The sequence below is a fragment of the Acartia tonsa genome, chromosome 12, assembly GCF_053477335.1.
Source record: "Acartia tonsa isolate MP-2025a chromosome 12, ASM5347733v1, whole genome shotgun sequence".
In the NCBI taxonomy this organism is placed as follows: domain Eukaryota; kingdom Metazoa; phylum Arthropoda; class Copepoda; order Calanoida; family Acartiidae; genus Acartia; species Acartia tonsa.
The window spans coordinates 33,968,479-34,256,836 of NC_137271.1; the positions used below are offsets into that span (position 1 = coordinate 33,968,479).

The window sequence follows — 288,358 nt, forward strand, 5'->3', positions numbered from 1 at the left end:
CAGGGATCTAAAGGGATAAGACAAAGGCCTAGAAATTGATGTACTTCTAACAAAATTACCCCATCTGTAGATTACAATAAGTTGTTGAAACGTTTGGACACTAAACTTAAAGAACCAACCTATCAAAATTAATAAAAGTCCTCAAAGTTGTTGAGCCAACGAATTAGAAAACTCTTACCATAAACATTGGGGACTAGTGTAATAAACAGCTCAATGTTCCCTCCATCCCTGAGGGAATTTAGCTTGTTGGAAAAAATATTATGGGTTTAATAAAATAGAGCTACAGTTGGTTACTTTAGACTTTTAATTCGCCGTATTGTCCTATTATATCTCATAGATCCAGCATTGTATATATAATTACTTGGATGTTACACCAGGTTTTCACGGTCTCTGATAAAGTAAAAGTTGTCCCATCCCCTTCCCTCTTACTGAATGAACGTACTGACCAATAAATGAGTTCCATGTTAGTAGCCTAAATTGGTGACAGTTTTTCTTCTGTCATAATATCTACGTATATGCTTTATCAATTGATCCAGCTAATTTTATGTCGATCAGTTTGTTATGAACTTTAAATTTTCAAATTTTTGGGATCTTGAATAATACATCAATTTACGATCAATTAAAGCACATCTCTGATTATCACAATCATGATTACCCTTTTGTATATTAAAGAATATTACCTATTCAGATCTATAATTTTTAAGCCCCTATAAAAGTTTAAAAAATCTTTATGTTATACAGTCCAATATGTGATAAATTTATACTTTTATATGCTTTGTTAAGATAAATAAAAAAATACCATACCATAAAGCTCTAGAAATCTATTCTTGTTTTCTATTTTAAAAGTCTCTAATCATATACAAGGAAAATAATGTTTATAAATAGAGGAACAATTGCAAGCTAACCACATTTTAGTTCAAGAAGTACGAACCACTACACTGCAGATTTTGATGATACTTATTTAATGGTCAGTTTGTTTACGAGTAAGAGGGTGAGGGTTTGGGGTAAAGTGGGTGTATTGGGGATATCGTTAATGCAGCCATCTGGGAACACCACTTTGTTATAGTACAGGAAAATCTGGTGCATCATCGTTAATGTAGCCAGCTACGAGTATCACTTTATTAGAGTACAGAAAATTTTTGCAACATCAAATTAATTATCTATGATAATTTACTTTGACGTACTTTTTATTTACAGCTACAATTATGAAAGCTATAGAGCAACTACGCTTTAAAAAAATAGGCATTAGTGGATTTTTATTAATAATGATACTTAAAAAACTATGTACACATACTTTATATGTTTAATAATAATTTGATCCATTTAGTTTCTAACAAGTGTTTACTGAGTTATGAGGTTATAATTGTCAGGGGTGGAGAGGACATTGAGCTGTTTATTACACTAGTCCCCAAAGCTTAATCATAAGTTTTCTTATTCATATTTGTTAGCTCAACAACTTTGGGGATTTTTATTTAATTTGATTGGTTGGTTCATTATGTTGAGTGTCCAAACGTATGAGTCACTAATTGTAATCTAAATACATAGGGGGTTCTCCTTAACACGGTAGCTTCTCATAGGTCCCGTGAAGGTTTATAACTATTTTCTTGGGGGGTGGGACACCCCCAACCCCACCAAAAAATCAAAAATCCCCCCCCAACATTTTATTTTTATTTTTAAACTTAAATTAAAAAAAAAATTCCCCCCCCCCCTTAAATTTTTTAAACTTTTTCTTTTAAAATTTAAAATAAGAAATTGGGTTATTATATTCGACTCTATCCTCTCCAAGTGCCCCTAGAAATAAAAGTAATAGAAAGTCTATATGTCGGTTTGTCTGGCTAAACCGAATATGATTCTCTTTTCAAGTGAAGCTTATTATATGTCCATGTAAGTTTTATAACCATAATAATATAACATATGTCCGATGTCCCCTCCCTACCTGGACTAAATATAAATATGTTCGTCTGTTATAGAAATGTTAAGAGTAGCCCTTATTTTAATTTGCAGGGAGAAATGGGATATTGGGCTGTTTATTACATTAGTCCCCAAAGTCTTATAATAACGTTTTCTTATTAGTTGGCTTAAGAAATTTAGGACTTTTAATGAATGTTTATTAGTTGGCTCATAAAGTTGAGTGTTCGAACGTTTAAACTAGTAATTGTAATCTACAGAAGGAGTAATTTTGTGTATCCTTATTAGGGGATGTACGTACAATGTACATCAATTTATCATTAATTATCTGGCTAATTTGTTATACTTTTTTTTGTCATTTAGGTGTTCTAGGATCTTCAAGGCATTATGTGGAAGATTTTTATTACGGCGCCTCTGAGTTTGCTACAATAATTCTACCCGGTAGGCTTTAAAATATTTATTTGGTACTTGCTAATTAACCACTATCATCGAGATACTCTCGAAGCAGATGGGAATTGGTTAAAAAAGCCTGAAACCTCCCAAGACATAAATTAGACAGCGCGGACTCAGCCTTCTGATTGGCTGGAAATACTAAAGTACTAAACTCTCAGTTCAACGCAAATTAAACTGAATTTTTTTTGAACGAATTTGACAATAAAAAAGGGTCTTTTTATCGTAAAAATGTTATTAGTTACTGGCAACTTAAGTTTCAGGCCGAAAATAATCTTCTAGTTTTTTTTCTAGGCCACATATTTAATATTAACATTTCTATCATTAGCAATAAAAAACTTTCAAATTTTCATATATTTAAAATGTCATTTTGAAATGTCCATAACTTTTTTTCATTGAAGCTGAAAGCTTCACATTTTAGATATTGGGTTTACTTGTGTCAGTCTTTCAGTAGTTAGATCGGTGTATTTCTTGCGGCTTCCATTTAATATTTTTGAAAGGTTTGGTGATTTTTTAGAACAAAACTTTTGTTTTAGACATATCAGAATTATCCTTCCCTGAGATAACAGTTTGTGTTTTTAACAAGAAATGGTCATATTCACATTTTAAAATTCATCCTAATCTACTTTATGTAAACAGTACCCAAGCACTTCAAACTGTTAATGAGATGAGAAGAAATCCAGGAAAGGTTTAATTTGTTTTTAAAAATAATTGAATCAAGGTCGCCTGCGGGGCACAAACCTTACATACGATGGTCCAACCCTGCGGGGCTAACCCGTCACCCAATATAGCCTGAAGCTAAACGACCTAAGATAAGAAAATTTCCAAATCCCTTTTTTTAAACTTAATAAAATTGCTTGGTGATTCAAATCATCACATTTGTAAAACTAAAGTCGATATGCTGCTATGTAAGAGACTTGATCTAAAACAAATGCAACTCATACCAAGAGCAATTATAATTTTAGAAAAATGTTGTGCAATTAAAAATGTTGATTGTCGTCTGAAGGGCGTTAGTACTACACTTCCCCAACCAAACTTTATTTGATTGTCTGAACCAAATGCATGACAAATTGGTACCAAAATCCTTTTCTAAATTTGTAACTAAACAATTACCTTTTTTAAAATCATTTTTGAGATAAACGTTTTTTTAGTAAGGCCGTTTTACAAATTAGTACAAAAATCCTATTTTTTTATTTTTTAAACAAACAATTACCTTTGAAATTATTAGAATCCTACTGGTTCAGTTTTGCGGAAGTATTTTCCCGCTGTTTCTTTGTCCAAGGACTGGATGGATACAAGCTTTGTAAATTTATTCAACATTCAGGAAATTAATGATTTTATATTTATAAAGTTAAGAATCTCAAAGAATTAGAATTAAAAAAGCTTTGAAAAGCTACATATAATTTGTTATGGAGAAGTTCTTTCTTTGTGTAGTCTAGATCTATAACGCTTTTTAGACAAAGACCAAAGTGTGTCAAAAATCAGCTATGTCATAAAAATGAGGGATTGTCCATCTCTTTTTAGGTGTTTTCTTCTCCTCTCCCTTACCTTTATGACGTCACAAGCTGAAATTTGACACACGATGGTCTTTTTCCGCTTTTTAGAGAATTACTAAATTCTAGGGGCGCGACCGCTAGTTCCTAAAATAACACACTGTTCAATTAAGTATTACGATTGTTTACATATCATTATTTTTGCACGGAAAATACATGTAATAAAATATAATAAATCAAATTATGAAGTAATGGACATTAATTTTTTTCATTAGTATAATACTAGAAAATTTTCTGCACAGAAAATCAAGAAAGAAGGGGACAAAGAATTGTTTACACTAGTCCCAAAAGTTTTTAATATTGTTTCCTTATTCGTTGGCTTAACAGGGGACTTTTGAATTTTGGTAGGTTGATTCATTGATTTCAGTGTCCAAACGTTTCAACCAATAATTGTAATCTTTAGAAGAAGGAATTTTGTGTATATTCATAGGGGATATACATTAATTTATCGGCCATTGTCTTATCACTTTAGATCCCTGACGCAAAATACATGTAATATAATATGATAATTCATTGGACAAAATAAGGGTCATGAATTTCCTTCATCAATATAATATTAGAAATTACATAAAAATTGGCTGTTTCCCTTAAAACTTACCAAGTTGAGCATAGAACCCCATCCCACTTAATTTTGAAATATATTGAAAAAAAGGAGGGTGGGGGGTAGTTTTTCGTTTGTTCATTTTAGGTCAGGTTAGGTTAGCCATATATGGTACTAGGTAGCCTCGTAGGGTTGGGGCAACGCAGTTATAGGCCCCACAGGGTGACGGACCCTCTAGGGTAAAGCACCGAAAAAATGCAAACTAACTACAATGAAGAGTGTCTAAAATATCATTATTAATTTTAACAGATAATTTTTCAACCACCGAAAAACATCAAGTAAGAATGTGATCAGTCGCTTTTATATAGTTTAGGAAGTCTGTACGTCTGTCCGTTACTTTTAAACTTAATTTAACATTTTATCGTTCTCGTATAATTTTTAAACTTACTATGCTAATATTTATATGACATTATCAGATAAATATTATATTCAGTGATTTATTACCAATGTACCAAATCTTAATTTTTTTGGGTTGCCTAGAAGTTAGAGTTTCTTAATTATTCTTAAGCGTGAAAAATTTATGTGATTTTGCCTAATGTCTTTATAGTCATAGTTTTCATAAATGAAGAATATAAAATAACTTCGTTAGGTTTCGTGAAAATACTGCAATATTAAAGTAAAAGAATATAGTGGGCACGCGCTATATGTAACTCTTCTGATTCTTTGAAATCAGCTAATAGCTGGCAGACTAAAAGAATCTTCGTGTCTTGGGCCAGGTAGTTGTATGTATATACATCTATACTTTTACATTTATTGCTGAAAGCAATTTTGTTTAAGGTAAAGGTACGGAATGTACGAACAGGTAATGGACAATGTTGGTCACTTACTACACAAGAAATGGCCACTGTATCACCCTCAGATGGTTGGGTCTTAGAATTCAACTCTTCTTTGGAATATTTTGTTAGGTAAAAAAGTTATACACCAAGCAGTAAAACTTTTTCTGGCGTGGTTTCAAAGGACATTTCCCCCCCAACCAAAAAAAACTTGTAGGTAAAATTAGATGTAAAATATTTTCCAAATTTATTTATGAGGAGGAAATAATCACCTATAAACCCTTACATAGTCAAGACAGTGAGACGCTTATAACTTGAATTCAATTTTGCAAACGCAAGTAAAAACCATTCAGACTTTATGTTTTCTTGACTTTAACTAAGCTTTTAATGTCATACCAGAAATTATGTCCGCCTTAATAGATAAAAAGACGGTACTACGTCAAACACTAGATAAGTCAAACAGTAGATGCGACAAACGCTAGACAGACAAACAGTAGATACGTCAAACGCTAGACAGACAAACAATAGATGCGTCAAACACTAGACTACGACAAACAGTAGAATTTTCAAATTCGCGACAAACAGTAGAATTTTTAAAGTGCGACAAACACTAGAAGCGACATACGCTAGAATTTAAACTTTAAAGAAAATATTCAAAAGTTTTTTTTGTTAATTAATACTAAATTTATACCTATTACTATTATTGGAGGGATCTAAAGGGAAAAATGTACATCCGCTATAGTGTAAAATTAGTGGTTGAAACGTTTGAACACTTTGAACTTATTAAACCAACCAATCAAAATTCATTAAAGTACCAAAAATTGGTTAGCCAACGAATAAGAAAACTCTTCTAAAACTTTCGACCCACTCCCTCCCAAACCAAATTTTTATTTTAGTATTTAAAAAAAAAATTTTGGGGTGGGGGATATAATTATTTTCTAGGGACGAAATATCTTGGGATGGTGGTAGTACCCTCCCCCAAAATAGGTTTAAACCTTCCCGGGACCTATGATAGGCTACCCTGTTAAGGAGAACCCGATCAGTTCAGCGGTTAGCGAGATCCTTTGGTATAGACAAACAACCATCCTTTTACTTTATTATAAGGATTAATTCTAGCGTTTGTCGTATCTATTGTTTGTCCTCTTTAAAAAAAATCTAGCGTTTGTCATATTCTAGTGTTTGTCGCATTCTAGCGTTTGTCGTATCTAGCGTATGTCGTGTCTAGGGTTTGTCTGTCTACTGTTTGTCTGTCTAGCGTTTGTCGCATCTACTGTTTGACGTATCTAGGGTTTGACGTAGTACCAAAAAGACCAATAGGAAGCTACTAAGAATTAGGGTTGGGCCGGATATCCGGCCTGATATCCACCATTTTCGATGTCCGGCCGGTTACCGGATATTGAAACTATCCGGAAAACGGATATCCGGCTGATTTTTACTGCCGGATATCCGGTTATTCGGCCGGATATCGAGCGTTGGCCGGATATTGAAACTACCAGGTATCCGGCCAAAAAAGTATCCGGCCCAACCCTACTAAGAATTAGTTCTCTTGTTTTTAGACATAAAGGCAGATAAACATCCTCTTACTTTGTAATTAAATAGCGGCTGCGCTTCTAGCGCCTCTTTTAGGCACTTGTACGGAACCTCCCCAAAAAATAGTCAAAAACCTTCCCTGGGCAACAAGAGGCTTTATAATAGAAGAGATCCATATCGGTTCAGTGGTTGGCGAGATCCTTTGCTACTGACAGATAGAACTCCTGCTATTTTATATAAGGATTGACTATTTAAAATTTTAGTTTGTCACCTCGAGGAAGATCTTATCCTGTATTTGATTTGGCTAAATCTTACAACATTGTTAATAATAAGGAATTTTATTAGATCATTAAATAATTAAATAATTAGGTACTCATGTAATAACGAGGCACCATCCCAGTTGAGGAGTGAGATTCTACCCCATACGAAAAAATAAACCCCCCCCCCCCGCCATCTGTCAAAATAAACCCCCCCCCCCCGGCATCATTTGATTTTGTACCCCATCTTAAATTTTGGTCCCTGTAATTTTCAATGTTTAAAACAAAGCTTGGTGGTAATAAACTATGAGTTATAGGGGTAAAATATTACATATGGGGTAAGTATATAAAATATGGGGAACAAAAATCACACATGGAGGTCCAAAAATTAATATGGGGTCATTTTTTCATGATGGGGTAGCTTCAAGTGCTTATATCTTGAGAACCGTAAGAGATAGAGGCCTAGTTGCTTGACTGTGGTAACTCAGATTTACATAAGAAAGCCATTTATGCACATGGGGTGTCAAAATTTGAGATGGGGTATTTTTTTCATGATGGGGTGTCAAAATTTGATATGGGGTATTTTTTTCATGATGGGGTAGGTTTGAGTGCTTATATCTGGTGAACCGTAAGAGATAGAGGCCTAGTTGCTTGACTGTGGTAACTCAGATTTAAATAAGGAAGCCATTTATGCACATGGGGGACCAAAATATGATATGGGGTATTTTTTTCATGATGGGGGTAGTTTCAAGTGCTTATATCTTGAGAACCGTAAGAGATAGAGGCCTAGTTGCTTGACTGTGGTAACTCAGATTTACACAAGGAAGCCATTTATGCACATGGGGGACCAAAACATGATATGGGGTATTTTTTTCATGATGGGGGTAGTTTCAAGTGCTTATATCTTGAGAACCGTAAGAGATAGAGGCCTAGTTGCTTGACTGTGGTAACTCAGATTTACATAAGAAAGCCATTTATGCACATGGGGTGTCAAAATTTGAGATGGGGTATTTTTTTCATGATGGGGTGTCAAAATTTGATATGGGGTATTTTTTTCATGATGGGGTAGGTTTGAGTGCTTATATCTGGAGAACCGTAAGAGATAGAGGCCTAGTTGCTTGACTGTGGTAACTCAGATTTAAATAAGGAAGCCATTTATGCACATGGGGGACCAAAATATGATATGGGGTATTTTTTTCATGATGGGGGTAGTTTCAAGTGCTTATATCTTGAGAACCGTAAGAGATAGAGGCCTAGTTGCTTGACTGTGGTAACTCAGATTTACACAAGGAAGCCATTTATGCACATGGGGGACCAAAACATGATATGGGGTATTTTTTTCATGATGGGGGTAGTTTCAAGTGCTTATATCTTGAGAACCGTAAGAGATAGAGGCCTAGTTGCTTGACTGTGGTAACTCAGATTTACATAAGGAAGCCATTTGTGCACATGGGGGACCAAAACATGATATGGGGTATTTTTTTCATGATGGGGGTAGTTTCAAGTGCTTATATCTGGAGAACCGTAAGAGATAGAGGCCTAGTTGCTTGACTGTGGTAACTCAGATTTACATAAAAAAGCCATTTATGCACATGGGGGACCAAAATATGATATGGGGTATTTTTTTCATGATGGGGGTAGTTTCAAGTGCTTATATCTGGAGAACTGTAAGAGATAGAGGCCTAGTTGCTTGACTGTGGTAACTCAGATTTACATAAGGAAGCCATTTATTCACATGGGGGACCAAAATATGATATGGGGTATTTTTTTCATGATGGGGGTAGTTTCAAGTGCTTATATCTTGAGAACCGTAAGAGATAGAGGCCTAGTTGCTTGACTGTGGTAACTCAGATTTACATAAGGAAGCCATTTATGCACATGGGTGACCAAAATTTGATATGGGGTATTTTTTTCATGATGGGGGTACTTACAAGTGCTTATATCTGGAGAACCGTAAGAGATAGAGGCCTAGTTGCTTGACTGTGGTAACTCAGATTAAAGTAAGGAAGCCATTTATGCACATGGGGGTACATAAATTAATATGGGGGTCATTTTTCTATGATGGTGGGTAAAAATTGAATATAGGGGCCAATTTTTTATGATGGGGTTGGGGGTTGAAATTAGGTTAGGTTAGGTGAAGTTAGGTTAGGCTAGGCCACCCTTTTGTGCAGAAACTAGGTTAAGGCAGTAAACCTAGCTAATAAATATTAACATTTTTAGGTTAGCAAATTTGTTAATAGGTAGTTTGGGACTAGTAAGGGCTTCCCTAAAAAATGCTAACCTAAAAAGTAGCTTAAAAGTAGCTTAGGTTAGGCCTCAAACCTAGCTCTGTGCCGCACACTTGCAAACTGTGCCAAAAGCCAAAAAAGTGTGCGAGGCCTGTAGCGCGCTTATTTTTCAACAAAAATCCTAGCTTTTTCTAACTTAAGCTTTCATGGGCATGTCCTTGAAGTCTGTAAAAAAAAATTTATAAAAAATCGACTCCTCTTTGGTTAGGTTCGATTTTTAACCTATACCCCAGAAAATAGACCATATTTTGAAACTTACATATTAATCCTTAATTTTGTCTAGATTAAGAAAAGTCGTAACTTCGGTTCTAGTTGACCGAATCTAACATTTTAAGTGTCTACGGATATCAGCGCGACGAGCTCTTCAAAAGTGTCCGATGTAATCGACCTCGCCAGAGGCCTCTGGCGGCCTCCAGCCTCGAAAAACTAAAAAAGACACTTGTAATTTTTTTCTTCAAAATCCTAAAATTTTCTAAAATTGACGTCAATCAGTCAATTTTTGAGCTATATTGACGTGTAAGTACTCTAAAAATTCGTCTTTTCAAGACGAATTCAACCACGTTGGTCATGTCCAAATCGGTCCAGTGGTTCACCGTAACCTAACTTAACCTATGAAACGTAATTTTTGGCCTCATCGCTTTACCTTGTAAAACGTGTCTTAAAATTAGTCTCAGCTCCAGACCATGGAAAGAAAAGTTGTTTGTCTCATTGAGACGCGTATTTAGAGTACTTAACCAGCTTCCTAGGTCTAACCTAACCGAAATGAGATCAAAAAACGTCTTTTTAGTTTTTTTTTATCTCAAATCAGTTAGGTTTGAGGTACAGAAACGTGTAAGTACTCAAAATAATTGTCTGATCTAGACACGTTTAACCACGTTGGTCTTGTCCAATTCGGTTTGGTGGTTACCGAGTAATAACGATTTGAAAATTAGGTTATGTTTTTCCTATTTTTGGAAAGGTTGCGTGATTCATTCAACCTACAGGGTTCTAGTTTTCACCATAGGCAAGAGGCAGTTAATATTTATCAGGGCATGTAAAAAAACCTGCAAAATTTGAAAATTTAGGTTAGACTAGGGCGACTTTAAACAAAATCAGGTTTTTAATCGTACAGGGCGATTCCTGGAACGATTTGGCTTTTAAAGGCGGCAAATTGCATGTACATTTTGAGAGCTTTTGAATGGTTTTGATTTTGAACCGATTGGTCCAGTGGTTCGTCCGCTACATTCATTTAAAGTTTCAAAAAATCATTTGACATTTTTTTTAAAAAATGTTAAAAATACATCTGTCAAACAGTCAATTTTTGAGCTACAATGACGTGTAAGTACTCAAAATAATTGTCTTGTCAAGACGCGTTCAACCACGTTGGTCTTGTCCTAATCGGTTCAGTGGTTACCGAGTAATAACGATTTGAAAATTAGGTTAGGTTTTTTCTATTTTTGGAAAGGTTGCGTGATTCACTCAACCTAGAGGGTTCTAGTTTTTACCATAGGCAAGGGGCAGTTAATATTTATCAGCGCATGTAAAAAAAAGTGCAAAATTTGAAACTTTAGGTTAGACTAGGGCGATTTTAAGCAAAATCAGATTTTTAATCACACAGGGCGATTCCTGGACCGATTTGGCTTTTAAAGACGGCAAATTGCATGTACGTTTTGAGAGCTTTTGAATGAATTTAATTGCTGGACTCTAGCTAAAGGGGTTCGCGCGCTACACTCGTTTAAAGTTTCAAAAAATTTGATTTTTAAAAAAATGTTCAGGGGGTTGGGGGTGACCTAACCAAATATTGTTGATTTTTCTTAAAAATGTTTTGGGGGGGGATGACCTAACCAAACATCCCCCCCCTGAACATTTTTAGACCATTGTTGTGTTAAAACAAGTGGGGATCGAACCCATTCCCTTAACCATTATTGTGTTAAAACAAGTGGGGATCGAACCCATTCCCGGATCGAACCCATTCCCGGATTGAACCCATTCCTTAAACCACCCTATGAATCTGCATGGAATATTACTTTGTTTATTGTGTTAAAACAAGTAGGGATCGAAACCATTCCCTTAACCATCCTATGAATCTGCTTTGAATATTACTCTGATTATCGTGTTATCGTTTTTGGGGGGGTGTGGTCACCCCCATGTCCCTGACAAAAAAAAATTTTTTTTTAATTTTTTGAGGGGGTCACCCAAATGTCCCTGACAAAAAAAATAAAAAAAAAATAAAAAAAAAAAAAATTTTTTGTGGGGGGGGTGGGGGTGTCCTATCCCTCCGCCGAGACTCCCCCACCTCCAACCCTAAGGGATGTTGAAAGAATTTTTAAAATCGGTCCATTAACAAAGAAGTTAGGTTTTTGGGGGGGACATGTCCCTGACAAAAAAAATAAAAAAATTAAAAAAAAAAATTTTTTTTTGGGGGTGGGGGGGTCTTTCCCCAACGCCCCTGAACATTTTTAGAAAAATTAACAATGTTAGGTTAGGTCACCCCACCCTCTGAAAAATGTTTTTTTAGGTCCTCCCACCTCTCTGAACATTTTAAAAAAAATTTTCAATGTTAGGTTAGGTCACCCCCCCCCCCCCTAAAAAATGTTTCTTTAGGTCCCCCTACCCCCCTGAACATTTTTAGAAAAATTTACAATGTTAGGTTAGGTCTTCCCCCCCCTAAAAAATGTATCTTTAGGTCCCCCTACCCCCCTGAACATTTTTAGAAAAATTTACAATGTTAGGTTAGGTCATCCCCCCCCCTGAAAAATGTTTGTTTAAGTCCCCCCACTCCCCTGAACAATTTTAGAAAAATCAACAATGTTAGGTTAGGTCTCCCCCCCCCCTGAAAAATGTTTGTTTAGGTCCCCCACTCCCCTGAACATTTTTAGAAAAATCAACAATGTTAGGTTAGGTCACCCCCCCCCCCCACTGCCCTGGCTGTATTGGTTAGCTTCCCCCATTTCCATAGAGGTCTGGATGGTTAAAATCGGACAATAAATAAGGAAGTTATGATGGTTAGGTTAGATCCCTTCCCCCCCCCCTCGCCCTTGAAAAATCCCCCAAAGTTCACCTATCCATGGATAACTTCATCACTAAAAACATACAATATATGATAAAAAGTTAACTTTGGTTAGCTTCCTTCCCTTTTTCTCCCCTCCCCCCACCCCCCACCCCTTTAAAAACACCCTGGCTGTATCGGGCAGTTTCCCCCATTTCCATAGAGGCCTGGATGGTTAAAATCGGACAATAAATAAGGAAGTTATGATGGTTAGGTTAGATTCCTTCCCCTCTCCCTCCCCCCCCCCCCTCGCCCTTGAAAAATCCCCCAAAGTTCACCTATCCATGGATACTTCATCACTAAAAACAGACAATATATGATAAAAAGTTAACTTTGGTTAGCTTCCTTCCCTTTTTCTCCCCTCCCCCCACCCCCCTCCCCTTTTAAAACACCCTGGCTGTATTGGTTAGCTTCCCCCGTTTCCATAGAGGTCTGGATGGTTAAAATCGGTCAATAAATAAGGAAGTTATGCCCCAAAACATTGAACCCCCTTGATACTCCAATAAAAAAAGACTAAGTTGAAACCTACCCTGTTCTGCACACTTAGCCCGCACGTTATTCTTACCTACCTTAGTGTGCAAGTGTGCATCTGTGCAGGATTTGGGTGGGCTAGCCTATGTTAGGTTAGGTTAGGTTAGGTTAGGTTAAAATGGGTTAGGTTAGGTTAATATGGGTTAGGTTAGGTTAAGATGGGTTAGGTTAGGTTAAAATGGGTTAGGTTAGGTTAAGTTTGTTAGGTTAGGTTAAGATGGGTTAGGTTAGATTAAAATGGGTTAGATTAGGTTTAGTTGGTTCATGTTAGTTTAAAATTGGTTAAGTTAGGTTAGTTTAAGATTGAGTAGCCCTGCAGAGTTAGGGTCTCCTGCACAGTTTAGGTAATATTGAGGAGCCCTGCAAGGTTAGGGCCCCCCGGGGGCCCTAACCTTGCAGGGCTCCTCAATATTACCTAACCTAACTTAACCTAATTCCCTCTCCACCATAACAAATGGCCCCTATATTCAATTTTTACCCACCATCATGAAAAAAAACAACCCTATCAAATTTTGGTACCCTATGTTCATGAAGGGATTAGGAAATATTGAGTAGCCTTGCAGAGTTAGGGTCTCCTGCACAGGTTAGGTAATATTGAGGAGCCCTGCAAGGTTAGGGCCCCCGGGGGGCCCTAACCTTGCAGGGCTCCTCAATATTACCTAACCTAACTTAACCTAATTCCCTCTCCACCATAACAAATGGCCCCTATATTCAATTTTTACCCACCATCATGAAAAAAAACAACCCTATCAAATTTTGGTACCCTATGTTCATGAAGGGATTAGGAAATATTGAGTAGCCTTGCAGAGTTAGGGTCTCCTGCACAGGTTAGGTAATATTGAGGAGCCCTGCAAGGTTAGGGCCCCTGGGGGGCCCTAACCTTGCAGGGCTCCTCAATATTACCTAACCTAACTTAACCTAATTCCCTCTCCACCATAACAAATGGCCCCTATTTTCAATTTTTACCCACCATCATGAAAAAAGAAACCCCCAACAAATTTTAGTACCCTATGTTTATTAATGGCTTCCTTATGTAAATCTGAGTTACCACAGTCAAGCAACTAGGCCTCTATCTCTTACCGTTCTCCAGATATAAGCACTTGAAACTACACCCATCATGAAAAAATACCCCATATCAAATTTTGGTCCCCCATGTACATAAATGGCATCCTTATGTAAATCTGAGTTACCACAGTCAAGCAACTAGGCCTCTATCTCTTACGGTTCTCCAGATATAAGCACTTGAAATTACCCCCATCATGAAAAAAATACCCCATATGATATTTTGGTCCCCCATGTTCATAAATGGCTTCCTTATGTAAATCTGAGTTACCACAGTCAAGCAACTAGGCCTCTATCTCTTACGGTTCTCAAGATATAAGCACTTGAAACTACCCCCATCATGAAAAAAATACCCCATATCATATTTTGGTCCCCCATGTGCACAAATGGTTTCCTTATGTAAATCTGAGTTACCACAGTCAAGCAACTAGGCCTCTATCTCTTATGGTTCTCCAGATATAAGCACTTGAAACTACCCCCATCATGAAAAAAATACCCCATATCATATTTTGGTCCCCCATGTGCATAAATGGCTTCCTTATGTAAATCTGAGTTACCACAGTCAAGCAACTAGGCCTCTATCTCTTACGGTTCTCCAGATATAAGCACTTGAAACTACCCCGATCATGAAAAAAATACCCCATGTCATATTTTGGTCCCCCATGTGAATAAATGGCTTCCTTATATAAATCTGAGTTACCACAGTCAAGCAACTAGGCCTCTATCTCTTACGGTTCTCCAGATATAAGCACTTGAAACTACCCCCATCATGAAAAAAATACCCCATATCATGTTTTGGTCCCCCATGTGCATAAATGGCTTCCTTATGTAAATCTGAGTTACCACAGTCAAGCAACTAGGCCTCTATCTCTTACGGTTCTCCAGATATAAGCACTTGAAACTACCCCGATCATGAAAAAAATACCCCATGTCATATTTTGGTCCCCCATGTGAATAAATGGCTTCCTTATATAAATCTGAGTTACCACAGTCAAGCAACTAGGCCTCTATCTCTTACGGTTCTCCAGATATAAGCACTTGAAACTACCCCCATCATGAAAAAAATACCCCATATCATGTTTTGGTCCCCCATGTGCATAAATGGCTTCCTTATGTAAATCTGAGTTACCACAGTCAAGCAACTAGGCCTCTATCTCTTACGGTTCTCCAGATATAAGCACTTGAAACTACCCCCATCATGAAAAAAATACCCCATATCATATTTTGGTCCCCCATGTGCATAAATGGCTTCCTTATGTAAATCTGAGTTACCACAGTCAAGCAACTAGGCCTCTATCTCTTACGGTTCTCTAGATATAAGCACTTGAAACTACCCCCATCATGAAAAAAATACCCCATATCATGTTTTGGTCCCCCATGTGCATAAATGGCTTCCTTATGTAAATCTGAGTTACCACAGTCAAGCAACTAGGCCTCTATCTCTTACGGTTCTCCAGATATAAGCACTTGAAACTACCCCCATCATGAAAAAAATACCCCATATCATATTTTGGTCCCCCATGTGCATAAATGGCTTCCTTATGTAAATCTGAGTTACCACAGTCAAGCAACTAGGCCTCTATCTCTTACGGTTCTCTAGATATAAGCACTTGAAACTACCCCCATCATGAAAAAAATACCCCATATCATGTTTTGGTCCCCCATGTGCATAAATGGCTTCCTTATGTAAATCTGAGTTACCACAGTCAAGCAACTAGGCCTCTATCTCTTACGGTTCTCCAGATATAAGCACTTGAAACTACCCCCATCATGAAAAAATGACCCCATATTAATTTTTTGATCACCATGTGTGAGTTTTAACCCCTTGCTTCAATTTTAATATCATAGCATTGGTTGCTACCCCATCTGTATTTTTCAACCAATCATCATGTTTGTTGACATCCAGAAAAATGTATATTATGTAGTTCAATAATCTGCCACTAGATGTTCCTATTTCAAACAAGCTATTGTTTTTTTTCTTCAATGGAGCCAAATTTTTATCTTAAAATATTAGGTAAAGTAAAGTATTAGAATATGTTGGTGATTTAGTATAAAAAAAGTCTTAAAAGAGAAATAAAAAAAATAAATAGAGGCATTTTCAAATTTTATTCAAAATATAGGAAAATATAGAAGAGTGAAAGGCATAGCTTCACTACAGTGGAGTATGGTAGCTTATGCTACCCTAATATAAATTCTTTCGCGCGAGGCTCACCTCGCAAACCCCTCCAGACTCTCCCCTCCCCCCTACCCAGATTTTATTTCCCCTTCTGCCCATCATTCCCCCATCTGTCAAATCAGACCCCACCTTACAATCCTGGCCCCATGTTCCTATTTAGACCCCATCCTTCATTTTTGTCCCCTGTTCAATAATTTATCCCTTCTCTGACATTATTTTGTTTCTCTTGGAGAGGTACAAAATATGAAGATGGGGATAAATTAACATGATGGGGACAAAATCATAAGATGGGGTAAAAATTTCATGATGCCGGGGGGGGGGGGTTTAATTTGATAGATGGCGGGGGGGGGGGGTTTATTTTTTCAGATGGGGTAGAATCTCACTCCTCAACTGGGAACTTGCCTAATAACGATGATTGTAATATAACAAGGATAACAACATCCATAAAAGTAATATTCTAACATCAGACGTTAGTACAACCACTTGTAAAGTGTTTTAACTGTAATTTTTAAGCCTATATACACGCTTCGTTTTTTATTAAATGAATAAGTTTGGGTACAATGTTTGGCACTTTCGATATAAGTAAATGATAATAAAAAACCCATAGAATGCGATAATAACTTCAGAAAAATCAAAGAAAATAGTTTTCATACTTATTTAACGTTTTTAAGCTTTTCTTCAAGAAGTTTAGATAAGATGACTTTAAAAGTCGTCTATGATTTTGTCAGGGATAAAAATGTAACTTTAAAATAAGAATTACAACATATTTTTATAATTAGTACAAAGTAAAATTTTAAACATTTTATTGAGTATATTTTTTAAAATGTGAAGTAGAAACCTGAATATTTTAAGAATGAAAATTGTGTTATGATTTGATTGTCTGCTAGATGACAAGAAAATAGATACTGACAGTACTTGTTGGTTCTTTTTAAAAAAATTAGGTAGATTACTTTCAGAACCCCTCTTTTTGCAACGTTATTTCAATGAAACAGAGCCGTAGTCTTAGTGTACACAATATCTAGACAGCCAACCATTGTTTTAGAATTGTTCAATTTTATAACTTCTGATTAAAACAGAATCAATGGTATTTTTGTAAATATTATATCTCCAAGAAATGGCTATACTTCCCAATCATATGTTGTGTGAGATTTAGAGGAATTATTTTGATATAATGTCATTAAAATATTCGTTAAAAAAAGTGCTATTCTAGCTTATACTTCACATTTTAATGTGTATGATAATTAAAATAAAAGATAATAAAGATTTATATTATATTTAATTGTTAAAATTATAAAGAAAAACCTGGAAACAGTAAAAAACTGACTTTATTTTATTGACGCAGGGAAATTTTTTTCAAATATTTGCATAAAAAAAAAATAAAAAAAAATTAACTATTTTTAATATAGTCACAAAAAGGCTTAATGAGTTTAGGAAATTTTTCATGTTAGTTAAACTCTATTACACTCAATACAGTGTAAAAAGATGTTCTCGTTTTAATTTTAAGTAATTTCAAATGCATTTTAATACCTTTTAATGATTTATTTTTTAAAACATCATTTTATAAAATGTTATTGATTTTTGAAGTTATATGTTAGAATGTTCTTAAATTTTGTCAACAATTTGTTTTAAATGTAGAATATTGGTAATTCTAAATATTCAAAAAATTATTTTATTAAATTTCTATCACTTAAATTGCATGTTTGATGAAATTTTCAACTGATAATTCAAGAAAAATCGTTTAAGTTTTATTATATTTTACTTTGAATTGTTAAAAAAATATATTATTGTAAAAAAAGGAGAAAATATACTTTCCTCAAAAAAAGACCTAAAACATGAAAATTAACACGTGTAATAAGAATTTTTTTCTTTCAGGTTTAATTTTAAGTAATTATTGATATTTTTTGTAAAAATGATTTTATATAAGAAGTTTTAAAACTCGATTTAAGTAGTGGTGCTAAAAAAGGTTGCGAACTTTCGCAATTTTCTTGCAAAAAAAATTTTCTCGGATTTTAAAAATAGCAAAGGGTGTTATTAGACGTACTTACAGATACAATTGTTAAGTCATTTCGGCCTAACACTAAAATAAAGTTCTTACATCTGAGGGTGGAACAGTGATATATATAACCTGTTTCAAAATTGCTTAAATATATGATTCTGCAATTAATGAACATATTTTCATTTTTAGAACTAGTTTTTAATATGCTTTGCTTATAATATTGTACCTTGTTAATGTTTTGGTAATCATTTCCAAAAATCAGATGAATAGAATAATTATGGTTCCATTGGAATTCAGTCCACATGGGATTCAACCCACGGAATTCAGCCCAGCGGGATTCAACCCAACGGTATTCAGCCCACACGGGATTCAACCCACGGGATTCAGCCCACACGGAATTCAGCCCACATGGGACTCAACCCACGGAATTCAGTCCATATGGGACTCAACCCACGGAATTCAGTCCATACGGGACTCAACCCACGGAATTCAGTCCATACGGGACTCAACCCATGGAATTCAGTCCACACGGGATTCAACCCATTATATATCTAAAATTACCAGTTTTCAAAAATATTTTTTTTTTAAATTTGAGAAGTAAATTTTTAGAAAATTTAAAAAAAAATGTTTTGAAAAAAGTTTATGTAAACTTTTTTTATTGTAGAAATTATTTTAAGTATAAAATATGCTTTATAAAAAATTTGAGAAAAAAAAAATATTTTTTTAAAAATTTGTTTCTCAAATTTGAAAAAAAAAATATTTGTTTTTAAAACTGAGAATTCAGTCCACACGGAATTCAACCCAATATATATATAAAATTCTCAGTTTTAAAAACAAATAATTTTTTTTCAAATTTGAGAAACAAATTTTTAGAAAATAATTCTTTATTCTCAAATTTTTTTATAAAGCATATTTTATAAAATAATTTCTACAATAAAAAAATTTACATAAACTTTTTTCAAAACTTAAAAAAAAAATATTTTTTTTCAAACTGGTAATTTTACATATATAATGGGTTGAATCCCGTAAGGACTGAATTCCGTGGGTTGAGTCTCGTATGGACTGAATTCCGTGGGTTGAGTCCCGTATGGACTGAATTCCGTGGGTTGAGTCCCGTATGGACTGAATTCCCTGGGTTGAGTCCCGTATGGACTGAATACCATGGGTTGAATCCCGTGTGGGCTGAATACCATGGGTTGAATCCCGTGTGGGCTGAATACCGTTGGGTTGAATCCCGCTGGGCTGAATTCCGTGGGTTGAATCCCGTGTGGGCTGAATTCCAATGGAACCAATAATTATATCATACTAAAATTTTTGTGAAAAAAACTTAAAAATCAGCATGTTTAAAATGGACGTCCATGGATTTTATAGATTTGTTATGATTTCTAAAATACTATTTAAGTAGAATTTTTTTCCATTGTGCTTAAAATGATTTAAAATAAATGTAGAGTTTGAGAATAACATATACACTAACCCACTATCAACTTATTGGTTCAAAAGGCTATTATCCTTTTCAGAAAAGGTAAACATTGAATCTTTTATTATATGGTTTTATATTATATGGGTATATAGCTTGTAAAGACCTTTCTATCCTTGCAAATTTTGCATAAAAAGACAAACAAGTCAAACATTGAGACATGAGATCGCTCTGTCCATTTCTTGATGTTTAATGGGTCTTTCTTTTGATGCCAAAGTGGCTAGGATTATGTCAGAAACATGGTTAAGGTGTCTGAAAAGATCTTTACAACTTTTGCCATCAAAAACTTTAAACATTTTTTGTTTTCAAGTACTTTTCTTAATTTTGTTTGTTCTTTTTTAAAAATTTCAAACCTGTCTTAATTTGTGATAAAATATGCACACTCCTGGTAGAGCAAACTTTCACAATAGCTAGGTCTTATTGTCATTATTGTTTTCTTATTGTCATTGCTTGAGCATGAATTGGATTATTTTTATTAGTTTTTCACCTAAACTGTTGTCTTTATATTGAAAAAATGAAGAGATTTTTTTTCAACATCTTCTATCAAAATTATTGAAAAAAATAAAAATTGTTTCATTGTAGACCATTAAAAAAATATACACCTAAGTTGATTAAGGAATTGTTACGAAGAAAATTCAATAGATGGCTGGAAGAATAGGATAGAAACTGAATATTTCAAGTTGTTCAACATTTCATGTACTGTGCCAGGTTAGTCAAGGAGCTAAAGGAATATACCAATGGCTGAAAAAACTGATGTACATCCCCATAATGATACACAAAATTACCCCATTTATAGATTGCAATTGGTGGTTGAAACGTCTGGACACTCAACATTTCATGTTATGTGCCAGGTTAAGATCTAATAGGCGATTTCACACAAAGCACCTTGTTAAGCACTTAAATGCTACTCTTAATCTAAACTTATCGGTCTGTAAGTCCATATTTCATGGACAAACTAAAATACATTTATTATTTATATATACATATATTCATTGGGCAATTTCAAGTTTGTCCTCAGGCTTACTGCCTTTATCTGGAAGTCCTTATATGCTGTGTTACGACTAGGTTTGGGACGGTTATCCGACTGATTATAATGCCGGATATCGAACATTGGCCAGATATCCGACCCTTGCAAAGCAGCAATGGGCACTATTATTACCTGTGTGTTCCAGACCTGTTCACGACACTTCAACGACAGCAAGCAGAGATGGGTTTTCATAAAGTTATTGATTGATTTAAACGCAGACAACACACCTCCCTTTCTTTCTTTCTGTTGTCTTCGTTTAAATCAATCAATAACTTTAAAAAACCCATCTCAGGCACGCTACTAATTATGCTAATTATGCGGATTTTTATTTAGAATTACTCAACATCTTGCCGGCAGAGCTGAGAAATTGTAGCGACCAAGAAGCTGTACAATTGTTGAAAACTCTGGGTGGGCCATTTCAAACTGAGATTATGCAAAAGGCTGCCTGCAATACATCTAGAAATAAGGAATATTTTCTTTATATTAACTGATAGGGCTCATTCTTACATGGAGTAATAGTAAGTTAAGCCCTATATTGGGTGCATTTAAATTATACAAGAATTACATAATGAAATGAAACATGCAAAATAAATCGTAAAATGAAAATATGATACTAGAATTGTTTGCCAAAATGTGACCAAACCTTTGAAAACTATATAACAGGTATTTTTCAATTGGGATATTTTAAAAAACTGTTTTATTTTAAACAAAACTAATACTATTTTTCATTTGGGGGTTCTATAATACTAATTTCCAGTATAGCTTCAAAACTGTTTGATCCCCTGGATTAGAACTAGTTCTCTACCATACTGAAAAATTATATATAGTAAAAAAATTTACCCTCAGGACTAACAACACTGGTTGAAAACTTATAATTTTTTATTTTAATATCCGCAGAAAGCTGTCTAAAATACACAGCAATAAATAATAATAGCATCCTTGTTCTTTTTAGAATACACAAGTGAGACTTTAAGGAATGTTTCCCAAATCTGGATCAATGGAGGTCGTGGCAGAGTAATAAAATATCAAGAACAACTAAAGGAACATCTTATGCATTGTTGACTCCTGTTTCTGTGTGTGTGCCTGTCTGTCTGTCTGTACCAAAGGATCTTGCTAACCAATTAACCTATATGGTTCTCCCTTACAATGTAGCTTCTCATAGATCATGTGAAGATTTATAACTATTTTAAGGGCAAATACCGCGAACAAAACACCCTTTCTCCCCCTTTACTACATCCCCTCCCCTCCTACTGAATGAACGAACTGACCAATAAACAAATTCCATGTCACCAAGTGACGACAATTTTTCCCCTGTCATAATATCCACGTTTATTCTACATCCATTATAATGACACAAAAATATATGTACAACAAATTCAGACATTCATAAAATGTCACATAAAGATGGATTTGCTAAGCCTGTTCTCAGCAGTTGGTGGTAATATGGGACTACTCATTGGTATTTCTTTTCTGGACATTGCGAAAACACTCTTGGATAGATCTAACTTTGGAAAATGTTGTTCTTGTAGTAAAAAGTAGTTTGAACAAGGATGACAACATTTATAAAAGCAAAGATCAATAGCAGAAAGTAGGACAAACGAATATTAACACTAGTAGAGTGTCAAAACTCAATAACTATACATTCATAAGTATAAGCATATTGCATATAAATTAGTTGCATAAAATTGTATAAATAAAGGCTACAGTTTAAAGACATACTTCCGTTTTACAGTTTACAATCGATAGGACAATTCTAACAAGCCTAGATTAACGATAAGAGCTATCAGCTATGGACATAAGGACGAACCGACCATAATTATAGAAAACCTGCGATTTTACGAATAGGAGTTTCTTATTAATAGTTTTTTTTTAGAATTTTATATTTATGTATAAATATGTCGTCTTTTAAATAAATATTTTTTTGAAAAATAATATATTTTCCGGGAAAACATTCAAATGCCCCGCCTCAAAAACCCAGTAATAAGATTTAAAGTTCATATTTTGGGATTCCCACCAATTTCAAGGTAAATTATTCCGGTTTGAAATTGCCCTCAAATTGGATTTTAAGGTAGGGAAAAGGGGATAATAATAATGAGTTTAATAGCATGCCATTTCTCGCGGTCGTACGCAGTCATATGAAATGTTGGAAAGGTGACACAAATGTAAGATCTTAGTTTTCACAATTTGATTTACTATATAAGGATTGCAAGATTATTTGATTCGCTATGATATCAAGATAAATTTTTTCTCAAATCGCGATATCAAAGAGCTGAAGTTTGCGTCACCCTCCAACATGACGTATGACCGCAACGACCGCGAGAAATGGTATTTTCTAAGACTCCTTCAAGGGGAGGGGGGTTAGTTTAATTGAGAAAGAACATTGTGCACCGGGGTTGTTATTATTCGGTCCACTATCATATTTCCTGTTTCTTTGTAGATTGTGTGAAGATAACTGGGGAGAGGGGAGGGGATACATTAGAAAAGGGAATTATATGGCATGTATAATAAATTCTCTTAATGAGGGTGGGTAAATATCATTATCACTTATGCTTCAGTTATACCTACAATAATAAAATGTCTATTTTAGTAAGTTTTTTTTATAAATTACCATTTTTGAGCATTTCAATCAGTATTTTTTAAAAACTCAACATATTTTTTCAAAATTATTTGAATATTTTGGCACAAAATAACAAAGCAGTTTAAAAATTCTATCTATAATGCTTATTAGCGCTGTTCAGGGTGTTCAACCCCAATAATTAACATTGAGACCTTTAAAATTAGGCGGGAAATTAAAATACCCTATTGCTGGGTTTCTCAGGCCCGGGCTATGTGATACCTCGTCCATATTTTCCATTATAGATTCCAAACCGATTATTATCAACTAGATTAGGACTGGTTTACAGCCATATTGAAAAATAATGTATAGCATCGTATTACAGAAAACATGTTATGTTAGCCATTGCCTTCGGCCCATCGGGGTGTAATTAAAACTGGTTTCACTTTCCTAATTTCTCATCTTAATATCCGCAGAAAGATGTCTCTAATACGATGAGATAAATAACTATTTTTTCATGAATAATTATTTTGTAATAAACATATTTTTGACTTGTTATATGTGTTTTTTTATGGAGAAAAAAACAAAAACAAATACTTATGCAAGAATATATGGCTAGACTTCCAGAGATCTACAGGGATAAAACAATGGCCGACAAATTAATGTACATCTTTAATGAGGATACACAAAATTATCCCTTCTGTTTATTACAAATATTGGTTAAAATGTTTGGACACTGACTTAATGAACCGACCAATAAAAATTCAATAATAGTCCCCAAAGTTGTTAAGCCAACGAATAAGAGTACATTACTGTAAAACTCTTGGGTAAAACTCTGATAGACTAAGTTTTGTTATTTATTCTTCATTTATGATATTAACCAAGCTAATCCACAATTAAAAATGTCTGTCTATCATTCAGAATACACTTGATGGGAGGGGGGGGGGTGGATTTCTCGGCTCCTATTTCAGATAGACAGCTGATTTTTTTTGGTGAAGAGTTCTCCTATCAATATGCATTAAGGAAATAAATGAATGGTACGGTGGTCTGTCGGTCATGCTACAAAAGACATAAAGAACTATAAATACATATAGGTTTCGTGGTTTCATTTTCTCTCTTTCTTGTTTTTCCTTAGTGCAAAATATCAATGCCCGGCATCCGCGCCGCATCAGCCGCCTGTATTAAGAATACGTTGATATTATGACAGGGAAAATTTTGTCGTCAATATAGGTTGATTTTTAGTCTTCATTTATTGGTCTGGAATTACCACCAGTCGGATGGGGGAGTATTGGCAACGTTATATTAGCCAGCTGGAAGGACCATATTACTAGAGTTGACGAAAATAAGTTAGCTTATGTTTGCCTTAGAAAATCAACCTTATACAATTTTTAAAATCAGCTGGCAGTCTAAACCTGACCACAATATGGCAATTCATCTTTTAAAAAAAAAGCATCCAAGCGGGTTTTTATTTTCGGCTTGGTCGAGGTTGCCGAGCCCTGCAAAATAAAATATAAAGAGTAAAATCAATTAAATAATTGACGTGTCTAGGTAATTCACTCAATTTTCATTTTTCTATTTGTTTAAACCTGGTCCCATAAAAAAAAACTTCATATAAGTAATTTATTGTTAGTTTAAAAGTAAGTTGCAGGTAAAAGATTTGAATGCAACCCTATCATACAATTACAATAGTTTTTGTCGAATTGCGTTGATCTAATGAAAAAATCAAAAGCAATATTTAAGATACTTCAGTAAATTGTTTTTCTCTTTCCTAAAAGAATTAATTAGATGATATAAATATTTTTCTCAGTAATAAGCTTCTTATGTAATTATTTCACTCTCAAAAGAAACTTAAGAGTATGTTTAAGTATTTTTTTTTAATAAACGAAGCAATTCTACGTTTATAGTGTGTCCGACCATCAGGATAAGATGACTTTTTTTGGCAGAATGGTTTTAAATAGTTCAAATGAATTTAATATAATTGTACATAAACTGATAAGACAATAATCCGATAAAATGATGTACATACATCCCCAAAAATGATACATAAAATTACTCCTTTTGTAGGTTTTAATTAATGGTTGAAATATCTGGACACTCAACTTCATGAACCAACCAAACAAGATTTAATAAAAGTCTGCAAAGTTGTTGGGTACTTACATTACAATACATTATACAAAATCTTAATCTTCATGCAAAGTTTGAAATTGTTTAAACGATTCTCTCTGACTGACACATAATTTAAATGAGATTAGAAAATCTTTGCACAAGGAAAAATAATTTGTACCCACAGACACAATAATAAATTGTTGTATCTAGAGTAGTTTCGATGCCAAAACTGATGACTGTCCTTATTTATTATAATATTAATCCGCTTACAACATTCAATCCGATTTCCATACATCCTATGTTCAATTAGAATATATAAGTTGGAAAGAATTTTAATGTTAGAGGGAGATTTGAAATCTGCATCAAATTTTAAGGATTTATTTTTATAAAATTCGTTTTTGTATTATTCTCTATCTAAAAGCGGAAATACAATTCAAGTTCATAAATTTTGACCAAACGACGTGCGACACTTAAGCTTCTCCTATCAGAGCGAAGATAATTTTCAATCCACCGATCACAGATGTCAAAATTAATTAACTTAAAATGTATTTCCGCTTTTAAATAAAGAATTATACAAAAAACGAATTTTATAAAAAATCCTTACAATTTGATGCAGATTTCAAATCTCCCTCTAACATTAAAATTCTTTCCATCTTATACATAATATATCTTAATATGCAAAGTTAAACTCTCAATTGATGATGGTTTTCCTTAAAGTATTGATCTTTCCCCGTTAATTGACGTAAATTGAAAAAAGAGAGATTAGTTTTTGGTGCGTTGGTGTTTTATCTATTCATTTGCGGCTTCGCCCCCAGAGGCACTTTAGATTTGGGGGAGGGGGGTAATAGTCCGCCCCCCACTTTAAATTTTAGTTTTAAAAGAAAAGTAAAAAATATTATTGGAGGTGGTATATTTTTTTCTATGGCTATTTCTCTTGGGGCTTGAGGGTCATGGTACCATCCCCAAAAATTAGTTATGAACCTTCCCTAGAATTATGAGAGGCTAAACTTGAAGGAAAAACATATCAGAGGTGGATTCTTAAAAAAAATTTGCCCCACCAATCGCTTAGTGGGGCAAAATTGTTTTCGTGAAAAATCCACCAAAATCACATTAAAAATCTACAAAAATTAAACAAAATCATAGAAGGGTTATTAACATAAGATTTTATTTAATTTTTGTAGACTTTTTATGTGATTTTGGAGGATTTTTAACGAAAACAATTTTGCAAATTTTTTTTAAGAATCCACCCCAGGTCAGTTGTTAGCTATATCCTTCGGTATACAGAGACAGTAAACATCCTGTTACTTTTATATTGGTAATAAGTAATGTTGTAAAGCCCCGCAGGGTTAGGTCACCACAGAAATAAAACCACTATCATTATTTTCAATTTATCTTAAATAAAAGAAGGAGAATTTCTATGGTCGCCATGCACTTTGAGGGAAAACACCCTTACACAAACACGATTTTTTTGATTCGTTGATCCTTGTTATCAAAATATATTTTTCCTGTACTTACAAGGTTTCAAAAATATCATCTTACTGTCATTAATATTAAAACATCTTAAATGTCAAACAGAAATTGTTCCATATTTTTACAAAAACAGATAAAGTTGTGCTTTAAATCAAATGTTTTAAATTTTGATATTCGTATTAGTATGCATTGTTTTAGGCTATTTATGTTTAAGGATGGTTTTAGACTTTTTGTTACTTCCTACTCTTACGAATACATAGCCCCTAGAGTCTAGAAGTGCAACCGATATTTCAAAAACCGTAGAGTTTTTTTGTGTAGCTATTAAGATTTTATTTAACCGATTAGGTTTTAGGGAAGCTTCACATGTGTCCTAAGATGATTTTAGTCTATTTTTGTCTTTCCCTACTCCTTTAAATACACAGCCTCTAGATGGTACGGGCGAAGCCATTATTTTAAGAAAATGTAATTGATTACATTTTATCGTACATGATCTATTTTTAGTCTAAACATTCTAATATAATTGAAAATTTAAATAGAAACTTTTTTAATAATTGTTTCCAAATAAGAAAAACCAGAAACTGCGTCATATTAACCAGAACAATTAATGTAAATAATCGATATATTATTACTTGGATGTCGCACCATAATTTATTGTACTCTAATAAAGTGACAATCGCGGCGTACTAGAATAATGATCCACCCTATTTAACCCATCCATTTCCCTTTTAATTAATTAACGTACTGACCAATAAATGAGGTTCAAATTAGCAACTTGAATTGACGACAAGTTTTCCATTGTCAATTTATCCACTTATTCTATATCCATTTTCTAAAATTAATTAAATATTTTCTGTCAAACCCTTTGTTAAAGTCTAAGGAACAATAATTACACATTGATGAACAATAGACATTTGTTATAATAGTTTTTCAATCACACTGTGTTCAATTAAGTTAGCATTCTCACTATGTCAGTATTTATGTTATATGAAGTAGTAAGCTTTTTTCTGTAGCTAAGGGTCTCGCAAATTGCTGAACCGATATGGTTCTCTTTCCCTGTGAAACAACTTAAGCGTCCGTAGAGGTTCTAGGGCCGTAGCCACTAGCATGATATAATAAAATTTCTTTTCATTTAATTTTTCGTGTTATGACTGCATTTTATCTTTATGTTTTATAACATAATCTTACATAAAACCTAAAGTTTTATCCACTCATAAAGCAAATCTTGTTCACAAATAAAACTTAGATTAAGTGGATTAAGACAAAGTATTTCATGTAATAAAGGAAAATTGGAGATTTACTTTAGTTTTCAAGAAAGAATTCAAATGTCTTCAGAAAACTATGATTTTAGAACAGAATATACATACATCTGTGATTATTCTTATTTTGTACTAAATTTGTTCATTGTTGTCCTTTTTTATTTCAATTCTCAGGTCCTGATAATAATTGTATAATGTATAATTATGGATGTACATTCCAGATAACTAACTCTCCAAAATAGTAAAGACCCTTTAGCAGACGAAAATGATATGCTGATTGACTCATTACAAAATCAGGACAGAGTCTTTCCTATATGGTAAAAGCTACATATAGTTCTTTCTACACTATTTTTTACTTTAATAATTAGTTAGCTAATAAAAAATAAGTAATGTAATGATATATTTCATTTAAATATAAAATATTTCAGAAAGTTACAATATTAATAATAATAATAATATATTTAGTTATATGATAGATTGACTTGTCATCAGTGTCACAGAACCGGTTCTTCACAAGTTTATATAATGATCAAAATTGTTAAAATGCAACGACGACATTAAGCAGACAAAATGGCGGCGCGGCATGGCAAAATTGAAAAGAATGAGCAATTTTCACAATAAAATATTTTTTTTCTTTTTTATTAGACAGTAGACACAAAATATTGCTATTGTGAAAATTGCCCAAAATATGTACATCATTAACATTTTACAACAGACAGGTTTAATTCTACAACCAAAAATTTGTGAAATAATTCTAAATCAGAATAAAATAATAATGCACACTTACAATTTATTTAATTATCTTTTTTTCAATTGCCTTTTTTGTTGTAGAATATAGAAAAAAGTAACATGAAATTTTAAACAATTAAAGCAGCCTACAGTCAATGTACTAGGCTTAGAAGTAAATAAACCACATTTATTACAAGAAAAAAATGTTTTATATAAAAGTTTAAATGCAGGATACTTAAAAGACATGTTATAAGGAAAGGACATAAATTTAAAACTTTACTGAAAGCCTAACTTGCATCTATATAATCAACCTTACAAATTGAGGAAAAAGATCAATATTTAGAAAAGGAAGAAAAGGATAGTGTAATTATTTTTAACTTAAAAATTAAGAAGAACGTAATTAATTATCATTAAATCTTATACAATAAGAATATAACTGAGTTTTATTAATGCATTATAATCTTTATACTAAAATACTAAAAAGTTTTGCATTACCCTATTTTAAAATTGAAGAATAGAACTATTGTTTGTGGATAGAAAAGTTTTTTAATTTCATAATAACTCCCTTTTTATTATCAAATCAATTAAAGAAATTTTCAAAGAAAAAATAAGTTTTTCAATTAATTTCTAAAGATTTAACAAATGTTTCATAATTTAAAAATTCAGTATACCACTTTTAATTACACCTACAATTACATTTATTTCGTTTTAATTTGATTTAGGTAGGATTAAAGGGTTATTATGTAATTGCATCCTAATATTAAATCTACTTTTAGATAACTTTATGATTATTTCAACGTTACTTTGGTCATTTTCAATTACATTGTTCTCTAAAAGGTTACTTTGATTGACTAATAGCAGAACTGACTGAAAATTCAGACATTTAGACAAATTGTTACTGTAGATAGTTATAAGTATTTCAATTGAGCTTACAAGTGGTTTATCATAGATAATACCATCTCCTTATAATTAAATAAGTTATTTATTTGGTGGATTTTCTTTTCTTTACTGCAGGACACATTTTCCTTGAGCCATAGCCATAGCTTCATTCATCTGCTTCTCTGCAAGCTGCTTGGCCTCTGAAATCAAAAGATAATAAATCTTTAGGCGGTTTCCCTCAAATTGCATAGTTGAACACTGAAGCCCACCATCTCCCCCCTCCTACCCTACTTATCTAAAAATAAATTGAAAAAAAGGAGGGGAGCTAGTATTATTTCGTTTTTTTAATAAAATAAATTAGGTTTGTCCTTTGATTGCGAAGCCTTTGTCTAGAAGACCTAACTGTGGTTGGTGATGAGTTGTGCCAGTTTATGGGCAAATGCATTCCCCATTCCCAAGTAGTAGGTAGTATTTTTTATGTCTGTAATATAATGCAATGTGGTTTAAACCCAAATCCCCAACATTTCATGTATGTCGTAGTTATTTGTTCTGAATTTAAGTATGAGTTGATTTTTAAATCTTAACATTTATACTTATAGAATGAACATCATTATTTTAAGAGGATAAACTAAACATTTTTTTTAGGTAACAAATTTAATGAATACCTAAATTCAATATAATCTAATATTGTAAAAATTGTGTAGGTTGATTTTCATATCATTTTCAATATGAAATAAACAAGAGAAAACTTACAACACAATTTTTATTTTTTTCAATATATTTCTTTTTACATTTGTGTGGGTTTCATTTGCATATTTGCTGATATTTTTTTTTATCAAAATTAAATATTTTCTATTGTATTTTGATTTTTGGTATATTAATAATAAATAATTGCAATTATAAAAAAATATAATATTTTGATCATAATTTAACTTGACAGTCCGCTTTTGTTCCAAATTAATTTCATTGAGTTTATAAAGATGCAAATTTACAAGTTTATCTAAAACTAGCGGCTAGGCATATTGCATCCAGGTATTCAAAGGGTGAGAAGAAGACAGAAAAATAACTGAAAATTCTCCCAGGACTTGAATAAAACTTCATTGAAAAGGAAATATCAATCAATTTAGATCTTAGCTTCAGACGAAAAAAACCTTATTAATAGGATTCAAATCGTATTCATTATAAAAAAAAATATTCAATACATTCTTTTTAAATTTTTTTAACCTTAAATAAAAGACTTTCTGTCTAGTTTAAGAAATAGATCGAAAAAAATAAAAGGAAAGGACGTCCAAGCTTTTTTATTCTCTTTTTTTGCGGGGGTGGGGGGGAATGGCGGAATTTGGGGTTAAATTGGCTTTGGGGGTGAGAGGTGGTGTAAATGAAATATCACCCTCCACCAAAATAGTTTTAAAAATAAGAAGCTTCAATTTAAAGGAGAACCATATCGGTACAGTGGTTAGCAAGATCCATCTGTATACCCAGACAAATATCCTGTTATTTTTGTCTTATCCCTTAAGCTCTATAAAAATTATCTTACTTGCAGCAGGATCCAGATCCTCCTCCTTCTTCTTAGATCCAAATCCATCCTCTTCATCATCACTCTCACTCTCCTCCTCTTCATCACTAGGCTCAGGAGTAGGATCAAGCTTATACTGAAATTATAATAATAATAATAATTTTATATAGCCTATTCAGATCTACAGTAAGATGATACTTCAAAGACGTTGTGTTTGTTTTCTAATAAACACGAATAAAATATTATTTAGATTTTATATTAATAATCTTGTAAAATGTTATTTTTTTGTATATTTTTCAGCATCTATTTAGTAAATTATTGATTGTTCTGTATTTATCTGCAGTGAAACATTTTCTGTTACTATGTTATATCTTAACTAGCGGCTTCTAGTTTTTTTTGGTATTTAGTTTCTTATGTTTTTATTAATCTAATTTGGAAATGGATGTTGTAAAACAATTAACATAATTATTACCAGTTTTAACAGGATAGAGATTCGAGAAATGAATAGAAAATATCATAAATGTTGTTTTTAGTTAAGAACATGTGGGACGTTGCCGTTCCTGCAGCTGGCAGAAATACAGTGGATGTATTTTTGTCAAAATTGTTTGTCTGGATGTAAATTTGACAGTAATTTGCCATATATCGTAGGTACCCTGACAAATATACATCTAACACAGGCATTTAAACATCCAAAATTGTCAATTATACATCTATTTCTTGCCAATTTCACAGCTAATTTTTTTTATATGTCAAAAATACATCTTGTACATTTTTATCAATAATAAACAATAGTAAACTGTATAGTAGATATTTATACTAAAAGAATATACATAATTAAAGGGACTGTGAACGTAATTTTTTCTCATCTTAATATCAAATCTTTACATTATCTCATTCATAATATCTCACAGATAGAGCAAAACGCGCTTTTGTTTGCTTAAAAAACGGCTTTTTCCGACGATTTTTATAAGGTACAGGGAAAGGAAGAAATTTTCCGTATTATATAAAATGTGCATTAAATTGCTTTTTTCTCCCATTATAGCTAAAATTAAACTTTTTCACATAGTTCTTGATTTTTCCTAACGGTTAAGCTGACTTTTAACATAATCCTTGCTTTAAACCAATGTATAGTTACTTAGAAATTAATAAAATAAACAATATTTTTTATTGAAAACCAAATACAATAACAAAACTAGAAACAGGTTTTTTTATTAGTATCTAATTAACTTTATATGCCCATCTCTTGCCCACCTTTAATTACAAATTTGTAAATAATAAAGACGCAATATTTCTTTATAAACAGTCTGATAAAAGTGTAAACTAATTCTCCAAAGTGGGTTATTTATTGTCCAACACAATAAAAAAGGATATTATTATTTTAAATCACCTATGAGATTCAACCCTTTGTAGACAGTGAGGTATTTTTTGTCAATAATATGAATTTAAGATAGTTCTTTATTACCTATTTACTACATTACAAAAAAAAACTAATTGGCAATTTTATATCATAAAATAAATCCTTAACAGTAAGTAAATTGTTTCAACTATATATGACAAGTTAAATTATAAGAAACAAAAACGTTCAGATTTTCCTTGTTTTTTTCCTTTTTCCCTCTCAAAATACCATAAAATCAAGGCATTATTCCTGGATATTTTTGTTAATAGGACGTTTTTGGTTGATCAGTGTAGTGAAATGTGCTTAGAAAATGTTAAGATTTGATAATCAGATGAGAAATTTTTACTTTCACACTCCCTTTAATATATTAGATTATGGCTAAATGTTTAAAATCTTTATTCTATAATTTATTCCTTTTTCCCTGTTTACCCATTTCACGAATTATTTTTAGAATGTCATTTATTAATTAGTTTATGGTATGTATGTCCGTCAGCCCTGTTCGTTAAATTAGACGTTTTAAAGTGACTGATAACTGATAGGTGCAATTTAGAAAAGGTGCAAATAACCTTGTAGCATATTGACCCTATAACTAACCTTGTATGTCTGACTACTAAATGTGTATTACCTTGTAAAATTCTATTTAACTCACATTTATACATTTAATAATGATCAATGTCATCACAATCAACTGTATAAATTCAATTTTGAAGATTTTAAACATTTAACTATAATTTTAATATAATATTTATGCATGTTCTTGTATTGATAATAAATGTCTTCTATAAGTATACAGTTCACTATTGTTCATTATTGATTAAAATGTAAAGGATGTATTTATGACATATAAAAAAGTTTAGATGTAAAATTGGCAAGAAATAGATGTAAAATTGACAATTTTGGATGTATAAATGCCTGTTACTTTAAGTATGACTGTATTTTTGGCAGAGGTTTTTACAATTTGACAAAATTACATCCAGCTGTAATTCTGCCAGTTGCAGGAACGCTATGTACCCGAACATGTATCAATGATTGTCATTTGGTTTTGATTATGTTTCATATTAATTTTTATGGACGATAAATTTCCAAATTTCACTTTAAAATGTAAAAATTCTCTTTCAATTTTTAAAAGCAAAGCTTTTCTATAATTAGGGTCGGTCCGTCCGTACGTCCGTCCGTCCGAGATAGTTAGCTTGTATTCGTTAATTTAGGCATGTTAGAATTGTCCTTTCGATTTCAAACTTTGCATGGTGATTCCTGTAGTAATTAGGTACGATTTAGAAAGCGTAGCAACTCTAAAATCGTCACCGTCCGTACGTCCATTTTAAACATGTTGATTTTTTTACTTTTTTAATGACACTTTTTTATGTGATAAAATCATCCGATTGATCTGATTTTTTGATTACTGATTCTTATTACAATAAGGTACAATATTAAGAGCGAAGCATATCTATAATCAAGTATTAAAAATGTCAGTATGTCCTCAAACATAATTCTGTATTTAAGAAGTTTTGCAACAAATTTACGTATAATTTTGTTAAACCTTATATTTTCATATTTTGTATATTCAGTTCTGACACTCAACAAAAGTTAATGTTCTTCTGTCATATCGTTTCAGAGCTTCGCTTTTATGGATGTTGTTATCCTTGTTTGTTAGTTAATAACATTATTACAATTTTAAGTCAGTCATTGCCACAACAACTGATATTTTATGTCATAAATGTAGATGATTTTAAAACAGTTAATGTGGAATTCTGGCAGCCTTGAACACCTTTTATTAATGCAATTTAGTCAGGGATCTAACTGATAAGACAAAATTACCCCTTATGTATGTCAAAATTAATGGTTTAAACGTTTGTACACTCAACATAATTAACTTCCTAATCAATATTCACTAAAGTTCCCAGAGTTGTTGAGCCAACGAATTCTAAAACGTTATTATAAAACTTTGGGAACTAGTGTAATAAACAGCCCATTGTCCCAAGTCCTTCTGAGTTTTTACAGAGTTATATCACCTGCTATTGTAAAAATTTTCCCAACCGATTATGTTTAATCCCATATAATCCAAATAAGTTTAGTCTTTCCTTTCAAAATATTATATTTGTATACAAACTTTTAGACTAGCTAATGCATTGTCGGAAACTATTAGCCTAAAAGAAACTACATTGTATATTGGTGCATTTACTTTTTACAAAGTAAGCATATTGTAAGTATTACAAAGTAGTTGGATATCTGACAATCTGATGCAGTTGACATATGGCTTGTCAATCAAAGAAGCTTATAATATTTGTGACAGGAGGAGAAGCAGCACCATACAATACAACTGACCAATTAAAGGCCAGTATATATTTTACCACTGGTCAATTACAATGCATATACTGGCCTATCATTGGTCATTTGTATTGTATGACGTCATTTTTTTTATTAGGAACTATAAGCTGCTTCACAATAGAGGGAAGAAAAATCTAATCCTTTCTATTTTTTGTTCTCTTATTAAACTTTATTCTATCTATAGAGTAAAATAAATGGTCGAAACGTTTGGACACTTCTAGTTTTGAACCAACCAAATTCAAGTACCCAAAGTTTTTGTACCAACTAATAAGACATAATAGTTATTAAACTTTGGGTAAAAATGTAATAGAACAACTTTGTAACAATATGGTTTCCAAGAACAAATAAGCTTAGATTGGTTAAGTTTGCATAAACAAGGATGACCACATCCATAAAAGCGAAGCACTGAAACGGTATGACAAACGGACATTAACACTTGTATAATGTCAGAACTGAATAATCAGAATATAAAAGTATAATAGTCGAAGCAAAATTGTAAGTAATTTTGTTGAAAAACTGATTGATACAGGATAATGTTTATGGACATACTTACATTTTTAGGACTTGATTATAGAGTTGCTTTGCTTATAATATTGTTCTTTGTCCAGAAATTAATATACCAAAAATCAGATCAATCGGATGATTAGATCACATAAAAATTTGTTATTAAAATAGTAAAAAATCGACATATTTTAAATGGATGCACGGACATTCTGGTAATGTTTATAGAGTTGCTACGCTTTCTAAATCGTACTTTACTACTAAAGGAATCACCATGCAAAGTTTGAAATCGATAGGACAATTCTAACATGCCTAAATTAACGGGAAAAGCTATCCGTTACGGACGGACGGACCGACCCTAATTATAGAAAAGCTTTGCTTTTAAAAATAAGGATCAGTGTTAAAACAAAGTGCAAAACTTAATGTCTTGAAATTATGTTTAGCATTATTGTGCATAAATATTGAAGGAGGGAGAGATCAACACTAGAATGACTTTGCTATAACAACTTCTTCAAATAAAAATATGGAGATGGCTATCAACAAAGAAAATCAGAAAATAATGTGAGAAAAAAATCTATCAGAAAAAGTATAGTAAAGAAATTGCAAATATGGGCAAAACATTTAAGGATAAAACAAATGCATTGTATTTATCCATCTAAAAGATTATGGCTTTCTTTTTTATTTGCAATTGTATACTGTAAAAAAATACTTTTTAAAAGCGAAGCTTTTCTATAATTAGGGTCGGTCCGTACGTCCGTCCGTCCGTCCGTACGTCCGTCCGAGATAGATAACTTTTATTCGTTAATTTAGGCATGTTAGAATTGTCCTATCGATTTCAAACTTTGCATGATGATTCCTATAGTAGTTGGGTACGATTTAGAAAGCGTAGCAACTCTATAATCATTACCAGAATGTCCGTACGTCCATTTTAAACATGTTGATTTTTCTACTTTTTTAACAACAAATTTTCAAGTGTTCTAATTATCCGTTTGATCTGATTTTTGGTATATTGATTCCTGGGACAACAAAGAACAATATTATAAGCGAAGCAACTCTATAATCAAGTCCAAAAATGTAAGTATGTCCATAAATATTATCCTGCTTAATTCAAGCAGTTTTTCAACATATTTACTTACAATTTTGCTTCAACTCTTATACTTTTAAATTCTGATTATTCAGTTCAGATACTATACAAGTATTAATGTCCGTTTGTCCTACCGTTTCAGTGCTTCGCTTTTATGGATGTTGTCATCCTTGTTTAAATAATAATTCTTTTAGTGTTAAACAATCATATTTTTACAGTGTAAACTAAGTAAATAACAACGTTTTTATAGCTTTTATCGATGTAACTTTTCTTAAAATACTTTTTCTTGTTGTTCTAAAAATGCACTATTGGCTTTAAGAGATAAGTAACTATTACTAGTATTATAGCTAATGATTTATTAACCTTTCTATTTTACGTACGTCCGTAAAGGTTAGCGCTTTTAGTTTATTGAGACATGTTAGAATTGTCCTATCGATTTCAAACTTTCAAACTATGTATGATTATTCCCATAACATAAGTCCCCGGACGTCTATTTAAAACACTCTGATTTTTAAACTTTTTAATAACTTTTTGTATGATACAAATATCCTATTCATCTGATTATTGGAATGATGATTCCTAGGACAACAAGGTACAAAATTATAAGCGAGGTATATTTATAATTAAATCCTAGAATTGAAAGTATGTCCTTTTACTGTATCCTGTATGTAAGCAATTTTTCAATGTACAAATTAATGTTTTGCTTCTTAAGTTCTGAAACTCTACAAGAAATATTGTTCGTTTGTCTTTCCTTCTGATTTTAGAGCTTCGCCCTTATGGATGTCAAAATGTGATTTATGTATCCAAAAATAAAACACTAATGCAAGCTTGACTCTCAATGTATATCCTCAATACACAAATGTCACTTTTTCTGGCAGTTTCGACATTTATATACAAGTCAAAGCTTTACAAATATTGGAAGATTCAAAGATTTATTTCAACAATCTCAGAGAAAATAAAACACTAAATTTATTAAACTGTTTGAGCTTTGTTCTTAAGCTATGTCTTTAATTTATAGGCCGTTTTTTGCCAATTAAGCCAGGTGGCTTTTAACAATTTTTTGGGCTCAGATGTAAGCCTCAGGGAAATTAACCTTCTACAATTTTAAAAATCAGAAGGAAGTTAAATCGGACCCAATTATGGCAATTCCTCTCTTTTAAAAACATCCAAAAGGGCTTCAATTTTAGGCTAAGCCGCTGCAATATTTCTTTTATAAAAGACATACAAATGTACAATAATACTGTTTAGGCACCCTGAAAATGTATTTGAACGGCTACTATTGCCGACAGGATGGATGTAGCCAAAACATTGTATGACAAAAGTTGCATTTTGATTCGTTAAAAGGTTTAAAGTTTTGCTTTAATCATGAAAAATGTAAATACAAAATTTAAATGAATTTTGGAAGAACTTTAATTGTGGAATTCTTCTGTGAAAGTAGCTGGTAAAAGTTGCAATAAACAATAAACAAATATTGGAAAAAACAAAAATTCTTGGAAATACATTAGATTACCCCTGACACTTTAAAATAAAAAGCTTAAACGTCCTTGGAAGTGGATTAATTAAATGCAATTGTCCTCTCCCTCCCAGACTTTTTAGTTCTTGAATTGTTGAATCGAAGCAACAATTTATCTTGAGGGTAACTATGTAAAAGTTTTGAAGAAAAGCAATCAACTTGATTACTGGCAAAGTTTGAACCTATCATTAGACTGTCTACCCAGGGATCTAAAGGGATAAGACAATAGACGATAAATTGATGTACATCACCATTAGTGATATACAAAATTACCCCCTCTGAAGATTATACAAATAGTGCTTGAAACGTTTGGACAACCAACTTAATAAAATAACCAATCAAAATTTAATATAGTCCCCAAAGTTATTAACACAACAATCAAGAAAACGATGTATTAAAACTTTGGGGACTAGTGTAATAAACATTTTAATGTCCCCTCCCTTCCTGCGTCTACAATACCATTCAATAAATATGTATATTTAATAAACTTTTTTGAAAAAAGCTTTTATAAAATTATGGAAAGTATGCAAGGAGGGAGGGGACAATGTGCTGTTTATTACAGTAGTCCCCAAAGTTTTATGATAAAGTATTCTTATTTGTTAGAAAAAAAGCTTCGAGGACTTTTATTAAATTTTGATTGGTAAGTTCATTAAGTTAAGTGCCCAAACGTTTTAACCACTAATTCCTTTAGATCCAAATGTCATAACTTCATTATAACTGGTACAATTAGGTATATTTTTGTATATATTTGTATCTTTAGCCAAAATAATCAAAATATGTTGGTGAGGAAGGGGACAAGGGACTGTAAATTATACTGGTCCCCAATGTTTTAAAACACATTTTTATCAACAAATATTTGGATGTTGCATCAGATTTTCATGTACTCTAATAAAGTGATAATTGCACTAATGGCTAAAATAACAACTCGTCCATTCACAACTACCTTTACCCTAACCTATCACCTCCTACTGACTGAAAAATAAGGTCCATATTAGGGACAAGGACCAAACTGCATTACTTTTTAGTCACTTTTGATTCTGAGACGTTATAAAATGAAGAAGATGAGAGAAGAAGTGGGAAATAAAACCCCTGAAAAAGAGATGGAGAATATGACGTCAAAAGTGGTGCAAAAGTAATGCAGTTTGGTCTTCGTCCATATTAGCAACCTAAATTTTTCCCTGTCAAAATATCCACGTATTCTATATCCATTATTACCTTTTCCCTGATTTTAGTCCTCTCATCCTTAGCAGCCTCTCTCTGCTTCTGATAATGTTCTCGTCTCTCTTTCTCCTTTTCTTTTATTGCTTGTTGTCGCAGCCTTTCCTAAAATATTAAACAAGAATGACAACATCAACAAATAGAGAGGTTCAGAAATATTATAAGATATCATGAGAACGAACAAAAAACAAAGTAATATTTTGATAATATTAACCACAAAAATTTTGAAAATAGGACAATGAACACCTAAGATATGATGAAATCAGTAGTAAAATATAAAATCAGGTAAAAAACTGCTTAAAAGCCGTCTGGCCGCCTTAGATGTCGTATGCCTAAACATGCTCCATAATAAAGGGAATTTTGATATGGACACAACAGAATTACGTTTCCCCAAAACTTTTTAGACGGACCGACATGTCTAATTATAGAATTGCTTCGCTAAAAATGTTAATTAACAAAAGCAAGAAATGGTCTTTGGATCAACTTATTTGCTAAGTATTTTTATAGAAAATTTTAATTTAAATGATTTATGTCAAATACAGAAGGGGGGGGGGGTACCTCTTTCCCCGACCTCTAAAAAGTTTCACTGTAAAAGGAGAAGCATATCGGTTCAGCAGTTTAAGAGTACCTTTACTACAGAAAGTTCGACACACAGACATAAAGACAGTTCAGACATCCTGGTACTTTTAAAATATGATTTAAATAATATAAAGAATCATATAAAATTATGATCAAAAATCAATAATAAAACATTAAAATAATTAGATATTTAAGGATGCATAAAAAGTTGAAGTGTTTTACAGAATTTTTTTTATTACCAAGAGCTGGTTTAAACCAATTGTATCATACATTATTGAGAGCAAATAATAATTCATTTTGAAACTTTAAAAGAGAAATTTTGTTTTCAACATTTCTGTACTTTCCCTCAAAGTACCTGTTAAGCCCTTAAACCCCTTCCCCAACACCTGTATTTTTAAAATTGAAAATAAGAAGTTGAGATTAATTTCATAAGCGAAGTTCCGTCCGTTAAAACGTTTATCCGAAACGTATAGCTCTTATTGTTAATTTAGGCATATTATAATTGACCTATCTATTTCAAACTTAACTGGCTAATTTCAGTAATAGTTAGGTACGATTTAGAAAGCTTAGCAACTCACTAATTTTACCAGAATGTCCCTACGTAAATATAAAATATGTTGATCTTTAACTTTTTTTGACAACCATTTTATGTGATATTATTATCCTATTTATCTCATTTTGGAATACTACTTCCTAGGACAACTATATATAATATAATAAGCGAAGCATCTTTATAATCAGGTCCTAAACATGCGATCAGTATCCTGTATTTAAGCAGTTTTTCATCAATTTTACTTATTTTTTTTTGACTTTTATATATTCATATTCTTCTGATTATTCAGTTCTAACACACTACAAATGTTATTGTTCGTTTGTCCTTAAATTGATTATAGAGGCTTCACTTTATTGGATGTAGCCATCCTTGATTCATTATATTTCATTAGGTGCGTCATCAACAAAACAATGATAATAGTTATTTCTCCCATCGTATTATAAACAGCTTTCCGCGGATATAGAATGTACAATTATAAGATTAAAACCAGTTTTTTTAGCCCCGAGTTGCCGAAGGCACGGGCTAAAAAACTGGTTTTAATCTTATGATTGTACATTTTTATATTCGTAGAAAGCTGGATATATTACGATGCTAGACATAGTTTTTTTGTATGGATTAGAACCGGTTCCTATCCACCGGATTCGAATGAATACGAGAAAAATACTTGCTCAACTTTTCAGGAAAAGTTAGTGGGAACGATTCTCATTAAAATGAAAATAAAATAAATGGTTTCAGAAAGTAGGCTGAACACAAAACAGAACAAATCTAGCAATTTGAAAGTGGAATAATCCATCTTTAAATTCTTATCATAGAAACTTTTGGGTATAGTCTCTTTTGTGGCAACGCCTCTTAAGGGGCGTTTCGTCGTATTTTCACAGTAGCTTTTGATAGGTTGTTTTAGATTAGGTTATTGCCCCGCAGAGTTTGGCAATTAACCCCACAGCGTTGGAGCCCCCGCAGGGGCTATAAATAGGGGAATAACCACTGTGAAAATACGACGAAACGAATCTTAAGAGGCGTTGCCACGAAAGGGACTATACCCAAACGTTTTATTAGTAAAGCTACTCTAAAATTAATTCTGTCTCTAAGTCCGTCAGTAACGCTATGGGGAAATTTTATTTTTATCATCAGGTGCTATTTAATATATACTGCTGATTTTTTTTCTCTGAAGATACCCCTCACCAAAGAGCATCCGTTACACGACTTACTTAGTCCGTCAGTCTTATGGTTTCGTGATTTTCTTTAATTCTACTATTTTTTTTCTTAAAACAACTGAACATATGCCATATAACTTACTATTCTTTTTATGTAAAATAAAAATATGGACATTATTGAATATTGAATGATAAATTATAATCTATTTCCCTATCACTGTAATCTATGTTTAATAAGCCAATAGATTTATAGTATAGATGTATAAACAGACAACTTTATGCTTCCTAATTTCAAGGACCTATAATTCTGCAGACGAGAAAGAATTTCATAAAACCAGCTTTCTAAATTCAGCTGTTTAATGCTTTCTTTTGCTTTTTGAAAAAGGAAGGAATTGCAAATATTTAAAAATAATATTATCAATTTCTCATAACTAGGCTCCTAACTAAAGTATTATATTCATAATCATCTTTTCAGATTTACACTACTGCATTTATAAACCTAGTTATTTGTTATTAAGAAGGCATTTTTCATATTGATGTATATACTTTGTTGCAAATTATAATTATTAAGTTTTTAGTGACATCTAGCGACAAATATAAAACTAATATATTGCAGATGTACCCAAATTTATTTTTTGCCTAAATTTACATTGTTTTAAATTATTTTTCTATAAAGGGTTAAACTCTCTGAGGTGGCAAATTAACTATGTCCTCATTTTCAGTAATTTGGTTATTGCCAGTTTTATGAGATCAATAGATAATTTTCAACTAATGAACAGTGTTTAAACAATGCAAAAAAAAGAATTTAACTAGGAAAAATGCAAAAATCATTATAGAACAAGGATGACAACATCCATAAAAGCGAAGCACTGAAACGGTAGGACAAATGGACATTAACACTTGTAAAGTATCTGAACGGACGGACCGACCCTAATTATAGAAAAGCTTCGCTTTTAAAAACATAGACCTCTAAGTAAAGGGGTAAAGGGGTGTTTACCCCTTTAGACTTTGAAACCTCTTATTTTACACCCCAAAAGTTGATTGAGTATAGATTAATTACAAATTGTGCTGGATATGTTGAAACCGGTTTGTGGCCATTTCCCTCTCCCCCTTTATGGCCTGAAAAGGGGGAACACTTTCACTTTCATGAAAAATCTTAAAAATGGTTTCAATAAGTGGGCTCGTATTAACCCCTTAGCTGACGATAACATGAACAGTCTTAAATAATTTATTTTAAAAATGTTTTTTTTTATTTTCATTTGGGGTTTATGGTTTTTAGTGTCGTTTTTTTACAATTGTAATAACTTTTTTGGTATTCAAGTGATATTAATGAAATTTTATACAGAGACTACCAACTACTTTAGCTATGTTTCAAATATTATGTTTAGCTAGGTTGAAAGGCTAATGAGTTAACGACACTCAAAGACAATCAACATATTTTATTAAATAGTATAAAAAAAAGACTTTTTAAAACGTAGTACCTACGGACAAAGATTGCATAATTAAAGGGATTTAAATGTAAAAATCGATCATGAAGCAAGAAAGAACGGCGATTTTCATTTGTCTAAGGAATCTACACAAAAAAATTTAGACTCCTATCTTTATTTTTAGTGGGTTCTTTGCACAAAAAGTTAATGTTAATTTTGTTACAGGAAAAAAATAATTGATCAGAAATTTAAACCTAGTAAATGAAAACTAGCATAAATTCTGCCATGCGGGTCTGCCCCCAACCCCTTACCAATAAATGAGGTCCATATCAGCAACCTAACTATACAACATGTTCTACCTAAATATGTAAATATATCCATGAATGAGGGATCTTTTATTTTTTTCAGTATGGCTTTGCAACCGATAAATATCCGCTAGATTAGAATCAGTTCTCAGCCATAATGAAATGCATCATATTACAGGCAATTTTCTCTCAATTAATAAACCTATAATAAATAAGGCAAATAATATTAAATCAGGACTAATTGGTACCCAAACTTTTATGACCCTTGGTAAACATTGAACTGTAAATTACATTTCGTACCCAAAGTTTTATAACCATTTGTAAACATTGGACTGTAAATTACACTTGGTACCCAAAGTTTCATAACCTTTAGTAAACATTGGACTGTAAATTACATTTATTACCCAAAGTTTTATAAACCTATATGGCTATATCCGCTAGATTAGAATTGGCTCTCTGCCATACTGAAATGCATCATATTACAGACAATTTGGCACAAATATTGTAAGTAATTTAATGGCTTTAGAATAACGTTTTTCACTCCATTTTTATGTTTTTAACTCATGTATTTTTATTTTGATATCTGCAGACAGCTGTCTATAATACAATGCGATAAATAACTATTCCAGTATGGCTTCCAAACCGATTTAAATCCGCTGGATAAGAACCTTTGGCCATTTGGGGCCCACAAAACTGGTTTTAATCTTATAATTTTCCATTTTAATATCCGTGGACAGCTGTCTATAATACAATGCAATAAATAACTATTCCAGTATGGCTTCCAAACCAATTTATATATGCTGGATAAGAACCTGTTCTAAGCCATACTGAAAAAGATATGTATAGCATTGTATTACAGACATTTTCCCACCATTACTAAAATAAAAATCATAAAGAATAATGTAAGTTTTTTTAGCACAGGCCTTTGGCCATTTGGGGCCCACAAAACTGGTTTTATCCTTATAATTTTCCATTTTAATGTCCGTGGACAGCTGTCTATAATACAATGCGATAAATAACCATTCCAGTATGGCTTCCAAACCAATTTATATCCGCTGGATAAGAACCGGTTCCAAGCCATACTGAAAAAGTCATGTATAGCATTGTATTACAGACATTTTCCCATGATTGCTAAAATAAAAATCTTAAAGAATAATGTCAGATTTTTTAGCACAGGCCTTTATCCCTTCAGGGCCCACAAAACTGATTTTAATCTTATAATTTTTCATTTTAATATCCGCAGACAGCTGTCTATAATACAATGCAATAAATAACTATTCCAGTATGGCTTCAAACCAATTTATAGCCGATGGATTAGAACTGGCTCTAAGCAATACTGAAAAATCGTGTGTAGCTTTGTATTACAGTCAAATTTCCGCGATTATTAAAATTAAAATCATAAAATTAATGTGTTTTTTTTAGCACGGGCCTTAAGCACCTCAGGGCCCTCAAAACTGGTTTTATTTGTATATTTTTTCATTATAAATAACTGGGGAAAGCTGTCTATAATACAATGCGATAAATATCTATTCCAGTATGGCTTCCAACTGATTTATATCCGCTGGATTAGAACCGGATCTAAGTAATACTGAAAAATCATGTTTAGCTTTGTATTACAGTCAAATTTCAACATTTATTAAAATAAAAATCATAAAATAATGTTAAATTTTTTAGCATGGGCCTTAGGCACCACAGGGCCCACAATACTGGTTATTTGTATATTTTTTCATTCTAAATAACCACAGACAGCTGTCTATAATACAATGTGATAAATACCTATTCCAGTATGGCTTCCAAACCGATTTATATCCGCTGTTTAGCTTCGTATTGCAGTCAAATTTCCACAATTATTAAAATAAAAAAACATAAAATTAATGCTAATTTTTTTTAGCATGGGCCTTAGGCACCTCAGGGCCCCAAAAACTGGTTTTATTTGTATATTTTTTCATTCCAAATAACCGTGGAAAGCTGTTTTGGAAAGCCCCCTTTTATATCTGCTGGATTAGAACTGGCTTTATGCAATACTGAAAAATAATGTTTAGCTTCATATTACAGTCAAATTTCCACAATTATTAAAATAAATGTTAAATTAATGTTAAATTTTTTAGCATGGGCCTTAGGCACCTCAGGGCCCACAAAACTGGTTTTATTTGTATATTTTTTGCATTCCAAATAACCGCGGAAAGCTGTCTATAATGTGATAAATACCTATTCCAGTTTGGCTTCCAAACCGATTTAAATATATCCGCTGTTTAGCTTCGTATTACAGTCAAATTTCCACAATTATTAAAATAAAAAAACATAAAATTAATGCTAATTTTTTTAGCATGGGCCTTAGGCACCTCAGGGCCCCAAAAACTGGTTTTATTTGTATATTTTTTCATTCCAAATAACCGTGGAAAGCTGTCTATAATACGATGCGATATATGGATTAATTTAAGCATGTTAGAATTGTCCTATAATTTTCAAACTATGAATTTCCAGCCAAAAAATTGTTGATCAACAGTGCAGTTACTCTTTAATTTATTTGCCTTGTGGCTTTTCTTGGATGTAATTAAATATCTAGGTTTACAATTCAAATATTATGCTCATTTTATTCTAACTTTTTATCATTTTTAGTCTTTAAAATCACTAGGATTTGTAGTTGTAATTAAAAAAAGAGCGAATAATGAGATTTCCCTTTTATTATTGTTATTATCATAAACCGGTTATTTTACTTACAGCACAATTTGTAATTAATCTATACTCAATCCAAAAGTTTTGTAAAAATACGTTAGATATTAAAGTAATATATAGAGAGCGATAAATAGTATATGTAACAATCACCCCTTTTCAAAGGCCTTCTACTAACTTAGGGTTGGGTCTTTCAGATCAGCTGAATCTTTCAAAAATGTAAATACAGCCGGGTGCTAACAAAAGAACAAAAGGCAAATTGAAAACCTGTTAACACAAGGACGCCCAAGCTTTTTACTTTGTATTGGGGTAAAATTAGGGGTTCTATACAATCAAGGAGAGTAATCAAACGCATTTTAAAAAAAACTTGAGGGGTGTAAAATAAGAGATTCAAAGTCTAAAGGGGTAAACACCCCTTAACCCTGTACTTGGACGTCTATGTATGACCTTTAATGATTTCTGTATTTTTTTCTAGTTAATTTCGTTTTTGTATTGTTTAAATACTATTCATTTGTTGAAAAATATTTTGAAAATTATCTATTGATCTCATATTACTGACAATAACCCAATAGTTTGAAATAAGGACATAGATAATTTTCCAACACCTCATGGATAGCTCAACCCTTTACGGAAAAATAATTGAAAACAACGTAAATTCAGGCAAAAAATAAATTTGGGAACATCTGCAATATATTAGTTCTATATTTGTCGCTAGGTGTCACTAAACACTTAATAATTATGATTTACAAGAAAGTATTTACATCATTAGAAAAAATGTCTTGTTAATCACAAATAAATAGCTTTAAAAATACAGTAGTATAAATCGGAAAAGATGATTATGAATATAATTTTATAGTCAGGATCCTAGTCATGAGAAATTGATAATGGCAGTTTTAAATACTTTTTATAAGTTTAGACAGAAATGGCAATTTTTCACAAAAATTGTCCCTTTCTTTTTCAAAAAGCAGAAGAAAGCATTAAACAGCTGAATTTAGAAAGCAAAGTTTAATAAAATTATTTTCGTCTGCTGAGCTTTAGGTCTTTGCCTTTGGAAATCAAATAGTAAGCTCTTTATACATCTATACTATAAATTAATTCGTTAGATTACCCCCTTGAAGGTATGGAACCCAGGGGCGTCCAAGCTTTTTATTTTGGGGGGGGGTAAACATTTTTTAGGGGGGGGGGGTAATTCGTGTTTGGGGAAATAAATTTTTTACCCCGGGGGTAAAATTTGCTTGGGGGGGGTAATTACGGCACCACCAAAATCGTTTGGGGGGGGGGGGGGTAATCGCCCCATTACCCCCCCTCCCTTGGACGCCTATGAGGACCTTTCATTCAAAGTAAAAAGCTTGGGCGTCCTTGTGTTCACATTAGTTTACAATTTGCTTTATGTTATTTTGCCTGCACCCGGTATATTTACATTTTTGAAAGATTCAGCTTATATCAAAGACCCAACACAAAGACGGCACAAGGCCCTTGAAAAAGGGAAAGGATTACACAGCTATTTATCACTCTATATATATTACTTTAATAATAAGCCTCTTTGATCAAAAGTTATCCAATCATAGTTTTTATATAATAATATAAAATCAGAGTAAAAAATAGCGCAGCTTAAACAAAATAAAATAATTCTTGATTCTTCCCTTTATGCTTTAGAATAAATTCAAGTAGTAAGGTTTTGAGTTCTTAGGATGATTTTAAACTATATCATTTAAAAACCAATTTCTTTTTACATTTGGTAAGGTCTTTAGTTTATAAAATATATGTTTTTAAAGAATATGAAAATAAATGGATGTGCGATAGACTTGCTTTGCTCCTAATATTTCATGATAATATGATGCTTGAAACTAGTGACTTAATCATAATCCTATTATATTTATATTCTTATAAAACGTCATAACAAAAATTTCTAATAATTAAACGTAAAATTTATAAAAGAAACTTATATAAAAGTAACAGCAGCTTTGTTTGTCTGTACCGAAGTATCTCGCTGCTGAATCAATATGGTTCTCCTTTACAATGTATCTTTTTATCGACTTCCCTCTTACCCTCCCCCCCCCCCCATCCCACACATAATGAGCCCCCAGGGGACTCTGGGAGCCCAGCCGCTAGTAGCCTACTAAAGTAACAGAACCCGCCCATTTGGAATATTTCAAATTGAATTATATTTTGTGTATGTAATTACAATATGGCATTGCCGAAGGTCAAAGCTTAAATCAAATATTTTATATATAAAAAAAAAATATTTTGTCATTGTAAGCACATTTATCTATTTATAAAATAAATATGTAAGCTTTATTGTAAGCTAAAATCAATACATTCAGACAAAACTGATATTCCTACTTTTTATAAGTAAATTAGGGTATTATTATTATAAAGATAATTTCGTATATTATAGGCTTCAATACTATATTTTTCTTTGTAAAAAAAGGAGCCATTGTTATAAACTTTTTGTGTTACTTTTAAATTTGGCTTTAAATATTTTTTTGGGGTATATTTTTGTAACTTTGACTTTAGAATAGTATTTGACTATATAAATTATTTACAATTTCAATAATATCTACCAGATAAGGGACGAGAGGGTGAAGAGTTCGTCTGTAATGAAACAAGGATGACAACATACATAGGTCACAAATTAAAAAAAAATAAAAGGACATAATCAGGGTGTCTTTTCAAGCATAACCGACAGACATGCAAACCTTATTGATACAGAGAATCATAACCAAAACTTTTTTCGGCATTTCATTAAATTGCATCCGAGAAAATCACATTACCCCCATAGCTTTACTGGCGGAGGGACAGACAAAGTGAATTATAGAGTAGCTTAATCAGCGAGTTTATTAGTTTTATTTATTAAAAAAACCATGTAATCATGTACTAACTGGGGGAAATCTAATGACCTTCAGCAAAAAAACTTTTTTTGCGTTCTAAAAGTCATTCAAATATATTAATAAAATTTTCAGGGATGCAAGTACATTTCTTACTGTCTTATTAGTGGATGCGCCCCAAACATCGAGGGGAGGGAGTGCAATAGAATAGCCTAAAAACACCCAAACGCTTAATTTTTACAAATAGCATAAAACCTCAAAACTAATAAAACTTTACTAAAATGGGGAACCCTATCAGTTCAGTGGTCAAATTATTTGGAGATTAATAAAACTAATATAGGTTTTCCATTTACGCGTAATTTTTTATATTTAACTTGAAATATAGCACGAAACATATAAGGATAATAAAGAATAATTAAGAAAATTTATAATCAAAGAATAAAATAAATATTTGCTATTAAAGTTAGAAGAAAAATGCAGATAGCTTTTTAGAAAAGGGCAAAGGCTATAATTTCAAATAACCTACATTTACACTAAAGAAAGCCATTAAAAAGTAGTTTCTTTGTTTTTTGAAGTTTAAGATCTTGTTAACTACAAAATGATTGAGGAATCTTCACATATTCCATTTTTGGATTTAAGTCTCGGGATGGTTTAAATCTATTTTTAAGGTCTCTTTGAAGACTGAGTTGATAGTATTTTGAAAAATGTTAAAATTTTTGTATTATTTTTTAGCTGCACTACTTGTAAATTCAATTGTTCTAGATTTTGCTGATAGAACAAGGATGACAACATCCATAAATAACGAAGCAAAAAATATGAATATGCAAAAAAAACTTACTATCATGAAACCTTAAAAGAAGGTTTATGTCTTTGAAAGTTACAAAAAAGCAGCTAAGAAACTGCTTATAAGCAGTCCGATCACTATAGACGTTTTTACTATAATTATGCTCCAAAAATGTTAACAAGAAGTTTCATCATTCCATTTTTTTCAGGAGCACAGAAAATCAGTGAAAATACTTAGCGGCTAAAAAGCTGCTTAAAAGCAGTCCGACAGCTTTTATAGTTAATCAAGCTTTTTTATGTTGACAAAAAGTTTCAGCCTTGTATCTTGAATAGAAGCCGAGAAAATCACATTTCCATTTCCCACTTTGACTCTGACGGACAGACAGACGGGCGGACATTTTTAATTATAGAGTAGCTTCGCTACTGAAAAGGATTAAGACGCAAAATATCAGACAAAATTAATTATTTTTCAATAAATAATAAAAATAAACATCTGAAGTATTTGTTATTTATTTTTACTTATTAAAAATATTTTATTACTTCAGCTATAAATTGTTATCTTTCTTTGATTATTTAGCTATTGAATTTATATTATCTTTTTATATATACAGGTACGGTTATGTCCATAAATGACAGACAGACAGACAGACGGACCAAGTAAATTATATACTGGATGTAAGAGAAAAAAAATCACCCCAAATACAGCTGTCTATCTTCGGACGAACATACAAACTTAATTCTAGTGCAGCATCGCTACTAAAAATAATTTCTTATTTGTACATTAAAGATATGAAAGAAGGGATTAAATCAAAATCTTTTTAAAAGCAAAGCTTTTCTAAAATCATTTCTATAATTAAGGACAGTCCGTCCATAACGGATAGCTCGTTTTATTGATTTATAATAGTCTTATCGATTTCAAGTTTTGCATGATTATTCCTATAACAGTTAGGTACGTTTTAGGAAGTGCAGCAACTCTATAATCGTTTCCAGAAAATCTATATGCCCTTTTAAAATGTTTACAACTATTTGTATATATAATCAAAGACGTCCAAGGGGGGGGGGGGTAAAGGGGTGATTACCTCCCCCCTCCCCCAAATAAAAAAAATGCCTCTATGAAATATAGATTAACCCCCCCCCCCAAATGAGCTTGTATTTTGTATTTTTGTATTTTAAAAATTTTACCCCCCCCCCAAAAAAAAAAGCTTGGACGCCCCTGTATATAATGTAATCATATTCATCTGATTTTTTGAGTAATGATTACTAGGACAACAATGTACAATATTTTAAGCAAAGCATCTCTAAAATCAAATACTCAAAATGAAAGTATGTACTTTTACGTTATCCTATATTTAAAAATTTTGAATTTTGTTTAGACTTACAAAATACTGTTCTGCTCAAGTTTTGAAACTCTACAAGAGTTATTTTTCATTTGTCCTTCTGTCAGATTTAAGAGCTTCGCTTTTATGGATGTTGTCATCCTTGCTTTGATTAAGAGTTTAAAAGAAAAGGAGATAAAAATATGAAAAACTATTTAATTTTAAAATGTTAATTAAAAATTCAATTTAATCTCATTCTAACTCGAATTTTCGTAGTAAAGAAGGAGGGGGGGAGGGAAGATTCGTCCTCCCCTCAACTCAATAAGAACCTGCTCAGGACCTATATGAGGCTTCAAAGTAAAGGAAAACTTATTTGGCAAGATTTTTAATCTTCAATTTTATTTTAAAATATGTGTGTGTATATGAGTAGGTGGGGGGGGGGGGGGGAGGGGCTTCAGTCCTCAACATGGCACTATAAGAAAAACCTTAATGATTTTAACTTTTCATTACTAAGCAACTTACGGACATAATTGTATTTGTTAAAATTGAAACTCTGAAGATTTTGACACAAGGGAGCTCTTTATGTGCCTATAAAAAAACTGACGTCATAAATAACCAATGAAAGGTCAATAAACCGACTAAATTACCAATGACAGGTCAGTATAAATTTTAATTAACCAATGGTGGGCCAGTATTACATCATTTTTATAGGCACTATAAAAAGCTTCGGCGCAAAGATTTTGTCAAAAACAAACCTGTTCTGCCGCCTCTTCTTTACTCTCAGGAGATTCTTCTTTCTTCTCATCCCCTCCAGGCATCTTCGGCATGGACTAGGATAGATAGATATATAGATAGATAGATAGATAGATAGATAGATAGATAGATAGATAGATGCATACTATAATAAAATTTTTGAAATTAGCATGATTTTTTAAAAGTTGTTTCTAATTCAGATTCATTAAGATTAAAAATAAAATATAAACAAATGTCAAATATCAAATATCATACAAGACAAATTAAATCAAACTGTAAATTTATTTTTACCGAAAGATTATATCCTGTACTGATTTTATCAGGGAGGGAATGACATTGGATTGTTTATTACACTAGTCCCCAAAGCTTTATAATTAAGTTTTCTCGTTAGTTGGCTTAGCAACTTTGAAGACTTTTTATCAAATTTTAATTTTTTGGTTCATTAAGATAAGTGTCCAAACGTTTCAATCACTATTTTAATCTACAGAATGGGTAATTATGTGTATCCTCATTAGGGACGTACATCTATTTATTGGCCATTGTCTTATCCCTTTAGATCCCTGGATTTTATCCAATATATAAAAAGAGAGTTTTAAAGTTAATTATGTGTTGGGGGTAGATGTAGGAAATGCAACGGGATGCATTTTTCTTGTCCAGGCTCTAGGCTAGGCCAGGTAACCAGGAATCGAATGAATTATGCATTTTCAAAAATATTTAGCTAAAGATATAGTTTTATTGTGAACAATTTTTGTTTTGAATACCCAATTTTCTAAATGCCCTGTTAAAAGATTATCTATAAAACCCCATGGTATCATCCGCTTGTATTAGGTTAAGCAACAGACAATCAACCCTTTGATGGCACGACCTTTGTCTGAGAAGTCCTAACTGTGCATAGGAATTTAATGCGCATGTCTGAGTTTAATCTAACTTAATCTTAACCCTTACAGATCGGGGGGGGGGGGCTCAAAGAGCCCCCCCTTCTAGTTTTTTCAATCTCATTTTTTTGTAGGTAAGATGGAGAGCTGTAACTTCATGACTTTTTAAGTTTAGTAATTATACGTCGGCAAGAGTTGATTTTATTTGGATATCTGCTCTGTGTTGGTCGTGGTGTCCGGTCAAAGTCGGTTAGGTAGCAAAAAAAATTCTAAATAAATCTTAATTTCTACATTATGACTTTTGTGTATAAGGTAGAAACCTAAAATTTTTTTGGTGAATACTTAGATATCAATGACCATCTGAGAAAAGTGGTGTTATGACCGTTTGACCGCTCCCTGACCGACTTTATGACCGATTTTTGTCCGGCTTTTACTACAGACATATATCATGAATATCGTGGCTTGTATTACAGCTAGAGACCTATAATTTTTTTTGGTAAATCCTTGAGCAATAATAAACAGATAAAAATATTAATTTGCGCCGCCAACCGCCGTTTTACCGTAACCGCCGAAAATGGCGGTTTCCGTTATTTGCCGTTTTTCGGCGATGATCAGAAAAAGTAATTTTTTTGTTATGAAAAATAAAAGTTCGTCCTAAAATTTGGTCATCCTAGCTGCAAAATTGGCCGCTCTACAGCTGTTTTAAAATTTAGCGGCTGGCCGCTAAAAAGCGGCTAAGGAGCGGTCTGACTGCTATGACTAGAAAAAGTAATTTTCTCTAAAAATACACATGAACCACCAGAAAAAAATTTTACGTCTTTATCTGTACCAGGAGCCGAGATAGAGGGGGGGGCTCTTTGAGCCCCCCCCCCCCCCCCCCCGATCTATTAAGGTGGGAATTGGGGCCCGATCTGTAAGGGTTAAAAAAACCACTACATTTGATTTATCCTTGTGAACGCAATTTTACTTTGTCCAATATGATTATTTAAGTTAATCTTACTTTAAAAGCCTTGCTTTATAAGAAACATGGCATTTAGCAAGGAAAATCTTTTTTGAAACCACAAAAAAATTTTTTTCATGATTCTTAATACTCCATAAAATATTTCAGGTCACACCAAAAAAGTCATAGTGGATTTTTCTGCTTTTTATTTATTTTTGTTGTGGATTTTTTTCCTGTTTAAATTTAAAATTGTTTTGTAAATAAATTTAGTCATTTAATGTTAACAAAGACATATGTAAAATTATCTTAATCTTAATCTAAATTAGAATTCAAGATTGCTATTAATGATAATGTTCACTTCCCCCCCCCCTCTCTCTCTCTCTCTCTCTCTCTCTCTCTCTCTCTTTTTTCTTATCTTCTTTCTTTCTTATTTTCTTTCTCTTTATCTATCTCCTTTCTCTCTCTGTCTAGTTAACTATATCTTTCTCTCTCTTATTAGCTCTCTTTCTTTCTTTATTTTATCTCTTTCTCATCCTTTCTCTCTCTGTCTATCTAACTATATCTTCCTCTCTCTCTTTCTACCTTTATCTATCTTTCTCTTTCTCTTATTTATCCTTTACTTCCCAAGGTTAACATAATAAAAAGTAACCAATGACACCATTTTAAAAGTCCATTTTCTAAATGATCCATTTATTGAACAGAAAATGCACAAAAATGTTCTTTTTACCTTACTAAGGAAATGCACAGTTACACAATATCCCATTAATTTAACAGCGGGTCTAAACCATAAAAAACTATGACTCTCAAGAGAGGGGGGGGGGGGGGGGGCAAAAATGACACACACCTCCTACTATCTAGAGGTCTAAAAAAGCTTTTTAGTTTCCTATTTTCATTAAGATTTTCAGACTTTTTTTGTACTATAAAAACATTTTTTTAGAGGAAAATCTTAAATAGAATTTGCAATACATATAATATATATCCCTACCCTGACAAAGTCTTGAGGATTTTTTCTTTTATTGTACAAGAACCGAATTGAAAGATGTCAAAACAAAGAAAATGCGGTTAATTTCCAATTCTAGTTTCAGAATTTTGGTCAAGGGGGGGGGGGGCGTGGCTACTGAATATAAACCTAAATACTTCAAATAAAGAATGCAAAATTTGTTATTTAAAGTACAAAATTAAAAATTCTAAGGAATTTTGAAATTAAACCAAATTTACTTAGTTTTTGCAATTTTAAAGTAATTTAAAACTTAACAATGTTGCATTTACATTATTAGAACATATATATATGTACGTTTTGATAAAATTAACAGTTTTTAAACAAACAAAAAAATTAGGATTTGTTTAGACAGCTTTCCGTGAATATTAAAATTTTTTTTTTGTATGGCTGAGAACCGGCTCTAATCCATCGGATATAAATCGGTTTCGAAGCCGCACTGGAAATTCTTTTTACTTGAACTTTTAAAACCCTTTAAAAGCAACATGTACTGTACTGTACTGTACTGTAATCCAAGTAAATACAAAGTCGCTTTTACGGGGCAAATTAAATGACTTTATTGATATGGCTGTCAGGGAGTGTTTAATAAACTAGTCCCCAAAGTTTTATAACTTCAATAACTTTGGGACTTTTAGTGAATTTTGATTGGTTTGTTCATTAAGTTAAGTGTCCTAACGTTTCAAACAATAATTCTAATCTATAGCAGGGGTTAGTCTGTATATCATCATTGGGGATGTAAATAAATATAATGCCCTTTGTCTTATCTTTAGTATGATACATTCTGTGCATAAACTGTATACTTACGGGCATCATCATCTTTAACATCATCATCTTGAAGGCTTTTTGTATTCACACACACACCAAGAAATAGAAATAAGAGTCTCGCGATGAGTCACTGATCAGCTGATTTGGTTTGGTTTGGTTGGTGGCTGAGTCACTGATCAGCTGATTTGGTTTGGTTTGGTTGGTGGCTGAGTCACTGATCAGCTGATTTGGTTTGGTTTGGTTGGTGGCACACTTGTAGGCTACTCAACTGTAAATAAAAATATAAAATCAGTTTGATAAACATAAGATAGTATATAACAAGGAGGAAAACGTCCACAAGTGGCATCAAATTATATTCAGGTATCATAAAAAGAGAGAAAAAGAGATATGGTACATAGTAGAAAATCACGGAACCTCTATGATTAAAATATTTAACATATTATCTTATTTTGTGTGACCGACATACCGACGGAACGAGTGAGTTGTATACCGGTTGATTTTTAAAAAGAGGATCTTCACAAAAAAAATCAGATGTCAATCTAAAGTAGTAACTGAGAAAATCACATTTCCCCCAAAGCATTACAGAATATCAAATGGACAGACAAAGTGATTTATAAAGTAGCTGCGCTACTTCGCATCATAGACAATGATAATTACCAGGGAGGGAGGGGACATTGGGCTGTTAATTACACTAGTCCCCAAAGTTTTATAATAACATTTTCTGATTTGTTAAATTTACAACTTTGGTTGACTTTTGTTGAATTTTTTATTGATTAGTTCATTAAGTTCAGTGCCCAAACGTTTCAACTGGTAACTGTAATCTACAGAAGGAGTTATTTTGTAAATAATCATTGGGGATGTACATCGGTTTATCGGCCATAGTCTTATCCTTAAATAATAACCAACTCACCCTGTAGATTCTCTTAAAATAGTTTTTTTTTTTCTGTAGAACTCAGAGTCAAGTGGTTAGTGACATTTGGAAACTATATTTCTATCTGAAATACGATTTATATTTATTGTTTTAAAAAAAAGAATAACAACATCCAAAAATGAAAATAGAACAAATAAATTGTGAGTGGTAATGTGGACAAATCGATTAAAGAGCAGACGTTCAGTGGCCATAAAACAAGATAAGTTTATATAAATACCACGGAACGTTTCACAAATGTTTTTGTGTGTTATAATATTTATATTTCGTTAGCAAAACTGAAAAGCATAAAATATTCTAGATTCTCATTGACCTAAGTAATCTTGAATCTTTGGATACTCTTATTGCATTTTGATTTGATGGATCCAAACTAACAGTGTCCAATGTTTTCAACCAATAATTTTAAGGTAAATTTTATTTACATAATTAAGAAGATGCATCAATTATTCTACTATTGTCTTATCCCCTAAGATCTCTGAGTATTACTGACAAACAGATCATACAACTAGTCGATATATTGCATATTGTAACGTAGCTTCGCTACAGTTAAAATTAAATATAGAAAATATATGTATATATAATTTATTGTTTAAATTTTGACATTTAAAATATTACATACAAAAACAATTGTAAATACCAAGTACTCCGAATTATCAAGGAGGGAGGGTCTAGTCCCCAAAGTTTTACAATAACGTTTTCTAATCGTTAGCTTTTCAACTTTGGGGACTTATCTTGAGTTTTGATTTATTATTTGAGTGTTCAAGCGTTTTAACCACTAATTGTAATCTACACAAATGGTAATTTTGTGCATCATGATTGGGGATGAAAATAATTTTATCGGTCATTGTCTTATCCCTTTAGATCCCTGCCGATTTATAGTTTTACATGGCAGGAGCGCAGCCACTCTTCAAAGTAACATACGGCGGCGCCATAAGAGGGTTAGCTAATCCTGACTATAGAACAATTCCATCCTCCCCCCTTATATTTTGAAATAAAATGAAAATAAGGGGAGAGGGTAATTTTCGTGTGTTTGTTTTTTTACTACAGGCCAGGTTATGTTAGGTTTTTAATTGGGTAAAGAGAAGCCCTACAGGGTTAAGGTACTAAAAAATTATAAAACCCGCTGCATAAATAAAAAATAATAACCTCCTCATTTCCAACTTATTTCTAAATAAGGGGTTCTATGCTCGCAGAGCACTTTGAGAGAAAAACTCAATTGGCTCAATTATATGCGAGATCTTGATACAAAAAAATCTCCCTTAAAAAAGTCATTAGGTGAAATCATTTAGGGGGGTTAATTATCCCACCTCTCCTTTTTCAAAATTCTTAACCCCCCCCCCCCCAAATTTATTGCACGACTTTTTTCTGGAAGTCTTAATTTTGGAGCGGTTAATACAACGTTTAAATCCGAGATTCGAACCCATCACCTGCCCCACAACAATCGATAGCAAACACAAATATGAAATAGTTTCCAAGTACAACAATTTTATGAAATAACTTTACATAATATGTATATGTAAAGAAATTCTCAAAAATTTTAAATTTAATCAGTTAACCCTTACAGATCGGGGGGGGGGGTCATATTGACCCCCCCCTCTAGTTTTTTCAATGTCATTTTTTTTGTAGGTAAGATAGAGAGTTGTGACTTCATGACTTTTTAAGTTTAGTAATTATACGTCGGCAAGAGTTGATCTTATAAGGATAGCTGGTCTGTGTCGGTCGTGGTGTCCGGTCAAAGTCGGTTGGGTAGCAACAAAATTTTAAAAAAATTCTAAATAAATCTTAATTTCTACATTATGACTTTTGTGTATAAGGTAGAAACCTAAAATTTTTTTGGTGAATACTTAGATATCAATGACCTTATGAGAAAAGTGGTGTTATGACCGTTTGACCGCTCCCTGACCGACTTTATGACCGATTTTTGTCCGGCTTTTACTACAGACATATATCATGAATATCGTGGCTTCTATTACAGCTAGAGACCTATAATTTTTTTTGGTAAATCCTTGAGCAACAATAAATAGATAAAAATAATAATTGGCGCCGCCAACCGCCGTTTTACCGCCGTAACCGCCGAAAATGGCGGTTTCCGTTATTTGCCGTTTTTCGGCGATGATCAGAAAAAGTAATTTTTTTGTTATGAAAAATAAAAGTTCGTCCTAAAATTTGGCCATCCTAGCAGCAAAATTGGCCGCTCTACAGCTGTTTTAAAATTTAGCGGCTGGCCGCTAAAAAGCGGCTAAGGAGCGGCCTGACTGCTATGACTAGAAAAAGTAATTTTCTCTAAAAATACACATGAACCACCAGAAAAAAATTTTACGTCTTTATCTGTAACAGAAGCCGAGATAGAGGGGGGGGTCAATATGACCCCCCCCCCGATCTATTAAGGTGGGAATAGGGGCCCGATCTGTAAGGGTTAAATCAGTTTTATAGAAATTTAATCAAGAAATTGAATATTTCTGAATTGAGTTCGTTACTATTTATCTATCTATTTAAGAATTAAATTAATCAACATTTATTTAAAATGGTAGTTTGTCATTTTATGTTTTCTTATTAAAGCTTTTCTATACTTAGGGTCAGTCTGTCTGTATGTAGTATCCTGTATATAAGCAATTTTGCAATACATTTACATACTATTTGGTTAGACTTATATAAGTTGTTATAATCTTGTTATATGTAAGAAACAGCCAATTTTCAATTGCATAGCTGCTCTATAACTAAGAGTATGTCCACCTTCAGTCAAGGACGTCCAATGAGGGGGGGGGGTAAAGGGGTGATAACCAATCCCCCCCCCCCCGGAAAAAAATAGATTTTGAATTTTTACCCCCCATCCAAAAAAAAGCTTGGACGTCCTTGCCTATATGATATAAAAATTAACCCCCCCTCCCCCAAAATTTTTAATTTGGAATTTTTATCTCCCCCCCCCCCCCCACCACCCAAAATAAATAAGCTTGGACGCCTTAAGTCACAACTTAAAAGTAAGAAATCTTCTCTTAATATAACATTTACAGTCTCTAAACATTACATTAATTACACAAAATAAGCGTATTTTTTTATATTTATATTTTACTTGTAAGGACTCGATTTTGTCATTGCAATAAATTTTTTTTAAAGCTGTACTAAATAGTAGGCGTCCATACAACAAGCTGTTTAAGAACGGCTATGGATTTTGGTGGCATCTTATTCGCATTGTATAATCAGTGGCTTTGCTTCAAACATATTTTTCCATTTATTCTAACATTAATATTCAATTTTATGAAATTGCACTATTGAAAATTTGTTTTGTAATTATTAGGTTTAAATCTTTTAAAAGTTTTCAATAGATACAATAGTTTAATCTTATTAATAAGAAATAAGAACAAGAATTCAGAACACAAAAACTATTAGATTTAAACGTTTCTTCAGTATAATAGAACTAATTGGCAGGGATCTCAAGGAATAAGACAATGGCTGATAAATTGATGTCCATCCCCAATGATGACACACATAATTACCCTTTCTGTAGAATAAAATTGGTGGTTGGAACGTTTGAACACTGAACTTAATAAACCAACCAATTAAAAGCACCAAAAGTTGTTAAGCCAACGAATAAGTATACGTTATTGTAAAACTGTGGGGACTAGTGTAATAAATAGCCCATTGTCCCCCCTCTCTCTGATTTAAAGGTAAAATTCTTTGTATGTCTTGATAGACTCATTGATAGAATTATCAATTTTTCTTTTGTATATTTCATTTAAAGGGATGGGTATAGTCCCTTATGGGGCGATTCTTCGTATTTATCACAGTAGCTTTTCTCCTATTTCTAGTCTCTGCAGGGCCAATTACCTAACTCTGTGTGGTAGTCACCTAACCCAATATAACCTAACCTAACCTAAAAAAACCTATAAAAAGCCATTTTAAAAATACGATGAATCGCCCCTTATGGGGCGATGTTACGAAAGGGACTATTCCCAAAGGTATTTCTAAGTTTTTAAAAATACTTATCCCCGTTATGTTTTTCAAGAAAAATGTGTAATATCAATCACATCTTATATGTATGTTCTATGAATATATAAACATATACACTTAAATAATTTTTAAAAGCGAAGCTTTTCTCTAATTAGGGTCGGTCCGTCCGTACGTCAGTCCGTCCGTAATGGATAAATTTTTTCGCTAATTTAGGCATGTTAGAATTGTCCTATTGGTTTCAAACTTTGCATGGTGATTCCTGTAGTAGTTAGGTACGATTTAGAAAGCGTCGCAACTATATAATCATTACCAGAATGTCCGTACGTCCATTTTAAACATGTTGATTTTTTTACTTTTTTAACAACAAATTTTTATGTGATCTAATAATCCGAATGATCTGATTTTTGATATACTGATTCCTGGGACAACAAATTACAATATTAAAAGCGAAGCAACTCTATAATCAAGTGCTAAAAATGTAAGTATGTCCATAAACATTATTCTGTATCAAGCAGTTTTTCAACATTTATACATTTATATTCTGATTATTCAGTTCTGACACTATACAAGTGTTAGTGTCCGTTTGTCCTACCGTTTCAGTGCTTCGCTTTTATAGATGTTATCATCCTTGTTTATTAAAAAAGACCAACAACCCTCCTTTCAGTGAATTTCATCAAGAACAATATTTTAAAAGTCCTCAAAATTATAATGTAGTTATACAACTTTGGGGACAAGTATAATAAACGAGAAGGGAAGTTCATAACAATAGTCCCCAAAGGTTTATAATAATAATATTTTCGGATCATGGAAAGAAAACAAAGTCATTCCTAATTAGGACAGAAGTCACTGGAAATTGGTCTAAGGAAGGCTACTTATGTCCTTCATCTAACAAAATCTAACTTAAGGGAGGTGACTTATGTCCTTTGTCTGACAAATTCTTACATTAGGAAGGCTGCTTATGTCCTTCATGTTGCAAAACTTAGCTTTTCTGTCCTTCACATAGCAAAACCTCACAAAACATAGCATTTCTGTCCTTCACATAGCAAATTCTTGCAAAACATAGCAAATTCTTGCAAAGCATAGCATTTCTGTCCTTCACATAGCAAATTCTTGCAAAACATAGCAAATTCTTGCAAAACATAGCAAATTCTTGCAAAACGTAGCAAATTCTTGCAAAACATAGCATTTATGTCCTTCACATAGCAAATTCTTGCAAAACATAGCAAATTCTTGCAAAACATAGCATTTATGTCCTTCACATAGCAAATTCTTGCAAAACATAGCATTTATGTCCTTCACATAGCAAATTCTTGCAAAACATAGCAAATTCTTGCAAAACATAGCAAATTCTTGCAAAACATAGCAAATTCTTGTAAAACATAGCATTTCTGTCCTTCACATAGCAAATTCTTGCAAAACATAGCAAATTCTTGCAAAACATAGCATTTATGTCCTTCACATAGCAAATTCTTGCAAAACATAGCATTTCTGTCCTTCACATAGCAAATTCTTGCAAAACATAGCAAATTCTTGGAAAACTTAGCATTTCTGTCCTTAACATAGCATTTTGGTCCTTCACATAGCAAAATCTCACAAAACATAGGTTTTTCTGACCTTTTTCTAACAGGAGATCAGAACTAAATCAGAACACACATAACAAGAGTTTTTACATAATACATTAAGATTATCAATTATGCATTTAACTCTGCATAAATTATGATAATTTATTATTATTACCCCCCCCCCCCAATTTAAAATTTACCCCTGCCAACAGATTTCTTGGGGGGTAATTGCCCCCCCCCCCCAATCAAATTTAACTCTGCATAAATTATGATAATTTATGCTGAGTTAAATGTACTGTTTGAAATTCTATCTAACAGGATATGAGAACTTAATCAGAACACACATGACAAGAGTGTTTACATAGTACATTCAAATTAACAATTATTCAATTGGCCCCTTTTTAGTCCATCATATGACATGGGAAGGAGGTTGAGGAGCATATTATGCAGCCTAAATTCCACTATGCTATGCCACTTTTCCTAAAAGGCGTCATAGCTGTCCTCTTTTGTGTCCATCATATGACATGGGAGGTGGTGCCATGTAGGAAAAGTGGCATTGCATTCTTGGGAATTTAGACTGCATAAAATGCTCCTCAACCTCCTTCCCATGTCATATGATGGACTGAAAAGGGGCCAGCTATGACGCCTTTTAGGCCCAAGAATGCAATGCCACTTTTCCTACATGGCACCATAGTTGGCCTCTTTTGTGTGTTCTGATTAAGTTCTCATATCCTGTTAGATAGAAGTTCAAACAGTACATTTAACTCAGCATAAATTATCATAATTTATGCAGTGGTAAATTTTAAATGGGGGGGGGGGGGGAGGGGTAATAATAATAAATTATCATAATTTATGCAGAGTTAAATGCATAATTGATAATCTTAATGTATTATGTAAAAACTCTTGTTATGTGTGTTCTGATTTAGTTCTGATCTCCTGTTAGAAAAAGGTCAGAAAAACCTATGTTTTGTGAGATTTTGCTATGTGAAGGACCAAAATGCTATGTTAAGGACAGAAATGCTAAGTTTTCCAAGAATTTGCTATGTTTTGCAAGAATTTGCTATGTGAAGGACAGAAATGCTATGTTTTGCAAGAATTTGCTATGTTTTGCAAGAATTTGCTATGTGAAGGACATAAATGCTATGTTTTGCAAGAATTTGCTATGTGAAGGACATAAATGCTATGTTTTGCAAGAATTTGCTATGTGAAGGACATAAATGCTATGTTTTGCAAGAATTTGCTATGTTTTGCAAGAATTTGCTATGTGAAGGACATAAATGCTATGTTTTGCAAGAATTTGCTATGTGAAGGACAGATAAACTATTTTATGCAAGATTTTGCTATGTGAAGGACCAAAAAGCTAGGTTTTGTGTGGTGAAGGGAGGCTACTTATGACCTTAATCTTGCAAAATCTTTGTTAAGGGAGCAAGTTATGCCTTTCATCTAACAAATTCTCACATAAGGGAAGCTACTTATGTCCTTCCTAGGAAAGTGACTTCTGTCCTAATTAAGGAATGACTTTGTTTTCTTTCCATGATCCATATTTTCTTATTCGTTGGCTTATCAATTTTCGGGACTTTCATAGAAATTTGATTGGTTGGTTCATTAAGTTGAGTGTCAAAACTTTTCACTACTAATTGTAATCACAGAAGGGGTATTCAAGTGTATCATCATAGGGGATGTACATCAATTTATCGGTCATTGTCTTACCCCTTTAGATCCCTGAAAATATACAGTCGAATGTCCCCTCCTCATGTGGATTTGACCTATTATTACTTTTATATGTCAAATATATTACTTTATTACTCCACCTTATCAATTACTACAATAAACCAGGGAGTAAGGGAGGGGACAATATATCGAATATTCAATTTTTAATTTTTAATAATAGGAGTCTCAGACTTTGGGTACTGGCTTAAAGGGAATGTGCAAGAATTTAGCAGTTTCTGACTGACTTTGGGTACTAGCGCACAAAATGCCGCTAACTCGTTTGTTAGTTTTGAATATTGCAGACAAGTATCAATAAACTTAATTTGTTATGATTTTTACAATTTTTTCTCTCCAGAAAATATCATTTCATAGATAAAAATCCAATTAAATTTTGGGCTATTGGTTGAATGGGTTCCAGGGAGATTTTTCTAGTTATTAATTACATAATGGTTACGTCAGTCTGATGTGCTGGTAATATAATTTTCAAATTAATTTTTTTCTTTCTTTTATCTTTCTTCTTATTTTATAGTTGTCTGTATTGTATTAACTCTCCCTTTACAATTTCCTCCATATTTTCTGGATTAATCTGGATTTCAAGGTCTTTCAGCAAATACTCTTAAATTGAATTAATTGCCCATTGTCCCCTTCCTTACTCCCTGACAATAACTACATGCATCTACACATTTATATCAGGGAGAAAGCAATGGATTTATAGTTACTTGAATCTTACACCAGATTTTCATATACTCTAATAAAGTGAAACTTGCAGCGGGCTAAAATGACGACTCTCTCTTCCAACCCCTTTTCCCTATCCCCTGATTAACGAACTGACCAATAATGAGTTCTACATAAGCTTTTTTTAAAATTAAAACTATGTAACAATCATTATTCACTGCAAATTAAAACACTTTTTTCTGAGTTACTGAACTTTTATGAATATTGTTTTTTTTATGTCTAGTTGATCAAAATAACGCAGAAGAAAAATGTTTATATATAATATGAATTATCTATTATCTACCCCTTTATTCTTAAATGGTATCCATATGTAATATTTATATATTCTTATATTAATGACAGATTGATTAATATAATATTATATTACATTGATGTGATTGGAATATTTAATTCTATAGTTCACCAACTGCTAGTCAGCTTCATGTTAGTCGCAGGGAAATATACATTTTATACCTTGTAAAATCATTAAAGTACAAGAATAGAGGGGACAGGAGCTATATGTAACTCTGCCAACATGGTGGGGACCATGTCTTGATTTTGGGTCTTTAAAATAAGCTATTAGCTTTGAAAATATAAATACAGCCGAGTGCCTACAAAAGAACAGAAAACAATTTGCTTGCTGAAACCAAAAGGTACATAGTTGTCTAGATAATACATCTATACTTATACATTCATTGTCAAAATAGGGTTTTATAATTGCATGCTTTATCATTTGCTGCCTGAGAACTAACAGGGCTCTTTAAAAAGTTTGATTTGATGATTCAAACGCGCCCTTTTCAAATGTTTCAACCAACAATCTAAATCTAGAGAATGGGTATTTCTTCACCATCATTGGGAATGTACAACGCGAATTTATCCCGTAACAATAACAATTATAGATTTGTTTATATGGATGATGCCATCCTTGTTCTGTATTATACTTTCTTTAACATTTAAAATAATTGTACTTTAAGGAAAGGTTATAAATATTTCTAAAGATTTTTTTTTATAAAAACAGCCATTTTCCTATTCTATTAAGAACCAGGGATCTAAAGGGATAAGACAATGGCCGATAAATTGATGTACATCTCCAATGATGATACACAAATTACCACTTCTGTAATTCTAAAATTAGTGGTTAAAACGTTTGAACACACAATTTAATGAATCAACCGATCGAATTTCAATAAGAGTCCCCAAAGTTGTTAAGAATAAGAATATTATGAAACTTTGGGGACTAGTGTAATAAACAGCCTTTGTCCCCTATCTCATTTTGATTTTGATTTGATGACAAGAAAATGAAAAACCATTGTTAAAACTTGGCAGGGTATTTGTATTTAAAACTATCAGCTGATGTTATCAATGTAGGTCCCATGATGCAATTATATTGATCCAAATGCAAATTTGGGTGCACATTCAATACTGCAATTTTTTGCGCATTTATTGCTAATTTCAAAAATGCTTAAACTATATGGAATTTTAAAAGGCTCAATAAAATTGTTTAATGAATATTAAAGGATGTTATCTAAAAGATGTCTTATATAATACCTAATTTTATATGTTTAGTTTAGACTAAACTCAAATTCATTTACTTTATATCGCAATTTTTAGTTTTAAACTAACAAAAAATACCACAATGTACTACAAAAACTAATCTAAACTATTTTTATTTACAGTATTGCTTAGAAAGCGAAAAATATCCGCTGGATTACAACCGGTTCTGAGCTATACATTCTGTCCCTCGGGGCTAAAAAAAACTTAAATTAATCTTATGAGTTTTCATTTAACTATTCGAGGAAGGCTGTCTTATAATACAATGCGATAAATAAGTATTCTTCCCTTTTTAGCTAAAACAAATGAGCACCCAAAATTTAAGGGGCTAAGGGGTAGTAACAGCTGGGTATAGGAGGTTAATACTCCCAAAAGAGAAGACTTGTACTGGTGTATAAATGGGTGTTGAAGGGGTGAAGGGGGGGGAGGGAGAGTTGGTTGGAATACTGCAATTTTACCAAACTAGGGCTGCAACTAAAAAGACACATTTTGAATACTAAACATTCCAGAAAAAACTTTTACGATTCTTTTTTATGTATCTAAATATATTCATATAAGTGTTATGTACATATTTGTTTATAGAAGTAATAAATAGATATATTACAAATATAAATATATATAATAAATATATTGTATATATTATTACCCCAGAATTCAAGCTACAGTTACTGCATTAAAGCTACTCTATTCTTCAAAAACATATACATACATTCATAAATAAACTTACAAGTTATTTTTACTGTATTATTGATTATATTTCACTGTAAAATAACTACATTAAAGTCATATGACTTTTTAAAGGGTTTTATTAACAATGGAATATTTAAAAAAAGAAAATTTAACACAAAATAAAAGTATGGTTTTTGATGGTGCCAGCAGGAAAGGTAACGGACTACTAATGGGATTGTGGATGGTACCTTATTCTATACACATAGAGGTGTTCACAAAAAAAAATACAAAAGAAACTTAATAAAAATATAGCCAAATACTATTTTAATGAAATTAATAATATGTGAACATCTTACATTGAAATATCTAAATTGGTCATGAAAAAAGCTACGTTTATTACGTTTATTGTACACAAGTTATATGTTATTTTATGACAAAGAAAATTATGCTAATTTAACAATTTAGCGTGTTTGTATGTGTATAATTGGATAGAGGCTCCGACAGGCGGATAGAAGGGTAGGGTTGGTAGTTCTTCTCAAGAGAGTGGTGTCCCAACAATAACACAGACAAAAAACTTTAAAACTGTTAAAATAAAAATCTTATTTTTCTATATAAAATTTTAGTGATCTAAAAGATCTTGAAATTTTAAGGACCGTTTATTCTACTATTATTAATATTTTTATTTTCAATTATTATTTGTTTCAATTTTTTGATGTTATGAGAGACCTATCAAGAGGTTATGGGTGCTTTCAGAGGACACACCCGTTCCCATTTCCCTTTTACTCCCCTCCCCACATCATCATAGCCTCTAAATATTCATTCTCACTTCCCCTGTTACTCCATTGGTATTGGGGAAGAAAATAATCGGGGGGAAAGGTGTGGGGGAGGGGGGGGTATTTTAGAAGTGCAAAAATAATATACATGTTGTATATATGATATAGAAATATTCTAAGATATGGGTTTGGGCTCTGGGTGGGTGTGGGGGTGTACTGTTGTTCTACTGGGTGTGGAGCTTTATATTGGGTGTTGGGAGGATGTCTTGTAATTGAGATATAGTGGGGGGGGGGGGGGTATTTTCAAGGCCCCCCTCAGGCCTATCACTTGAGTTGAAGAAATAGGCCCAGCGGGAGTAACATAAATAAAATGAATCATACCTTTCTTATTTTTTATTTTATGGCTTGATTTTTTTTTTATTAATTTTGTTTTACTCTTTTTAGTTATTGTTGCGTATCATTTTACTTCATAAACTACTAGCGGCTGCGCCCATACAATCTAGGGGCTCTATATTCGAAGGGCAGAAAAATAGCCTAAAACCAAAAATAAGGACCTGTATGAAACTTAACTGTAAAGGAGAACAATATAAGTTTATTGTAGACTCGATTTTAGGCATGTTAGAGTTGTCAATTTAAATACGTGGCAAATCTGTCACCAGCAAGTCAACATAATATTCTGGAACAATGATTCTTAGGCCAACAAGGAACAAAGCATTTCTATAATCAAATAACAAAAATGCAATTATGTAATTTACTCTAAAAGTGTTACTGTTCGATTATCCTACCGTCTTATTTTACAGCTTAGCTTTTATTGGTGGTGTCATCCTTGTTTTTTCCATATATATTGCTTAATTCTATTTTAATGAAAATTAAAGTACATAATTTCATTGATGTTCTATAAAAAAAAATTTGAAATTTATAGAAACAACTTAATTAACAATTTAATTAAACTATTTAGAGGTTAGCATAATTTTGAATTATAATGCTTTAACTGAAACCTCTAGACCATGTAAAACATAGTAGTTGAAGTAAAACAGCTATGATTTTAGATTTGCTACTCTTTTCCTATTTTACCTAACATTAAAAGAAATCAGTATGACAAGTTTCAAAGCGAACGGACAATTTTACATGCCTAAAAGGATAAGACAATGGCCGACAAATTATTGTACATTCCCAATGATGATACACAAAATTACCTCTTATGTAGATTAAAATTAGTGGTCAAAACGTTTGAACACTGAACCTAATAAAGCATCCAAATAAAATTCACCAAGTCCCCAAAGTTGTAAAGCCAACGAATAGGAAAACGTAATTATATAACTTTGGGGACTAGTGAAATAAACAGCACATTTTCCCTTCTCTCTGTTTATGTTACATAAAAATTTAGAAATTGTACCAAATGCTTTTCTGTAGTCAAACTAACAATAATGGCGCCTTAATTATTCTGAGTTTAACAAGTACTTATAATACAATAATCAATGTGCATTAAGTATTCAAATAATTTGAGGGCTATTTTCAGTCTTACACATTGGTATCTATATACTGTTTGTCCGTCTGTCTGTCCGTCTGAAGCTTAAGATCTCGGTAACCGCTGAACCGAATGGGCTCTACTCTTCAGGGAATATACCTACTGGTCCTGTGGTGGTTTTAAGATATTTTCTTGGGGGGTGGGACACTAGAGGCTAGGGGCGAAGCCGCTAGTGTTTAATAATTTATCATCTATTTAGGCAGTTTGTTTCTTCATTATGAACAATCTAGACTATCACTGATTTTATTAAAATACGATCATTAAATTTAAGCATAAAAAGGATAACCAAATCCATAAGTAGCGCATCATAAAAAAGGTATTTTTATAAAGAAGATTTTCAGTTGTATTAAAATATATAAAGGGACAGAGAGAATATGCAATAAATTTAAAACAATCACGAAACCTTTATAAGAAATAAATTTTTGTCTCTTTTAAGGTTTGACCGACTGACCTTTGGACCAATAGCGTTAAGGACGGACGGACTGACAAATTAAATCATATAATGGCTTCGCTATACGAAAAAGTAAAATAGAAAACTAATCTCTTTTAAAATGAATATTTTATCAAACAAATATTTCATATCTATTGTTACAAAAAAGATCAAATATGTAACCATATTTTAATAATGAATCTCTGGTGCTTTCACATAAAGTGTAATGTGAGCACTGGTAATGCCCCCCCCCCATTATTTAAAAAAATTGAAATTAAGGAGGTTGGGTAGCTTATTCCCTCAACTTATGAGGGGCCTATACCTGCGCTGCACTAATACTATGGAGCTAACCGTTACCAAATAAAACCTAAAATAACTTGACCGAAGGAAATAACCAATCAAATATTTCCAGCCCCTTATTAAAAAAAAACTAAGGGTTGGGGTATCAGTGTTTAATAAGGTAATTTAAGCGCCGAATATTTTACTAATTTGTAAGAGTTTTCAGTTATCTATTCAAAATATCGCTACAAAATTTTCTATATTTGACAAAAGAATATTTGCAAAAGATTGTGGCGAAAAAAATACAAAATAAGTATGACAACATCCATAAGTAGCGAAGAACTAAAAATTCTTGGAAAGTCAAACAGACAAGATGAATTAATAAGAAGATGTAATTTTGATTTATATGCATGAGTTAAGAGAAATCAAGAAACAAATATGAAAGAAGGATGACAACATCCATAAAAGAGAAGCACAGAAACGGTAGGACAAAAGGACATTAACATTTGTATAGTGTCAGAACTGAATAATCAGTTTATAAATGTATAAATGTGGAAGTAAAATTGTTGAAAAACTGCTTGATACAGAATAATGTTTATGGACATACTTACATTTTTAGGACTTGATTATAGAGTTGCTTCGCTTATAATATTGCACTTGTTGTCCCAGGAATCAGTATACCAAAAATCAGATCAATCGTATTATTAGTTCACATCAAAATTTGTTGTTAAAAAAGTAAAAAATCAACATGTTTAAAATGGACGTACGGACATTCTGGTAATGATTATAGAGTTGCTACGCTTTCTAAATCGTAACTAACTATTACAGGAATCACCATGCAAAGTTTGAAATTAATAGGACAATTCTAACATGCCTAAATTAACGAAAAAAGCTATCCGTTACGGACGGACGTACCGACGGACGGACCTACCCTAATTATAGAAAAGCTTTGCTTTTAATAATACTAATCACCATACAAAGTTTGAAATCAATAGGACAATTCTAACATGCCTAAATTAATGAAGAAAGCTATCCGTTACGGACGAATGGAAAAGCTTTGCTTTTAAAAATAATAATAAATATTTTTTATGCATTATATGCATGACCGACAGACTGACGGAAAAAGTAAATTGCACTCTTGATGCTCATTGATACAGGGAATCTTTACCAAAAATTTTAGCCGTCTATCTCCAATAGCAGTCGATAAAATTGCAATTCCCCCATAGCGTTACGGACGGACAAATAAAGTTGGTTATAGGGTAGCCTTGCCACTATAATCTACTAAAACAAGGATGATAATATCCATAAAAGCGAAGCTCTGAAATGGAGGACAAACGGACATTAACGCTTGTATAGTGTCTGAACTGAATAATCAGAATATAAATGTATAAGAGTCGAAGCTAAATTTAGTAAATTTGTTGAAAAACGGTTTGTTACAGGATAATGTTTATGGACATACTTACATTTTTAGGACTTGATTTTAGAGTTGCTTCGCTTATGATATTGTACTTTATGTCTCAGGAATCAATATACCAAAAATCAGATCAATCGGATAATAAGATCACATAAAAGTTTGTCGTAAAAAAGTAAAAAAAATCAACATGTTTAAAATGGACGTACGGACATTCTGGTAGTGATTATAAAGTTGCTACGCTTTCTAAATCGTACTTAACTACTACAGCAATCACCATGCAAAGTTTGAAATCGATAGGACAATCTAACAGGCCTAAATTAACGAAAAAAGCTATCCGTCACGGACGGACGGACCGATCCTAATTATAGGAAAGCTTCGCTTTTAATAAAACTAACAAAATAGAGTTATCATACTTAGATATTACGTCAAAATCATAATATGTAATGAAAAGTTTCTTTTAATTCTATTCTGAACCTCTAGCTATAAGGGAAGGAGTTTAGTAAAATAACCTCAAGCAATCCGACTTAAATTTAAAACTAAGATAGCCTAAAACCGTCTCCGATTAATCATTGTTTAGCATGATCTTAGAGTACAAACAAAAGAACCTTATTTTCTAAAATAATAGGACTAGCGGCTGCTCCCCTAGCATGTAGGGGCTCTATATTCCAAAAAGATATGAAGGGCATAAAAATAGCAAAAAACCAAAACTATACTTATTTATAAAAGTAAATAGCCTAAACCCATCTCAAGACCAATAAGTAGCTTCCCTTTAAAGGAGAACCATGTTGGTTCTGCGGTTAGCAAATTGAATCGCTACAAACAAAATGACCTTGCTAATTTATAAAAGGACTAGCGGCTACGCCCCTTAGAAGCCTAAACTAATAAATTGAGAAGATTGCATAGAGATTCGTTTATTTTTGCATTAACAATAGTTTTATGTTACATTATATTTATCACATTTGGGATAGTTTAAAAAATAAAATAATTAACATTCTTAGACAATAATTTGATTTCTAAAATTTTTAAATTGAGCATTATAGTTTATATTATTTATGGCAGTTTGACACAGGTTTTGATAAAACAAATGTAGACGTTTTTAGAAAAATAAATTTTGAAAAGTTATAGTATAGTATAAAAATGGTTGGAGTATTTTTTTAATTGAAACCATACTTAAATCATTTAAAATTAAACTTATTCTACAATTAGTAGTATTTTTTTACTAATAATTAATTTTTTTTAGACACAGAATCTTTAGAAAAAAGTTATTAAATTGTATTTTGGATAAAGTTCTAGAAAGTTTATTAATATGGCAACTATTAAAATTGGAAAAAATCTTAGGATTTCAATAATTTTCATATCGTATTTACGTAATGTTGGAAATTATTGTTTAAATTAAATATATTCTTCTTCTTCTCCTTCCGTAGCCATTGCATTTCCAAGTGGACTTGGCCTGAAATATATAAAAGTTATTTATCGCATCGTATTATAAACAGCTTTCCGCGGATAGAAAATGTACAATCATAAGATTAAAATCAGTTTTTAAGCACCGAGATGACGAATAATTTGAAAAATAATGTTAAAAGAGAAGAAAAAGTTAACACAGATAGGTTGAACATGACATAGATTTAGATGGACTTATTATATTGTTAGAGGAAAATAATAATAGTCTGCATAAGTATTAAAATATTAAAAAGATTTTTTTAGAAAGATAAGTTATGATTAATCAAATATAGAAATAGAAGTAATTTTATATAGATAAATAGATTAAGAACCAAAGAAAAAGATATATAAAGATTACTAAAGAAAGTAAGAAAGAGAGTAATTATAAGACAAGGATGTCAACATCCAAAAGTAGTTCTTAAATGTAAAAGTAAAAACAGGAATCCAAATGAAAGGAAATAGGAGCAGACATACAGACGGACATAGTAAATAAAGATGCTCAGAGGTCATAAGAATCTTTACAAAAATTTATTTCAGCTGTTTTTCTTTGATAACATATGAGAAATTTTTTATTTATGAGCAGTAATAAATGAAAATATGCATGACTGTCAGACTGTCAGACAGACTGACGGTTCAAGTGTGATACCTACCTAATATCACAGTTTGAGTCTGGTAGCTCAGCAATATCCTTGAAGACGCCAAGAAAACTGGTAAAATTTGGATTCCAATTCAATAATGTTTCCCAACTAGCGGGGCCTGAAATAATAAATTTAAATAAGTTTGGTTGGAAGCTTTTCAAAGTGTCTATAAAAAATAGGTCATACTGGATTACCAATGGTCAATTAAAATATATACTGGTCTGCCATTGGTAATTTAGTCTGTGTATTGGTCTATCATTGGTCATTTGTATTGTATGACGTCATTTTTTATGTTTGGTTATAGAGTAGATGCACTAATTAGTATTAATGTAACATAATAATGTGTAATCAATTTTAAGGTGTCTAAAAGTCTAATAGAGAGATTATAATCAGGGATCTTAAGGGATAAGCCAATGGACGATGTACATCCCAAAGATGCCAAACAAAATTATCGCTTACTAAGATATAGATAATAACGGAAAAGTTTAAAGAATACTACGTTGGAACCAACCAACCAACCAACCAACCAATATTCAATAAAAGTCACCAATGTTTTATAGCCAAAACTTTGGGTACATGTCTATTTGTGTCCAATGTCCACACCATCGATGGCTAATAAAATCCTGGCTATCATACCTGAGGGGGAGGTAATGCCGGAAAGATCATCATCGCTGACGTTCAGAGTGGACAGTGATCCTGTTTGGTCCCTGTCCAAGCTGGCAGTCCAGGCTCCAGGTAGTCCAGATGTTACAGGTAAACGTTCCTCCTTGCCAAGGTCGTTGCTATCTCCATTGAGCTTCCTGTAATAATCATAGTTTATTTTGAATTTTTTTATGTCTTTTAGATAAAAAAGCCATACAGTTTTTACTAACAATTTTTTTATGTTGCTTTCTCGTCTTATGGCGTATGGGACCTGCAAAGCAGTAACCTTCAAAAAGTTGCATGATGTGGCATTTTTTCATTGGATTTTTCTTTTTAACAACAGTACTCTTTTATTTTCAAAACGGCATCATATTTCGTAAAAACCATGCTTGATTTTATTTATATTTGAAGTCCTATATATTTTGATTTAGTATATTTAATAATCTTTACCTGAAAACCATACCGCCAGGAGTACCAGCATCCGGCGGCCTGGCAGCGGCCACCGGTCCATTTCCGCCGGCCCCAGGTATAGAATAGGACGGCGCCTCGTAATCATATTCACTGCAGGTAAAGGAATCATTTTCACTAGGGCTATCATCACTAGAATCATTGACTGTGTCAAGCAACTCTGTATTAGTCTCTAGCAGATCCTTAAATTTATTATGCTTAAGATTTGTAGCATTGGGGCTAGCTGCGGCGGGCCTAGTATTATCCGTCCGTTTGCTGCCATTGGCCTTTTTTCGCCGTTGGTGGTGGCGATTTCTCGCCGAGGAATTGAGATCACTTAGATTATCATCCGAGGAATCGCCGTTGTTATCGGTCAGACTGTTTTGATGTATGTGGTGGGAGAAGGGGTGGTGGGCTTTCCTGCCACTCCCCCCCACTGGAGCTCTGTTGTGGTTTGCAGGACTGGAGGATTGTTGTTGTTGTTGTTGTAGCAAAGCTGAGGGATGAGCTTTGCCACTTATATCCTAAAACATAAAATAGATATTATAAATCTTAAATGCTTTTAAATTTTTTTTCTCACTGTACTAAAAAGTACCCTGATGAGTAATGATACCCCCTCCCCCTAAAAATAAGGACTTGGGTGGGGAGTAGTAGTTTTTCACTTGTTTGTTCAATCATTCAGGTCTGAATAGGTTAGGTAATATTGGGTACTAGGTAGCCCTGCAGAGTTGAGACACGCCAGTTATAGTCTTGCAGGAAAGACTAAATTGTTAAGATCAATTAATTTGAAATATAAGGTTGCCTGTGTGTGTAAGTGGCACAATATTCATCTATATTACCTGTAAGGTTAAAATTCTTGGGGTTTGACGTGACAAATCACTGCTGGGGCTCAATCTCGCCAACGGTGTGCTCTGCAACTTTCCAGCATTGTTACCGCCCAAGGCGTTCAACCGGATCGGTGAGTTGTTGCTCTTACCGCCGCCAGCGGGTGAGAATTTTCCCCAGCCACCCATGTTGTTAAGCTCTCTGGCATGTCGGCCACCATCTCTATAGTCCTGAAATATATTCTGTTTGAGGTTCATTCTATATTTGATAGGCATGTGTCAGATTTTCGTTCAAATTTACTGGCAAAGTTTTTAAATCAGGGATCTTAAGGGTTAAGACAATGGACGATAAATTGATGAACACCCTAATAAGGAAATTAAATAGAAACCTTCCACTTCTACAGATTTATAATCATTGGTTAAAATGTTTGCACACTTCAAGTCTCAAACTAACCAATCAAAATTCAAAAGAAAAAGTACCCAAAGTTTTTAGCTAATGAATAAGAAAACAAGTGTATAAATAATTAACAGTCCAATATCCGCTCCCTCCCTGGGCAAATATTTGAAGTTAATGTTTTAAATTCTGTGTTTTACCTTGTAATGATAGATGATATCAATATCAGATGGGGCTATACTGCTCGCATTCTCTATGTCATAATGTTCTGGCTGCTCCGAATCTTGTAGACCGCCACCTAGTATCATAAATGTGAACTAATTTCTAGTTTTGGTATATAGACCCCTTATGACAGAAATATTATTTAATAAATGTACTTGTTATAATTTTTTTAAAAGGATCTTATGGTATAAGACAATGGACAATAAATTATGTACATATACATCCATAATTATGAAAGACAAAATTATCCCTTATCTGAATAAAAATTATTGGTTGAAAAGTTTGAACGCTGCTAGTTTGAACTAATCAATCAAGTTTTATAAAAGTACCCAACGTTCTTAATACAACGTTCAAAGGAAATTTGGATATCATTATATTTTTTTTGGTTATTTTAAAGATATATAACGAAAGTTTTTAGTCCATTTTAATGTAGATATATATATTTTTTAGGCTTACATTTATAAGTTAAAGAAAAAGGTACTAATTTCTTACCTAGCATGCTAGCAGAATAATCTCCGCCCATTGTAGACAGATCGCCCCGAGGCGTGGGCGTAAAACCGCCCCTCCCTAATGGAGAGTCATTCACAATCTAGAAAAAAATAGTATTTTTAGTATTACCATATTAATGTTGCTAATTTAAGAAAACTTACATGCCTTCATTGGTTTTGTATAACAAATAGTATTCTTTTGTATATAATTACTACATTAAAAAATTATGTTTAATTTTAAATAGTTATTTTATTTAAGTATGGGTTTTAAAATGATTATGCTGGATTAGAACCGATTCTCAGCCATACTGAAAAATCATATATAGCATAGTATTGCAAACATTTGTCTACGAATATTAAAATAAAAATCATAAAATTATTACCATTTTTGTTAGCCCGGTCCTTCAGTCCCTAGGTTCTAACAAAACTGGTTTTAATCTTAAAATTTTTCATTTTAATGTCCGCGTGAAGGTGTAATACAATAATATGCGATAATAATAGTTTTTTTATTTCTGTAAAATTGTTTGGTTGTTTTACCTGTCTCTCAATGATATCAGGCTTCTGAGTAGGCATCTTCTTTACCCTATTAAATGTATTACTGGCATAGCCCTGGTTCAGATGACCTCCCTGGTGGGGGGAGGTCTGGTGCTTGTTGTCAATCAGCTGGTGTAGGGAGGTGTTCCCTCCTTGGTTACCAGCCCCGCCACCATCTTTCAGTTTGTTCTTCTTTAGCTTGAATGCGAAAAAGGAGCCTAAAAAAGGTAAGCTATGACAAATTTGTGAATTTTGCTGAAAAATGCGTGCAAAGCTATTCACAAGGGGTGTGTAAAATCATTAGTGATTGAAAGGTGGGATGTAGGTCTCCAAATTTCAATTATAGAGGGAGTGTTGTCATTTGACACTCCTCTAATCCCCAGAGAGAGAGGGGACAGTGGGATCTTTATTAAACTAGTCTCCAAAGTTTTATAATTACGATTTCTTATTTGTTGTTTCATAATTTTGGTGACTTTTAATAAATTTTGATTGGTTGGTTTTCAAGTTGAGTGTCAAAACGTTTCAATCACTACATAAGGGATAATTTTGTAAATCAACATTGGGGATGTACAACAATTTATCGGCCATTGTCCAATCCCTTTAGATCCCTGTTTAATCCCCCGCACACCACTGCTTAGAGCATTAAATTATTATTTAATTTGGACTTTACTGATTTGTACCTAATATTCTATAATTTAAAAATAATCTACCATCAAATTAATTATTTAACGTACTTTTTTTTTAAACACTAAGAAACAAAAATTAGTTATTACACGTCATCCAAATTCTTTTTATCTAATTAATTCTCTAATCTATTACATTTTAAGTGGAGAAAATTAATCTTTATGAAAACAAAAAAGAAAGAACATTTATGTTAAAGGTTATTGAAAACTATTTCTCGTATTCATTCGAATCCGATGGATAGGAACCGGTTCTCATCCAGACAAAAAACTATGTCTAGCATCGTGTTATGAAACCAAAAACCTACCTAATATGGCTAGTATGAGAATGATGAAGAAGGCTATGACAATAACCACTCCCACGTTGACCGGATCGCTGCCAGCGGTCACGCTCAAAAAACCGGGCAAACAATCAAAATTGACCGTTCCTGTAGGTTGAAAAGATACTTATTATTACTTAAACTAAAATAATCTTGTTTAAAATTGTGTTTATTTAGAACTTTGTTTTCTGTTAGCGTTTATTTTTTTCAGCAAGTATTTTCTACTTGGAGAGTAACTATTTAGCGGCAATCTAGGCTAGTACCCAAAGTCTCTAAATAAGAAAAAATGCATTTTTTCTAGTAACTAAAGTACAAGACAACCAAAAATATAATTTTTTCATCGTCTTGTTCCTTTATCGTTGGTTTAATGAATAAACGGACGGACATGCCCTTGATATGGAGTAGATCCGCCACTCAAAGCCACATATATTAAGTATCTTTCCTGTAAAAGTGTTATTAGCAAAGAGCTGATTAAGTCTGATTCCATTATCGCCCAAAGCTTGAACTTCGCCATTGATCGTAAAGTTCTCCAAGCAGCCTCTAAAAGAGCCCTCAGTATAGGTTCTTTTCCCGCCGAATGTTAGCTTGTTGAGGTAAGGATCCAGGATGTTATGGGTGGAGTCGGCCTCCAGGTCGTAGCCCAGTTGTACGTCATCCAGGTAAACTTTCACTGTGTTTCTTTCTTGTACAAGCCTAAAATATTATCAAAATTAAAATATTAATATTAAAATTTTTTCTACAACACAAAAATAGTATTTTTTGAATGAATATAGAATATGCGTGGATATAATGACAGGAAAATTTGTCGCCTGTTTAGATCGCTAACATGGACATCATTTTTTGGCCAGTTCGTTCATCCAAAAGGTTGAGAGGACATTGGTTAAAGGGTATGAAAGGGGGCCGAGGATTGTTATTATAGCCAACTACATGATAATCTGGAGTAAGATCCTAGTAAAATAAATCCAATATTTAAAAAAAAAAACGATACAATACAATTATTTGATGTGAATGATGATGCTTTTTGCCTGACAGAAAGATGTAAAATTCTATTAAATTGTCTAAAAATGCATAATTAAAAGCTAATCTTTTATGTGATCAGGGTCAGTCCGTCCGTACATCAGCAACGGTAGCCCTTTTCTTTGTTTATCGATTTTAAACTTTGTGTGATGATTCCTATAACAAAACTTTTTTTTATGGATGTTGCCATCCTTGTTTAAAGGTAAATGGGTAGTTTCACGAAATGCATTTGAACTTAATTTAGTGAACCGCATATTTTATCCTGGTTAAATGGTTAAACTACATATATATGGCATATATTTGAAAGAATTTCAATTTTCTACCACGTAGTTTTCAAAATATCAAGACTTAAAAATTGTCTTTTTAAATTGCATATATCACAAAAAGACAATTTTCAAGTCTTGATATTTTAAAAACTACGTGGTAGAAAATTGAAATTCTTTCAAATATATGCTATATAAATATAGTTTAACCCATTAACTAGGAAAAAATATGCGGTTCACTAAATTAGGTTCAAATGCATTTCATGAAACTACCCCTTTAAAGAACAAAAATAATTTACCTGAAGTGATGCCAAGCACCATCAATAATTTGTACAGGTGAGGTCACATTTATCTGGGGAAAATTATCCTTTCTTGTCTCATACACTAGAGCTCCTTCTCTGATATAAACAGTTGTAAATTCTGTATTCCTCTTGCTTTCACCATAGAAAATTATACCTTCAGTGGTTTCAGTTCTAAATCTAAAGCCTATATCTTGATTTTCATTGGCATTTTTGGCGGGCTTAAACAACTGTTGACGTTTGTGCAGCTCAGTTGGCTTCAGTGACACTGTCCCATTAAATTCCAATGATACTGGGGCAAGGGCTGAGTCACAGTTTGAAGCAAGAACACCTGTTGAACACTTACAAACCGGTTTCCAGTTGATCTCAACACATTCAGCATCAGCTGATTGACAATTATGTTTGGCACACAAGCTTCCTGGTATAGGGCATGATGCTAGTATACCACGTGACTCAATAAAACCAGTTTTCAAATTTAGCTGTTGGCCATTTATTGAGAGGCTTTTGAAGCAGCCAATAAAATCATCAGAAGCCACTTGTCCCACTCGGGAAACAATCTCCTGAACTTCATCAATGCCACCAAAAAACAAAGGATTGTTGTTAAAATTCAGCGTTCCACTTTCTCCAATGTCTTTGGCAAAACATTTTTCATCTCCGGCTTTGCAAAGCTTGCAAAATTCTCCCGATTCAGCACAATCTGAGACACTGAGCGAAGCTACTCTGTTGTTTCTTGTTGCTGTAACCTTGTGCCACCGACCATTGGCTAAATATTTATCAACTGTTATTCTTGTGATAGCAGTTCTTGCTCCACCAAATGAAAACACAGCTTTGCCATTGATTAACTCTATGGCAATAAAGTCAGACCGGCCACCGCTTTGCTGTCCAAAGTTGTAAACCAACAAACTGTCTGTTTTCATTGTTGAAAAGGTTATTTCAATATCATTTGTGTTGGAATCTAGAGCAGGGAATTTCATGTAAGATAGTTCACTGAAGCCAAAGGTTGATTTCTCACAGTTTGTGCCATAAAAGTTATCTGGACATTTACATTTGTAATTTGGCTTCTTAGAAACACATTCACCGCCATTTTTACAAGGATTTGGTTGACAAGGATCTAGGGGTTCTTCACAAACACTTCCTTGATATCCAGGGCGGCAGAGGCAAAAGAATGAGCCACCCAGGTTCGACTCCCGGCAGGTTCCGCCATTCAGACAAGGATTCTGATCACATGAACTTGATTTGGTTAGTTGACAGTTCTTGCCATGTGTTAGGGCGGGACACTGGCATTCATAATCATATCCAAACTGAACACATTGTGCTCCACCTTGACAGGGATTGGGTTCACAAGGATCAGCATCTAGCTCACAACTTTTGCCTTCAAACTTTTCAGGGCATGAACAGGTATATTTCTGGTGAAACTTTGGAGCATTCAGGATAACATCTTCAGATTCTACTATAATTGTAGTGTCTTCAATATTTATAGAATCATAACAATTGCCCTGATTTTGGCATGGCTCATCTAGACACGGTCCATAACCAATTATTGTATCAACATCCAACAGAACATCATTGATTTTAAATTTAGATTTCAGTAATGTTAACAAGTTGTCTTTGGATTCATATACTTTGCCTGATCTGAGACCAACATAGAAATCTGTTGAATTTTCATTCTGATCAACACTCAACACTTGAACTTTGCTGTTACTAGATGTAAGGGAAGATAAATACCAGAATAATTTTCCAATCTTGTCAGATTCTAAGAATTTTTGCACTCTTATTGCAACAGATTTTTCTTGAACAGTCTGATCAAATTTGTCAAATGTAAGATAAACTTGGCTTGTAACTGTCTCATGAATACCATCATTACCAATAACAGAGAGATTGTAGCTGTTGACATTCATGAGTCTTCCAGTGTGGAGGTAACAGTCAGGCTTCATCTGGAACAGGTTCTTGGGTCCTGTCTTAATTTTACAATCATATTGGCCAGTTGTATCAGGATCTTTTGGTCTGACAGGTGCAACAACACCTCCTGGGAAATCTCCATTCAATGTTTGAACCAGAACAGTCATGACTCTAGGCTCAGAAGGATTATCATTCTCATCAAGTATATCAATGATGATGGGATACTTGGCAGATAATGAAGGATTTCCAGAATCAGAAACCTCAACAAGAATCTCTAGTTCAGGATTAACTTCTCTGTCCACAGAAACAGTGGATTTTATGTCACCTGTATCTTCATCTATGGTAAACCAATCTTGATGTTTGCCACCAACTATTTTGAATCTAAATGGACCTCCATTAGGGGGTAGATCATCATCAACAGGTTGTAGCTTTGCAACAAGAGTATTTTCTTGACTATTCTCTTTCAGACTTCCTCTTCGATTGAATACATCAAGTCTTGGAGGATTATCATTAACATCTTTAATTTGAATGTAAACCATTGCAGTTCCAGTTTGTGGAGGGTTGCCATTATCAATAGCAGCTACAATAATCTCATATCTATCCACAGATTCTCTATCAATATTCTTGATTGTTCTGATTGATCCAATGTTGGGATCTATTTCAAATGCATCATCGGTATTGCCGCTAAGAATGGAATAGCTGAATTGACTGTTTCTTGGCCTAACATCTCTATCAACTGCAGCTACAGTAGTTACAACTGTTCCCAAGGCGGAATTTTCATCAATCTCAGCCTCGTAAAAATCACTTCTAAACACAGGTGGATCATTTCCATCTTGTACTTGAATAATAACTTGAGCCTCATCAGTATCATTGCCATAAATATTGCCTTCATTCTTAGCAAGTACAGTTAGCACAAATCTGTTTTGGAATTCTCTGTCAAGAATTTCTTTGATAAAGATTATTCCGGTTTCTTTTTCAATATAGAATCCATAATCATTGCTTGGACCAACAAGAAAGTAGAATATCTCCCCCTCAGGGCCAGCATCTTGATCAAAAGCTTGAACTTGACCAACTTCAGAGTCAGGGAGTGCTGACTCTGAAACGGAAAATTGGAAAACTGGCTGTTGGAATCTGGGATAAAATTCATTAGAACCAGTAATATGAATTGTTAGCTTTGTTGTGTTAAATTGATTGCTTTCAGGATTTCTTGCTGTAATATGCATAACATATTCATTCTCTGTCTCATAATCAAATGATCTAGCAGAAGTGATTTCACCAGTGGCCTCATCAATACCAAAATGTCTGCTCATTTCAGGTTCTTGGATGGTATATAGAATGGTGGCAAATCTTGGCGAGTCCAAATCAATTGCTTTCATGGTAACAATTGATGTCCCTTGAGGCATGTTTTCTTGGATGTATGCATCATAAGAATGTAACTCAAAGAATGGAACATTATCATTCACATCAGTTAGATTAATTGCAAGAGTAGAGTTGGAGCTTTTGGGATTGGTTGCTAAATCTCTGGCTTCAACAATTAACACAAATCCTTTAACTTTGTCATAATCAAGATGTTTATTGATTATAATTTCTCCAGTAACTTCATCAATATCAAACATTTCATCCTCATTGCCACCAACAATGGCGAATCTTACAATGCCATTGATTCCTGAATCAGCATCAGTTGCTTTAACTTGGATATTGGTCTTGCCCAATGGTTTGTCTTCAGGAACAATAATCTGAGTGTTGGCTACAGTAAACTGTGGAGCATAAAGGTTATCACCACTGGGCATTATTACAACTTCTGCGGTTGTTGACTGTTCAGGAACACCAAGATCTTTAGCAATGACAGTGACAGCATATGGTTTATTTTCGATAAAGCCTTTGAGTTTCAGTTGTCCAGTAGTTTTATCAATTTCAAAATAAGTAGAATCCTCCAGATAATATTCAATTTCAGCATTCAAGCCAACATCAACGTTATCAATGGCGGTAACAGTAATGATATCATAACCAATGTTAGCATCAAGAGGAATTGCAGCGGTATAATTAGACTTTTCAAATTCAGGCGCCCCCAAATTTTCATCCATCACCAGAATTTTAACGGTACATGTTGAGGATAGGGGAGGTTTACCACTGTCCTCAGCCACAACTTCCAGCAGATATTCATTTTCAACAGTGCGAGTCTTGGTAGCATCATGGTTGGCTAGTCGTTGACGGGTGAGGATCTCTCCAGATGTGCTGTCTATGCTGAATGTTTCCAAGGATTCTCGAAGTCTGTAGATGACCTGAAAATAAACATTATCATTTAGGGTTGATCTTAAACAATTGCTACAAAAAAATCAATAAAAAGAAACAAAAGTGATAAGAATGCCAAAGTACGTTTACACTTCTTATAAATATTTTCATTCTTGTCTTATTGATGATAAAAACTCACACATCCTTGATAATAGCAAGAGAAGGGTGATATCTAAATGAAATAAAAATTCAAATTTTTTATCTAAACTACACATTTGAATATGTTTTTGTATTTAAAATAATCTTAATTACGTCTTGCAGTATCATAATAATTAAAATTGTCTTCTTTGAGGTATTTGAATATAAAGTACATCATTTATATTTTATTTGTAAACTCTTTAGATTAATATTTAAAATTAAATCTTGCATTTTGATAATTTGATTATATAAAAGATTTAAAATTTTTTTTTAACAACTTATCTATTTATCTCTGCTGCAAATGAAACATTATCTTTGTTAATAATGAAACTTCATAATCTTTAGAAATCTGATAGTTTAGAAACTTTTTACTTAATTAAAAAAGTTTGTCTTATCATATTGTATAATATAGATAGTTTTCATATAAGTAAGAGAGTTACTAGAAGGGGTAAAACATATAGTTATATTTTCTCAATCCAAAAATACATACTTACATTCCATGATTAAAATTGATTGTAATTTACTTATATAAATGGAATTCTCAAATTTTCTAGAATAGGTCAATGATAGATAATAATTCATTCTTCAATTTAATAAAGTAAAAGTTATGTCTTATTTAGCTTATAAATGGCCAAACAGTTTAACTAATAAAAGTAAAACATAAACATTAAAAATATCTTTACCTTTATATAACCTTTTTTATAAATTGTAATCTATTCTTTTTTAGTTATTTTTTTTAGTTGATGATTTTACAAATGTCTTTCATTCAAAATTTATGACAGATTTTCAGACAGACATACAGACTAACATTGTGATTGAGTAGCTGCAATAATAAAAATCAGGGCTCGGCAGCCGCTACTCCGCTACATTTGAATGCTTTGAGATTTCCATATTTGATTCAGGTTTACACTTTAAGCTAATTTTAAATATTGTAAAAGTTTGTTTCCATGAGACTTGAAGGCAGCTAAAATGCGCCTGCCGAACCCTGCTAAAATAGATACAATACCTGTGAATTTGGCCCAGTGATATCATCATCTGTGGCGATAACTCTGCCAATAACTTGGTAATTATTTGTGGTAGCTGGAATTCTGAATACATAGTCGGGCCTCTCAAACACTGGCATGTTGTCGTTTACATCCTGAAAGATTAAAGAATTTGTTAAAGATTTTATTTAAGAAAAGTTACAATATCTATTTAGTAGCTTGATGTCTGTCCGTCCCTTAAGATCTCGGTAACCACTGAACTGATCGGATTCTACTCTTAGGGAATATACCTACTGGTCCTGTGGTAGTTTTAGGCTATTTTCTTGGGGGGGTGGGACACCCCAACCCACCAAAAACTAAAAAAAAACCAAAAAAATTTATTTAATTTTTTGTAAAATTTCAGTAACTGCTGATCAAATTGGGCTCTACCCATCTGGGAATATACCTACTGGTTCTCTGGTGGTTTTAAGCTATTTTCTTGGGGGTTGGGACACCCCAACCCCCCGAAAATTTTTTTAAAATCTGTATACCTGTACAGTAATGCCCACGGTGGTTTCTGCCCTCCAAGCTCCATCTGTAGCCACAACGTTCAGCTGGGGATATCTATCTATCTATCATGTATACCTGTACAGTAATGCCAACAGTAGTTTCTGCTCTCCAGGCCCCGCTGTAGCCACTACTTTCAACAAATATTCATCTATCTATCTATTCATCTATCATGTATACCTGAACAGTAATGCCCACGGTAGGTTCTGCCTTCCAATCTAACTTTCAACAAATATTCATATATTTATCTATCTTGTATACCTTTACTGTAATGCCCACAGTAGTTTCTGCCCTCCAGGCTCCGTCTGTAGCTAATACTTTCAACTAGGGATATCTATCTATCTATCATGTATACCTGTACAGTAATGCCAACCGTAGTTTCTGCCCTCCAGGCTCCGTCTGTAGCCACTACTTTCAACAAATATTCATCCTCAATCTCTCTATCTAGTTCTCCAACTAAAATTAAACAATTAAAGTAAAAAAAATAGAGGGGGGTCCCGATTTTACAATTAGGTCCATACTAGAAAACAACAGGCAAAATATAAACTAAAATGTTTTGAAAAATACTTTTTAACCATCCTATACATCTACACTTATACATTTATCATTAAATTTACCATTAAAAAAAATTGATGTAAAATATAAGATGACAAGCAACGTCTTGTACTTGATTTTTTTCTGTAGCAAAAAAATTATTTTTTTCTAGTTTAGGGAAGTTTTACATAGGTCCCGGAATTCTTCTATGCAATGTCATTTTAGATTCAATCCTTGAGATTGTTTAAAAATTTTTTCTCCCCCTCCATACCCCAAGAATACAGAGCCCCTATATGCTAGGTGACCCTCCCCTAGTTCTTCAAAATTTTAATATTGTCTTATTTTGACAGGACATATTATAACATATAAAGATCTTGTTCTAGATTAACATGGCAATAGTTTTAATTATTATCGTCCAAGGTGAAAGGATAGGGCACATGTATAAATTTTCATCAATCAAAAAAACAGTTTCTTAAGATATTCAATTTTCAAAAAAGTTTTGTGAAAAATAAGAACTTAATTATAGAGTAGTTGCGGTACAAAAAATAAATTCTTACCAAGAGTGATATCACCACTGAAAGGATCAATGGTAAACTTGCTAGTCTCTCCATCACCACCATCAGTAGCAGCAAATTTGTATGTTACATTAGCATTAGCTCCTATGTCTTTGTCAATAGTATTGACTGTGGCTAGCACGCTGTTCTTCGGAGTATCTTCTGTGATGTTGATGGATAGGATGCGAGTAAATCTGGGAGGGTTGTCATTGATATCTTCAACCTGGAATAATATAAAGTAAGAAATCAAAGCTAGACAGACAGATAGACTGACAGACGGACAGGCAGACAGACAGAAAATCATATGGATAAAGAGACATACGGACATATAGACAGACGGAAAGACGGACACAAAAACAGAAGGATAGACAGACATACAGAATATAGACAGACAGTCAGACAGACAAATGTAAATACAATCATACGTTAGACAAATAGAAAGACAAGCAGACGAACAAACAGGCAGACAAATGAACAGACAGACAGTCAGAAAAACAGAAGGATAAACAGACAGACAAATAGACAGACAGACAGATAGACAGACAGAAAAAAAGATGGACTAACAACATGCGGATAGACAGAAAAACAGATGAATATACACACATACAGACAATTAAATAGACGATAAAACAGACAGTCGGACAGAGATAAGAATAGATGGATAGACAGACATACAAATAGACAGATAAATAAATAGATTATAAATTACCTTTACTCTTATCAGTGTTTCAGTGGTATGAAGAGCTCCTTCGTCAGTGGCTTGTACAACCAGATCATAATTATCAGATGTTTCTCTATCTAGCTTGGCTAGGGTAACTACTTCACCAGTAGTAGAATCTACTTCGAATAACTCGCTTAGTTTTGGGTCATCTGTAGATTTTAGAGAGTACCTAAAATAATAAAATGTTTAGCCATGTTAAAATCAAAACATTAATCTAAAATTCAGCGCAACGATAAGATCTGTCTTGATTCCCCCTCATTCCATCTATTTTTTAAAATCCTGTAGATTTACTGAACAGTGCTGGTTTAATCAAATTACTGCCCATGTTTCCTCAAAACATTTTCTGTTTCAAAAGACCTAATGCCATCAATAGACTTTTAGGGAAAGAATAATTTACTGTCCATTGCCTTATCTTGGAACAAAGTACATTTATGGGTCCTAGAGGATTTAAAAATAAGCAAAAACTACCCTTTATGTACAACAATTAAAATTTCTAATACAAATGTTTATACATTGTCACTTTGTTTAATCCAATCAATATTCATTCCAATGCAAAAAACGCGATATTGGGTTTGTTTAAATATTCAATTAATTAGGTTTTTTCAAGAATGTCAAGCGTGGGAAAATTTTTAGAATGTGGGAACCATTTAATTTTCATTTAAATGGTACATATGTTTTTCATTTAATTTCATTTTTTGGACCCGTGAGAAAATTTTTTAACGTGAGAACCATTTAATTTTCATCGAATTTCATTTTTTGGAAGTGTGGGAAAAAACGGGAGAAAAAATATGTTTTAGTATAAAGAAATGTTCTATCAGTTTCAAACCTTTTTCATTCGATAGATCATACTGACTTTGGAAAAACTGTCAGACCGATTTTTGAAATTCAATCTGTGAAAAAAGATATTCAAAATTTAAATTTTTGTTTTGAAAATATTATTTTACATGTATTGACGCCATCTTGGATTATGATAATTTTTTTTGTTAGAAGATTTTTTTTCTAAAATATTTTTTAAAAATTAACTTTTTACAATAAAAAAATCTTTGAACTTAAATTGACCAATAATTCAAAGATTTTTTCTCTTTGATTTGGAAGATTTTTTATGATTTTTATTTTTAATGTCAAATAAAAACACAACAGTGAAAAAAATGAAAATTAAATGAAAAAACGTTTTATGATTTTATTCAAGAAATTATTTGCTAACATCACCTTTTTGTTGCAATAGAATGTTATTTAAGCAAACAAAATTTAGCATAAATGGATATTTAAATTTTGTTTGCTTAAATAACTCATTCTGAACCACTAACCCCCTCCATAAAATACAATTTAAAGACCATTGTCCCAACCACCCCTTGTAAATGTGAAGTTTACCTGATGCCACTGTTTGAATCCTTATCCTGTGCAGTTAGCTTGACCACAGTTACAGGAGGGTAGGCCTCTTCTGTTACATTCGCCAGGTAAACTAACTTCTCAAATTCTGGTGGGTTGTCATTCACATTCTTAAGAATAGGGTTAAAATGGTTTTTTTTTGTAATTTCTACTCAAAGAAGAATAACATTTGGAGGTTATTGTCAATAACTACGGTGTGTAACATTATCGTTGGTTTGATCTACAAATTTAAGCAACTTCTATCTTTAAATCTTTCAACAAATATTAAAAAATCATGTATGGCATTGTATTTCAGACAATTTTCCACGTATATTAAAATAAAATTAACAAAACAGGTTTAATAAATGGCCAATTTTAAGATTAACTACAGTTTTGTTTCATGATTTTTCAGTATGGGTCAGAACCAGTTCCAATCCAGCGAAAATAAACCAAATTCGAAGACATAATGGAAAAATGATTACCTTAATATTGACAGTGAATTTATGGTACGTTTTGTATGTTGGTTCGTTAACAGGATAGGCACAGATATAGAGCTCCAGCTTTTCATTCTAAATTATATACATCTTTAGACTGTGTGTATGTTTTAAAAGATCTGTAAAATGGCTAAAATGACAAAGACCAAACTGCATTACTTTTGTGTCGCTTTTGATTCCTGTGACGTCATAAAATGAGATAGATGAGAGGAGAAGTGGGAAAGAAAACCCCTAAAAAAGGGATGGAGAATATGACGTCAAAAGTGGTGCAAAAGTATTGCAGTTTGGTCTTCGTCGCTAAAATAAATTAGAAGTGGATAAAATCATTATTTCAAACATAGGAAATGACAAAATAGCAAAATATTTTGTAGCTTAAAATTTTGTTCTGGGATTGGAACAATTAAATTTTGACCCTAATATGCAAAATTAAAGATATTCAAAACATGATACCCTTACATAAAAGTAACATAATGTCTTTATGTCTGTCTGTCTGTCTGTCAGTGTGCCTGTAGCTTTAAATCTCACTAACCGCAGGCTCGATATATATCTCCAAAGAGAAAGCGCTCTGCAAAAATACCGTCTCCCCTTCCTTATATGTAGCTTAGATTAATTGAGCTACGAAATGAGTTGTAAATTAAAATACCTGTTCAAAATCTAAAGGTTTAATCTGCATAAGCCTTCCAGAGTTTTGATCCAGATTAAAGGATGAATCAATATTCCCCGCGCATATACCGTAGTTGATAGTCTAAACAAAATAATTATTAGATTATCATGTATATAAAGGCTAGTATGCTCCTCCAGCCGTAAGTGTGTTTCTTTAGATAAAAAAAGGCAACATTAAAACTGTTATTCAAATTGTAAGCAATGGATACATTATTTTTTGGATCTTACACCAGATTTTTTCTAATAAAGTAAACTTGCATCAGGCAAAAATAGCAATTCCCCCTTCCACTCTCTTTACCTCATCCCCTCCCCTCCTACTGTATGAACGAACTCACCAATGAACTAGTTCCATTTTAGCAATCTAAATTGACGACACTTTTTCCTCTGTCATAATATCCACATATATTCAACCTTCATTATACCAGCCCACAAAGTAACTCTAATCCCCCTCCCCCCCACTTTTACTTTAAATATAAAATACCTGGAAGTTAAGACCATTAGCTTCAAACTTGGGCAAATTCGCCTCAATATCATTCTCTGTTACAAAAATCTCCGAAACTTGTGGCTCAGAAAAGGCGGGAAACTGGCTGGGATCAGCTGATCTGAAGGTGAGCGCTGATTGGCTGGAGAGCGGCGTGGGTTGGCCCTGGTCAGCCAATTGCAGGTTGAGGGTGTAAGTTTGACCTTGGTTCAGCTGATTAGCAAGGTATATTGTTCCTGATTCTCTATCTAGTCTGAATTTGTCCGTTTGACCATTTGTCCAGGAAAATTGAATCCTTCCATTGTCTCCAGAATCCAAATCAAATGCATCCAGCTTGTAGACAAAACCACCTAAATTAAAACTTATGTTATACCTTAAACTAATCTAGCCCCACAAAGTTAAAATCACAATCTATAATACAAAGTAGAACGATGTCTGTCTGTCTGTTTGTTTGTGTGTTTGTGTGTTTGTGTATTTGTGTGTTTGTCTGTTTGTTTGTAGCGAAGGATCTCGCTAACCGCTGAACCGATCGGGTTCTCCTTTACAGGGTAGCTTCTCAGAGTTCCCGGGAAGGTTTTTAACTATTTTCTTGGGGGGTGGGACACCCCTAACTCCCCCAAAAATGAAAAATACCCCCCCCCCCAAAAAAAAAAAAAAAATTGGTTTGATCAAACCTCTTGGGGCACAGCCCCTAGAGGCTAGTGGCGAAGCCGCTAGTAACTTATAACCCACCATTAAAGTAAAACAATTGAGGGGGAAGGGACTTAATAACTCTATGTCCCCATCCGGGGACTCTGTGCCGACTTTCAATTGGGTTTTTGAATATCAGCCAATAACGTCGCATTTTACATTTTAAATTTTTTTGAGAATAAATTAAAACTTACCTATATTAAGATCAGAGGGAATAAGAATCTCTTCTTTACCATTGACAAGAACAGGAACATTATCATTGCTGTCAAGTATATCCACAATCAACTCAGCTGAAGACTCAAGCTGAATTTCCTCCCCCATATCTTTGGCCAGCAGGGTTAGGCTGTAGCTGGATTTTTCTTCCCTGTCAAAAGTCCAACTGGAGTAAATGTTTCCATCTTCATCAATTCTAAATTTGCCGGAGTCTTCACCGAAGAGGCTGTACCTAAATTCATTAAGTAATATTTTAAATATATAATATAGATTAAAATAAATTATTAAAGCATTAGCAACATTTTATATATATGTTGACTTTCATTGTGTTATTTACAATTCAAAAATAAAAAATATATAGAAATTTTAAGCTAAAATGTTATCATTAATTAAAAGGATAAATAAATTAAATGCAATGACATTGTAACAGACGTACATAGGCAGAATAGCTGCACTGCTAAAAATTCATAAGTTGCTTTTAATTTACCTGATTTCGCCGTTATTTCCTTCGTCCAAGTCAGTAGCCTGGACGATTATTAAAGGCTCTTCATCTGATAGTTTCTCATTCTCATTTATCTAAATTAAGAATCTAAATAGTTATTTATCGCATCGTATTATAGACAGCTTTCTGCGGACATTAAAGTGAAATATTATAAGATTGAAAACTGTCTTGTATGTACGATGCTGTACATGATTTTTTCAGTATCGCTGAGAACCAGTTTTAATCCAGCTGATTTTAATCAGTTTCGAAGCCATACTGGAAATAGTATATGATATCGGACAATAAGTTAATGTTTATTCCTTATCTGTAGATAAAATTATGGGTTTGTACAACCATATCAAGTTTCATTAAGAGCCTCAAAAAAAAAAATATAAAGCGCCGCCTAGCGATATTTTTTAGTAAACAGCTGATCTCAACATAGATTGAAAAGAAAACATTTTATATGCCCCTAAGAGGCCTCTCTGGAGCGTATCCTCTAGTAAAGAAAAACACCAACTCTTTACCTTAACCCTGAACTTTTTCTGGCTCCATTGGGGGGCGTGGTCGTTCACATCCTCAACTATAACACTCAGCGTTCCTGTGCTTGAGAGGCGGGGATTTCCTAAATAATCATTATTAGGACGAAATGTACATTTTTCTGAATTTTCTTATATGATATGATATTAAAGAAGTTTTCTTTGTAAAAAAGATAGATGTATCCTATGTTTTTAAGGTCCAAAAGATTTGGTAAACGCTAAACCGACAGGTTTCTCCATTTTAGGGAAGCTTCACATTGTTTCTGTGATGGTTTTATGCTATTACTTTAAACCCTTCCCTGGAAGCTAGGCGGGCAACCGCTAGTGGAAATATAAAATTGATATATTCAATGAATAAAATAGATGATTACTTATGCAAATGTACTAAGTTATTGAGTGTTAGATCCTTATAATGAATGTATGTAAATAACAATGTAAGGGACATATACAGAAAGGTTTGGGGGCTCATTTACGTCTATTATATGCGTATATATACAAAAGTTAGAGAAATTTTAGAGTATCTTTTATTTTGTAGATCATGTGCTTATTGGCAATTGCTAATGCTTGCAAAACATTACATAACTACATTTTTAGCTTTTTTTGCCGAAGAAATAATTGTTCAAGGTTAAGTAAAGATTCTCGATAAATAACCCTGTTATTAGGAAAATATAAGTATGTCATAATGTCATTATAAAATATTGTTATGTCGATGTTATGGTAGCCATAACCCCTTTTTATAATTGGACAAACACAGGATTGAGTAAACGTAGGAGTGTCTAGAATATTAAGTTAAATAAATATTTCTATGCAGATTAGGTTAAGATATGAATATACTAGTAAGACTCCCGCAGGGATTAAGCATTTAAAAAAACCTAAAAATGTTTTAAATAGGTAAGGTTAGGTTAAGATTTCACTCCAACGTTTGTCACTCTTGCGTTTGTCCTAGAACTTGTAAGAATAGACTTTATACTTAAAATATTTTATTTGATATTTTAGATTTACTTTCATTAAAATCCTGACTTTATTACTCTATTACTAATCAGTTTAATATGTATATAAATGTGTATGACGATCAGCTCCAAATGGATTTCCTATTCTAGCCCTAGTTTCCTAAAGTGTACAGCAGATAACCAAATTATTGCAGACCCTTTTTTCAGCTAATCCGGAAATTTGTGAAAACAAAGCGATTTATACATTATACATTCAAAATTTTAATGTTTAAAATTTTAATTTTAATTTTTGTTTGAAGTTTGAAGCTTTTTTAGCTAATAGCAAATTTCGAGATAGGACGCGGACGATAGGTACACTTTCGGAAACTAAATTGGAGTTCATCTGTATAACATATGTAAGAATGTCAAAGACAAATATGTATATGTGACATAAGGGACATAAGTCATAAGATATTACGTACAGGCGGGCAGAGATAGATATTCTCAATTATAGATATTTAAAACATGTTATGCTTGTAGTAAATTTTACCTCACGAAATAGGCCAATTCTCTTAAATAAAGCCTGAAGCTTCAGTTTTCAATAACTTCATAGGTGAGTTCTCCTGAGCTGGATCTTTAAATCATTTTAGTGGTGAGCCAGATCGGGGTGAGCCGAATTTCAGCTAATCACAGCGCGGCATTTCATAAAATGCTGTGCTCTCATTGGTGGAAAGTTGGCTCACCCCGATCTGGCTCAACACTAAAATGATTTAAAGATCCAGCTCTGTTTAAAGAAGCTTCACATGGTACTAGGGACAGTTTTCCGACAAATAAGTTTTTTTAGATGTAGTAAAATTAAGAACATTTATTAAATCTTAATTGGTTGGTAAAAACTAGCATTGTCTGTTCAACTTTTCACAATTTCAATCTACAAAAGGGGTTATTATGTTACAAATCTATTGATCTTCCAATGTTTTATCCTTTAGTCTTTTAAAACGTACAAAAACGAAAAAAAAAATTATTTTTGTGTGTTTTGATTAAGAGATAATAGTTATTTCTCGCATCGTATTATAAACGGCTTTCCGCGGATATAGAATGTACAATTATAAGATTAAAATAAGTTTTTTTAGCCCCGAGGTTCCGAAGGCACGGGCTAAAAAACTTAATCTTATGATTGTACATTTTTATATTCGTAGAAAGCTGGATATAAAACGATGCTAGACATACTGTTTTCGTATGAGTGAGAACCGGTTCCTATCCACCGGATTCGAATGAATACGAGAAACTGTATTTATAACAATTAAAAACGGACTAACAACCACACGTACATGCACTTGTGATAAAGTAGCTCCGCTACCAAAAATACAACTTACATGGATTATAGGAAGTCTTAGACGATAATTTGTCGTTAAAAGATGATAAATGTTCAAAATTGTTGTAAAATCTATCATAAATGTTTATCTATCTATACAATTTGAAAGTATAACTATCTATCCATCTATCTGTCTGTTAAGGGATGATATATGTTATTGTTGAGCCCTTGTGTAAAATCTATTTAGGTAAAAGCTAATAACACAAACCATATAAAGTAAGTAGTAAGGTTTATTGTCTTAACATTTCAATAACCACTGAACCGGTTAAGTTCTCCTTTTTTGGAAATCTCCATATGGTTTTAGGCTATTTACTGCCCCCTTCTTACTAGGGGCGCAGTCGCTTGTTTACCTTTTATCTTATCAATTTGTAGATCTATCTATCCATATACAATTAAATTTCAACGTGTTTTTTTTATTATTTTTCTTATAATTATTTAATATTTTTTTTTGTTATTCTATCCATCCCTATAAAATAAAATCTTCTAAAATTTAGTGTAATTGCCTCGTGTGAAATGGCATTAATGATATTTAACATCCTTAAAGGCAATTTTACACGCTCATCAAAACTCAACCAAACATTAAAACCCACGGATCCACAGGGATAAGACACTGGCCAATAATATTACACAAAGTCATCCCTTCTGCAGATTAAAAGTAGTGGTTGAAACATTTGAACACTCAACTAAATGAACCAAGCAATCAAACTAAATGAACTAAGCTATCAAAGTCCCCAAAGTTGTTAAGACATCGCATAGAAAACGTTATTATAAAACCTTGGGGACTAGTTTGATAAACAGTCCATTGCCCACTCTCTCTCGTCTCCCTGTTAAAACGAGGGACGAGGTAAAAATTCCTACCATCCCCCTTTCCCCCACCCCCCAAAAAAATGTCAAAACCAACGAATGAGAAATTGATGTACACCCCAAATTACGATAAACATTATAACCCTAAAGTAAATTATTATTCATTTAATTTTGATGGTTTGTACAACTCAATCAAGATTTGAAAATAGTCCCCAAAGTTTCAGCCAACGAATGAAAGATCGTGTTAATAATACTTTGGAAACTTTGTTTTTTTCTTGTTTTGTTAGATTACCTCTTCCTCCATTTCTAAATCAAGGTTTAGAACAGTTTTATCTTTAATTATCCCATCCCTGTACACTTAAAACCTTCACAAATCCCCCATTTTCACCCCCCTGCCCTGCAAACCTCTTCACTGCATGTAACCATTTAAATTAGCATTATTTAACACTTTTACCTAAATGACAAACATAAGTGAAGTTTATGCCCTATGAATATTACTTATTAGTAGCAGCAAACCAACTCTATAATTCACTTAGTTTGTCCATTCTTGCATTTCTCTAAAGAAGTCTGAAGCCCAACAGAGCATTACAGATAGACCGACAAAAGGGAATCTTCACAGAAAATTCAGCCGTCTATCTTATATAGCAGCTAAGTAAATCATTATGAACTAACAGACTGACGGCCTATACATTTATTACCATTTGCAGTTTTGTTATGCATCTTGAACGTACATTATAGTTGATTTTAAAGGCACAACCAAGCCTAACTATAAGGAAGGATATATAAAAAATTTCAAATATTTAAACAATAAAGGTTGTGCCTTTCAAAAATGTTGGAAAAATTTGTCCCTCATCCCCCCTTAAATATCCTTACCCCTTCGTATACCCCACCCCTTTTATCTAAGAGACTTTTAGTTAAAACTAAAATTACAGGAGTCAAAGGATAAAGATTTGAAAATGGATTTATTTCAAATCTTAAGCAACAACTTTCTTTTTATAATGATTCCTAAAAAAAATAATTTCTCGTGACTTAACTGAAGCTCTTAAAGCACCAATATTGAAATATAAGTCTAAAACTTTGAACTCAACATATTTTTTAAAAATCTGATCTCCCTAGAATTCGTGAAAAACTCTTCTTCCTTTTCAAGTGCATTATTATTATTTACTCCCTATGCTAAAGATCTTTACATTTAAATTTTTTCTTATGATTTTAAAATTTGTTGATTTGAATAGATGTATAATTGGGCACAAAAACCTCACCGCCCCCCCCCCCCCAAAAAAAAGAGGTCGTCTATCTTTAAAACAGTCGATTAAATGATTTTTTTCCAAGATAAATTAATTGAAATTAATTAAATAGCAGTCGAGAAAATCAAGTTTACCTAAAAATATAGCTCAAAGACTACAGGTAAATCATATATAGGAATTTATTGATAAGAATTGCAAAAATACTAATTATACAAATGCTTTATGTATTACTAGCGGATACGTCCCTAGAGGCCTCTAGTGGCACTTTAAATGTTGTTGTTTGTTAAAGTTAATTTCTTATGTACGATACCACCTTATTTGACGTTGAAGTCTCCCCTAAATTTAATTTTTTTTTGATTTTTTTGTCATTTCTCTTGGGAGGGAGGTGGTACCCTCCCCCAAAATAGTTATAAACCTTCCCGGGACTTATGAGAAGCTACCCTGTTAAGGAGAACCCGATCGGTTCAGCGGTTAGCGAGATCCTTCGGTACACACAGACAGACACACAGACAGACAGACAAACATCCTGTTACTTTAGTATAAGGATAATAGGAATTAGGAATTATTAAATGTACAGTCCTTTTAAGACCACCCAACCCCAGGAGTTGAAGAGTCCTGTGACATTCCATGACATATTGTTCTCTCTCTCTTTTACACACTATCTCTCACTCTCTCTCTCTACCTCTCTCTCTTAATCTCTTTTAATCTCTCTTTCTATCTTTCTCTCTATCTATCTCTTTTTCCCTCTCTTTCTTTTCTTTCTTTCTGTTTCTCTTTGTTCTTATTCTTTAGTAAATTCTTTTTATTTGTCTTTTTCTTAAAATATCTATATTTCTCATTTTTACAAATTTTACAGAAAACACAAAGAATCGAATTAAGACGATCCATAAGAAACGTTGTTCCTTTAGCATTGCTTTATTTTTAAAAATGTTAAACGTCAGAATAACGTAGAATTTATCAGGGAGTTTTATGAATAAGACTAAGGATGATAAATTTATATTTAACCCCAAAGATGAAAAAACAAAATTTCGCCCTTTGTAGATTAAAATCATTGATTAAAAAGTCAACCAATCAACAATATAACTTTAAGTACCAGTGTAATTTACAGTTCCATGTCCCCTCCCTCCCCAAAAATCATAATTTGTATTAGCGTATTTAAAAATATGCAAATTAAAACCAAAACTTAATTCTCAAATTTGTCCTTACACTTAATTTACAGAAATTTCTCTTTCTCTCTCTATCTATCTCTTTCTACCTCTCCCTCTGTTTCTTTCTCTCTCTCCCTCTTTCTCTCTTTTTTCTCTCTATCTATCTATCTTATTACCATAAATGTCTAAAATGTTATGTAAATCTGTAAAAGTGATGGATAGATAAATGACAAATATACAAGTATGAATATGATAAATAGATTTCATAAATGAAAGTTTTCAATGTTAATGATTTCAGCCAAGATGTGCGGGTGTGCAAACATGTCCGCAAAAATATCTGGGTTTTATTCATTGCAAAGTCAATCCAAAATGTTTTTTACAATAAACAATAAATTGATGTCCCCACCCCCAAAAAAAGATTATAAAATAAATCCTTAAGAAAAATATAACTATTGGTTTAAAAGTCAGGACACTGCTAGTTTAAGTCAACCAATCAAACTAATATAAGTTCCCACAGTTTTTGAGCCAACAAATTACAGAACATTTTAAAACAAACGTTAGTACAAGTTTTATTCAAAGTCCAATATCATCTCCCTCCCAAGGCTATTTTCTAGTATTAAACTTGCTATTCAACATTTAAAATTGTGCTGCATTGATCGGACACCCGCTATGTGTGTTTGTATTTCCTAATATGGAATAAGGACATAAGGGAGAACACCATTTAAAACAAGAATACATTCATGGGACAATGGATAATAAATTATTTTTTTCTCAGTCAACAAAACTACTCTTTTGATGGGGAAGGGAGGGAATATGAGTTTTAAATGCGTTCTCCGAGCCGTTGACCCAAAATCTCGCTAACTAGAATAGTCAAAACTTGTACACTATTATGTAAAACTATTAAAGTAATATAGTAATTTTGTTTATCAAAATTGGGGTTGTACATAATTCTATCTTCCATTATCTTATCTGTAAGATCCCTGCCTTTTGTTGATAAGTTTGGGAAATGTTACTTAATACAGTTTAATTCTGAATTAAGAATTTAAGGCTAGTCATCAATTTATAGCTACCCTCCGATTTTATATCAAGACATAGATAGATATTTAATAAAGAAATATATTGATAGAAACTTGAAAGATATATAATAGATACCCTCAAACATTGTATAGATAGAAAAACATATTATAGATACCTGTATCTATAGCTACTATTTGAATTTCATAGCTACTCTCTGACTCCCTATCAAGTGTAGAGTGTAGAAAAATATCTCCTGTAGATGCATTCACTGAAAACTTATTTCCATAACTCTCCTAAAAAAAATTTTTTATTAAATTTTGAATACCAATAATACAAAAACCAAAAAATTTCAAACTAATTAGCAAATGAGTTTTATTTTTCTACTATTATTAAAATGAAATACATAAAATACCAGTTTTGTTCAGCCTTCAGCCCCTCGGTGCAAAACTATTTTCTTATATATGTATTTTAATATCCGCGGAAAGCTGTATTTAATACAATGCTATAAATAAATAATAAAGTTTACCTTCATGGTGTATTTAATAACGTTATGTGGTGGATTGTCCGGGTCCGTGGCTTGTAACCGGGTAATGTAACGGGGCAATTGTTCATCCACCGCCGTTGTCCGCCGTTGATTACCGTTTCCTGAAAAATAATGGTTTTAGAAAGTTGTATGTAAAATTGAAAGAGATATTATCTAAAAAACAAATAAATTTTCATTATAAAAAGTAGTAAAGTTTTTTTGTCTATTAAGATATCGCTAACCAATAAACTAATACAGATCTTCATTTTAAGAAAGCTTCACAAAGATCAAGGGACGGTTTTAGACTATTTCTAAACCACACCCCCCTCCCCTTGAATACAGATCACCTAGAAACTGATGCGTAGCCACAACTTGATTTCGTATTTATATCCCACTACCAAAGTAACATAACGTCTGTTTGTGTCCAGCTTAAGATATCTGGACCGATATGCTTCTCCTTTCCAGTGAACCTTCTTATAAGTCCAGGGAAGGTATATACCTCCACCCTCTCTTTAGAGAAAAAAAACTCTCCGCTAAAAAAGATTAAATTTCACTTTTTCTTTGTAAAACTAAAATGGAATGGGGAAGGTCAACTTGCCCCCCACCCTCTCCTCCTTTCCCTAAAGCGCCGCTAGATATTTTGGGTAAAATAAGCAAAAATCATAAAAAAAAGTTCCCCAAAAACCATGTAAATGACGAGAAAGCACTAACATTTTTTTTAATTGGTTGAAGAAGTAAACACTAGATGCCTCTTTTTCAAAAAGGCATAAAAATATATATAAATACCTTGATTTATATCACCATAACCCTCAACAACTCTCACATGATACGGGGTGTCCAAAAATTTAGGGGCGCTGTCATTCACATCCTCGATGTAGATACTGACAGAGGCGGTGTCGTACTTCACTGGGTCCCCACTGTCTTCAGCCTAGGGGACAAATATGATTTAATTATTCAGGGATCTTAAGAGATAAGACAATGGCCGATAAATTGATGTACATCCCCAATGACGGCACACAAAATTACCCATTATGAAGATAAATATTAGTGGTTGAAACGTTTTGACTCTCAACCAACCAATCAACATACAATAAATCACTAAAGTTGTTAAGCCAACTAATAAAAAAAGGTGATTTTAAAACTTTGGGGACTATTGTAAAAAACAGCCCAATGTCCCCTCCCTCTCTGCTTGCTCATATAGGTGTTTTTGACTTACACAAATTTTTTTTTATTATTTCATACTTGTTTTAAACCATTTTAGGGAAAATTAAATAGAATTTTCAAATCTAATGCTAGGTTACAAAAAAAACTTCTGTGTTAAAAAAACATTGGTTGAACAGTTAAGACACTCCCTGAAAAATAACTTTACCTGTATGGTTAGTTGATAAGCATTCTTTCTTTCAAATTCAAGCTTTCTATTGACCCTCAATACTCCAGAATGTTCACCAATAGTAAAATCTCGAGTCTTGTCCCCAGAAACTATTGTGTATCTAAAACAAAATAAAGTAATAAACATATAAACTTTCATCAACTTATTTATAAATAGGCAGATATATCACTACTCAAAGGGGTACTTTTGAAATAGCAATTTTTATTATTCAATAAATTTACATGAAACTTTTTAGTTTACACATAGAAATTTTTTAACATTATCTAAATCATTTGAAATAACATTAAATAATCAACAACATTATAAATTTTGTAAATAAAACAAAAATCAATGTGTACCTTATATCTCCATTGGGGCCGCTATCCGCATCAAATGCAGTTGTCTCCAAAATATTCTGCCCAATCGTCGCATTCTCCATCAGTGTTGTACTGTACTGCCGTGGCTGAAATGTTGGCGTGTTGTCGTTTGTGTCCACAACATGGATCTTAATCTCGGCACTGCTCGACAACCGCGGCCGTCCCATGTCCATAACGGTGACCGTTAATACGTACATTGAACGCGCCTCGCGGTCAAGAACGCTTCGCGTTCGCAGTATCCCGTCCAGCCGGCCAATATCAAAGGCGTCAGAATCACTGTTGGTAATAAAGTATTCAATATCGGCGTTAGCGCCGGTATCACGATCAACAACCGTTACCGGCATAACAACGGTATTTACCGGTTGATTTTCCAACACGTAGGCGTCTAATGGAGACGTTATTTCCGGCACTGAATCGTTAATGTCCTCAAGGCTAAGCTTAACGGTCGTAGTGGCGGAGTTTCGTCCTGCCCCAACGGTTGATTTACCGCCGTCTATGGCTTTGACGACGAACTCGTAGTTTGCTTGTTGTTCTCGGTCCAGTGGTTGTTTGGAGACTAGGGTGCCGTTTTGCAGCACAGAAAATACCTCTTCTGCCTCTCCTAAACATTCAAAATTTAAAAATTTCTTATAAATTAATAAATATAATACATACAATTTAAAAGTCACATTATTTCTTTAAGTATTGTAATAGGAGAAAGACTCTAATTATTTTATCATTTATAAAATAAATTAGGTGTACAGACAGGAGACAGCTGTTTTAGAGATCCTATGGAACACACAAAGGAAATTTTTAAAAATTATTAGTAGATGTAATTCTTAATTAAAGTTAAGCTCAAAAGCATTAATTAAATAGAAACTTCACAAAAAATATAACTTATCAATTACCTATGATGCTGTACTGAATCCTGCCATTATCTCCAGAATCCAGGTCGGTGGCCTCCAGGTCCAGAATTCCAGCGCCAGACACAATATTCTCAGGTACAGAGGTTGTATAGGTTGACCGCTTAAATTCTGGGCTGTTATCATTCACGTCTTTCACGTTGATGTATACCGTTACCGTTGAACTAAAAGTAATTGTAATTCTTGTTAAAAGTTACAGGAAGTTTGTCTGTGTGTGTTTAGCAATGAATCCAAATATTTTTTTTACTTTTCTTATTCTCTATTCATTATAACTTTTTTAACCACTGATTAGTTGTATAATTTTCTTAGAAGTAAAGTTTAGAAAACTAAAGAATATCACACTAATTAAGCTTTAGAAAATATAAATAGTTTGCTCATTAAATCATTTTGAAAGCATTCATTCATTTAGGTTGAAGCTTTCTAAAATACAATGTGAAAGCTTTAAATACAGAATGATTTAGCTGTGCTTGTTATAGATAAAACCTCTTACAAGCTATTTTGGAAAAGTTAAAGTTCTTTCACAACTACACTCATTACTGGTCACAAAATTCAAGAATGTCTCTATTTTTATAAAAATAAAAAAATGGCCCTTAAAGATCTAAAAAGTTTATTTTTTTCATTGGTTATATTCCTTAACCTCCCTAAATAGTTATAATTTTTAAAAACTTTTGTTTTGCCAATATAGTCATGCTACTGTTGTTCTAATACAAAAAATTATATTATTGCGACGCCTAGCGGTTAATTTAAAACTACAAATCACCTTAGTTGCGGAGTGCCTCTATCCTGGCCGGAGACAACAAAGATGTAGTGTTCATTTCTCTCATAGTCCAGCTCTGATGTGAGTGTGAAGACTCCGGTGGCCGGGTTCAAGGAGAACACGTCCTTGCCCCATTCTGTGATCAGCTGGTAGTCTACCTCGGAGTTGAGGCCCAGGTCTGCATCACTAGCTGCTACCTTTCCAACAAGAGTGCCCTGGGGAAAAAAGAATTGTTAGAATATATAGGTATATCTTCACAAATATTAGTTTTATATTTCTATAATCCTCAAGAGATAACGGTAATTAAAATATTGATGCCTAGGGACCTTCAGAAACATCAAAACTATATTATAATTTACCCCTTTCCTTCCTCCCTTTATTCCTAAGTTAGATGTACCATTCGAATGCACGTTCAAAATTTTAATATCTGAACTTCAGTAGAAAAAATATTTAGCGCTGCGCCCCTAGAAACATAGTGCATTTTCATTCTTTTAAACAAAATTTAAGGGCAATAACTCAACCCTCCCACCCCTTTGGACGCGCTACACAAACTTGTTACCTTAGGTGAAGTTTCTGACAATTCAAATGAGAAGATTGAGTTGGTAAATTCTGGTATGTTGTCATTCTCGTCACCAATCTAAAAAAATATAAAATGATATAAAAGTAACAGGATCTGTGCCTGTCTGTACCGAATGATCTATCTAACCGCTGACCCGGTATGGTTCAACTTTTCATAGGTTCAACTCCCCCACTCCATCACCTCAAGTGCCACTAGTGGTCTCTAGAGGCGTTACCACGTACTGGTTATTAATAAAACACTAATCAATAATGGGAAATATTAATTAATGGGAAAGTTAGTTAAGCAGTTGGCGAGATCTTAGGTGTCAGCCATAAAGACTTGTAAAAAATACATTCCAGATATTAATGTATAAACAAAATGAAAATTGATCTTTACTAATTAAAAGTGTTTATGACAGTTTTCTTCTAATTAGCAATAAGTAAGTTTATAAGAACCTAGTAATAGTGTCTAACTTTTTATCTTTGTGACGTAACAAAAATCGAAGGATGAGAGGGGATGTGGGAAAGGAAACCCCTAAAAAAGAGATGGATCTTTGTTACGTTAGAAACATAAAAAGTTAGACACAATTACTAGGTTCAGTTTATAAGGTTCAATATAGTTTTACACTAAAAAATATTATAGATACAAAAAGTTTTATTCTGATACGACAATTCTATGACTTACCATAATGATAAGGTTGATATCAGCAAACTGAGCCCCATCAGACACCCGCACTCTCATTTCATACTCATCCACAGTCTCTCTATCTACATTCACCTAGATAGATAGATAGATAGATAGATAGATAGATAGTTTGACAGATATATAGATAGATAGATTGATAGATAGATAGATTGACAGATATATATATATAGATAGATAGATAGATAGATTGACAGACAGATAGATAGATAGATTGATAGATAGATAGATTGACAGATATATAGATCGATAGATAGATAGATAGATAAATTGACAGACAGACAGACAGGCAGACAGACAGACAGACAGACAGACAGACAGACAGACAGACAGACAGACAGACAGACAGACAGACAGACAGACAGACAGACAGACAGACAGACAGACAGACAGACAGACAGACAGACAGACAGACAGACAGACAGACAGACAGACAGACAGGCAGACATACAGACAAACAGATAAACAAACAGACAAACATACAGACAGACAGATAGACAGACAAACATACAGACAGACAGATAGATAGATAAAAACACACACAAAAATTTACCTTTAGCCGCAATTCGCCGCTGTTCTCGGCCAGATCAAAAATATCCGCGTTCCCGCTGATCATGCTGTACTTTAGTAGCGAGTTTGAATCCGCGTCAAAAGCGTCCAGGGTATAAACAACCTCGCCTGGCAGGGTATTTTCCGAGATCTTAATGTGCGGCGGATTCAGGAATTTAGGGGCCGTGTCGTTCAAGTCATCCACATAAACAGTAACCTAGAAAAAAAATATTATTTTATTTTTTAAAAATCAAAATACTATAGCTTCAAATAAGAAATGCAGCTACTGTAAAATATGTCATTACTTCTTTATATTATAAACGTAAAAATTTCAATTAAAATAAGTTAGAAGTTATATAATTTATTCAAATATTTTTTTATGTAAGTTTTTCTAGCCCTAATCAAATTATGGTTCCCATCTTTGTTGTTTTTAAAGTCAGAATAATAGAACTAGATATAAAATATTAAAAGCATGAATAAATAAATGGTGTAAATCCGAATTGACACACTATCTGTTTGTACTGTAAATACTCTGCTGAAATATAATACTTGAATTTTTAGAGGTTATTCAAACTGCAGACCAAAAAGTTCCTCAACTCTAATATAAAACATGTATGCCAGGATACAACAAAGTAATTTCCATCAAAGTTCCTATCGAGTACTGGGTTTTACCTAACCCCTGCTGGGGCCCTAACATTGCGCAATGCTAAGCCCATACCTTAATATAATCTAACCAAACCTTAACTGACCTATAGTGATAACCAAACAAACAAAAAAATCCCCCCTCCCTATTTTTATTTTTTTTTTAGATGAGAGGATGGTGGAAATTTTTTGCTCTACTTAGAAATCCCTTACTAATATTTTTAAAATGTAAGATAATGATATTCTCTATGGAATAAAAATAGCTATTAATTTCAGTAATTTTAACCAAGTGTAGAACCATTGTTTACTTTCTCTAATTCATTACTGGTGCGAATTGATAACTGCAAATAAACAGTTGTCCAAAAGGCTTCGAAACCGAATTAGAACCGGTTCTCAGCCATACTGAAAAATTATTTATAGCATCGTCATAGAGACAACAATAGAGCTAACAAAACTTGTTTAAATCTTATGATGTTTCATTTTCATATTGGCGGAAAGCATCTATAATACGATGCGCTAAATAACTATACCTATATTTTTATCTCAAAGTTAATTAGCCATTTAAAAAAAATACTGCAAACTACACCCTACCATTTTTCAATTTGACGACTTTCGATGGTAAGTTTTTCTTGCTTATTGGCCAATGCATTCACCTACTCTTGCTCTTTATGTAACACATATAACATAGAAATGTACATTATTCGAAAGTAGGCCATTAAATAAAAGGTGTATTTCTATTTCATTTCAAAATGAATAGCATAAACTGTGCAACAAGGTTTGAACCCCATTCAATGTTTGTTATCTAACAATAATAAATAATTGAATGCAATTTATAAATTGGGATGCAAAACTTTTTAAACAGTTTTCAAGGACAGGTACAAGTATTCTTAAACCTTTATTGCACTATAGAAAAAGAAAATCTCCTTAAATTAAGAAAAGAACAACATCCCCCCACCCCCCACCTAAGTTTTAAAATAAAATGAAATTAAGGAGTGAGTAACAAGGGGTAGGTAGGAAAAGTTCCTAACCCGGCGGGGCTACTCACTATTTAATATTATGTAACCTAATCTATCTAGTAATGGAGAAACAAAGAAAAACTACACCACCTTCCCTTATTTTTATTTTATTTCACAATGGGGGGGGGGCTGGGGGGGGGGTGTTGTGTTGATCGACTAAGGGAAACTTCAGATAATTTGTCCCTTCTCCGCCATTCATTAGGTGTCTCTTTCATTGATAAAAAGCAGGGATCGGAAGCCTCACGTAAGCCGCGTGTAAGCCTCAGTGAAATCGTGATTTTATCACTATAAAATTTAGCTGGATGTATAAAACGGCTCTTTAGCAGACAATCCTTCTTTCTTAAATTTTTTTTTCTGCTCACAAGCAGGTTTAAAACTGAGGCTTATGCGCGGCTTACGTGAGGCTTCCGATCCCTGATAAAAAGATAGAAACTGGTAGAGTACAATGAAAGACAAAAACAAAAGGGTTGATTACAGACAGATGTTTTTAAACAAATAGACAGAGACAGACACTTTGTCTAATTTTCTAAAAATCAAATGGGAAAATTAAAGAAGGTAAGTTTAATAGTTAATAATTATCGTATCATAGATAATTTTCCACGTAAAAATTTAAAGATGAATACCAATTTTGTTAGTCCCAAAGGGCCGAGGAAATACTGGCAAAAAGTATCATAGAATGAAAAAACAGCAAAACAATCATGGCTTAAGAAATAATAGTTTTATTAATTATTGTGAATTTGAAGAATATTTTTTTTGCCTATTTCTCCATCAAAGCTATCATATAAATGATAGTAAAAACATAATGTAAAGGCAAAATAGTTTTTTGAAGATACAATGTCTTAGTAATCTTCTTGTGCTTTTAAGAATAGTTAGGATTGAAAGCTAGAAGAAGCGCACATGAGCATATACATAGCAGGGCAGGGACTATTTTAAAAAAAAAAGGTAAAAAAAAAATATTTTGGGGTGTTAATTTAACATTCATTCCCTGCTTGCACGCCCCTTAAGTATGCGGAAAAAAGAGTACAAAAGGAAGATAAGTAATGCAAAAAAGGCAGACCAATCAATTTTATACTAAAGAAATCATAAACAGAATGACAAAACAAACTAGTCAGATGAATTTGAGGACCAATTTTCATCAGGTCATCCTAGCTTAATTTTTTGGAGGGGTGTGGCGGGGGTTAAACCCTTTTCTTTGAACATCCTTGATTTCACCCCAATAGATATTATTTTTAATTAAAATCAAAACCTAATAGAGTATTTTTACAGAATTTTACAATATGTTAAAGGGTCGGCATTTTTGATAGAAAAGTTAAAGGAAGTTTTTGTCAAATTTCTTCAATCATAAATACTTTTTTTGCCCAAATCTTTTTCCCACAAAAAATAAAAAGAATTGTAAAGGATTAATTCGCAGCTCTATCAAATCTCTAAGGAAATATTTTTTTCGGTATTTTTCAGCTGCCATTTTTCTTTTAAATGATGAGCTAAAAATGAGTAAAAGAGAACCTTGTCGGTTCACCGGTAAGCTAGATCTTTCGGTACATACACACAGACAGACAGGGAGACAACCCTCTTTCATCGTTTCTTTTTTTAAAATCCTTTTTAAAAGCGAAGCTTTTCTATAATTAGGGTCGGTCCGTCCGAACGTCCGTAACGGATAGCTTTTTTCGTTAATTTAGGCATGTTAGAATTGTCCTATCGATTTCAAATTTTGCATGGTGATTCCTTTAATAGTTAGGTACGATTTAGAAAGCTTAACAACTCTATAATCATCACCAAAATGTCCGTACGTCCATTTTAAACATGTCGATGTTTTTTACTTTTTTAACAACAAATTTTTATGTGATCTAATCATCCGATTGATCTGATTTTTTGGTATATTAATTCCTGGGACAACAAAGTATAATGTAATAAGCGAAGCAACTCTAAAATCAAGTCCTAAAAATGTAAGTATGTCCATATACATTATCCTGAATCAAGCTGTTTTTCAACAAACTTACTTACAATTTTGCTTTGACTCTTACACATTTATATTCTGATTATTCAGTTCTGACACTATACAAGTATTAATGACCGTTTGTACTACCGTTTCTGTGCTTCGCTTTTATGGATGTTGTCATCCTTGTTTAATTTAAAATTGAAAATGAATGCACTTGACCAAAAATGTTTGTGTAGAATCCTTTATTATTCCAAACACGTTTATCTATAATTGTGCGGGGCTGACACGACAATTTTATAAAAACCTTTTTAAAAGCGAAGCTTTTCTATAATTTGGGTCGGTCCGTCCGTGTATCCATCTGTCAGTAAAGGTTAGATATTTTCGTTTATTTAGACAATTTACAATTGTACGATCGATTTCAAACTTTGAATGGTAATTCCTGTAGCAGTTAGGTACGATTTAAAAAACGTAGCAACTCTATAATCGTTACCAGAATGTCCGTACGTCCATTTTTAACATGTTAATTTTTAACTTTTTTAACTTCAAATTTTATGTGTTTTAATTATCCAATTAATCTGTTTTTTGGAAAACTGATTTCTAGGACAACAAAGTAATATGTTATAAGCGCGAACCATCTCTATAATCAAGTCCTAATAATGTAAGTATGTATGTAAACTTCATGTATTTAAGCAGTTTTTCAACAAATTTGCTTTCGATTTTGTTTCGACTTTTATACATTTATATGCAGTTTTTTAGTTCTGACACTATTTAAGTGTTCGTTTGTCCTACCGTTTCAGAGCTTCGCTTTTATGGATGTTGTCATCCTTGTTCTATATGTGCCTTCGCACAGCTATGCAAGCGTGCATATATTACAACAAATAAAATACATTAAGAAAATAGCCAATATGAAATTGGATACCTTACACTACATCTAATAACAAAATTTATTTTTTAATTTTGCTTAAAAACTTTGAATTCTTTAATTGAATCTCCGTTGGTTCATTCAAATATAGACCTTTCAACTAATAATTTTGTCTACAGAGGGGGTTATTTGTATCATCATTGGGATGTACACAAATCACGTTCATTGCCTTATCCCTTAAAATCCATAATTTTTATCCAGGATGCATTTATATTAGAAGTTCTGTATAAACACCATATATGTACAACATATTTGTGCTTTGCTATGCGTTCAATGTCCTGTGCATAAAGGTTTTACAAATAGAGGAATAAGGAAAAATGAAATTACAACTAGGAGATTTAACAAGGTATCTAAAGGGATATGACAATGACAGATGGATTGATGTACATTCCCAAAGATGATACACAAAATTACCCCTTCTGTAGCGTAAAATTAGTAGTTAAAACGTTTGAACAATCAACTTATAAAACCAGCCAATCAAAATTCACTAAGTCCCCAAAGTTGCTAGGCCAACGAATAAGAAAACGTTATTATAAAAATTTGGGGACTAGTGTCCCCTCTATCTCTCTGAGAATTAACCATGCAGGGTCCCTTAACCCTGTAGAAAGAACTTAATAGTGTAGGGGGATGGGGGCTCAAAAACCCATTCTATCTTAAAACATGCTATTTTCAAATTTAAACTTTAAAATATTTCTAAACTATATTTAAACTTTCTACAAATGTATACCTTTATTTGTAAGCAGTTAAATCTAAACATACAAACAAGCCTTAGTCTAAAATATGTAGTATACATTAAATTCAACACAAAAACTTTTTAAAGAGATTTTTAAAAGCAATGTTACTCTAATAAGTAAGGAGCTGTTTTAATAGAAACTCAAGAAAATCATTTAGAAAATCGGAATTTAGACCCATATCTAATTTAATCATATTTATTATAAACATTTAAAAATACATAAATTCATAGTTTGTTTCATGTTTATCTCGAAATAAATTATTTAAAAACAGCAGAAAGTCTAGATCCCCATTCCCTTAATTAAACTAATGGGAACAATCCAACCACATTAATGGTTAGAGTACGTACACATTTTGATACAAAGAACAATCATTTTGCAATAAATCATAAATGACTAAACATAAGCAAAACTCTGCTCGAGAATACTTTAACGTTGGATGTATTTTTATATGTTATAAATCTTTTTTTTTTTGGATACTTAAAATAATCTGCTGGTTTGTAAGATATAAAAAGATTTAAATCACTTTCACTTTAGTATGTGAGAATCTCGGGGATATTAAGGGATAAGACAATGGACGATAAATTGTTATACATTCACAATGATGATTATCAAAATCACCCATTCTGTAGAATAAAATTTTTTAATGAAAAGTGAGCCAACCAATCAAAATTTTATAAATGTACCAAAAGTTTTTATGTTCATGAATAAGAAAACGTGATGATAATAATTTACATCCCAATGTCCCCTCCCTCCCTGAAAGATTAAGTGAATTCATTTTGGAATGTAATCTTTAACATTTTGTTCGCATTTTTGCTTAGACAAAAAAAACACAAGATAAAATACCTATTCCAAGCCATATAAATAAGAAATAACACAAATAAAACAGTTAAAATCTATGCTTATAAAATTATAAAAGGGTTATACTTTTTTTGGATGTTCTGATAGATCGTATCCTATTTTGAGGAAATACGGAAATATATCAATTTGTGTGTTTCATATTTTTAAAGAAGTTGTATCAACTTTTTTTTTTTATAGCTAGCCGGTCCTTTTAGTAAGTAGTAGATGTAAAATTTTTCATAGAATTCAGATATGCAATCGTTTTTTTTGTAGACCTCTTATTTTTAAGTAATTTAAGTTTAAAAAAAAAAAATTAAGTCGATTTTAAGGTACTAAAATGCAACAAAAAAAAAGAAAGAAAATGGCCATTATGAACAAAAATAGTAAGATCTTTAATTTGACACCTTACTTTTTCAATTCTGTCAGGTAATTATTGAAAAAATCGATTTTTTTAAACCCACGAGAATAAAAACTTTGAACTCAATTTTATCATTTCACAAGTAAAAAAATATGGGTTCATATATACCTTTAGAATCAGAAAAATATTACGAATCCATTGTAAGCAAAATTGAAAAAAAAAGTTTACAATATAGTATATAAACTACAATAAAAGGAATTATATGAAAATATCATATTATATTGTACAGGCAACGTCTTAACTTTTGAATTGAGTATAAAAATGGGAAGGGGGTATAGAGGGGGTAAAGAGGGGGTAAAAAAGGGAAGACGATAGTGTTGCCAGAACAAAAAATACAATTGGCCATTTTTAAATTTTTTAATTTTTTTACTTTTTTTAAATTTTGCTTACAATGGATTCGTAATATTTTTCTGATTCTAAAGGTATATATGAACCCATGTTTTTTATGTCTGTTTGAGAAAATATTTAGGTCTAAAGTTTTTATTAAACCGAGGTTAAAAAAATAGATTTTTTCAATAATTACTCAACAGAATTTTAAAAGTAAGGTGTCAAATTAAAGATCTTACTATTTTTGTTCTTACTGGCCATTTTCTTCTTTTATTTTGTTGCGTTTTAGTACCTTAAAACCGACTTAATTATTTTTTAAAAAAACTTAAATTACTTAAAAAATAAGAGGTCTACAAAAAAAACGATTGCATATCTGAATTCTATGAAAAATTTTACATCTACTACTTACTAAAAGAACCGGCTAGCTATAAAAAAAAAGTTTATACACCTTCTTTGTCAATAAACAAGGACAAACAGAATATTCTTGTTTTGGAGTGGCTACGCTGTGCATTAAAGTTATTCAGTTTTATTGCATTTGTATTGTTCACAATTAAAAACCTTTTAAGTATATTGGAAATAAAATCAAGCAATTGATTCTTAAATTGCATAAAGCAATATTAAATTCTTGTATTAAAAAACTAGCGGCTGCACCTCATTTTAGATTTAAAGTATAAGGTAAATAAATTAACGCTGGGCCATTTCTCTGAGCTACTCTCCTCTAAAAAGCTATCCAGGATAGCTTCTCTTATGAGGAAAGTACAAGCGATCCAACGGTTATCAAGATCTTTTGGTACATACAGACAAACATTCCTCCTCTTTAATGTAATGTAAAGATATAATGAATTTATTTTAAGAAAATGTTTTGTAAAATGTAAGCTTGAAAAATCAGAGATGGATTCTTAAAAAAAATTTGCCCCACTAATCGCTTAGTGGGGCAAAATTGTTTTCGTAAAAAATCCTCCAAAATCACATAAAAAATCTACAAAAATTAAATAAAATCTTATGTTAATAACCCTTCTATGATTTTGTTTCATTTTTGTAGATTTTTAATGTGATTTTGGTGGATCTTTCACAAAAACAATTTTGCCCCACTAAGCGATTAAAAATCCACCTCAGTTATATTTTAAAACACTTTGATTTCAATAAAACAAAGGATAAAAAATATTTTAAGTTGTTTTAGCTGCAAAAGGGCAATCCTTAAAATGGACTAGTATTCTAAAAAAAAAATTGGATTTTAAATTATTTTTAATATTTATTTATTTATATTAAATTAAATTTATATTATATTAAATTATAAAACTTTGGGTGCTTGTTCAATTTACAATCCAATGTCCCCTCCCTACCTGCTATTAAACAAGCCCAAAAACTACCATCACTCACAATATCCAACCCATGCACTAGTGTTTATTTTATTTACTATTTGGTTTTCATAATAAAACTGACAGACCATTTAAAAGTCATACCTTTAATGCTCATGTGTAAAATTGTCAAATTAAATATCAATTTACTGATTTGTACAGTACATTAATCGATATATATAAACACTTGGATATTGAACTAGATTTTCATGTAATCTAATAAAATGATACTCACAGCTGGCTCAATAAACCTTACCCCCATACAACTCCTTCATTACATCCCCCCCCCCCTACTTGATGAACGAACTGACCAATAAATTAGGACCATATTAGCAATCTAAATTGATGACAAATTTTCCCCTGTCAATATAGCAACGTATTCTATATCCATTTTCACAATTAAGTTGAAGGATAGAGGGGGCAAGAGTTAAATAGCTGTAACCCTAATCGATTAAAAACCCTATAATGCACCATCGCTGGTTCTAAAATTAATAAGCTGAAACTTTTAAAAGCCAAGTTTATACACGTTTTTCATGTTTGAAAATAAGGACATAAATTTGAAATTAACAAGGATGACAACATCCATAAAAGCGAAGCTCTGAAACGGTAGGACAAACGGACATTAACACTTGTATAATGTCAGAACTGAATAATCAGAATGCGAATGTATAAGAGTCAAAGCAAAATTGTAAGTAAATTTGTTGAAAAACTGCTTGATTCAGGATAATGATTATGGACATACTTACATATTTAGGACTTGATTATAGAGTTGCTTTGCTTATAATATTATACTTTGTTGTCCCAGGAATCAATATACCAAAAATCAGAACAATCAGATAATTAGGTCACATACAAATCAACATGTTTAAAATGGACGTACGGACATTCTGGTAATGATTATAGAGTTGCTACGCTTTCTAACTCGTACCTAACTATTACAGGAATCACCATGCAAAATTTGAAATCGATAGGACAATTCTAATATGCCTAAATTAACGAAAAAAGCTATTTAAAAAAGTAAAAAAATCAACATGTTTAAAATGGACGTACGGACATTCTGGTAATGATTATAGAGTTGCTACGCTTTCTAAATCGTACCTAACTACTAAAGGAATCACCATGCAAAATTTGAAATCAATAGGACAATTCTAACATGTCTAAATTAACGAAAAAAGCTATCCGTGACGGACGTACGGACGGACCGACCATAATTATAGAAAAGCTTCGCTTTTAATAAGGTATTTGCTCTTTCTTAAGACAAAAAACGTTAAAAGACTTCAGATTCTTAAAAAGAGAAATTAAAGTAGTTGCTTAGTGTTGGTATTGGGAAAATCAAAATTGAAATAACATTTTGCAAATCCTAAATGAAAAAGATGTGTGTCTATTTACATGTTTCAACTATACAATTCCAGGGGAAAAATACATAGATATTAGTAAAGTTAATTTATGTTGATCCTAATTTTTTACAGCAATGAGCTTTAAAAGCTCTATAACTGCGGTTTTGTCATAAAACTACAGAGATATTTTATGAATAGTGTTCTTACAAAATCAACAACGAAAATTTAATAGCAAATTTTAAAAAATAATATTTTTTACCAGCGGCTACAACCCTAGAGGCCTCTAGGTCCTTTCATTTGTAGTTTGAAAAAGAAAAAAAGTTTTGAAAAAGATTTAGGGGGTCATTTTTTTCTAGGAGCGATTTTTCTGGGGAGGGTGGTGGTAACCTCCCCAAAAATAGATATAAACCTTCCTAGGACCTCTGAGAAGCTATCCTGTAAACCATGTCGTTTTAGAGGTTAGCGAGATCCTTCGGTACAAATAAACAGGCAGAGATCCTTTTACTGTAAAAGCTATATTTTAAGTATTATATAAATGTTGAATTTTAAATATTTTGTAGAAACTCTTTAATTTTATTTACAAGGAAGTAAATATTCATGTGCAGGGAAACAAGGAAAAGCAAATAACAAATATTATTTATGGTGCATTATTTGCCAAATGTACCACTTTTCTGCACTACCTCTCCGATTTTGTTAATACTCTATATTTTGGTCCGTTGGGTCATTCAAGGATGCTGGATGGCCAAAAAAAAGTTTCAGAGTCCCTGGATGTCTAGATATCTAGCTATCTATGAAGGTAGGTAACAAAAATGTAAAAAACACCCATTTTTTCACAATTTTAAAAATTAATTTTTTCATCAATCTTACGTCCAATCTATACATTTTATACACCAAAATGATCGATTATTCCTGTAAAAAGCGCACATAATGCTATTTTGGCCAAAACTCTAATTTTACAGGGTGTCCAACAAAAAGTGTATTTTGGATATCTAGCGTAATACCCAAAATACCTGTCCAAAAAAAATCATTTTTTTTGGCTTAAATCCTGTGTTTTATCTGTGTGCATATGTGGTATATTACGGTTTGGACCACCCGGGACTATAAGGTTGTCAAATTTCACTTTGGGACACCCTGTAAATCTGATTTTTGCGTCTGTAGAGCTAAAACTTGGTCCAAATTGGCTATTTTTTTCAAATTACTCTAATATGTGTCTTAGTATGTTTGGCCATAGTGTTTTCTGACCAGATCAATATTTTCATATTTTTTGGACACCCTGTATTTTCAAAAAAAGAGAAAAAAAATTTTTGTTTTTTTTTTAATTTTTTTTCTATTTTTAAGTTACTTAAAACTGTCATATAGATACAGATTTTGACTAATAACAATAATATTTGCCTATTTTACAATTTTTTACACTTTTGGGACACCCTGTGCATGTTTTTGGAAAATGATGGTTTTTGCCCATTTTTGGGGGGAAGGAGTCGTTTTAGGGCCATAGACTATTTCTTCATTTTTGTAGAACTTTTCAAGACACATCATTTGTTATTTATGCAAAAACCGCAAAAACCGAACCGTTTTACCGTTATTCACTGCCAAAGGCGGAATTTTTTTACGATTTTGCCGTTCCGGAGGTTGTAATGGGCATTTGTGGTAAGAAAACGTTGATTTATCAAGATCCCTCTTAAATACTTTTATTTAGGTAATTTAATTTACTAAATTTCATATTAAGTACAATTTTTTGTGCAGCTAACCGTTTTTCGTCGAGATGGATTTCAATTGTCAAAACAAGAAAATGAAGTGAATATAACATAAATAATTGCTATAACATAAGTGATGAAAGAAACATAAATCATGTGCATTTGAAATTCCTTTTGACAAAAATTGGTTGGATATACAAAAAAATTTACTTCACGTGAAATTTAGTAAATTAAAATGCCTAAATAAAAGTATTTCACAGTTATCTTGATAAACCAACGTCTTCTTACCACCAATGCCCATTAGAACCTCGGGAATGGCAAAAAACGTAAAAAATTCTGCCTTTGGCGGTGAATAACCGCAAAACGGTTCGGTTTTTGCGGTTTTTGCATAAATAACAAATGATGTGTCTTGAAAAGTTCTACAAAAATGAAGAAATAGTCTATGGCCCTAAAACGACTCCTTCCCCCAAAAAATGGGCAAAAACCATCATTTTCCAAAAACATGCACAGGGTGTCCAAAAAGTGTAAAAAATTGTAAAATAGGCAAATATTATTGTTATTAGTCAAAATCTGTATCTATATGACAGTTTTAAGTAACTTAAAAATAGAAAAAAAATTTAAAAAAAAACAAAAATTTTTTTTCTCTTTTTTTGAAAATACAGGGTGTCCAAAAAATATGAAAATATTGATCTGGTCAGAAAACACTATGGCCAAACATACTAAGACACATATTAGAGTAATTTGAAAAAAATAGCCAATTTGGACCAAGTTTTAGCTCTACAGACGCAAAAATCAGATTTACAGGGTGTCCCAAAGTGAAATTTGACAACCTTATAGTCCCGGGTGGTCCAAACCGTAATATACCACATATGCACACAGATAAAACACAGGATTTAAGCCAAAAAAAATGATTTTTTTTGGACAGGTATTTTGGGTATTACGCTAGATATCCAAAATACACTTTTTGTTGGACACCCTGTAAAATTAGAGTTTTGGCCAAAATAGCATTATGTGCGCTTTTTACATGAATAATCGATCATTTTGGTGTATAAAATGTATAGATTGGACGTAAGATTGATGAAAAAATTAATTTTTAAAATTGTGAAAAAATGGGTGTTTTTTACATTTTTGTTACCTACCTTCATAGATAGCTAGATATCTAGACATCCAGGGACTCTGAAACTTTTTTTTGGCCATCCAGCATCCTTGAATGACCCAACGGACCAAAATATAGAGCATTAACAAAATCGGAGAGGTAGTGCAGAAAAGTGGTACATTTGGCAAATAATGCACCTTATATATGTGGTATTTGCAGAGCTTGGTAGCAATTGATATAATTGTTTTACTTTCATAAGTAGATTTTAGCAGGTATTTAAAGGGATAATACAATGGCCGATTAATTGCTGTACATCCCCAATGATGACACACAAAGTTACCCCTTCTGTAGATGACAATTAGTGGTTGAAACTTTTGAACACTCAACTTAATAATTCAACCCATCAAAATTCAGTAAAAGTCCCCAAAGTTGTTGAGCCAACAAATAAGAAAATGTTATTGTAAAATGTTTGGAGACCAGTGCAATAAACAAATTGTCCCCTTTCTCTCTAAGATTTAAGATAATTTCTATCTTTCACTAGATATCCTAAAAATTAACTGTAAAATTAAATCTATCTATTTAACTAACCTTGCAAGTTGAGATACTGTTGTCAGAATGAACAGCTAGAATATCCAAATCAAATCTGTCACCATGTATCTCTCTGTCTATGTTCACTAAACTTTCCAGAACACCATTAGGAGATATGCTGAAAAAATGGATTGTTATAGAGTACTTTATGCTTTTAGCATAAAAATAAATCAAATTAAATATGGTTAAGATTATCATTAAATTATATAGCAATAAATTGTATTTAAAAATAAAAAAAAATTACCTAAAAATATTTCTAGAACTGCCCCCTTCATTCTTGGTGGTCATAATGTAGAACCTAGCCCCAGTGTTGCCACCTCTGAGCTGCAACTCAACAACCTTTTGGCCGGGCCCACTTTCTTCCTCAATTCTGGCAACATATTCCGGCTCTATAAATCCACGACCTTGTGTTTCAGTCTCCAGCCCAAGGATTGTAACAGTGGCAGTTGCGGATTTACGCGCGCTTTGCACAGCTTCGTCCGAGGCAACTACAATCAGCTGATAAACCGGTTCCAGTTTTTCTGGGCGATTTTGCAGACGAATATCACCACTGAAATGGTCGATTTTAAAGAGAAAAGAGTCTTGCTGAAGTTTATAGGTGACTCTGCCATTTGAATTTGCGTCAGGGTCTGAAGCTTGGACAGTTACAATAGTCTGACCAGTTTGGGTTCCGCGGCTTAACTTTCCAGTCGGAACAGAATCAAATTCAGGACTATTATCATTTACATCCTCAACAATAATAGTGACAACTTTTTCAGTTTTAAGCCTGGAATTCTTAGGTTCAGCTAGATCTGTTGCAACTACAGTAAATTCGTAGGTGTCAATTTGTTCTCTGTCAATGTCACCAATGGTTCTAACAACACCAGTTAGAGGATCAATTTCAAACTTATCCATTGCACCAGCTTTATAACCAGCTAGGGAATATCTAACCCTTCCATTATCCCCACTGTCTGCATCTGTTGCTTCCATGGTCAGAATTGGGGTGTTTGCAGGGATACCTTCTTGGATCTGTCGTACTATAGCTGTGTTAGGAAATTGGGGAGCATTGTCATTAACGTCAGTTACACGAACCTTTAGATCAACACTGTCACTAAGGCTTGGTGTTCCTTGGTCGCTGGCAATCACTTTTAGAGCAAACAAAGGATCTTTCTCATAGTCTAATGGTTGTTGAAGATATAGGCTTCCTGACAAAGAATCAAGCCTAAAAAATCTGTTATAACCACCATCTCCAAGGCTAAATCTAACATCAGCATTTTCTCCTATGTCATTATCATTAGCAACAAACTTGTAAACTTCTTGTCCAACATGAATATCTTCAGCTAATGTCAACACAAGATCATTGTTGAGAATCTTGGGTCTATTGTCATTTTCATCCATGATAACAATACTAACAGCCACTGAACTTGACCTTGCTGGTTTGCCATGGTCTTCTGCTGATATTAGTAGAGTATAATCATCAACTGTTTCTCTGTCAAGGGGTTTAGCAAGTGTAATAACTCCACTAGCAGTATCAATCTTGAACACATCATTCCTATCTCCTCTTTCAATTGCATACTTAACCTTACCATTATCATTAAGATCAGGATCAGCTGCAAAAACAGAAATAACTTCACTACCAACACTCAGATTTTCTGATATTCTTGATATATAACTCTTACTGGCAAACTCTGGTGTATTGTCATTTTCATCAAATACTTGGACTGTCACAGTAGCACTGTCCTGATTCTTTACAGGCAAACCATTATCAGACACTAGAACTTCAAAAGAAATAGAATCAGATCCCAAATCATCAAAAAGCTGTTCACGATCCAATGACTGCTTGGTGAAGATGAACCCAGTTCTTGGTTCAACAGTAAAGAATTGCTTTTGGCTGCCTCCAGCATCTTCTAATCTGTAAGTGAGTTCAGCATTTCTACCCATGTCTGCATCAGTGGCATGAATCTTACCAATAAATATCTTATCTCCCTCATTTTCTCCAACAGTAAACTGATACTTTGATTGGACAAACTTGGGAGGATTGTCATTAATATCATCAACATGTACAGTCAGAGAAACTGTGGATGATCTCTCCGGTGTACCATTGTCTTTAGCTCTGACAGTCAGTGTATAATAATCATTCATTTCTCTGTCAAGCTTCATTTTTAGATACACATTGCCATCAGGAAATATTCCAAATGTCTTGTTGTTGCCTTCAGTGATATCATAACTGACAAATCCATTGTCACCTCTGTCAGCATCTGTAGCTTTTAGCAGGAATAATTTGGAGTTAACAAGTGTATCTTCAGGAACTGACAGTTCATATGTATCTTGATCAAAATAAGGAGTATGATCATTGATGTCTTCAATAGTAACTGTCATGGCAAATCTAGTTTTCAGCTGGTTGGTACCCTGATCAGAGACTTCAAACGCAAGCTTAACCTTATTGGTGCGACTTTCTTCAAGAGGTTGGGTTACAATAACAGCTCCAGTATTTTCATTGATGGTAAAAAACTGGTTTTCAGTCAACATTTTAAATTTATGCTCTGCATTAACCCCCTTGTCAGGATCTTGAACATTTAGCACTGTTATAACTTCACCAATAGGAGCATCCTCCTTTACTGATATCTCATTGTGGTTAAGAACTTGGGGGATGTTGTCATTGATATCAGTCACAAGCACTTTAGCAATACACACAGCATTAATTAATCTAAGGCCTGATTTAACATTAACTTTTAGAGTATATTTCTCCTTAGCCTCTCTATCCACATCTCTTTGAGTGAGGATAACTCCAGTTGTTTCACTTATTGAGAAAATTCCTTTCTCATCACCATCAGTGATGGTATATCTAGCATCAGGAATGCTATTAGTAGGATCACTAACCCTAACAACACCAACTTGACGTCCCAGCTGAGCATTGCTTGAGTCTTCCTGTATGGAAAATGTGTACAAGTCTTCAGTACAGCTGTAGTAATCCAGGTTGCCATTGTCAATTAATATTTCTACCGTAGCTGGCTCCGGTGACTTTCTTCCTTTGCCATCCCTGTTTTTACATCAAGTGTCAAATAGGGGGGGGGGGGAAGTTTTGACACATTTGCGTAAACAGTGAGTATAGGCTTTATCTTTGGACTGAAAGGATAGGTTATTAGAGATATTATCATTCTTATATGATGAACTTCCCCCAGATTTAAGATTTTTTGGATAGACCTCCAGGTTCCGGAGCTCCAGGCCTCCAGGTCCTCTCTGTACAGGTAAAAGTTAAAAAAAAATTTTTTTTTGAAGAGTTAAAAGTTAACTTATGAAACAAAATATGCATTTTTTTTCTTCAAATATGTGAATAACATTCAAAAATATGCATATTTTGTTTCATAGGTTGACTTCTAACTCTTCAAAAAAAAATTATTTTTTAAATTTTTACCTGTACAGAGAGGACCTGGAGGCCTGGAGCTCTGGAACCTGGAGGCCTATCCAAAAAATCTTAAATCTGGGGGAAGTTCATCATATAAGAATGATTTTATCCCTAATAACCTATCCTCTCAGTCCAAAGATAAAGCCTATACTCACTGTTTACGCAAATGTGTCAAAACTTCCCCCCCTCTTGGTTAATTTTCAAACAAAACAAAAAAAAATTATTATTTATATTGAATATCTAATTTGAGAAAACATTTAAACAACAAACTTAATAAGTAATATAGTTTATTTTTGATAAACTGTTGGTTAAATTTTATTTTAAATCCTTTCAATTGTGTTTTTTTTTTATATCAAGCTTATAAATTTCAATACAAACGATTGACACTTTCCTAGCAGAAACTTTTAAGGTGTAAACATCTTGACTTAGCTCTGTGATTGGTCTATTCATGAACAGCTGACCAGTAGCTTCATCCAATCGAAATGCATCTCCGTCATTTCCCGCATTTATTTCATAACTAATCTCGGCATTCGCGCCAAAATCAGGATCTTGCGCTCTTAGCTGTACAACAAGGTCACTTTGTTGGAAGTCAGCTTGATGTAACACAACATGATAGTCCTTGGGATAAAGAACAGGGTCGTTGTCATTGATATCACCAATGTCAACAGTGATTGTAGCCGTGGACGTCTTTGCCACTGGCTGACCAAGATCATATGCTGTGACAACCAGCTCATATTTAGCATCAGTTTCACGGTCCAGGTCTGAGTTGACGGTTAGGTCGCCAGAAATAGGATCAAGCTTGAATGGTTGGTTGGAGGAAGCAGGTTTTAGGCTACTTATGCTATACCTGAAAATAATAAATGTCTCATTATTTAAAAATACTTTTCATCGTTTACTATGCTTTTATCTAATACTTTATCAGTATAATCTATCTAACCATCTATCCATCCATTTATACACCTATCTATCCAACTATGTATATATCTAAACCTATCTATGTACCTGACAGTTCCATTGTCTCCTTTATCTTTATCAGTAGTCACAAGAGTGATGAGTCTGGTGCCATCTATCTATCTATCTATTCACCTGACAGTTTCAATGTCTCCTTTATCATTATCAGTAGCCACAAGAGTGATAAGTCTGGTGCCAACTATCCAACTAATTATCTATCTTTCTATATAACTGACAGTTCCATTGTCTCCTTTATCTTCATCAGTAGCTACAAGTGTGATAAGTTTGGTACCAACTATCTATCTATTTATCTATCCAAATATCTATGTACCTAACAGTTCCATTGCCTCCTTTTTCTTTATCAGTAGCCACAAGAGTGATAAGTCTGGTGCCATCTATCTATCTATCTATCTATCTTTTGATAAGTATATTTGCGATTACTTTTATTTAATGAAATCTTCCAATTTTTAACATTTACAAAACAGCCTGCTTTATTGCATCAAGATCCATGACAGATCTATATAGGAAATAAACGTCTATATATGAGCTCGAGTCTTCCAATGGTAAAGTGTTTAAAACTTATAGTGCTCCAATAATCCTCATTAAACTCTCATTGACCAAAGCGATAAGACCTTTATCCTATTTGTTTATGGAATGAATTAGGTTTTTCACTTTATGTAGATATTTGAATTACATTGAAGTATTTAATCCTTATTTCATAAATAAAAAATATACGTTCATAATAGAGTAAATCTAAGAAAACTGTATTTTAAAAGAATTCGAATGTGGCGACACTTCCTTTGTGTTAAAATATTAAAACTAAAATTTTAATCATATTAACCCTTTGGTGATGGTAATGTGAAAAAAATATAATTGAAATAATCTTTTTAAAATCATTTAAATTAATAAATATTTACCTCTTTCTTTTAGATAGTAATGGCGGGGGAGGAAAATTGATTTATTGAGAAATAGATAAATAGATATGCACTTATAGAAAACTAGCCAATAGCGATATAGTTATATTGAGCCAACTCTAGTTCTATATACCTGACAGCTCCATTGCCTCCTTTTTCTTTATCAGTAGCCACAAGAGTGATAAGTCTGGTACCAACTATCTGTCTATTTATATATCTATCTATCTATCCATCTATCTATCTATCTACATACCTGACAGTTCCATTGTCTCCTTTATCTTTATCAGTAGCCACAAGAGTGATAAGTCTGGTGCCAACTAGATATCTATCTATCTATCTTTCTATATACCTGAGAGTTCCATTGACTCCTTTATCTTTATCAGTAGCTACAAGAGTGATAAGTCTGGTACCAACTATCTATCTATCTATCTACATACCTGACAGTTCCATTGTCTCCTTTATCTTTATCAGTAGCCTCAAGAGTGATAAGTCTGGTGCCAACTATCTATAAATCTACCTACCTATCTATTTATTTATATACCTGACAGTTCCATTGTCTCCTTTATCTTTATCAGTAGCTACAAGAGTGATAAGTCTGGTGCCAATAGAAGTATGCTCAGTCACACTTGTTGATATCTCATTCTAAAATAAATAAAAAAATTAATATTGCAAGCTTTCTGTAAATTCAAAATTTCGTTGGTTGTTTTGGGAGGCGTAATAAACGACTCCCCCCTACCACACGAAACTGCTTGTATTGATAGATTTAATCAAATGTGATTAATTAAAATGAAAAATCTTTGTTTGCTAAAAGTTTCTACTTAATCGGACGGGTCAATACATATGTTCTGACAACCCATCTAAGTTATTAAACCTATTTCCAGATAGACATAAAATGTGTTACAGTAAAAATAAGAAACCAAATTGACTATATATGCAAGTCTAACATAAATACATATTTATGATTATATATTTTTATAACCTTGTATTATTGTTTATTTAGGAACCTTTTAAAAAATTTGAATATCATGCAGATATGGAAGTAGTTAACTAATAAATGTTGCCTTTTAAAGCAATATTAGCTTCGTCCTTTACACGTATGCGCTTCTTATATTAAAATTTAAACAAATTCAACGTCCAAAGATATGTAACATAATATATACAAAGGCTTCTAGGGGCGTATCCGCTAGTTCACACCATAAAACATGCTTTACATACAGACAAACAGAGTCAGACTAAGTAAGTGAAACAAAGCTTTACAGAACATGCTATATGTATGTTAAAATATTTATTTATCGCATCGTATTATAGACTTATTTCTGCAAATATTAAAATGAAAAATTATACCATTACGACTAGTTTTATTATTTTTATTTTATTTCTCGTGAAAAAATGTCTGTGGAACGATGCTATACATGATTTTTCAGTAAGGCTGAGAACCAGTTCAAATCCAGCGGTAAATAATTGGTTTTGAAGCCATTCTTGAAAAGTTATTATTACCTTCGTAAATGTTGGTGTTTGATCATTGATATCCTGAATAATGATATTAACCAGAGTGTCTGCATACTTGGGGTTGGTACCTCCATCCCTAGCTGACACCTTCAGGCTCACCTCCTCCAAACGCTCTCGATCCAGTCTCATTCTAAAACAAGTAAATTGTATACTACATAGGTCAAGAATCTAAAAGAATAGGCTGATAAATTAATGTATATTCCCAATGATTTTTCACAAAAGTATCCCTTCTGTAGATTATAATTATTGGTTGAAACGTTTGGACACTCAAGTTAATGAACCAACCAATAAAAATTCAATAAAAGTCCCCATAGTAATAGAGCTAACGTATAAAACCTTTGGGACTAGTGTAATAAACATACCAATGCATGGCTTGATACTAGGAGCTCAGTAGTATAGTATTCGTCTAATTTGAGAAAATCTTGTTAAACATAAATATGTAATTCTTAGCAGTTTTTCTCTTTAATACAAATAATTTTTATTCGCCTGGTTGCAAATAATATATTCAAAATAAATACAGAAAATCGGTGCACATGAAACCTTTAATATTAGATGTTAGCTCACAAACAAAATATAAATTTATATTTTTTATAGAAAGATTTTGTTTGTAAATAATATTTCTTATTAAAAAATATGATTTTTTAATGATATTGAATTATTTCTAAAATAGTATAGTTTCTACATTTCTTTTGAATAGTCCTTGGCAATCCCTCTTACACCCGACAGACAACCTTTTGATCTTTTGTGGTAATTTCCCCTCCCTTGTCTCATTATCAATACATGGTTGCTCTGAAAAACAACCAAATAGATATACTGTTATCTATAATACAAAAAAAAATTATGTTTGTCTGTCCGTCTGTCTGAAGCGTTGGATCTCAGTAACTACTGAACCGATTGGGCTCTACTCTTCAGAGAATATACCAACTGGTCCTGTGATGGTTTTATTCTATTTTATTGGTGTTGGGACACCCCCAAGTACTTTTTAAACTAGGACAGTTAAAAAATGAATTCAGGTTTAAATATGTATTAATGTAGCTACTCTATAACGTTTATCTGTCTGTCCAACAAAAGTTATCCTTATTACTAAGCATTCTGTAGTATAACTTTAGGCTTTTAAGTATGTAGAACATACGTGGATATTATGACAGGGGAAAAATTGTCGTCAATTTAGGTTGCTATTTTCCCTGTTATTTCTTGGTCAGATTGTTCATCTAGTAAGAGGAGAGGGGATGTGTCAAAGAGGGGAATCATTATTTTAGCTCGCTACTTTATTTCACTTTATTAGTGAACATGATAATCTGGTGTAAGATCCAAGAAATAACAAATCCAATCTTTTATTGATACTTTACTAAATATTTTTACATTTCTGTGCTTGGCTACTAATTGATGTTATCATCCTTGTTTTAAACGAAAAATCGCAAACTGAATAAATTTATAATTTATGCTAAATCAAAAGATTATCTGTATCATGAAAACATAAAAATACACAATACTGTTTTATATCTCTTTAATCAAGAACACTACCACGGATATCAAAAGATATATGTCTAAATATTTAAGTAAAATTTACACCGTATTGTATATGAGTAAATCTATATACACAGCCTCTAGTTTACTTACAAAGCATTTTTAAAAGAACCCTTGAATGCTTCCAGTCATTAATTTTTGGAGACTATGCCTCTTCTCACATTTTTTAACCTAACCAAATCTAAATATATCTAAAAGTGCATTTTTCCTCTTAAATATTTTTTTTACATCCTTAGGCCATATTAGAGCTTAAAATACTATTAGAACTTATCCTTAGTGTCCCTGTGAAACATCCAGGTAATAATGATGACAACAGTTTAAATTGATACAAATTAACCCCTGGGCGACTTATGCTATGGGAAAGTTTAAGTGTTTATACATTCATACACAATGATTATACTTTAGTTTTTCAGTTTTCATCTGTAATACAAAGTAGCTTGATGTCTGTCTGTCTGAAGCTTTAGATCTCAGTAACCATTGAACCAATCTGGCTCTACCTTCAGGGAATATACCTGCAGGTTCTGTGGTGGTTTAAAGCTATTTTCTTGGAGGGTGGGACACCCCAAGCCCCCAAACCTTTCCAAATTTTTATTTTTTAAAATTATTTCCTTCTTACGTATTAAGGTTTTTGACTTAACCCTATGATTTCAATAACTACTGAATCGATTGATTTCTCAATTTCAGATAAACTTGACAATCAAATTTAAAAATTTTTTTTGGTGACATGTAATGAATTTTGCTAAATAGGTCTATGCAATAATGTAGAAACACTAAAGTTGGTGTCTCAATTTTTTGCCAGTTGTTTGGTGTTTATTAACCCAGATAACTTTTACTTTATTGTTAATTTATCAAACAACCTAAAATTAGAAAATTACAACAATGAAAATGATAGGAATGATTTGAAATGTTATAATTTCACACAAAGTGCCTGTTAATGAGCACTGATAACCCCTCCCCTTATATTTAAAATGTTCAAAATAAAGTTTTTTTTCCTATGCATTATCCCTAAGGGGCCTTTACTTGTGGGACTATCCAGTATCCAATATAACTAACCATACCTAACCTAACCTAATCTAATAAATAAAAACTACCTTCCTCCAATTTCAATTATTTTAAGATTAAGGGGGTAAAGGGGGTTCATCAGCACCCAACAAGCGCCTGAAATGTATAAGGTGGCTGCTTATATTTTTGTAAAATAAAAGTACAAGATCTTTTGTACAAACATGGAAATATCGGTATGAGTTTATATTGAAAGGAAATACTACAAACTTAGAAAGCTAATTAGTGAAATTCTTATAAAAAGTGTACAATTGCTAATAGTGTTTTTGCTAATTTCTAAAATAAATATTATCAAATATTCTTCATTTCTTTCTTTTTAGTCCCCATTCAATATTCTCACATTCTCGTCTTGTCTACCTTTATATTTTTTCCTTTTTTATTTGTCACTCTTTTTCTCTCTATCTCTTTTTCCTTTATTTCTCTCCCACTCTTTCTCTTTCTCTATCTATTTCTTTTACTTTAATTCTATCCCCCTCTTTATTTCTCTATCTCTTTCATTATTCTATTCTTCTGTATCTATTTTTCGCTTTAATACTATCTTTTTGTTTATGAAATTATCTTTCTTTTTCTAACCTTTCCTATCTTTTAAAATTTAACTATAAATCCATTTTGAAGTTTCATCCACGAATTTGGCTTAGATTTGTACATTTGTTTTATATGTCAAGAAGTTTAAAAAATACCCAGTCAATTGCGCAAACACAATTTTTTTGAGTCCTTTAATTTTTCTATCTTTCCATCTGTTTGTTTATTTGGAAGAATTTATCTTTCTATATATCTGTATCACTTAAATTAGGATTTTTAAAGCCGCAGCTGAAGCCTTGCAGCTTACAGCCGCCGCGGCCACCGACCCATGCTTTAAATTCTTGCTAGCGGCTTCGTCTCTAAGTGTAAAGTCCCCTGTTTTTTTTTTTTTTCAAAATTACTCTTTGGCAAAATTAAACCCTGGATACTCCGTAATTAGAATTTTTTTTTTTTAAATGGGGTGGGGGATTTTTTTCACAGGGGCTTCGCCCCCAGTTACGGTTTAGGTGTCCCCACCCCCTTATCTATTGTATTATAACATAAAAATAATCAGACATTTCTTTCATAACAAAAATTGCAAAGAAAAACACAGATCCTGTTAAACTGACGAAAAAACCTGCTTATATACAGGCTTCGCTTTTAAAAATAAATTTGGCATTATTTTGGACAAATACATATTTAACCCGTTTTTTGAAAAGTTAGTTTGAAAGGAAAAATGTTAAAGCATTTTCTAACATCACGATTCAGCTGTCCTTGTATATTGTAATTTTTAGTAAAGAAGCTAATCTATAATTCACTATTTCTATATGTTCGCCAGTCTGTCCTTTCCATAGGGAAAATTTAATTTACTTGGTTGGTGTTGGAGATAGATGGCTGATTTGCAGAAAAATTTGAATGTAATAAATTACTTGCATGATACGTCGGTCAATATGTTAAGCTTTTAATCATCAATAATTAATGATCTTCGCGACTTACAAATGTTGTCATCCTTTTTTCTTCTTCATATAATAGGGTGGTATTGATATTTGGGATATTTCAAAATATTTATCTATTATAAATAAAGCGCATTTCATAATTTAAAAGCCTTTCGTCACTAGCAGCCGAGTAAATCATATTTCAGTTTTATATATATAGAATTATTTGTGCTTTGATGGTTTTAGGCCCGGCTATTTAAAGGGAAAACTTGACTTCATGTTTAAAGTCCAAAAGGCTGAGTGAAGCTAGTTTAAGAGAAAGAGGCATTGAAACAATATTATTAGAAATATAAATCCAAACTACTGCATTATTAAATACTAGTTGCTTCGCCCCTGGCCTCTAGAGATGATGGGGAGTGGTCACGGAAAAAGCCTAAAACCAACCCAAAACATTTTTACACATTTTCCTAAAAGTACTACTATTTTTGATCAAAGTTTTCCGAGATTTTTAGCTTCAGCAAAACACCTTGCCTACTACTTTATATTATAGAACTAGCGGCTGCACCCCCTAGAAGCCTCTAGGGGCTCTTAAAGTAGGAGAGGGAAAAGTCGACCTCATCCCATTTTAAATTTGAGTTTCAAAGTAGTAAAAAAAAAATTGGGGGGTGAAGAAACCCTCCCCAAAAATAGTTTAAAACCTTCCCAGGACCTACAGAAGCTTCACTGTAAAGGAGAACAATATCGGTTCAGCGGTTATCGAGAACCTTCGGTACAGACAAAAAATGAAACATGATAAAAATACAAGAAATATGGAGTGTGGTAGAAATTAAGGGCCTTCTTGGGGCCTACTTAGCCAACTGACATTTGAATTAATACAGATAAATATTACAAAAAATAAATAGTCGAAGAGGGCAAAAATATTTTAAAAATTAGGAATGTTTATGGGCTTAATTGGATAAATGATACTTAATAATGCATCATAAAGTGGTGAGTTGTGTGTATGTTCAGTAGGATAACGTAAACGGCTGGATCAATTTGGTCAAAACAAGGCTGTGTAGGCTTTTATCATGCTTATCATGTTTAAAATTTTAATATTGCTTGAATTTGTGTTTCCTTATCTGGTAATTTATCATTTAATATTTTTTTATTGCACCGTGTTATAGACAGCTTTCAGTTTTGTTAGACCGATCCTTTGGCCCCTCGGATCTAACAAAACTGGTTTTAATCTTATAGTTTTCATTTTGATATTCGTGGAAAATTGTCTGATAAGATACTATACATGATTTTTATGCATGGCTGAGAACTGGTTCTAATCCAGCGAATATTAATCAGTTTGGAAGCTTTACTAGAATCTTTATTTCTATCCACAAAAAGATATTATACATATGTATACTATATATACCCAACATTCGATTTCGTTTATAAATCATCATTTTCTAGAAGGTCAAATTTACAATTTTCTCCCCTCTCACTTTCTCTCTCTTTTTTTTCGCTTTCTCCTATCAAATTTCATGCACCAATCATATTAGACCATTTGGTTACTTAATTTTAGACTACTAAGAAAAAGTCCAAATTGGTGGTTTTAACAAATGATGTGCCTTTTTGGCCCAGAATTGCTTTAAAAATTACCAAGCGTTTTCCTTAGTTTATTTACTTTTATTTGTATGTTATTTGATTAGTCAACTTTACTTAACTCTAAAATCCTGACTCCTCATTGCTCTGGGATCTTCAGGGATAAGACAATTGATGTGCATTCCCAATAATGATAAGCTTAAAGACCCCTTCTGTAGTTTTAAATTATTGGTTAAAAACTTTGGGTACTACTAATGATAAGCTTAAAGACCCATTCTGTAGTTTTAAATTATTGGTTAAAAACTTTGGGTACTACTAGTGTCCAACCAAACAATAAAAATTCAATAAAGTAGCCAAAGTTAGTTACCCAACAAATAAGATAATAACCATAAAAAAACTTTGGGTACCAGTCTTATGTCCCCTCCATCCCTGTCATTTTATCAGCTAATACTATTAATGATGCATTATGTTACAAGCATTTTTTCAACATTTTACATACTGTAGCCTTCATTTGGGTTTTTGAATTTTTGTAATATAGATTTTGTTTCTTAGACTTATAATCGTTATTATGAGACTTTTGGGATAAGTGTAATAAACAGCCCAATGTCCCCTCATTCCCTGAAAAATATGTCTTACCTTGTTGTAATAAGGCCAGATTCATGTTGGATTTCGAACCACTGCAAATCATTGCCTTCCACAATGCTATAGTAAATATTACTATTCACCCCGCTGTCCGCATCAACCGCTAGCGGTGCGGCCACAAAGCTGCCCAACGGCGCGGCCTCTGACAAAACGGCGGTGTACACGTTGCTGGTGAACACGGGAGGATGGTCGTTGATATCGTTCACCTTCACCAACAGGTAGCTTGTAGATGTTCTGAAAAAAAAACATTTAATCATTTTTAAAATAGCAAAACATGCTCTTAGCTATTGGCATGTTTAAAAACAATTGAAGTAGTAACATGAATACAGGGTCCTGAAGGGATAAGACAATGGACGATTATTTGATGTATTGTGTATTTCTTATAATAAAAAAAATTTTACCCCATCTGCAGATTAAAATAAGGTTTTTTAACCAACGAATGAGGGAAAGTGTTTGGTTAATGTTCAATTTTAGATACGTTAATATTCCCCATCCCCAATTCTGACCAACTAAATAGTTTTCTAGGTGAGCAATGACAGTATATGACTTTTGTTCTGTTTTTCTCAATTCAATCCTTCTAAGACTATTTTTATTCTTTTTAAAACTAATATTCATTAATTAAAATTTGCAAAATAACATTCATGTTTACAAATATTCATTTGTAAGATATTTTTTAATTTTATAACAGAATATTTTTACACCTAATATCAAAATTTTTTGATTATGAATATTAAATATTTGTGAGCTTTTTGTATTAAATATACAGTATAGATAAACATTTTTAAAAGCGAAGCTTTTCTATAATTAGGGTCGGTCCGTACGTCCGTCCAAGATAGATAGCTTTTATTCATTAATTTAGGCATGTTAGAATTGTCCTATCGATTTCAAACTTTGCACGATGATTCCTGTAGTAGTTCGGCACGATATAGAAAGCGTAGCAACTCTATAATCATTACCAGAATGTCCGTATGTCCATTTTAAACATGTTGATTTTTCTACTTTTTTAACAACAAATTTTTATGTGATCTAATTATCCTTTTGATCTGATTTTTGGTATATTGATTCCTGGGTCAACAAAGAACAACATTATAAGCGAAGCAACTCTATAATCAAGTCCTAAATATGTAAGTATGTCCATAATTATTATCCTGTATTAAGCAGTTTTTCAGCAAATTTACTTACAATTTTGCTTTGACTCTTGTACATTCGCATTCTGATTATTCAGTTCTGACATTATACAAGTGTTAATGTCCGTTTGTCCTACCGTTTCAGAGCTTCGCTTTTATGGATGTTGTCATCCTTGTTTACATATTTTTTGTGAATTTTTTCTAAAATCAATGATCTTATTCTTAAGGGATAAGTTAATGGACGGTAAATTAATGTGCGACAACCCCAATTACAATAAACAAAATTAACGCTTTTGCAGATAAAATTTTTGGCAAAGGTCTGTACTACTCTATTAAGATTTGATAAAAGTCATCAAAGTTTTAAAAGTTTTATTTATTAGGAGCGCAGCTAATCTTCAAGCAATTAGTGTCAGTACGTCAAAAAGCAAAAAAATGTATACTGTTTTATTAAAAATGAATTCAAACCTAGATTTTTGGCATAAGGAAATGTCAAATTTTCAATATTTTTTACAACAAATCTAAAACACAGTATGAAGAAATTAAAAGGGTTAAATAATAAAATTGCACGGGGCGAAACAAAAATCTACAAAGAAACAAAAGGATGGAAGGAAGAATTATTAAAAAAACAAGGACAATTTTATCCATAAGTAGCAAAGTAATAACAAGCTAACAACATTTCTTGATAGGTTGTCTAACTTCAAAAAAGAAAACAGCTAATATATTACAAAATGGTTGGTCATCTAAACCTCTCCTAACCTTTAACTATTTTGTGTTCTTATTATATTTCTCGTATTCATTCGAATCCGGTGGAAAGGAACCGGTTCTCATCCATACGAAAAAACTATGTCTAGCATCGTATTATAACCAGCTTTCTACGAATATAAAAATGTACAATCATAAGATTAAAACAAGTTTTTTTAGCTGGTGCCTTCGGCACCTCGGGGCTAAAAAACTGGTTTTAATCTTATAATTGTACATTCTATAATATCCGCGGAAAGGCGTTTATGATACGACGCGAGAAATAACTATTCTAGTTACCTGTCCCTGACCCGAGCGTACAGAGTTGTGAAGAAAGAATTTCAAAGGTTGCGGAAGTGCAATTCTTTCAGGGAGGGAGGGGACATTGGAATGTAAATTATACTGGTTCCCAAAGTTTTATAATCCTGATATCTTATTCGTTGTCTCAAAAACTTTGGATATTTTATTGAATTTTGATTGGTTTAGATCAATCAGTCCAAAATTTAACTCAAATTTTTAATCAACAGAAGGGGTAATTTTGTTTATTTTTATTGGAAATGTAAGTCAATTTATTGTTATTATCTTATCCCTTAAGATCTCTGGCACTCCTCCCTTTTCTCCATCTTTATTCACCCCATTTTATCTCTTATTTTATATGGTACAGTTAAAAATTTGCAAAAGCAAAACAATAAATTATAGGTTTAGAAAAAGGAGGCGAAACAAGAAAAAAATGCCCCCCCCCCCCTCGAAGTACTAAATATATAGCACCTTCCGCCCCCCACCAAATAAAAAAAACTCCATGGGAGGCTGATATTCTGAAGATCCATAGGGAAATTTTATGTCTGGACTGCATTGCTTCATTGCTCAAATTGGTTTCCTTAAAAGCTTAGTATGCTATTTGCTTATTACTGCAGGAATCCAAAAGGATAACAAAATAGCCGATAAATTAAGGTAATTGTACATCCCCAATGATGACACACAAAATTATCCTTTCTGAAGGTTACAATTAGTGGTTAAAACCAAATGAACCAACCAATCAAAATTCAATAAAAGTCCCCAAAGTTGTCAAGCCAACTAATATAAAAACGTTATTATAAGACTTTAGGGTCTAGTGTAATAAACAGCCCAGTGTCCGCTCCCTCCTTGCTATTATTGACTAAACTAATATTTATGTTTTTTTTATGATTTGCACGAACACTATCTGATCTCTTTGTATTGCCTCTGTTTCTCCAGCCTCTAATTTCAAGCTAAACTATACAATTATTTCAGGGAGGGAGGGGACTAGTCCCCAATGTTTTATAATAACTTTCTCTTATTCGTTAGCCTAACACTCTAGGAGACTTTTATTGAATTTTAATTGGTTGGGGAAATTTTGAGTATCATCTTTGGAAACGTACATCAATTTATCGGCCATTGGCTTATCTCTTTAGATCCCTATAATTTTTCACATCACTAGGGGTCATACATACAACTAAGGAGACGAATATGGATATATCATTGTAATGCAAATAAATGCTAATAAAGAAGTCTATTATAGTTATCTGTCGAATTATATTATAATAAGTTTCCGCAGTTAGGAAAATTAAAATTTATAAGATTTATTCTAGTTTTGTTGACCCCAAAAGGCTGAAGGCCTAGGCGAACAACACCGAGATTAATGTTTTGGAAAATTGTCCATAATACAATTTATTATTTTTTAGTTTGACTCAAAACCAGTTTTATCCGGCAGATATTATTTGGATTCAAATACATACTATTATGCGATTGCGAATATTCTTTTTCTAGATCTAATATTTCAAATTTATGCAATTGCAAACCATTAAAAATCTCATTTTTAAAGCCTGATGTGAAACCCTTTTTTCTCATTTTTCTTCTTTCTGTTGAAAAAAAATTGTTTGCATTCTTTTTTTTGCACAAGAAGTTGGCAATGAAATCTTTGTTTTTTTGCGAGGAAATTGTTTTATAAACATGTATGCAGTCTCTTCACTTAGTATGCAAGCAGAGGTTGCTATGTTGGATTTCAACATTAAAGTAAAAGAATAGAGGGGGCATAAGCTATGTATAATTCTGCCCACGGGGCGGGGACCCTGTTCTGATTTTGTATTGGGTCTCTGAAATCAGCTAATAGCGTCGGAAATATAAACACAGTCAAGTCCCTACAAAAGAATGAAAAGCTATTTGTAAGGGTCTCCGCTACTTGGACCATGTGGTTTTCTGGTTTATACATCTATACTCATACATTTATTGTTTGAAATAAAAGCATCTCTTAAATTCACTTATTTCAAAAACTTTATTATCAAACTTATCAAACATATCTACATATTTTTTCCTAACCTTAATATTTCAAAATGAAAAAGTATGACAACATTCAAATTACATAGCCACTGACAAATCTTTTTTAAAATAAAAAAAAATAATAAAAAATGTTGTTTTTTTTTGTTAAACTTATATCAATTTTAACTAGTATGAAGCTTGTTGTTTTCTTAAGAATTTTGGCAAATATGGTTATTATTTTATAGAATTGAGAAGGCTTGAATAATGCGAAATATATTTTCTACAAAGAAGTGTGTTCTTACTGTGTAGTTAGCTCTAGCCGCGCGTTTTTTAAAATATCAAGAAAGAATATTTGGTTAATGACTTTTTTTGGTACAGTCAAATTACGTTTTTTACAAGAGATTTTTGAAGGTAAGTTAGTTAGCAATTGTGAATTTATCTAAATCTTTTATGCTATTTATGCTGTTTAAAGCTATGCATACCTCATCCTTGTACTTTAACTATTTGTTAAAACTTTTTACCCTTTAGTGAGAGTATGTATAAGTAACAACATGTTTGACAGAATATCAATTAATGAATTATGTTTGTAAAGATAAAAAGCTGGTTGTACAACCTTCTTGTTTGCATATGAGCTAAATATTGGCAAGCTAGCTGAATCCTGCAGTTAGATACATAGTACAACAATCATATGTAATATATTAGTTTGTTAAAAAAGCAGATAGTTTTCTTTCTTCAAATAATGTATTTAAATGCATAAAATGCAATGTATATTAAACATAAGCTGGATATATTATATTGTATAAGTATCTGCTTAAGTTTGTATGTTTAGTAATATACAAGAAACCCCTAACTTCAAGAAAGCCTAATATTGGTTTTGAACAATTTAAATTAAAGGAGGGGGGGGGGGGGAATAATTCACTCACCCTCCAAATTTAACAAAATTTGAGTAATTATGGAACATCTCTAAAAATTGCAGAAGCTTGGAGCAGAGTATATTTTATTTATAATCTTTGTTAAAAATATAATGACCAAGTTAGTAATATTGAATTTATAGATATAAAGTATGATAAAATAAAGATTGGATAGGTTAGAAACATTAAATAAAATCTATACATATATGTGATTACAATTCAGCAAATATTTTTTGTGTTAAAATTAATTGGATTTAGGGTCATGCTAAAAAACATTAAGTATACAAAAAGCGCTGCTATGTTCTTAGTAGACTACTAACTCAATTTTTAATAGTTAAATTGCATCGTATTAAAGACAGCTTTCCGCAGATATTAAAATAAAATGTTTTAAGATTAATAGCAGTTTTGTTAGCCCCGGGGAGCGGATGCTCGTGCTAACATAACTGGTATTAGTTTTACAATTTTCATCTTTAAATTCGTGAAAAATTGTCTGTAATACGATGCTATACATGATGCTTTAGTATGACTGATAATCATGATAAACAAATGGATATTTTTAAGTTATACTGGAAAATATTCTACTATGTATGAACAATCTTGTTTTAAAAAGAACTTATTTTGTTCAGACTTTCTAGTGCAAAATAAGATATTTAATTTTTTAGTTTTGTCTGAAATCTTGGATCAACATAGGTCTAAGTAAGAAAGTACAATGTTGAGTGGATATGGGTTAAGGTGAAAATATGATTAGAATTTGATAGTTATGCTTTAACAGATTCTTCACACTTTAATTAGAAGACCATTAACAATCAAATACTTAGGATACTCTTGCCCAACTAACTTGTGAGCTTATTTTTAAATAAGATCTTAAGTAACAAGTTTGTTATAATATAATGTATTCCCCTTAAATACATTCATGAAAATATTTATAACTTTTTCAGGGGAGGATATCAGCACAATCTCCCAAGAGAAATTGCCCCTAGAATAAATTAACCCCTTCCCCAAAAAATTATCTTTTTTTGACTAAACTTTAAAGTAAAATAATTAGAAATCCCCCACCCTGAAGTCCCCCTAGATGCTTTTAGGGGCATAACACTAGAGGACTTTTCCTCGTAAGGTTAATATAAATCTTTCAAATTCTATAATCAATTCAATAAAAACAATGGAAACAATATCCTAGCTTTTTCTAAGGACCAAATTATATTTTTTAAAAAGCTAAACCATTTAGAAAGCACAAATTAGTGGTTTATTAGGAAGCAGAAACAAAAAATGATGAATAGGTGCTTTACCCTTCATATGCCTAACCCTAGAGGGGTAATTTAGCTCTGAGAGGCCTATACTTGCGGTGCTTCTACCTAGTAATCAATCTCACCTAACCTAACTTTAACTAAAGCTAGATTAATTTTTATCTTTACTACAAAAGACATTGTTGTTGCTCTTGTTTTAAAAACAATATTTTGTAATTAATCAATTATTTTTAAGAGTGCAACCCTTCTGTCCTTGACACGATATTCAATTCTCATTCAATAATCATTAAACACATTAAAGCAAATAGTTCATGACTACACGCTAGGCATATATAAATGGCGTTCAATTGTTTCAGCTAAAATTTATTTTTAACAAATTTACACCAGAGAGGGAGGGGCAAAAAAATTATTAAATTATTATTTATTAAATTTAAAAACTATCAAAATTTTTTTATTTCCCCTCAGGAGGGGCAATGGACGATAAATTATTTATATCCCAATCTGTAGATTGAAATTAATATTGAAAAATTTTGGACGTTGCTAGTTTGTGTCAACCAATCCAGATTTGATAAAAGTGCCCAAAGTTTTGTAAACAACGTATAAGAAGTCCAAACTGAAGGGCTTAGACACTCCCCCTAACAACAATTTAAAACCAGTATAGCTATCAATATTATTAACCAAAATGAAGGAACACCAGTTCTTGTGTTCGTGTGTGAATATTTTGAGTGCAACAATCTGATTTGCTTCACTTATGTTTAACAATTACCAATAACATTACGTGCAAAAACTTTATATTAATGGCAACTTGTTTGTTTTTGCAGACCTTGCAGTAGCGTGGCTACTCTTTAATTATAGTATGTACGTTCGTACGTTAGAAATGGTAAGTTGTACGAAATATTGTAATCAAATCAATATGCTAAAAAGTTTTCATGTCGGATAATAATGACATTTTTTCGATATCCTTAAGGAGGGTTAATGTACTCTCCACGTAAAACGGAAACAAAACTCTTTTTAAGGGCCTGAAAACGCGTTACTGAAAAGGAGAGCCATATCGTTTCAGTTGTTATGAGATTTTTCGGTACAAACACACATACATGGCCTATTATTTATTTATCCTATTCATCTGATTTTTGGACTAATGATCCCTATTACATCAAGGTTTAATGCTATAAGCGAAGCATCTCTATATTCAAGTCCTAAAAAATGTAAGTATGTCCTTAAACAATATCATGTATTACTTACAATTTTGTTTAGACTCATACATTTATATTCTGCTTATTCAGTTATGACACAATTGTTAATGATCGTTTGTTTTACTGTTTCAGAGTTTCGCTTTTATGGATGTTGGCATCCTTGTTTAAGATCATATTTACCTGGGGGGATTTCCCATATCCCTGGCCACAATGGTGAGATTATATTCAGTGATTGTCTCCCTGTCCAACTGGGAATCCACCCGCAGGATGTGAATATCCCCGCGGGTATCCAGACGAAAGTGTCCAAACTCGTTGCCCTAAAAATAGATTAAAGTAGGTCCTTGGATGGTTTTATACTATTTTGAGTCTTGGGATGGTTTATGTTTTTTTTATCCTTCCTATTGTAAGTAAAATAAAGAAAAACTTTAGGTAAAGTTAGGTCCATACAAGGTAGAGGCCCCGCAGGGATAATTGCATGGAAAAAAATCCTATTTGATTATTTAAAAACAAAGGGTTTTAGTGCTCGATAGGTACTTTGAGGTAAACCTCCATATCATTCAAACACTATACCTGGGTTATATCCAAATCCGTTTTGCCGTTTTCTCCTTTGTCCTTGTCCGTTACCGTTATGGCGGCAACGAGTGAGCCCGCCTTAGCGTTTTCCTCAACCGTCGCGAACTTGGCGTTTTGATCCGGGAAGTAGGAATAGCTGATTTGTGGAGAATGGTCGTTCGCATCAATAAGCTTTACTACTACAGTTGCTTCGCTCTCCTAAAAGTAATAATAGTTATTTCTTGCATCTTATTATAAACAGCTTTTCGCGGATATAACAGGTACAATTATAAGAATAAAACCTGATTTTTAGGCCCCGAGATGCCGAAGGTTTGGGCTAAAAAGATTTTTCAGTTGGCTGAGAACCATTTTTTTGGGTAAAATATACAGGATGTTTGACTGTCTGTCTGTGTATTAGTACAGAAAGATCTCGCGATTTAAAAGCTTTTTTTCTACATTGAAAAACGCTTCTATGCTCTTCCAAAATTAGTTGTTCCTAGAAAAAATTACACTGCCCTCTTAAATTTATTTTTTATTTCCTCTAAAAAATTTATAAATCTTCCCTGGGCCTATGATAAGCTACACTGTAAAGGAGAACCATATAGGTTCAGTGGTTACCGAGACCCTACAGACACACAAACAGACAAACACTTTTATATTAGAATAAAAGTGTAGAATTCATTAATTGATGAGACCACAAATGGTTTGAATAATAATAAACAATAGACCTAGTACAAACGAAGAATTTAAAGCTTTCCAAAAATTTGTTTGTTTGGTTGTTCAGCAATATTAATAGAAGAAAACAAACACATGCACACTCAATTACTTGAATAAATAATGGGATCTTAAGGGATAAGACATTGATATATCTTCCCAATAATGATAAACAAATATATCCCTTCTACTGATTAAAATTATTGGTTGAAACGTTGAATACACCAAGCAAAATTCAACATAAGGACCAAAATTATTTAAGACAACGAATAAAATGATAAAACTTTGGGTACCAAGGTACCATACAGTCAAATGTCCCCTCCCTACATGAGTAAATATGATTGCTAAAATTCGCCTTTTTAAAAAATAAAAAATGGGTCTACTATATTAAGTCTATTTTTAAAAGCCACTAAATGAGGATGGCTTCCCTAACCCCAAACATAAACCCACTAGAACAACACAGAGCCCTAACCTAAAAATTATTTTATAGGTGATCTTTTAAACGACTGGACCAACAAGTCAACTTTTTTCATGTTAATGTTAGCAGGTTTTAGGCTATTAAATGGGGTTAAAATAAAAAAAGTAACTTTAAAATAATTAATAGAATATCGAAAAAGAAAAAAATATTTTTTGTTATATTTTGCTATAATGTAAGGGACCTATTTTTGATAGCATAAAATATTGTGTTTTTCTAAACCCAATTTCCTCCCTTTTAAAAAGTTTTTCAAATCTCATTTTCTAAATTTTACGTAATTCATCATTTTCAAAGATTTTTTTTTCTTCAAATGTAGATCTTTTTTAGAAGATTTTTTAGGTAAATTTGCTTCAGATAAAGTATAGTTATTTCTCGCATCGTATTATAAACAGCTTTCCGTGGATATAGAATGTACCTTCGGCACCTCGGGGCTAAAAAACTGGTTTTAATCTTATGATTGTACATTTTTATATTCGTAGAAAGCTGGATATAATACGATGCTAGACATAGTTTTTTCGTATGGATGAGAACCGGTTCCTATCCACCGGATTCGAATGAATACGAGAAAAGATGTTCTTTAAATTTCTCAAGTAGATATGACATTCTACTTAGAGATCTTTACCCCCAAACTTTATAAACTAGTTCCTGCCTTTGGATGCTTAAAATTGTTGGAATGTAGATGTTTTTTTTTATCAAGTAGCATAAAACACCTCTAAGCTTTTCCTCCAATGTTTAATGAATTTTGTTTATTATAATGGGGAGGGTGAAATAGTTATCATTCATTGTCCTATCTCTGTACACTAAATGTCTTACGTTTTTGCTAAGTCTAATAAGTAGCAAATTATACAAAATATTTAACCTTTGAAAGAATTAGTTCTGCTTAGCTCTTTTTTGAGAAAAAGATCCTATCTGTAAAACCTATATCAGATAATTATGACCTTGGAATGGACTTGGAGGAAATAAATTGGCGTCCACATGATTCAGCAAAATTTTTCATAATCCATAATTCTTTCTTTAAAACTAACTCTCTTACAACCTTAGCAGCGCATCTACTCTATAACTAGAATATTATCATCCTTGTTATTGCTGTGCTACTTTTAGAAAGATTTTCCAGTCTGGCTTTAAAACCGTTTTTTATCCGATGGATTAGAACCGTTCTAAGCCATACTGAAAAATCATATATAGCATCTTATTACAATTTTCCACGAATCATAGAATTAATACCAGTTTTTTTAGCCTGGGCCGTCGGGGCTTACAATACTGGTCTTAATCATAGATTTTTTATTTTAATATCCTCGAAAAGCTGTCTATAATACTATGCAATAAATAACGTCTATTCAATATGCAAATAATGAAAGGCTGAAAATGTAATTATCAAATCTTTTTATTTAAAAACAATTGATAACCTTTTTTGAAGCGTTTTGTATAAACACCAAAAATATTGAGGTAGAGTTTCTCATAAAAGATCCAAGATAAAAGCCGACAATAATTATTACGATGTGTTTTAATAAACTTTTAACATTTTTAGACATGCATGTTTTTGTATATTGATGACTTTTTTGCCTTATGATCCATCTTAATTTGCATTATGCAGGGATCTAAAGGGATAAGACAATAGCCAATACATTAATGTACATCCCCAATGATGATATACAAATTTGTCCCTTCTGTAGATTAATATTATTGGTTGAATTGTTTTTGAGCCAACAAATAAGATAACGTGGTATATCCACTCACAAATTTATATAATGCATAACTTAAACATGCATTTTAAAAAAATGAATTTTTTATCTAGCGCCCATGCACAACTACATAATCTTGGAGAGGGATGAGACGCAGATTTCTTAATGATTTCTATGATAAGCCAATTTGAAGCCTATAGCCATAGTTTTATGCATTTCATTAATCATTAATGCTTCTTGTCAAATTAATATTTTACACATAGGTAGATAGTTTATTATCTTTTATGTGATTTTCCTATCTACTTTATTATCTTCTAGTGGCTACGCCCCTAGAGGCCACTAGATGAATAGGGGGAATGGAGTGTTCGACTCTTTACTTTCAACTTTTTTTTTATAAAACGGGAGACATTTTTTTATTGGGGCGATTTCTCTTGGGATAATGAAGAAACCTAACCTAAAATAGTTATACACATTCTTTGCACCTACAAGAAGATCCACTGTAAAGGAGAACCATATAGGTCAAGAATTTAGCGAGATCTTTCGCAACACACAGACTGACACTCACACACACACACATATATAGAAAGACATCATGTTAATTGTATACAATCATATTCAAACGTATAGCTTAAATCCTATAATCTGACTCAAATGCACCCAGAACCAAAGTGAACCTTTAAGATTTTTAACATTAAAATAGATCAATTAATGATCATCTTTCCATTTTTATTTCCATCTTTCCACAGGGATTAAACACTGATTTATAATTCCAATTACGATAAATAAGATAACCACTTCTGTAGATTAAAATTATTATTAGAAAAGTTTGGTTACCAACCTATCACAATTTTATTAAAGAATCCAAAGTTTTATTTATTATTAAACTTTGGGTACCAGAATAATTTACAGTCCAACTATTCATTTATTAAACTATCTATCTATGTATATTATACCTGTTTAGGAACCCCATGATCTGAGGCCGCCAGAGTGAGAGTACAAACATTTCCAGGACACTGTAGCGGTTGCGCGGTTGTTATCACACCTAAAAAAAGAAAAAAAAATAGAATAAATAAAAATAAAAAAAAATACAAGTTTAGTTTAGTTTGTTTGTCTCTTAAAATTTCGCTAACCACTGAACCTATTGAGTTCTCCACTTAAGGAGGCTTCACAAAGTTCCTGTTTTTTTTTTACTTTTTAATAGTTATTTATTTATCGTATTAAAGACAGCTTTCTGCGGATAATAAAATGTAAAATTATAAGAATAAAACCTGTTTTGATAACATTATATGCAGCTTGGCTGTATCAATGTAATTCTAATTTATTGTCGGCTGCGGCTACAATATTAAAAATTTGTAGTTCCCTTTCAGGGACGTCCAAGGAGGGTAAAATGCGTGATTACCCCCCCTCCCCTTAAAAGAAATGTTACCTTTCCAAATAAAGAAGCTAGGACGCCCTTGTTTCCTTTTTTTATTTCAACTTTAAAACTAAATATGTTCATCTTTAAAAATTATTAGAATTGTTGCAAAAAAGACAACAAAATATCAACAGATTTGTTTTTAAATCATTAAAAAATATTCTTAAATTCATTTCCCTAATATTTCATTTTTCTAAGAAAAATTGCCAAAAATGTCCTTAAATTTAAGGTAAATATTTTTTAGAAATGTTTAAGTAGATTTTTATTGTTTTCTATACAACTTAGATTAAATGACTTTGTAATAACATAAGAATTTTGCTCTCTTCTTGTTTCTTTTTGTCCTTGTTTTATTTCTCAGAAAGATTTAAATACTTTTTTATAGTTTAAACTTCTGACTAAGTCTATAATCAAATTTATTTATTTGACATAAGTAGCTTTTTATTAGAAGCAGAGGTTTTATATAAATAGAGTATGTAAGTCTGTCTAGTAAAGACGGAAAACTTTAATTTGTTTATTTACATTTTTTTGTTTAAGTTATTATAAAAAGCACCAAAAAAATTCTTTTTAACGTATAATCTTTTATTCTATTACAATTTTGGATGTTGTCATCCTAGTTGATTCTGATAAAATGCTAAAACGGATGAGTAATAGAAATAAAGCTAAGATAAACAAGGTCAATTATAAAAAAAAATAGCTTAGTAAAGGATCGATCAATGAATAAGGTATTTAGTCCTATAAATTGTAAAAAACACAAGATAGTTACAGGCTACTGATAGTAAATAAGGATATACTAAGTTATAGTGTAGCTGCGCTACTAAATAAAGAAAACGTATATACTGTAAAATTATTGTTAGACCAGTATAAAAAAAATTATAAATACCTATAAAATCAAGGTTCTAAGGGGATAAAACAATGGATGATAAATTGATTTAAGTCTCCAAAGATGATATACAAGATTATTACTTCTGTAGATTAAAATTATTGGTGATAATTTTGCACACTACTAGTTTTAACTAACAAAAAAAAATTACTAAAAGCTCCCAAAAGTTTTTGAGCCAGCGAATAAGGTAACGTGATTACAAAACTTTGGGTACCAGTGTAATTTAGAGTCCAATATTTCCCCCCTCCCTGTCTAAAATTCAGCTATAAAATCATATAAAATATATCATGTGTATGTAAGATTTTAAATGCATGAACTCACTATAAAATTTTATAAAAGCTATTCTAGAATTGCTTATGATCGGTAGGTCGGGTTGTCTGTAATTCTTTCTGTAATGTCAAAACCCAAGGTGCTCAGCAGAAAAATTTAGATTAATATTAAGATTTTTAGAGTTTATATAAATGTGTGTATTAGGGTGGGTCGATTTTGATCATTTTTTTTCTGAGGCCAAAGCGGGGATCTGCACTCAATTTATATAGATATAATACACCTCTGGATGATTTAAAATTTATCCTAAGTCTTAAAACCGCTGACGACCAGACATTCAATTGTATTTGTATTTGGGGGTCAAAAATTTATTGTTTAGAAAAAAATTTATAAAAAATCTAAAAGAATCTTTGTTATCAAGCTTAACTTTAGTGTGTAACAAACCAATATGTCAAGAATGTAGATAAAATTATATTTCTTTTCAATATTGTTTGAAATCTAATAAATCAAAATCTATTTGTTGAAGTTTTTTTTTAAAATTTCTATTATTGCAATAATGGTGTGAGACTTGTATGCCCTAATCAATCCTTCCTATTATCATTCTTTCCTCTCCAATATGATTTTATTTATTGCTTATTATCTTTTTTCTATTTTTTTGTCTTATTTATATGGCCTGTATGAAAACAATGTGTGAATACACATTACAGCATACTTCCTAGTTTTTAGGAAACTGCCATTTGGGAAGAAAATTTTTTTTATAAATTAACCATATCAATAAAATTTGACTGTATATATAAATGTATATAATATTCATTTAATTCATTTATTATTTTGTTGTTTTTTTTCTATGTATGTACACCCAAGAATAATAAATCTAATCTAATCTAATCTATGGCTTCATGGTGCTCCCTGGAAAGGCCTTGAAGAGCTGAGTCAGGAACTTTTGTCCGTTTCAAAAAATCTCGTTCCTAGCCTGAGAAAATCTAAAAAACCTCTGCAAATTGGACAATTCTCAATAAACCTTAACAAATTGTGGTTTTTTAGTGATTTCTAAGGCTAGGAACGAGATATTTTGAAACGGACAAAAGTTCCTGATTCAGCTCCTCAAGGCCTTTCCAAAGAGCACCATGAAGCCATAATTCTGATTCAAAAAAAAATTGAATGTCGTCTTTGCATACTAATAAGTAATGAATTATATTTTTAAGTGGTCGTGTTCTAAAACTCAATTTTTTAAAATTATTTTTCGGTCAGAAATGTTTTTAAGGTTAATTTTATTTGTTGCATATCCCCGCTTTGTCTAATTCCGATATGAACCCGCCCTAGTGTGTATGTGTGTTTTCGTAAGAGAAGAAATGTATTATCTTACAGAGAAAACCTATCCCAAAACTTACTTTGAACCTTTACAAAGCTTCCCCGAAAAACAATAACATATTTGTTATCGATATATAAAGGACGAGACAAACAGACAGACAAAATACATCCTTTTATCAGATGTTTGTAAGCCGTTCTGGGGCTTTTCTTCAAAGTGACTAATGAGTACAGAAACCTCTTTCACCTCTCCTAACTTAAAATAATAAGGGGTGAGCTATTTTCTTCCTGCCAAGGTCCAATCATGTGGGGCTACCCTGTAACCAATATAACCTAACCTGACCTAAAATAAAACACAACCTACAAAAAACTTTACAAGTTTTCTGTGCTGGAATAGTCACTTTGAGGGATACCGCTTATATTCTTTTCTTTTCGAAAAAGCGTTCCCCATCTCTGATTTTCGCATGGCCAGTAAAAAAAGTGAATCATCTAATCTAGTCCGGGGGTAGTAAAAATGCTATTACATGAAGGACTACCACGTTTTTCATACATTCACTATGGTATCAAATAAAAGGAAAATATCTAAAATAATTTTATTACAATAATGTAAATAATTTAAGTGTTAAGATGAATATTCATTAAAATCAAATAAAAGTCCATAATTACTTTGATACATGTACGATCATGACCATAACTTGGTCGAAAAAAAGCTAAAAGAAAATATCTTTTTTAGTCTAAGTTGCTATCATAGTTTCTTTACAAGCCCCAGGAATTAGATTTGCTTTCGTCTGTTTTTCTGTTTGTTAGAAGTTAAAAGCTTTACAATTATATTATGTAAAACATTTTAATACACAAAACATATTTTAGACTTTGATTTTCTCACTACTTCTGTCTTTTTAATAATTCTGAATTATTAATTATCAAAATATTTCATGCAATTAGATGTTCAAAAGGTAGCATTTTACCAAACAATTGAAAGTTAAGCCCTATTAGTTTTACAGGTACTCTATAAATAATGTAATACATTAGTCAGTCGTTTAATTGTTAACTTTCATTTTATTGACATAATTGTCCTACTTTTTTCATTCTTTTTATTCTATTGATGAAAATATGTAATTTGACCAAGGGATCTAAAGGGATGAGACAATGGCTGATAAATTGATGTACATCCCCAATTATAATACATAAAATTATTTCTTCTGTAGGTTAGAATTAGTTGTTAATACAACGAATAAGAAAACGTTGTTTTAAGACTTTTCTGAATTTGACCAGAACTAAGGCAATGTGATTTATATGTATGAAAGGTTAGTTGAGTTTAATCTTTGACCCAGGTAATTACCTACATTTTGCAATAAAATAATATTGCTAGAATCATCATAAAAAATTTGCAAAATTATCCTAATGTCTTATAGGTAATATAGGTTTCTATTTTGTCTGTCTGTTTGTCTTAGGTAATCCTAATATATAAAGTTGTAAGATTTTTTGTCTGTATCATAAGTTCTCGGAAATGGCTGGTCAGAATGGGAAGTTCTTTTCAGGGTAGGTTTATTGGGTGGTTTTAGGCTATTTTCCTGATCTATATCCGTCTTCTCCTAGAGGCTAGGGTCGAAGCAACTAGTATGATCGTATTTTAGGATGGTTTTATGCCAATTTCGGAGGGGTTATTTATTGAGTCTAGAATACTGTAAGTAATAGCTCTAATATAGAAATATCGGACAAATATTCTCAAGTAATAACATTTTTTCAGATTCTACGCAATATAAAATCTTTAAATTGCATTTATATTATATTTGAATATAAAAAAAATGAATCTTTTATACCTTTACTAGTAGCTTCAATTCTAGCCTAAAGGGTCTCCATTTAGAGGAGATTTTTTTTTTTGGGGGGGGGGACCCTAACCTCCGGAAAATAGCTTAAACCCTTCCAGTACTATTATATATATTCAGCATTTACTGAGATCTTAAGCTTCATGCAAACAGACGGACGGATGGGAAGACATCGTACTATTTTCATTAATAAAGTTTTACCTGTATCCGAGTCAATTCTGAACAGCTTTGCCTGGCCAGAACTTAATATAGCAAAGGATACCCTACTATTCTCTCCTTTGTCCTTGTCCACAGCGGATACCTAGATAGATAGATAGATAGATAGATAGATAGTTAGACAGATAAATAAATAGATAGATAGATAGATAGATAGATAGATAGATAGATAGTTAGATAGATAAATAGATAGATAGATAGATAGATATATAGATAGATAGATATAGAAATAAATATGACATAGAATACCCAGCTATTCTCTCCTTTGTCCTTGTCCACAGCGGATACCTAGATAGATAGATAGATAGATAGGATTGATAGGTAGATAGATTGGTTGATTAGATAGATAGATAAAGAAAGTAATATGACATAGGATACCCTGCTATTCTCTCCCTTGTCCTTGTCCACAGCAGATACCTAGATAGATAGGATTGATAGGTAGATAGATTGGTTGATTAGATAGATAGATAGATAGATATATAAATTAATATGGCAAAGGATATCCTGCTATTCTCTTCTTTGTCCTTGTCCACAGCGGATACCTAGATAGATAGATAGATAGATAGGATTGATAGGTAGATAGATTGGTTGATTAGATAGATAGATAGATAGAATAGAATGTAATATGGAATAGGATACCCTGCTATACTTTCCTTTGTCCTTGTCCACAGCGGATACCTAGATAGATAGATAGATAGGTTGATTAGATAGATAGATAGGTTAATTAGATAGTAAGATAAATAGATAGATAGAACAATTATTAACCTCTTTATCTATAACGAGGTGTTTGGCTGAGATTCGAACCCAACACCTTCTAGACAACGAAAATATGCAATACACAATTAGATAGAAAAACACAATGAAAAATCAATAGAAGTTGGATTTTAGAAACTATAAAAAAAGTTCCCCAATTTAAAATCAAGGTCCTTAATATAATTTCATTTCCAATGTATTGGTGTTTATTTAATGAAGTAAAATTATTAAAATTAATAATTATCGAAAAAGTAAGGGAAAAAATAAAATGAATTGATTTCAGGGGATACATGGAAAGGACAATTGGTCATAAAACAGACTTCCCTTAATTATTTTCTTTAACATTAGGTCTTTAAATTGTTTTAGGTAATTTAAGTTTAGGGATGGTTTTTGGCTATGTTTCTATTTCTTCGAGTACACAGCCCTAAGATTGGAAGGGCGCAGTCACTGTCTAACAAATATAATAAGTTTCTAATCAAATATTTTACGTAATACATAATAAATCAAATTAAAATATCTGGTAAAAAGCATAAACACCATCTCTATTCACACATAAAAATATAATCTAAAATTCAATTAAAGCTGTTTAGCGCGCAGCCAAATGGTATGATTTATTTGGCCCAAATAGAAATTAAATACATTTGTTTCATATGGATTGGGGTGGGGGGGAGGAATCAAATTAAGATTTATTATGTTTTAAGCCATTCTGGAAATAAAAAATATCTTTTACAAAAGTTTCTATTAGTGATTGGTTTTATTTAAAGAAGTTATGTCTTTTTTTTCCTTAGAATCTCTAAAACAGTCATCGACAATAAGTTTTTGGATATTTTACAGAGAAATAAATTAAAATTATGTATCATTATTCTAGTATTCATCTAAAAGTCATAGTAAACTATTTATGTCTTGCTGTTTGTACTGCTTTACAGTGAAGCTTCTTATAGGTCGAAGGAAGGTTTTTAACTTTTTGAGAGGGTAACTCTAAAATCAACCAAGAGAAATCGCCCTAAAAAATGATATTCTGACACTCCCCCTGTAATTTTCTTTTTAAACTACAATTGAAAGTGTCGACGTAACGCCTCCCCTTACCTTAGGTGACCCTAGAGTCCTCGAGGAGCTTAGCCTTAAATAAAAAATTCTCACCTGCACTACGAAAGCTCCCACTGGGCTAGTCTCATTCAGAGCTGCTTTATATTCTGGCTCACTAAAGACTGGCGCATTATCATTTATATCAAGAACTTTGATGGATAATACTGTAGATCCTGAAAAAAAGAAATAATGATTATGACATAACATTTGATTTATTTGGATTACATTTTTTTATAAATGTTGATTAACAAAAATTTTAAATATAATCATATTGTGTTTTACATTAAATATTTTACAGTTTGCAATTGCTATAAATTCTTTGATAAAAGAGGGAGAATGTCAATCGGTTTGTATGTATGTACTGAAAGATCTCACTTACTGCTAAACCGATAGAGTTCACTTTAATTGTGATATTTCTAAGGTTCCAAGAATAGCAATTTATTGCAACATATTTTAGTCAGCTTTTCACGGATATAAAAATAAAAATAAAAGATTAAAACCAGTTTTGTTAGACCTAAAAGGGAATAGGACTAACAAAATTGGTATTAATTTAATGATTTTTATTTTAATATTCGAGAAAAATTGTCTGTAATACGATGCTATACATGATATATTAGTATAGCTGAGGACCGATTTTAATACGGTGGATATTAATCACTTTCGAAGCCATTCTGATAATTGTAACTGACCCTTTCAAGAGAAATTACGCCCCGGAAAAAATTTAAAAAATAAAATTTCATTATTTTTAGAGATAAGAATAAATTTGTCTATCGGTGACATATCTCTGTCTCCATATTACTATTACCTTTCATGGATGGATTGCCACCATCTACAGCAGTGATATTCAGATTATAGACCTCCTGTTCCTCTGTATCCAGCTGGGCTATGGTCTCCAGGTAGAGGTATTGGTTTTGGTTTCCCGTATTTTCTGACAGTTTCAGCCCGAATTTACCAGCGTCGTTGCCTAAAACAAGGAAAATTATTTCAATATTTTGCACAGCTAACTCCATTTTATTTTTTTTCTTGTGTATAAGGTTGTTATTTGTTGGTATAGGGCATTAATTAAAATATAATTATAATCTATATTTTGTTTATTGAAAATGAAGATTTTTTCAAAAAGCCTGAAATTGCTGGCCTGATTGTGTTGTACTCTTTAAGGGAGTGTTATCATTGTCTTTGGGTGGTTTCTGGGCTATTTTTTCTACTATGTCCCCCCCCCCCCCATCACCTAGAGGCTAAGGTTGAAACAACTAGTATCATAACATAGGAATTGTTGTGACTAACTATGAAATAAAGAAAATCAGACCAATATATGATTTTCTAGAAAATTCATGTATAAAAGTATAAACCGCATACCCAACCATATTTTATATTCATGTTTACCTCAAACATGTAATTTTAATAAACTACAAGTATTTCAATTAAGTCCTATACGTTTGAAAATGCGCAAAATTTATAATCATTGTAAATGCAAAAAGCTCTATGGAAGAATAGGTTTAGCCCCTAGCATCTAGGGAAGGGATAAGGGAGGTAACCTAAAACCACCACAAGACGTTTATCAAGGTTCCCTGAAAAGTACAACTCAGTCGGAACAGCAATTCCGAGATAGTTTGCTTCATACATACAAAAAACATACTAATTAATATCATATAATACAAACGGTAGGCATAATAGAGAAAACTTTATTCCTTCTAAGTCTCTTCAAGCCATTCGTGAGATATAAATGAACAAATATTCATATATTTTATGCATATAACGTCAAATTTTACGCGTCTTTATTAATGTATTTTCTTTAGATTATATAAGGAAGGTTAATATTATTTTTGTGATGAAAAATGAATAAAAATATCATCTGTTAAATCGATAATGATGTTTTTTCAACCATCAAGGAGAGAACAATATATTCTCTAAAATGAATATTTCATTGTTTAGAAAAAAGGTATCGAATTATTATAAAAATTACCACTGTATGAAGGAGAGCATTAAAGTATAATACATCATAATAGAGTATTAAACATTTTTCAAATAAACCTTTTTTTGTATTTTAAGTAGTCTATATGTTTATATGTCCGTCCGTCCGTCTGTCTTTTTTTCATTTTCGATATTCACTGAACATTTACTCTGTAACTCACTTTGTCGACTGGTCCAGTTATGATTTAATTGGTTTACAACTTATGAATGTTGTCATCCTTGTTCAATCTTATGTTAGAATTGATGAAATAAAAAGAAAATTATAACGTAGATTCAAATTGTGAGACATACGGACATACTTCTGTTATAGAGTGGCTTTCTATGCTATTCATCTATTTATTTTTTAGAATGCATGGTCATGTGGTCGTTGGAGAAGCATCGGTAGGCATCAAAAGGTCCTAATAATGTGTGTTCATTTCAATTTGCCAAAAACTTTAGATTTTTAGCAAAATTTTGTTAGAATTGAACAAGATATAGATAATTTTCTTTCCATTATGGCTTCGAAACCGATTAATATCCGCTGGATTAGAAACAGTTCTCGGCCATACTGAAAAATCATGTATAGTATCGTATAACAGACAATTTTCCACAAGTATTAAAACCTAAACATCAAAAAATTAATAAAATTTTTGTTAGCCCGGCACCTTGAGGCTAACAAAACGGGGTTTATTCTTATTATTTTCATTTTAAAATCCGCGGAAGGTTGTCTGCAAAATGTACTATGTCATACATAAATATTCTCTGTTTTAAATGTTTTTTTTTCGTTTATCATATGCCTTTAACTCGAAAAAATCAAAAACTGTATATAACCTTATTTATATCTAACAGATAAATTTCCACCAAAATATATTTTTCCGTTGTATTAATAAAACATCTATATTGACCTTCCCATCCCCTTACCCAATTTTTTTTTACCCTTGCTTTGTATTTTTTCTTGTGCCCGTACATTAAATTCAAATTAAATGGTGGAAAAAAGTGATTGGAAATCAAATCTTAGATCTTAGGTAAACTTTAGAAGATAGTAGATTTAATAATTAAGGGAGAGAGAAAAAGAGGAGCAAGAAACTTAGTTTTAAACAGAAAGAAAGAGGGAATAGAAATAAGAAAATAAAAAAGAGAGAAAATAATTAAGGGGGGGGAGAGAAAGAAAGAGAGTGGTCTTTTTCATTCGTTGGATTAAAAAGTTTAAAATCAAGATTGGATGGTTTAAGCTATATAACCAATATTTCAGTATTGAGAGAGAGAGCGAGAGACAGAGACAGAGAGAGAGAGAGAGAGAGAGAGAGAGAGAGAGAGAGAGAGAGAGAGAGAGAGAGAGAGAGAGAGAGAGAGAGAGAGAGAGAGAGAGAGAAAGAGAGAGAGAAAGAGAGATAGAAAGAGAAAAAAAAGAGGAGGAGAGAGAAAACATAACATGCGCCCGTAATAAGTGAAAGTGCGTAAAATGTACGCAAACCCAGAAATTTATAATTATATTTTATTTTATACATCAAATTTAAGAAGAGGATTTAGAAATGTTAGCGAAAACAAGAAAGACTTAAACGAAAATTTTAACTTTATATAGAATATATTATGACAGAGGTTGCTAACATGGAACTCGTTTATTAGTCAGTCTGAATTAGAACCGGTTCAGCCATACTTAAAGACTCAAGTAAAGACTCGTATGATAGACAATGTTCCACGAATATTAAACTAAAAATCATGAAATAATTATGCTATAATAAGAAGCGATAAATAACTAATCTGATGCTTATAGCTAAAAAAATATATATATAACAAAACAAATAAAAACTTAACTTAATAATGTTTGGGAAAATGGTTTTAGTGAAGTTTTAAAGGCTTGTTGGTGTATTTTAAACGCCCAAAGAAAACGAATGATTTTTTCGTGTGTTTCATAAAACCGCCATTAACAAAAATTTAGTCAAAAATATTTTTTTTATTATTACAGCAGCTGCCAAAAAGGTTTTCAGTCTGAAACTAAAGATCTCAAAAATGCTTAATTTTGTCTCTTTTACCTTTTTACTTCATAGAACTTTAGAGTAAAACACTAGAGGGGGAAGGGGTAAAAATTTATGCATGTCCCTATCCCAAGGAGGTTCTGCTTACTCTCAATTGGGTCTTTGGAGATCAACTAATAGTGTCGGGAATATCATAACAGCCAAGTAGCAGACGAAAAAGGTCCTTGGAAAAGGGGGACAGGTAATTATCTGTATATACATCTATTCTATAGATCTGTTGATTGAACAGCTAGAAATCATTTTCAAACTGGCCGATTGAAAAAAAAACCTTTTTTTGGCTCAAACAGGGGACCTCCCACATATATATATGTGTCTCCCACAGTGCAGGGACCAAAAATGTCAAAGTTGACTGATTTTAGAGTCGATTAATGGATATTTTAGGGATATTTTACATTTGACTCACCATATACCACGTATTTATCAGTTGGGCGCGCTGAACCAAGTCTTACTAGCTCACTGTTTTTCTCTATAGAATTAGACTTGGTGTTATTTGTCATAAAATAAAAGGACAAATACAAAAATATATCGTATATGTAATATAAAGTTGTAAGCTTATTTGTATGTAGCTAGGGATCTCACTAACTGCTAAACCGATATGGTTCTTCTTTAAAGTAAAGCTACTTATAGGTCCAGAGAAGGTTTCTAACTATTTTTGGGAAGGACATCTTCACACTTCCAATAACAGATGACACCTCCCCCCCCCCCAATTTTTTTTCTTTTGTAAACTAAAATTGAAAATGAGAAGGCGGTCGTATTTTCCTTTTTCCACTGAAACTCCCATAGAGGCTTCTATTGGCGCGGCCGCTAGTATCTAAAATAATAAGTAATAGGAAATCTTTCTGTGTGTTCGCCAAGAAAACGTAAACGGCTGGACTGATCGTTCCACAATTTGCAGGAAAGTGTTACATTGGTTCCGGAAGCCAAAACAGAAAACATGAATTTTAAAACAAGGGGAGAGAAAATTATATTAATTACTTATCCTATATAACCTGTCATTTAGTTACTTAAATCTTTTTAGTTTGAAATAAAAATGAACGAAGGACTGAAACAAAGAAAAACTGTAAGCTATTTCCAAGTGTTTGAAAAATGTTTCTTTCTATTTGAAAATGTAAATCAGAAAATATCGAAATATCCAACTAAATAATCAGAAATTATATTTAAAAAACTTTGCATAATTTAAAGAAAATATATAGTAAGAGTATGGTAGCAAATTTAGGAATAATAACAATGAAACCATAATAAAAAGAAGAAAAGAAAAGCTTTAGAGTTAGAATAACAGAGGTAGATATGTTATTCTTATACTTTGAAAACTTTTAGGGTATATTTCTGCCCCTTTTATAGCCCTTCAAATGCATAGCCCCTAAAGGCTACGGGTGCCGCAGCTAGTAAATAAATAAACAGCTATACAGAACAATGAGTCTCAACTAAAGAAAAAAAATATGTAAAGGAAATACTAATTTAGACATAGAGAGAAAGCGTAAAAATTAAAAAGAAACCAAAAACAAAAACTAAAAGGAAAGTGAAATCAGAAGCTTTTCTTAAAAATAGAACCGATTCAAATGACCCTAGATGCTTTATTTAAGGATAGGGACGGTTATTCTTCAAATTAAATCAGTTTGAATTCTGAGGGTTTATCCTTAAAGATAAAGATCCGGGCTAGAATTATTAGATTCTTAAGAAGTTCAGCAATTTTGCACTACAATTTTTTTGAAGAAAAGAAAATAGTAAATTCTAATACCTTTAATCATTTAATTTGTATAATTCAGTATATCCAAGGTAATGACAAAACTATGAGCAAAAGAACATCCGCATTTTATTTAAATGCTTTTTTGTGCTCTTTGTGAAGAAAAAAATTTACTTTATTGAAAAGAGGGGAAAATTTTTCACAACTCCCTCAAATTCAAATTCAAGGTGTAACTTTTTTTTACATTGACACCCCTAGAATGATATCAGGGTGGTGTAGACTCTAAGACCCCACTTTCTGCACGCCTCTACTTGAAAATTAATAAAATCACTGAAAGTAAATCACTTTTTCCTATTTAAGGTTCTTTACAAAGCAATTGAAAAATCATTAATTTTGTAAAAGATGCCCAAACACAAAAGTTCTAAAAAGATCATTAATTCTAATCATGTCCTTACTAAATTCAAGTATTTTTAGATCCAAAGCTACTCAGGGAGGGAGGGAATATTGGGCTGTTAACTACTCTGGTACCCAAAGTTTTATGACCACATTATTTTATTCGTTGGCTAAAAACTTTGGGTACTTTTCCTGAACGTTGATTGTCTAGTTAAAAACTAGTAGTGTCCAAACGTTTCAATAGTTTTACTAATTTTACGAAGTGATCTACAAGGTGATAATCTTGTTTATCATCATTGGGGATGTATATTAATTTATCTCCATTTTGTCTTATCCCTTAAGATCCCTGAAAGCTACTCTATAAGTCACTCATGTTGTATTCTTTGTCTGAAGCTTAAGATCCCAAAAACTTCTAAACGAATTAGGTTCTCTATTTTATGTAAGATTTATAAAGTTCCTGGGATGGTTTTAGGCTATTTTAAATTAGATTTAAGTCTTAAGATGGTTTTAAAGCTATTTTCTTCCCTTTTAAACACAAAGCCTCTTGATGCTAGGGGCATAGCCGCTAGTAAGTATATAAAATGCCAAAAAAAACTTTATTTTAAATATAGTTGGCTGTACCAGCATGTTTATTATTATTCTTGTATAATAAATAAACCACCACAGAATAGAAAGTATATAAATCAAGGAATACAATAATCTTTAATGAAGTGTCATTTATCAGGGATCTTAAGGGATAAGACATTGATGTACAACATACCAAATAAACAAACTTACCCATAGTGTAGATAACTGCTCAATCAATCAAGATTTTACAAAATTACCCAAATTGTTTTTGTTTAAGCCAACGAATAAGAGGTTGTGTTTACAGAACGGAGTAACATTATTATAAACACATTATTTAATACCAAGCCCCCTCGTCCCTGGTCATTAAGGTAAGGTATTATTCTGAGACATTTTTACCGGTGTTCATAAATCTCTGTAAAAAATTGTGGCTGTAATAACATTATTAGAATTGCGCTATTTGCTTAATATTGGCCATTTAGTCAAAGAAAGTATCAGTTTTACAATAGCATATCTATAGACTATGAAAACTTTTAGAGGTTGTTATATTGTCGCAATGCCAATAAATTGTTTCATTGCATCAGTATGGTAATTTAAGCTGTTTATTTTATTCTTTAATTATGAATACTTAATAATTATAGACAAAACAGCCTTTTTTATTATTTTTCTTTGAAAAAAGTTAAACGAAATATACACTGAATTCTATTAATATGATTTTCTCTAGAAACGTCTGAACACTTTTGACCAATACTAATATAGACATATTTATCTAAATTCTTTAAATACTTTAAATAAACCAGAATGACTCATTGTATAATAGTAAAGGGTTGAAATACATTTATAGTATGGTTTTGAAGCCGATTAATATCCGCTGGATTAGAACTGGATTATATCTTTACTATCATGTATCGTATCATTTTATATACAGTTTTCTACGAATTATAAAATAAAATGCATGATATTACAGACAGTTTTGTTTGCCCCGAGGGTCCAAAATTTATTTTCCGCGGAAAACTGTTTATAATACCGCCGATAATAAAGAATAATCTAAATGTAGTTTTTAAGGCAATGGACCTTTGGGCTATAAGACTCTGATCCTATAGCGTAGATGAGCAATCTGTAACATACACCATTAATATATTTTGTTCGTCCATTAAGATTTCACCAACCATTAAACCAACGGATATCTCCATTTCAGGAAGCTTAATATAGGCAGGTTTTTAGCTATTTTTCTTACCTCCAGAAATAAAGTAATCAACAATCCTTCCATTATCTCCTTCGTCTGGATCTGAGGCTGTTTCTAGAATTAATCTCGAACCTGAACACACAAATTGTATAATCATTAATCCTTATATGAAGTTAAAGGATGTCTATATGTCTGTCTGCAGCTAAATATATCGCTAACAACTGCACCGTTATGGTTCCCCTTTACAGTAAAGGTTCATTTAGTTCCAGGGAAGGTTTATCACAAGCATATTTATTACCTACATAACTCCACTTTCCTTATCTTTTAATTTTGATAGAGAAAAAAACACATTTCTAGCCCCTGCCAAGAGGCTACCTTTAACGGACAATATTATTATTTTTTAAAGAATTAAATTAAATTAAAACTTACCTATTTGACTGCTCTCAGAGAAGCTGAGCTGTGTATACGAAGAGCTGAATGTTGGTGCATTATCGTTCTTGTCCAGCACTTTTATCCGAACCTAAAAGATATACCACATTAATATTGAAAAAAATACCCCAAAATAAAGGCTGTTTAAAAAAAGGCTTTTTAACATTTAGTAAAGGAATAGTTTCGAATGCCAGCTGCGTGTTTACTTAAGAACATAATGGGGCGGAAGGTGGGGGTAAAACCCTTTAAAATAAGAAATTAAGACACATTAAGAAACTTTATAGATGCTAATTATTGAGGTGACTGACGTCTAGATTGTAGAGTAGCTTCAATTTCTTCAAAATACACATGGGTGTTCTGAAAATTCTACAACTTTTTTTTATTTAGGACGAAGCTACTTTACAAATTTAAGGTGAATGTACGTTTGTATAATAAAGTATAAATAATTATCCAATATATAAGAGAAGCCTTTAAGCAACTTTGTGTAGGGGGGGGGGGGGGTAAGAAATAGGTCACCCTCCCACTTCTACTAGGTGCGAAGCCACTAACATATTTTAAAACTTTTAAAAATGGTTTCCTTGTTTTTTTGCTGCACAAAAAATAGTTTGGTCATCCTTGTTTTAAAATTGACTAATACTATCCCTTTTCAAAATCTACAGCTATCCTAGGATGGAGGGGACAAATGTGCTGAAAAATAAATAATACATTAGGGAACAAATAAATATGAGTTTTAATTATAATTATAAATTCAATTTAACATATAGGGTGTGATAAAGTGGTGCGCAAAGCGATGGGAATAGTTAATTATTGCATCTTTATTATCCGCGGATATTTAAAAGAAAATTTTAAGATTAAAACCAGTTTTGTTAGACCCGAGGGGTCGACGGCCCGGACTTACAATGCTATACCAGGTTTTTTCAGCATTGCTGAGAACCCGTTATAATCCAGTGGATTAAGGAATTACTGATTCATCTTGATTAGTAAAAAATAGTTGCTTTAACTATGGCGTGAAGCACCAAGAAATTTTTTTTTATAATTTCAAAAATTTGGGAAAGGTTTTGTAGGCATAAGTAATAAATAAGTCTCTAAATGTTTGGGGGTAAAAATGTATTTTGATTTTGTATTTTGATTTATGTTTCTTTTTTATCTCTCTCCTCAAAATTGTTTTTATATTAAATCTTCCAATCCATGAAGCTATCCCATCCACTTGTAGTAAATGTGTTTTCAATAAAAACAAAGCAGCTATTTTAGTTTTATATCTGAAACAACTTTTTGCATGAGTTTGACTTCTTGTCAACTTTTGAGTACATATATTATTTCCAGTTAAGAATGGACATAAAAAAAATTTAGTTTACTAAAAAGTAAAAGACTAATTCATCAATTATTATTTAAAGTATCCTGGCTTTTCATTTGAAGCTTAAGATCTCTTAAATTTACATTTTAATTGGAGTATGCTTTATAGAGAAACATCATAATACTTTTTTGCTAAGCCCTTAATCACTAGAGATAATTTCGCAAGTAATACAAGAAATTGCCTATCATCTAGGTATATTATTTAACCATATAAAAAACTATATATTTTCAAAAGTTTGTCTGTGCTATGTCACAAACATACCAAGAGAATAGAAGATAGACACCGACATTAAATCATTTAGATTTAGATAAAAATTAAACAAAGGGGTTATTTCAAAACATGTTTCAAACATTATGGCAATTAGTATCGATCAAAGATTTTATATAATTTTACGTTCACATTTTATAAATTTATACGGAGATACAGAAACAGTCATATGTGACGTCATAAAATAGGTCTAAATCCACCTTTTTTAAAGAGTTTCCTTTCCCACTTCTCCTCTTATCCTTCCTTATTAGACGTATTTTTATGACGTCACACATGACACTTTCCGTATCACCAATTTATAGGAATTTAAAATCAAATTTAAAGTCTTTTTAAAAGTAAGAGCGAGAGAGAGAGAGACATTGATATAAAAATCCTGGAGGAAGGGGCATTGGGCTATTAATACTACTGGTACCTATAGTTTAATAAACCTTTTCTCTCATTGGTTGGCTAAAAAATTGGACATTTATATAAAATCTTTATATCTATGTAGCAATGTCAAAACTTTTAAAACAACAAAAGGGGAAAATTAAGGGTTCTTAGGGGATAAGACAATGAACGATAAATGATGATAAAACAAATCGGCCGATAATTAGATTAAAATTATTGGTTAATAAGTTTTGAAACTCCTTTTTTTATCCAACCAATCAACATTTAATAGACAATATGGTTATAGTTTCTTTCGTAAAATCGCACCTTATGGGGCGATTCTTCGTATTTTTCACAGAAGCTTTTCTCCTATTTCTAGCCCCTGCAGGGGGGCTGTAACCCTGTGGGGCAATCACTTAACCCAATATAACCAAACCTAACCTAAAATAACCTATTAAAAGCCATTTTAAAAATACAACGAATGTCCCCTTATAGGGCGATGTTACGAAAGGGACTATTCCCGACAATATTTGTGTACCATACACTGGGTGCGAGTGTAAAATTTACACTCCAAAGTCCCCTCCCTCCCTAGAAAATAATAAATTCCACTTCAATTTATCCAAATCTTTGCCTGTTAAGCTTAAATATTTTTAAGAATTGCAATCCCTAAAACTGAGCTGGATCTTTAAATAATTTTAGTGGTGAGCCAGATCGGGGTGAGCCGAATTTTAGCCAATCACAGCGCGGCATTTCATAAAATGCTGTGCTCTCATTGGTGAAAAGTTGGCTAACCCCGATCTGGCTCACCACTAAAATTATTTAAAGATCCAGCTCTGATGTACATATAGTTTAGGGTTGGTGATGGGTGGCTGCTGCTAGCATGCTACAGTCCTTATTTAAACTGTCTTATTATTTACTTTAGTTTATTTACAATTCATATGTATTATATATTTTTATTCCATTGTTTTATAAGAGCAAAGCAACTCTTTAATAACTTTTGTTGTTGAAAGCCTTATCAATTACGTTCAAAACCTAAAGTCAAAATGGTTGAAATACTTGCCGCCGTTTCTGCCGCAAAATTACTTTCTAACAATCTGCAGCCGCAACAAGATGGTTTGTTATGGGCGGCTACCAAGCCCTAATAATTATTGTTTTTTATTGTCATACAAAAAAAATAATTATAATTTTTAATAAAATGTTTTTGTCATTTATACTTAGCTTGGTGCTATCCCACAAAGTATCTTGTTGAGAACTGCCCCCCCCTCCCCCCCACCTATTTTTACAAATAAATTGAAAATCAGGATGACGGGGCTTTCAGTTTGTTTCTTTATTATTTTACTAGTGGCTACGCCCCTAAAAGCCTCTAGTGGCACTTTAAATGTTTGGTTTTTTGTTGCGTTCAAGTTTCTACGATATGTTGCGTAAGAGTCTCTTTATACGATACCTCGCATTGTTACGTAGGAGTCTTTATACTTAAAATAAAAATTTCTATTTATTATTATTTCTCTTGGGAGGGTGGTGGCACCCTCCCCCAAAATAGTTATAAGCCTTACCGGGACCTATGAGAAGCTACCTTGTGGCACCTTCCCCCAAAGTAGTTATAAACCTTCCCGGGACCTATGAGAAGCTACCCTGTTAAGGAGAACCCGATCGGTTCAGCGGTTAGCGAGATCCTTCGGTACAGACACACAGACAAACAGACAAACATCCTGTTACTTTAGTATAAGGATGTCGGATTAGGGTAATGCAGATATATACCTCGCAGGGGTTGGGGATATATAAACCCTCCCCCCCCCCCCTACGAATTTCAGTATTTCTAAATTTATTTAAAAAATAAGTTGTGGATAGGGGGAGGGGGTTTACCAGTACTCAACAAGCTTTTTGTGTAAAAGTATCCTTAGATTTTGAAAAAACAAAGCAGGGTGCGGCAAAAAAAAATTGTTCATTTAATTAAAAGGAGTGAAATTTAATGTTTTTTTTCTGCTGTTAAGTTTTATTAGTTACGAAGCTACTCTATGATTCACTTTCTCTGTCCGACAGTCTGTTAGTCAGTCCTTAACACTGAGGTAGTAATATTTTTTTCGGTGAAGTCTAAACATTGTTTTGTCCGTTTGTCTGTCCGTCATGTATAAAAAGACATAAACCCTATTTTTCAAGGTTTCGTGGTTTTCTTTGAGTTTTTCATCTTTTCTTTCTTTCTTTTATTTGCTTTGACAACTGGACACCTGTTCTATATCTCACTTCTAACGTGTGTCCAATCCATGTTTTATGTGCTTGACTACATAATCATATCTTCCTTGTTACAGATTACTTTAAATAAAAACTTTTTAAAAAAAATTTTAAATCAAACATTTCCAACATGTCATGTTTCGTGATTTATTAACAATGCCTACTAAATGTTTACTTTGCTCTCATAAAATGTATCTGTTGCTTCGATACTTTTGGACAAAATGGTTCCTTTTAATAATTCTAATTAGCAAAATATTCCACAGTATAAAGCTATCATTCAGAAGCAAAAATTAAATAAATTATCCTTGCTTTGCTTTGACAAAAACCCTACAGAGTCAAGGCTCAAATAGGAAATAGATGTAATCTAGATACATACTTTGAAAATCAGCCAAAAGAAAACTGTAGAAGAACAATACGGCCATAGAAAGTATTGATTACAAAGTATGCAGATTTTTATTCATTTCATTCGTATAATGATAAAAGAAAGATAACAATAGTTGCATTTCTTCTCTCATATAAGTTAGCTATGAATAAGTCAATTTCTTTGGATAAAATTAGTTTTTAGGAAATTATAACATCGAAATATTTTGTTGTTCGTATTATGGTTAGAATAGTATATAAAAAAATAAACAAAGGTATCTGTCGGCTAAAATTTCATTTTTTAAGTTTGACGGAGAAGCAGCTTATAGTGCCTAATCAAAAATGACGTCATACAATACAAATGACAAATGATAGGCCATTATATGTTTTACTATTTTTTACCATTGGTCAATTACAATATATACTGGCCTATCGTTGGTCATTTATACTGTATGACGTCATTTTTTATTAGGAACTAAAAGATGCTTCGTTGACGGAATATGGGGACAGTTTGACCATCTAGAAATATTAAATCTATTCCGAAATAGAAGGGTTAGATATCTGAGTTTTGATCTAACCTTCTATGTCTTGTACACAGCTTATCATATGGATCTATAGAAATGTTTTGATAAATTATCATTCAAGTGGCTGTGTAGTAGCAGTCAGGGATCTAGAGGGATAAGACAATGGCCGGTAAATTGATGTACATCCCCAATGATGATACTCAAATTTTACCCCACAGTAGATTAGTGGTTGGAACGAACACTCAAAATTTAATAAAAGTCCCAAAAGTTGTTGAGCCAACGAATAATATAACGTTATTATACAATTTTGAGGACTAGTGTCATAAAATTTCAAACAATAATTTTGATCCACGGAAGGGTTAAATTTTATTATTATTAGGGATGTATGTCAATCTTATCCCTTAAGACTTTGAGAAGTAGCAATAGATTGGAGGTTAAATATTAGGCGCATTTATTTAATATAAATAACAAAGCTTTTCTATAATTTTAATGTGTTGGTTTTCATGTAAATTATTGCATAAATAAAACCAAAACGCCTTTCTTTTGGAGGAATTATTGTTTTTGTTAAAAAAAATGCAATCTTTCTTGTAAAAGGTTCAACTCCAAACCTCTATTTGATTTTAAACATTTCAATGATATTTACATACCGTAGTCCGTTTGTCAGTTGAATTGCAAAAAAAGCTACTTTTTAAGTCGAAATGTCCGTCTGACCGTCAATCATCTACGTTTCTTACTTGTTTCTTTTTTTGTACTTTTTATATCCTCTTTGGATATTCAGGGATCTTAAGGGATAAGACAATGGACCGTAACAATTATATACATACCCAAATGAAGATAAAAAAGATATTCCTTTTTATAACTTAAAATTATTGGTCGAAATGTTTAGACACCACTAGTTTTGAACTAACCAATCAAAACTCAGCAACAGTATCCAAGGCTTTAAAAATAACGAATCAAATAATGGGATTATAAATCCTATGGAAATTGCATTCCTTGTTTGAATACAGAATTAATATTTATATGAATTGTGAAGGCTTAAAAAGTTGTATAAAAATGTCCATCTCCAAAGGAATTAAATTCAAATAAAAAATGGCGGCTCGGGATTAAAATGCACTGATTTCGATCAGGATTTTAGACAGGGAATGTAATACGGAAAAAAAGAGTTTCCAATTTAAAAACAGTTTTCAGTGATGTTATTGAATTAGCTCAGCTCAGAGATTAACACCTTTTATTGATTTAGGGGCATTTTTTGGAATTAATTTATCTATTTAAGATGTTTTATAAAGACTGTTCACACCGAGATTCGAACCTCACGATAACCGGCAGTGAAAATACTTTTTGGTGGTTTCTCTAAACTCTTATTTGGGCCTTAAATAAACTTTTTGACAACAATGATTTTAATGATTATTTTTGATTGGTTTGTTCCCAACTTGTAGTATCAAAACTTTTCAAACAATATAAATCTAAATTAGAGGCAATTTTGTTTATTATCAATGAAAGAATCTAAATTCCAATCCCTGGCATGGATTAAAGCTTACACACTCTCTAAAGATTTTATCACTATTCAAAGTTTTGATATTTCATTTTTTAATCAGAGCAGCCACTCTATAATGTGGTTGTTAGAAAGATCGATTAGTTTTTTTATAAAGGGGCTAAAATATAGGGAACTAAAGGGATAAGTCATTGACCGATATATTGATGTGCATCCCCAATGGTAATACGTAAAATTACTCCTACTGTAGATCAAAATTAGTGGTTGAAAGATTTAAACACTCAACTTAGTAAATCAACCAATCAAAATTTACTAAAGTTCCCAAATTTGTTGAGCCAACGAATAAGAAAACGCAATTATAATATTTTGGGGACTAGTGTAATAAACAGCCCATTATCCCCTCTCTCTCTGGCTTAAATATCACATGTGGATTGATATCCTAAGTTGATCTACAATCCTTAAAATAAATAGAAAGCTTAAAATGACCTATGAGAAGCTTCTCTGTAAAGAAGAAAATTACAGCTGTTAGTGAGATCTTCTGGTAGAGACATACATCCTGCCACTTTTAAAATTGATAAGAAACAAAATTACTAGAAATTGCTACAAATAATATTGTCTTTCTTGTTATAAACCTTGATCTTAAATAATCTTTTTTTGCGAAGTGTGTAAATGAAGTTGTAGTAAAAATAATGCTAATATTGGAAACAAAAACAAGGATGACAACATCCATAAAAGCGAAGCACTGAAACGGTAGGACAAACGGACATTAACACTTGTATAGTGTCTGAACTGAATAATCAGAATATAAAAGTATCGAAAGAGTTGAATAAAAATTGTAAGTAAATATGTTGAAAAACTGCTTGATACAGGATAATGTTTTGGACATACTTACATTTTTAGGACTTGATTATAGAGTTGCTTTGCTTATACTATTGTTCTTTGTTGTCCCAGGAATCAATATACCAAAAATCAGATCAAACGGATAATTAGATCACATAAAAATTTGTTGTTAAAAAAGTAGAAAAATCAACATGTTTAAAATGGACATACGGAAATTCTGGTAATGATTATAGAGTTGCTACGCTCTCTAAATCGTACCTAACTACTACAAGAATCATCATGCAAAGTTTTAAATCGATAGGACAATTCTAACATGCCTAAATTAACGAATAAAAGCTATCTATCTCGGACGGACGTACGGACGGACGGACGTACGGACGTACGGACTGACCCTAATTATAGAAAAGCTTCGCTTTTAAAAACTAAAGGGGAATCACATGAAAGTTTAGGGATTCCTATTTTCATAGAGAAATCATTTCTTTAAAAAAATTATTCTTTTAGTTTTATTTATAAGAGAAAGAGATATAGTTTAATGGTTGACAAATTTTTCATCCATCCCATTGTGCATTTTTGCTTTAGGTAGTTTATTCATATAAGGGGCGGGGAGAAGTGTAAATTTATTTGAGTATTTGTATCAAAAAAATACTTAAAGTTAGTAGGAAAAAAACATAATTTACATATACAAAACCTAAAAATAACAATATACTATTATGTAAAGTAAAATGTTTTTTTTTTTTGTATGAAGCCAATGATATCAGAAAATGCTGAATCGAATTGGTTGCACTTTTCAGAGAAGCTTTATAAATGCTTTGGGGGAGGTTTTAGACTATTTTCTTTCCCTCAATCCCCTACCAAAGGCTTGGGATGACGCAACTTGATTTTAGAAACTTTGACGCTACCTTGCTATTTTTCATTCAAATCAGATTTACCAAGTTTCAATTCAACCAATTTTTCATCCCAGATTTGACATTTGACAAGCTCAATTTTAACAAAGACAATTATTCATAAAAACAATAAACAATAGTAGAACCGAGGATGCACAAGGAGGAGGGGGGGGGGGTTGAGTTATATTCAATCATCCCCCCCCCCCAAAAAAAAATATATTAGATTTACCACCCCCACTCCCCTTCAAATATTACCCCTAAGTTTGGGCTGAAGTATTTCTATAAATTTCTATAAATGAAGGTTTGGGCATTTCACACCAAAAATGAATGGTTTACCTACTAAAAAAAGTTAAGAGGTGAAAAAATCTTTTATTTTGTTTTAAAACAACGCATTAAAATAGTTTAAACATATATTATGTTTTTTCCAATTAATGTTTTTTTTAAACAATAAAAAAAACACATAAATAAAGTATATCAAGATCCCCAATCAGTAAATTGTATAATAGGAAACAGGGGCGTCCAAGCTTTTTATTTTGGGGGGGGGGGTAAAATGGCGCGCGAAGCGCGCCGCAATTTTTTTTTACCCCCCCCCCAAAATTTTTACCCCGGGGGTAAAATTTGCTTGGGGGGGGGGGGGGGTAATTACCCCCCCGAAATCTGTTGGCTGGGGTAAATTTAGTTAATCCCCCCCCCCAAATTTACCCCCGGGGTAAAATTTTTTGGGGGGGTAATTTAAATTTTATTAAATATATAGTATTAAAAATGCGCGCGAAGCGCGCATTAATTTTTTTTATTAGAGATTTTTTATTTTGGGGGGGGTAAATACCCCCTCCTAAATGGTTGGGAGTGCCTACGGCACCCCCATGTTAGGGGTAAATTTTAAATGGGGGGGGGGGTAATTGCCCCATTACCCCCCCCCCTTGGACGTCTATGATAAGAAATATAACTATTCCATTTTATCAAAGCATTCTCAGATTGGAGCACGACTAGAAAATGTTTAATGATAAAACTTCTTCTTTATACAGATTATTTGAATGCCATTTTACATTATTTTTTTTCATATACGGTATTATTTTTGTACTTTATAAATTTGTCCCTCCCCTAGTTAAAAAGGGATTTTGCATAAAGAAGAATTAAACAGTCATTTTAGATTCTAATCAAAACTCTCCTTTTTAAAAACAAAACATTGACAAGAATTCTAAAATTAGGTAAAAAGACAAAAATTTTATTAAATTCTCATGTATATTTAGTTTATTCTTTAATTTTTAATTTGGTGATCGTTGTTTTGTTGTTTTGACTATGGTTAATTATAATTATGAGCATAATTTAAGATGCTTTAAGATTTATGATTCCAACATTAGGTACAAGACTAGCGAATGCTTGAATCGATCAAGATAGAAATATTATAATATTAATTTGTAGGAATCCCTATGTGAGCTTAAGTATACACTAGCGGCTACGCCCCTAGCATCTAGGAACCCGGAAGGACATATAGGGGCTAGACAAATTGCTTAAAACCATCCAAAGACTTAGATATGAAAATAAAATAGCCAAAACCATTTCAGGACCTAAATGAAGCCTACCTAAAATAGAGAACCAAATCGGTTAAGTAGTTATCGGGATCTTAAGCTTCAGACAAAAAAACCTTACTACTTTATATAATAGGCATCAAGTTAGAAAAACATATCAAATATTGGATTTTATTAGACATAGCATACTCCAAATCTTTCAATAATTCTTTAGAATACCCATCCTAAACTGTGGCAATAAAAATAAAAACAGATAAATTGCATTTGCTTGATATTTCTTTTGATAACCCCAAAAAAAATATTTTCTTTTTTTTGTATTTTTGGAATACATCATTAGATTTTGATTTGAAAAACGATCTGATTCAATTTTTTTCTTCATATTTACTATTTTTTTACTTCGGGAAAGTTTTTATTAGTCCTGAGGGTTGTTAAGGGTTATTTTCTTATAATTTTAAATAACATAAAACCCGTAAAGCTTTGATAACTAACGCAATGACTTTATAATTATAGAAATGCTCTGCTGATAAAACTATATTTTCTAACCTGTATAGGATAAGTTGGAGAGCTAGAAATAACCACCAGCTCAAAAACAGTTTCGCCATTCGGACCATCGGACTTAAAACGGTTGGACCCGCCGGTGTTAACGGCATTTAACCCGCCAGATTCGCGGTCTATCCGAGCCGCCGTCCGTATTTCGCCGCTGACCGGATCGATTCGAAATTCAGAGACAGCCTAAATAAAGAAAATATTATCAAAGATAATATTAAATATTTGTTTTTACCCCCAATAATGATTAACAAAATTACCACTTCTCCAGATTAAAACTGTTTGGAAACAGATAGTTTGAACCAACCAATAGATATTTAGTTTAAGTACCCAAAATTTTAAGCCATTAAATAAGACTTTAAAACTTTGGGTACCAGTATAACTTACAGTCAAATGCCTTTCTGTCCCTGCAAATATCAATGACATAATTACAATTATGGACGTACGGGCATATTATTTGCATATAGTGTAGCGGCACTACTTCAAACCAACTATACATGGAGGGAGGGGACATTGGACCATAAACTACACTAATAACCAAAGTTTGTTAAACACATTAGGTTATTTATTGGCTAAAAGCATTTGGGTACTTTTATTGAATTTAACTTGTGATGTTTAAACTTTTCAACCAATATTTCCAAATCTACTATAGGTACCTGATTGAATGTGTAGGTAAATCCAGGTCTGGTGTTGATGAACCCAACTGAACTTCCTATTTCAAGCTCCTCTGAAATTATAAATAAGTTATATTACACAATTTTTTTTTTAAATTCCTAGAAGGTTAAGATTAAGGACGTACAACCTTTTTTTTTTTTGGGGGGGGGGTAAAATAATGGGTTTCAAAGTTTTGGTGGTTGGACACCCAAAATTTTTATAAGCGGGGGGGGGGAGGATAAACTCCCCCCCCCAAAAAAAAATAGAACGTTCCAACAAAAAATAATAAATCATACATTTAGGTAGTTATTTTGCATAGGAAAAAAAACTAACTTCTCAGTGGCATTATTCTTTGGTATGCAGAAGAACTTCTTAAATCCACATTGGATTAAAATTCATAAAAAAAAATATTTTAAAACAAATATTAGGTGGTTAATTTCTTGGGATGGTCGAGGTACATCCTCCCCCAAAATAGTTATAAACCTTTCCAGGACCAATAAGAAGCTTCCCTGTAAAGGAGAACCATATCGGTCCAGGGGAATAAGAAACAGGCAAACAGAATAACAGACATCCTATAACTTTTATATTTAAGGATAACACTATTTATTTACTAGAAATTAAATTTCAAATTTTTATTTAAAATTTTGGAAGATTTTTTGTTTGGATTTCGAACATTTTTGACCATATAAATTAAAAATGGCCCAAAGTGCGAATAAGGACAATCTGAATCATGAATCAAAAATTAAACTTTCACGCAGCAAGTCAGGGTCCTTTTGGCCTTCTCTTCCTCTCTCTTTCTTTTTCTCCTTTCCTCTCTTTCCCTTCGTTTAATATTTTTGCCTTTTTCTAAAAGTTTGCTTAAAAAACAACCAAAAAATGAAAACTTCAATTTTTTAATACGAGCCAAATGCATAAATTCTATATTCTATAGCTGAGAAGCTACCCTGTAAAGAAGAACCATACGGTTCAGTTGGTAGCGAGATACTTCGGTACAGAGAAACAAACAAATAGACAAACAGACAGACAGGCAGATGTTCTGTTACTTTTATGTAAGGATAAAAGCGGCTGCGACCCCTAGGATTTAGGGGCTCTGTAGTCGACAAGGCAAAGAAATAGCTTAAAACCACCCCAAGACTTTGAACTAAAATAAAATAGCCTAAAACTATCTAAGGACCTGTGTGAAGCTTATCTAAATTGTAAAACCAAATCGGTTCAGACAAAAACTTTGTGTAATAGGATATGATTATCATCGTACAATTTATTGCTATTTCATTTAATTTTTTTCCAATGACAATTTTAGCCTAAATGTAGGATCACCTCATCTAAAAAGTTGAGATGACATTTAAGAGACCATGGACATTCTTTTGGCAAACATACTCAATTTTTTTAGAAGCGACGCTACTTTTTATTTTGAAATGTCCGTCTGTCTGGAATGTTTTAGGGGAAACATAATTTTCTCGGCTCCTATTAAAGACAGACAGCTGAAATTTCTTGTCTAAATTTCGATCATTATGAAGCATATTTGATATAAAACATCTATGTCGGTCAGGCGGCTTTAAGCAGCTATTTATAGCTACTCTAAAACTAGGGTGTGTACTTAAGTAACTTTGTCAAAATAAAGTTAGAATGGTTTTTTTTATTAGTACATTTATTATAGCAAAAAAAATCTCACTTTTTTATCTTTTTTTTTATAAGCGTACCACTAACGTAATCAACAACTTACCAAAAAATATCAAATGGCTTTTTTAAGTACAGCCGCTTTTTTTACTAAAGAAATTAAAATGCATTTCCTAATTTTAGGTTTTAAAAGTTTGATAGAAGTTATCTTTTTGTAAAACATACATATTGTACGCCTTCAAATATACAACAATGTATGTATGGTTATTCTTTTCTTTGATTTAAAAAACATTGGTTGTTAAAATAATACAAATATTCACTGAAATAGACATATATTCTAAAAAGAATATTAAAGTTTTAATTGGACGGGCAAAATATTTTGATTAAAAATATATATTAATTGAATTTTATCATAATGGTTAGTGTTGCTAATGTGCAAATGTTGGCTTAACACTTTTTGGGATTTTTATTAAGTTTTGATTGGTTGTTACATTAAGTAGAGTGTCCAAACGTTTAGGAAGGGGTATTTTAAATTATCATCATTTATCGGCTATTGTCTAATCATTAGAGTAAAACACTAGAGCTAGGGAAAGGATTAAATAACTGTATAACAACCACCTTGTGCAACCCTTCTATTGGGTCATTGATTATCAACCAATTGTATCGCTTATTTTAACGCAGCCAAGTAGCAGAAAATAATTTAGAAGCAGACGAAAGAGGTCTTAGAAAAATGAAGGGAGGTAAATGTCTGTATATACATCTATACTATAGATCTGTTGTTTTATCCTTTTAGATCCCTTTTTTATTCTTAAGAATATTTATCGTTTTCCCTTTTATGGTGTGACTTCACTAACGCAAAAAAGTATATATTCATTTTTTTAAAATGTATTAGTTCTGTAAATCATTACTTACTTAATTAAGTCCATTACCATTTGCTTTTCTCGCTCAATGTTTTTAAAAACCTTGACTTAACTCGAAGATTTTCAAAAATAAATTTGAAGATATTTTTTATTATTGTTCGGAGATTTTTTAAAAAATTTAAATCTAAAAACATCTAAAAAAAAGTATAAAAGCCTAATCTTCTTGGAAATTGCTATAAAAAATAGGCCAAGGGTACGCACGTGGCTGCATTTTTTGTACCCTTTATGATATTGTGTGTATTAGCGGAAAGCAAGGAACACCTCATGTTATATCCTGCTGTTGTATGGGTGAAAAGAATAGCCAATTTGCTAAACAACAAACGTACCCTTTTTTCTACATTTTTCAAATAGCAATACAACTCTATAACCATGTCCATTCTGTTGAAAATAGTGTCTTCAAGACTTTAATTTATTTATGATGTTATGAAAACAAAAAATGATAATTGAAAACTCATGGTAAAATGTTTTTTTTTATTTTTTATTTTGCTTTAGATAGACGTCCAAGGGTGGGGGTGAAGGGGAGTTTACCCTCCTCAAATTTTGAAACCCAAAATTTTAAAAAATCATTAGAAAAAACTTCCTCAAATCTTTGTAACCTCTTATTTAATCCCCTCAAAATAAAAGCTTGGACATCCCTATCTGTACTAAAATTAATGATATTACTATCGCTTACTTGAGGGAAGGGCCGAGATGGATAAGTCTGCTTTCCAATTTTAGATTTAATTAATCTTATTTCTAAAAAGAAAAAATGACGATTTCTCTTAGCAGGGAGGAGGCACCAACACCCCAAAAAAGTTAAAAAACCTTCTTATGACCTTAATCTATGGACAGTAAGACATACATATATCATGTTACTTTTATAAAAGAAACGTATTTCTATATTTTTATTGCCGCGTAATTTGCTTACATAACTGTCCTTGTTTTTATTATATACTCACATACAAACAAGAATCCACCCGTGAATATTAATGCCATTATATTTTGTGCATACTATACAACAGAAAAAAAACAAATCTTGGATACATTTGTCGATAAAAAATTAAATTTTGCCAACCAACTTGTATTTATAGACAGACGAATTAACGAATGGACAAACAAACGGTCAGACAGATAAACAGTTTAAAGAGTAGCTGCGCTACTATAAGATGCTAAATATTAGCCTAATAAGCTTTTAGCAAAAAAATTGCAGGAAAGATAGGACACTTTAATGCTTAAGGGACAATGCAAAAGTCGGGCGACAAAAATATGCCCCGCCCCCCCCCCCCCCTCCATGAAAAAATACTACTATGCTTTGCAAAGGGGTAGTCCTTGATTAAAAGAAGTTTGATCTACAAAATAGATAAACTAATCTAAGATAAGACTCAAACTTACATATCATTAGAACTCTAGGTAGCTTTCAAAACAAATTTGATCTTGGTAATATCTATTTTAACGTTATCAAATGCTTTAGATAATTCATCATTAATTAAAGAGTAGCTGCACTACTAAAGTCTTACTAACTAACCCATGATAACAATCACACCCGCATTATTTAGTAGTTTCGCTACAGAAATGGAGGATTTTAAGTGAAATATTCTTAAGACAGAATCTCTTTGTATTGCCTGTAAAATAACGTCATAGAGCAATAGACAGACTAAATTAACAAAGGCAGATCAGTAAACATTTTAATCTACCAATGGTAGGCCAGTAAGACGTCATTTTTATTGGCACTATAAAAAGCTTCTTAAGACACATACACCTTTTTGAGTGAACGCTTTATAATGTGTAAGTGAAGTACATATGAATGAGCATTTGTGTCATGTGTACACCAACTTTCTCTCGTCAAGACCCAGGCAAAAAAAATAAGTTTTTAAAGAAAACAGCACAAAAATGCTGCAACTTAAAACAGAAAAAATGCTAATTAATAAGTATAAGATCAATACAATCCTTATATAAAAGTAACAGGATCACTGTCTGTCTGTCTGTGTAACGAAGGATCACGCTAACCCCTGAACTGATATTGGTTCTCCTTTACAGAGTAGCTTCTCATAGGTCTTAGTAAGAATTATAACACCACCCTCTCAGGAATCGCCCCTAGAAAAAAAATCAAAACCTCCCAAAAAAAGTTTCACACAAAAAAATTTTCCGGCTCTACATTTTTTAAAAGCTGACTTTAACCATTCTTTAAAGAAGCTGAATAATTTTCGCTCATTTTTAAATTGGTATAATTGTTTGAACATCTAAAAAGTTACTTGGGTAAAAAACTAGGCATGGGGCTTCTCTCTTAGATATGCAAATGTATATTTAGGAATACATCAAAAAAGAACTACATACAATAACAATTTCTAAAGCGTAGCATTTCTATATTTTGTTTTGAGTTTTTATAATATTTATATTTTGGAGTATTTTTTGAACTTTAGTTAAGAAATATTTTTTACTAATAATTTGAAAAAAAAATATTTAGAAATTATTTAAAATGTTTCTTCTTCACAAAAAAGCTGATAGCCTACCCAGAACTTATGCAAAGCTTCCCAAAAAAATGAGAGCCTAATATGTTAATCGGTTTGTAAGATAAAAAGATAAAGACAAACAATATAACAAATGAATGAAATTTTTTTATTCATAATTGCCATAAGAACGGCTAACCGTTAAGTTAGAATAAAGCCAGTAAAGGTTTGATACTTTTTAAAAGCGAAGCTTTTCTATAATTAGGGTCGGTCCGTCCGTCCGTACGTCCGTCCGAGATAGTTAGCTTTTATTCGTTAATTTAAGCATGTTAGAATTGTCCTATCGATTTCAAACTTTGCATGGTGATTTCTGTAGTAGTTAGGTACGATTTAGAAAGCGTAGCAACTCTATAATCATTACCAAAATGTCCGTACGTCCATTTTAAACATGTTGATTTTTTTACTTTTTTAAATAGCTTTTTTCGTTAATTTAGGCATATTAGAATTGTCCTATCGATTTCAAATTTTGCAGGGTAATTCCTGTAATAGTTAGGTACGATTTAGAAAGCGTAGCAACTCTATAATCATTACCAGAATGTCCGTACGTTCATTTTAAACATGTTGATTTTTCTACTTTTTTAACAACAAATTTTTATATGATCTAATTATCCGTTTGATCTGATATTTGGTATATTGATTCCTGGGACAACAAAGAACAATATTTTAAGTGAAGCAACTCTATAATCAAGCCCTAAAGATGTAAGTATGTCCATAAACATTATCCTGTATCAAGCAGTTTTTCAACAAATTTACTTACATTTTTGCTTCGAATCTTATACTTTTATATTCTGATTATTTAGTTCAGACACTATACAAGTATTAATGTCCGTTTGTCCTACCGTTTCAGTGCTTCGCTTTTATGGATGTTGTCATCCTTGTTTCATAGCATATTAACTTTTGATCACTTTTGTAGAAATCACCCTCGGAAAAAATCTACCACCCAAAACTTTACTTTTTGTTTTTAAAACTAAAATTGAGGTCAAATAACCCCACCTCCACCCTCCCCTCCAGCCGACCTCAAGCACCTTTAGAGGCCTCTATGGGCGTAGCCGATAGTATAAAATATAGTCTTACTGTAAAAAAAACTATATAAAATCTTTGCTAAAATGTCTTAACACCTGAATTTTGTTGGCAAGGAATTTAAGAACGTGCCCTACCAATGACACATAATTTTCACATAACAATGGGGAGAAAAGTCTTGGCATAATAAAAGCTGGATAAGTGTGTTTGTCTGTCAGGGATTTAAGAAATGGTAAACAAACATAAAAATATATCATGGAATTGGCAACCAAAGAAAATACTTTCTCGTATTCATTCGAATCCGGTGGATAGGAACCGGTTCTCATCCATACAAAAAAACTATGTCTAGCATCGTATTATATCCAGCTTTCTACGAATATAAAAATGTACAATCATAAGATAAAACCAGTTTTTTTAGCCGGTGCCTTCGGCACCTCGGGGCTAAAAAAACTAGTTTTAATCTCATAATTGTACATTCTATATCCGCGGAAAGCCGTTTATGATACGATGCGAAAGATAACTATTAACTTAATATCTTCTAACGATAAAAATTATTAAACAATTATTAATTTTCTTTCATTATTAATCCTTGAATCCATGATATTTTTAATATGTATAAGTTATGAACATACTTTTCTTTTCTTATCATGTATGCCTATCTATTTAATAATACATAACAAAACAAGAATGACATTTTTCATAAGTTTCAAACCAAGTTTAGACAATAGTTATAAAAGAAACCATTATCCAGAATGGTTTTGAAACTGATTCTCGGTAATAATGAAAAATCATGTATAGCATCTTACTACATACAATTTTCCCGAATATTAAAAAATACCATAAAATTACCAGTTTTGTAAGCCTTCAGCCCCCCAGTGCTAACAAAACTGGGTTTAATCTTATCATTTTTAAATCTAATATCCGCAGAAAGCTGTCTAATAAGATGCGATAAATAAATATTCCAATATAATAATTTTTATACATGTAAATGTCCATGTATGTAGCTTAAAATCTCCTAAATAGTTAAACAGACACAATAAATGTATAAGTATAGATGTTGTATAACCCAGACAACTACCTGGATCCTTTTTGGAGACCTTTTTCGTCTGCTTGCAAATTGCTTTCTGCTCTTTTGAAGCGACTTGGCTATTTTAATATTTCCTATGCTATTGGCTGATATTTAAAGACACAATTGAAAGTCGGCACAGGGTCCACGGGGTGGGGACATACAGTTTTTAACCCCTTACCCCTCTATTATTTTACTTTAATACAGACACAATGTCCCTGTTTTCAAATAACTTTATCCACGTCTAAAAAATATATTAACAATAAGTTTTTAAAATTATTCAACGGGCGTTTAAAAAGATCATAGAAGTTAAAGCTTATAGGCTGTTCAGCTCTTAGACTAATATATTTAGAATATCAAGACAAAAAAAACGTAAAACACCAAACAATGAAAGTTACTTTTATAATAATTGCAGCATGCAATAACAAGCTAAAGATGATAAATATGGTAATAAACTTTTTGTTATCGATTCTCAAGTTTAGATTTATAAGATTCGTTAGGAAAAAAATGTCCAATATGTCTTCTTAACGGATTAACATACGCTATACTAGTTCAGTCAAACTGAAAGAACAAGTTTTAATTACATACAGACAATTTTCCAGGAATATTGAAAAATCATGGCATATATTAATATATGTTTATTGTTTATATAAAAATTTGGCTATCTAAGAAAATATCAATAAATGAGCTTGTTTTCGGCTAAATATTTTAAAATAGGCTACCTAACCATTGCTCTTTAATTTCTATGGTTGAAGCTTATAGTTTGTGTGTTCCTTGCTAAACATCGCATAAAATTTGCAATAAAATTTTTCTGCAAACCCCTTCTTCATCTTTAGGGAACTGTATTCAGCAAAATAATTAAGAATACGAATCATACAATTATACTAGAGACGTTAAAAATAGTAATTATTGCTGCTATTTATGACATCAATAATAAGAGTAGGGGGAATGCCTTAGCCTTCAAAACTTGTCCTTTATATTGTTCTTAAAATGTTAGTAGCTTTTTTATTTCTGCGCGTCTTAGTTGCATACATGTCCTTGCATAAAATCTATCGTTTAAATATTTTACAAGATAATAATCTCTTTCCTTGCCCTAACCCCTCTAAACTTCATAAATATCTTATCATGCAACAAATATCGGTGTTTCATTTCACATGAGATTTTGGTGATTCACACAAAGTGCCTCTTAAGCCCTAAAAACCCGCCTAAAAATGAATTAAAATAAGGGGTGTAGTGTATTTCCTAGGTCTAAACTCGCCAGAGACGTATACCTGAGGTGTCCTGGCCCTGCGGGGCTTCCCATTACCCAATATAACCTATCCTAATCTGTCCTAAATTAGTAAACAAACAAAAAACTGAGATGGTTCTCAAAAATGTCCTTTGTGAAAGCGAAACTTTTCTAACATTAGGTCAGTACGTTAGTACGTTACTTCATTGCTCTGTTAGAGTAGATAAAAACAAATAGAGACTCAAAGTTTTTTATGCATTTTATTCTATTTCTAAATTATTATAAGCTTTAAATACTTTATTGCGTTATTTAAAATGAAACTTTTAAATAATTCTTTGAATTGCTATAAATCTTGGGATAAAAGCAATAACATTTATAATTTTATACGTAATTATAAAGAAATATTACTTTTTATTTAGTTTTTCTAGATAATAATAAATTTTTTTATGGATTTTTATTTCCTTTTTAAAAGCGAAGCTTTTCTATAATTAGGGTCGGTCCGTCCGTCCGTACGTCCGTCCGTCCGTCCGTCCGTACGTCCGTAACGGATAGCTTTTTTCGTTAATTTAGGCATGTTAGAATTGTCATATCGATTTCAAATTTTGCATGGTGATTCCTTTAATAGTTAGGTACGATTTAGAAAGCGTAGCAACTCTATAATCATCACCAAAATGTCCGTACGTCCATTTTAAACATGTTGATTTTTTTACTTTTTTAACAACAAATTTTTATGTGATCTAATCATCCGATTGATCTGATTTTTGGTATATTGATTCCTGGGACAACAAAGTATAATGTAATAAGCGAAGCAACTCTATAATCAAGTCCTAGAAATGTAAGTATGTCCATAAACATTATCCTGAATCAAGCAGTTTTTCAACACATTTTACTTACAATTTTGCTTTGACTCTTATACATTTATATTATGATTATTCAGTTCTGACACTTATAAGTGTTAATGTCCGTTTGTCCTACTGTTTAAGTGCTTCGCTTTTATGGATGTTGTCATCCTTGTTTCTATAATAAAATACGGCTGTAAAGTGACCAGAGATGAATAAAAATCCAGGCGCGGCAACCGCACGTCAGCTGCGAATACATACCCTTTTGGGTGCTAATTAAATTAAATTAAATTAATAAAAATAGGTGCACGGGGACCTTTTGCCGACTTTTGATTGGGTTTTTAAATATCGTCGGAAATATTAAAACAGCTAAGTTGCTACAAAATAGCAGAAAGCAATTTGCTGGCTAACGAAAAAGGTCCCCACCACTTGAACTAGGTATTTGTCTAGGTTATACATCTACAGTTACACAATATGTAAATTGTATATTTATTGGGTGCAAAACAAATTTTATTTTAACAGAAAAATTGCCATATTATGATCAAATTTAGGTTTTAAAACATCAAATCAATGATCTAACACATTCTAAAAAAAGTTGCGAACATGTTTATTGGTCAGTTCGTTCATCCACTAAGATGGGATGAGGTATATGATGTTGAAGGGGGAGACATATTTTCAGCCCGCTGCAGGTTCTACTTAATTAGATAAAATGAAATTCTGGTGTAAGATCCAAGTAATAATATATCCATTAATGTGGTTAAAGTCAAACGTTTTAATCCACTATAAAGGAAGGATTAATTTAAACGTTTAAACAAACAACAACAAAAAAATTTTAAAATTAATTTTTCATTAAACAAGTTCAACCATGTCCAGAAGTGTTAAATGTGTTTCCAGTATGTCTTCAAAACCGATAAATATCCGCTGGGTTAGTTCTTAGCCATACTGAAAATGTTTGTATCGTATCGTATTACATCTACGAATTTTCTACGAATATAAAAATGCACAATCATAATATTAAAACCAGTTTTTTATCCGCGGAAATCTGCTTAAATTACGATGCCATAAATAACTATTCCATATTTAAATGAGTCATGAAAATATTTTGTACATAACTCAGTTCGTTTGCTTTCATGTTCAAGCGGTTTAGTTATAAATTTGTAGAAAGTCGTTTAGGCAGTTTCATAAAAACAATATTAATGTGACACAAAAATTTATCGGTCAGCCCATTAATTATACCTCTATCCCTCTCCCTTTTCTCCCCCCCCCCCCCTCCAAACAAACGTGTTAATCCCCAATTTTTTTTCTGTTCATCTGGTAAAAGATTAAAGAAGATGTTAGGTTTAACAGGTGTTATTTTTTAGGTTTAATGACACACTAACACTAATGATATGAAATGGAATTGTTTTTGTTTAATATGTAGATTAATAATATTAAATAAATTTGGTTTAATATGTATAGGTAAAAACTGGACAGAGAAGGATTTAAGGGAAAAAATAAAAGTATAATTGCCTGTGGGAATTTGTTATTATTGGTTACGACCACCTACATGGGAGGGAAGGGTGGTTTGTGATAAGTTTTTGACTTTTGTGTATGATTTAAATTTGGAACTTACAATTGTGCTTGCTTTAAGTATTTAAAAAGATATCAAAACTAAGAGTAGGGAAGATGCTTCAATCAAAAATCATTACTTTAGTAATAAAATCTTTAATTAGTATATTTTCAAAAGTCATAAATTATATTAATATAATATGTTTATAAAAAAATTTTCTTTTAAAGGTTTTCATACCTGTGATACTAAACTCTTGTGTTTCAATATTAAGTTGCTGCTGGCCTAAAACCTGCTGGTATAGCAGAACAACCAGCAGGGCTAGTGTCCCCATCCTTGTGGAGGGTGGTGACCAGCCCCATACACCCCACCAGGGGGGTGGGCGCTTGCGTGGCATCACGGTCAAAGATGGGTCATCCTGAAATCATAAAATAAACATGAAAAAAAAAATCAATAGAAACTGTAAGATGTCTCTCAGTGTCGATATCTAACTGCTAAATAAGAAGCTTTTATAGAGCCTATAAAAAATGTCATACTGGCCTACCATTGTTAAATTAAAATGTATACTGGCCTGTCTTTGGTAATTTAGTCTGTGTATTGGCCTATCATTGGTTATTTGTATTGTATAACGTCATTTTTATAGGCACTTTAAGGAGCTTCAGTAAATATATCAAATTCTCCTTTTCAAGGTAATTTAACGTTGAATGATTGAAAGTGTCAAGATACAATTATAAAAGCCAGCCATACTGACAGACCCTGTGCTATGAAAAGCTTCAGTCAAAAAATCGTCCAAAAATAATAAAAAGGGGTAACGAATGTAAAAACAATCTTTGTTCGTGTTGACTCAGGGAAATAGAGATAAGACATTGGGGGGGGGGGGGGGGATAATCTCGTATGTCCTATGTAAAACATTTAGTCTTTTTTAACAAATTTTTTAATTGGTTGATTCATTAAGTTGAGTGTTTAAACATTTCAACAATTAATATTAATCTTAATTTACAGGAGGGGTAATTTTGTTTATCATTACTTAGGCTGTACATCATTTTATCGGCCATTGTCTTTGCCCCTTAGATATCTGCTTTTTAAGCATGTATTTGTGAGGGGGGTAGAAAGGTATGTAGATTATTTAAAGCGTCCCTCTCCCTGTTGTGTCTGTGGCAGTTTTAATCAACAAAATTTAACCCATTTTGATTGACAGATGAAAACGTTGGAAAATGTTAACAGTTAGGGGCTTCAATTATTTCTGTGAAACATTTTGTATAGAAAAAAATGTTGTTTCTTGCTAATTTTTAGTGGCGTAAATACTCTACAAGCGGAATTAAGACATTTGAATATGAATGTTATGATTTATAGGCCATTAAAAAAATAACATGTCATATTTTTATGCTGGGTTTACAAAAACAAGGGCAAAACATAACTTAAATAAGATTAAATAAAATGTTTAAAGAAATATTTTACACATTATTGTTTTAGAAATTAGTAAGTCCTTTATATTGTTCAATAAAACCTTAAAAAAGAAAAATAAATTTCCTTAGAATTTTTTTTCAGGCTCATGTCTTTTAGAATCAAAATTTTTTTTTCCTAATTCAAAAAGTTCTTAAATATTTAGGAATATTTGAATGACAAATATCTAAAAGTAATCAATCCATAGGATTCATAAAAAAAGGACCGTAAAGGTTTTTTCTAGCCCAAACTTTTTATATCTTATTTACAGTTAGGAACCTAAATCCAACCCCAATTTATAAAAAAAATATGATTACCCATACAGTTTTCAAGATATAAAAAAACAAGGATGACAACATCCATAAAAGCGAAGCACTGAAACGGTAGGACAAACGGACATTAACACTTGTATAGTATCTGAACTGAAAAATCGGAAAAAAAATGTATAAATGTCAAATCAAAATTGTAGGTAAATTTGTTGAAAACTGCTTGATTCAGGATAATGTTTATGGACATACTTACATTTTTAGGACTTGATTATAGAGTTGCTTCGCTTATTACATTATACTTTGTTGTCCCAGGAATCAATATACCAAAAATCAGATCAATCAGACGATTAGTTCACATATAAATTTGTTGTTAAAAAAGTAAAAAAAACAACATGCCTAAATTAATGAAAAAAGCTATCCGTTACGGACGGACGGACGTACGGACGGACCGACCCTAATTACAGAAAAGCTTTTAATAATAAATGACGAAATATCTAGAATGGGATGTTTTAAAATTTATATTGACCAAGGCTAATAAATTATAAAAAAATTGGAGCTTATATCTGGTTTTAAAAAAAGAAATAATCTCTTAATTCTAAAGTTAAAGTTGATTCAATAATGTAAAGTCCCTAACTGTTAAGTTTTTAGTTTACCTGTATATTTAATTCTTTCACTCCTTTCCCCAACTTTTGTCAGAAATAAAAAGTTCTAAATAAATCCCTAGAGCCGGCTAAGGAGAGAGAGAGTTAGAAGTGAGTGCGGGAGATGAGAGAAAGAGGGAGAGAGAGCTGTCCCTTGCGGCTATTAATAATTCAAGATTCCTCGCCCTGGTATATATACTAAAACTTGGTTCACTTCACATTTAAATTTCACTATTTTAAATAACAAAATTTATTTATGTTCACTTTATTTTTATTTATTATAAATGTATTATCACTTTAACTTAAACACTATTGCTCTATTCATGCGTTTAAATCTATTTTTATATTATATTGTAACATAATATTTATATTTTTGGGTAAAAATGGGTAATACACCCTATTTCTAAGCTGAAAGTTAAAGCGAAACTGACTCTTAAATAGCCTCTCTGTCTCTCACTCTCTCAGTTGGTGGTGTTCTCCCCAAAACCCAAAAAATTTCTTGTAAATTAAAGCGCGCTTTTTGGGGCGTAAGAATTTTTTAAATCTTTAAAACTATTCATAGTCCTTATAATAAAGTAACAGGATCTTTGTATCTGTCTGTTCGTACCGAAGGATCTCGCTAACCGTTGAACCGATTGGGTTCTCCTTTTCAGGGTAACTTTTTTTAGGCCCTAAGAAATTTTGGGGGATTGTACCACCACCCTCCCAAGAAAACCACCCCTAGAAAAAAATTCATTCCCCCCCCCCAAATTTTTTTTTGCTATATATATAAAAACACATTTTTGTAGAGTAACAACCTTGTATAGTGAGTATACCTAAGTTCGTCCATTGGCTTAGCTAGCACACAATCTAACCATTCCTTAGCTTAAGGGCTAAATATCAACCATAATAGTATAAAAGTATTATTTCAAAACTTCTTTTTTAAGAAAAAAGTTTCTGGTCTCTAATATATATAAATTTATTTTTTTTTGGAAGAATTTTTTTCTTGGGGAGAAATTTTTAAGAATGGTTTTGATTCAATACTTGCCCAAAATCAGGGGATGGGGGTGAGGGGTGGGGTAAGTTAGGGTGATAAAAAATGGGGATGGGGGTAAAATATTTACCTGCCTGTTATAGTGCTTTAACTTGAGTATGTGTAAGAAGGGGTCCCAAGTACAGTAAATCATTTGGGTAACAAAAAGTAATTTTTTCTTAAGTATGCTTTTAAAACCTTAAAAAATTACACTGATACACAAAGTTGTATATTTACGTTTTCTTGTTCGTTGGTTTAACAACTTTGGTGATTGATGTCGAGACTTCAGACCGACAGACATCGTTCTACTTTGTATTATAGACTAGGGACTAGCTTCCCTAGGGAGTTCTTTCAATTTGGACCAGTAATTTCAACAAAATTCCATACTACTTTATATTATAGAATTACATAGTAAGATTTTGGTTAGTTCTTAAGTATTCCGAATAAAATATGAAGTTTACAAAACGATTTTTGAAATAGCTACTAATTGTAGCCATTCTATCTATTTTGGTTTGGCCGGCTTACAAAGCTGTGGCGCCCCTGACAAAATAGGTAATGTAACTCAATATTTTACCCCCTCCCCCCCCCCCATGCTATTACACTCTTTATCTTATTATTACTTTACTTCGCCCCTTTTCTTTTGTAAACCAAGTTTTCCCCATAATGTAGTTAAAAACACAGCAATTTTTAAAAGCGGAGCTTTTCTATAATTAGGGTCGGTCCGTCCGTACGTCCGTCCGTACGTATGTAACGGATAGCTTTTTTCGTTAATTTAGGCATGTTAGGATTGTCCTATCGATTTCAAATTTTGCATGGTGATTCCTTTAATAGTTAGGTACGATTTAGAAAGCGTAGTAACTATATAATCATTACCAAAATGTCCGTACGTCCGTTTTAAGCATGTTGATTTTTTTACTTTTTTAACAACAAATTTTTATGTGATCAAATCATCCGATTGGTCTGATTTTTGGTATATTGATTCCTGGGAGAACAAAGTATAATGTTATAAGCGAAGCAACTCTATAATCAAGTCCTAAAAATGTAGGTATGTCCATAAACATTTTCCTGTATAAAGCATTTTTTTTAACAAATTAACTTATAATTTTGCTTCGACTCTTATATATTTATATTCTGATTATTTAGTTCTGACAATATATAAGTGTTAATGTCCGTTTGTCCTACCGTTTCAGAGCTTCGCTTTTATGGATGTTGTCATCCTTGTTTTATTTTTTATAGAATTAATCTTAATTCATCTTTCAAATTTTTGGTTTCAAATCACGAAAAAAAACCTTAGTATAGTAAGTTTTTGTTGAGGGATAGATATTATAATTTTGGTTGCTAACATTGACATCATATATATCGGCAGGTCTTTCTTCCTATTGGAAGGGAGGGGATAAGTTTAAGAGGGTGTATCGTTATTTTAGCCAGCTACAAGTTTCACTTTATTAGTGTAGTTGATAATCTGGTGTAAGATCCCAGTAATATAATGATCCATTGGCATTACTTTGACTTGTTACTTGGGCTAGTAACATATTTTTACATGTTGTATGAACACCTATGCCCCTACCCTTGCCAAACTACCAGTGCCCCACCCCCCTGCTACCACCTGTGTATAGGTATAGAAATATGCAAAAAAAAGGATACAAAGAATTTCAAACATATGCAACTAATTTATTTATCCTATTATGTAAAGTAGTATGGTTTTTTTATGTGTAGCTTAAGATTTCTATAACTACAGAATCGATTGAGTTTTTCTTTTTCTGGAAGCTTCACATAGGTGTGGGATGGTTTTAGGCCATTTAATTTTCAGATTTAAGTCCATAAATTGTTTGAGTTTTTTTTTAGTTGTTCTTCTACAAATTCTAATATAGATTATTATGGATGAATAAAAACAAAATATCCATATTTCTAAGGATTTTCTTTCCAACCACTAATTAAACATAGCCTAAAACCAGCTCATTATCAAAACGAAAGACTTAAATAGGTCAAGCGGCTTCTGAGATCTTAATGGATACACGGCAGACGCACATCCAGCTAATTGAGACGTAGGATGTGTTTACCTAAAAATCACAAAATTATGAAACAGGAAGATAAAAATTATGTTTTCCATTAAAAACCCGGAAAAATGAGGTTCTGTGGTTGGGGGGCGGGCCAAAAGATCAATTGAGTTTAGGCCAAATTAGGAAGGGGGGGGAGGTCCTTTTATATCCCCCCCCCCCTCTACCCCTATTTTCATTCTTTTTGGGCATGTCACATTCTCTCTCTCTTCCTTTTTATATCTCTCTCTTTCTCTTTCTTTCTCTCTCTTTTTCGTACGAATGGATTCGAAGTGGGGGTGGGGTGTATTATTTTCTTTTAAAATGGGGAAATGATTGTATAATATATGAGGGGTTGCAGTTACATAAGAGTAACAAAAGAATCATCAAAATCTCAACATTTAGTATTATTAACAGGATTTATTTTTATTTTATTTTCTAAATTACATCAAATATAAAACCTATACAACTGTTCTCAAATCATGAATAGGTACAATTATATTAGTGGTTTCTTTTAATTATTTGTAAAAAAGCTATGATTAATTTTATTCTTTAGTTATTTCTTGATGCTTCTATGAGTAATTTGTCTAAAGAAAAGTGGCCTAGGAAAGCATATGAGCGAATATAATATGATGCACATACACACACACGTACGCGCACACACTTACACACACACACGCTGACTACATACATCAGGTCAAACCTGTAAAATCTTCCTTCTCAAAAATACATATTTTGGTAATTGAGAAGGTTTGGTGATTTTTTATTATTTTTTTGGGTGGGTAGAGGTTTGGTGAACTTTTATACCTAGGAATTATTTTTAAAAGCGAACCTTTTGTATAAGTTGGGTAAGCTCTTCTCGTTAATTTAGACATGTTATAATTGTCCTATCGATTTCAAACAACAACCTTTTGAAAGATATAATCATTATATTCATCTAATTTTTGGAGTAATTATTCCTAGGGCAACAAGAGCTTTGTTATTATGGATGTTGTCATCTTTGTTTACTAAGTAAATTTGCACGTTCCTGTAAGTGAATCTAAATGGAACCAAGCTACTTAAGAACTTAAATATCCTATAATATAAAGTAATAAGCTTTATTTGTCTGTAGCGAAGGATCTCGCTAACCGCTTAACCGATATGGTTCTTCTTTACAATGAATCCTCTTATAGGCTCTGAGATGGTTTTATGCTATTTATTTTTTTAAAAGTAAGTCTGGGTATGGTTTTATGCTTTTTTTTACCCTTCGAATATATAGAGCCCCTAGATGCTAGGGGCGCAGCCGCTAGTATTTTATAAAGAATGCAACTTTATTTTTTCATTTTATTTCAATAAGATTTCAATTGTATAATTATTGATAGATGTATATTTTATATCATAGTTATATGTATATAATATATATAATTAACAAACAATTAATATATTTTAAGGAATTAAATATAATACATATCTTATAAGATTTAAATTTTTCTTGACCAACAAAATTATTTATAGATTAATTGATAATGTTATCTAAAGCGAAGCTTTTCTATAATTATGGTCGGTCGGTCCGTACGTCTATTCGTCCGTTTTGCAACAAATTTACTTATAATTTTATTTAAACTCATACATTATGTTCTGCATGTTCACTTCTGATACTTAACAAGTGTGTTCGATTGTCCTACCATTTCAGAGCTTCGCTTTTATGGATGCTGTCATGTCATCCTTGTTTAAATGTAAATTAGTTACAATAAACACTTATTGAGCAATTAAAGTGAAATTTTTATCACATTTAAAAAAAAGTTCTTTATGATAATGTTCTTTAAATATAAGATATTCATATTAACAGTATTATACTATATTCAAAAAGTTAATAGATTTTAATTCTTATGTACATTTTTAATTTAAAACAAAAACTTTTGATTGAATTTTTAACAAGATAAATACGTAATTAGCAGTTAAGAGGTTTAAACCACTTTTTTTTATAAAAACAGAAATATAATATATAATTACGGTTTTGTCTCTATAAAAAGGAAATGTATGATTCCATTTTTCACTTCTGGTATGGTATATTACAAAAAAACGTATTGGCCATAATGGTATGATTACCAAGAGAGGTCAAAATGAAATGGTATATTACAAAACAACGTATCGGCCATAATGATATTATTACCAAGAGAGGTCAAAATGGAATGGTAGATAACAAAGATCATATCGGCCATAATGATATGATTACCAAGAGAGGTCAAAATGGAATGGTAGATAACAAAGATCATATCGGCCATAATGATATAATTACCAAGAGAGGTCAAAATGGAATGGTAGATAACAAAGATCATATCGGCCATGATGATATTATTACCAAGAGAGGTCAAAATGGAATGGTAGATAACAAAGATCATATCGGCCATAATGATATAATTACCAAGAGAGGTCAAAATGGAATGGTAGATAACAAAGATCATATCGGCCATGATGATATCATTACCTAGAGAGGGGAAAATGGAATGGTAGAATACAAAAATAATATCGGCCATGATGATATTATTATCAAGAGAGGTCAAACTGGAATGGTAGATTACAAAAATCATATCGGCCATGATGATATCATTACCAAGAGAGGTCAAAATGGAATGGTAGATTACAAAAAAGGTCTCGGCCATGATGATATGATTAACAAGAGAGGTCAAAATGGAATGGTAGATTACAAAAATCATATCCACCAAGATGATATGATTACCAAGAGAGGTCAAAATGGAATGGTAGATTACAAAAATCATATCGGCCATGATGATATCATTACCAAGAGAGGGGAAAATGAAACCGTTCATTACTATTTTTATAGGGACAAAACTGTAAAAATAGATTATATTTCTGCTTTTATAGAAATGATTTCAAATTTCTAACTGCATAAAGATATAAACTAAAGGGATATATGTATAATATTCAACTTTTTAAAAGCGAAGCTTTTCTATAATTAGGGTCGGTCCGTCCGTCCGTCCGTACGTCCGTCCGTCCGTACGTCCGTCACGGATAGCTTTTTTCGTTAATTTAGACATGTTAGAATTGTCCTATCGATTTCAAATTTTGCATGGTGATTCCTTTAGTAGTTAGGTACGATTTAGAAAGCGTAGCAACTCTATAATCATTACCAAAATGTCCGTACGTCCATTTTAGACATGTTGATTTTTTTTCCTTTTTTAAATAGCTTTTTTCGTTAATTTAGGCATGTTAGAATTGTGCTATCGATTTCAAATTTTGCATGGTGATTCCTGTAATAGTTAGGTACGAGTTAGAAGGCGTAGCAACTCTATAATCATTACCAGAATGTCCGTAAGTCCATTTTAAACATGTTGTTTTTTTACATTTTTAACAACAAATTTGTATGTGACCTAATTATCCGATTGGTCTGATTTTTGGTATACTGATTCCTGGGACAACAAAGTACAATATTATAAGCGAAGCAACTCTATAATCAAGTCCTAAAAATGTAAGTATGTCAATGATCATTATTCTGTATCCAGCAGTTTTCAACAAATTTACTTACAATTTTGCTTTGACTCTTATACATTCGCATTCTGATTATTCAGTTCTGACATTATACAAGTGTTAATGTCCGTTTGTCCTACCGTTTCAGAGCTTCGCTTTTATGGATGTTGTCATCCTTGTTTAAAAGTAAAAACAGACAAAAGTTAAAAAGATGATTATTTCAAATAATCACACGGTATATTGAAATAGAAATGCAATTATTTGAAACAGTGTTGTGCACTGGGATTTATTAAGGGGGGGGGGGTAAATTTTTTGGGGGTGAAAAAAAAGGGAATTTCATACCCAATTTCAAATTTCTGCAATGGATTGGATGTTTGACATTTTTGGTAAATTGTATTGCACTGAATTATTCTGTTTTACTTAGGACAGCAACAATATCTTGAGCCATTTTCTTCTCACTTTCATCAGCCTCCGTCAGAGAGGTTATTTCTCCTCGCCTGATAATAAAAATAAATGTAATTCAGGGATGTCCAAGCTTTTTATTTTGAGTGGAGAAAAAATTAATAGTTTCATAGGTATGAGGGGTGAATCTAATGTATTTTTAAAATTTTGATGGGGAAACACACATATCCCACCGCCCTATGGCGTCTATGACATTATGTTCCATGTTTTCTCCCAATAATATAGAAAAATCTAAGAGAGAAAATCTAAAAGATAATGAAAAATGTTAAAGATTTAAATCAAAATATTGGGATGCATATTACTTTGACGACTTTGATGTTAGCTAGCATATAATTATTTTATGAAGGAATTTTCACACATATTCTTAAAATGTTCAATAAAAAGCTGGTAAATTTATTTTATTTTACTGGACTAGGTTAAACTTAAATATCAAGAAGAAATATGCATTTAGATAAAAAAACAAAAACAAGGGTAACAACATCTATAGGTAGCGAAGCATAATAAATCCATGGAAGAACAAGCATACAAAGCGAGTTATACAGCAGATGTTCAGTAATCATAAAAAAGAGAGGAAGGAAAAATTTTATTTATAAATACTAGAAAATCACGAAACCTTTTATATTGATATGTAAATGTCTATTGTTTAGCATAACCAGCAGACAGGCGGACCAAGTAAGTTATCTACTGGATGCTTTTTGATAAGGAATATCATAAAATCAGCAGTCTATGTCAAATAGCAGTGGAGAAAATTAATTTAATGCCAATTACCTGTTAACAAGTTGAACTACCACAGGATGAGGGGCAGAGGCTAAAGTATGTCTAAAAATATGAAAACAAGGCTGACAAGGATACATAAAAGATAAGCACTAAATTCAGAAGGAAGTACAAATAAACAAAATCAGAACGTAATAAGCAGAACATTAATTTGTAAGTCTAAACAAAATTGTACATAAATGGACTTACGGATTTTCTGGTAACGAATTTGAGTTACTGCGCTTCCTAAATCGTACCTATCTGTTATATAAAACGTGATGCAAAATTGAAATCGATATGAGAATTCTATCATATTTAAATTAACAAAAAGATCTAACCGTTACGGACGGATGAACCAACTCTAATTATAAAACGTAAATTTGATTTGCATTCTCTCTCATAAAAAATTTTTTGGTTAATAATAAAAACAAGGATGACAACAACCATAAGCACCGCATTACATAAAAAATCATGTATGGATGGAAAAAGTGATGTAAATGTTCATTGTTCATAGATGATAACATCATCATACATTTTCCATATGTTTTAATCTTTTTATTTTAGAAGTGTTACTGATAGACAAATGTAAAAAGAAAATTGTTTTCTGGATGTTCATTAGTATATGGTAATATGAAGAAAAAAAGTAGTCTCTCTTTATTAGCAGTCGAAAAAATCACTTTTTCCCCATAACATTACGGACTGTCTGACGCTAATGAAAAAAAACTGAAAAGTAGCTGTCTATAGTGCCCTATGATCTATGGGGTTTCTTTCCCTCTTCCCTTTCTCTTTCCCTCTGCTATGACGTCATTAGAATATGTAGGCCAAAAGCGCTGACATCTATCCCCATTTTTCTAGGGCACTAAACACATCGAAATAGAACATGAATGCCATAGTTACCTTAGTCCAGCCTCCCAATCAATAGGATATCCAATTGTCTGTTCAAATCTCACTCCACCTTATTAGTTACACATTTTATAGATACAATATTACAGAACATTTATTTTTAAAATTCTCTTCCCCAACGTTCCTTATGTTTTATTTATTTCAAAAATAAGGGTAGGGGGACGGGCTTCTGTGGTCAACAAGGCACTTTGAGGGAAAATGGCATAAAAAGAATACCTATTGTTCTGGTAGCATCTCCGCAAGGTTTGGATTGATACACAAGGTATCCCCATGGCTCTATGCTAAAAAAATATAAAATAATGCCAAAGGCAATAAATAGGCTAAAAGTGTTATGTTTGACTTCTTTAATATTCAAAGAAAGTATTTTTCTCAATTGCTTTTCTTTGTAAATTAATTAATTTCCTTAAATCACTTGACAAGTACAAAAAGATTTGCATAATGTGTTTACCCTGTTTGTTGATTTTAGAAACTTCACAGAGGATATTTTATGGACAAGGTTGTGAGTAACATAGCAGTGTTTAGATTAGTAAGAAAAATATCGAAAAGGTAATGGATGCAAAATACATGGATATATTGACATTGGAAAATTTGTTGTCAATTTAGGTTACTGAATTGGACCTTATTTATTGGTAACTTTATTAATCAAGTAGGAGGAGATGGGATGGGGTAAAGAGGTTGAATCGTTCTTATGGCCAGCTGGGAGTATCACTTTATTAGAGTACGTGATCGACATTCTGGTGCAACATCCAAGTAATCATATATCGATTCAATTGGTTTACTTGAAAGATTTGTTGGGAAGAACATCATCTACTTCTGGCTCTGTTTGTATTCCAAGAATCTAAAACAGATTAATTATGAAATACTTAGCTAAGTTTAGATGATCCGTATATTTTGCGAGCAGAATGATACTACTAATGGTCGAAATCCAAATAATAAAGTCGGAATATTAATATTGCACATACATTTATTTACAACTAGCAAATGCGCATGGCCTCTAGACCACATTAACCGCGTGTAACTTGTAACTTTTTGGTTCAAAAATTAAAAGATTTTGAAAAATTAGGAGAGAAGGATTTTAAGGGTGGTTATACTGTACCCCCCCCCCTCTCCCCCAATGACAAAGATAATATACATTCCTTATGTAGGATAACCTTTATTTCTTTATTTTATAGTGTCAACTTTTCCCTAAGCTACAAAATACAATATTCTACCTGTCCAATCCAATCAGTGTTGTAGGCGAGGAATCTATGAACTGCCTTCATTGCAACACCACCCTATAAGTAAAAAGTTTTTTTTGTCACTTCTTGAGTACTACTACATTTCATTTATTCAACTAGTTAAACATTAAAATAAGAGCCAGAATTGTAATTGTATTGTTTTTAAACAATTCAAGTACGGTAACTCTACCCCAAATAGATAAGAGAGAAAGAAGATTGAAACAGAAGCAAGTGAGATCTGAATAATATAATAATAGGTAGCTGTCTATAGTGCCCTATTAAAATAGGGATAGATGTCACCACTTTTGACGTGCCTATTCTATTGACGTCATAAAATCCCCTATACTCCATCTGTTTTCCAAGGGGTTGTTTACCCCTTCATTTTCTCTTTCCCTATAATATTACGTCAATAGAATAGGTAAGCCAAACAAGGTGACATCTATCCCCATTTTGCTAAGGCACTACAGACAGCTACAAATGCTTCCACTATAATGAGAAAATATCATAGAATAAGGTAGATTGTAACATTATAAAATTTATTGAAATCTTTATCCAAACCTGAGTAGTTGATAGAATATCAAAAGCAATCATTTCTGCCACATTAAAGTTCAATTCTTCACAACTGGTATCAATCTATACAATAAACATCAGCAAATCTTCTAAATAAGCTAAATGGAGGGCATATAAAAGACTCTTTTTGGTGTTTGTTTATGACAAAGCCAATATTGTCCTGTTGTGACATCATAAATCTAGGATAGGAGAAGGGAAGGGGGAAAGAAAATCTCTTCAAAGGAGATGGGAGAAATGGAGTTCTCCTTTCCCTTTACCAAAATTTATAATGTCACAACAGGATAATATGGGCTTTGTCTTGTTAATCATTTTGGTGTGTACATATGAACTCTTTCAATAAGTTTATTACTAAAAGATACATTGCTAAATTAGATTTTAAAAGGCTATATTTATGAATGTATCATACTTACCAAATGTGGTGGCTCTGATCTAGCATTAGCTGACGCATCTGTAAGTCCCTCTAGATCAAATAAAAACTTTCAATTGTGTTGGTATATAAAAGGGAAAAAATAAGTACAATTTTTTGAAATGAAAAAAAATACAGTAAAGTATCATGAACATAAATAACAATAGTACATACTAATTAAATTGTACCTGCAATCCTAAAATATATTTACACAAGCAGCTGCGCCCCTAGCATCTATGGGCTCTATATTCAAAGGACTACGGAATATCTGAAAAATAGCCTAAAACCATACCCAGACTTATTTCTAAAATAAAATAGCCTAATACCATGTCAGGGTTTATAAGAAGCTTTACTGTAAAGGAGAACTATATTGGTTTAGCGGTTAGCTAGATCTTTAGTTACAGACAAAAAAGCCTACCATTTTATATATTAGGATATTAAAATTACCTAAACGTTGGATATCAGTATTAGAAGTCATATTGATAAGACCTTCTCCCAAAGCTACAAAGAAATCTTGAATTTCTCTCTTGCAACCTCCCTGGAAAACAGGCAAAATAATTAAATTTTTTGCTTTACAAATCTTAATGTCATTTTTAATAAAATCCATGATTCAAATTATGTAATATGCTCTATCTGATATTTAATGTTTTACAATTAACCTCTTATGGTAAAACAATTGTATTTTTACTTTTCTATATATTTTATTCTAAATGATTCACTATGTAATTTTAAACCTAATTTAAGAAGATTAAAATTTCATCCTTTAAAAATACATAAGAAATTATTTTATATTTAAAATATCAGAAAAAAATATAACTATGATTTATATTTTATTTGTTTTTTTTCTAGAATTATTTAGGTCAAAAAGGATTTATTTCTAAAGAAACAATTTAAAAAAATTTCCTATAACAAAAATATGTTTTGTTTAGCTATATAGATCATATCAGCATACTACTATCTAAACGATTATACAAAAAATAAAAGAATTGGAAACTTGCATTATCAAGCAAATACATTACTGAAAATACACCACTAGATTTTTTACCATAAAAGAGTCAAAGACCAGTTTTGAACTTACAAAACCACTCATTCAGTATTATTTTTTACAATATAATTTAGCGGTGCATTTTGAGCATTATAGTTCCTTTGAGAGCTTAAAAGTTTTACTTTATTTTTAAGTTTTTTGGCTACAACCATGATAAATTTGAACAAAACATAATTAAATTGGATGTAGTGAATTTCATTACTGTAATAATAGTTAATTATTATATTAGTAATCCATTTGATTTTTTTCCATTTATAAAATTCTAACATGATATTTAGAGTTATATATACTGATAACACATTATTAAACATTGTCACTTTGATTTATTGATTATGCTGAACAAAGACAATATAAGCATAATAAAGTCTCACCTTTGTCTTAAATGGGTTATAATAATTTAGATATGTCTATATAATATTTCTTTTTAAAAATAACAAGGTATAGATAGATACAAAATGGGAAAATTTCTTTATGTTTCTCTTCTTATTCAGAAGCATTTTATATTGTTATTTTATATCATCTAGGGGCCCTATATATGGAAGGGTAGAAAAATGGCCTTAAACCATACCAATTCTTATTACAAAAATTAAATAGCCTAAAACCTTTCCGGAACCTATAAAAAACTCCACTGTAAAGGATGAATTATTAGTTCAATGGTTAGTAAGATCATTCATTCACTACAGACCAAAAAAAAGCTTACTACTTTATATATGTAGGGGGTACAATTTTGTTAACACATATTTCTTTCTTCTTGTTTATTATTTTGTCTCTTTAAAGGATTCAAAATGCAAAGACATATATTTTGAAAGGAATAATCTTTTAAAAAAACTAGATAATGGTGGGTTCTTATATGGATTGTGAACTACAAGAAATCATTTTGAGATATATATATTCTCTTTATGCATCTGTCTAGAAGAAGTTTTCAAAATTTGTATTTTAAAAAGTAGATTTTACCTCAACAAGCTGGTCAATTAGGAAAGTGATGAGTTGGTACATTTTGGATATCATCACATGGGCTACCACTGAGTCACACAGGGGGCTAGATACAGAGATAGTTCAAGATATATAGGGATAGGTCAGAGATCTAAAGGAATAAGACAAAAGCCAATAAATTAATATACATTTCCTATGATGATACACAAAATCTATAGATTATAATTAGTAGCAGCTAGAGGTAATACACTGATCAAATTAAAGACAACAAAAATAAGTTTTAAGATTTTACCTTACATCATCTGGAATAAGCCCTTCAATAGTCTCGCAAACCTAAAACAAGGATGACAATGTCCTAAAGTAGCGAGGCACAAAATTCATAGATGAAAAAACGGACAAGTAAATTTTGAGAGCATTTGATGAGTTGTTCAAATCATGAAAAGAAATGTATTGGAGAAAATAATCACGAAACCTTTCTCACATTTCTTTATTTTTTATTCTATATTTTGTGGCATCAATGACAGAAAGACAGACAAAAAAATACATACTGCAATCTTATTGATATAGGGAATCATCACAAATAAAAAATCAGCTGTCTATCTTAAAAAATCAGCTGAGAAAATCACATTCCCCATATAGCTTTACGAAAGGACTGACGGGCTGATGGACGGACGGACAGTCAAAGTGAATTATAGTGTAGTTTCGCTACTAAAACATTTTGCTAAATTAATAAACTAAAAAACTATTTTAAAAGGTGCTACAAAATACCTGAAAAAATGAGGCTGGTATAACGGAAGAAACATCCATAAACATGCTGGAAATCTTTCGAATGGCCTCACTAAAAAAAGTTTTTTATTTTTGCAATATTTTTTTTTAAATCTCCTCCCCCACTGCCCCAAATATTTTTTTTATGGTGAGGATTTTCTACAAGAGCCAATTTCTCTTGGGAGGAGGGGCAGCGGGACCGTCCCCAAAAATAGTTATAAACCTTTCTGAACCTTATAAGATTCTTCACTATAAATAAGAATAGGTTAGCGAGATCTCAAGCTAGAGACAGATATCATATTCTTTTTATCTAACATATAAGAATTGCTGTGCTACTAAAATACAAAATTGTTCTTGATAGTTTTATCACTAAAGTAAAAGAATAGATGGGGCACTAGCTATAAGTAACTCTTCCCACGGGGTGGGGAATCCGTGCCAATTTTCAATTCGGTCTTTGAAAATCAGCCAATAGTGTCGGAAATAAAAATACACCAAAGTCAGCGCAAATGTGCAAAGAGTAATTTACTAGCAGACGAAAAAGATCCCCACCACTTGGTCCAGGTAGTTGTCTGGATTATACATCTATACTTATACTTTTATTGTTTTATCTTACTTGACATTCATGACTCCGACTTCAGTATCTTCTAAAACTTCTTCAAGAATGGGGATAAAATACAGCTCCAATAAATCAGCAACAGCCTAAAAAGATTAATAAAGTTAAAATGCATCTCTGAAACAAATTCTTGCTATTTGAAGTGCATGTTTTTATGGTCGCTCGCAATATAGACAACCAAACCGTTGATTGCACGACCTTTTTCTGGAAGTCCTAACTGTGGATGGTAATGAGGTGCTTAGTGGTTGCAAATGATTTTAAAGGCCAGAAATACCATCACTAGAAACCTTTTTCCAGTATGGCCGATTAATGTCTACTGGATTAGAACTAGAAACAGCTTATAGTGTTCAATAAAAAATGACGTCATGCCAGTATACAATTTACCATTGGTTAATTACAATGTTTACTGGCCTATCATTGGTAATTTGCATTTTATGACGTAATTTTTTTGGCAATAAACGTTGTTTCTTCGAACCAGTTATCAGCCATACTGAAAAACCATGTATAGCATTGTATTAATTGTAGTCAATTTCCCAATTTATTAAAATAAGAATAATAAAATTAACTAGCTATCAAGCGACCCTTGAAGACGCTATGGGGTTCAGACTAAAACTAAATAGTAACAAACAAGGAGTATAGTCTCTTTCGTGGCAACGCTCCTTAAGGGACGATTCTTCGTTTTTTTCACAGTAGCTTTTCTTCTATTTCCAGCCCCTGCAGGGGGCTATAACCCCGCGGGGCCAATTACCTAACCCAATATAACCTAACCTAACCTAAAAGAACCTATCAAAAGAAATTTTGAAAATATGACAAATAGCTCCTTAAGGGGCGTTGCCACGAAAGGGACAATTCCACAAACAAGTTATTCACCGTAAACCAAACAGGCTTTTTGTGATTCCAAGCCATATTCTTGTCCAGAACTTCAAAACTTGTTCCATCAACTTTTCGTAGGATTGGTTCCATAACCTGAATATAAGATTTGCACAGTTTAAAAGTAAACTAGCGGCTTTTGGTTTTACCCAAACAGACCTCTAGGGGCACTTAATGGAGGTTTGAGAGTTGATCCCCCGCCTTTTTTAGTTTTAATAAGAATTTTTTTTTGGGTGGTGTTATTTTTCCAGGCATGATTTATCTTGTGAGAGTAGAGGTACCCTCCTCCAAAAAACTTTCCCAGGGCTTTTCTGATGATTAGGAAGATCCTTCAGTAAACGCACACACACACACACACACATAGACAGACATGGGCACCTAAAATAGTACTAAACCTTCCCTAGACCTATAAGACGATCTTAATATACAGATAAACAGGCATCCTCTTGAATATACCTTTTTTAAGCATTCTTTATCAGGACATCCATGCATGACCAGGAACAGTATTCCACTTCCAACTTTCTGAATAAAAACAAGGATGACAACAAAGGATTTTCAAATCTAAGCTTGATTAACTAAAATATCTCATCAACTAACTAAAAATAAAATACAGGATGGTGTACCAACCAATTTAATGTTAGCAGGACGCTTCAGATACCAGGTACCAGTTATACTTGTCAAAAGTTTTTCTAAAGTCAAGAAGGCTTTAGGTTTAGAGCAATAAAAGGCATAAAGAATGTGATTTAATATTTTTAGGCAATCAAAAAAATATATATGGATATTTTATGGCTTCTGAGCCTGCATAAAATATAGTTGCATGTTTGTGCCGTTTTAAAGTCATAGAACTTTAAAACTCTATCTTTCATGTTAATTAAATGAGAAGTAAAAAAAAACGAAAATGGTTAAAATAAACATGCAGACTTTTTAGATGTTATGGAAAATTAAAGACTTAAATAATTCAGATAATTTTGCAACTATAGAAGTCTTTTAAATAAATGTTACCTGGGGCCATTGCAAATCAGCTGCATTATAACAGGTCCTGTCAGTTTTCATTATTTTTTTTCAACAAAATATAATTATTTATTATTATTAAAAATAATTAGAAATAATATAGTTGCTTGGGTCGGCAACCGCAACTGAGTCTCAAATTAAAACCCGTTTAAATACTTCGGGGACTTTTTTCTCATATTCATTCGAATCCGATTAATATCCGGTGGATTAGAACAGTTTGCATCCATACCAAAAAGCTATGCCAAGCATCGTATTATATCAGTTTTCTACTAATATAAAGATGTACAATCATATATCTGGGCATCTTAATTGTACATTATATATCCGCTGAAAGCTGTTTATAATACGATGCGAGAAATAACTATTAAAAAGAGGGATTGCCATATTTGGGACAGGTTTATATTTTCAGCTGATTGTTAGAATTGTGAAAGGTTGATTTTCTTGAGTCTTACAGGCAGCTGATGCGCAGCTGCCGAGCCCTGTTTACATAAGCAATGATTTTTCTTTGTAATTATCGTCTCAATGGACATCAGACAAGAGTGTTTGAAAAGTAATGAAAGCAAAAATATAATAGGTTTTTCATGTTTACTAATTTCCTTTACTCTCTTTGGAATAACTTTTTAATTTTTTTTCATTATAGAGTATTTTTATTTTATATGTTTTAAAAAAAAGTATGAAAATAATGATTTCCTAGAACACATAAGATCACCACATCCATCTGTCATCAAATTTGTAGGATTTTCTCCTGTTATACCTAAACATATCATTGATATTGTTCTTTGATCTTTACTGTCATGAACTATAGTATATCATATTAATATTCTAGAACCATTACTAGTATATTACTAATCTTTCCCACCTAATCCTTATATAAAAGCAATAGGATCTCTGTTTTTCTGTCTGTCTCTATGTACTGAAGAATCTCTCTATCCGCTGATATGGTTGATAGCTTCTCATGGGTACTGGGAAGGTTTAAAGCCCAATTCATAACCACTTTCCTATGTAAAAATAACTGTAAACAAACATGTTAGATTAATTCAACTAAAGAAAACTAGGGTTGTCTGATTAAATACCTGGAATATATGCGCCTATATGGTTCATTATAGCTCGGGACAGCATGAAATCTTGAGACAGACAGGCTTTAACAACATGCCCCCATGGTGGTCCTAAAATAGATTTAATTACGGTTACAGGTATTTAAAGCAAATTCTATTCTAGAAGGAAATAAGTTTTTTTATCTAAAGCTTAAAATTTTAATAATTATTAAACAGATTGAGTTCTTCATTTAAGGAAAGCTTTACATAAGACCAAGGTAGGTTTTAAGCTATTTCCCACTCCTTTCATACAGAGCCCTTAATTAATAGGGGCGCAGCCTCTCTTCATTTATAAGGACATAAATATTTTCTTTTGCAAAGTAATTAATAAAACATGTATGTTTTCCAAAGATGAAAATGGTACTTGAAGAAAACTAACTAATACCTGGAAGATTTCCCGCCATTTTGGTGGACAGATAGACACTGACGCCTGGATCCAACTTTTCAGGGGGATTTCTGTAAACACCTAAAAGTGGATGCAGGTTTTATTTGAGAATAGAAGATTAAAAATTTTCTATTTCTTTATATCAATTTATACTTTTCTTTACATGCCCTTAGAGACCTCTAGGGGCAAGTAAAATGTTGTATCCTCCCTAAAAACAGCTATGAACCTTCCCAGGACCTATGAGAAGCTACATGGTAAAGAAAAACGATATCGGTTAAGCGGTTAAGATCCTTGGGTATAGATAGACAGACATCCTGTTACTTTATCATAAGGATTAACAAGATTACCTGGTTGAATTATATGAAGCCAATGAATAAGAGTTTCCTCTCTTGGTTTAGCCAGAGGCACCAACGATCCAGGCTTACCCATCACAAGATTACTAACTCTAAACAAGGATAATTATAACTATAGGAACTATGTAAACAGGCTTACCCATCACAAGATTACTAAATCTAAACAAGGATAATTATAACTATAGGAACTATGGAACCAGGCTTACTCATCACAAGATAACTAACTCTAAACAAGAATAATTATAATCATAGGAACTATGGAACCAGGCTTACCCATCACAAGATTACAAGATTACTAACTCTAAACAAGGATAATTATAACTATAGGAGCTATGGAACCAGGCTTACTCATCACAAGATTACTAACTCTAAACAAGGATAATTATAACTATAGGAACTATGGAACCAGGCTTACCCATCACAAGATTACTAAATCTAAACAAGGATAATTATAACTATAGGAACTATGGAACCAGGCTTACTCATCACAAGATTACTAAATCTAAACAAGGATAATTATAACTATAAGAACTATGGAATCAGGCTTACTCATCACATGATTACTAACTCTAAACAAGGATAATTATAACTATAGGAACTATGGAACCAGGCTTACCCATCACAAGATTACTAAATCTAAACAAGGATAATTATAACTATAGGAACTATGGAACCAGGCTTACTCATCACAAGATAACTAACTCTAAACAAGAATAATTATAATCATAGGAACTATGGAACCAGGCTTACCCATCACAAGATTACAAGATTACTAACTCTAAACAAGGATAATTATAACTATAGGAGCTATGGAACCAGGCTTACTCATCACAAGATTACTAACTCTAAACAAGGATAATTATAACTATAGGAACTATGGAACCAGGCTTACCCATCACAAGATTACTAAATCTAAACAAGGATAATTATAACTATAGGAACTATGGAACCAGGCTTACTCATCACAAGATTACTAAATCTAAACAAGGATAATTATAACTATAAGAACTATGGAATCAGGCTTACTCATCACATGATTACTAACTCTAAACAAGGATAATTATAACTATAGGAACTATGGAACCAGGCTTACCCATCACAAGATTACTAAATCTAAACAAGGATAATTATAACTATAGGAACTATGGAACCAGGCTTACTCATCACAAGATTACTAACTCTAAACAAGAATAATTATAATCATAGGAACTATGGAACCAGGCTTACCCATCACAAGATTACAAGATTACTAACTCTAAACAAGGATAATTATAACTATAGGAGCTATGGAACCAGGCTTACTCATCACAAGATTACTAACTCTAAACAAGGATAATTATAACTATAGGAACTATGGAACCAGGCTTACCCATCACAAGATTACTAAATCTAAACAAGGATAATTATAACTATAGGAACTATGGAACCAGGCTTACTCATCACAAGATTACTAAATCTAAACAAGGATAATTATAACTATAAGAACTATGGAATCAGGCTTACTCATCACATGATTACTAACTCTAAACAAGGATAATTATAACTATAGGAACTATGGAACCAGGCTTACCCATCACAAGATTACTAAATCTAAACAAGGATAATTATAACTATAGGAACTATGGAACCAGGCTTACTCATCACAAGATTACTAACTCTAAACAAGGATAATTATAACTATCAAAGGAACCAATCCTTGTTCAAGCTTCCCTAAAATGTAGAGAACTATTGAGAACAGACCAACATCCTATTACTTTGATATAAAAAAATAACCTGTTTAGTGTTTTGAGAGGGCATCCAATTAGAACCAAGTTCCAAAGAAGGATTTGAGCTTTAGCATGGATATTTCTGAAAATAAGAGATTTATCAAATTTAGGCCTATAAGCAGCAGTAGTTACTAATTTTTAAATGTTTAGGTTGAGATAGATTTATAACTGTTAAAAGTACGTAGGCCTATAATATGGATGTTATTTGGTCATATTAATTGAACTTAACAATACTGGCCTATCATCGGTCATTTGTATTGTATGACGTCATTTTTATTAGGCACTTTCAACTGCTTCATCATAGACAGACAAGCAACTTTAAGTTGAAAGGAAACATTTTTATTTTTTGTTTTAGTTAATAAATGTAAAAAAATATATATAAATGTAAAATGTAAAAGAGATTGTGAAGTATGTTACAGAACACAAAACTTGTAAGGCAGCCTTGCTACTGAAATCTACAATACCTGGAAAGCGAGTATTCAATAACAGGATGGAAGACTTGGTCTAAATTTTCACATACAGAGTATAGCAAATCTTAAATAAAAGAAAATGAATGGTATTTTTAACAAAAAAAATGGTACAGTTGATACATTGAATAGCTCACACAGTTTTCTAATATTTATCAATGGAAAAAGCATAAACAGACCTTTTTGTACATATAAATAACATTTCTGTATGGTTATTATAAAAGGAGATATGAAATTTTAAAATTGATTTAAGGTTTTAAAAATTTTTACATAAAAATTCACAAAATTGAAAGATTTTTAAATGCACAGGTCAGAACATGTCTTAACCAACTTTTAAACATCAGAATTATGCTGCTCTCCTTTTGGATATAATTGTCCTTATTCTTGAAACTTAGTTGGCTTATTTAATACCTATATTTGCAACAACTTTTATAACACATAAACTTATAATTTTCAACATTTACAAAAGGTCTTACTTTATTGCATCAAGATCTATGATAGATCTGTATAGGAAATAAACATGTATGGTAGAACTGTAACTTGACAAAGTGTCTTAAAAATGTGATGCATAAAAATGAGGGTGATGAGATAATCCCTCATTTGTATGACGTCACAAGGCTTATTTTTTAGACACTTTGTCCAGTTACGTTAAACTTGTTTTACATACCAGCAGTAATGAGCAAAATAGCAGTTATATCATTTCTAAACAAGGATGCTCTCTTCATGCTGGGCTTAGCCTGGCTGTATCTAAATACAATAATATTTCTTTATTATACATTTTATTGTGAATCTTCATTAAGTATCAAAAGGAGATTCCATAAATTATATAAACTACAGATTTATGTATGTTTTTAATGGAAATTTCCATTAATTTGAATTTGTCTTAGTTTAACAATATTTAAGAATAGCCGTTTTTAAAAGCGAAGCTTTTCTATAATTAGGGTCGGTCCGTACGTCCGTCCGTACGTCCGTCCGAGATAGATAGCTTTTATTCGTTAATTTAGGCATGTTAGAATTGTCCTATCGATTTCAAATTTTGCATGATGATTCCTATAGTAGTTAGGTACGATTTAAAAACCGTAGCAACTCTATAATCATCACAAGAATGTCCGTACGTCCATTTTAAACATGTTGATTTTTCTACTTTTTTAACAACATATTTTTATGTGATCTAATTATCCGTTTGATCTGATTTTTGGTATATTGATTCCTGGGACAACAAAGAACAAAAGAACAATAGTATAAGCGAATCAACTCTATAATCAAGTCCTCAAAATGTAAGTATGTCCATAAACATTATCCTATATCAAGCAATTTTCCAACAAATTTACTTAAACTTTGCTTCGACTCTTTTGATACTTTTATATTCTAATTATTCAGTTCAGACACTATACAATTGTTACTGTCCGTTTGTCCTACCGTTTCAGTGCTTCGCTTTTATGGATGTTGTCATCCTTGTTTTTTATAAGTTTCATAGATATAATTACATATCAATTACCTCATATGGGCTCAATTTAATTCTCTTTTTTTGAGTCAAAACATTCCCTTCTACAATAACTATTAATGCTGCTAATCTGACATAGCAGCAGTAGGAACCATTTTAACATCTTTAGTTATAACACAGTTTTTAACCAAGATTCTAATCCTTCAGTGAGGGGAGAAAGTTGCTCAAAAAATCAGCATCTTCATCTATTTTTTAGGGGTTTTCTTCACCACTCATTCTTTCCTTATCCCTTATTTTTATGACGTGAGAATTTTTTTGAGCAACTTACTCCCCTCACATCAATGAGCATATTTGTTACATGTTGAGCCATGGTCGCAGGTCTAGATATACTTTATGCAGAAAAATCATTTCTGAGTGATTGACATAAAGTTGACATACCAACATTAAAGTTGTATGGTAACTTTGCTTAATAAAATTAATTTTACCTTACAGCTAGAATAGACAGGCTTGTATTGAGCACTGAGCTAAATATTTTGAGGCCAATTTTAGCTGGCAGATTATTGTACAGATCAGATCTTAAACCCTGAAAATAATACATAATATGAAGATTCAGGTAGAAATCAAGGGAAAATATAGATTTTTTAAAAATTCCCTGCACAACCCCCTCTCCCCCTCCCCCCCCCCCTCCTTTATTTTTAAATTGAAAATAATGCGGTTTATTTCCTGTGGGGTTACCCAGTACTAATATAACCTAACTTAAATAATAAACAAATAAATAAAAAAAAACTCTCTACCCCCCTCATAAATTAAATTTTGTTTCAAGGCACAACCCAATCATTTCAGCAGTGTGATATATAAATATATCTGTTGATTAACCTAAACTAACAACTTTAAAGAATTGTTTAAATAAATAATATTTGTAGTTTAGCATCTCTACTCAAAGCAATCTTATCCGTTATTATTGACTAGACTGTAAAACAAAAGAAGAAAATAGTAATGGCTGACATTATACTGCTATGGTATGATAAGTTAGGCAAAGTAAATTATCTGCCCTATGAATAACAATCATGCAAGACTAGTAAAACAGACAGAAGGACAGACACACAGACACGAAAACTTATAAAGTATAACTATACCTGCATGAAAAACCACCAATATTTGATGCATTTGGATGGATTGTCTCCCTCCAAATAAATTCTATCACTAGTCCAATCCTTAAAGAACAACATTAATGTAATAATCCTACAGTTCTGTCCTTAAAGTAAATATTAATTTTTCCACTCTTTGTCAATCCTCACAACCTATCATTTGCCCAACGAATGCTTTTCTTGATTTTATATGATTTCAAATATTCAATGTGACAACCAACACTTTGATTGCAGCGACTTTGTCTGGAAGTCTTAAATGTGCATTTTAGTGAGTTGCACCTGTTTACTGGCCAATGCATTCCCCATTCTATTACTATTAGTGTCACGTACCAGACAGAGCAGTTGATACTTTTTTTGACATCTCTAGCATGATGCAATTTAGAACAGACTTTACCCCAACAACTTCCTGATAGCAAGCAGACACACTATCATTTGCGCAAATGCCGCTGGTAATTATTTAGTGCGCTAACCTGACTAATTGGATCTTGAAGCACTACAGTAGCTACTATGCCAGCATGGTAGTCTAAAACCTACATAAATATACATATTTTAATTAAATTTAATTTAACCTTACTCTAAATCTGCCATAAAGCTACTTAACCCCCCCCCCCCCCTCCCAACATACAACTAATATCTTAAATAATTCCAGATTTGTTTTGATCCTCTTTACTATTAGAAAACTAACTAACTTTATCGATGCTACTTTATAATTTACTTTGTCTGTCTGTCCTTTTTGTAATGTTAATGTTGAAATATGATTGCTTTGATGCTACTTAAAATAAACTGCTTATTTTTTTGTAAAATCCTCTTTTTTCAATATCAACCTGAATACAAGTCAATTGGTCTTTCAGCTTTCTTTTTTTCAACCATAACTTACTTTTTCCGTATCATCCTTGTTTTTTTTGTATATGTCACATTAAATTTAAATTTAAATAATATTTTTAAAATGTGTAACCTGTTGAGCATAAGAATCAGTAAATTCAATCCATTTATTGTATGTATTACTAAAAAAAAAGAAAATTAATTCTATTTTTATTTTTTTTATTAATAGAAAGTTGTCCACTATACGATGCTATACATGAGTTTTCACTATGGCTGATAACCGGTTCTAATCCATCGATTATTAATCGGTTTCAAAGCTATTCTGGATAAACTAATTTTGACTTACTTGAAAGGCTTAGGACGATCAGGCGGCAGCGTTATGTGCTCATTGAAAATCCACAGGAAATTCCTAAAAAAAGTGATGTAGTAGCGAAGCTTCTCTATTGCAATTTATTGTTTGTATGTATATCTATGTATTAGTATTGTAATCTATAATACAACGTAGAATGATGTCTGTCTGTCTGTTAGTTTGTACCAAAGGATCTCGCTAACCACTGAACCGATCGGGTTCTCCTTAACAGAGTAGCTTCTCAAAGGTCCCGGGAAGGTTTATAACTATTTTATGGGACGGTACCACCACCTTCCAAAGAGAAATCGCCCCTAGAAAAAAATAGCTTTCCCAAAAAAGTTTATTTTTTTAAAAACTAAAATAAGAAATGGGGGGAACCCCCCTTTACCCCCCCCCCCAAAAAAAAATGGATTTGATATTCAACTCCCCCTTCCTCAAGTGCCCCTCGAGTACTCTAGGGACGAAGCCACTAGTGTATTTAATGTAAAATCTAACCTTGTCATGGCAATAGTTCCCAAAACCGCCATCATATATTTTGATTCGCATTTTGCTATCGCCTAAAAAAGTAATAAAATATTGAAAAGCTCAAGTATGTACCTTTTTAAGTAATAAAAAGAGGGGGGTGGGCAGTTTTAAGTTTTTTTTTACTTTAGTTCAGGTTAGAAAAAAAAAATCCCCCCCCCCCCTCCTTTTTTCCATTTATTTTAAATATAGGAGGGTAGAGGGTTCACTTCAGGGAAAGGATTATAATTTCATTTAAATAAGCTATTAAACATTTTGCTAAAATCAAACTTACAAATATTTAGTAAATAGGTAAAGTAACATTTTGTGTATAGCGCTAACTGCTAAACCGATATGATTCTCCTTTACAGTGAATCTTCTTATTGGTTCATGTAAACAATATAACGCACCATCTTGCTACGAGAAATAGCCCCATATCATATTTTTTGGTAAAATTTTAAGGTTGTTTTATTTGTTGTACAACAAATCTTACTTTAGGACCAATATCCATCAGATGATCCCACAGTTTTTCAGCTGTTTCTTCAATGGTGTCATAGAAAGGCTGATCTTCTATGTCCCCGAGCTCACCTTCAATATAACCATTTATCGCATCCTATTATAGACATCAAGGGACTTCGTCCCCTTGGGCCTAACAAAACTGTTTTAATCCAATAATTTTTATTTTATTATTTGTCGAAAGTTATCTGTAATACGATGCTGTACAGAACCGGTTCAAATCTAATCCATACACGAATAGGGATTATAGGTTCTAGTCTCGTCCTTATTTAACATGTTTTAAGCATTTATACAACAACAAAAATTAAAGGAGGGCGATCTTTTTTGGGTGAAGGATTTCTTTTAACACTGCAATTTGTAATCTTGAAACAAAATGGTTAGAAAATAAATATTGAAAAATTATTTGATGTTTTTGGTTACAACTCATATTTGGAGTGTAGATTTTGTACAAATTTTGAAATTATTTATAAACTTGTACTTTTCTAGAGGGAGGGAGGAGACATTGGACTGTAAATTATTATGGTACTCAAGTAGCATAATCAGGCCCTACCATTCGATGGCTTTGAAGTTAAGAAACTTTTATAAAAGCTTGATTGGTTTATTAAATCTACCAGTGTCCAAACTTTTAAATTGATTATTGTAATCTACAGAAAGGGGTTAATTTTGTTCATCATCATTACTTAGACCTTATATATATGTATTATTATTCGACGTTTAAAGCGGGGCGAAGAAGTTTAAAATAGTTATTTATCGCATCGTTTTATAAACAGCTTCCCGCGAATATAAAAATGTACATTTGCAAGATTAATACCCGTTTTTTTAGCTCCGAGATGCCGAAGGCACGGGCTAAAAACTGGTTTTAATCATATGATTGTATATTTTTATATTGGGATATAATACGATGCTATACATAAGTTTTCAGTATGGCTTAGAACCAGTTCAAATACATTTAATATTGGTATAAAACTGGATTTAATACTATTAGTGGCGTTCGAAGCACTTTGTCGGGGGGGGGGGGGCATTTTGAATATATATACCTATTTTAAACAAGGGCGTTTTAAGGGGGCGGAATTACTTGATTATGGGCCTTCTAATCCCTATTCCTTCTTCCCCATTCCTTCCTCTCAATAACTTCCCCCATATCTTCCCCCCCCTCATACCTTCCCCCATCCCTTACCCCCATACCTTGCCCCCTTCCTTTCCCTCACACTATCCCACCTTTAAAAAATAAGGTGAGGGGTGAGATAAAAATTCTCATTTTGGAAATAATTTGGATAATCACATTTTCTCCATAGCGTTATGGACTGACAGAAATGGTAAATTATTAAAAAAAGTTATATCACCATCTCCCACCCTCTTCAAATGGCATTTTAAAAATCTGTCACTCTTTTATAAAGTTGTGATTGCAAGGATTTGCTAGGGTGGTGCGCGAAGCGCACTAAGAAAATTTTAACACCACCTTCAAACTAAAATCAATTAAAGACAACAAGAACTGTGTTATTTTATCAAGTCAAGAATATAGAGTGTTGTGAGCTTTAATTGGGGTTGTTAATGTATATTGCTAGGTAAAAAACATATCTTTTAGTTAAGGGAATATACACAAAAAAATGATAAACTTATCCTGAACAATAACATCTTATGATATACTTATACATTGTTATTCATTTATACAGACATACAGTTTAAATCGCCCAAAGTGCCCCTTTCGGTTAGAACGCCACTGAATACTATGCTACACATATTTTTTTAGTATGGCTGAGAACCGTTTCTAACCCATTTTATATAAGTAGAAAACTGGATTTAATACGATGCTGAGAACCGGTTCTAATCCACTGGGTATTAATCGATTTCTAAGCGATACTGGAAAAGCATATACCTGTATAAGGAACATGTTTATAGCAAGGGTTCAGCAGTCTAAAAGCTCCTTGCAGAGTAGAATCAGTAAAATCCGCATCCCATTTAGCCAACAGCTCGCCTTTCTTTGTTTTCCAAATCTAAAACAATTTAGATTTAAGTAAAATATTATTAAATTTTGGTATAAGTTACATATTAGATATATGATAATAGTTATTTATCACATTGTATTATAGAAAGATTTCCGCGGATATTAAAATGAAAAAATATAAGATTAAACCCATGATCTTAATTTCATATTCGTGGTAAACTGTCTGTAATACAATGCAATACTTGATTTTTCAGTATAGCATTAAACCGGTTCTAATCCAGCGGATATTATTCGGTTTCAAAGCAAGTGCATTTGAAACAACATTTTTTTAAAAATATCATTCCTCATTTTCTTTTTGTGTATTTATACTAGCGGCTTCGCCCCAATAGGTATAATTATTTCTTCTATTACCTACCCAGCGGAAAAAAATGCGAATGAATCGCAAGTTTTCGCGAATAAATGGCGGATTCGCAAAATTCTTAAAAATTTGGGGGATTGGGGTTGTCCCATCCTCCAAGAAAATAGCCTAAAACCACCACGGGACCAGTAGGTGTAATCCCTGAAGAGTAGAATCCGATCGGTTCAGTGTATACCGAGATCTTAAGGGACGGACGAACAGACATCAAGCTACTTTGTATTATAGATCAAAAATTTTTATCAGAGATGGCTAAATGATTATAATTGGCAAGGATCTAAAGGGATAAGAATATGGCCTATAAATTGATGTACATCAACAATGATTAAAAAATCAAAATTACCGCTATTAAATATGAGTTTTCAAAATCCGTCAAATTAAGCATTTAGCACAATCTCTGTTTATGAAATCAAATTGAAAGTCCTACTGCCTTGTTCCACTTATCAATAACATTTGCAGCGGCCTTGGTCACCAGTCCCGGGTTGTCCAGCATGCCTCCAATATTGGAGCTGCACACTCGGATCAGCTCCAGTTTTCCGCTGGCATCGAATTCAGTTCGCTCCTCCTGTTAGGTTTAAATTGAATAAATGGATAATGGTAAGAAAAAGAAGTACTGGGTTTTGTCATATTTTCACAGAAGCTTTTCTTTCTATTTCTAGCCCCTGCAGTGGGCTCTAAACCTGCGGGACAATCATTAACATTTACCCAACCTAATTTAAAATAACCTATTAAAAGCTACTGTGAAAATACGACAAAACCCTCTACTTTGTTTTCTTTCCCTGATATTAATAAATTTGAGTTAGATTAGATTAGATTTATTATTCTTGGGTGTACATACATAGAAAAAAAACAACAATAATAAATGAATTAAATGAGTATTATATACATTTATATATACAGTCAAATTTTATTGATATGGTTAATTTATAAAAAAAAAATTCTTCTCAAATGGCAGTTTCCTAAAAAGTATGCAGTAATGTGTATTCACACATTGTTTTCATATAGGCAATATAAGTAAGACAAAAAAATAGAAAAAAAGATAATAAGCAATAGATAAAATCATATTGGAGAGGAAAGAATGATAATAGTAAGGATTGATTAGGGCATACAAGTCTCACACCATTATTGCAATAACAGAAATTTAAGAAATATTCAACAAATAAATTTTAACTAATTTACATGTAATGTACATGTAAGCAGAAGCGTGCATAGAGTTTTGTCCAGGGGGATAAAACATTTGAGGGGGTGAAGAATATTTTAGTATTAAGGGGGTTGTCGACACCCCTGTACCCCACTCATAAGCATATCCTATTATATAAAGTACAAAGCTTTTTTGTTTGTAGCGAATGATCTCGCTAACCACATAACCGATAGGGTTCTCCATTAGAGGGAAGCTTTGTATAGGCCCTGAGACGGTTGTAGGCTATTTTGTTTTTATAATATGGTTTTAAGCTATTTTTCTGCCCTTCTTTATCCCTTCGAATGTAGAGCCCCTAGATGCTAGGGGTGCAGCCGCTAGTAAGTAATACAACTTTACATAAAGGATCTTTTAAGCTTTGAGATTTATATATATAAAAAACTCACGAATAAAATTGTAAAAAATGTTATTTCATTAAATAGAGCAAATGTTATGCATATATGTACTTAGAAAAATATAATTTATAGAAAAAAGCAAAATTTTGTTTGTTACCTTTAGTATATTTCCACTGTAATCATTAATACCCTTAAAGAAATGAATAATATTAAATAATATAATAGTTATTTCTCGCATCGTATTATAAACGGCTTTCCGCGGATATAGAATGTACAATTAAAAAATTAAAACTAGTTTTTTTAGCCCCGAGGTGCCGAAGGCAAAGGCTAAAAAACTGGTTTTAATCTTTTGATTTTACATTTTTATATTCGTAGAAAGCTGGATATAATACGATGCTAGACATAGTTTTTTCGTATGGATGAGAACCGTTTCCTATCCACCGGATTCGAATAAATACGAGAAATAAAATTATTCTATGCTTATAACTTTAATTTTAATTTATTTGTTGTCAAATCCTTCGTTTGACAGACTAAAAGATTTTTTAAAAAGTAACAAATAATAAAAATAACCTGTAAATTTATATCTTCCCCATCCAAGTTTGATTTAACTTTCGCAGGCTTCGAGTCTTGCTAAAATTAACAATAGTTTAGATATTCTTATGGAACAGTAACAGGAGGTCTTTATCCAAGGGCGTCCAAGCTTTGTAATTTGGGGGAGGTAAAAATTCAAAATAAATTTTAGAGGTGCCTAAAAAAATCAATTGGGGGGAGGAAAGTAATCATTATATCATAAAGGCAAGGACGTCAAAGCTTTTTTTTGGGGGGGGAGGGAGTTAATCACTCTTTTACCCCCCCCCCCCCCCCAATCCCCCCATTGGACGTTCTTGCCGTATGTGTGTGTTTGTGTAGCGAAAGATCTTCCTAACTGCTTAACTAAATATAGTTCTTTTTTATAGTATAGATTTTCATAGGTCATGGAAAGGTCTATAACTATTTTGGGGGAGGGTACCTCCAACCTTCCTAAATAAATGATACCCCGTTAAAAATTTTCTAAATTTTTTTTATTCTTAAAACCAAGGTTGAACGTGGAAGGACCACTCCCTACCCCCTATCTTAAATAAAGTCACCCGCGGCCGCCAGTCACGTGGCTGCCAGTAATTATTAAAAAAACATAAGCGATTAAGTCCAATAAACAAGTAAAAGAAGGACTGAATTAACAGTAAAGTTCATTTTCAAGTTCAATACCATGCCAAATAACGATATTCTAGTAAAATTTCATTTCTTTTCTTAATATAATCCGTATACCTATCGTTTATATTTCATAGAAAAAGAATTAGTTTAGAAATGTATTTTTAATTTCACATAATAAATCAAAGAATTGATATTCCCTTTTTAAGCAAAGTTTTTTTTTATACTTTATCACATCAAATTGAAAAGTAATTTTGACACATTAAATACTTTAGTTGTCATTTTTAGTTAATGAAAAAGTTTAATACATGGTTTTTGCATACACATTTTTTGGATGTTTATCCAAGTTTCCCCATCCTCTCCCCTCCTACTAGATAAACAAACTAACCAATAAACGAAAACGTTATTAATAAATATCAGAGATACCTGTGTAATTAACAGTCATCTCCCTACCTGACCCCAACCCTAGGCGCTTTTTAATTAAAGTCCATGCTTTAAAAAAATAACAAGGACAATACAAACCGTGGCAGCATAGATTTGATGGAATGAATTGAGCTGGCGTGCTAATCTGTATCCATCCATTTTCACCTTTATTTTATTGATTTTAAATAACTTTTTAAAAATTGTTTTTATCAGGGTTTTAGCCGCGCGTCAGCCGCCTGTAAGCCTCAGGAAAAAATCAACCTTTTGCAATTTAACAAATGACTTCATCCATAAAAGCGAAGCTTTGAAACTATTGTACAAACAAACATCAACACTTGTCAGAACTGAATAAATGTATAAAAGTCGAAACAAAATTGTAACTAAATTTGTTGGAAAACTGCATATATACAGGATAATTTTAAGGACATACTCACATTTTTAGGACATTTATAACATTGTACTTTTTTGTCCTAGGAATCAATATTCCAAAAATCAGATCAATCAGATACTTAAAATCACATTTGTTGTTAAAAAGGTTAAGATAAACATGTTTAAAATGGATATTCTGGTAACAATTAAAGAGTTGCTACAGGAATAACCATCAAAGTTTGAAATTGATAGGACAATTCTAACATGCTAAAATTAACAATAATAGCTGTCCATTCCGAACAGACGGACCGAACGACCCTAATTATAGAAAAGGTTCGCTTAAAAAAAAAAAGCTGTGAGCTATAAACCAGATATTATTCATTGTCCACAACATAAGTATAAAAAATATATATTGGTCTTTAGTAGCACGACTGACATACGGACGGACCACGAAATTTATGTTATACATTTCACATTATAGAGTAGCTTTGCTTTGCTACTAAAAAACATAGGTAAAATAATGATAACAAAGTTGATTCTTTTTATTTTCTTGACTCCAATTGGTAAATTACTTGTAAACTTATAAATATAATGGATATAGAATACGTGGATATATTGACAGGGGAAAAATTGTCATCAATTTAGGTTGATATATTGGACCTCATTTATTGGTCAGTTCTTTCATCCAGTATAAGGTAAGGTGATGGGGTAAATGGGGTATCGTTAAATTAGCCTGCTGTGAGTATCACTTTATTAGAGTACATGAAAATCTGGTTCAACATCCAAGTAATAATATATCGATATAAAGAGTTATATTAGAGTAACTATTATTATTATTATAAATACTAAACAAGTTAGGGGGAATATTGTACAAGTATAGTTTAAAAACAACTAATTTAAGATCAACTCCTGCTAAAGCAAAAGTTGTTTTGATCATACTCTAAAAAATATGAATAACCCAACCAAATTGCAAATATTTCAAATATAACAACATATAACATTGTCTTATCGTAATTTTGATATTATGTCATATATGAACATTTTCATTTATGCATTAGAGTAAAACTTCTTCTATTCAAGATAGACAGCTGAAATTTTTGGTGAATATTCCTATGACATATGTCTATCTAATCTATACATTGTTTTGTCCATCTGTCTGTTATTTGGGGTGCTAGATCGATTCCTAGATTTTTAAGATTTCGTGATTTCAAAGGTTTTGTGATTTCCCTATTTTATCATGTTTAATGTAAATTTTTCCCTTTATCCATTCATAATTTTTGAGCTTCGCTAGTTATCTATTAATGTAGAATTTTACTGTAATCATATCATAAATATCAAAAACTATTATATGTAGTTTATTTCATGCTATTTATTTTACCGTGTTTTACTTGAATCATGGTGGTGGTACTGGTGTAAAGAAGAATTCTCCACTTCATAAACTTTATAATCAATTTCCCATTGATATAATGGGAGCACCATTCCATCCCCCCCCCCCCCAAAAGGATGACAACATCAATAACAGCGAAGCTCGAAAACGGTAGGACAAACGAACATTAACCCTTGTAACTCAGAACTGAATAATCAGAATATAAATGCATAAAAGTCAAAATAAAATTGCAAGTAAATTTGTTGAAAACTGCTCAATAAATATAGGATAATGTTAAGGACATACTTAAATTTTAAGGACTTTAACAGGAAATTATTACACACAAAAAAAACTTCGGTTTTCGGTCCGCCGGATAGTCAACTATGAAACGACTTACCCAAATGCGTCCAGGCTTTTTCATTTGGGGGTGGGGGGGGGGGATAAAAATTCAAAATTTTAAATTTTGGGGTTGCCTACGTACCCCAAAATCCATTTGGAGGGGGTAATCTTTATATTTAGGCAATGACGTGCAAGCTTAAAAAAAAAATTGGGGGGAAGGGGGTAAAAATTCAAACTTCAAATTTTGAGGGTGTTTACGCCCCCCCCCCTTCCCTATGGACGTCCTTGGACATTTCTCAGTTATATAGTAGCTTTGATTCCTGATAAAATGTCAATGTGAGTTATTTTCAAACTCAGGTTGAGTTTTGTGGGAAATTGTTGTAAAGTTTAGTCAATATTCCCTTTAAAACCATTCCCTTTTCACCCTTCGTTTACCCTTGAACATTTTACAATATCCCCTCCTCCCCCACGCCCTCCCCCTTCCCGTTCCTTTACTAGCAACAAATTTTTTTCATCATTTTCTTTACTGCATAGCGTGTGTTTAGCACAACTGCAAAAAGATTTATGATTTTAATTGATACAGTTTTAAAATATTACTGAAACAAGCGGCTAAACCCGTCCGGCCGTAGGTTAGAATTGTCCTATTGATTCTAAACTTTGCAAGGTGATTCCTGTAGTAGTTAGGTACCATTTAGAAAGCGTAGCAACTCTATAATCGTTACCAGAATGTCCATACATCCAGTTGAAACATGTTGATTTTAAACTTTTTTTAACAGTAAATTTTATGCGATATAATCATTCAATTGATCTGATTTTTGGCATACTGATTCCTCAGACAACAAAGTACAAAAATGTTATAAGCGGAGCATCTCTATAATGAAGTCCTAAAAATGTTGTCCTAAACATTATTCTGTATATTTTAAGCAGTTTTTCAACAAATTTAATTTTGTTGCGACTTTTATATATTTATATTCTGGTTATTCAGTTCTGACACTTTACAATGTTCGTTTGTCGTACCGTTTCAGAGCTTAACAGTCATCCTTAGTTCTCCTGGATTGCTGGACCAGGACCTGGACAGTACATCAGGTCGAAAAGGTCCTTGACTGCAATCCCGCCCGTACGAGGTAATTAAAGGTAAAAATAGTTTTGTTGCTATGAATGTAATTGTCCTTGATAAATATATTTGATATAAAAAGGATCTTGCTTACTACTATACTGATATGGTTCTCTTTTTCAGGGTAGCTTCATAGGGCCATGGAAGGTTTAGAACTATTTTGGAAAAATCGCCCCTGCAAAAAAATCTCCCCCTCAAAAAAACTTTCTTCTTTTTAAAACTTTAATTGAAAGTAGGGGAGGAGTGACTTCCCCCCCCCCCCCCACCCCCCTAGATTAATTAAAGTGCTCCTAGAGATCTTTAGGGTCATATCCGCTCTAGTTTATAATATTGTACTTTATCGTTTAAAATTAGAATTTTACATTTTTATAAACTTTATTTGCAAATGTCAAAGTTAACAAATAAGACAACAATTTATAATTTTAGATAATTTGATAAACTTTATGAAATGTTAAGAATTTTTTTATTTACTCTAAAAATACACATTTAAAGAAAAATTGCAACTGATTAAAATTCATGAAAAAATGAAAAAAAAAGGTGCATTTGATGACTTAGCAGAGGCCAGTGATGTCACACACACAGGTGAAACAGTCAGAGGCACCAAGGATAACCTAGCAGAGGCCAGTGATGTCACACACACAGGTGAAACAGTCAGAGGCACCAAGGATAACCTAGCAGAGGCCAGTGATGTCACACACACAGGTGAAACAGTCAGAGGCACCAAGAATAACTTAGCAGAGGCCAGTGATGTCACACACACAGGTGAAACAGTCAGAGGCACCAAGGATAACCTAGCAGAGGCCAGTGATGTTACACACACAGGTGAAACAGTCAGAGGCACCAATGATAACCTAGCAGAGGCCAGTGATGTCACACACACAGGTGAAACAGTCAGAGGCACCAAGAATAACCTAAAAAACAAGTATCATAATCCTTTTATAAAGTAACATGATGTTTGTCTATCAGTATCGAAAGATCTTGCTAACCACTGAACCACGGTTCTTCTTTAAAATGTAGTTTGTCGGCGTTGCTACAAAAGACCAACTCTAAAAAAGACGAACTCTAAAAAAGACCAATACCTACATAAGACAATCACCTACATATATATTGTTATATAAACATCAAATTTATTAATAAAGTAATACATGATCAATACATGACCGCAGCGCTCAGCCCCCTGGCCTGCCTAGCCAAGGGCGCTCGGCCCCCTTGCCTATAACCTAACCTAACCTTACCTAAATATTGTAAAAAAAATATTAAAAATTTGAAAAAAATCTACCAACCACTTTTTGTAAAATCCACGAAATTCTAAACTATAAATAAGTTAATGTACATTAAACATCCATACATATAGGTTAGGTTAGGTTAGGTTATAGGCAAAGGGGCAATTGATGTTTATATAACAATATATAGTTGTTGGTTTTTGTAGAATTGGTCTTTTGTAGAGTTGGTCTTTTGTAGCAACGCCTAGTTTGTCATATGTTTTAGGGAGATTTATGGCAATATTTTGGGAGAGTAGCACCACCTTACCCCCCCCCCCCCACCCACAAAAAAGATATTCCACGAAATAATTTAGGTCGAATTCAACCCCACCCCCATCAAGTGCCCCTAGAGGCCTCTCGGGACAAAGGCGATAGTCCTTATATAAAGTCACTTGATGTTTGTCTGTCTGTCTCTTAATAACTGTTATGACCGCTGGAGTGATATGGTTCTCCTTCGTAGTAAAGTTTTTATAGGTCCTAGTAAGGTTTAAATTTATTTTGGGTGAGGGAACTTCCATCCATCTAAGAGAAATCGTCACTGGAAAAACAGCCCCTATCCCCCACCCCCCCTTAAATCTTAACTTTTTCTTTTTAAAACTAAAGCAGAAAGAGACAAAAAAAAAACAAAGAGAAAAAAAGATAAAGAAAGAAAAAAGAGTAAGTGAAACAAAGATAAACAAAGAGAAAGAAAGAATGAGAGAAAAAAAGAGATACCCTTAGTATAATTTTTTTTATATATAGAAAATATGATGCTTTCACTGTTGGGCACTGATTCCTCCTTTCTTAAAATTAAATTGAAAATAACGGAGAGGGGTTGGTTGTATTTTTTCCAACCTAACTTCTGCGTGGGGATCTAACCCTACGGGACTACCCAATACCCAATGTAACCTAACCTTACCTGACCTAAAGAAATAAACAAACAAACGTAAAACTACCTACCCCTTACTTTCAATTCATTTTAAAACAAGGGGGGAGGGGTATTGGTTCTCAAAAAGGTATTTTGTGGGAAACTCCCGATAATTGATGTTAAGAACCTGAATGCAGTTGAGGATATCATCTACAGAGCCGGCACTAGAGCACTTGTCCCAGGCAGCCTCTACCTCACCCACACACGCAATCAGCTGGAAGAAGCTACAGTACACCACAGGTTCGTCCTTGGTCTCCAGCCGAGCAAATCTGAATAATTGTATGATTATAGAGTAGCTGCTCTACTAAAAAAAACTGTTATCTGTTTTGTCGGCTCAAAAACTTGTCTGGAAATCCTAACTGTGAATGGTGATAAGTTGCACCTATTTTTTGCCAAGGCATTCCCCAATACAAAACTATTAATTTAGTGCATTCGTCATAGCAGCAATGGGTTCAGTTATGATGCGGTTTGAGTTGAGATTCGAACTCATCTCCCAAACTAATTAAGAATAGTTATTTATCACAGCGTATCATAGACACCTTCCCGCGTCTATTAAAATGAAAAAAATACAAGATCACTTCTTGTTGTATTAGCCCCGAGGGATCGCAGTCCCAGGCATACAAAACTGGTAACAATTGTTTTTTATTTTTATTTTAATATTCGAGGAAAATTGTCTGTAATTCGATGCTGTACGTGATTTTTCATTGTGACTGAGAACCGGATCTAATCCACCGGATATTAATCGGTTTCGAAGCCATACTGGAAAAAAAATTCTAAAAGTTTTACTTGGCGGCTTGGGCAGAGGCGAAAACAGCGGCAATAACTGCCAAGACCAACAGATTCTTGTACATAATGATGCCTGTGCAGGGTATGTCGGCGGGTTTGTGTATATGGTCAACAATGTACACTTTTATCATCATAACCTTTTTATATCATAGTCTGTTCTTTCAGGGATCTAAAGGGATAAGACAATGGCCGATAAATTGATGTACAATGTACATCCCTAATCATAATATACAAAATTACCCTTTCTATAGATTACAATTTGTGGTTGAAACGTTTGGATACTCGTCTTGATAAACCAACCAATAAAAGTCCCAAAAGTTGTTACACCAACGAATAAGAAAATGTAATTATAAAACTTTGGGAACTTAAACAGCCCATTGTCCCCTCCCTACCTGCTTATCTTCTCGTGTTTATTTGTTTTTAAACATTTATAAAAGTCAATGTTAAATTCTGGAGCAATGCTACTCCTTAATTAGTATTAGACGGTTTTGTTGGGATTATGCGAGGCTCATACATCGTAATAACTTACTAATATAACACGGATAACTACATTCATAAAATCGAAGCTCTAAAATCAGACAGAGAGACAAACGACTGTTTAAACTTTTCTTAAATACAGGATACTGTTTAATGACATACTTACATTTTCATAACTTGATTACAGATATGCTTAGCTTATAAAATTGTACCTAGTTGTTCTAGGAAACATTATTCCTCTTTGGGCCCTTCTCTTGGGAGTTCCTTTTGTGCATAAGAATCTTGACTGCAAAGGAGAACCATGTCAGTTCATTGGTTAGCGAGATATTAAGTTACAGACAGACAGCCTGTTACTTTTGTATGAAGATTAATGATGCCCTTTTTGTGAAAAATATAAAAATTATATATACAATATTAATATACAATCATGTAATATAAAGTAGTAAGATTTTTTGCCTTTAGCTGAAGATATTGATAACTAAGGAACTGATTTGCTTCTCCGTTTTAGGGATGATTCACAAAAGTCCTGGGATGTTTTTAGGCTATTTTATTTTTTTATTTTAAAAATAAAAAAAAAACAATAAAGCTGCTTTTTTAATGGTTAAAACATGCATTAAGTCTTTTTCAGATCATTATAGTTTCTGATATGTTTTTTGGCGAAGCTGTTCTATTATTAAGGCCGATCCGTCCGCAAGGGTTAGGTAAGTGTTAGTTTTATTCTTTAATTTAATTTAAACGTTAGAATTGTCCTATCGATTAAAAACTTTGCATGATGATTCCAGTTTGGTATGATTTAGAAAGCGTAGCAACTCTATAATCGTAAGTTAACTCAAATCATGTTGATTTTTAACTTTTCTGGCAACAATTTTTTATGTGATATAATCATCCTATATATCTTATTTTTGGAAAAACTGATTTCTAAGACAACAAATTACAATATTGTAAGTGAAGCATATCTATAATCAAGTCCTAAAAATATAAGTATGTCCATTAAACAGTATCCTATAACTAACAATTTTGTCAAACTTGTAAATTTATATTTTGCTTTTTCAGTTCTGACAATCTACAAGAGTTAATGGTTCTTTGTCCTACCGTTTCAGATCTTTGCTTTTATGGATGTTGAAATTCTTGTTTATTTATAAAGCACTTTTTGACCACTTAAATACATCACGGAAACGAAACATGATTATTGATTATCAAGGATTTTAGTATTAATCCGGATAACTTAGTTTAATGTAAATCCTTATAATAAAGTAACAGGATGTCTATGTGCTTATTTGTTTGTTTGTCTGTATTGAAGTATCTCGCTAACCGCTGAACCGGTATAGTTCGCTTTTACATGGTAGCATCTCATAGGGTTGGAAAGATTTATAACAATTTTGGGGTGGGTACCATCACCCTCCCAATGAAAAGCTCCCCCCCCCAAAAAAAAAAAAAATTCATTATTTTTAAAGTTAAAATTAAATAAAGTTAAAATTGAGGGAGGCGACCCCTCCAAAAAAATATTTTTTTTTCTCTTTCTTGTTAAATCCAAAATAAAATAGCCGCTAGTCATTCATAATGGACTAAAACGATTAAATCAAACAAGTAATTTGCATTTAATATGTCAATGTCCATAAATGATTTATCGATGCGTAGCAACTCTACAGATATCCTCTTCCCTCACTGATTGAGTCCATCCCCATCTTTTTCCAACTAAGAAGCTGTGTACCGCTTGATTTATGCTATTAGAGTGCCTTTAGAGTTAAAAATATCATATTGTGTATGTGTTAGATAACACCACTTATAATTATCTAATTTTCAAAATTTAATGTTCTTCATTTGTTTCTCCCAGTTCATTCTTTGCTAAATTACAGCTTAAGCCAGCAAAAAAATTAATTCGAAAAAAATCACGGAACCTATATGTGTTTTCAGCTGTCGTTGGTGGGCAACACATAGTTTAATTATTAGAGTAAAACACTAGAGGGAGAAAGGGTTAAATAACTTTTTCTCCCCATCGCAACTGCCTTGTGCAACCTCTCTATTGGTCATTGAAAATCAACCAATGGTGTTGCTTTTATTAACACAGCCAAGTAGCAGAAAATAATTTAGAAGCAGACGAAAGAAGTCTTGTATACATCTATACTATAGATCTGTCGTGAAATTGACGACCTTTACAATCTTATTTTAGATTTATTTCGCTTATTGGTTATACCTTATTCCTGGATAAATTAATTAAATTTTATATAATTTTTATATCTACGAATCTTAGACCGTTTTTGGTCTTGTTTGTCAGACAAATCCAACCACTAAGAGTTTTTAACCCTGAACGGCCGGTTTTTTTCTCTTATTTTCTATGTGTGAAAGATATAGGCCAAAACTGAGTGACTTTTTAAATATGGGTGAAGGAAGCTAGATTTGACTTTGACTCATGTATAGTCAGAAATTCATTATCAAACAGGGGACATGCACTAAAACGTTTAGCCCTCTAGCTATAGTAGGAGCTGAGATAATAAGGGGGGGGGTGAACGCCTCCCTCCTCCCCACACCGAATAATGTTTGGCAAGGGGCCCGTCTTTAAAGGGTTAATCAAGGAAAACTTAACATTAATAAAAGTACAGATTAAGATAGATTAGATAAAAACTTAAGCTTTGGCATAACAAGAATGACATCATTCATCATAGCAGAGGTAAAAATTAGACTTTTTAAAGTATGTATTTCTCCTGTCATAATATCCACATATTACATATTCATTTTGTCAATTGGTAGATTTTTCTGCATATTGGGTTGGTCGGTCAGTCCGTCCGTATGCTTATTAAGTTCTAAAACATGTGTTAATGTTCGTTTGACCGACATTCTGATTTTGAAGCTTTGCGCTTATAGGTGCTGTCATCCTTGTTTTAAAATTCTATAATAGCGAAAATTAGTTTGTTAAGTGGTCAGAAAAAAACTTTTGAGCATCAACGCATAAGGTATTAAAAAAATTTCAATCCTTTCAAGAATTATTTTTTTATCTACCGCAAAATTACTTACATACTTACATTTTAACATTTAAGACTCTATTATAAAGTTTTTTACGTGTTCGATCAAGTATTCGGCAATAACTCTGTAAAAAGTGCTTTCAAAACAGACTTTTTTTTACCCAAGATACTAAACAGTTCTTTTATAAGCCCAAGTAATCAGTTTTGTAATATCTTTCTATTTTGGGGAAAAGAATTGCCAACTTTTGTGTAAGCTAAAAGTAACACAAAAAGTATTTTGATCCTAACTTTGGGGATGATGATCTTAAAGATGTTCTTACTGGCGGTGATGATGACCTAGATGGTATCAAACTACATGAACATTATGACAACTCATCTATCGAACTATGGTCTATTTTTTGTATTTGTAGCGTTTGATGGATTGCTATGGCCAGCGCAAACATCAGGGGCGTCCAAGCTTTTTTATTTGGGGGGGGGGGGAGGTAGTAATCTTTATTTCATAGAGGCATTTTTTTTTATTTGGGGGGGGGGGGTAAAAATTGAAAATCCAAAATTTTGGGGGTGAAATTCATTTGGGGGGGGGAGGTAATCACCCCTTAACCCCCCCCCCCTTGGACGTCTATGGCAAACATCTTAACATTTTTTCTGCACTAATTGAAAATTGATTGGCATTGAGGCCCAAACGCCTCCTTTGGTTTATAAAATGATAAAAACAATTGCCATTGGCTTTAAGAATGGATATTAAATATGTGGATATTGTGAGAGATTTTTGCATACCCTGATAAAATTTTTCCTACAGCTGGCTAATACAATGATACCCCTCTTATGACTCTATCCCATCCCCTCCCAAGACCATGGAGAAACGTATTGACCAATATTTAAAGACTATTATTCAAATATCACTATTCATCTGACACTATATCAACATATTATATATCCATTTCTATAAGTATAGATTTTATATGGTCAATTAAAATCATTCAAAATCCAAATCATGGATTTAGAACGTGAAATATATATGTCAATCATGATCAACAGTAGCGCAGCATTAAAAGTTAATAATAATACAGTGTATGTCTGTGTGTCTGTTTAAATCAAAGGATTTTGCTAACCGCTGGACCATTATGGTTCTCCTTTACAATAAAGCTTGTTATAGGTCCAGGACAGGTTTCTATCTGCTTTGAAGGAGGGTACCTCGAACCTCTGAAGAAAGTGGAGGGTCGACCTTAAAAAAATCCTAGAAGCCTCTAGGGGCGCAGCTGCTAGTTATTTTATAATATTGGTATGAAACTTTCAGGGACTTTTTTGGTTTTGGTCAGGTTTAATGCTATTTTGAAGAGGTGGGATGGGGGATGAATGTCGAGAGATGGTAGATATAAAAAAGTACAAAATTTTATACTTTTAAATTTTCAAGGACTTATAACACTAATCTTAATTTAGTGAACAATAATAGACAACAAAATCTTGCACGTTGGATTTTATTTCAGATAACTTAAAATAATCAGATTTGATTACAGACATATTTTAAAGTTATTATGTTTTTCAAACTATTTTTTTTAAAAATACACCATTCTAAGACATGAAAATATATTTTGATTTTTAGCAATCATTAACCAAAGTACCTAAAGTTTAATAGACACGTTCTCTCCAGGAATCTAAAGGGACAAGACGATGGACGATAATTTGGCGTACATCCCAAATAATGACACAAAATTACCTCTTCTTTAGATTACAATCATTGGTGGTCACTTAACTTGATGAACTAACCAATCAAAATTCAATAAAAGTCCCCAAAGTTGTTAAGGCAACGAATATGAAAACGTTATTCCAAATTTTTTAGTACTAGTGTAATAAACAGCCTACTTTTATTAAATTATAAATGTTTGTTGAAAATAGTATTTCCATTCTTTCCAACAAATGATTTTTAGAGTAATTTTGTTTACCTTCATTGGGGATGTACTTAAGTATGTCATCCATTGTCTTATCCCTTAAGATTCTACAAAGTAACTGCACTAATATTATGTAGGTATAAAATTTATGAATAGTAAATACTAAATATACAAAAAAAATTGTGCCTTTTCTTGGTCATGTCTATTACCCCAAAGTAAATTTGATAAACCATTTAGTTCTAATGTTCTAATTTCAGGGTTTCCAAATTTCAACTTTCCTTTCCACTTAGTTTGAAAAATACAAATTTTTCTCTATATTGAAATGACTGGTCGGAGAGTTTGATTTATTTGATTTTGTAGTAATCTTTTATTTTTGGCTGTAGCGATCAGGATCTCGCTCTTCGCTGAACCGATAAGGTTCTCCTTTACAGTGAAGCTTAATATTGGTCCAGTGAGGGTTTTTAATCTAATTTGGGGGAAGGATTCTCCAGCCCTCTCAATAAAAAATACCCCTCTATAAAAATTACTTGAAAATTGAAGAGGGTCGACTTCTAGTCCCCCCCCCCCCTTAAATGTTCCAAGAGGTTTTCTAGGGGCGTATCCGCTGCTAGTAATTAATAAAAGCAGCTTTTAAACTGTGAGAACGAATTCTAAATCTTTGGGTTCCAGTATAATTTACAGTTTAATGTCCCTTCCTCCCTGGATAAAATAAAAAAATGGCATGATGTGTTTACTGTTTATTTCTAGGAAACAACATTATAATTTAGGACCTTTCATCTGCCAAGATATTAGAGTGAGTTTGCATAATTTACTCAATAAATTATATGTTTTTTTTACGGGAGCCATGAACTAAATTAAGAGTTTAGATAGTACGGTTTTTTGGTTAATTGTATTTTCAAAACAAGTATGACTAAAATTGCAAAATGGAATTTTCCTTGCTTATATATATAAGAGGATATTTTGACATGAGAAAATTTGTCGTTAATATAGCTTGTTAATATGAACCTAATTTATTGGTAATTATGTTCATCCAGTAGGAAGGGAGGGAAATGGGTAAATGGAAAATTGATGCTGCGGGTATTGATTTATCTGGTGTAATTATATATCGATTTAAGGACTACAGTTTGGACGAGATATGTCAGACTTGACATTCTTGTTTAACAGGGAAGTTATTAACGTCAAAAGAACGTGTCCTAACTTTTGTGTTAATTTTTAAAAATAGCTATTCGGTGCTTTTAGTAAAATGATCCATAGAATTTAGATATGTAATCGTTTTTTTGTAGACCTCTTATTTTTGAAGTAATTTAAGTTTGTTTGTTTTTTAAATTAAGTTGGTTTTAAAGGACTAAAACGCAACAAAAAAAGAAGAAAATGCCTTTAAGAACAAAAATAGTAAGATCTTTAATTTGACACCTTACTTTTTTAATTCTGTTGAGTAAATATTGTAAAAATATACTTTGTTGAATCCCGGTTAATTAAACCTTTGAACTTTGGGAGCTCGTCACGAATGGTTTAAAACAAAATCACAAAAGTTAGGACACATTCTTTTCTACATTTTTCACAGCGAATATTTTCTGTGATTAGTGCCTGTCAGCTCTTATCGTTAATTTAGGCTTGTTAGAATAGTCATATCGATTTTTATGATGATTCCTGGTAACAGTTAGGTACAATTTAGAAAGTGTAGCAACTCCATAATAGTTACCAGAAAGTTTCACAAGTAATTATTGTACGTATATTTGAAATTAAAGAGTATCTTCGCTATTCTAGAAGCTGTTTATTAGACGTGTTTTTTGGGACTTATTAAGCTGTAAAACATTTGGGATAAAGAAATAAGAAGTATGACTAGAACATTATCTGTTTTTTTTCTGGATTTATATAATCTTTTAATTGCAACAAGAAAGGAGGAAACTTTTGAACAAATAGTATTAAGCTACTAAAAGGGTTATTATATTTATCATAATTCATCAATATTTTTCCAGAATACAAAGTATTAAGTTTTTATTTATCTGTAGCTTAAAATCTCAGAAATTGCTGTTTTCTTTAGAAAAGCTTTATAAATGTTTTAGGGTTGTTTAACTCTCCCCCAAAGGCTAGGGAAAAGTACCTTCTACAATTACATACAAAAAGCAAAAATACAGTTACTATGATTTTTACATATTACACAACATTTTTTTTCTTGAAGAAAAAAAGAAGAATGACAACATCCTAGGAACGAAGCTCCAAACAAAATTGTAAATTAATTAGTTGCAAAACTGCTTAAATACAGAATACTGTTTAAGGACATACTTAAATTTGGACTTGATTATAGAGATGGTTCGCTTATGACATTGCATTATAACTTGTTGTAATATGAATCAGTATTTTAATAATCAGACGAATAGAAATAATAATAATATAAATAACCAAATAAATAAATAATAGAATAACCAAATAAAATAATAATCGTAACTAACTACAAAAGGAATCCCCATGGAAAGCTTCAAATTGATTATAATATGCCTTTATTAACTGTAGGAGCTATCCGTTACGGATGGACCGGCCCTAATTATAGAAGGGATTTGCTTTTAAAATTATTTTGTCATATCTTTATTTACTTTAGCTTATAATGTACTTTTTTCCTTGCGTTTTAAATTTCTTTGTCAATAGGCTTATTCTTTTATCCGTTTTTTATTCGTGGATTTTTAAATGTTAGGATCCAACTCTCACACACTTTTTAGGCTCAGTCGCTCAAAAACCATTGTGGTATTAACAAGGAGTTTATAATTAGGCGCAGCAATGACAAAGTATTTTTTAATAAAAAAATAGTAATTTGAAATACAGTAATAGTTATTTCTCGCATCGAATTATAAACAGCTTTCCGCGGATATAGAATGTTCAATGATTGTACATTTTTATATTCGTAGAAAGTGGATATAATACGATGCTAGACATGTATGGATGAGAACCGGTTTCTATCCAACGGATTCGAATGAATACGAGAAATGGTTCGAGAATTGGTTCTGAGCCATACTGAAAAATTATTCATAGCATCGTGTTGCATAGACGTCCAAGAAATTTACCCCTACCCTTGGGGTGTGTGCCTACGGCACCCCCAACCATTTAGGAGGGGGTATTTACCCCCCCAAAAAAAACATTTTGGGGGGGTAAATACCCCCCCCTCCCAAAATAAAAAATCTCTGACAAAAAAAATTTTACGCGGGGTACAAATTTTTTTTTTGGGGGGGGGGTAAAATAAATTTGCGGCGCGCTTCGCGCGCCATTTTACCCCCCCCCCCAAAAAAAAAAATAAAAAGCTTGGACGACTATGTCGTGTTGTATCCAGTTTTCTACGAATATAAAAATGTTCATTTGTGGTATTCGGCAACCGTGAGCCATGTCTATGGCACCCCTGATCTGGGGTTCGGTGGAGGGTCAATGGCCCTCCCCCGAGTCCTGGGGAAGGGGTCTAGTGACCCCCTCCCTACGCTTAGAATTAATGATTGAATCTGTCATGTTTATTATGGTTAACTGTATTCTTAATTCTCCCCCACCCTTTTCAGGGATGGGGGAATCATTATTGCCCAAACTGACCATTGTATATGTATTATTTATGCTTTTATGTTATGATTATTTATTCCTATCCATGTAATTATTGTTTGTTGTATATAGCTTCAGTATCTCTTAACCCTTCAATAAAGTGACAACTGAAAATAGATGTTGATCATTATCTAGTGAAAGCTAGAGAAGCGTAGCTTCTCTATAGTAAGGTGTCCACGTCTGTCACACTGCCGTAATCTAATTGAACTCCGGTGTCTGCCATTTATCCTCGGCGGATACCACAACTTTGGTGACAGCTGTGTGAGATTACGGCGAACCACAAGTGTAGAGCAGACGCGCATCTGAGGCTAAGGTACTCCCAGCAGTGAATCTGGCAAAACTGACGCAAGCAACCTGAATTACCCACCCTGGACAGCAAAGTTTAACTCTGCATCCGGCAGTTGTGGAAGCGAGACAGCGAAATCTGACGAATAACCGCGAGCAGCGCTGATATCTAACGGAGAATTGAGCGCCAAAAGGGCTGAAACAGGCCTGCGGACCGGCTGAAACAAGCCAAATCAGTGTAAACGGCTGGAAATAGGCCAACTTTACTGCAAGAAATAGCAGGATCCGAACCAGTGGCGCTAGCAGGACGGGACATTCCCTGCCGCCATCAGCCGGATTTGGATCAGCGGCGCTAGCAGGACGGGACATTCCCTGCCGCCGATAGGCTGAAACATGCCACATAGCTGCAAGCTGCGAGCTAACATACGAGTGTAGTGCACCAGAACAGAGAAAAACTACGTCAACCCCGAGTATCCTGAGAAGCTACAACGCAGCCACCCATCTAGAAAACAGATATTATATCACATTTGCAGGGATTACCACCCTAGTGTGATGGCCAAACAATAGATTTATGAGCAAAGCTTGGCAAACAAATTGTTGTGTTGTGATAAATCTAAGAATAGAACAGGCTTGGATTACTGTGTATTGTGATAACAGCTAAAAATAGAACAGAGTTGGTAAACAAATCTGTTATGCAATTGTGATAAGGACAAAAATAGAAGCTAGATGTAATATAATCAAGACCCTGATATACAATCAAAACAATCTCAAGCCCACAGCACAACAACAATACACCCCTTATTCCAAGGGAAAGGGAGGGGCCCCTCTCCATTGAAGGCAAATACAATCAGGGTGATATAATAGATAAGCCTAAGATTAAGAAGAAAAGGCCCTATTACACCAGCACACAGTTACCCCCCTCCCTCACAGGGGGAACGGACGGAGTTACCCCCGTCCCCTCACGCGCTTCCCCCTTCCTACCCACACTAGACTAAGTCCGTCTGTAGTGTGGAGCTAGCGATCGGACACACAGAGCGCCATTCACGGGTAGCGCAACAGAGTGCGGAAAATATCATAAATCCAACGGACGAAGCGGACCAATGAGAGAGCGAGTTGAGGGGTGAGAGTGCGTTTTCCCCGTGTGCGCGGATTTGACGGCGCGAACGCGCGTTACAAGGACAGGAGATTCCACGCACACACACACACACACACCCACACACACACTCACACCGGAGCGGAGCTACTCCATAGCATTTAACAGGGGTATTTTTAGCAAATAAAGAATTGCAAGTTTCTTTCCTTCTAGCTCTAGTGTGATAAGGGAAAACCCAATCAGTTCCTGACAGCAGTTCAGACCCTCAACATCTATCTACCTCTACCAGCCTACCCTACCACCTCAACACCTAACTAGTGATAAGTACAGCTAAGTTATATCTTTGTAACTAAACTCCCAACCTAGTGATACAAACAGTGTTGGCTGTTAGGCTAGGAAGCCTCAAGTGACAAACCATTCAATTTTAGTACTGTATAACTTTGTGCCCGCCGTTTCACCGTTGACCCAATGGACCAGCATCAAGCCCCAGGAGGTGACCAAGCCCCAGGATGGCTCCAGGATGACCCTCAGCCGGCCCCAGCCGAGTACCGCAAGCTGATGCTGAGCAATCTGCCGGAGTTTAGAGGGCCGCCCAAGCAATCCTGGTCGGCACATATCCGCAGACTTGAGATGTCATGGGCGGCTTACCGCGTGCCACCTCATGATTCCCTCAACCGCCGCAACGCCCTACTACTGTCACTGGTAGGGCAAGCGGCGGAAATGGCGTCCCATCTGTTTGGCGAGGCAGGCCAAGCCTTGACCTACGAACAGGTCAAGACCGAGTGTGAGTTGCTATTTCGCCCTGCTTTTGAATCCCAAACGCTTAAACAAGCGTTTAGGGATTACAAGCAACACTCGACAGAACCTATACAAGCGTACATATCAACTAAGTGCTCCTTGTATAGGGACGCCTACAACCATGAGGATCTTGAGTTGTTGGTGGACGAATTAAATCGTGGAATTCGTAACACCAACGTAAAACGCCTCATGATGAACCATGAAATTACGAGTGTACCTGAGTACACTCGTAAGGCCATGTTCACCGTGACCATGGTTACTAAGCAGCTGAAGGAAGGTGTGTGCTTAGTGGACTCGACCGACGGGCTGACTGGATCTGCCTGCATCCAGTTGCCCCAATATGACGAGTCGGAGCCAATGGAGATTGGCTCCTTGGCTCCGGGTCTCCACCAGATGGGGAAGGTCGCTCCAGATGACAAGGTTCCAGGCCGCTGCTACCGCTGCCAGGGGAGAGGCCACCGAGCTCGAGACTGCCCAACGCCTGTGGAAGTTAGCCTAGAGGAGAGACGCACCCAGCCACGCCGTGACCGTTCTGCCAAGTGTGAGCGTTGCCACTATGACGGTCACACGGCGGCCGATTGTAGAGCCGACTGGGCCCAGGTAGCCAGCCGCAGGCGCACCGCCGACAAGGGTGCCCCTCCAGGGAAGCCCAGCAGAGTGGCCCATATGGAAGGGAGCGCGCCCCCAGCACCACCACAGCAAGCAGCCGCCCCCAGAGCTGCGGACCGAGCCGATGGGATGCCGCAGTTTGGGACTGTCCCAGCTAGGATCAACGTACTGGGCGGCGCGGCTGAACCCAACCGGGTTGGCCTAGGCTTCAGTCTTAACCATCTGGGGCCAGAGCTGATACAGCCCAACAACATAGCCGAGCCAGAGGTGCTGAGGCCCCAGCCCTTTAGCCTCAACATGATGGAACCTGCCCGACTGAGCCTACCCAGCAAGAGTGGAGGGGCGCTGCCCAGCGTCCCTGAGACGGTGTATGGGGAGGCCCTGGCAGCCGCTGAACGAGAGAGGCAGGAGGTGCTAGCCAGCACCTCTGCATCGATGTATGGGACGCCACCCGGCGTCGCCACCTGGGATGATGGGGGGGTGCTATCCAGCGCCTCCCACCTGGTGCCTGGGGCGACAACCGTCGCCGCCACCGAGATACCTGGATCCTGGAACGAGCCAGCCTCCAACCTGATGTCTGGGGCGACAACCGTCGCCGCCACCGAGAGACCTGAGTCCTGGAACAAGCCAGCGGTCCCAGAGGAAGGGGTGACACCCGTCACCCCCAGTCAGCCAGCGCCACCAGCCTGCAGGGAGAGCCCAGCTACATGCCAGCCAGCGCCACCAGCCTGCAGGGAGAGTCCAGCTACATGCCATCCAGAGCCCCCTGCCAGCCAAGGGAACCCAGCTGCTCAACATCAGGATAAGTTGCATTTGTTAAATGTGTTGTATCCAAAATATTGTAAACACCCAGCCTTGCCTGTGCCCCCTGCACCTGAGGCTGGGGAGATTGAAATTTGGGAAAATAAGGACTTGCCTGTGCCACATGCACCTGAGTTCCTAGGGCAGGGGAGGGCAGTGAGTAAGGGCGAGCCTGTGCCACATGCACTTCAGCCCCATGCCACTGGGCATGCCTTGGACAAGGGAAGGGAGCACTTAGGGCTAGGGGAGCCGACACCCAGGCAAGTGCCAGTCGCTTGCCAGTCTGTCATTGGGGAGGGTATCGGGGTGCCTCGGCCGCATACAGATAACGCTCAATGGAAATTTGTATCTAGCCAGGAGCAGCCCAGCCGTGTCCAGCCCCAAGAAGCAGCCGTGACCAGAGCTGAAGATCCCCAGCCGCGTGTACGAGGAAGATGGTTACCTGGAAGCCTCTCCCATTGGTGGATGGTCCTGTGGGGCCTCCTGCTGGCAGCCGTGTGGCCTACAACCAGCTACGTCCTGGTGGGGTGGGACTGTGCCAACCCCACCCATGTCACGTCTTACAATAAAGAAAAGATGTGTGACACGGAGCCCCTACACCAGGAGGTGCCCCTGGGCCATGAAGTACACGTCCTGCAGCAAGTCAAGGTGAGGGAAACCACTGGGTTCAGCTGTCAGCTCACCGTGTCCCAGTGGACATTCAGGTGTGGGGTATGGGGTCAAGGTGACCTCGGTCCCCACCCTCATGAGGCCAACCAAGATAGACCCAGAAGCGTGCCGAGACCTGGCCAGGAACCGAGTATACACGTTGCCAGGCAAGACCCAGCCACTGACGTTCCAGCTGAACCACCCCCTGTTCTTCACCATCGACATGGTGGGTGTCAAAGTCAAATTGTTGGCTAAGATAGATATTGTTAACAGACAGACACAAAGACTTCTAGGCACTTTGCTGGAATAAATTTTGTACCTGCTGTTTATACAGTGTGTTCTTCAAATCTGCTTTCCTGTTCTTTCCAGCCTCTGGTCTTCCAGTATCCCGGGTTACCACTGTGGTTGTCCGGGCATTTGTTTCTGCAAGTATCAAGGTCGTGGAAGTAGGGGGCAGGTTGATGTTGGTTTGCTAAAAATAATATATATTAATATGTGAATCAACATTTGAAACCTAAAGCTTTATCCTAGCTACCAGCCTTAGTTTTCCCATCCTGTATTTTATATACTTTAAGGGTTAAGGTACAGTAAAAGAGAAATGGCAGCTCTACCTGTATATTGGATAGTGCCAGCCTAGATTTCTCTTAAGAGCCGGCAGACATTATAGATAGACGGTCTGAAAAAAGTTTTGTTTTTGAATGATTGGAAAAAAGAAAGAACAGACCGATTATTTATAATATCTGCCGCAGTAGACTGAAAGCAACCTTCTGTTCTGGCTCGACCTAAAAATGGACAGCCGTTAGATTGGACTGCACACTCCGGGGAGGAAAGAAAAGAACATAGGGTTGCAAACAGACCACTGCATGTTTTACAATATTTTGTTAGTGGGAAAGGGCGACACAAACCGGTCTTGAAGCCAATACCTTACAATATTAAGGTATTTTTTACAGTATTGGACCTACTTTCAATTTGATTAGGTAGCTATTTCATTTCATTGTGTTTTTATTTTATTTACTTTTATACCCGTGTATCTGAAAAAATATAGAATTTGGTAGACAAAAATTACAATTTCAGCAGTTGAAACTGCAGCTGCAGGTTGTCCATACTAAGGGCCGCTAGTTGCTGCTGGAATTGCAGACTTTCTTGCTCCATTCTGGCGTTAGAGTTGTTGGCAACTGACAGTTGGTCTTCGTAGTGAGAAGTGTCCATTTCAGCCTGGTATTCGGCCAGGCGGGCTCTAGCCTCAGCCCGGTCCCGCTGCTGAATGGCATTCTGCGCCCGTTCTTTGTAGGCTTGAGCCACTTCCTTGGCTACAGCCAGATCGGCCAGATCCAGGTTTGACTGGTCTAGCAGGAGCAGGAACATATCCCCCTGGTAGCTCAAATAGCGGATTTCTTCCCGGGCCTTCTTTAACAGCTTTTTTAGCTTTTTTATCCTGTTGTCAGATACTCTGCGCCACGGGACAAGCTTCTTGGACTGGTTCCAAGCTGGGTCTGAAGCTGCTCTGTAGGCCTCGGCGGCTGGGCCCATTTTAGTGGCCAAGTCAAAGACTTCGACCCGCAACTTTTTTAGGGATGCTCTGGCCTCTGGCTCTGTCATGTTTGCCATGGCTTCCTCCCAATCATCTGCTTGGTTTTCAAGAGTATAGAATGGGCGGGCTAGTTTAGACAGGTAGCGGCTGTTTACCTTGTCCTCTGGAAATTTGGCGAAAAAATCCTCGACGCCAAGCCGGATGGTCTCAAGCATTCCACGGATGTCGGATAATTGAGCATTACAAAAATTACCGTGGTTATATGGAAGGTTGAGGGCTGCCATGACATGTAGCGGGATGCTCATTTTAGCTTAGCTTTTTTGTGGTCTGAAAAGATCAGAATTAATGCAGTGGAATAAAACTTTTAAAAACGGGATATGGAATATTAAAAAGATAAAAACACATAAAAAAAACTTATATTTTTTTTCATAAAATCACCATAAAATGATACAATATTTTATTTGTTCTTACTTTTAATTTAGTATCTTGGCCGCTTGGAGGACATCCTGCCATAGAATTCCTCATGATGTGGGTATTCTTGGTGGTCACGGCGGTAATCTTGGTACTGGTGGCGGTCACGGGTGTCATATTGATCAGGATATCGGCGGCGGTCACGGGGGTCATATTGTTCAAGATACTGGCGACGGTCTGGGGGGTCATATTGGTCCTCCCGATATTGGTCATGGGTCGTTGGGTAATCCCTACGACCATAAGGCTGGTGGTCAGACTGATATGAAAACTCGGAGATCTGCTGAGAGTTTTCACGGTGGTTTTCCTGTTGATAGTAATCGGTCCGATACTGAGTTTCTTCTTGATAGTGGACCTCTCTTGGGGGTGGTGAGGGTTGCCTAAACTCAGGTGAAGGTGCTATCCAGCGCTGTGATAGTGTTGGACGCTCTGGAGACAGTGATTTTTGGCGCCGTGGTGGTCTCTCTGTGGATGGTGATCTTTGGCGCTGTGATGGTTTCGGTGCCGGATTACGGATTTTTGAAGACTTTTTTTGTAGACCATAAGTAGCTAAAGTTGGGTTGGACTTATGTTTACAGTCTTTACACGTCTTTTTTCTGCAAAATAAACGATTTGTGTGATATTTGGGGATGGTCTTGATGAAGGCATCCATATTCTCCACGGTTTTCATTCGATGCAGGTACTTTTTTTGGGCAGCTGTATACTCCAATCTTGCCAGATGTACCTCAAGGGTTTTTCGTTTGGCTATAAGGTGATTGATGTACATAGTGTCTGTAAACAATCTTTGGTACCTTCGGGCTTTTGCATGATCTGGTCCGACTAGCTGCCGGATAAGATCAACATAAATGGCTTGAGTATACAGTTTTTCTGTATTGTTTCTTGCCGTGTATTCTACAAGATTGTCGATTTCTTCCAGTAAGTCATCAGGTAATGGAGGGGGAGTCCTATCCTCGTCTGGGACTTTCATTTTTGAAAGTAGTTGGAACTTTGCTCTCTTGACAACTTGTTCCCGGATGTATCGTGTTGTTTCACAAAAGGTGCCTTTGTTGGTCCACTCTGGTGTAGGTATATCATCTTCCTCGCCAGGTGTGAAGTTGCCTCCTGTTTCGTCAGTGGCTTCGATTTGGTCCGAGAGATCGAATATTTTATGCTGGAGTTCATCAATCGTTTTTCTGACCGAATTGATTTTTTGGGCCGTTTTGGCTTCCTCCAGCAGAAGTGTTACCATACCATCACTGGTAATCTCATCATAGAGTTGCTTATCAATGGAATGTTCCTCATTTATTGCCAGCTTTGCGTAAGCTGAAGTCTGGACCACCTTTGACCTTTTCTTTTTGGCTTTATATGACTCTAGGGTAGCTTCTTTGATGGTTCTGTTGTTGGAATCCATCGTGACTAAAACAAAAAAATGTTTGTTAGACGCGGTAGTGTCGATAAAGGGATACAATAGTTTTTTACATAATATATAGGGACAAAATAAATTAGAATAATACTAAATGTCGCTTCCATGGATGTTGTAACACTCCGGTTCTGCTCAACTGGGAGATAATTACAATCCCACCGTTTGGTTATGAAATGATTAAGCTACAACGCCGTAAACAGCGCTGTAGTTATGTTTGTTATGAGGTTGAAATGATTAAAAGTACATTACTACATAGTGTGGTAGTTGTGTTTCGAAGAGTTAAAATTACTTTAATGATAAAATGCTGTTAAAACATCAGTGACGATGAAAAAGCAAGAAGTCTTGTTTGTGCCAAGTAAAGTAAAAAAATCACCGTTAGGTACAAACATGATTGGTTTTGTCAAGGTTATTTGAATGTAAAATTAAGGCAGGAGCAAGCAGTTTTCAGGTAGCTTCAGCCGTGTTTTTGAAGAAGAAAAGCAATAAGTTCTGGGGACCAGTACTCATTTGCAATTTAGTGGCAGTTTCAGCCGTGTTTTTGAAGAGAAAAGCAATAAGTTCTGGGGACCAGTACTCATTTGCTATTTAGTGGCAATTTCAGCCGTGTTTTTTGAAGAGAAAAGCAATAAGTTCTGGGGACCAGTACTCATTTGCTATTTAGTGGCAATTTCAGCCGTGTTGTTTTATGAGGTATTATATGTGGTTTTGTTCGGTGAGGTATGACTTGTCACACTGGGAAGACGCGGACCTGATTTGGTCAACTAACGATAACTCGTCCTCGGAGAAGAGAATAGCAATGTGCCTGACACTTCTTCTGGTTTCATGAAACTCTTCTCTCCAGTGTTTCCGCCAACGAATAATTACTTGACGAACAATACCATCATCGGAAGTGATGAGGTGTAACACTTGGCCAAGGCGCCAAAGTTGGTCCCCGATTAACTCATCTGGGGCACGGAGAAAGACAACAATATCCATCTCTTTAGGCTGTGGACCTGTTTTGCCAAACTTTTTTGGCCTTGGGATGTAATCTGGGAGACGTTCATACAGCCAGATTTGCCACCATGATTGGTAGAGGCGCTCCATCTGTTCCAGGAGACGGGAGGGTTGTTCTACCCGCATTGGCCCAGTGGGTGCTCGCCTGTTATTTCTGCCGTGTATCAGACGGTTTGGAGTGATGAGGTCTGCATGACCTATGTCCTCAGTCCTGGATACAGTGCAGATTGGCATGTTGTTTATCTCGTTGGCAATGTATGAGAACGCAGTTTCATATGACATAACATCCAATTTAAGACCGTTGAATGTTGCATTGAACAAGGTTTTAATTTCCTTGATAGAGCGTTCCACACATCCCTGATAATTGTGTGCAGCGGTAGGACCGATTTCGTATTCGATGCTACAGCTTTTTCCATTCAGTGTTTTGGTAATGTCAGCCATGGAAAATTCTGACTTTGCTACGCCTTTGATAAGTTGTGCACCTGGGTCGATGTACACCTTTTTGGGGTAACAGTACCGATGAACAAACCGTTGGAAAGCCTGTAGGAAGGCGTCTGTGTTATACTTTGTCATAGCATAACAAGCAGTAGCAGAAGAAGCTGGGTCTCTACAGACTAGGCCCCAGACTTTGACTGAGGACCTGTGGTTGTGTTCACAGTGGGCCAGGAAGGGACCCATGAGGTCAAGTTGGCAGTAATAGAACGGAGGAGCAATGGTCAATCTGTTTTGGTGGATTGGTCCCATTTCAGCTTCTAAAAGCTTGGCTTTAAACCTACGACAGTGTGGGCAAGCTGCTCGAATCTCCTTGGAAAGATCTCTGCCATTGAGAATGTAGGCAATGTGCCTAGACTCTAAGAGTGTTGCATTTACATTTCTGTGTAGTGCGAGCTCTTGGTGGGCATATAGCATAATGGAGTATGCTATTATGCTATGACGATCAACAATTGGTCTAACGAAATGAAGCGGAGACAAATCTGGCATGATATTGTCAACATCTTCAATGTTTGTTCCCTCGACAATACGACCATTGTATTTTATGATCCCATCATCGGAGACGACATTGTTGCCGTGGGCCTTTGAGCTGGAGAATTTGATTATCTCTTTGGTGGCTAGCCTAAAGTAGTAATTCTCAGCTGTCTGGATTTCCTCGTCCGATAGCTGGACAACCCTTGTGGTGAGTTGTGCAGCTTTTGCCTTCGTCTTACTGCGATATGATTTGAAATCAAAGAAGCAGAACTTTCTAATAATGGCAATGACACGGAGAGATTTAGGCCAGGACCGTTTACACGGGTCATAAAGATAACCTGAAAACTTTGTTATCTCAGCTGTCCTTTCCTGAGGTGATTTTGAATCACTGTGAAGGATTCTAACCTCTTGGGCAGCGGCCTGTTTTGCCTCCATTGTTAGCTTGAGGTCTGTGAAGGATTTGGCTGGCATGTCCTGGTAGTCGAGATACATCCAGGGTTTGCCATTCTGCCATTCTGAGTTAGAGTCAATGTCCTTGATAGTGGCAAGGAAACGAGTCCCAAGATCTGCGATGTTGTTTTCAGATTCAACATGACGCCATTGATCAGGGGAAGAGAACCTTCGAATTTCGATTACACAGCTGCGCACGCCAAGGGAGAGTGGTCGCGCGTCTTGATGAAGCCAAGACAGGACAACACTGGAATCTGTAAAAAAGGTGACCTTGTCAACCTTATTCTTGAGGTTTTTTGCGACAGTTGTTGCAAGAATGGTGCCTACAACAGCTGCCCTGAGCTCTGCTCGAGGGATTGTGGAGCCGGTCACAATCTTGGATTTAGCAGCTGCTAAACGGACAGTGACCTCTCCTGAGAGAGATGTTGATCTAACATGCACACATACAATTGCCATGTTTTGGCTAGCATCAACAGATACTAACAGATCAACTTTGGGTTGAGAGTTTGCCGGGATCACTGACCGGGGACATGAAACCGATGCAAGTTGTTGCATGGTTTCAATGTTGGCCACCCAGGTGATGAGCAGCTTGGTTGGGAGCCCATCATCCCAACCAGTGGCATATGAAAGGAGGTCGTGATAATCTGCTTTGAATTTAGCAGTCACAGGGGTGCATAACCCAAGGAGGTCGAAGTTTGAAGCAACTTGCGACAGAATGGTTCTTTTGGTAAAGTTAGGTAGAAGAGCCTCTTCAAGGCTGCCTTCTACTGGTGGAGGTCTTTTCCCTCGTTTTGTCTTACCAAATGACAACGGTTTTGCGTCCAAGCTGAGGGTGTCGGCTAGTGGTGCCCAGCGATAGCCGAGGTATCCGACATGTATTCCGTCACTGGACACGGTATCTTCAGGTACAGCTGAAGATCTGACGAAGCTTTTAACACTCATGCCTGCTAAGTCAAGTGTGAATTTAACTCCAGCAATAAGTTTATCCAGATCAGCTGCGGAGTCTGTTGAATCAGAGGTATCATCAACATATGTTTTAGTTTTGAGGACCTGGGCACCTGCAGTGTGTTCAGGGAAGTTGTCCATGACATACTGAGCTACCTGTTCAATTCCCTCTGCTGTTTGGTTGCCAGATGGTTTAACACCGTAGATGATTGTGCGCATGATACGTGTTCTGACAGTGCCACTGGGGTCAAGACTGTCAACCCATAAGTATTTATGCCAGCGGAATTCAGATGGTTCCAACTTGACTTGGTTGTAAGCCATCCGTATGTCACATGCGAAGGCATGCGGGCCTGCTCTGAAGTTGATATCCAAAGCTAGGATCTTTTCCAATTTGTTGGTGCCTTTTGCCAAGACATCATTTAAGCTTTTACCTGAGGAAGTCGTCGCAGATGCGTCGAAGACTACACGCACAGGTGTTGAGATTGAGTTCTCTTTAGTGACGAAGCGCCAAGGGAGGTAATATTCTCCTGGAAGGTTGTCTACTAAAGCTCTTTCCTCAGTGGACAGGTCATCAATGTCACATGAGTAGCCATTAGATGCTAGCTTGTCATGTGATGCCAATACCTGTAGTTTTGCCTCAGGATCTTTTTGGAGTTTTCGCAACTGTGACTCCAGGACTTTGAGGGCCCTATTTCTGTTGGGTTGCAACTCCTTGACCGGATCAGCAATGAAAGGGAGGGTTGCTACGATCCGTTTTTCGTCCGGTTTGAACTTAACCGAGTTTTTGATAAGGAATTGTTCGGCTTCTTCTTTGAGAGAAGTTGCCTCCAGGATATCGCCGTTTTTGCAATCGTTGCAGCCGCGGCATCCTATACACCGGTAAGGTGCTTGTGTGCCAATGTCTTCACTTTCGAGGAATTTCCTTTCATGTGTTTTGACATGTTGGATATTTGAGCTGTATGTATGAACATCCAGCGAAGTGTCCTCATCTGTAGTTTCCTCTACAGTGATTGGACGGAGATGTGGGAAGGTATCATCTTTGGGGTCAGTTGCACACCAATTTTTGCCACTGTTGAAAAGTGATTCAGTGGTGTAACGATATGCAGACAGTTCGTGAGTGAAAAATAGCGCAGCACCCACGAAATTTACCGTCTCAGCTGCTTTAGCCCAAGCCTTGTGTGGTCCACCAAGTACACCTGTGTGGCCATTGACACCCTTGAGTGGGCTTCTGTACAATGACAGGCCACAGGGTAATGAGCATATGCGCATTGGGAACAAGTAGTTGTACTTGATCCCGAGAATTATGTCGACTTGGCCTCCTCCAATGACATCGGGTACAGTTGGTAGGAGTTCATGACCCTTGTAATGTGCAACAAGGTCATTGTACGGCTCGTTGAGTTCCCATCTGGGAAACGGAGCCGTTAATGTGTCCATCTTTGCGGCGATTATGGTCGCAGACATAGAACTGTCGTCAATGGGCAGTGTAAACTTGTCACTTCCATAGGGTAAGTGGACAACTTTACCGCCTGCTACGTTCATGAGGGTCGGTCCTGGGCGGTGCTCCGACGCGTTTAGTCTTATAGCCGCTGAGGCTGAGACTGCTGCAGTACCGCACCCGCTGTCGTAAAACACGAATAGCGGGTTCCCCGAGGGGTCAGGAACATTTTGGCACATGAAGATGCCAGGGGCGGGAACATCAGGAAAGGTGTTGGGGCCGGAATCTTCAGGTGAGGAGTCGGAGGTTTGGAGGTTCATGGTGATATTATCCATGAACAGTAAATTGCCAGAGGTTATATGCATGTCCTTTGGCAAGGATTTGCGGAAGTCGTCCAGGCGACGCTTGTTCTGCTCGGTATGAACAGAACACGCAAGTATGTGTTTCTGTACACGGTGGAGTGACGCGTACTGGCAACTGTCGGTTTGACAGTAAAATGTTGTGCGACAGTTATTTTTGTGATGATTCCACCACTCGTCAATGTTTTCAAAATTAACGTTGGCGTCCATCCTGAGGCACCTGTGACATGCTTTTGTCTTGCCATGGAGTTTACGTTTCTCCTTGTGCGGTGTGTTGATGTACACGTTGCATTCAAACAAATATGTGTGTTTGTTTTGACAAAGAGCACAATCAGTCAATACGGGCTTTGAAGATGCGCCTGTATATGCTAAGAGCGGGGTTTGCGTCTTAGCCGACTTGTCAACAGTCTTGCCTTTAAAGCGTTGTTTTGGCTCCTCTGATGCATTGAAAGTTGAAGCCGTGTAAGTGTTTGAGGCTGGTTTACTCCGGTTCGAGTTTTTCTGACCAGGGTTGTTACCAGTCTGGTGTGGCTGTCTATTGCCGGAGCTACCACTGCTCGTGTTGGCATTGTTTCCAACAGAGGTTGTGGTGCCAGTATGGAGGGATGCTCCTTCATGCTGATTAAGCTGGTATTGGAGTTGGCGTAGCTCACAATCAAGGAAGAGGAGAAGCTGTTCATAGCAATACTGCCCATCTTCCTCTCCATTTTCATCAGCGCTTTTGAGGAACGTTTTTGACATTTCCTTAAAGTAGTCGCCTTTGAGAAGGTTCAGCACGGAGTTGGCGATATCTGTTTTGCCGTGATACAGAGTTTGCTCCGCATCGTTCTCTTTTGCAAACTCCTGGGTATCAGCAAGTAATGAACGGAGTTTTACCATCCAGGTAATCTGCTGTTCCCAGTTGTATTTTGGGCATGGTCCAAGTTCCATGATTTTAGCCTTGCGTTTGGCTATGATGCTGGTTTTACTGCCATAGTGGAACGACAGTTGCTTCATACAAGCCTTAATGTTTTTTTCGGCTGAGCACAACATCTGTGCGTTGCCTTGCAGGCATTTTTCCTTCAGGATTTCTAACGCTTCGACTTCTGCTATTGAAGGCATTGAGTCGATGTAAATCTGGAACTTCTTTTGGAACGTGAATAGGTCAAATTTATCCGTTTTAGCCCCAGAAAAGTGAGGGATAGGAATGTTAGATGACCGCTGATTGAAAGAGTGTCCTGAGATAGGTACCCCAAATCGAGTTCTCAAACTTTCAACGAAGGATTCCACGCTGGATATCTCGGTTTCAAGCATGGTCGACTGGGCATCTAATGCTGTTGCATCTTGCTCCATGTCAGTAACCATTGCGTCCTCACATAAGGTTTTGGCTTTCTGTAAGGTACGCTGTGCTTTCTCAATTAGCTCTTTAAATTGAGCATTGAGCTTATTGAACTGACCTAACTGCTTAACTTCGGTGGTTTTAAGATCAGTGAATTTTTCGCAGAGGTCGTCAAGCTCCACAAGCAAAGGGTCCCTTTTTTGTTTTACCCTTGCTTGCTTCACCGCGTATGTCGTAGGATTTATGCGGTTGGGGATGGGGGCTGTATGCTGGAGCGTAGTTGCTGCAGGAACAGCTGTGGCTTGAGCCGTAACTGCTGGAGGCGCAGTTACTTGCCTGTCACATGGTAAGGTACCTGCCTCGGATCCGACTGCTGAAGTGGTAGTCGAGTCGTCAGAACAGGTAGAGAGAAGTACTGCTGGGGCAGCAATTGTCGTAATTGATTGGGCTTTCAATCGTGACGTACGATGTTCATGAATGAATTCGATTTTCGAGCGCATTGCTAAACGTAGCTGTAGTGCTTTGTTTACGTCAGCTTCGGTGACCCTTGGGTCTGGGCTGTTGCGAAAGAAAGCTATGATGTGGCGAATTGACGAGGCTTTTTCTTCCAATAATGATAGACTATTGTCTAGCTTTTCAATGCTAAACCTGTCAGGGTTATTTATGATGCCCTGACAGTCTTCGTCTATCATCATGCACTCATCGCATTCGATGATGAGTTTGGTTGCCTCATCAGTCATGGTTGGGGTCTGCACTGTAAAAAGCGTAGATAGATCGACACTAATATTGTGTGTCGATGTGGAAGCGTTAGAAGCGGAGCCTGGGAGGTTGTCGTGTAACGGGAACTGTTCAGGGTTATAAAAAACCTCGTCCTGAACCTCTTTCTGTAAATCTTCAGAATAGAGTTGTTCCAGAGCTTCTTCAAGAATAGAAGCTGATTTTTGAAAGGATGGTATGGGGGAATAATTATCCCAATCTAGTTGCTGTGGGGCTAGCTCAAACTCTTCAGTATCTGTAGGGGTTGTGGGGGTTTGTGGTGAAAGGCCGTTATACGGATGTGTAACGGGAAATGTTGTCAATGGATCAACAGGTGAGGAGGGTAGGTGGGGGGCTGCAAGTAATTGGGGAGCTGCAGGGGGTGTAGGGAATCCTCGGATAGGTGACGGGGATGGGCTACGGTGGTGGCTGTTTTGGCCTGGGGGGGTGCGACTAACACTGGACCTGCGTGAAGAAACGACAGGCCTAGAGTTGCGGTCAACCGGTTTTTTCCGTTGAAGTAGCGCTTTTTTTGTTTTAAGGAGTTTTTTGGCGCGTAATTCAAACGGGGTGTTGAGTTTATGTTTTTTGGCTAAAACTCTGATGGTTTTAGGCTGCCGGTTCACAACAGTCGCAGAGTCGGATTTTGAACGTGTATTTTGTGGAGGGGTGGGGTGGTTAATGGAGGGTAGGTGAAGGGTGTTATGCCTTGAGCGTGTAATTGCTCCGGGCGGTTTTGTAATGAAAACTTCCCTCATTTACCACTTATGGATGGTTTTATTATATTTCTATATGCTACCCTTTTTTTTATTGGTGATTATTATTTTCTAAGTTCCGGTTGAACAGAACCATTGAAGCTAATAATGGGATGGGTCTTGTAAAGTACAAGTACCGGAGGAAATAAAGGGGGGGGGGGGTTTTAAGTGGCCTTGTGAACAAGTACCGGGGGGTAAAGTTTGGATGTGCCCTCAATTAAGAAGAGCTAAATTAGACCAAGCTGTATGGTCAGGAGTTTTTCCAGGTATGGCACAGTATCCAAGATCTTATATCAACATCAATGTCAAAGTCAAATTGTTGGCTAAGATAGATATTGTTAACAGACAGACACAAAGACTTCTAGGCACTTTGCTGGAATAAATTTTGTACCTGCTGTTTATACAGTGTGTTCTTCAAATCTGCTTTCCTGTTCTTTCCAGCCTCTGGTCTTCCAGTATCCCGGGTTACCACTGTGGTTGTCCGGGCATTTGTTTCTGCAAGTATCAAGGTCGTGGAAGTAGGGGGCAGGTTGATGTTGGTTTGCTAAAAATAATATATATTAATATGTGAATCAACATTTGAAACCTAAAGCTTTATCCTAGCTACCAGCCTTAGTTTTCCCATCCTGTATTTTATATACTTTAAGGGTTAAGGTACAGTAAAAGAGAAATGGCAGCTCTACCTGTATATTGGATAGTGCCAGCCTAGATTTCTCTTAAGAGCCGGCAGACATTATAGATAGACGGTCTGAAAAAAGTTTTGTTTTTGAATGATTGGAAAAAAGAAAGAACAGACCGATTATTTATAATATCTGCCGCAGTAGACTGAAAGCAACCTTCTGTTCTGGCTCGACCTAAAAATGGACAGCCGTTAGATTGGACTGCACAGTGGGCGCCCTCGTCAACAGCCCCGAGGGGGTGGGTTGCGAGGGGGAGGACGTCCACTTTGAGGGCCAGCTATACCGCAACGAATTAGTGCTCCAGGAGCGGCGGCTGCTGGTCAAGGAGGAGACCTATGTGGTGGAGGATGGACGGGTGGAGTCCCAGTCTGACCACCTGACCCTAGAGTGTCCCCATTCTGAGCTGTCCTGCATCACTGGGGAAGCAACCTACGTGTGGGACCACCTGGGAAGAGATTGCCCCTTGAGGCTGATCCGCAGCCTCCAGCCCAGCCTGGTGATGGATGCATATCTGGTTGACCATCAGGCCCAGTTTTTCATCAACATGACCAACCCCACCTCGATTGTGAACTGCGACTTCGAGGCCCATGCCACCAACCATCCAGCGTTGTTCGTGGCAGCTGACCCAGCCGCGGCTGCGCTGCCCAGAGTGTCGGCCAGGGATGTTGACGTTCCCCTTCAAGCACAGATCCATGCAGGTTATATTGGGTTTACCCTGGAAACGCGCATGAAAAGCACTGCAGCAGAAGAAGTAGCGGCCAACTGCTGGAAGCTCCAGCAACTAGATCCGGCCCACCCGGTGCGCGTCCAGGGGAGCACGTTCTCGGTACTGAGGGGAGACATCCTGCTGCAGCTGACCTGCCAAAGGCACAAGTACGTTGTCCGCGAACACAAGGAGTGTTGGGACAAAGTGCCAGTAGAGCCCACAGGTTTTGTAGACGCTGTGACACGGGTATACAGTGAGCACGCCACCAAGATTCCCTGCTCCTCCACCTACCCCCTGACTGTGCACGCGGAGGAAGGCTGGATAGAGTTAACCCCTGCTCCCAAGAAGAGGCCACCCCCGCTGGATACGCCTAAGCAGTTGTTGACAGAACCCTTAGATGACTTCAGTTCAGGTGGTTTGTATTCGCAGGCTGAGTTGAACGACTGGCAACAACTGCTGGCGTTCCCAGCATACAAGAGTGCCATGCTGACCGGCCTATCCTATGGCTCCTGCGTTCAGCAAGGCAGCTGTTCGGCCACAGGAGACCATGGGATAGTGTCCTACAACATTGACCGACTGGCGGAGGAAGGAGAGGCAGCCCTGGATGTCTGGGCAGGATTTAGACAAGCCATCCACGAGTGGGGAGATGGCGCAGCCATACTGTGCTTGCTGTTGTTGATCCTCAAACTGCTGGGGGACCTAACCATCATTTCTCTGGCAGCAGCACAGGGAGGAGTCCGGGCAGCCCTGAACGCGATATCACAAGTGTTCCTGTACCATCCAGCTTTATATAGGAAAGCGCTGGCTAGAGCCAGGCTCAACCATGCCAAGTCCCGGGACTTTTCAGTGGACTGGGATGCCATTCCCATCGGCAGGGAAGCAGCCGAGGAAATGGTGTCTATGAAATCAACTGACAGCGGGCATGACCGCCCAGGTAGGCCAGGACCGCCCTCTGGCAGACCCCGCGGCCCCTCAGGAGGACAGGCCGCTGCTCAGACAATCAACCTGGCAGCCAGTGCCCCAGCCGCTGCCAACAACAACCAGCAGGCCCCACTGCTGACTGTTCCAGCAACAACTGTGCCACCAGCAAACCTGATACCTGCCGGCGCTGACCAACGTATCCAACCCAAGTCAGCCTCTGCCTTCTATCCCACATTGGGAGCCCATCAACCCTAAGAAGATACTCACCACTAGGATTCCATTGAATCATTATCGTTTGTATATATTTTAGCCCTAAGGAGCGGGCCGAAGGCCTCAACCACTGTCGGAAGTCTGGTAGGGAAACCACCTCCCAGCCTTCCGAGGGGAGAGTTGTGGTATTCGGCAACCGTGAGCCATGTCTATGGCACCCCTGATCTGGGGTTCGGTGGAGGGTCAATGGCCCTCCCCCGAGTCCTGGGGAAGGGGTCTAGTGACCCCCTCCCTACGCTTAGAATTAATGATTGAATCTGTCATGTTTATTATGGTTAACTGTATTCTTAATTCTCCCCCACCCTTTTCAGGGATGGGGGAATCATTATTGCCCAAACTGACCATTGTATATGTATTATTTATGCTTTTATGTTATGATTATTTATTCCTATCCATGTAATTATTGTTTGTTGTATATAGCTTCAGTATCTCTTAACCCTTCAATAAAGTGACAACTGAAAATAGATGTTGATCATTATCTAGTGAAAGCTAGAGAAGCGTAGCTTCTCTATAGTAAGGTGTCCACGTCTGTCACACTGCCGTAATCTAATTGAACTCCGGTGTCTGCCATTTATCCTCGGCGGATACCACACATTCATAAGATTCGGCATCTAGGAGCTAAAAAATGGTTTTAACCTTTTAATTGTACTTTTTTATATCCACGTAAAGTATTTAAATTACTATTATCGTGTAGTCATCATGTCGATATTACCTCAACAAAGGCCTCTTTATATTATAGCCATAAATAAATAGGGCCTATCACTTAAGGTGCCTGGTGAGCCCAGAAAACTACCCCACCCTTATTCTTAAAATGAATTGAAAATAATAAGGGATTGTTTTTTCCTATGCCTAAAGACCTGTAGGGTGTATAACTTTGGTATCCTAACCCTACCGGGTTAATCAGGTATCCGATATAACCTAACCTAACATGTCCTGATATGTTTATATGCTCGATTGTTTCTTTGTGGAAACCGCTAATGGATAGTTGTCAATGATATTTCTTGTAAAATGCCTAGTCGATATTGTTTTAGCTATAACAACATAAAAAATAGCCTAAAACCCTTTTATGACCAGTAGGAATATTCCCAAAAAGAAAAGCCAAATCTGTTAAGTAATTACCGAGATCTTAACCTCAGGAGAGACAGATGGACGGACATCATTGTACTTTATTTTATAAATTTTAATTTCCAGAGATATCAACTTGAAATAAGAAGCTATTGTAAATTTCTCTATAATGGACAAGCTTCCAGTAAATGGTAAGTTTTATTTTTACAAATATTATAAATATTACCAGGTACAAAGGCAAAATTTTACATATAAACTTTTGACAGGTTAAGGATGGGACATATTGGCTGTTTATTAAATTAGTCCCCAATGTTTTTTGATAACGTTTACTTTTTGCTGGCCTAACAACGTTGACAACTTTTATTGAATTATGATTGGTTGATTCATTGAGTTGAGTGTCCAAACGTTAAAAATTGTAATCTACAGAAGGGATGATTTTAAGGATGTACAACAATTTATCGGCCACTGTTTTATCCCTTTAGATCCCTTTTGCTAATAATCCGTGGTATTGTAATATTTGAATACGCAGGATGCATTCCACAAGCATTAGATTTCAGGATTCTTAAGGGATAAGACAATGGATGATAAAATTATATACATCAATAACGATGAACAAAAGTACCCATTTTGTAGTTTACAATCATTAGTTTGAAAGTTTGAACATTACTAGTTTGGAACCAACCAATCAAAATTCAATAAAAGTACCTTAAGTTTTTTTAGCCAACAAATAATAGAGCAGGGTTATAAAAGTTGATACTTTTTAAATTTTTTTTGTACAAGATTTAAAATTTTTTATAATCTTTTTGAAAGCGAAGGTTTACAACAATTAGGGTCGGTACACCCGTCCGTAGCGGATAGCTATTATCGTTATTTAGGCATATTATAATTGTTTTTTCTCGTATTCATTCGAATCCGGTGGATATGAACCGGTTCTCATCCATATGAAAAAACTATGTCTAGCATCGTATTATATCCAGCTTTCTATGAATATAAAAATGTACAATCATAAGATTAAAACCGGTTTTTTTAGCCGTTGCCTTTGGCACCCCGGGGCTAAAAAAACTAGTTTTAATCTCATAATTGTACATTCTATGTCCGCGGAAAGCCGTTTATAATACGATGCGAGAAATAACTATTACAGTTTGAAGTGTTATTGTTCACTTGTCCTAGCGTTTCTGAGCTTTGCTATTATTAATGTTGTCATCCTTGTTTGTTAAGGCCTTGGGAAAAAGGGCCTTATGTTGCCTCCAAAGGCCAGGCAGAAAATGGATGATTCTTCTATCCACAGAATCCTAAAGCATTCTAAAAGCTTTGGTAAGTAATTTTTTCATCATTTAGATATTGCCTATCCGTCTGTCTGTCTGAAGCTTAAGATCCCTTCACCATTTGGGCTCTTATTTTCTGGAAATATAACTACTGGCTATATTACAAGTTATTTTCTTGGGGAAGGATGCAAAAAATCCAGGTAAACAATTAGGCGCTGTTTTTCTGGGAATATATCTACTAGCCATCTGCTATAATGTAAAGTTATTTGTTGGGGGAGGAGTGCTAAAAATGCCTACTAGAACTCACCCCCCCCCCCTCCCTTAAAAAAAAACCCTAAAGCAACCCTAGTTTTAAAAAAAAATAAAAATCTGTAGCAAACAAGAATATCATGCAGCTTTATCGATGTTTAATTTTGAAATCCCTTTTAAAAACTAAGTAGTTATAGTTATTTTAGAAGTAAGGCACTTTTAGTTAATAAAACTATTGTTTAAAAACTAAATCTTGTATTGTCCTTGAGAAGTAATATTTCATAAGTAATAATTTCTAATAAAGATAGTATGTTTTATTATAAGTTGTTTAATGATATATTTTCATTATTTAGAATTTTCAAAATCACTCGCTTTTGATGCCAAGAACGAGGCTAAAGTTTTAGGTAATATTTATTTAAAATTTATAATAAAAACAAAAATTATAGATAAACAATATTAAAAAAACACGATTCTGTCTGTTGTAGCTTTAAGATATATAAGAGCAAATTTGGGGACAACCTTTTATTTTCCTAACTTTTTCAGTCATTATTTTTATTTTTTCATGACAGATTCATAGTAGTCCGAGAATTTAAGCAAGTTTTAAAAGTAAAAGGTTAATAACAACTAAAATACTGCTTCTAAAAGACAACTAAAAGTCATTTAAACTATTTTTAAAATTTCTGTTTTTTAGTCCTGTATACTGGAGGTACAATAGGTATGACTAGAAACAAGGATGGAGCTCTAGCCCCCCAGGTACACCATATCTAGACCTGTATACTGGAGGTACTATAGGTATGACTAGAAACAAGGATGGAGCTCTAGCCCCCCAGGTAAACCATATCTAGAACTGTATACTGGAGGTACTATAGGTATGACTAGAAACAAGGATGGAGCTCTAGCCCCCCAGGTAAACCATATCTAGAACTGTATACTGGAGGTACTATAGGTATGACTAGAAACAAGGATGGAGCTCTAGCCCCCCCAGGTAAACCATATCTAGAACTGTATACTGGAGGTACTATAGGTATGACTAGAAACAAGGATGGAGCTCTAGCCCCCCAGGTAAACCATATCTAGAACTGTATACTGGAGGTACTATAGGTATGACTAGAAACAAGGATGGAGCTCTAGCCCCCCAGGTAAACCATATCTAGAACTGTATACTGGAGGTACTATAGGTATGACTAGAAACAAGGATGGAGCTCTAGCCCCCCAGGTAAACCATATCTAGAACTGTATACTGGAGGACGTACTATTGGTATGACTAGAAACAGTGTTTATTTGGTACTTGTTTCTTCTAGGGATGATTCCCGAGGCGAAGCTACTATATAATCCTAACAAAATTTTGTCTGCCTGTTTTTTTGTACGAAAAGTTCTCGCTAACCGATGGACCGTTATGTTCTTCTTTACAGTGAAGTTTCTTTAGTGTTCTGAAAAGGTTTTATCTCCACCCGCATAAGATAAATCGCCCAAACATCAACATAATTAACCACCCCCAAAACTATTTTTAAAACTTCTTTAAGACAATACATAAGTGTGTCTGGTACCCTTTGACCCCCCCTCGCCCCCCCCCCCTCCTTCTCCCTTAATTACTTTTAGGTGCCCATATAAGCTTCTAATGGCCATTAGTAATAAAAATAAAAATAATAATAAAAATATATTCCGGAGGTCTACGTTTCTAAAGATAGTAGAAATATCACAAATTATTAAAACCCAGCAAATACTAGTACAAAACAAGGATGACAACATCCATAAAAGCGAAGCTCTGAAATGTTGGGACAAACGAACTTTAATACTTGTAGAGTTTTAGAAATGAATAATCAGAATATAAATGTATTTAAGTGGAAACAAAATTGGATAATTTATCACATAAAAATTTGTTGTTAAAAAAGTTAAAAATCAACATGTTTAAAATGGACGTACGGAAATTCTAGTAACGATTATAGAGTTTCATCCCGTTTCAAATTGTACCTAACTATAACAGGAATCACCATTTAAATTTTGGAATCGATAGGACAATTCAAACCTGTTTAAATTAACTAACCGTTATGGACGGACGGACCGACCTTATTTTAGAAAAGCTTCACTTGTGAACGAACGAACGTGAGATTATAAATGTGAAAAAGTTTGAAGTTGATATTTGAAAAGGTAATAAAACGGATTATAATTAAGTATGTATTAGTCAAGGACGTGCAAAGCACTTTGTATGGGGGGTGTGTGGGGGTCATTTCCCTCAAAACAAATAGTGCACTTAGGCCTATAGGGCGGAGGGGGTATTTCATATACACATTTTGTAACAGGGCATTTTAAGGGGGTGGGTTGACGTAAAAAATAAATCTAGAGTGGTGAAGTGCGGAGTTGCCCTCCCCCAAATGCCCCAATCGAACGCACACCAATGGTGTTAGTTATCATTTGAATGGGCATTCAGTTAGAAAAATTAAATCTTTTCAAGAACAATTTATTTAACCAAAAGTTGTATTTGTATTTTAAAAAGCGAAGCTTTTCTATAATTAGGGTCGGTCCGTCCGTACGTCTGGCCGTACCGAATAGCTTTTTTCGTTAATTTAGGCAAGTGAGAATTGTCCTATCGATTTCAAACTCTGCATGGTGATTCCTGCAGTAGTTAGGTACGATTTATAAATGTTTCAACTCTATAATCATTACCAGAATGTCCGTACGTCCATTTTAAACATGTTGATTTTTAACTTTTTTAACAACAATTTTTTATGTGATATAATTATCCGATTAATCTGATTTTTGGATTACTGATTCCTATTACAATAAGGTACAATATTACAAGCAAAGCATCTCTATAATCAAGTCCTAAAAATGTGAGTTTGTCCTTAAACAGAATTCTGTATTTAAGGGTTTTGCAACAAATATAAGTATAATTTTGTCAAAACTTTTATTTTTTATTTTGTAAATTCAGTTCTGACACTCTATAAGAGTTAATGTTCGCTTTTATAGATGTTGTCATCCTTGTTTGGGTATAATTGCAAATGTCTATCAATCTAATGTTAATCAGGGACAAGGGAAGTTCTTTCTGATCAACAATTCTATTAAAATCACGCAACTAATTCACGAAACCTTTAAAAGTTTTGAATGTTTGGGATGATTCAACTATTATAAAAAAGGGTTTATAGTAAAGTAGATAAGGGTTTAAATTCGCTAAATCTCATCACTAAACCTCACTATTAGATAAGAAATTAGCAGACCGTTTTTCAAAACAAACAAAAGAATTCTTACCAAACAATTCAAAAGTAGGGAGATTAAAAAAATATTTTTAATTACTTCGTAAAATTTAAATCTTTAATTTTTTTTCTTTTCCATAATATTTGTAACTGATTAAAGACAAAAAACAAAATATTTTAATAAATTTTTACTTTGATGCATTTTCAAACACTTTTATTAACCCCTTAAAGCAAGTTAAGACAAAAGTTTCATATTGATTCAATGATTAAAATACATCTTACTTTAAAGCTCAAAAATAAAATTCATTGTTCATTACTTATTAAAACAAGGATGACAACATTCATAAGCGAAGCGCTGAAATTGAAGGACAAACATACATTAACTCTAGTAGAGTGTCAGAACTGAATAAACTGAATATTAATGCATTTGTCTACAAAATTGTGAGTAAATTTGTTGCAAAACTGATTAAATACATGTTACTGTTTAAGGAGATAATTGACGTTTTTAGGACTTTATTATAGAGATGCTTCGCTTATAACACTTTACCTTGTTGTAATAGGAATCAGTATTCAAAAAATCTGATGACTAGGATAATTTTAGCATACAAAAATTTGTTGTAAAAAAAGTAAAAAATAAGCCTGTTTTAAATGAACGAATGAACTTTCTGGTAACGATTATAGAGTTGCTGCGCTTTCTAAGTGGTACCTAACAGCTATAGGAATTAGCATGTAAAGTTTGAATTGATAGGACAATTCTAACCTTTTTAAATTAAAGGAAACAGCTAACTGTAATAGAACCACGTACGGACTTACGGACCGACCATAATTATAGAAAATCTTCGCTTTTAAAAAATAAATAAACATAAAATACTAAATTCTATTTGACGAACACCTTAATAACAAATAAGCATAAAAAATATATATATTGGTGCCTTACCACAAAGTTGCCTATTAAGCACTGATCCCCCTCCTTATTAAGATTATATCTTTTGGTTTCCTTAATGCTATACCAAAAGGACCCCCGCCCCTTTGATCGTTTACAATTTGTTTGAAGTTAATGGTGGGGAAAGGGGGGATTCTGTGCTCTACAAGGCACTTTGGGGAAAATTACCCATTTTTAAATTCTGTAATAAGTTTGTAAATTGTTAATATTCGAGAAGATTAGTTGTTTTTATGTTCAATATTGCAGGACATGATAAATCATTTTATGATTTCAGGGAAGCTCCTTATTTACATTTCCTATTTCGACACTTCCCTCCAACTTGTTTCGCAATTAGAGGCAAGATGTTGTCAAGAAATACCAAATTAAACCACAACATATATTATAAAATTTAGGATTTGGAAAAGAATAGTTATGTAGTTCAGAATTTTATTGATAGGTGTCTTAAAAACTTTTTTTATGTAAAATTTTTTGATGAGATAAATATCTAAACAATCTTAAATATTTTTGAAAATATTACAGCTATCCACTCTTTGGGATTTTCAATAAATTTTATTCACTATTAAACATATAATTTACGAGTAGTCTATGATTTAGATAAAATATATAAAATATGTAAAAAGCATTTTTCAACTTGTTCATCTCAAAACTGAACATGGAACTAATCTCTGACTATCATTTTTGCATGGCTTGTAGTAAAGTGAGCAAAAACTAATAAAATAATGCTTGAGATTCTTATCAAATTCTGCCAAAAGTTGCATAATCTCATCATCTAGTTTTAACTGGAAATCTATGAAATCAGCTCTAAAGCATTGTTTGCCAGAATAGCCTTCCCTTGTCCCTGAATGTTAATACTGTGCTTCCGTAGTATACTTTTTTATCTTCAGCTAATGATGAACTAATTGAGTTCTTCTTTTTATGGTTTTAGGCTATTTAAATTAGATATCAGTCATGAAATAGATCTTGTCTGCATACAAAGCTCCTAGATGCTTAGGGGGGGGGGGGCTGCTCCTAATCTAAGAAAAAACAAGGATGACAACATCCATAAAAGTGAAGCTCTGAAACGGTTTGACAGACGAACATTAAATCTTGTAGAGTGTCAAAAATGAATATACAAAATATAAATATACATGTTTTGACAAAATAATACATGAATTTGTTTGAATTGTTGAATTGGTTGAATTAGTACTCCAAAAATCAGATCAATCGTATGATTATATCACATAAGAAACTGTTGTTAAAAAAAGTTAAAAATCAACTTGTATAAAATGAACGTACGGACATTCTGGTAACGATTCTAGAGTTGCTTCGCTTTCTAAATCGTAACTATCTACTACAAGAATCATTATGCAAAGTTTGAAATCGATAGGACAATTCTATCTTGCCTAAATTAACGAAAAAAACCTCCGTTACGTACGGATGGACGTACGGACCGACCCTAATCATAGAAAAGTTTCGCTTAAAAAAACACTATGTATCAATAATGATTATAAAATGTCTTTATTTTCAGCCGCATATGCTTGAAGCTAAGATTCGTGAGATGATAACTATGCACGATGAAAATTATGCCCTACTACGCTTCTTCAAAACTATGGACAAGGTAAGAAAAATAAAGTGATTTTCCCAGCTGGCTAAAAAACGACCCCTTCCCCCTCCATCAATCACTTTTACCCAATCCACTGGATGAATGAACTGATAAATAAATAAGGTCAATGTTAGCAACCTAAATTGACGACAAAATTTCTCCTGTCATAATATCCACAAATATTGTATCCTTTAACATAACACAATAAAAAGTTATGACAATGAGCAAAATACAAAAAGTCTTTGTATTTGGCATAATTTCCATTAAAATGTGGTCAAAATTATAGATTATGTACTATTAAATTTACTTGGCAAAAAATAAATATTGTATGAAACAAGGATGAAAACATTAATAACAGCTGAGAAAAAGAAAAATATACATGTTAGCATTATTTACTAAAAATTCAGCACTCTATCTTAAATAGCAGAAAAGAAAATAGTAAGGGAAAATTATCCCATCTAAATTTTCAGCAAGACTCAATGATTTTAATGAGGCAGTGAGCCAAAAAGTTTTTAAAGAAATCACCTCAGAAGAATGTTTACACACTAAAAAAATCAGCCATCTATCTATTCTAACAGCCGGATAAATTAAATTTTTTAAACAAATATATAATTTTATTCATCAAAGTATTACCTACAGATCCATGGACCATGTAAATTATATAATAAATGCAGCTTTTTTAAATCACGAAACCTATACATGATTTTCAGTTGTCGCTGGGGCCAACACATAGTAGAATTGGCGACCATTTTACCTGCTATCCAAATATTATTTTAGATTCGCTTGTTGGCTTTACCTTATTCCTGAAATTATATACTGAATGCTCAATGGTGTATAGAATTTAAATTTAAAAAAATAGCCGAAAATTTTATATATAAGCCTAGAAAATTGCATTTCTATTAAAATGTTAAACCAGACAATTCAAATATATTCTTATTCACTTTATTTAGGAAAATCTGCCACTAATTCTACCCGCCTCTCCTGGAAAGAAAAGAGTAGTGTATACTATTACAGAATATGATCCACTATTAGACTCCAGGTGAACAATAATCTAACCTGAAATGCCGAAAACAATATATTTTGTCAAAATGATAAGATCCGACCTTTCGGAAGGAGATGAAAAAAGAATATTTTTTAGATAACAAAATCTATACCGTTTACTGCGCATAATTTCAGAAGCTATAAAAAGTGGCTCCACAGATTATGACGTCATATTATAGAATAACCAATGAGAGGCAAGCATAAATTTTACCATTTGGTGTAAACTGGCCTCTCATTGACTATTCTATCGTATAACGTCATATTCTGTGGAGCCACTTTTTCTTGCTTCATAATTTCATACACAGTTAGGGATTTGAAACATTATTTGCCAACAATGAAATTATAGTTTATAACAAGCTTAAAGTAATGAAACTTTGCACTACCATAATTGTTTATACATGTCAGCGGGTAGGTCCATTATATCGTTTATGTCTGCTAGCAATCTGCTTACTGCTATTTTGTAGCAACTTGAATATGTTAATATTTTGACACTTTAGGCTGAAATTCAAATACACAATTAAAAGTCAGAATTTCCTATCTATAAAAAGAATTATAAGAGGTTAACTCACAAACAAAATATGAATTTTACATGTTTATTCAGACATTACAAATTGTTTCATGCATGTTTGCACTCTTCAGATGACAAAGTAAAACTAAAGTTTAAAATAAATTTAGATTTAAAGGATTTTTACTAATATTTTAGAAGATTTTTGTACATAATAATTAAAAAAATATCAATAGAAAGCAGCATAGTCGTCCAAGGGGGGGGGGGTAAAGGGGTGATTACCTCCCCCCCAAAAAAATTTTGGATTTTTAAATTTTTACCTCTCCCCCCCAAATAAAAAAATGCCTCTATAAAATAAAGATTACCCCCCACCAAATAAAAAAGCTTGGACGCCCTGGGATAGCAGCACCAAAATATCCATCGAGGTTGGGTAAATGATGTTTAAAAAGAATTATATTTGTTTAGTAATATGACAATGGATGATTGGCTATTATTGGCTGAAGATGTCAAATCGTGGTACCATCAATATGATGGGTAAGTTTTAAATCAATATCAGAAGTAGTTTTTGTTAATAGCAGGTAATGATGTATGAAAGCATTACGTTTTTTGGGGGAATATAAATTTTTCCATAATAGAAGTAATTTTAGCTTGGCTTAGGTAAATTGAAGCAGGCAGTGCAGCTCTAAAAATTTTCATTAGAGTTGTAATTAACCTTCCCATTCTAAAATATCCATTAAGGAAATAATGTATTACCAAGATTTAATATTTATATGCAGTGTTGTTATTTTATTAGATTTGTAATTATGCATGGAACAGATACTCTGGCCTACACAGCTTCTGCTCTATCTTTCATGCTGGAAAATCTTAGAAAAACTGTAATTGTGACAGGTTTTATGTTTTTTAATTTCTGAAAGATTCATTTGGTTATATAGTATGATACAATATATTTAAGATTTAGAAACCTATTAATTTTTAAAAAATTTTATTGATGGTTTATTAAATTTAGGTTCCCAAATACCATTGTTTGAAACTAGGTCAGATGGAAGAGATAACCTTGTAGGAGCCTTAATTCTTGGTAAGGGTTTATTTATTCATTCTTGCTTATTAATGCTGTAGATTTTATGCAAACTGACTTAATTTAAACAAGTTCAGTTAGTTTTACCCTCAATTAATCTAGATGTAATCCTCCATATAAGTACAATTTTACCTATTACGTTGATAAATTCAAACTAAACACATAATTAAATTTACTTTTCTTCAGCTGGAAACTATAACATACCAGAAGTAACTGTCTTCTTTAATCATAAGCTCATGCGTGGAAACAGAACAATAAAGGTTAGTTTAAATCAATAAGCAATAATTTTAGAATATCTGAAATGACTTACCCTTTGTAAATATTGACAACAGAGAATCTTTTTATTAGACATGATTTTGATCACTTTGGATTTATTGATAAATGTATCATTGGACAATGTATTTTCTTCATCCAATATTTAAATTATTGATATGTCACGCTTCGTTTTTTATTAAATGAATAAGTTGGGGTACAAGTTTGACACTTTCGATATAAGTAAATGATAATAAAAAACCCATAGAATGCAATATTAACTTCAGAAAAATCGAAGAAAATAGTTTTCATACTTAATTAACATTTTTAAGCTTTTCTTCTAAAAGTTTAGATAAGATGCCTTTAAAAGTCGTCTATGATTTTGTCAGGGATAAAAATGTAACTTTAAAATAAGAATTACAACATATTTTTTTTAATTAGTACAAAGTAAAATTTTGAACATTTTATTGATCAGTATATTTTTTAAAATGTGAAGTAGAAACCTGAATATTTTATCATGAAAATTATGTTATGATTTGATCGACTGCTAGATGACAAGAAAATAGATAATGACAGTACTTGTTGGTTCTTTTAAAAAAATTAGGTAGAATACTTTCAGAACCCCTCTTTTTGCAACATTATTTCAATAGAACAGAGCTGTAGTCTTAGTGCACTCAATATCTAGACAGCCAACCATTGTTTTAGAATTGTTCAATTTTTTAACTTCTGATAAAAACAGAATTAATAGTATTTTTGTAAATATTATTCCTCCAAGAAATGGCTATACTTCCCAATCATATGTTGTGTGATATTTAAGAGGAATTCTTTTGAAATAATGTCATTAAAATATTCGTTGAAAAAAGTGCTATTCTAGCTTATACTTCACATTTTTAAGTGTATTATAATTCAAATAAAAGATAATGAAGATTTATATTATATTTAATTGTTAAAATTATAAAGAAAAACCTGGAAACAGTAAAAAACTGACTTTATTTTATTGACGCAGGGAAAATTTTGTCAAATATTTGAATAAAAAAAACAATATAAAACAAAATAAATTATTTTTAATATAGTCACAAAAAGGCTTAATGAGTTTAGGAAATTTTTCATTTACTAATCATGTCAGTTAAACTCTATTACACAGAATACAGTGTAAAAAGATGTTCTCGTTTTAATTTTAAGTAATTTCAAATGCATTTTAATACCTTTTAATGATTTGTTTTTTAAAACATCATTTTATAAAATGTTATTGATTTTTGAATGTTATATGTTAGAATGTTTTTAAATTTTGTTAACATTTTGTTTTAAATGTAGATAATTGGTAATTCTAAACATTCAAAAAAATATTTTATTAAATTTTCATCACTTAAATAGCATGCTTGATGAAATTTTCAACTGATAATTCAAGAAAAATTGTTTAAGTTTTATAATATTTTACTTTGAATTGTTAAAAAAATATATTATTGTCAAAAAAGGAGAAGTTATGCTTTCCTCCAAAAAGACCTAAAACATGAAAATTAACACGTGTAATGAGAATTTTTTTCTTTCCGGCTTAATTTTAAGTAATTATTGATATTTTTTGTAAAAATGATTTTATATGAAAAGTTTTAAAACTCAATTTAAGTAGTGGAGCTAAAAAAGGTTGCGAACTTTTGCAATTTTCTTGCAAAAAAAATTTTCTCAGATTTTAAAAATAGCAAAGGGTGTTATTAGACGAACTTACAGATACAATTGTTAAGTCATTTCGGCCTAACACTAAAATAAAGTTTTTACATCTGAGGGTGGAACAGTGATGTAATAAAAACAACTTTAGGTGAGTGCTGGATCTCTGGCCGCATTTGAAAGCCCTAACTGTCCACCCCTTGCAACAATGGGTATTGAGATTTCTATAGACCATAGGTAAACTTTTTTAATTTGGAGCTTTTTTGGGGCAGTTTATCTCCAAGTGCCTATTTAAGAAAAACCTGCTTCTCTTATTTTGAATTTAAAATTTGTTTATAAAAGCAACCGGATCTTTGGCTATCTGTGTTTACCAAAGACCTTGCTTGCTGAACTGATATGTTTATAGTGTAGTTCTCCGGTCCTTGGAAGGTTTATAACTATTTTGTGGAGAATACCACTGTCCTCCCAAGAGAAATAACCCCTAGAAAAAAAGACCTTCCCTCCAAATAAAAATTTATAGTGAAAGTTTTGTAGTATTTTACTACAAAATGATTTATAAATTGTATACCCTTTATAATTGCCCCTTTGGTTTGCTATGTTCAGCTTCTTTCGCGCTAGATATCAATATTTACTGAGTAGTTATCTTGTGCCTAACTGCGAGACATAACTTTATTTCAGATCCATCTGGAAGTCTGGTAGTTTGAGTGCCCTGACTGTTCAAGAGAAGATGTGTCGGGATGTCGTCCTCCTGAGGCTATTTCCATCAATAAGAACTGATACTGTCAAACATTTTTTAGCCCCTCCAATCCAGGTACAAAATATTGAACTAAATTTTTATGTCCCTTTGGCTGTTCTTCCTATTTATTTACATATGCTTAGACACTAATGTATGATGCAAGTTGTTTGACGGAAAGGGAGGGAAGGGTACCATTCTCTTTCAATTTTAAGGAATTTTTATAAAGATTTATTTAGGGAGTTGTACTGCAATGCTATGGTGGGGGCAACATCCCCTCCAATAGGAAAGAGATGGTAGAAGCCATCAAGTTAGCTACAGAAAGAGGAGTTATCATTGTGTCTATAACACAGGTATTATAATTTGAGGTGCTTTCCATTAAGTGTCTATCATGCAATATTTTTAAATAAGTTACAAATAAGGTAGGGGAAGGAGGCGAAAGTTTTGATTCCTATGTCTAATCTTCGCTGGGCCTGCATTGCCCTAACCTTAGTACGCCTGAGCTAACCCGACCTAAGGTAATATACAAACAAAGAAAACTCCCCCCCACCCCCCTGAACCACTTATTTTCAATTTATTTTTTTAAGTGTAGTGTTCATTGCTCAATTAGGCATTTGAATTAGAGAGGTGTGAGAATTATTTACCTATACACCTTCCTTAGCAGTTTTAGGAGTGTTTTACAAGGGATATGTGCAGTAGCTTTATGCATTTATCAGTCGGAATGAAGACAATTGTCTTATCCCCCCCGCAGCACGTAAAGTATAATTTATTTTTAGTGTTCCCATGGTGGAGTGAGTGCTGATTACGAGACTGGCAAGGCTCTTCTGGATATTGGTGTCATCCAGGAATATTTCATAACTGAACAATGTAAAAATCAAGTATATATTACTAATTAACCTTATATAACAGGAAAAGAATTATAAAATAGTAAAAAAATCACGAAACCTTGAGAGCTAAATTACTTTATTTTTATGCTTTTATAGATTGACAAAACAAAGTTAAAGAGTAGTTGCGCTAATTATAGGATCAACATTTGAATAGTTATTTATTGAAATGTTTAATAGACAGCTTTTTGCGGATATTGAAATGAAAAATTTAAGATAAAACCGAAGGCCCGGCTAACAAAACTGGTATTAATTTTATTATTATTATTATTTTAACTTTTGTGGAAAGTCATGAATTTTTCAATATTGGTGGGAACCGATTCTAATTCAGCGGATATTAATCGGCTTCAAAGCCATACTGAACATATATACCAACAACTATTTTTTATTAATTATTTTATTGAAAATTACAAAAAAGAGCATGATAATGTTTTGGTAATTTTCATTCTTGAAAATTATTATGAAAAATATAAAAAATCAGGGAAGTGATTTGACACCGGAAGCAGCCCTGACAAAACTTTCTTATGTTCTCGGAAAGGTAAATTTGTTAGAAAAGTAGCTTATGATATATTTTGTATTGTTAATAAGTTTTATTTGTACATACATATTACATAACGACTTTTTATGAGATTATTTTTATGCTAGTTTTTTAAATTATGTGATTTGCCGACATCTAGGTCCAAAGATGATATTTAGTAAAATATTAGTTTCACTTTTTTACCTTGAGATAGAGGTATAGGTACACTTATCTTTACATAGGTCCAAAAAAGGTTTTTGGCTATTTCTAAGCTATCTTCTTACACTATGGAGTAAGATATATAAGTTGGAAAGAATTTTAATGTTAGAGGGAGATTTGAAATCTGCATCAAATTTTAAGAATTTTTATAAAATTCGTTTTTTGTATAATTCTAAAAGCGTAAATACAATTTAAGTTTATTAATTTTGACATCTGTGATTGATGGATTGGAAATTATCTGCGCTCTGATTGGAGAAGCTTAAGTGTCGCACATCTTTCAACCAATTAGAGCGCAGGTAGTTTCCAATTATACAAAAAACGAATTTTATAAAGATCCTTAAAATTTGATTCAGATTTCAAATTCCTCTAACATTAAAATTCTTTCCAACTTATTTATCCTACTATATAGTAAATACCCTCTAGATGCTAGACGCTAGTATCCTTATAATAAATTAAAAGGATATCCGTCTGATTGTCTGTCTTTCTGTGTGTACCGTAGGATCTCGTTAACCGCCTAAACGATATAATTCTCCTTTACAGTGTAGCTTCTCATATGTTGGTCCTGGGAAGGATTATAGTTATTTGGGGGGAGGGTACCACCATCCCCCTAAGTTTTTTGGAAAACAGCTGACTTTAACATAGGTTGAAAACAAAACATTTTACGTGTCCCTAAAGGTTTCTAGTGGCGTAACCGCTAGTATTTATTCATAGATTTATGCTTTATAGCACAAGGTTTTTTTTACAGGATGAGTGGAGTTTGGAAAAGAAGAGAGAGGTTATGAAAAGATCCATTAGAGGTAAATCCTTTTAGACACATTGTGTAATGTCAGAAAAGTTGTTTTGTTTATTAAGGTTAGGTTAGGTTATATTAGGTACAGGATAACCCCGCAGGGGTTTGGCATAGAAAAATTTACTTCCTCTTCTTATTTTCGATATAATTTTAAAAATAGGGATAGGGTTTATTGTTCGACAGGCACTGTGTAGGAAAGCACCAAAAATATGATATGTATATACAAAGTTAAGAAATAAATAATGAATTAATCTTTTATAGTCGTTTACAAAGATAGATGAAAGTTTGGAGTAAAAAATCTTAATTTTACAGGTGAAATGCTTGATAACACTTCTAAGTGCAAACAAAACGAAGAAAATGGCGATTTAGTTGAACAGGTTAACCTTTCTGATTCTTTTTTGTTATAAACAGAAATGATTATTTGGCTTATAATCATTGGGGGTATACATCAATTTAATGACCATCTGCTTATCCCTTAATATCCCTGTTTAATAAAAGACTATAAGATATATAAAACTGCATCTAAAAATAGAAAATGTGTTGCAGAAATTATTCTTACTTACAGACAAGTAGAGTAAGGAGAGATAAGCTTAATAGAACACAATTGCGCATTTAAATATATTGATGAAGGGAAAAGTAGCTTTTGAAAAATTAATGTTGACCAAACAGTTTGACCTAATAAGCGCATTTGACTGGAAGCTTACTCACAACTTTATGCAATTTTTCAAATGCTACTATTCCTTTTTTTAGTTGTCGAAATCTTTGAATGTTTCATCTGATGAAGAGCGAAAACATGTCAATGATGTACTCCTTCCTTCTATAGTTTGTTCAGGTATGGATAGATAGATAGATAAATAGATAGATAGATAGATTGATAGATAGATAGATAGATAGATAGATAGATAGATAGATAGATAGATAGATAGATAGATAGATAGATAGATAGATAGATAGATAGATAGATAGATAGATAGATAAATAGATAAATAGATAGATAGATAGATAGATAGATAGATAGATAGATAGATAGATAGATAGATAGATAGATAGATAGATAGATAGATAGATAGATAGATAGATAGATAGATAGATAGATAGATAGATAGATAGATAGATAGATAGATAGATAGATAGATAGATAGATAGATAGATAGATAGATAGATAGATAGATAGATAGATAGATAGATAGATAGATAGATAGATAGATAGATAGATAGATAGATAGATAGATAGATAGATAGATAGATAGATAGATAGATAGATAGATAGATAAATAGATAGATAGATAGATAGATAGATAGATAGATAGATAGATAGATAGATAGATAGATAGATAGATAGATAGATAGATAGATATAAAAAGAGATGTTTTATACCTATGTTTTAGTTGTTCATCTGGGAGATATCGACAAACTGCAGATGTTGGTAGAAAATGGCGCAAATTTAAATCATCCTGATTTTGATGGACGTACTCCTCTACACGTAGCTGCTAATCAAGGTGGGTTTTGTAAAAAAAAAGTCCTGCCTCAAAAATGGTTGATTAGAACAGTTAGGAGGTTGATAAAAGATTTAAATACAAGGTTAAAAAATTACTTTTTCAACTCTCTTCATTAAGATCTATGGCAGATATGAGTTTTGTAATCCCCTATTACATTTTCAATAGAGACTAAACTGTAATTATATTTTTGTTATTGAATCTGGTTGATCCCCAATCTTTACCAATGTCCATCACCTCTTGGCTTGCAAATATCAATAAAGGTACTAAGAAAGAGAGGGAATGTCTGATTGAGCCAATAGGAGAATCGCATCGGTACATACATTTAATTTCATTGGTTGAAATTTTGTACACATCTTGTTACGAATGCATGTTTTTTTTCATTTCATACATAGATAAAAGTCAGCTGTAAACAGTATATTTTCTTAGTAGAAAGCTTTGCGGAATCAGAATTAATTGCCCAAAAATTTCGTTTAAATTTGAAAGCTTAGTAACGGTGGATTCTTAAAAAAAAAGTTAGGCTGGCTACTCGCTGGTGAGGCAAAATTATTTTTGTGAAAAATCCTCCAAAATCGAAAAAAAAATTTTACAAAAATTAAATAAAATCTTAAAAGGGTTATTAACATATGATTTTGTTTAATTTTTGTAGATTTTTAATGTGCTTTTGGATGATTTTTTCGCAAAAATAATTTTGCCTCACTATCGAGTAGCGAGTCTATAATTTCTTAAGAATCCACATCAGCTTGAGTCGAAAGTAAACAATACTTTTGTCTGCTAGAAATGTTCCTTCTTAGATTTGACGAAAAAAGGGTTCAGAATATGCTTCTATTCTTCTATTTCTATTCAAATATCTTGCAATCAAAGGTTTGTTTGTATGAAAGGCCTAAGATGAATTTAATTTTAGGAAAAGAAGATGTCCTGAAGTTTTTAATTGAACAAGGAGCTAATATCCATGCCAGGTAGGGCCGGGCAAATATTCACTACAACTTTTCTACCAATTAATATTTATTTCTCGCATCGTATTATAAACAGCTTTCCGCAGATATACAGTGTGTTTTTTTGAGAACTTTTTTGAAAGCAATTTTACCCCACTTATAGTTATCAGAATTTAATGATTAATGGCTTATTTTCTCCGTTTTTTAATGCAATTTATAGAACATTAAAAAAATATTTAAGTTTTTAATTAAAAAGTACAGTAAAATGTAAAATTCAAAACTTAGGTGTCAACATCTAAAAATGGTTTTAGCGCACTTTTCTTATGTTCAAATCTTCTACCCTTTGCAAGAAAAAAATTGGATTTTCAGTAGTCGACTTTTGGGGGCCAGTACTCCCTCCCTGATTGAGATATGACCTGCAAACTTTAATACATTCTAGTACATGCCCCTAATAGTATCTGTATACATTTTTAGCTCTAGATCTCAACTTTGAAGCGTTTTGCAGCCATTCTTGCAAAAGGTAGAAGATTTGAACATAAGAAAAATGCGCTAAAACCAGTTTTAGATGTTGACACCTAAGTATTGAATTTTACATTTTACTGTACTTTTTTAACAAAAACTGTAAAATTCGTTTTTTGTAAAATTCTTTATCTAAAAGCGAAAATACATTTTAAGTTAATTAATTTTGACCAATAGGATAGGTGGATTTTAAACTACCTGCGCTCTAATTGGTTGAATGATGTACGACATCCAATCAGAGCGCAGAATTTTTAAATCCACCAATCACAGATGCCAAAATAATTAACTTAATTTGTATTTCCGCTTTTAGATAAAGAATTATACAAAAAACGAATTTTATAAAAAATCCTTAAAATTTGATGCAGATTTCAAATCTACTCCCTACATTACAATTCCGGAAAACTTATATCTCTTAGTGCAGAGTGGAGTTGAATCCACCTACCTAGCATAATTTAGAGGATTGAGCTAAAAAAAACTCTAAAAAAAACATTAAAAGGCTTGTATGACACACACTCATAAACAGCGAAGGGTTTAATTTAAAAAAAAAACACCCCTTTAACTTCCCATTGCTTATCACGCACCCACTGGAAAAAACCCTGTGTTCGCCACTGCTTGGATTATATTCCAGTATCTCTAAACTAAGCCATTTCATTTTTTTGACAAGAAAGGATTTGATTTTAAGCTTGATAACACAATATATAAAGAATTTGCTTGTCTAGTGACCATAGCAATGCTACTCCACAGTATCTAAATACTTTGCTTGTCTAGGGACCATAGCAATGCTACTCCACAGTATATAAATACTTTGCTTGTCTAGGGATCATAGCAATGCTACTCCACTCTAAATACTTTGCTTGTCTAGGGATCAATTCTTCTCCACAGTATCTAAATACTTTGCTTGTCTAGGGATCATAGCAATGCTACTCCACTCTAAATACTTTGCTTGTCTAGGGATCAATTCTTCTCCACAGTATCTAAATACTTTGCTTGTCTAGGGATCATAGCAATGCTACTCTACTCTAAATACTTTGCTTGTCTAGGGATCATAGCAATGCTACTCCACAGTATCTGCGCTAAATACTTTGCTTGTCTAGGGATCATAGCAATGCTACTCTACAGTATCTAAATACTTTGCTTGTCTAGGGATCATAGCAATGCTACTCCTTAGTTTATAAATACTTTGCTTGTCTAGGGACCATAGCAATGCTACTCCACAGTATCTAAATACTCTGCTTGTCTAGGGATCATAGCAATGCTACTCCTTAGTTTCTAAATACTTTGCTTGTCTAGGGATCATAGCAATGCTACTCCACAGTATCTAAATACTTTGCTTGTCTAGGGATCATAGCAATGCTACTCCACAGTATCTAAATACTTTGCTTGTCTAGGGATCATAGCAATGCTACTCTACAGTATCTAAATACTTTGCTTGTCTATGGATCATAGCAATGCTACTCCACAGTATCTAAATATTTTGCTTGTCTAGGGATCATAGCAAAGCTACTCCACAGTATCTAAATACTTTGCTTGTCTAGGGCTCATATCAATGCTACTCCACAGTATATAAATACTTTGCTTGTCTAGGGATCATAGCAATGCTACTCCACAGTATCTAAATACTTTGCTTGTATAGGGATCATAGCAATGCTACTCTACAGTATCTAAATACTCTGCTTGTCTAGGGATCATTGCAATGATACTCCACTGATGTCAGCTGTCAAATCAGCACAAGAAAATTGTGTAAAGGTTAGTTTATAATTTAAATCTATAATACAAAGTAGAACAATGTATGTCAATCAGAAGCTTAAGATTTCGGAAACTGCCTAATTGGTTGGGCTCTACTCTTCAGGGAAATATAGCTACTGGTCCTGCGTTAATTTAAAGCAATTTTCTTTGGTGGTGGGAGAACTACTAAGAATTGCCTATGATCACAAAACCTTTCAGAGTATTTTTTTCTAACTATTTCAGTTGTTAATTACAGCTGATACTGTATTTTCTTTACCTTTCTTTGCTATGTTTGTTATCATCATTGTTATGATTTAGATTCTGTACGAATGTGGGGGAAGCCTTGGCCTGAATGATGCTAACCTAGCGGAGCTTCTTATTCAACAAGCTACAGCTGGAGATATCAACAGGATAGCAAGCTTTCAATTTCAGTGATTTGCTACTATTGGACATCATCCTTCTTGTTTTATTAATACCTGATCAAAGTCTGAATAACATTTTATCTTAACATCTTTTGTGTGACACAAGCCATAAGTCAGTAAACAGCATTGGAAAGCTTCCAAAGTTTTGGAGAAATTGTCTAACAAGGATGACAACATCCACAAGCTGCAAATGACAAAAATCCCGGATTGAAAAGCGGTTAAAGTGAGCGATAGAACAGATGTTCAGTAGTTGTAAAAAGAAAGAAAGGATTATGAAATAGAAATAATAAAATTATGTAACCATTATGTAAGAAATTCATCCTTCCCTCATAGAAATATTGGCGGAATGACGGACATACAAATTGAATAATGTTAAAGCTTTGCTACTATAAAAATTACAAGAAAATTAATGAAAGCTTTCTTTTTTTTAAAAAAAAAAGAGTAAAATGCCTACTACTTTCTGGAGCTGATGTCAACCTGCAAAGTCTGTGTAGCGGAAATACCGCTCTACATGCAGCCATTGAGGTGACCTATAGAGTAGTTTAGCTCAAAGGACAATTTATTGATATAAATCTCCAATGATGAAAAACAAAACCACCCTTTCTGAAGATTATAGTTATTCATTAAAAGTTTTACCACTACTAGTTTATTAGCAACCAATCAAAATTTAAAAAGCATCAAAAGATTTTGAGCCAAAGAATAAAAAATTTGGGTCTGATCAAACACTCCAATGTTCTTTTTTCTGGGTATGATAAATTGATGATAAACAAAATTACCTTTTCGTAGATTAAGATTATTGGCTGAATAGTTCAAACGATGCAAAGAAGGTGTATTAACTTTTATTTTTATAGCTAGCCGGTGCTTTTAGTACATAGTAGATGTAAAATTTTCCATAGAATTCAGATATGCAATCGGTTTTTTTGTAGACCTCTTTTTTTAAGTAATTTAAGTTTTTTTTTAAATTAAGTAGATTTTAAGGTACTAAAATGCAACAAAAAAAAGGAAGAAAATGGCCATTATGAACAAAAATGGTAAGATCTTTAATTTCACCTCTTACTTTTTGAATTCTGCAAGGTAATTATTGAAAAAATCGATTTTTTTAAACCTACGAGAAAAAAAACTTTGAACTTCGTACTAAAAGCACCGGCTAGCTATAAAAATAAAAGTTAATACACCTTCTTTGAATAAATAAAAGTACCCAAAGTTCTTAAAATTTAATTAAATTTTTCTGTTTTCAGGGAAACCATGCTGAAATTTGCAAGCTTTTAATAGAAAGTGGTGCTGATTCAAAAATGAAGAATATGTATGATATTTCTCCTATGGATATAGCAAACAAATTGAAAAGGTCTGTTGTTACACATGCAAAGTATAACAGAAATAATTTGGTAGCAGACGAAAAAGGTCATTAAAAAAGAGAGGGAGGTAGATATCTGTATTTACATCTATACTATAGATCTGATTGTGTATAGATAGTTATGTAAGATATGTCTCTATTAGAAATAGAAAACAAGTTGAAAAGGTCTGTTTTTTAAACATGCAAAGTATGTTCTAGATATCTTAGCTTTCCTCACTATGTCTTTCTATCTGTAACTATAGTTATGTTTGATATATCTCCATTAGATATAGCAAACAAGTCTAAAAGGTCTGTTTATTAAACATTTTATGTATGTTCTATAGATCTTAGCTTTCTTCATTTAATATGTCTATCTGTAACTATAGATATTGACAAAAAAGGTTTGTTTCTTAAACATGCAAATTATGTTCTATAGATCTTAACTTTCCTCCCTGTGTCTGTCTATCTGTAACTATAGTTATGTAAGATATGTCTCTATTTGATATAGCAAACATGTTATTAAGGTCTGTTTATTAAACATGCAAATTATGTTCTATAGATCTTAACTTTCCTCACTGTCTGTCTATCTGTAACTATTGTTATGTATGATATATCTCTATTAGATATAGAAAACAAGTTGAAAAGGTCTGATTTTTAAACATGCAAAGCTTGTTCTGTAGATCTTAACTTTCTTCACTCTCTCTGTCTGTATGTAACTATAGTTATGTATGATATATCTCTATTAGAAATAGCCAATAAGTTATAAAGATCTGTTTATTAAACATGCAAAGTATGTTCTGTTCTAGATATCTTAGCTTTCCTCACTCTCTCTGTCTGTAACTATAGTTATGCATGATATGTCTCTATTAGATATATATAGCCAACAAATTGAAAAGGTCTGTTTGTTAAACATGCAACGTATGTTCTATAGATCTGTCTGTAACTAAAGTTATGTATGCTATGCCTCTATCAGGTCTGTTTATTAAACATGCAAAGTATGTTCTATATATCTTAACTTTCCTTACTGTGTCTGACTATATGTAACTATAGTTATGTAAGATATGTCTCTATTAGATATAGCAAACATGTTATTAAGGTCTGTTTATTAAACATGCAAAATGTGTTTTATAGATCTTAACTTTCCTCACTCTATCTGTCTATATGTAACTATAGTTATGGATGATATTTCTCCATTAGATATAGCAAACAAATTGAAAAGGTCTGTTTTTTAACCATGCAAAGTATGTTCTATAGAACTTAACTTTCCTCACTATGTCTGTCTATCTGTAACTATAGTTATGTTTGATATATCTCTATTAGAAATAGCCAATAAGTTATAAAGATCTGTTTACCCATTAGTGCCGAGCGCCACTTTTAGGGGCCGATCGAGCTGTAAGTTTCAGGGAAGCTTTATAATGGTCAAAACGGAATTCGTATTTTTTTGTTTTGCTCTAGTGGCGTGCACAGGAAAGTTGCAAAAAAACCCGGTTCGGCTTGGCCATAAATACCAACCAGGCATTAACACCCGTTTTTGGTGCTTTCCCCCAGTTTTAAAACCCGGTTGATTTGTATAAACCCGGTTATTTTGACCAAAAATCGAAAAATGTAATTTTTGAACGGCAAAAGTGAGATGAACACTTTTTAGAACTTTGATACGATCCGTAATTGAAAACTACACAACCTCATGTAATCTAAAGAGCTACAAGTATAATACGAAGCGATTTATTTCAAATTTAGTGTTTCGGCTATAGGTGCCGCCGTTTTCGGGTAAAAAAACCCGTTGCTCGAAGTTTTAAAAGACACACACTACAAAAAAAGAACATATAAAATTTGGGTGTTACATATCAGAAAACGAGCATAAAACTATTGGGTGACACCTATAGAGATTACTAGGGTTATTAGGGTGGCTCAAACCCTTACTAATGACGTAAACTGTTATTTTTATTGGTTAAAAAGTTAAAACCGGGTAATAAAAACCGAAACCGAGCCGGGTTTTAAAATTTTCGGGTATTTATAGCCAAGCCGAACCGGGTCATAATAGGGCGTAAAAAACGATAAAAAAATCATATAAAAAATTATAATTTAAATAAAACGAATTCACAAATAGATGTACTTGTCAATAAACATTAGATTTCACAAAAAAAAATCAGCGACTTTACTATAAAAACAAAAAAGTTAGAAGGGGTATTTTGAATTTTCATGATTTTCAAATTTTGTTGAGCTATACCAGCAAACGGAAGTAAGCTAAACTGCCTGCTCCAGGGGGAAATGAAAGTCAGGGTAGTAGAGGGGGGATTCATTCTGAGAATGATGCAATTATGAAGCCGGAAACCGGTTTTTTTTCCATTTTTCGGAACCGGGTTTTGATGCCCGGTTCGGCACTAATGGGTTAAACATGCAAAGTATGTTCTAGATATCTTAGCTTTCCTCACTCTGTCTGTCTATATGTAACTATAGTTATGTATGATATATCTCCATTAGATATAGCAAACAAGTTGAAAAGGTCTGTTTTTTAAACATGCAAAGCTTGTTCTATAGATCTTAACTTTCCTTACTTTATCTGTACATCTGTAACTATAGTTATGTTTCATATGTCTTTATTAAATATAGCCAACATGTTAAAACATGCAAAGTATGTTCTATAGATCTTAACTTTCCTCACTCTCTCTGTCTATATGTAACTATAGTTATGGATAATATGTCTCTATTAGATATAGAAAACAAGTTGAAAAGGTCTGTTTTTTAAACATGCAAAGCTTGTTCTATAGATCTTAACTTTCCTTACTCTGTCTGTCTATCTGTAACTATAGTTATGTATGATATGTCTCTATTAAATATAGACCAGCTGAAAACATGCAAAATGTGTTCTATAGATCTTAACTTTCCTTACTCTGTCTGTCTATCTGTAACTATTGTTATGTATGATATATCTCTATTAGAATAAGCCAATAAGTTATAAAAATTTGTTTATTAAGCATGCAAAGTATGTTCTATAGATCTTAACTTTCCTCACTCTCTCTGTCTATCTGTAACTATAGTTATGTATGTACAAACAAGTTTAAAGGTCTGTTTATTAAACATGCAAAATGTGTTTTATAGGTCTTAACTTTCCTAACTTTGTATGTCTATCTGTAACTATAGTTATGCATTATATGTCTCTATTAGATATAGAAAACAAGTTGAAAAGGTCTGATTTTTAAATATGCAAAGTATGTTCTATAGATCTTAACTTTCCTAACTTTGTATGTCTATCTGTAACTATAGTTATGCATTATATGTCTCTATTAGATATACAAAACAAGTTGAAAAGGTCTGATTTTTAAATATGCAAAGTATGTTCTATAGATCTTAACTTTCCTAACTTTGTATGTCTATCTGTAACTATAGTTATGCATTATATGTCTCTATTAGATATACAAAACAAGTTGAAAAGGTCTGATTTTTAAATATGCAAAGTATGTTCTATAGATCTTAACTTTCCTAACTTTGTATGTCTATCTGTAACTATAGTTATGCATTATATGTCTCTATTAGATATACAAAACAAGTTGAAAAGGTCTGATTTTTAAATATGCAAAGTATGTTCTATAGATCTTAACTTTCCTAACTTTGTATGTCTATCTGTAACTATAGTTATGCATTATATGTCTCTATTAGATATACAAAACAAGTTGAAAAGGTCTGATTTTTAAATATGCAAAGTATGTTCTATAGATCTTAACTTTCCTAACTTTGTATGTCTATCTGTAACTATAGTTATGCATTATATGTCTCTATTAGATATAGAAAACAAGTTGAAAAGGTCTGATTTTTAAATATGCAAAGTATGTTCTATAGATCTTAACTTTCCTAACTTTGTATGTCTATCTGTAACTATAGTTATGCATTATATGTCTCTATTAGATATACAAAACAAGTTGAAAAGGTCTGATTTTTAAATATGCAAAGTATGTTCTATAGATCTTAACTTTCCTAACTTTGTATGTCTATCTGTAACTATAGTTATGCATTATATGTCTCTATTAGATATACAAAACAAGTTGAAAAGGTCTGATTATTAAACATGCAAAGCTTGTTCTATAGATCTTAACTTTCCTCATTCTGTCTGTCTATCTGTAACTATAGTTATGTATAATATGTCTCTATTTCAAGTTGAAAAGGTCTGATTTTTAAACATGCAAAGCTTGTTCTATAGATCTTAACTTTCCTCAATCTGTCTGTCTGTCTGTAACTATAGTTATGTATAATATGTCTCTATTTCAAGTTGAAAAGGTCTGATTTTTAAACATGCAAAGCTTGTTCTATAGATCTTAGCTTTCCTCAATCTGTCTGTCTGTCTAAGTGTTAAAGTCTCTTTAGATATATTCACTTTCAGCCTAGGATAAAGATTCCTTCTGCAATTAGGCATAACCAAAAAATATACACATTCTACACAGTTCTACAGAATGTTATCATTATAATTGGAGATTTAAAACAACTTATTGTCCATTGCCTTATCCCTTTATATCCCTGCATATTTATACATACATATATTTTTTTAGAGAATATCTGTTAAACTAAAAAAGCAACTAAATCCTCAAAAATAAAATAAAACTTCAGGTAACATTTTTATGAATTAATATAAACAAAATAAATAAAATAATCACGAAACCTTTTAAAATAAGTAAATTAATCACTAAACCTTTTAGAATAAACTAAAAATCACGAAACCTTTATATTCTATGCTATTTTAATTGTTTTTAGGCCTATTTTGAAATCTGAAATTAATAAAAGGATCTTTAATCAAGTAACCGAATTCTCTAATCTATGAATGCATAATTATGTTTGATTGTAATATTTAAAACATGATTATTATGATCTGTTTAAAAAAGTAACAGAATGTTTGTCTATTAGCTTATAGCTTAAGATCTCCACTAGCTTTTTATGAGTAATTTAAAAGAAGATCTATTTTTGGATAGGGTAACCTCCAAATAAAAATTGCTCTTGGAACAAAATACCTCCCCCAAAGTTTTTTCACTGTATCATTTTTTAATTAAGGGAAATGGGAGGGCGACCTTATCCATTACACCCCCCCCCCCCTTAAGTGCCTTTAGAGACCTCTTGGGGGATTAGCCGCTCGTTCTTTATATGATAATCTTTATCACAGTATGGCTTCGAAACCGATTTATATCCACTGGATTAGAACCGGTTCTCAGCCATACTGAAATTCAATTTATGTTATTTGAATTTGATTGATTTTATAAATTTATTTCTATAAGATTGTATAATATATTTTTTTTTATTTGTATTTTAGATATAAAATTTTGAATCCTTTTTATTTATTGTCTTATTTATTTACATTAAATTGTAATAATACCTATCTTAAACAAATTTTTATAATAAATATAATTTTTAAGTTTTTTATTTTGATAATTTGTTAATTATGAAAAAACTTATTTACATAATTTTAAAAGATTCACTGGTTTATAATTTTTCGGAATTTATGGAACACCAAAATTACCAAAATAGAGTGATAGAGGGATGAAAGATTAAAGGCGGGAAATTTTTTCTGAAAGTTTGGACCCTAAACATTTAGGTATTTCATGAAACCAGCATATTATTTAATTTAGCAAAAATTAATTACTATATTCTAACCCTGTCTTGATAACAAAATTCTGATGTAGCCTTAAGATTTAGCAACCTATAACCGTCCAAAAGAGTTAGGTTATGCCATTTTCAGCAGTTATTGACGGATATCCCGTTTGGGTTTAAATCCAATATTCTTTGCCGGATAATATTTTTTTCTGCTAAAGAAAACAAATCCTTTCAGCTAATATGAATGAACACCCACAAAGCTATGTAGAAATTAGAAATGACTGACACATCGGGCAGTGTGGAATTTGAATAGAAATTTGTAATAGAAAGGGAGGGGACAATAGACTTTTAAAAAATTCTGGTACCCAGGGTTTTTTACCATGTCATCTCATTTGTTTGCTCAAATCTTTGGGTGCTTTTATTAAATAGTGATTGGTTCGTTCCAAACTAAAATGATTTAACTTTTCAACCAATTCATTGTATCTAGAAATGGTGTAATTCTGTTAATCAACATTTAGGAAGTACATCAATTTATCGTCCATTGTCTTATCCCTAACGATCCCTTATATTAGCCGTTCAAATAAACAGAATTAAATTCAACTGCTTCACTGAAGGGGCTATAGACTGAGGTCATACTACGAGCAGGTTAGAATTTCAAATAAGGCGGGAAAACACTAAATAAATTCAAATAAACAGATTATTTTAGGGGGAGAAATCAAGAAGGGAGGGGATGTTTGACTGGGAAATAAGTCCCCAAAGTTTTATATACACATGCTAAACTTTGAGGCTTTTAAACTAAATCTTTATTTTTCTTGAAAGCTAGCAGTGTCCAAACTTTCAAATATAATTTTTTATTATCTTTTAAATGTCCCTTTGAAAATAATATTAAGTAGTAAGGTTTTTTGGTCTGTAGTTTAAGATTTCGATAACCACTTCACCGATTGAGTTCTCCGTATTTGCCCTACTCTAATCCTTTGTATATACAGAGCCTTTAGATGCTAGGGGTTCATCTACCAGTATAAAATATAGGAGGAACATCTATTTTAATCCTTTTGTTAAAAATTTAAAGTGGTACTGGATAGCTCTATATTAACGAGGAAATATTAAAGGCGGGAAATAATAAATACAGGGTGTTTCACACAAAACATTTTGCAAAACAACGCGTCATAACTAAAGAGGTTAAAAATTGTTCCTACCACTGACAACTCAGGTGCGTGACATTAATAGTTTGTGTATGGAGAATGCCTTGGCCCAAAACAGGCACATTTCATTACCTGGCACAATTGGGACTTCCAGACAAAGATCGTGCAATCAAAGAGAGGTTGTCTGTTGCGTGTTAAATACAAAAGTTCCAAAAGTTGTTGAGCCAACGAATTAGAAAACGGTATTTTAAAAATTTGGGTACTAGTGTAATAAACAGCCCAGTATCCTCTCCCTCCTGGGATAAATACACACGTATGTTGAAAAATAAGGACACATTTTTTTACAGAGGGGAGCACCCTGTACACCTTCCCAAATTTAAATAGCTTCCCTGGTTGAATTTGTTGCACTGGCAAGAAATTTTGGTTTTTTGATAACCCGTTTTACCCCATCCCTTATCCTCTACCCCACTTTCGCTTTCATTACAAAATTCTTCCATCCTAACTTAACAACGCTACTCAAAAATGTAGCTCACCAAATTTACACATAAGGTGACGTTAACATGGGAAATACATATAATTAATTATGAAAATAATATATCCAAGTGCGTCTGTCGATAAAAAGAGAAAGACGCAATCAATCATTTAGCTCTTTATTTTTAATTTTTTAAGTTCAAAAATATTGTACTCGGCTATTTCTTGGCCGATTTAGGCTTTTAATCATATCCTGGCCGAGACAAATTTAGACCATTGACTAATCAAAAATCGGTTCAGTTAGAGGGATACCCAACGTCTCATTTTATTGCTTCCTAAGTCTTATAACTACGTTGTAATAATATGTAACCCCCTAAATTCTATTTCAATGATTTATTCAACTTATGGAAAAAAAATCATAACAATAAAATACGAACAATTTTACTTAAAAGAAACATATCATACATGTAAATAAAAATAACATAATCATGTCAAAGAATAATATAAATAATAAGCTAACTACATATGATAAGAGATAAAATTCGTTATAAATGAGTTTTTGTCATAAGACATATGACCCTCCTTGGGTCAAAGATAATTAGGGCACAATGGGCCGAAATGTTGCCATAAATAAGGCAGTCATCAGTATTTAAATACTGGAAAATAATTATATGCCTATGTTACTTCCCATAATAACATAGTATAATGCATATATAATAAGATTATAATAATGATAATCAACATGATAATAAATAATATAGATTTGTAGTTGAATATATTGATGTTATTCTTCTCTCAGATATGTTCTTTCAATTGATGTAATCATGATTCCACGGAAAGAATGATGGGTAAAACCGTCAGCTTTGCTATTGAGGATATTTACAGTTTGTACAGGATACTGAATTCTTCTGTATTAATACTTGGCGAAAAATTAACTTGAAAATGCCTTAGTATAAGACAGTTCGTCTACAGCACGACGCAAACATTTAATTAAAAATGCCTTTGCTCATAAGAAAGTGGACAAAGCCTGGCAGAGCAACCAAGGGATTTTACTGACAGGTCAGGAGTAATAACTGAAACAAATAAATATCCCCAAAGTTTATTTGTTTTGTCTCTGATATGCCTATTGTGGTTCCGTTTGAAATTGTAGTAGATGTAAATTGTAGAAGGTGGAGGAGCTGGGGGTGAAGAATGAAGTGAGGTGATAACACATGTTTGCCTTTGGGGTCAACTTGCCTGATGTTCTGGGAGAAGAAAAAGGGAAGGCGAGGGGTAGGCAGGACGAAGATGTTGAAAGGGGGAGATGAAAATGAATACACATGTTTATCAAACAAAACAAAAATCCATGTAAAAGGATTTTTTGTCATATTTTAAATTTCAAGTTGGCTTTCACTGAGCTGGTAAGTTGTTCTGATCTTCATGATGTTTTTTTCTTAGAATTCTTCAGAATCCAATAGGTTCTTATACAATTGTCAGCCCATTTTCATTATAAGCTGACTGTATAAAAAAAAGACTAAAAAAATTCAGTCTCTAACAAAAGACAGGAGCTCAAGAGAGGTACGTGCGCACCCCATCACTGCAAAGTTATTACTGTAACCCCCTAAATTAAGTTTAAATAAATGTGTACTATATATATTTAAATCACGCCCCTACCGCGTGGGTTAGTTTGGCACTCCTTTGTCAACAACCGCTTCCCTATTGTTTCAGAAAGGGTATTTATCAGGGAACTAAAGGGATTAGAAAATGTTCGATAAATTGATGTACATTCCCAATGATTATACACAAAATCATCCTTTCTGTAGATTACAATCAATTGTTGAAACGTTTGGACAATCAACTAAACGAACCAACCAATCAAAATTCAATAAAAGTCCCCGAAGTTGTTAGGCCAACGAATAAGAAAACTTTGGAGACTAGTGTTATACACAGTCCAATGTCCCCTCCCTCCCAGGTATTTATTTATTACATTAAACATGACCACCTTTAGTACAGGGCTTATCTTAATAATAAAACCTTAAAAGGAAACTACGATAGTATTTTCTAGTAAGCTAATAATTTATTGTGTTTAGTTATATATGGAACAAATTTACGCTAAAGACGTTTAAAAATACCTACTATAAAATGCTAAATATTTTTTCTCGAAATATTGTCTCAAAAAGATGCACATCTTAATATTAGTATGAGTTAGGGTGTTAAGACAAAGGTCGTATTATCAAATAGTTTGTTTTATGATGTACTAGCGGCTACGCCCCCTAGAGGCCTCTAGTGGCACTTTAAATGTTTTTATTTGTTAAAGTCTCTACGTTACTTCTTTATGTTACGATAATTCTCTTCATGTTACGTTGAAGTCTCCCATATATTTTTTAAAATTTCGATTTTTTGTCATTTCTCTTGGGAGGGTGGTTGTACCCTCCCACAAAATAGTTAAAAACCTTCCCGGGACATATGAGAATCTACCCTGTTAAGGAGAACCCGATCGGTTCAACGGTTAGCGAGATCCTTCGGTACAGATACACAGACACACAACAAACAGACAAACATCCTGTTACTTTAGTATAAGGATACATGCATATTAAACTAGATAATTGAAAAATCAATGAAAATAGGATTCATATGGATAATTTAGTTGGGAAAATTTGTCGTCAATCTAGGTTGCTATAATGAACCTCATTTATTGGTCAGTCCGTTCATTCAGTAGGTGGAGAGGGGATTGGGTAAAGGAGGTGGATGGGAGGTAACGTTATTTTAGCCAGTTGCAAGAATTAATTTATCAGATTACATGAAAATCTGGTGCAACATCCAAGTAATAATAATATTTAATGATCACTTATGTGTGTCCCTTTAAAGTTTAATCTTAGTGCAGATGTTTAAATCTCTTTTAATTATTGATTCAATTATATAGACGGACAGAAAGACATTTTTTTTAAAGAAGTTGTATCAACTTTTTTTTTTATAGCTAGCCGGTTCTTTTAGTAAGTAGTAGATGTAAAATTTTTCATAGAATTCAGATATGCAATCGGTTTTTTTGTAGACCTCTTATTTTTAAAGTAATTTAAGTTTTTAAAAAAAATAATTAAGTCGGTTTTAAGGTACTAAAACGCAACAAAATAAAAGAAGAAAATGGTCAGTAAGAACAAAAATAGTAAGATCTTTAATTTGACACCTTACTTTTAAAATTCTGTTGAGTAATTATTGAAAAAATCTATTTTTTTAACCTCGGTATAATAAAAACTTTAGACCTAAATATTTTCTCAAACAGACATAAAAAACATGGGTTCATATATACCATTAGAATCAGAAAAATATTACGAATCCATTGTAAGCAAAATTGAAAAAAATTAAAAAATTAAAAAATTACAGAAATGGCCAATTATTTTTTTTGTTCAGACAACACTATTGTCTTCCCTTTTTTACCCCCTCTTTACCCCCTCTTTACCCCCTTCCCATTTTTATACTCAATTGAAGAATTAAGACGTTGCCTGTACAACATAATATGATATTTTCATATAATTCCTTTTATTGTAGTTTATATACTATATTGTAAACTTTTTTTTTCAATTTTGCTTACAATGGATTCGTAATATTTTTCTGATTCTAATGGTATATATGAACCCATATTTTTTTATTTGTGAAATAATAAAATTAAGTTCAAAGTTTTTATTCTCGTGGGTTTAAAAAAATCGATTTTTTCAATAATTACCTGACAGAATTGAAAAAGTAAGGTGTCAAATTAAAGATCTTACTATTTTTGTTCATAATGACCATTTTCTTTCTTTTTTTTTTTGCATTTTAGTACCTTAAAATCGACTTAATTTTTTTTTTTTTAAACTTAAATTACTTAAAAAATAAGAGGTCTACAAAAAAAACCGATTGCATATCTGAATTCTATGAAAAATTTTACATCTACTACTTACTAAAAGAACCGGCTAGCTATAAAAAAAATAGTTGATACACCTTCTTTAAACTAGTTACTTCGAAAAGGAGGTAGAAAAATAGTCTAAATTCATCCGTAGAGTCAAATTCAATCTTCCCTAAAATAAAGAACTTCGCGATCTTTTGGAATTTAATAGGATGACAAAATCAAAATATATCAGTCTAATGGACAAACAAACATTTATGTTTTTAATATAGAAGAAAGAAAATATTCTGAATTACGGATTTACTATATTGTTAGTATAGAATCTTCTCTGTAACTCAATTTGACTGTCAGTCCGTAACACAAATATTTGATTTACTCGGCTGCTATATATATATACTAGCAGCTACACCCTCTAGAAGCCTCTAGGGGCACTTAAGGTAAGAGGGGGAAAATTCGACCTCATCCCATTTTAAATTTGAGTTTCAAAATAGTTAAAAAAAATTAGGAGGGGGGGAGGGGGTAAAGACACCCTCCCCAAAAATAGTTTAAAACCTTCCCAGGACTTATAAGAAGCTTCACTGTAAAGGAGAACAATATCGGTTTAGCTGTTAGCAAGATCCTTCGGGACAGACAAAAAACGCTTACTACTTTATATAATAGGATGATATACGGCTATAATTCTTGTGTGTAGATTCCACGTAGCAAGAAGCATCCATTATACAACTCTCTACGTCCGTCTGTCTTTAAGTCATGCTAGGGTGAAACACATTGAATTTAAAACATTTTCTTAGCTGTTTTTAGAGATAGATGAATAATTTTATTTCAATAATTTCGCTGACGAATGAGCATCTACTCTTGTAACTTTCTTGGTCCGTCAGTATATCTTTAATACTTCGGTTAACAAACTTCTGGTTGTTATAGGTATTTTCTCAGCTCTTATTAAATATAGATGGCTGAATTTTATGGTAGAGGTTCTGCTGATCGATTAAAATCTATTCTACAACACACCTTGTATGTGTGTCTGCCAAATGCGTCGTTATAGTAATTGTTTCTCATTACTTATCATACCAATGGATATTGTCATCCTTGTTGTCAGTCAACAGTCCCTAGCGCTATGGTGTAATGTTATTTCTCGTATTCATTCGAATCCGGTGGATAGGAACCGGTTCTCATAAATACGAAAAAACTATGTCTAGCATCGTATTATATCCAGTTTTCTACGAATATAGAAATGTACAATCATAAGATTAAAACCAGTTTTTTTAGCCGGTGCCTCCGGCACCTCGGAGCTAAAAAAACTAGCTTTAATCTTATAATTGTACATTCTATATCCGCGGAAAGCCGTCTATAATACGATACGAGAAATAACTATTTCTAAACTGCTATTGAAGGTAGACAGCTGGAAATTTTAGTGAAGATTTCCATGACATATGCGCATATAATCTATACATTGGTTTGTCCGTCTTTCTGTCGGTTATGATTCAAGATATATTTATTATATAACCTTATTTTCGTGATATTCTCTCTTTTTCTCTAAAGCTCTTTTTGTCCGTTTGTCAATTCCGTGATTTTTTGTGCTTTGCTACTTATGCATATTGTCATCCTTGTTTTATTAACCTGATAAAGAATGCTCTAATCTATACGCAGATGTTAAAGGGCGAATATAGGTTGAATATAATATGGGCTCAAAAAAACCGTGCAATTCCATAGATTATAAGTAACTTTAAGATATTGACATATCCAAATGTATAAGTCTGTAATAGCTTGAAACCTGAACATTCTCAGGATAAATTTATGTAATAAGTGTGGTTCCCTAAGAACTCCAAACACCCTAGCATCACACAAGGCTTCGGTTTAAGGTTGAATTAAAAAGCTTTCGTTAAATGATAGTCGTAATAAAAGTGGAAACCAGTTATCAATCGATTTTTTTGTATTGTGGATTGTTTCTTCCTTGACAATATTCCCCAACAAAGTGTAAAGTATATGAATTTTATTTTTAAAAAAAAACCTTTACAGGAGAAATTTTATTTCATGTAAGTATGAAAATTATATGGTAATTGTTATAATTAATTTAAAGAGGACAAAAATAATAGGTGAATAGTGTTTTTTTTCTTATATTTTTTTCTGGAGAAAATCTGGCGATCGGTGCGTTTGTGTGTGTGTGTTGAAAAATGCGTACTAGGGTAATTATATCATCAAGAATTAATCATTGATCTTTATACAGAAAAAAAAACTTTAAAACGTATTATTTACCCTAGTAATTACTCTGGACGCAAATTGACGCAAATTATTTTATGCTTTTTAAAAAATCAATAAAATAGTATATAATATAAAAAAAATAAACACTTTAATTGTCAATTAAGATGCATGCCAATGTAATAATCAATTAAACTTAAGAAAACTAGTCAAAAAAAGTCTTGTAAAGGGGTAAAATAAACGATTTTGTTGACTTTCTCATTTATCATATGTTGAAGTAAAAGCAAAAATTGCAAAATCTACTTAAGGATTTTTTTGATTTTTTAAATTTAACATAGATATTTTAAAAGTATGTAATGGCACCTTTCATATAAGCTCATATCATATTGAAACTATATTCGCCCTTTAAGCCTATATGCTAATCATTAATTCAATAATATAAACAGGATGTTTATGCCCACTAGAAGCGCAGCAACCCCTAAAAAATATATGTATACATATATCCATCAGAGGCACATGCACTCCTTCACGAATCTCTGGGTGCGCTTCTGATTTCAATTGTATTACATTTTGAAGTTAATAAAGCTCTAATACTTTTTAAATGGCCAACTTTATCATTTACACGTCATATACTAGCGACTGCTCTCCTAACTTCAAGGGGCTTTATACTATAAAGGGAAGAGATTGGGTAAAGATTTAGGCGTCCATTTAAAAAGAGAAAATGAAAAGAAATTAGAAAAGACAGACAGACAGACAGTCTTACTTATAATTATAGAGATGCTATGCTACTATAAATGTCCTTTCCACGTTTTTTCTAATGTCAAAACATTGTGCAATCTTCGTGTAGACCTCGTGGGTATATAGTAAAATTTTATGAAATACAAAGAATCTTTGTTTTGGGAGGGATGTTGCATCTGATAATAAAATATCCCCTCGACCCCCCCCTCCCCACTAATAAAATAAAAATATATAAAAAATCGCAAAAAAAGCTTTCTGAATTTAAATATATTCGTTTTACGTGATCTTAATGAAGAGACATCCTATCATATTCAAATGTGTATATAGCTGTACTACTTAGAACAAAATAAAGCTTGATTTAACAGACTGGGACAAGAGTTTAGGAGTAGCTGCGCTCAAGCTAGCAAAATTTCTCTCCATGTCCACCCCCCCCCCCCCCCCCAATGCACATTGCTCCACGTTGCCTACACGAGGTATACTATATAAAACAAGGAAGGCACCGCAAATACAAGCGAAGCTCGACAAATCAAAAATAAGTTTTTTTTAATTATGGCCATTTTTTGTTGAATTTAAGAGGAATATTGATATTATTTTATTGATCGATTGCTGAAATTACATCACGGAGCATTCTCGAAAATTTGCGCGTCACACGTTTTTATAGCCTGCCGGCACACGAGTTGAAATCTCCTAAAACTTACTTTAATACAAAACGTTTTTTATATTCTCATTCGTTTTCATTCCACCGATAGAGCTAGTACTCTCTCTTACATCGCTTTTTAATACGTTTTCAACAGTAAGTTTTAGTTTTTTAGTGTATTATATATGTTTTTTTCAACGTATTATTTCATTTACTATTTTCAGTTGGGGATTTTATTTGCATTTGGGGATTATTCAAGAGAATTTAAATAGTAAATGGAGATTGGTTCCTAAATACTTATCGAATTCTTCGAATTTTCCCAATATTAAAACTCTTTTAGCTTATTTTTCGACGGATTCTCTAGTGATTTATGGAATATCGATCGATAAAAAATATTAATTGTAGCATAAGGAAACGAAATAAGACGTTTTTAATGGAATAACATGAAGTTACAAAATGGCCATTTTTTGTTGAATTTAAGAGGAATATTGATATTATTTTATTGATCGATTGCTGAAATTACATCACGGAGCATTCTCGAAAATTTGCGCGTCACACGTTTTTATAGCCTGCCGGCACACGAGTTGAAATCTCCTAAAACTTACTTTAATACAAAACGTTTTTTATATTCTCATTCGTTTTCATTCCACCGATAGAGCTAGTACTCTCTCTTACATCGCTTTTTAATACGTTTTCACCCACCCTCCCTAACCCTTTATTCATTATTAGAAATTTTTTACTATTCTGCTTTTCTAATTCCTGTATTTTTATATTAATATTGTTTTTTCTAATTTGACATACTTAACTATTCATGTCTATAACATTTTTTTCAGATCAACGTTTTTTAAATCTTTTGTAACATGACACCATTCGAGTACTATAAACTCAGGAATGTTAAGTCATTCCATGCTCAAAACATCGTTGCCTATAAGCAGATTTTAGGCTTAAACCGGCATTATTTTGTAGTTTATCAAAGTAAAACTGATAAACATTTAGTAGTCACAGAGTTGATTAATCGTGCATCTCGTTATAAAGATCAATTAGAAGAAATTAACCATACTTTAGATGACAGTTTTTTATCCGCAAAATCTGTTTATGATAATTTTGGCCAGTCTTTTAAAGATTTTGAAGCAGAATGTCGCGACACCTTGTCACTTCTTGATTGATTTAAATTACTAAATTTTTTCTTTTTCTTTCTTATCCAAAAAATTCTTATTTTCTTTCATTTAATGTTCAAACACTATTTTTCTTGAATTAAATTCAAATTTTTTTTCCTCTTTAGATTTCTTTTCTTGCATAATATTGATTGTTAAAAATTAAAGCATGTTTTTATTTGTTCTTCTTTTGCATGAATTTTTTCGTGAATGTTTTTTAATTTAACAATTTATGTTAAATTTTTCCTTTAAATTTAAATTTCCTCTTCAGACCTAAAAATGCCTGTTCCTACAGGACATTCGCACAACTCCTCAGATGAGGATAATTCCCCCCCCCCCGCATCCACAGTGGTTCCTACCACAAATTTGTCTAGATCCTATTCGGCTCCAGTCAATACCTCAGCTCCCTCGTCGGTAGTAGCTCCAGGTCCGTCATCGGTCGCACAAACGATTATTCCCCAGGATCCGAAAGATCCATTGGGGTTAAATAACCTTCCCCCAGCGGGCTCATATTTGCCAGGGATAGGTTTTGTGCCACAAATTAACCAGCCTCCAAAAATGACAGCGCGACTTCAAGAGTCTGCAGCTCCAGCGCGACCTTCAGTGTCAGCAGCTCCACACATTGAATCTGAGAAAGTTAAGATGCCTGTCAGACATGCTTCAGTGTCTTCAGGTGAAATTTATACTTAGTACTCATGAATTTGATTCAATGATTGAGAAATTGAAGTTCATATGAATTTTGTCTTCTTAGCAGTTTTTTACCCTTACAAACAATTTTTCTTTTTCAAATTTTAAAATTTTTTTTTCCCCCCCCTCTTTTTTATTCTTTCCTTTTTTACAGCCAAAAACCTTTTTCCACTTTATTTTTTTTTAAATCTTTTTTATATTTTTTAGATGATTTTTCCCCTAAACGCAAGAAGTCAAAAAAGAAGAAACGCTACTCTAGCAGTTCCTCTTCTTCCAGTTCCTTCTCTTCATCGTCGAGTTCTTCGGAATCAGATGAACCTAAAAGGAAAAGAAAAGGTACTTTTTTAAATACATTTTAAGAAAATCCTTTCTTTCTCCCATTTATGAACTTTTTGAAAACCTTTTATGATATTATTTACAGAAATTTATTTTGGTTCAACTCATTTGAAAGATAAATTTCTTGTTTTATGAACACCGACTGAATATTTGACGTTATTCTTCGGATTATTATGTCTTCATACATTCTTTCTTTAGGAAAGAAGAAGAAAAAGAAGAAGAGCAAGAAGCACTCTTCCGATTCTGACAGTAGCAGCCAACTAGTAGGCGGCCGAAAAGCTAGACGTCGCCTCCGGCGAGCAGCTGAAATATTGTCAGACCCACCTGCTTGGATTGGCATGACGACAGCAGACATACATGCCGAACGGGAACGCCTCTTCGAACATTTAAACGTAAGAAAAAAACATTTTTTTTTGATCAAACATATATTTTTTAATATATGTAGGGGTTATTTAGTCCATTTTCAACAAAAAAAGGGCAGTTATCTTGGGTTAAGGGCATTTTCTTTTTCTACATTCCTTTAAAAATTTTTCTCTTTTCCACATTTGAGTATTTTTTGCTATCTCAAATATTAATTTTTTGTTTATCTTTTTTCAAATTTGAAATTCTTTTCTTGGAAATCTCACAATAGTTTTTTCTATTAAGTCTTTGGATGAAAAGAATGACGTCTCTTTCACATTTTTAAAATGTGTCTTAAGAGACACCTGCCGTTCGAAGAATTATGTCGAGGATGCTGCGAAGCGTCTTGTAGCGCTGAAAGCCCCCAAGAACTTGTTATATGACCTACAGCAGTCGCTGCAAGCCTGCTATCAAGCAATAAAGGCAAGAAATTCATAAATTTTTTCTTCTTTTTCATTTTATAATAACTAAACCTATGCCATTTTTTAGTTTTTCTTATTTTTACGTACAGATCTGATCAATAGGAATCGTTTCTTATTTATGAAATTTATTTTTTCAAATTTGCTTTTTAAAGAAGACGTGCAAACATTTGATTAACACCAGTTTTATTAGCTTCCGCACCACAGAAAAAAGGTTTATAAGATTATTCTGTGACATTTGCATTATTTTTCAGTTCATTTAAGTTTCAGGAAAGATATTTCCTACGACACATTTCTTTTCATTGAGCTAGAGATTAACATATTTCATTCCAAATTTTAAAAATTTTTCATTTTTATCTAGATAGCTGAAAGCTCCATCGGGTATATCGAACTGGCTTTTTCGAAAAACATCGGCCACGCCAACCGGGTGGCGTTAGCAGGTAACAGACGCTACCTCACCACCCAGCAGCAACGTATCTCGGATTCCCTGCCTGACTTTCGAGGGGACTATAGCAGAGGAGCACGTGGCGGCTTCTCTAACGGCCGGTTTAACTCAAATGGAGGCTCAAACCCTAGGGGTAGAGGATCTCGAGGACGAGGTCGAGGATCTCTTCGCTGTCACGGATGTAACGGCGAAGGTCATAAAGTCGAAGACTGTCCTTCCGCCAACCCTAAATAATGATTCTACCCCGCTTTACGCTATTCAAGATTTAAATCTACAGATACCTACCTCCGACATTCCAAATTTTCATATCGCTTCTCTGAAAAATTTTTGTTTCACAGAAGATTATGACCATTATAAACGTTTATATGATATTCAATCGGATTTTTTATCTAGTTATTCGCCAGCTTATTCTATTCATTCACTTACAGCAATAAATTTCTATAAAAATATTCTCCATGCACCATCTTTTGTTTTGCAAACACTTACCTTTGGATATCAACCAGGTAGATTATTGAGAATAATTCTTTTCACATTTTATTTCTTATATGAAATTGTTCCAAAAAAATTTTGTCTTCTTTTTACAATTATTCTCCATAATCTATCTTTTTTAAGTTTTTACATCTCCAGTGTCTCCGTATTTCGAGAAGAACAACAATAGCGCTGTCCGCAATCCAGATTTTGTTCGTCAAGAGATTCAATCTTTGCTAGACAAAGGTATTATTGCTAAAATCGATCATCAGCCTTATTGTTGTTCACCTCTTACGGTAGCTAGCAGAACATGTAGTTTAACTAACACAACTAAACTCAGGAAATTTTTCGACACATAAATATTATCCTAAATTTCTTTTTCAATTTTTTTTTTTTTTTGATTCCCCTTTTCTTTTTCTACCCCCTTTTTATATAATATTCTTTTCGTTTTCAATTATTTTCCCTACCTCTCAAATATTTTTTTGTTCAAATTCAATTTTTTCAAAAAAATTCTTTCATTTTTCACCCCATTTTTAAATTTTTTTTTCGAAATATTTCCTGCTTTTAGATTGTGCATCGACTTATCCCGCCACATTAATCTACTTCTCCAGCCAGAGAACGTCTCTTTAAATGATATTAAGACAGTGCTGCCTCGCATTTCTCAGGATGTATTTTTTACATCTTGGGATTTGCGGGGCATGTACCATCAAGTACATCTACATCCTGCCGTTACTGAACTTTTTGGTTTTTGTTATAAAAATGCTGATAATTCCTATTCTTTTTACAAATATTTAAGGCTTCCCTTCGGGGTTGCCTCAGCCGTATTTCTAGTTGATGCCTTGATACGCCCAGTTAAACATTTTTGTCACCGTCACAATATAGACGTGAGTGTCTATATTGATGACGGCCTGACTGTCGAAGTAAATTATTTTAAATGTCTTCTTAGTACTCACTTTGTCCTATCAGTTTTACTATGTGCAGGTTGGCATTTTCAACTTTCTAAATGTCAACTAGAACCTGTTCGTCGTATACAATATTTAGGTTTTATTCTTGATAGTAGTAAAATGATAATTTCTTTGCCCATTGTTAAAATTCAGAAAGTTTTATTTCTTCTTGACAAAATTTTAGCTGCTTTTGATTCTAACGATCCTGTAGATGTTACTATGTTAGCCTCCTTTTTAGGCAAATTATGTCATGCATATTTTAGTCATGGAGATTTTATTCGCGTCGTGGCTAGAAACTCTAATCATGCCCTTGGTGTTTACACCTCACAGTATGGCTGGAAAGGAGCTTTGTTTGTCAATGCAGATATGTTTCAAGAGCTGTCCCTCTGTAAAGAACATTTTGTTTCTTTAAACGGGCAACCAATTCGTACTGAATCCAAAACAATAGAAGTTTTTTCCCCCCATCAAACATCTTTCTTAATTGACAACATTGATCCTAATGATTTAAATAAACATTGTAATATTTTTGTGTCAGACGCTTCTGACCACTCAGCCTTTTCATTCAAAGCTGGAGACTGTAAGATTATCTCTGATTATTTATTTACTCCACAAGAGGCTGAATTATCTTCAGGCCATAGAGAACTTTTAAGTATAGTTAAAGCTTTTGAACATTATAGCAATTATTTCGCCACCCTTAAAGGACAGCTGGTTATTTGGATAACAGATAGCATGTGCCTTTACTCTTTTTTGCGTATTGGAAGCCGTAATTTAGTTATTCAAAAATTATTAATTCAATTAAAAATTCTAGAATTCCAATACGCAATCCGTATTATACCTAAATGGATGCCCCGAGACAGTTCACTCATTACTTTAGCAGATTTAGGCTCTAAGCTTTTTAAATCCTCTAATGAATTTGGGATTAGTTCTAATGATTTTCAATTTCTTCAAAATTATTTTTCTATCAAAATTTCAATTGACTGTTTCGCAACATCTAAGAATTGTAAAGTAGAGAAATTCATCTCCCCCTTCCCCCAACTAAATTGTTTTGATATTGATTTTTTCACAGTTTCCCTGACCAGTTCAGAATGCTACTACATCCACCCCCCGATTTCTCTCCTTTCTCGTGTTTTTAATAAATTAAAATTATATGAGGATATAACAGCAGTGGTAGTTTTGCCCTTATGGCCGACATACCCTTTCTGGAATTGTATTGTTAAAGGATCTTATTTTAATTCTTTTGTAAAAAATTTTCTGCTCTGGGATCCTTACTACATTGCTTCTACGCCAAATAATCTTTTCAACGGTCATAAGACGTTTAAAACTCTCGCTTTATTGATTCATACCGGTAAAGACTATGCCATTCCTTTACCACATTTTTAATCAATATGTTTTTTAATGAATTGTACAAAATTTTTTCAGCATCTTTACAATGAGAACGTCTTTCAAACATTCCACTGTAAATTACCATAAGTTTAATGCTCAGTTACAAACCTTTAAAGACAATAGACCTCTAGAAAAAAGAGGCCCTCTGTATTTTCCGTCAGTTTTAGAGAAATACAACCTTTCCGAAAAAAGGAAACGCCATATAAAATTGACAGCGTCTTCTAGAACTAAGTCCACGCAGCTACTCCACAATCGTACATTACGCCGTTTTGAAATATTTTGCGAAAACAGAAATAAATCTCTGTTAAATTTTTCAAAAAAGGATTTAGCCGCCTACATTGAATACTTAGAGGATTCCGCAGCTAAAAAATCCGCCGTAGTCGGTTTGGCAGGCGCGATAGATTTTTTAGCCAGTGCTTTAGATATGAAATCCCCTTGGACCCCCCAAATTGAAAGAATGTATCAGGGAATCACGAGAAGAGCCTCTGCAGAACAGCCTTTGACCAAGAAAGCGCCTAAACTGCCCATAAAGTACCTGACTTTGGCCATCGATAAGCACGTGACACCTTTTCTAAAGAATCCAGATCAGGTAATTTGTTTCATATGAATCAATAAATCCTTTTTTCGAATAAATTTCGATTCATACTTATTACTTAGCTATTTTTAAGTTGTCGGACCAAACTACATTTAATATTAAGGAGTTTTTTACGTTTTTCTAATATTCACATTGATCTCTAATAGAAATCTTATTTCTTAAATTTCGAAAATAGTTTTTTGGGCCAACTATTTTAAGACATGGAGTTTTCTACGCTTTTGTATT

The 288,358-nt window shown here is 33.2% G+C and overlaps 8 protein-coding genes and 1 long non-coding RNA gene across 12 annotated transcripts in view; 5 read left to right on the forward strand and 4 right to left on the reverse strand.

Annotated features, from left to right (window-relative positions):
- Positions 1-19,599: 19,599 nt before the first annotated feature.
- LOC145334488 (uncharacterized) lies at positions 19,600-21,105 on the forward strand. The gene is made up of 3 exons (XR_013884833.1): positions 19,600-19,675; positions 20,247-20,338; positions 20,991-21,105. It is a non-coding gene; the product is annotated as an uncharacterized LOC145334488 (long non-coding RNA).
- A 7,321-nt stretch (positions 21,106-28,426) lies between these two features.
- LOC145333675 (uncharacterized) lies at positions 28,427-56,152 on the reverse strand. The gene is made up of 6 exons (XM_080178884.1): positions 56,066-56,152; positions 55,195-55,423; positions 51,581-51,655; positions 39,205-39,312; positions 31,189-31,303; positions 28,427-29,851 (listed from the first exon to the last, which is right to left on the reverse strand). The coding sequence occupies exons 2-6, from the start codon at positions 55,219-55,221 to the stop codon at positions 29,778-29,780; spliced, it is 399 nt and encodes a 132-aa protein (XP_080035010.1). The 5' UTR covers positions 55,222-55,423; positions 56,066-56,152; the 3' UTR covers positions 28,427-29,777.
- Positions 56,153-71,556: 15,404 nt separating this feature from the next.
- On the reverse strand, positions 71,557-180,970 carry ft (cadherin-related tumor suppressor fat). Its single transcript, XM_080178435.1, has 50 exons — positions 180,649-180,970; positions 178,524-178,701; positions 167,564-167,634; positions 166,905-167,093; positions 156,517-156,607; positions 156,139-156,219; positions 149,080-149,238; positions 148,329-148,447; positions 146,421-146,520; positions 141,478-141,566; positions 137,672-137,872; positions 137,282-137,418; positions 129,609-129,848; positions 123,367-123,508; positions 122,411-122,511; positions 120,390-120,851; positions 116,864-119,638; positions 116,620-116,737; positions 103,719-103,931; positions 103,148-103,240; positions 102,464-102,541; positions 101,908-102,119; positions 101,133-101,311; positions 100,228-100,846; positions 99,869-99,989; positions 99,286-99,427; positions 98,503-98,621; positions 98,152-98,269; positions 91,451-91,548; positions 90,933-91,021; positions 90,427-90,677; positions 89,543-89,892; positions 89,042-89,143; positions 88,387-88,473; positions 87,908-88,035; positions 86,525-86,705; positions 85,819-86,038; positions 85,083-85,183; positions 84,205-84,336; positions 78,870-83,050; positions 77,715-77,983; positions 77,279-77,416; positions 76,294-76,508; positions 75,761-75,857; positions 75,247-75,344; positions 74,668-74,883; positions 73,832-74,352; positions 73,376-73,539; positions 72,752-72,857; positions 71,557-72,111 (listed from the first exon to the last, which is right to left on the reverse strand). The coding sequence occupies exons 2-50, from the start codon at positions 178,678-178,680 to the stop codon at positions 72,054-72,056; spliced, it is 14,928 nt and encodes a 4,975-aa protein (XP_080034561.1). The 5' UTR covers positions 178,681-178,701; positions 180,649-180,970; the 3' UTR covers positions 71,557-72,053.
- A 6,557-nt stretch (positions 180,971-187,527) lies between these two features.
- On the reverse strand, positions 187,528-211,213 carry LOC145333580 (uncharacterized). Its single transcript, XM_080178740.1, has 35 exons — positions 211,149-211,213; positions 210,009-210,068; positions 209,596-209,628; positions 208,333-208,470; positions 207,422-207,539; positions 205,523-205,617; positions 205,024-205,085; positions 204,526-204,588; positions 204,313-204,361; positions 203,828-203,887; positions 203,346-203,423; positions 202,695-202,792; positions 201,433-201,512; positions 200,763-200,832; positions 200,306-200,380; positions 198,527-198,624; positions 198,180-198,260; positions 197,774-197,866; positions 197,389-197,454; positions 196,692-196,726; positions 196,146-196,211; positions 195,690-195,785; positions 194,820-194,905; positions 194,210-194,279; positions 193,734-193,774; positions 193,463-193,547; positions 191,911-192,001; positions 191,468-191,517; positions 191,046-191,120; positions 190,482-190,544; positions 190,050-190,108; positions 189,487-189,551; positions 189,265-189,322; positions 188,383-188,433; positions 187,528-187,649 (listed from the first exon to the last, which is right to left on the reverse strand). The coding sequence occupies exons 1-35, from the start codon at positions 211,206-211,208 to the stop codon at positions 187,559-187,561; spliced, it is 2,559 nt and encodes an 852-aa protein (XP_080034866.1). The 5' UTR covers positions 211,209-211,213; the 3' UTR covers positions 187,528-187,558.
- Positions 211,214-230,566: 19,353 nt separating this feature from the next.
- LOC145334331 (uncharacterized) lies at positions 230,567-242,203 on the reverse strand. 2 transcript variants are annotated; one of them, XM_080179759.1, is made up of 3 exons: positions 242,098-242,203; positions 232,113-233,722; positions 230,567-230,800 (listed from the first exon to the last, which is right to left on the reverse strand). In XM_080179759.1, exon 2 carries the CDS (start codon positions 233,715-233,717, stop codon positions 232,338-232,340), a length of 1,380 nt encoding a protein of 459 aa, XP_080035885.1. In that variant the 5' UTR covers positions 233,718-233,722; positions 242,098-242,203; the 3' UTR covers positions 230,567-230,800; positions 232,113-232,337. The 2 variants fall into 2 exon arrangements, with proteins under 2 accessions (XP_080035885.1, XP_080035886.1); XM_080179760.1 differs by lacking the exon at positions 242,098-242,203 and having other exon boundaries at positions 232,113-233,798.
- A 3,262-nt stretch (positions 242,204-245,465) lies between these two features.
- Positions 245,466-258,742, forward strand: LOC145333313 (L-asparaginase-like). The gene is made up of 14 exons (XM_080178436.1): positions 245,466-245,539; positions 246,567-246,662; positions 247,216-247,266; positions 247,554-247,615; positions 252,504-252,593; positions 253,529-253,617; positions 254,590-254,658; positions 254,918-255,012; positions 255,131-255,199; positions 255,386-255,459; positions 257,265-257,350; positions 257,792-257,924; positions 258,086-258,199; positions 258,623-258,742. The coding sequence occupies exons 1-14, from the start codon at positions 245,518-245,520 to the stop codon at positions 258,740-258,742; spliced, it is 1,170 nt and encodes a 389-aa protein (XP_080034562.1). The 5' UTR covers positions 245,466-245,517.
- A 438-nt stretch (positions 258,743-259,180) lies between these two features.
- Positions 259,181-265,565, forward strand: LOC145334617 (L-asparaginase-like). Its single transcript, XM_080180147.1, has 8 exons — positions 259,181-259,268; positions 260,212-260,263; positions 260,569-260,633; positions 261,007-261,088; positions 261,645-261,755; positions 262,657-262,711; positions 264,889-264,952; positions 265,250-265,565. Exons 1-8 carry the CDS (start codon positions 259,191-259,193, stop codon positions 265,364-265,366), a joined length of 624 nt encoding a protein of 207 aa, XP_080036273.1. The 5' UTR covers positions 259,181-259,190; the 3' UTR covers positions 265,367-265,565.
- A 15,950-nt stretch (positions 265,566-281,515) lies between these two features.
- LOC145333073 (uncharacterized) lies at positions 281,516-285,353 on the forward strand. Its single transcript, XM_080178219.1, has 5 exons — positions 281,516-283,130; positions 283,352-283,480; positions 283,679-283,872; positions 284,126-284,302; positions 284,660-285,353. Exons 1-5 carry the CDS (start codon positions 282,737-282,739, stop codon positions 284,975-284,977), a joined length of 1,212 nt encoding a protein of 403 aa, XP_080034345.1. The 5' UTR covers positions 281,516-282,736; the 3' UTR covers positions 284,978-285,353.
- A 401-nt stretch (positions 285,354-285,754) lies between these two features.
- LOC145333071 (uncharacterized) overlaps positions 285,755-288,358 on the forward strand; it is a 4,068-nt gene continuing 1,464 nt past the window's right edge. For all 3 annotated transcript variants that reach the window (XM_080178216.1, XM_080178217.1, XM_080178218.1), the window contains exon 1: positions 285,755-288,127. In XM_080178216.1, the coding sequence (XP_080034342.1) occupies positions 287,585-288,127 (543 nt within the window). In that variant the 5' untranslated portion in view covers positions 285,755-287,584. The remainder of the gene's footprint in view (positions 288,128-288,358) is intronic.

Bases quoted from the DNA above. Each gene is read 5' to 3' on its own strand.
- LOC145333675 (XM_080178884.1), bottom strand. From the start codon at position 55,221: ATGATGATGTTAAAGATGATGATGCCC. The intron at 51,656-55,194 runs GTAAGTATACAG...TATCTATCCTAG, and splicing joins TGTTAAAGATGATGATGCCC to TCCATGCCGAAGATGCCTGG. The intron at 31,304-39,204 runs GTAATAATGGAT...TTATAATTTCAG, and splicing joins GGACTAAAATCAGGGAAAAG to TATAAGCTTGATCCTACTCC.
- ft (XM_080178435.1), bottom strand. From the start codon at position 178,680: ATGCCACGCAAGCGCCCACCCCCCTGGTGGGGTGTATGGGGCTGGTCA. The intron at 102,120-102,463 runs GTAACAAGTTTG...TTTTTTCCCCAG, and splicing joins TGTCAGAAACTTCACCTAAG to GGCACTCTTGTTGGAAAGGT. The intron at 100,847-101,132 runs GTAATTGATAAG...TTGAATGTTTAG, and splicing joins GATTCAGTACAGCATCATAG to GAGAGGCAGAAGAGGTATTT.
- LOC145333580 (XM_080178740.1), bottom strand. From the start codon at position 211,208: ATGGATGGATACAGATTAGCACGCCAGCTCAATTCATTCCATCAAATC. The intron at 204,362-204,525 runs GTAAGTCAAAAT...CTTTTTTTTTAG, and splicing joins GATCGTCCTAAGCCTTTCAA to TAATACATACAATAAATGGA. The intron at 190,109-190,481 runs GTAGAATATTGT...AATCTGTTTTAG, and splicing joins ACACTGATTGGATTGGACAG to ATTCTTGGAATACAAACAGA.
- LOC145334331 (XM_080179759.1), bottom strand. From the start codon at position 233,717: ATGGATTCCAACAACAGAACCATCAAAGAAGCTACCCTAGAGTCATAT.
- LOC145333313 (XM_080178436.1), top strand. From the start codon at position 245,518: ATGGACAAGCTTCCAGTAAATG. The intron at 253,618-254,589 runs GTGAACAATAAT...ATATTTGTTTAG, and splicing joins GATCCACTATTAGACTCCAG to TAATATGACAATGGATGATT. The intron at 257,925-258,085 runs GTACAAAATATT...AGATTTATTTAG, and splicing joins TTTTAGCCCCTCCAATCCAG to GGAGTTGTACTGCAATGCTA.
- LOC145334617 (XM_080180147.1), top strand. From the start codon at position 259,191: ATGAAAAATATAAAAAATCAGGGAAGTGATTTGACACCGGAAGCAGCC. The intron at 260,634-261,006 runs GTTAACCTTTCT...TCCTTTTTTTAG, and splicing joins ATGGCGATTTAGTTGAACAG to TTGTCGAAATCTTTGAATGT. The intron at 261,089-261,644 runs GTATGGATAGAT...CCTATGTTTTAG, and splicing joins TCCTTCTATAGTTTGTTCAG to TTGTTCATCTGGGAGATATC.
- LOC145333073 (XM_080178219.1), top strand. From the start codon at position 282,737: ATGCCTGTTCCTACAGGACATTCGCACAACTCCTCAGATGAGGATAAT. The intron at 283,131-283,351 runs GTGAAATTTATA...TATATTTTTTAG, and splicing joins ACATGCTTCAGTGTCTTCAG to ATGATTTTTCCCCTAAACGC. The intron at 283,873-284,125 runs GTAAGAAAAAAA...TTTTCTATTAAG, and splicing joins GCCTCTTCGAACATTTAAAC to TCTTTGGATGAAAAGAATGA.